We start from the raw sequence: 271,360 nt of genomic DNA on the forward strand, positions 1-271,360 counted from the left end.
TGCGCTTGGCGCGTTTTCTTTGTCGCTACCGCCGCTCTCCTGTCAAAGGTGGAAAATTCCCATCGGTTATGTTACTGGGCTTTCAGATCCGAACCAAACTCGACTGCTATCTACCAAATGAATACCAAGAAAAATGCCAAAGTAAGTCTCACATGCGAAAGAAATCCAATGTCAGCCGGGCAGCCAATGCGGAGCCGAACATTTCGTGCCAGCCGACCTAAATGGCTGCCTGGAATTGTGACGTCCAGCCATGGAGCACGAATGTCAACGGTATAGTGACGGAGCCGGGGTTTCAACGCCGACACGCAGACCAGCTGCGACTTAGCACTTCACAAGCTATGGAGGATGCACTAACAGTCAAAGTTGAAAACGCCTAAGTTGCAGGACATCCTACATCAGAGGCACCTGCGGACGAAGCGCCTCCCTGCAGACATCCCAGATCCGCCACTGCGAAGATCGTCAAGCCCTCGACGAATTCCAGCCGCGCACACGAAGACGTGCCCCTAGTGAGCAGTATAAAAAGGACCGCGTTCGAGTACAATAAGTTCATTCGTAAACTAGGGTCTGAATGTTGCTGTGTGCCTTGTTCCCAGGACGCAACATGAAGTTTGGTCGAAGTAAGCTTCGACATCGGTGGGTAGACGCCACCCGGCAAGTATGCCTAGAGCTTCGCGGTTCGTTTAGAACAGTTACATAGAGCGATTAGCCTTAAGGTAAGTATCTAAACCACGCGGTTCACTCCCTAGTTCCCCAGTACTGCCACATGACCTTCGAAAGTTACGTCGTCACGTACGCACTGCGTACAGCTCTACATACACGTCGATCATTGTTCGGTTAATCGACACGAGTACTGAATAGCGCTTACCCTGCTTTTCGTGGGCCGCTGCGGCACAGCGGGAGGGGAGTACTCCTCATAAGGCGAGTACTGCTTCTCATAGCCAGTGAAGCGGGGGCCCTATTCAAGACAAAAAGAAAGTTCATTCCTTTGGCATATCTGCACAGATGGGCCACTGTTCCGCCATTGTTCCTCCATGTGGTCGCTTTGAGCCAATTAGGGAGGCCGCAGAAGCACAACAGTCCAATCAGAGATGACATATGGTGGCGAATTCAACAACATAGTGTAATCAGCATACAGAATAGCACAACGAGATAGCATATACTTTCTGCATCCGATGATACGAGACCTTTGTGCCAAATAATGGTTCACTTCGATTCCAACAGTTAAGGGCCCAAGTCATGCGCGTATCACTTTCGGTTAAATGTGACTTGCAGCGGCCCTGGACATCTTGGTGTCATCCTTATGAATTAATTAATCAGGGTAGACGCTTGGGCAGATACAGACAAGGGATGACACAGACGAGGGATGATACAGACAAGGGATGACAAGGGGCAAAATAAATTGTTGTCGTGTGAACAACGCCTATCATGTGTGCTTGGCATTTTTTAACTAATACCGCATCGCCATTCCTCGTTAGTTAATAGCGAATTAGGCTTTTCACAGTGCACCACAACACTTGTCGTTGCCAGCCACCGCAGTAGTTCAATGGCTATACAGTTGAGCTTCTCAGCACAAGCTGGCGAGCTTGAGATTGGGCGCATTTCTATGCGGCGGGGGTGGACTGCGAAAGCGCCCGTGTACAGTGCAGTGGGGACACGTTAAAGAATCTCAGGTGGCCCACAAAATATTCCGCAGTTCACCACTATATATAACGGTGAACTCTGACATATGCACGGCACGCCTAACATTTTCATTGTAGTTTCGACGCGGTAAACTCCAAAATTTATAATTTTTTTACTTTCCATTGCCCCACTGGGGGCCCGCACATCGCAGCGGGACAATCGTGCGCCACGCGTGGTGCGCTCGGGCACCTACCGGTCCTTGGTTGTTGCCCCTGGGGGCGGCGCCGCGTTGTGGTGTCGGTTGCCAGTAGATCTGGCCGTCGGCCGCCATGAAGCACTGGCCGCTGGGCCTGTGATCCTCGCCGCTCACGGCGCTCGCCCTCTGCATGTGCAGAGAAAAGGCCGCGATGAACGCAGCTGCTGCGTCTGCGTGCATTCATTCCAACGCGAGTGACCGCGCCTCCTGTACAACTGATCGCGTTGGCGTTGGTGATGCGCGTCAAACGGCAGAGAGCGTGTGATTCCGCAGCTGCAGGTCACTGTCTCACTACATGTATCGCATATGGCAAGCGTACTTAATTCGTACGATATCAAACAAATTAGGTTTTTTTATTGCGATAGCAATTATATGGACACTTCCACCAGATTTCTGCCGTCATCGTCGCCGTCGGCGTCGTCGTCGCCGTGAGGTTCCGTATAGATAAAATCTTCGCCGCGCGCCGTATGCCCGAGCGGAAGCGTGCGGGGACGCACGCTGTCACGGAGAGCGAACGCACTCAATCTCCCACGCGCAAGCAAGGAAGCGGGAAGCGAGCGCCGGAGGGAGCATGGGGGGGGGGGGCACTTCTACTCTGCCAACAACCGCGCTCGTCGCTCCCCCGCACCGTCTCTCATCTCCACACGGCTCTGACCTTTATGCGCTGTGCATTCACCGCTTAGTTTCCGTTGAAGCGATAGACCGCACGTACCTTCGCCCGCTGCGGCGTATATGCGCTTGCTGCCAGCGTTTTGACAGTCGTTGTCTGCAGTCATTCAGTGTGATCTATTCATGTTTGTTTGTGCGCGCTCACACCACAGTTAGTAATAGTCGGGCCACATTTTCCAACGCACGCTACACATGCAATGCTGCCCGCATCGGCAGTGCAGCGCTACAGGTGTGTCCCTTCACACGCGCTGCCCACGGGCAGCGCTTCTCATCAACACCACCGTTTCACACGCGCCTTCTCGTGGTCATCGAGTCCCTCTTCATGTCGGTGTACTTACGCCGCAGCACACCTGCTTACTTAATGAGCTCATGTTTACTACAATTCATATTGCTACCAAAGCCGCTCACCTTACTTCGTATGACATTGCTGTGTTGCTATCGCATTCATTGCTTCGCCCTTAGGACGAAACTGTGACTTTTTTTTTCAAGTGAAAGCAGCTGAGAAGTGCGACCACTGTCTGTTCACGCACAATGCAGAGCTCGTGGCCCTGGTGCCACGAGATCTCGAGGCTCACCGATGTCAGTGCATTCAAAGAGGTGGCTTCAGAGTTCATAGTATCGCTAAGTTACGCCACTCTGACACGAAGGACGGCACTCGGTGGTTTTTGGTTCTTCGCTCTTTTTTGTATGAACTAATGAAATCAAACTTTAGGGACACCAAAGAACTTAGATCCGTTCGATCGACCATCAGAAAAATAAATAAAATCTCGGGTATTACGCGCCAAAACCACGATATGATTATGAGGCACGCCGTATTTGGGGACTCCGGATTAATTTCGATCACCTGGGATACCTTAACGTGCACGCAATGCACCGTACATGAACGTTTTTGCATTTCGCCCCCATCGAAATGCGGCCGTCGCGACCGGGATTTGATCCCGCGACCTCGGGCTTAGCAGCGCCACACCAAAGCCACTGCGCCACCACGGCGGGTGTCGGTTGTCATTCAAGGTAGTCCTTCGCTTTTACCACTTTTGTGCGGAACCTCTGAAGATGTTACGCATATAAAGCTCCAGAGGACCCCTCTACGGCGCTTTCAACGTGACCGCGCACATAAGTGTTGCGCGCGCACGTTTATATAAGTTACTATTACCCGCCGTTGATGCTCAGTCACTATGGTGTTGGGCTGCTGAGCACGAGGTCGCGGGATCGAATCCCGGCCATGGCGGCCGCATTTCGATGGCGGCTAAATGCGAAAACACCCGTGTACTTTGATTTAGGTGCACGTTAAAGAACCCCAGGTGGTCCAAATTTCCGGAGTCCCCCACTACGGCGTGCCTCATAATCAGATTGTGGTTTTGGCACGTAAAACCCCATAATTTAATTTTTTAAGTTACTATTGCGTTCCCGTGCGTATGGCATGCTTGCTCATTTCTAATATTTGCATAAAATACGCCGGAGCAAACAGCGTTGTACAGCTTGGCTGCTAGAGCCTTTCCCTGTTCCTGCTAAAGCAAAAGAAAACTGCATTTAGGAGGATGTTGAGCCCTGTCACAATTAGTCGTTGCGGAATTTAAAGTTCTTCTTTCGCCCGCAAAGTCGATGACGACGGTATCAACTTACCCAGCCACCGGCAACCGGCTGCTTCGATGACATTATCGATTGCTGTTCTGAAAAACAGCAAAGAATCACCTCAACGGAGAGTTGCCGACTTAACCACAACCTGTAAGTTCCACCTGAAATATATTGCAAAACTTTCAAGGCGGTAAGCGACGTTCAATTTGCGGTGTGTATACGCAGTGCGTCGATTCATATGGGCGCCCCATAGAAGGCGTTTCGCACACGTAATAAAGAATAATGGAATGCGAAAGAATTCACCCAGTGAGACCCGGAGGTAACGTACACCTTCCAGAAGCGCGTGGATTCAAAGTGGATGGAAGCATCAACCGGTCAGCACTTGAAATAAACAAGAGACGTTTAGAGTATTGATGGAAACAAAGCAGGGAATAAATTGATATGACCGGATTCGTTACAGTCATAGGAAGCGATACAAGGTAGACATAGCAGTTTTGAGCAAAAAGAAAAAAAAAACATTATGGAGATGCATACAAAAATTCTATAATGAAAAACATGTATAGCATACCTGATTGAATCAAGCAGGCTAGGTGACTATTTGTCACGGCCCCGTTTCAAAGGGGATGTCATTAAATCATCATCATCATCAAATACATTTTACGCACTAAGATATTGCAGAGAACGGCGTTATTTTCGAAATTTCAATAAAGGTCCGGTCACAGTATATAGGTATACACGACGCCGATAATGGACGGCCGACTTCCCCGGACAGCTATCTCCATAGTGTCGGCACCCCGTCACACTGCACCGAAACCAACAGTGGGTCCACAGACTCACTACACGCAGACCTAGCCTTGCAAATGAATGTAGGCAATCGCTTCACCCGAGCGTCACGTTTCAGCTTGTCTGGGGTAAACATGCCAGAGTGTTGCACTCGGCGTAAGCACGTCACTTATCACTAAAGCTGTTGCGAGCGGTGTACAAGTTGGCGAGACGGAGCATAGGTAGGATGCATTCGCTCAACCGAGTTTATCCCGTATGCCACCTGGGTAGCCGGTGTCCTACTACACCAAGCATTTGGTGGCTACTGCTAAACGTCACCACTCGCTGAAAAAATTCGTCTAAGAAATACCTCCCGCTGAAATTTCAGTAGAGACGTTAAGCATTACATGTTAAACACGGGCCATACTTCGTCCAGGACCGCAGTGAGGAGTTCTCTCCTTGACGGGTTGTAACGTAGAGCGTTTCCGTGCGCGACCACGAATGAGTTACGGCATTTGATTACAAGGCATTGCGTGATGACGGCTATACGCCTGAATGCTGAGTTAAAATTGTCACATGGGCTGCACATATATTTAGCATTCACCTTTATCGGATTATGCGTGCTGCGGGCATTATTCCAATGCGCAAACAGAGCGGCAGAGTTCGATGTAGCGACAATTCTGAATAAATACGGAGGCCTTACCTGTGCGGCTTTCTTTCTCTTCTTGCTTGCTTGCTTGCTTGCTTGCGTGATCCTCATCCGTGGCGCTTACCCACTACGGAGGATTGGCCGGAGTTGGCCAAGAAGCCGGCGGTTAAAGGTTAAACGGAAGGGGGAGATGGAAAAAAAACTAGACGAGAAAGTAAATCAGGGTGAAGTATAGTGTTTATGATAATTTGGAAAGAGATTTACACGGCAGAGAAAGCATTAAAATCATTGTAATTGTATAAAAACAGCACAAAAATTTTGGTGGTATTAGAATAATTTTGAAACAACAATTAGCGATTTAATGAGTTATCCAATTAATTATTTCGATAATTAACTGGGTCGTCTTTTTGTGTCACAGATATAGTCACAGAGGGCCACGCAGATGTTCCTGTGGCTAAAGCCCATTGAAGAAGCCCCGAAGGAGAGGATATTTTCAGCAGTTAGTGAAATACCCAACTTACGGAATGAAAATTCGAATTTCTTCCTCTGATTCCTAAAGCGATGACAAAATAATAGAAAGTGGTCAATGTTTTCGGGTTCCTGGCAGGTAGGACACAGAGGGGACGGTGCCAGACTGTACCTGTGTAGGTAAAAATTTAATGGTGGGATTCGGCAGCGTAATTTTGTTATGGAGATCACTAGTTTACGTGTGGGGCACCATTTATTGTCCCACGAAAAGGACAAATGATTAAATTCCCACATTTGGATTTTCAGTTTTGTAGAATCTTGTAATAGGGAAAATTTTCTAAACCTAGCCGCAGTGACATAAGCCGAAGCAGGCATGACAGACATAACTGGTCCATCAAGAGCTATCCGCGCAAGTGTGTCAGCCATTTCATTTAAGAATATACCACAATGGCCTGGAACCCATACCAATCGTACCAGACTTAAGTTAGGAGGAGTTAACAATTTAAATGTATTGGTTACAGTAGTGTCTGCAGATGAAGTGAGCGATGTACATACTGACAGTGAATCAGTCACTATAACCACTGTTGAGTAATTTGAAGGAAGTTTCCGCAGAGCTAAGATAATCGCTGCTAGTTCAGCCAAAAATATGGGTGTGAAATCCGGAAGGCGTACTGCATAAGACCAGGATAGTGATTCGGAGAAAATACCCACACCCGCTTTCTCTTCATTCATTGACGCGTCAGTCGCGATCACGTGATCTATTCCTAGTTGCGTTAAATGATCTTGTAACATGCCGTTTAAGTATGCAGTGGGCAGGAGTTTGGCATTCGATGGAAATATATCGTCAAATTCAATCATTATATTAGGTAAGGGTTTATCTGAGTAAGCGATCTCGCGTATATTAACATTTAATGAATCGAGCTCAGCTTGTACAAACACAACTTGAGGTCGAAGTAGGCGGGACCAATGCTCAACGAAAAATGCCCTCATTTCCCTAATAAATACAAATTGTGACCTTCTCAAAGAAGATGCATAAATGTTTAAATATGTTTTTACCGTTAGAATGCGGAATCTGCAGGGAAGTGTAGGCAGTCGTGCTTCTTGATATAAAACATTGTTAGCTACAAATTTTGGCAAATCGAGACAATTCCGAATTGCCTCCCGCTCTAGAAGAACCAGGGGGTTAATTTTGTACGCTGGCCCACCAGAGAATAGCACGCACCCAAATTCCAATATAGGACGAACATACATAGGATAAATCATCATTAAAGTGTCTCTGCGTAGCCCAGAGCGATGTCGGCCAAGTTTGCTTATCATGCCAACCGCGCGTGTCGCCCTAGATTTAACATGATCAATGTGATTTTGCCAGCTCAGGTTTGTGTCGCATATTACACCGAGATATTTGATAAAGTCAACTTGCGGAATAATTTCCTGATGATATTGGAGAGAGATATTAATTGGTACATTCAATGGAAACACAATCAAGGCGCTTTTGTTAACATTGAGCGACATTCGAATATTCGCAAACCAGGCTTCAAGTGTTCCCAAGTATGACTGTAGTGTACTCTGTAATGAGTGACTATCACTCGCAGACGCAAGGAATGCTATGTCATCTGCATAGACATATACTTGTACACTACCGCACAATGGGATTGAACTTAGTAAAATGTTAAACAAAATAGGAGAAAGGACAGATCCCTGGGGAACTCCTCTTGTTTGACTATATTTTTGTGTCACCAAGCCACGCTGAGAACAATAAAATTTTCTATCCTTTAAAAATTCATGTATCCAATTTATAATATATCGAGGGAAATCCATGTTATTTAAAACGTTTAGGAGTATGACATGTTCTACACTATCGTAGGCTTTAGCTAAATCAAGGGTCACTAAAGCTGCATACTGCCGCCTGTGCCGTGCAAGCTTAATGCGTTCCTCTAAATCGACATGGGCGCACCATATCGAGCATGCGGGTCTAAATCCAATCTGACATGGGCTGAATAATGCATTATCCGTTAAGAATTTCATAATACGAATGTGCAATACCCTTTCTATTAATTTCATAACATTTGAGGTTAATGCGATTGGTCTTATATATTATCTGGGTCCAATCCTGCTCCTTGGTTTTTGAACAGGGGGATTATTTTTGCGAGTTTCCAGTCAGGGGGAATCCATGCGTTCATGAGGGAGTAGTTAACGATATTGGAGAGGTCTCGTGGGGAGAGGTCAAACAATATTTTTAACATGCCTGATGTAATGCGATCTGGACCTGGAGCTGTGCCAGGGAGCAGCCGAATAACGTGCTGAAGTTCTTCCATTGATACCTCTACAAAGTCATCCCCTGATAGAACCCCAACAAAGTTTACTTGCAGCTGAGTTGTAAAACGCTCTTCTAGGGCTTTTGCGATCTTATTTAATGATTCTAATAATTCTTTTGGTGACAGAAACACTGAATCAATATTTATGGGCACTGGAAAGGCCTTGCGAGAGCGAATAAGAAACCTAAATAATGCTTTTTTATTATCACTTTTCGATAAAAAGTTGTACCGTTTTTCATCATAATTATCATTCGCTAAGGAAACTGTTCTTTTAAACGTAGCAGCAGCATATATATAATTACTCCAATTAGTAGGGCACTGATTGGAAATAAGTTTCTTCCATGCAGCTTTTCGGCGTCGATAATCTCGTGCGCAATCACTATTCCACCATGGACAATCAATGCGCTCTTTTGTTGATGATACTACAAATTCTGATTTTTTAATAGTACCCTTCAAAATTGCACTAAGGCTCATCGCTTTCATATCTGTTTCCATATCTGTTCTAGAAGACAAGGTTGACTGTAAATTGTTTTTAAATTTTGAATAGTCCACGAATGTATGCGTATGTTTATTTAAAGAAATGAGGGGGTTGTTAATTTCAATGACAATCGGGCAGTGGTCACCACTAGTGGCGGCATCCACCACAGTCCAAGAAGAAATGGAAATGCCTGAGCTAGCAAATGTCAAATCTGGGACAGATCGTGACTGCGAACGCACGAAAGTGGCAACTTTAGCATTTAAACATGTAAAATTTTTAACATTAGCCCAATCCCATAAACGTTTTCCAGATGAGTCTGTGCGGAAGCCCCGTGACACATGATGTGAGTTGAAGTCACCCGCAAGCAATATGTTCTTTTTGCAGTATGTTACTGCGACATCAAGTGGGCGTACGTTTTGCACTCCAGCGGGAAAGTAGGAGTTAATTATAGAGAGCGGGGGCGCAACCCGGAATAGTTATTTCTAATATTAAGATTTCACATTCGGAAGATAGGGTATGATGCGAAATTTTTGCTTTATGACAGAATTTAGACGAAATGAAAAAAGCTAATCCGCCACCTCGGGAAGGCCTATCCAATCTAAAACACTTGTAATTGTTTAAATGAAAGTCTTGGTGAGCGGACAAACAAGTTTATTGTAATAGTATAACGTCTGGCGATTGTTGGGAGATTAAATATAATAAATCTGTAGTTGCAGAAAGTATAGATCGGCAATTCCACTGCAGTATCCTTAGGCACCCTATGTTGACGGTATACAAGCAGCCGCAACTGCTTGGTCCAGGATACTGTCTTTTAGAAAGTCAGTCCTCGTAAGTGATTCTTTCACACACTTTTTTGTTTTGGAGTTAGGAGTACGAGGCATTTTGTTGTTAGGCGATCTTGTGCGTTTAAGAACTCGAATGTCCATATCTATATCTCGATTGCCTAGAGAGTCTGAATCGGAATGGCATTCATGATCAACCTGAGCGGAAGTCGAAGAACGTACTGAATCCACACTGTTAGAAGGAAGAGGTGTCTGATATTTAGGTGATGTTGCAAGTAAGGCGGCCGTATTTTGTGCCCTGTTTGTTAGTGTCTGAGATATACCAGCCAATTGCGTTGATAATACTGAAGCCAAAGATTCAAAGAGATTTAGTAGAATTTTTTTCTAATGCCTTTTCCATCGCTTTTTCTATTGCTGCTGTAATTGTCTGGGGCAGTGTCTGATCCATTCCGAATGACTGACGGGCTGTAACACCGGCATAACCCTGGGTCCTGCTTTGAATTTCTTCAAGAGCTTCTCGACGAGAGCACCGTCGCCTCTCAATTATTTCAATCACCTGGATTTCTTTGGATCTGGCAGGGCAGTTGGAGTAGTCTGCAGCATTATTCGCATTGCATAAACAGCATGACTGCTCCTGAGACGTGCAATCGTTGGCATCATGTTCTCCGCATAATCGGCATCGAGCACTTGAACGACAGGCATTAGCGCTGTGTCCGTACCGCCAGCACTTGAGACATTGTAGTGGTCGCGGAGCTAAGGGTTCAACCCTGTGGATTAATGGCCATGCCTTTATCTCTGATGGGCGAGCCGTCCCTGCAAATGTCGCTATGATTGTTTCTGTAGGGACCCTCTTATTGTCTACAAGTCTGGTACAGCGGTACACGGAAACTACACCTGCTGCAGAAAATATCTCTAGGATTTCTGGTGCAGTTAAGCTTATGTCCACACCGCGGACTAGGCCTTTGCAGCAAGCTAGATGAGGAGGGATGAAAGATCTCACCGGCTGCGTAGCAAAGTTAGTGCACTTGAGTAGATCCTGTACACAGGCCTGGTCTGGTGAACAGCAAAGGATTCCCCCACGTCCAAACTGTCTGACCTCGGTGATTTGCTGAAAGTGGGATGAGATAGCTCGAAGTTCTGATTGAATAACCTTGGGGTTCTTCATACGGATAGTTCCTCCATTGTTAGGTACCAAAGCCACAGGAACGCTACTGGCTCCACTGCGAAGAAACAATTCCACCGGTAGATCCTGAGGGGGAATAGAAGCAGACCAGAGGGTAGCCCTCTGGCCTGGAGATGAGACAGACATCACCTTATCAATAACCACCACTGTCTCTCAAGGGGATTAGAACAAAACAATAAAGGTAAGAAAAGTAACCACCGGCTACTTGTCAGCAAACCCGGATGAGGACCGGATCAGGGCACACCAAGACAGCGTCCTTCGAACCAGCCTTTTTCGGAACAGTCTGTTTTTGTTACCATCACAAAGCACTTATTACAGACTCTAACTGCAAATTTCTATTGCGTCTGTGGACGATACCGTGTTACTGTACGAGCTTGTTCTTTCGGCTTAGAGAAGTAAGCCGGCAGGCCTTCAAAAACCCAAGGAATGGTGCCTGCTTTGAGCTTATATAGATCGCTCGCGTTGCAACGACACAATGTTTCCGTTCACTGTGCGAATAAAATGTCAACGGCACTGAAAGTCTTTCACTCATGCGATAATCCGATAATCTCTCGCAACGCAATGGCTTGCTTCCGTAGGTCCGACCGGTCCTCGTAGGTCCCGGTCGGTAGGGAATCAAAACAAATTAACATTTTTGTCAGCACCCTTGGCACCAGACCGAAATGCAAGTACACAACAAATATTAGGCATTGTCGCTGCCATGAAGCATCGCTGTCACCACACGGGAAGAAATGTACAGTGCTAAAAAAATTGAAACGCAAACTGCCACAAACAGCAACGAACGCCTTATAAGCTTGAATATATGAAAACACGACGTCCAACCGTTCTCGAGCTGATTTTATTCATGGAGAAGTCCCAACTGTACGTTTTGGAACCTGAATTAGGCGTCGGTTACTAGTGCAGGCCAACGTGGAAACGAAAAAGCTCATTGGAGTTCCGAAATCGTTTGGGTTTCCATTTTTGAGCACTGTGCATTAAAATATTGGCATATTGCAAGTTGCAGCGTGTTACGACTCCCATTCTGCAAACATCGATTTAGTGCGATATGTGACTCATGCATTGCCTGTGTGGCAGTGGCATAGCGCTTGCTGGCCTGCCTGCTCCAACTTATGTATGAATTTCTGCAAGGTCCTTCGTCTTTGGTGTGTCGTGGTGGGTGGTTGAACGGCTGAGTCACGGCCTCGTCCATCTGCGAAGAACACATTGAAGTCGCGTCGCCGGGAAGAAAGGACATGCTTATCTTGGGGGTTGACAATCCGCCTTTGTTTTTCTTTTTCCTGTGCAGCCCTCTGCTGCACGCGGCTGGAAACGTTTCGGAAGGGCGCCGGGGCTTTCGCCGGTTGATTTGTGTATACCTGCGCCCATGTTGGGTGCGCGTCGGTTGTGCGTTTAGTGGATCGCGAATAATAATTATTGGCTTCTCCGGGGCAGCATGTGGTTCCTGGGAGCCATGTACCACTCACCGACTACTGGGTGAGCAGGCCTGAGTGCACTGTTGTGATGACACTGCGGCCGATAAAGGCACGCTGAGTTCCGTCGGCCGGCGCGACTGCCTCGGAGTTTGTTGTCGCTGATTTCTGCCCTTGCACCTCGCTTCTTAACGCGACAGCGGTAAGGACCCAGTGTCGCAGAAAATCCGGCGTTGGCGTTCTTCTCGCTTTCTTTAACTTCCTCATATTTAGAGATTGCGTGTGCCATAAAGCATAATTAGAGAAAATTGTGCTCGCACAAGCGCTCATTTATACGCCACATTGTTCTCTCGCGAAAACGCGATTGCTGTCGCTGACAACGTTGGTACAACTGAGCGAGGTAGTTGCTTATGCTGCTGTACCGGATGCACCGTCTCTTGTTTCCCGTTTGACGCAGATGTAAACAGTTGCTCTCTTGAATTAAGAAATGTGTCAGTATAACAATACGTACAGACCCACCCATTTACGTAGCGAATCCACCCGGCAGCCTACGGCAACTGTGACGTACAGATATGTTGGCTCAGCGCTGTCGCCGCTTGCTGTGTACGCGCCGTGCGATGTGAAGAGTAGTTTATTTCAAATCGCTAAGGCCACAACTGAACGATAAAGGCTGTTTCAACCGTCCTAACTGCTTACTTTTCAGTTCAGGTCCGCCGGTCGCGGGTGCATGAACTCGACATCGCTAGACCTAACCTTCACTGAACAGGATGAACATTGACTATAACTTCATGTGCACGGCTTGAGAGTGTTTAAACTTGTGCATTTCAACTTGGTAGGTATTTTTAAGTGATTTTGAGCGCAATTAATTATATATACAAGCGAAGGCACTGCGGCTATTGCATTGCCGGTTCGACGGCCGATCGCGTGGGGTCCGGTCGAACGATGGTCGACACGCTGATTTTATCGGTGCCGTCGACAAGAAAGCCCGTGGCAGTGCGACAACTTACGCAGGTCGATTGCGTCATTGTGGGCCTGATATATACTAAAATGGTCTCAGCGACACACTGTGCTGAACAGTTGGCCACTCGTTGGCGTGATCGTCTAGTCGGTCTCGTATCGACCCAGTGTTACCACGCCTTAAACGAATACGTGAAGTTAGACACTCGCTGCCGCCATCCGCAAGTGAGGGCCGGAAGAGTGGTTTAAGAAAAGTAGGAAAACGACAAACAGTGGAGGCCTACAAAAACAAAGTTCCCAATAGGGGTTCAGAACGTTTGGTAAGGAGAATTATTCGTGTTCTTTTTTTTAGGATAGGTAGGACATTAGGCAATATAATAACAAGAGCTTGGTGGCGCAACCAACCGCCCCTTTCCAAAGGGGACGCTCCTAGCATCCATCCAGCTGTCTGGAGGAACTTTGAGAATATTTGTACCCTGAGTCATCACCGCGGTTGAAGGTTTCTACCCACCTTGGAGCAAGCAAAGGGCCTCCTCACAAGGGAGGTGTGAACTTGACCGAGTGACTTGACGACCAGTCCAAGACAACTGCTGACGCTACATGATCGGCTGCCAATCAGAAGGAAGGCCACGCCTCTTAGACTCTTACCGCGGGCCCGAGAGCGCCTGACTGCACCCATTGTTAGGTCGTAACTTCTTAAGGAGCCCGCCATATACCTTTTTTTCTCGTTCTCTCGTCCTTTCTCAAACCTTCACCATGTTCTAAATAAATCGTTGAAGTTTTTTCAACGATTCAAAGTCGTCTCTGCGCGGTCGCCTGGTGTCCTGATGCCCATGGGCATGCGTCTAGCTAGGATCACTAACGACAATGTTCACACGCCATTATAATGACATACGACACTTCCGCGGCAGTCCGCGAAAGCACAGAGCACCTACGACGTCCATCCGGCATCCACTGTGATGCCCTGTTATCTGCCCCTCTGCCCCAGCACCAGCGGTGCGTCCACTGTGCATGGGCGCTATATGAAACGCTCCCATAGCGTTGCACGGTAGTTTTATGACAAGAAGGAAACTAGTGAACGACCCTGCTAATACACAAAAAGCACAAATTTGGTAGAAAAAACACGGAAGACAGGCGTAAAACAGAGTAACAACTTAAGTAATTACACTGAAAACGAGCTCTGGAATATGTCAATGCCGGCAGAATATTCATTGCAAGGTTTTTTTTTTTTTTTGAAGACGAGCCGTAGGACAGTGACTGCCCAGTGTTGCTTGGTATGTTCTTGTGGTTCGCAAAATTGTGCATGATTGTCACGGAGCGGCATAGTTTCGAGTCATCGACACGCCGATTAACGGCCGCCAAAAACGTCGTGGTCTCACGGTGCGGCATATATATATATATAGTTTCGAGATGGTGTCAAAAAAGTCGTGGTCTCGCGATGCAGCATATAGTTTCGGGATAGCGACACGCCGATTAACGGGCGTCGAAAACGCCGTGCTCTCACGGTGCGGCATTTAGTTTCGAGATAGCGACACGCCGATTAACGGACCCACGTGTGTGCGTGTGCGTCCGTGTGGTGCAGTGCGGGGGCGCCACCTCGCACAGCGAGAGGGGAATCTACCGTTCCCTCGCCCCTGATTGAAAGGAGCGCGGCCAAGACTTTTGGGAGGAGTCATGAAATAATGAGGTGAACTCTGCATACCTACAGTTCCCCAACATAGGGAACTAGGGAAAGGAGAGGCTATTTCAGCCGTTGTGTAACTTTGCCGTTTTAGAAGGTGTTTGTGCCGTTCCTTTAAAGCGTGCCTTGCGCGGACACAAAGAAGCAAAGCGTTGGTGCGTGGAAGTACTTTGCAATAAGCGCGAATGTTCTTATGTGGTTAGGACGGGAACAAACAGTGCTAGGACGAGACGAAGTGAGTAGACAGACAAGGCGCTGAACTAACAACCACTGGTTTATTGCTGGGAAAGCAATATATACAATACACAGGTTCAGCGCAGGTCAGGAAAACATGGTTTCTGCGCCGGGAAAGGAATGAAATCTTCCCATCACGCACGTCGTCATAGCAGGTTATCATGTTTTTACCAAGTAGTTAATCTAGGCCATCTCAAAGAACTTCAAAGGGCTGGTCAGCGTCAACCAAACAAAAACTAGAACCCGAGCGGCCAAGATTTGTGATGAGGTGGGTCTCTCTGCCCTGGCCAAGTCTGGCAAGGCAGCAGAAAAATGTGTGCCTTTCTGTGTTCTTTTCCGTGAAAACCCACAAAGAAGGCAATCCTTTCCGAGCCATAGTCTCTGAGCATGGTACTTGGCAACGGTGCGTGGCTTCCTACTTGCAGTCGTCCATAGATATCCTCCCCGTTGATCATCCGTGCATCATCATGAGCCCGACCAGTGTTTCCGCATACCTTCAGAATGAGTGCTCGGAGCAAGTGGGTGCCTTCTTAGTTGACGAGCCCCGCAACCTCGTGTGTGATGAAGTTAGCCAGTGCATTGATAAGTATAGGACCACTAAGTTTCAGAATGCATATTGACAAGTTTTTAGAGCTCCTTAGTTTTTACCTTGAGTCAACGTTCATAAGCTACAATGGTGCCATTTTCATCTAGCGGGACGGCGTGTGCATTGGATCTTGTATCACTCCTGTTCTAAGCAACCTTGTGCTAGCACGGTTTGACAGAAGCCTCATGGGCTGCCTCCTACCGACCAGCGTAGCTAAAGTATTTCGCTTTGTAGATTATTTCCTTGTGCTACACAAAACTGACGGAGCAGGCCAACTCTCGCGTGCAAAAGAAATTTTCGACATCTTTCAATCGGTAATGAACCCTTTAGAACTAACGATCGAGCATCCCTCCGATAATAAGATAAGGTTTCTGGGCCTAGAGATATCGCTTGAAAGGGAACACGTGTGTTGGGCTTACAACCCCCGCTCGAAGAAAAGTATTCTCCCCTTCACGTCTACGCACTCAAAAATAGTTAAAAGAAGCATTGCCGTCTCATGTCTCAGAGCAGCTCTGACCTTTTCATGCCACCACCGGGTGGCTAGCAGCTTCATGCACCAAGTGCACCGGCTCATCCATGGACTGGGTACCCTATGGCCCTGCTGACGAGCGTTTCAGAAAAGCTTTTGGTCACGGTGGAAGAATATTTAGGTGTTGACACTGCGCGCGAGCGAGCGTCCAGATTATGTTCGACCGCGCGCGGGCGCACCGAGTAGCTCTGCTGCGAGCAGATAGAGGGCGCTGCGGCCAGCGGTCCCAGCTTAGCGGCGCCGGCGGCTTGGCATTCCTCTGCCTCCGCTAAATTTTCGTTCATAGAGGTGTGAGTAAATCTCAAAGCGCGAAAAAAAATCGTTATTTCACATTAAAGTGATAAGTGTACCAGGCTTCGCTAACATGAAGGTTCCTTGGGCAGGGCGTGGATGACGTGAACACGGATCAATCGGGCAGAACTCAAAGCCCACTGAAGTTACCCTCGCGCGCGCAATTTGTTTCGTCTGGTCTAGCCGTTCATCCAAGCATAAAAAAATTAAAGTGTTAGCCCACGTGCTACCCCTTGATCAGAAGAAAATAGTGACTGCACCAGAAAATGTATTTCATGCTTATCGCTGCTTCCATTCACACTCAGAAAACTGTTCAATCATCGTTGCGCGAATTCAATGTGGCCGCGATATAAATTAAATGAAACGGCGCAAGCTTCCGATATGCAATGCACTAGAACAAAGTGGCTGTTCATGGCTAGAACTTAAGATGAGAATGCACATCAGCTATGTAAAAACTCTTTCAAATGGGAATTTATTAGGCGGGACGAAGGCAGGCATCTATCTTGAATTAGAGCATCACTACCACAGTTTACTGATGAAAGCCCTGAGCAAATGCCTTTTTTATTCCAATTCCACTTAACATAGACCGTGTATATTATTCATTGGGCTTTCGTCCATTGAGGACTTGAGTGGCTCTTGCAAGATCTAAAAAAAGAGATGACTTTCTTATTTCTTAAATTACATATGAGAATGTGCCAATGTAAGCGTGTTTGCAATGCATGCTACAGCCTGTCCACAAAATACACTTACACCCACCACATAATAATCCCATAGACCCTTTTTTATTGCGATAGCAATTATATGGACACTTCAACCGGATTTCTGCCGTCGGCGTCGCCGTCGGCGTCGCCGTCGCCGTGAGGTTCCCTATAGATAAAATCTTCGCCGCCTGCCGTATGCCCGAGCGGAAGCGTGCGGGGACGCGCGCTATCACGGAGAGCGAACGCACTCAATCTCCCACGCGCAAGCAAGGAAGCGGGAAGCCAGCGCCGGAAAGACAGGGGGGGCGCACTTCCACTCTGCTAACAACCGCGCGCGTCGCTCGCTCGCACCGTCTCTTATCTCCACACGGCATGCGCCGTGCATTCGCCGCTCAGTTTCCGTTGAAGCGATAGACCACACGTACAGCGGTGAGCACTGTTAGGGTGAACACGCGAGCGCGTGGCCGACGGCACTGTCAGCGCCCCGTTACGGTCATCACTGGAAACATTGCGCATGCGCATCACGCCTTCCGCGAAATAATTGTTCCACCGCGCGCATGACGTCATGAATGCACTTGTTCGTCGTCTGCTAGCCGCATTTTTGTTTTCTAAGCCCATGCATCCTGCATTTTAAGATTTCTTTAAACATCTGTGCTTGAACAGAACAAGACAAAAAATCTTGTATATCTATGGGGGCGTGTCTATTCGTTCCCTTCAAAGTTGTTGTGCATGCAACGCCGTATATAAAACAACCAAACATCTTTCGCAGCCGTTCATTCTGTCGCCAGATCGTATTATGGCTAGGGTTCCCGATGATGAACGGCGCTCAATTGTCGATCTTTCCCTGAAAGGTTATTCCCAGCGGTATATTGGCGCTTTAGTTAATAGGCCCCTGAAGACTGTGAACAGGATAATTCAAGCCTACAAGTATGAAGGTCGCATTCAGGATGCACCCCGCGCGCCCCGCCCTAAAGCTACCACAGACGATGAAGACGCCCTCATAGTTGCAGCTGCTGTTCGTAACCCTTTCTTGCCAGCCCCAGCAATACGCGAGGACTTGGATTTGGACGTTTCGGACACCACTGTTCGACGTCGCCTGCGTACTGCGGGCCTTCGCAGTCGCGTCGCAGCGCAGAAGCCACTACTAACGGCGGCAAACAAGGACGCACGACGGCAGTTCGCTGAGCTGCACGAAGCATGGACATCAGAAGAGTGGGGTCGCGTCATCTTTTCGGATGAGTCGACGTTTTCGACGCGGCAAGACCAAAGATTGCGTGTTTGGAGACTACCAGGCACACGGTGAGGCAAACTTCCTGCTTTGAAAAGCAATTGTTTTAGTTAACGTCACAATGCCACGCAGGAACGACCCGGACAACGTGCAAGGTGTTTCTGCCAGTGGGAGATCGAGTGTGAACGTGTGGGGTGCTGTTTCAAGATATGGTTTAGGGCCCCTGCAACGTATACGTGGACACTTATCGTCGGAACAATACTGCAACATTTTGAACAATGTGCTGTTGCCATATGCGAGCAGTTTATTCCCAGACGGTGATTACCTGTTCCAACAGGACCGGTCACCGATACACACGGCGCGGGCTGTCAAGGAGTTCTAGGCGGAGCAGCACATGCAGCTACTGGAATGGCCTCCGAAAGGAGCGGACCTGAATGTGATAGAAAACGTGTGGGGCCGTCTGAAAGCTTCTTTGGCAAGGAAGCCCCTTTATTCCGCGACTTCGGACCAGTTGTGGGCGCAAGTCAGCAACGAGTGGGAAAGGCTGAAAGCCGATCGGGAATATGTTCGATCACTTTACGACTCGTTACCGTCCAGAATAGCTGCAGTCGTTGCTGTAAGTGGTCACATGACTCGCTATTAGATTTGCTCATGTTTTTATATTTGTTCTCATGGTCTTGTTTAACTTGAATTGCAAAAGTGCAATTTTCTTGAATAAAAAGTTTAATAATTATCCCTCTTACACTCACTTTTTTCCTTCACGCGCCAATCTTCCATCCAGATGGACCTTGAAATGCAGAAGGTATCAGCTCAGCGAACAAAAAATGCGGCTAGCAGACGACGAACAAGCGTGTCGATGACGTGATGCGCGCGGTGGAAAGAGTGTTTCGCAAAGCACATGCTGCGCATGTGCAATGTTTCCAACGATGGCTGTTACGCGGCGCTGATAGCGCCGTCGGCCACGCGCTCGCGTGTTCACCCTAACAGTGCTCACCGCTGTACCTTCGCCGCTGCGGCGTATCCGCTTGCTGCCAGAGTTTTGACGGTCGTTGTCTGCAGTCATTCAATGTGTTCTATTCATGTTTGTTTGTGCGCGCTCACTCCACGCTTGTTCATTCAGTTAGTAATAGTCGGGCCACATTTTCCAACGCACGCTACACATGCAATGCTGCCCGGATCGGCAGTGCAGCGCTACAGGTGTGTCCCTTCGCACGCGCGCTGCCCACGGGAAGCGCTTCTCATCAACACCACCGTTTCACACGCGCCTTCTCGTGGTCATCGAGTCTCTCTTCATGTCGGTCTACTTACGCCGCAGCACACCTGCTTACTTAATCAGCTCATGTTTACTACAATTCATATTGCTACCAAAGCCACTAACCTTACTTCGTATGACATTTCTGTGTTGCTATCGCATTCATTGCTTCGCCCTTAGGGCGAAACTGTTAGATTTTTTTTGCGTCCCACGCCGCATAGCTCTGCCGCGTTCGTCTAAAATGATCGATAAAATGATCGTGTGTTGCTATCGCATTCATTGCTTCGCCCTTAGGGCGAGACTGTGACATTTTTTTTTTGCATAGACACAATACGAAAAAACTTGTGCATGAAGCAGCTCGATAACTTTAATAGGTGATAACCATCCCAGAAGCTTGCGGTCTCATACACTCCCACAATGGAAAAATGTATAAAAACTTGCAAGCGTGTAATATACACCGCACGCGCATTGTAAAAAAAAATGTCACAGTCTCGCCCTAAGGGCGAAGCAATGAATGCGATAGCAACACAGCAATGTCATACGAAGTAAGGTGAGCGGCTTCGGTAGCAATATGAATTGTAGTAAACATGAGCTGATTAAGTAAGCAGGTGTGCTGCGGCGTAAGTAGACCGACATGAAGAGAGACTCGATGACCACGAGAAGGCGCGTGTGAAACGGTGGTGTTGATGAGAAGCGCTTCCCGTGGGCAGCGCGCGTGCGAAGGGACACACCTGTAGCGCTGCACTGCCGATCCGGGCAGCATTGCATGTGTAGCGTGCGTTGGAAAATGTGGCCCGACTATTACTAACTGAATGAACAAGCGTGGAGTGAGCGCGCACAAACAAACATGAATAGAACACATTGAATGACTGCAGACAACGACCGTCAAAACTCTGGCAGCAAGCGGATACGCCGCAGCGGCGAAGGTACGTGTGGTCTATCGCTTCAACGGAAACTGAGCGTTGGTTTTCTTTTGAACTTTATTTTAGTGAACTGCTGTTAAGTGTATTCTTGTATAATTGATCCTCGCCCTGTTTCATTTTTGGATCCACTGTTATTGCTCGTCCTACTCATTTGTCGTCATCATTGTGCTATATTAAGTTCAGGTGTGTTAGTTTGTCAAGTGTGTTTTTTTATTATTTTATTTTATTAATTTGTGTATATTTATCAGCTAATAAATATCTTGTTTTTGTTGTTTACTCCCGACTCTGACTCTTTCACTGTGTTCGCTCGAGTACGGAATGACCAACCGGCTTGTATACCCCGTCGATCGACTTGACGCCGACGACCAACGGGTGACCGCCGTGACAATGATAAAGAAGCTTTGGACAATGTATAGTACCATAGAACAACCTTATAAACGAACATAAGATCTGATTTAATCCATATCTTCAATTTAGAGATGTGAGTTGAGGTGCATCTGAAAGGACTAAACTATGGTCTCCGAACTATGGTATCCGCCCCCCCCCCCCCCCGTCGGTGCACCACTGATGATGTCTGTATTAGATTTGCGCCTTCCGCCCAAACTTAAGAGGCATACTCTATTATAGCGGAAGCCACCCAGTAAACTGCATTTTCAGAAAGGCAGCAGGTGAGTGGAATTCATGCGTTATTCGGCAAACAGGCCAGGGCATGTTGTTTCATGCAAACGTGCTAAGAGAAGTATAGCGTTTTGTCGATACACACCAATATATTTTCTTTAATCGACCCTGGGCAATGAAGCATCCCGAAGGGTGTATGAAAATTGCACATGGTGTGTTTTCCATAGTTTTCGAGACATTTAGGATAAGCTTATTGGGAGGTCTGTGCAACAGTTCGAGATAGACAAAATTTTTTTTCGTAGGTCAATGTAGTCGCGAAAACTGTCGACAGGCTTAAATAGCTGTAATTCATCAAGATATAGAATGAATGAAGAGCTCATTTGCTGACGAAATAACATTTGTAAACAGAGAGAGAGAAAAAAAAACACCAAGGATGGATCCTTGTCTAAAGTTGCTAAAGCAACTGTAGGAGCAACTAAAGTTGCTCATACCTTGTCTTACATTCTTTACAAAGTTATACCTCGGAATTTGGGAACGACCGCCCAGCAACAAATGTCGTGAAAGAAAACACCGACAGCACATGCCTTTTATGTTAAATCTTCTCAGACTGAAATATTAAAAGTGCGAAGGAATAACAGAAGATCGATCCAAGCAAGAGGCCGCGTTTCTACCAGAAAACGCAAATTTCACTCTTTAAGTATCACTGCGTTTTTCTTTTATAGAGAAAAGTGCGCACTATTGCTCAAGGAAGCAAACGATCACCAGCCCTTTCTATGTCGAGAAAATGGGGGTAAGCGAAGCTTGTGGCAAGACACTGTCGCAGGCGTTCCGCTTCGTTTGCCCTAAACTCCGGGTCGCCGGCCCTTCGTTGACGTTTCGCCTAGGCTTCGGAAGCCCTCATGCTAGAATCGGACGACAAGATTCGCTTAGCCCCATTTTCTCGACAGGAGAAGGGCTGGTGATTTTGTCTGTGTGGGTCACATGTGTGACAAGGGTAGCTCAAGGGCGCGTTACAGGTCCCGAGCAGACAGGGGTATATCCCATCGAGCCTGGACCCTTTCTGCACTATCACCAGGATCGGCCCGCTTTTCAGCGTGACGCCACCACTACGACCACCACCGCCGCCGCCGAAACTTGTGAGCAGGGGCGGATCTAGGTTTTTTCTGAGGGGGGGGGGGGGGGGGGGGGCAGCTTCTGTCAATGATGATGATGATAGTAGCCTTTCTCATTTACCGAAATTCACCGTTTCTGCTCACGATAAACCCGCGTTTCATACGGCTAGAGCAACACCTGTAGCCAGCCGGCCGTGGTGGCTCAGTCAGTTCAGGCGTTGCGCGGCTGAGCACGAGATCGCGGGATCGAATCCCGGCCGCGGCGGCTGCATTTAGATTGACGCGAAATGCAGACTCGCGTGTGCTTGCGTTGTAGTGCACGTTAAAGAACCCCAGGTGGTCAAAATTAATCCGGAGCCTTCCACTACGGCGTGCCTCATAATCAGAACTGGTTTTGGAACGTAAAACCCCAGAAAGAGGAAGAAGCCCTATAGCGAAGCCAGGTATCGGTTTCTCCGAGCTTATAGGAAAAGGACGTTACCCAATACAGCCATGTGCTTGGCGGCTGTGCCTGATAATACAGGGTGTTCAAAACTAAGCTTTATGGTTTTCTTAAAATTAGGCACTGGGAGGCACGCGAGGACCACCTAGTAGATAGATAAACTTTAATCCAAAGATAGTTTTGTCTTGCCCCAATGGGACATCGCCTGTGCAAATAAGTTATGTGGCCAGGGGGGGGGGGGGGGGGCACAAAGTGAGATGATAATTATCGCTGTGAGCAGCCCAATTAACTAAAATTGAACAATTATTTTTGTCGACTGCAGTAAGTGGGTATGTTTGCATTGAAAACTTAGAGGCAGCCGTGTTTCTACACAGTATCAGTCGGAAGAATTATTCTAGCGTGTTCGTGCTCCGAGAAATCCGACTCCAAATTTCAATTGTCGTACTGCGCAGAGTTATCGAGTCAACGCTAGAGCGGTTTAAGCTTTGCGTTGCTGTCGAAGGGAGGTATTTTGAACATTTTTAGTTTATTGACATCTTGATGGGTGAAGTGTTGTCATGAGATTTCTGCATGACAACACCAAACTTAAAGCGGCAGTATGAAATATTCGTTAGCATAGCTAAAAAGGTTTCTGCTGTTGATGGTGCAGTTGTTGCTTTTGATTTCAATAAAACTTATAATACTTGGAAATCAACAGTCACTTTATTTGCGTAGCCCAGGCAAGGACCATGCCCGGTCGTCTAGTCACCATTACGCATGCGCACTGCCCTCCGGCTTCTCCGCTCGCACCATTATCTCGGCATGACAGCTGCCGCCATCTTTACAGGCTGCGCGATCGAGTGTTACGAGAACCGGTTACGGGTTCTTCGATTTTTTTTTTATTTCGCCAGCCGTGAGGGGAAGGGGGACAGTTATTATCTCCGCCACGTTGTCAGACTAAACGCCGCACCCAACAGCCTCGTTACATCAGGGAGGAGCTTTGCGCCGATCCTCATTCTCTTGCATGCGTAATCATGCGAACGACAATTAAAATTTTGAGTTGGGTATCTCGGAGCTTAGACATGCTAGAAGAATTCTTCCGAGTGAAACTGTGTAGAAACACGACTGCCTCTAACTTTTGAATACAAACATACACACTTAAAGCAGTCAATAAAAAGTTAATTATTCAATTTTAGTTAATTCGGCTGCTGACAGCGATATTTATCATCTCACTTTGTGTCCCCATGACCACATAACTTATTTGCGCAGGTGGTCATCACGTGCCTCCCAGTGCCTAATTTTAATAAAACAATAAAGCTCAATTTTGAACACCCGGTATATCTAGCCTGATAGTTTCTTCAAATAAAATTTGGGATGATCTGTCGCAGGTTCCTTATAAATGCGTAAGCACGGGTCCATCTTTGGAGTTCTGTTGGGACACCCTGATTTCCTTAAGAAGATTCTTTGTGTTCAGCTGAGACACCTTCGTTTGCTTTGGAGGAAACGCTCCGCTCCAACGCCGCAACAACTACGCTGGTTGTTTACGATATGCGAATCACCGCGTATGAAGACTCACGACGCCACCTACAAGAAGAACGATGTGGCGTAGTAGCAGAGGGCGCGAGCCAGCGCCTTCATGTTTTGTTTCCCACGCGACGTCATCCTTTTACACAATGCGCGCATCTAGTACCGTTTCTCTAACCACGCGACGCCATCCTAGGCCAGCGCGCTGGCGTTGGCCGCTGACGTCACGCTCCCCCACTTCGCAGCCGCTGCTCGAGGCTTCGCCCCGCTCGGCGAGAACGGCCACTCAGATAAACGGATCCGGCGGCTTTGAGCCTCCTGTGCTTAATGTACGACTATAAAACTGCCGAGTTACAATGAAAAACTTGTAGCGTCCGAACGCTCCTACTGGATATTGTCAACGTGTAACTGTGATCACAATGAGTACTACAGTTAAAAAAAGTTGCCTATGCGTAGTTCTTATGCGTAGTTCTTAGTTTAGCTGTTAGTTGTTATTATTTATATATGAACACTTCAGCGAGAGATGTCTTTCATTAAGCAGGTTGGTCGCGGAACCGATGACAACCAATGAGGCAAGCGATGACACCCCAATGGAGTTGATGAGGCGCGAAGGCGCTCGCGCGGACATCGGCGTGCTTGGCAAAAGGGCCGTCCCCTCGTTCATTCCACGCCCCCGACGCGACGAGTAAGGCACGGCCAGCGCCAGGAAGTCCAAGGTGTTCAAGATAAAAAATAACTACGGCAACTTCGCGACACCACACCTGTAGAGGTCCCCACCTGTGTGCCTTGAGCAAGTGGCCATAAGGCGGCGCTACAAAGACCTGATATATATATATATATAAGGGGCTTTGGGAGAGTGGAATAAAGTTTTTTTGTTTTGGTTTCCGCTTGCCAGTAGTCCGCCTCGTCCCTCGGGTCCTGTGCTGAACATGGTGTCAGAAGTGGGATCCCGGTGTTAACGCTGACATGCCTGACACGGAATCCACCCCCGCCGTCACCACCGAACCAAAAGTGCACATCGTTCACGCTGGCGCATCTGGTCTGCGCCCACCTGAGAACTTCACGTTTTCAAACCCGGGAGAATGGCCAACGTGGATTTCGACGTTCAAGGATTACGCTTTCGTGGCCGGCCTCCAAAGTGCCAGCGATGAGGCCCAGGTACGGACACTTCTTTACTGTATGGGACCGCAAGCCAGGACCATTCTATCGTCCTTGGGGGTGTCAACACCGGAAGCCCTTTCTTTCACTGCCGTCAAAGAAAAGTTGGATTCGCATTTCGTGCATCCAGTAAATGAGATATACGAAAGTCGTCGTTTCCACCGCCGCACTCAGCAACCAGGCGAATCTGTGGATGACTTTTTTACGGCATTACGCAACCTGGCAAAGCGCTGTAGCTATAACAGCCCGCTCGTCGATGACCGCCTTGTTCGTGACAGATTCGTCGTAGGCATACGTGACGAGAAACTGTCTGATCAATTGTGTCGGTGCACAAAACTTACCGCTGAGGAAGCACTGTGCCAAGCCCGCATACACGAGGACGCAGAAAAAGAGCGGTTATCACGCGCTAGATTGACTATGTATAACGCTCTTGCCGAAACGCTAAACATTGACTCGGCTCGGCGAAACGATACGCCCACCCCTTCGCCACGTTTTCGCGACCAGGCTGAGCAACCGGCTAGGTTATCGTGTAGCTTTTGTGGACGACAGCGTCACTCTCGAAAAGACTGCCCAGCCAGAAAATCAGTTTGCCACTACTGTAGAAAGCTAGGCCATTTTGCCGAAGTGTGCATGAAGAATAGAAATGAGCTACTGGATTCCGTCGAACTTCACAACGTGGATTCACGACGTGCAGGGTACATAGACATACTAGTGAACGGGCACCCGGCCGAGTTTAAGATAGATTCTGGCGCGGAAGTCTCTGTTGTCTCGCCGTCTTTTCCAGGCCGACCGCGGGTGCTGGATGATGTTGAAGGGGAAGTCTTGGGCCCTGGCGAACAGAGTCTGCACGTTCTTGGTACCTTTAAAGCAACCTTACAGTGGGGTGATAAGTCCACAGTGCAGACCTTGTACGTGGTTGAACGTCAGCGCACTCACCTGCTTGGGCTCCCTGCAATTGAAGCCCTTGGTGTTGTTCACTTCCTGGATTCTGCCGAGTGCGTTCATTCCCCCACAGCCAAGATTTTCCAAGGGTTGGGAAAATTTCGGCAAGCCGAATATCGCATTCGCATTAAACCCGGCGCTCGTCCATTTTCCTTGAGCGCCCCAAGGAGGATTCCAATTCCTTTATACGACGTTGTCAAGAAAGAGCTGGACGACCTGGAGTCGCAGGACGTCATAAGGAAGGTAGAGACGCCAACCGAGTGGTGCTTCGGGCTTGTAGTCGTGCCCAATTCATCGGGCGGCTACAGAATCTGCGTCGATCTGACGAAGCTGAACGAAGTCATCGAAAGGGAGCGCTTTATCTTGCCGACGGTGGAACAGATCCTCGGCCAGTTGGGTGGAGCGCGAGTATTCTCCAAGTTGGATGCGCGGTCTAGTTTCCATCAGGTGAAGCTGAGAGCCGACAGCCAGGAACTCACGACATTTATAACGCCGTTCGGCCGCTACTGTTACAAGAGACTCCCTTTTGGTATTGCCACGGCACCAGAGTATTTCCAGCAGTTAATGTCGAGGGTTCTTGAGCGTTTGCCTGGGGTCGTGAACCTGATTGATGACATTCTAATCTTTGAGAAAGACCGTCAAGAGCACGACGACCGCCTGTCTGCAGTCCTTGCTCGCCTTGAGGAGGAGGGTGTCACCCTTAACGAAAAGAAGTGTGCGTTTCGAGTCAGCTCGGTCAAGTTCCTTGGAGTAGTGATTGGGGCAGACGGGATCTCGCCAGACCCGGACAAGGTGAAGGCTGTCAGGGATCTGCCGCCACCGACCGACGTCAGCGGAGTACGACGATTACTGGGAATGACCAATCACGTCGCACGGTTTATACCTCACCTATCCGACGTTACGGAGCCCATTCGTTCCCTCCTAAACAAGAACAGCACCTGGACTTGGGGTCCCAGTCAAGAAAAAGCCTTCTCACGCCTCAAGTTGCTATTGAGCTCCGACACGTGTATGGCAAAATACGATCCTTGCTACCACACTGTAGTATCCGCGGATGCCAGCTCCTACGGTCTGGGAGCTGTACTGCTACAGGACCAGCCTGAAGGTACTCGACGGGCTGTAGCGTATGCTTCAAGGGCGCTTACCCCGACGGAAGCACGTTATAGTCAAACAGAAAAAGAAAGCCTGGCGGTGACTTGGGCCATTTCACGGTACGACCAGTTCCTTTGCGGCCTAAGCTTCGAGGTACAGACGGATCACCTTCCTCTGGTCACCCTTTTGGGTAACAAGGACCTAGAACTCGTGCCGCCTCGCATACAACGAATGCGAATAAAACTGATGCGATATCAGTACGTGGTGAAATATGTGCCTGGAAAGCACTTAGCTACGGCGGACACTTTGTCACGAGCTCCCTCTGATTTGCCAGCTACTCGCATGGTAGGCACCCTGGAGTTGTTTGTCGGTGAAGTGTTCAAGGAATTACCGCCTCTTGTAGCAAGGCGGCTAGAAGATGTCCGCATACACCAAGCCCAAGATGGAGTCTGCTCTGCGGTCATGACGTACTGTATGAAAGGATGGCCAGACAAGAACAAGGTGCCCCTGCAGATCACTCCATTTTGGAAGGAGAGGGACAGATTGAGCATATACGACGGCATCCTTCTGCTGGACCGACGACTTGTCATTCCTTCAGCCTTGCGCCAGGACATTCTCGCCCTCTTACAAGAAGGACATCAGGGAGTGCGCCGTTGCCAAGAACGGTCCAGGGAGTCTGTTTGGTGGCCTAACTGTAACATGCATGTTGAGCATATGGTGACCCAATGTGCCATATGTGCCGAGACTCGAGTTCAGGGTTCTGAGCCTTTGTTGCCCACGGTTACACCCGACAGACCGTGGCAGCACCTTGGCATCGATCTGTTTCAACTTAAAGGCCGCGATTACGTCCTGATTGTTGATTATTATTCCCGGTTTCCCGAAGTAGTCTCCGTGGGGTCCACCACGGCACCAGCCGTTATCTCGGCGATCAAGAGCTGCATTGCCCGTTTTGGCATGCCGGACATCGTCCGGACCGACAACGGACCACAGTTTGTGTCCAACGAGTTCGCCGAGTTTGCGCGGTCATACGGCTTCCGTCACGAGACCAGCAGCCCGAGGTACCCCCAGAGCAATGGAGAGGCAGAGCGCATGGTGCGCACAATAAAAGACTTGCTATTCAAAGGTCCTGATCCCTACCTTGCCTTACTGTCGTACCGCGACACGCCCGGTCCCAACGGTATTTCCCCGGCTCAAGCCCTGATGGGAAGGAAATTACAAACTCGTCTCCCGAAACTACCGGAACAACTGGTGCCGTCGTTACCATGCCACACGAGTTTCAGGGAAAAGGACTCGTGGAACAAGGCACGCCAAGCGATGAACTACAATCGCCGTCATGCTTCAATTAAGCCAATTGGCCCCTTTGAGTCCTGGAGACTATGTATGGGTCACTGACACACGTTGCAGTGGTGAAGTACTCTCACAGGCTCAGCGTCCACGGTCCTACCTTGTTCAGACCCCCAGAGGCGTCCTTCAGCGTAATCGTCGACACCTAGTACTTCATTCATCGGAAGCGACCCCAGCTCAACTGGCAGCTTCTCCGCCTGTCACTCCCGAGATCATGCAGCCTGCAGCACCTCGGGAAGATCCAACACAGACGGAAGTGACGCCGCAGGAAACGCTGACACAGACTCGCAGCGGTCGTATAGTGAGACCACCGCGGCGGTTGGACTTGTAGGGACCTGTCCCATAAAGGGTGAAAAAGAGGGATGTAGAGGTCGCCACCTGTGTGCCTTGAGCAAGTGGCCATAAGGCGGCGCTACAAGGACCTGATATATATAAGGGGCTTTGGGAGAGTGGAATAAAGTTTTTCGTTTTGGTTTCCGCTTGCCAGTAGTCCGCCTCGTCCCTCGAGTCCTATGCTGAACATTGGTTAAGCATGATCTGAAGTGAAGGCGCGAAAACGACGACGGACGGAGAGAGTGTGTGTGTGTGTGTGTGCTCTCTCTTCGTCTGTCGTCGTTTTCGCGCCTTCACTTCAGATTATGCCGGAAGGACCGTTCGTGCAGTCGATGCCGCCGTACCTGACACGAAGGAGCGTTTGCCGAGTCCGCCTCAAAAGGTAAGTCCGGCGCTTGGCGCATTTTCATGGTTCGTGTAGTGTGCCTTGTTATGCGGAGCACAAGATGATTAGTACAGCGACAAAAATTATAAACGTGCTTTCCTAATGTTCGTTGTTAATGGCGTAGTACACATTTAGCGAAAAGTTTCATGAAAGGACATCCCCCCTGGATCCGCGCCTGCTTGTGAGCCTATATAAAGCGTCGCTTAATAACTGCGTCGATATGGTGCACAATGAAGGAGCGCATCACATCTGCGGTAACATTGCGCGTTGTGAAAGCTTGGGAATAAATACATCGGATACAGTGTATTATTTGGAAACTTCCTGCTTACCTCACGAAGGCGCTTGGACGGAGGCCCGTCGAAGTTTGCGCGACCAATCCGGTGCATCCATCTTTCTTCGCTACACATCATGCTTGCCGGACGGCAGCATAAAACGCTTTTTTCCTTCACTGAAGCGATGACGGCAACCGTCGGTGCACCAACTCATGAACGTGAACCACGCGGTGGTCTGTGATGGATTGTGCGATGACAAATATCGGCTTTTCCATGGAAGTGTGTCACTTTTGTTGTGGTAAAGTGTGCGGCGAAAACAGCGTCGATATCGGCTCATCTTGGCATAGGGAAACGGACCACATTATGTGTGAGGTGTACTGCACGATTAGAAATACATCTCGCTCTCGAGGCTGTGGACGCGTGTTGCGTGAAAAAACTAGTAGTGATCAGGCGCCGATAGAACGTCAGGACCCGTAATTACTGAACACGTGAGAATGAATGAGACGCGATGATTGGTGAGCGCATCTATTTCGGGGTCATCTGTGCTGTGTGCACAAAAGAAGTATGAAAGGAAAAAAAAAACCTTCGTTTGAGCATAATTTATCGACTGAAAAGTATGACTATACAAATGAGCTCCTACTGTGTCTTGACCACTGCCGAAGCTGCATGCATACATTTAACCACGGGGATTGCCCAAAAGGCGAAACACTGAACTTATCGCGATTTAACGAAGATCTCAAGGGTCTTAAGTAAATTTGAACTTTCTTTTTTTTTGTTATTGGTGTATTCACCTTCATGGTACAGACTTTATGCCGTGATTATGCACATAAAGATGCAAAAGTTGGGTCTTGTAAAGTTGAGAGCAGCAAAGGAGGCAGCAGACACAGCGAAGTTAGCGTGAAACGGATTATGTGCTTATGTAAGATTTTGCTTCGTACATTCACATGACCGAGACTAATTAAAATGAAATTATGGTACCTAACATTCCTAAGCTGGACAGCGGCTTATATGATGGGGGGGGGGGGGGGAGGGCAGTGTAACGAAAGGCTCTGGATTAATTTTGTCCACCTAGGGTATCTTACCATGCTCCTAAAGCAGGGTAATAAGTTTTCCTGCATTTCTCCCTCATCTGAATTTAGGCGCCGCTATACTTGGTGAGCCGCCGTGATAGTTGTACACGAAGTTCATCTATCGTTTAAAGCTACAGCGTAAATGGGGCGCAAATCAGTGCATTTACGACAGTGCAATACAAATGTGTGTTCGAAGACCAGTCATTCAGCGAAGTATCGATCACTTCGTTACCGTGAAAATGTGCATCATCTGTGATAAAATGTTCGTTTTCCAGGAGTAATACATTTTTGTGGATGTGTGATCTACGGAAGAGGCGCACTTTTACGAAATCACCACACACTGACTTACGGGAACCATGCATTCGGCAACAACGCTACGTTATTCTACCGGTAAAACGGGGACGATTATACTTCCTAAGCACAGTTCGTAAATGCTATCACTTCAAAAAATAGCAATATGCCGGAATTACGATCGCGGCAGTTGATATACAAGAAGCGCTCGTACGCACGCAGACAGAACAGGTGGCATGAACGTTTTTTGCCAACCTGTGGAAGTGCGGCACATGGGAGGGGCACTCGCAGTGACGTCACGCTGTTTGTAAACAGGGAGGAGTCTATTAAGCGGCGGAGGGCGCGGTTAGAAAGGTGGAGAGTAGGGATGGTCGATTAAATTTTTAATCGATTAATCGCTTTCGATGCGGGGTTTTTCATCGATTAATCAATTAATCGACTTTTTTTTTCAGGCGCTTTAAGAAGGCTGAAACACAGTTATCTACTCACGTAAGTACCTATTTTAACGTTTGAAAGGTGGAACCAGGATAAGAAATACAAGCGTATAAACTTTGATAAAGAATAATGTTTAATTTGTTAGAGGTCAACTATATATTTGCCACTAGGGACTAGTGAAGGAATAAGCAATATACAGGGCCTTCATATTAACACGTGTACTTGTTTATCTTTCCCTGGTGGCCACTTTTCACCGGGTAACAAATGTTAAACGTTATCGCTCCTCGCGGAAAGCGCCTGCATGTATCGGAAGTTTCTCGAACGTTATCGATGCTTCTATCCGTTGTCTGTTGTCACCGACGCTTATATTATCTGATTGTATGAGCGACGCGAATTGTCAAGTACTTTCTGGAAGACACGCAGGCATCAGGGATTACTATGGAACCTTCGATAAATCATGTATGAAAGTGTGGTAAAAGCCGACGGGGGTTCGCCGCTGATCAGATTAAAACGATCGCCGACTGTTTTCGCCGCTATCGTTGTGCTTCGAGTGCAACTTGCTTTTGTGGGCACAGGTTCGCGCAATAAAAAATCTGTTTCGTCATTCACAGTTTTGCGACTGTTTTCTTCACCGTCACTACTACGTGACAAAAAATCGCCTGTGGCACGTAGCATAATGCTTATCGTTGAGCTGGGTTATTCGAAGAGGCGGACATCAGTAGCACAGGAAATCTAAAGACATATTCAACCAATTACCAAAAATTGACTAATGAACTTTGGTAATTACTTTACGACACATATTGCAATTTACGAATCGTAGCGGTGAGTTTGCAAGACGCATCTACTTGAAATGAATTTCCAGGATGACATCAGTTTTGAGATATTATTTCTCAAAGGGTGAGACGAAGTAGATAGGCGTTCCAGTTACTTTTGTGCTTCAATGCATTTTGGTAAAAAAGTAAGTGGACCAACAGTGCATTTTTACGGCGAGTATATGATGGTGCATATACTCACCGGTGTCATTCGGGAAATTCATTCCAAGTGGATACGCCATTCTAAGTGGATACAAGCTCACCGGCTACAATTCGTTAATTGCTATATGTGTCGTAAAGTAAAAACTAAGAAGCTAATTAGTGATTTGTTGTTAATTAGTTGAATATGTGTTTCAGTTTCTTGTGCTAATGTCCGCCTCATCGAATAACCCTGCTCAATGATAAGAACTATGCTACCTGCCACAGGCGATTTCTAAAAATTCTGTAAAACTGAAAAATGAACAGCCTGCACTTACTTAGGAGGATGGGCATGGAGGAAGAAGAAATTAGAAGAGATCATCACAGCCCGACTGACATGAAGAAGCAATGGCGCAACACGTGATCGCCACATCAGAGCGCGCGGTAGGTTTAATGCTGCCGGGTGCAGGGCAGCAGTGCAGCTGAACGGGTGCGCACCTATTTGAAACTACTGCGAACCAAACATTATCGGCCAATACGTTGTCTCTCAGATTCACGTGCTGACCCTATACTGCAAGGTAAAAAGCGAAAGAAATGGCTTGACGGTGAGTTCACTTGCCAAGACTTGCTGCCCCTCCTAGTTCATTTCTTCCTCCACGGGGGCGGCCTCGCTCCGGCCCCAGGCTCCTTGTGTGACGTGTGCGTAAAGCGGGCAAGCGCTTGGCTAGCTCGGCAGGAGTCGGGAAAACAGTCGACAGTCGCTCTCGGTCTTCGCAGCCGCGCTGTCGTTGCTCGTACTCCGCATTCTATAGTACGATTTCAAAATTTTCACACCACTTTAGTCATTGGGCTGGAAAACGATTAATCGAACTGCTTTAATCGATTAAACCGATTCAATTAAAGGTAGGCATCGATGACGAATAATCGTTTTGCGGCGTACTTTTAGTCGATTAATCGATTAATCGTTCATCGATATTACCATCTCTAGTGGAGAGCCCGAGCGGCGGTTGGCGCTGAGCCGTGCTCCCTCAAGGGCTGCAGAAGATAGCGCCAACCTTCCTTTCTCATAACGAACCACTTAGTAGCGGCAGCGGAAATGTTCAATGGAGGACGCTACTTTAACGGGGAGGAAGAAACAAGCAGGAAAGGAAAACTGGCGCTACCTTGAAAACTTGTTTTTAACAGGGCTACTTTTTTTTCTTTTTTTGCCTGCACGTCGTGCAGGCTCGTGTAGACGAGCGTAGTGCCGGACAGAGACTATGACATACTATGCTGCATTTGGCTCGCTTGGCTGTAGCCTATCAGAACAGAGAGAGCGTTGTCTTCTGCATAAGCAGACGAAAAGCGCCTGACTCCGCACTTCGCCTGACTTCGCACTTACTGGCTGCGTATATGACCTTGCCTGAAACTAAATGCTAATGAAAGAGTTTCCTTTCATCAACAAATCTAGACAAAGTGCAGCGACATACATCGCGAATGCGCAGTGCTCGAAGACAAAGCGCGGAGAATTAAACAGCCCGCACCAGACGTGAGTAAGATAATTTGATCTTCTTGGAAGATTATCTCACCTTTCTCTGTGACACATGGTCACGCCAGCACTTCGCTACCGTCCTTGCAGCGAATATTCACTATCGTCGATCCCGTGGGCGCTGCCATGTTTGATCACGTGGTGACGCGTCCATTACTTGCCTCAACTGCCTCCTTGTTTACAATGGAAATGTATGACGCCGGCACGGCTTAGAAAACCTCTGTTTTTGGAGATATCGTAGACGGTGACTAGGTGGACGACACGAAGCTTTGATCACAGCTTTAGAAAACATGCAAAAGCGCTTTCGGAGCTGATTAAGCTATGTCCAAACGGCGCAAGCAGCGTATATGGTGCGTTCTAAAAGCGGGGCTAAATATGTATTCCAAGCTTTCCGATTATGAATTCAGTCAGAATTAGTGTGTTTTGCTCTTTGTTCTTTATTCGGCAAATAATTTTGAAGCAGTGGCTTGTCAGTTTCTGACTCAGTGAAGTTCCTCGGTGCGGCCACTATCTGATTATTTTCTGCCTAATCGCTCGCGAGTGTGCTCAGTTCCGATATATTTGTTCTTGCTGCGCACAAGGCTTGAAACGTAGCTGTTTTGTACATTGCAATACCTTGTAGCAAATATATATTACAGCTAGTAACTCGCTTACTCTTGTGGACCAGTCACGAAACATTCAGCTTCGACCATTCGTGCGCCATATCCGCATGACTACTTCCTTGAGAAGCAGCGACTGCTTAGACTTGCTGAACCAGAGTTGCCATTAAGGCGTAGTGCGTCATTTATTGTGCGTATACAGTGCGCATATATTCAAGTGTGCGCCCATTAACTTATCCTTGATACGTCGGCGATAGAGTGGGCGTAAGTTTTCCCTGCCATTTGGGACAGATGTGTATAGATAACGTGCGCGAAACTTACTATGTCAGGAAGCGCGCCACTCCCTTTGTCATGGTTTAACGAGTGGTACTCACTCTTGCCGACGTTCTTGGGATGAAGCCCTTTCTTTGAAGGTTAGCGATACAAAGGCTGGCAGATGAGCAATATTCTGTATCCTCGAGGAAAGCCGTACATCACGAAGTGCCGGTAACACGTTCGGACAGTTGCAGCAGCGGTCCTTGTCTCGGTCGAATTTGTCCCCACAGATTCATTCTATTCCTTAACATGCCTGTCACTATTTTTGCAGCCAACTACTGCACACGTCTTCAATCCGCATGATTAAATCTAGCATGATCGGAGCACATTGTGTTAGCGAAAACTCAGTTGCGTTTCCGACAGCTGATCGCACAGAATGAAGGCAGAAGCGGTAATGGTTTCGTATTCGTGCGCGGTCGCTGAGGAGAGGTATGGCGTGCCGCCGTGAGCGCCTTCTCGTTTCTCTAAAACAAACTGCTCCGCGAAAAGGGTCAATATCAGCGCTGACAGTCGCAGATAAAATGGCGTCACGCGTTTGCAACGCCAGTACGGGACCGTAACGCCAGCCTGCTTGTTTGTCGTCTGCTGCCCACACTCATCGAAACCGCAGTGTAGAAAGTTCAGTTTGCATGCTACACTACAGTTATAAAAAAACGGCTTCGTGTAGGTGAGCGGAGCTACACTTTGCTACACCAAGTAAAAAAAAAAAAGAAAAAAAAAAGAAAAAAAAAGCGACTTCCTACACTAGCTACACTCGTGTAGCCAGCATGGAGAAAGGAAAAAAACTCCATGGTAGCCAGTGTAGGTAAAGAAAAATAGCCCTAACCGCTACGTTCGATTCGCCTGCACCGCCTGAACCAGTTCACGAGGTGCTGCACCCTGTCATTCGTTTCAGCGGTGCAGAAATGACGTCCGCTGAACCACGCCGTTCGTTTGAAAAGGTGCAGGAAAGGTGCAGGGCTGGTTCATGGTTTTGCTGCACCCACTCCACTGTCGGTGCCGCCTTGGTGCAGGCGTACAGGTGCGCGGCAGAAGCGCAGCAGACGACACAGCACCCGGGCGCGATCTCCGTTAAAACCCCGCTTATGCACGTCTATGTATCTACGCAAGTGTGGTGTGTATTTACGCTCCAGAAGGCGATCATACCTGTAGTTCAGGACCTCTCAAACTTACGCACTCCGTGCATATTAGTCGGACATAACATAACGCCTGCACCGTATCTGCACCTTGACATTCCGTTTTGAGTGTCGCACTGTGCCTGCACCACAGATATCGAACTGCGCAATTTTTGAGCTTCTCGTGAACCGCCGTGAACTGGTTTACAGTGGTGCAGGCGAATCGAACGGACCTAACAACTCACAGGGCCGTGTCACAGGGCGATGCCCTCTGAATTTGAAATACGAATCTTGAAGGCAATGCTTTTGTCATAACGTTTGCTGGGTAAATGCGGCGAAAGTGATTTTGGGAGCGATATCACGTTAGATGTCGGGTTTTGGACACCACTTATAAGTGGCGGCCAAAACTTGACGTTTATGACGTTTTTCTGGCTACCGCAATCGTGTCTGGTGCATTCAACCACCAAAAGCATAGCCTTTGAGACTGACATTTTAAATTCAGAGGGACTATACTAAAAGCTGCCCTGCAAATTTTACTACACATGGTAGAAAAGAATACAAGGTTGCAGAAAAGGATTCGCGATACATGTGTTGAATTTCCTATCGTGACAAAAAATAAACCCCTCCGACTTCCCAAATGTGTCACAAATCTTGTATTCGCCTGGCAACCTGTGGGACCAGGTGCCAAGATGGCTGGCCGCATATGCTTGTTAACTGCGCTCGTGTTTTTTCTAATCGGTTTGCTCCCAGCCGGCGATGCCAGGAATCACCGGTTGTCGCTCAAGGTTAGTTTCACGCTTTCTCATTCTCTCTGACCATCTGCGATTGTAATTGCGTCTGGTCAGAGGCCGAGAATCGCGTTATTGATGGGGCCGACCTCTCCTTCACATAGCCTTCACTACCTGTGAAGGCGATGTCGGCCGTTGTCATGAATCGGTAGTGCTGACAGTCATTTGATATTACCTGCGCAACAAACCGTCGTAAAACACTGGTGGAAATCTTTCACCCATATTATTACTTTATGTAACATGCAATAGACCAGGACGGTCTTTGCGTTCGTCGGATCAACGCTACGTGCATCGGCAGATAAGCTAGTTAATTTGCTTGTTATTTCCCTGCCTTGTCGCTGTAACCTCGTGGAACGTCAGGCAGAATTTAATGCGTGAGTACGATCGCGAAAAATTGCGTGCATACCACCGTTAATTCGTGGTGCATGTCAAGTACTTCGGGGGCGCAGACGGGCGACGAGAACGCAGAAATGCTGACTGCCCTCTTATCGCCCGTCGCTGCCCCTCTTGTGGACGATACGTCAGGTCGCGAACACCTGACACCGCCGTGTGCCGTGTCGTCGACTTCAAGACTGTTTAACAACATAAGGGCACTGCCCGCGTCCGTGCGTCTTTGCGCAGCGGATGCCGGCCCAGTTGCGAGCGTTGGCGCTAGCCGTAGTCACGATGTTGTGACTCAGCGCACAAATGGGCTGAGAGCGTTTTGTGCTCTCGTTCTCAAAATCGCTACGTATTATATAATATAATTGGTTGCAGCGATGACGATACACTTTCAGCGCTATGAGAGGCCACAATTGTAGAGAGTGGTTACCGTGTTGGCGTTTTCTCGGAGCAGAGATATGACAGGTTGAAGGCAACGATATGACAATTTCTGTCGGATAGTGAGGGGGGGGGGGGGCTGTCAAATAATTAGCGCCGCGTTCTTACATATGTTTAACACGGAAGCACGTTCACGTGCCTCGAGCGGTTGAACAGCCGCGGTGTTTTATATGAACCCATCAGACTGTAGAATTTTGTCTAGTTAGGTTCACCAAACGGGGTGCTAGTGCAGAATATGCAGACCAGTTCATTTATAGTATTGATTGGTAGGCGTGAAGATTCATTCTATCAGAGTAAATAAAACATGGCCTTTCTGAGCTGAATCGTATTTTGTTGGTCTGATTGAATGCATCCAGTTCATTTATATTCAGGGATTTCTGTGTTGTGTGATAAAATTCGCCCATCTGTCTCCTCCTGTCGCAGCTGCATGAGCCGCTTTGTAATGAGCACTTGCTTCCACAGTTAATGTCATTCAGCAGTTCTCTGACGTTCAGCTACAAATAGACGGCATGAATGAAAACAGGAAGCATTGTGTACTCAATTTATATACACTGAAATGATGAACATCTTTATTTTGATTATGAAGCCATTGTACATCAATGAAGGGGCATTTCAATGGCAGAATTGGTAAAAAATAAAAAAAGAATGTCAAAAACTCCCATTGCTGCAAGAAGATAGAAAAAAAGAGAGAAGTCGGTGTGCAGTGTCCTGTCTCTCCTTTCGCTCTTTTTTTTTTTTGCATTCACACAGTACATTACTTGTTCTCATTGCTTGTGTATTGTTCTTAAGGCTGAAAGATAGGGTCAGGTTCAACTGTTTTATTCTCCTCTTTTGGCATTCTTCAGCTACGCAGACTGAACGAGGAGCCCTGATAAGAAGGGGAACAAAGATTGATTTTATCTTGATTTTATACCTGGTCACTTCATTCGTTAATCAAGTTGGCGTCGGAGACGTTCATTGAATAGCAGCACATACCTAGTGACCCAAGTTGGCTTCAAAGAGGTTCATTGATGACCAGCACAGATTGAGTAGCACATAATCAGTCCTCCAAGTCGGCGTCAAACAGTTTACTCAAACAGCAGTACCTACCCAGTCCCTACAGTGACCCATGTTGGTGTGAAAAGTGTTCGTTGAAGCACAGCATATATGTACACGTTGCCACATACTCAGTAACCCAAGTTAGTCCGATGGTTGGATTCAAGCCCTGTTCCCTCAGCACAGCAGCCCAATGCGCTGCTCATTAGACCATGGACTACTCGGGAGCCCAGGTAGGGGGGAAAATGGTTAGAGACATACTGTCAGCATCAAATGAAACGCGAACAGCGGAGCGCGTGGCCGAAGCATAACTGAGGGCATGGTATAATTTTTTTTAACTGCGCTGACACACACTGACAAGGACGAGGCAGACCAGCACAGACTGAGTAGCACATAATCAGTCCTCCAAGTCGGCGTCAAACAGTTTACTCAAACAGCAGCCTCGTCCTTGTCAGTGTGTGTTAGCGCAGTTAAAAACAATTATACCATGCATGTCAACCAACTAGCCCGACTTGGAGCTCTATAACTGAGGGCACAGTGCTCGCTTTCAAATAAAGGAGAACCAGAACGAAAATGAAAATATTGCACTATAGAGGGATCATCATCGCGCAGTGTGGTCAAACCGGATGTGCGCTCAATAGTGATGACTGGATGGCGCGCACTGTACCTTAAGTTATGCTTTGGCCATGCGCTCGGCTGTTTGCATTTCATTTTATGCCAATACTACATACATGCATAGTTAGCCCCTGGAAAGTGTGGGAAGTACCGTAAGAATGTTAATGCATTAAAAGATCCTTAAAATTTCTCTGATGCTGGGCAGCATTGGACCCACGTCACAAGAGTTCCTCAAGACAGCAAACCAATGCTTTAGCAAGCTGCACCACAAATGCACTGAGCATGTGCCGCACATCAATGAACCTCTCGCCAACCTGAGTACGTGCCACTGGGTGTGTGGCAAGCGAGGGAACAATTGACACACTGTGCCACTAAGTGGCGCAGCGTGTCCGGAAAGAAGTGCAAAAGAGAAGCCTGGCTGCCACCTGACACGTTTCTCAGCGTTCTCGCGCACCGTTGCGCCATGCATTTCGGAGGCAACGTGCAGGCTTAGTGGTGGCTCTGCTAGATGGTGCCGAGTATTTAGGGAAGCGCGAAAGAGGAGTCCCGCGACAGTACACCACCTCATACAAAACTCATTTCGACGGTGGCAGTACATTGTGTCGCTATATTGATTCAATGCTAAATGCATTACCATTGACAGTCATTGTGAGATGTGTTCTGCCGAACTTTTTCTTCTATGTATATTTAGCGTAACAGCAGAAAGTTCTTGCCGCCTCAATACTATGTAATCCGTCGTGACAGTCATTCTGTGCCAGAAATCTCTGAACAGCATTGTTCTCAGTGGCATTATAATGTATCTGTTGTTTTTACTGCCTCTTGCAACCATCAGTTCTTCTGAAGATGCAAGAGACTATCATGCAGGGACAACAATCGGAGCTATATATGCATGAAAGTCTGCCCACTTAGCTACGCAATTGTTACACTAGCTTATCAGTAATTGAGTTATAATGAAGATTTTGCACCCAAAGTACCTTGTTGTTTTGCACTTCAAGGAAACAGCGGTCAGTTAAGGACTGTGATTATGCGTACACAAAAACCCTGTCTGGTCAACTCCTTCTCTTAAAAAATGCGTATTACCACATGGGAAATCTCCATTGAGAAGCAAGAAAGTGCAGTGACATCAAAAGGGCACTCAAATGTTCCTCACTCACTCATGCTCGTAGCTCTTCATATCCGAGCTAAACATTTTTTTTTTCATACCTGAGTAGCCTAACCTATAAAAATGCTGATTCAACTATGACATACAATCATTTATTTACTAAAAGGCACTGTCCGCTCAACGCGTGAACTCACATTTCCCATTATTATTATTACTGCAGAATGCTGATATTGCATAGCTTGTTGGATACTTTTCAGGTGTACCACGGCATAAATTGCATCATATGTGCAATATGGTATCATATCTAGAATGTATTGTTAGCACTAGGCCATTTTAGAAGGTGTTGTATGGCGTCGGAACCGGTAGCGCCATCTATGTTGTGTTCTGCAATCTAACCGCTGTAAAAGATCTATGAAGGCCACCCTCACCATATAAAGGATAGTACCTGTTTCACGCTTCACACACGTAAATTTGATGCCATTAAGTACTAATGCCGTAACTGCAAATGCCATTCCAATGCTCCCACAGGGGAAGATCAAGTTCCATTAGTCTTTAATGCCGTTAACAGCATACTGATTTCTGACAACTCAGTGCACCCTCAAACATGTACTGTCATTTCAGCGTGTGTGCGTGTAAGTAAAGCAGTTTGGTGACACAACAAACATATAGCAAAATAATTATTTCTCAAACGGAAATGCTTTTGCACATATTATAAATCACCAGCGTTGTCATAGTTTTCAGTTTGACATTCTAAAACTGCAGCTGCTGTTTTGCTTCAACTGCTTCAGTTTTGGACCCAACACATGCTCTGCTTTGAACAATGCTTATTATTACTTTTTAGTGACATTGTTCGCACTTTTAAGCAATAAATAACCGTTATTTATTGAGAGTTGGGATGACAAACCTGGCTGCATGGACTGGATGTATCATCATGACAGTGTGTAATGGCGTTAAATATTCATGTGTGGCACTGGCTTGGAAAATGGCATTTTAGTACTTGTGGCCTCAGTCTTTAATGCCATTAACCTTGCTCATGTGGCACGGGTCTTAGACTTGTTGCGTTAGTATTTATTGCTCAGCTGGGCCTTATTTATTTATTATTTTTTTTCCCTTAAGCCTCACCAAATAAAAAGTTAGTGACGTTTCACTTCTTGAACTTGGGTTATGTGCAAGCATATGGACGCCGTAGACATACACAGCGAGCACCGCGGTGTTGAAGCACGAACAGAAAGGGCACGGTCACGGACGCTACATTGATCTCGACAGTCCAATGCCTGATATGCCACCGGGAAAGTGCATATTGCTACGCATGCAAAGAAAAGACGCCGCGAACATGCACAGCGAGCACCGCGGCGTCGAAGCACAAACGGAAAGGGTGTGAACACAGCGATTCTCTTCTCCACCTCCTAGCGCTTTCTTCCTCTGGCATTCGCTTCTCTTGTGGCAACAAACATAATTTCGTCGATTTCAGACGGGGCATCTACACTTGCGCATGAAAGAAAGCAGTTGTTAAAGGCATCATTTTGGTAACTTTCAGAAATAATTGTATCTTAAAAACTATCAAGGTCATTCGTCTAAGTTCAGACCATTCAAACGCAACCCTCGGTACTGTCTGTTTTTGCTTTTACTTAACAAACCTACATGCATGTTTTTCAATTTGGAGTTCGGAGTGGTATGCTGGCCAAAGCCACCGTTGAAGTATCTGTCACTGCATCATGTTGTCCGAGAGGTAGTTTCTTATTTTATTGTCAAAGCAACAAGTGGTGCTGCTGTCCAAGGTAGACAGATTAGAAGATGGAAGGTGTGGATTAGAGCAGTCATTGCTAGATTGTGGACCATGGGTATCAAAGGGTCCACAAGGGTAATCGAGAGTGAACTCACCTTGTCCCATTGATTTGGTGACTAGGTAGTGCGGCAAGGCAAGTGTATAAAAACACAAATCAAGGAGTGTTAGGTAAATGTAAAATGTTAAGTAAATGTTGAAGGTAAATGTTAACTAAATGTGAAACATGCAACAACCACGAAGGAATAAGGGGGGTGCAGCGAATTGTGCTTGAGAAAGCGATTGACAAGACATGGGAATGTATAGGGGAGCAATGAGCAGTGAGTGTAAACAAGTGTGCTGCATGCTTTCCAACAACCTACGCACCACTCTTCAGTGACAGCTGTAGAGGTACGTACAAAAGAATGCAACGTGTGCATTCTAACGTGACGCTGTCACTTAACACCAGACATGCAAAAAAAAGAAGAAAAATATTATGCATGCCTTTTTCATTTTGAGACAAAAGCTAATTATGAGGTGTCAAGGTCTGTGCTCACAAGGCATTTCCTATGCAAGATAATTTGTAAGAACAAGCACTTTAGATAGCAATCATTGTGTCACGCTTATGACAGATATTTTTTGCAAACGAAGAAGCTTTCTGAATTCCACTGCAAAGCTGCAGCTGTGTACGGGTGTATACAAGCTGGTGATTTTTTTACTAGGATAAATTTAGTCTGGTGCACAATTTCAAACATCTGCATACATCATCCTTGTCACCAGAGGCAGTGACACATCTCCACCTCCATCCTCTCCCAACCTCCATCATCTTCACTAACAGGAAGTAGTCTGTGAAGGACACTGATGGCTAGGGACCACTGGATTAGTGGGCAACTAGAAAAGAACTGGGTGAGAACTCGCCTATGCATTTTAGGAGGCATAGTTCTCAAGCATGATGTCATTCATGTCAGATTTCCTGGTCTAATGTGACCATTACATGCATTCACTGTGGTACTACAAAATCATAAGCAATCTCGTCTTTGTCTTGTTGTATTTAGGCATGTTCTTGCAGTGAACATGTTGCACCAGTCCACAGTGTTAAAAACGGTGCAACACCAGAACACAAGAAGATGCCCCGGTCGTCCCTTTCCTTGCGCTTTTCTGGGATTGCACTTTTCGCTTCAATCACTGTAAAGCCCAGACCACACATATGCTTTTGGATGCAGGCAAGCTTGTGTCTGGGCACCCACGCATGCGCAGACGGCATGGCACAGTGATCTCACATCTCGCAGCAACACAGCTCGCTGTGTTCACAGATCCCTGTGAACAGCTCCTCTCTGTTATCACGCGCTCCGGCTGCCTCACGTGTGTGCCTGGCTACGCAGCTAGGGCGTGTTGCAATCAACTCTCAGTGAGGCACATTTATATCATGCAAGAAAGGGCCTTTTCTTTCTTTTTTGTGCTGATCTAGCAGCTCTAAAAATTTAACAATTATGTTTATAGGTATTACAGCATTTTGAAACACTGTCAGTAACAAAATACAAAGTGGTGTATTAATGAATGAATGAATGATGAGCTTGCATGCGCCGGGAAGTGTTTGTGTGGTGTGGCCTTAAAGATGGCACATTCTGATGTGTGGCAAAATTGCTGTGCAATTGTTCTTGCAAGGCTCAGCCATTGCAGTTGTAATTGCAGTGTGTCTCTTGCCACTCTATCTTTTTTTTTCTTTTTGCACACTGTGTTCTTCTGGGATCATACTTACCTCTACTCCCTGTTATTACCCCCCTTTCAAGTGGGATCACTTCTACCTAACATAGCTGATTATGCTTTTTAAAAGTCATTTTATGAGCATGATTTTCTGTGTGCCTCTTGCACGGTGATGCGACAAACCTTCTCCAACTGTTACTTTAAATTGGCTGTTTTTACGATTTCTTTTTCCAGTTTACTCTTTTTAATGGTTGTATGATCCTTATTTATGCACATGTTCATGTGTTCAGATATCTATGTAATTATGCTGTATTTAAAAAGGCAGTTTGTTGTAGACACCATCAATGGTAACAAAAAAGAGTACATGAGTCATGTTTCACATCAACAGTGAAAGAAAGTGATCGGAGAGCAGTGAGGGGTGTAGAAAAGACAGAATAGAGGGGCTGTACTGTTCGGGAAATCTAATAGCTCACATAATTGCCATGTTTCTGTGCATGTTCATTTCCTTGTATTTTGATACTGAAGTGAATTCTATTTCAGGGCAGCATGTAAAAATGCTTGTATACCATGATCCTGGTGCATGCTAACCTGTTCTAGATGGTTACTGCAATTTAACAACATTCCTGTTCTGAGCCCCTGAATTGGAATAATGTACTTAAATGCAAGAAAACTACAGTTTCCTGTGTAGTCCAACAACACTTTTGCACACAAGAGTTTCTTGCAATGTTGAACAAGAAACTCGCACTGCTGCATCCCTTTACGCACACAAATGTCAGTCATCTGTGCAATACCAACTTTTGTGCAGGCTGCCATAAGATACGAGATGGTTTGTCTTCGAAGGTTTGTACAATGAGAAGACATGCCAATATGAAGGCAATCTTTCGCACAAGACACTTGTTTAAGGTTTTCATAATGAGCTCACAAATTTCATCATGTAGTAGAAAATGGTGTAGAACTGATTTTGGGTGTTCTAACCCACATACAAGTTCCTTCAAATGCAATTCGAATGCTTTTTTGCAGGCAGGAATATTCAGGCAGTAAGAGTTGTTAAAAAACCCTTAGGGCATTAAAGGGTCCCTGAAACAGTTAGGAAAAATTTTGTAGACACTGTAGGGGTACAGCTACAGTAAAACATTCTCCCCACAATTTAAGTGAAGCGTCTCATAACAAGAGAGCTACAGACGGTTGTAAGTTACTCTGCCTCCCTAGTCGTGCTTTTCCTCCTCAACTCGTTTGCCGAGTGATCAGGACTAAAATCTGCCTTCACTGGCTCTGCATCATGATGTGATGTCATGTTGGCTTCTTCTGGTTGTCTTGGAGCCAGTGCGCGAAGCCTCTCCACTAGCTGCCTGTCGATCCCCAGCGGGAGCTATACAAGCAGTGTGCGTTGCAAGCGTTGTCGTAGTGTCAAGCGTGTCCGGTATTCGAGTAACCACTGGCGAGCTGGGCGTTTTGACGTATTGGCGGAGGCTTAAACTAAAGCCCCTTCATACTATACTACTACCTCTGTGATGAAAGGGCTATAGCGTAAATGTGAGTAGCCCGCACGGTGCAACTACCTGGTGGCGGAGAGCTTAGTCATCGAAACACACAGCTAATATTGCTGTAACCAAGGGTAAAACATTTGAAACACTTAAAAAGACATGCTCACGATTGTGCTCCTGCCGAAAGTTTACACCAGCAGCAAAGTAGAGTACACTTTCACAGTGAATGTTTGTGCATCGTTCACAATTAGGACGAAGAAGAAAGTACATGCAGGACAGGCGCAGTGTCCTGTCTTCTTCGTCCTAATTGTGAGCACTGCACAGAAAATCACCATGAATGCTTACCAGCTCGCTCAGTTTTCTATCCTAATGTAGATTACACTTGGTTACTGCTATATAGTAGCTCTGTGTTTGTCTGATTGAGCTATGTGCCACCAGGTGTCTGCAACATGCCGGCCATTCTGAAGTCCCTATATAGTAAAAGTACCGCTATCTACTCTTTCCTCCGCTGTCTCCTCTCCTAAAGCGCTTGTTTTTTTTTTCTTTACTTTTTGCTTGTGAAAGCAAGTCAACTGTTCCTCCCCTAGAAAGTCCACGTTAAAGCTTTCTGGCTGGGCGCGCGCCGCCGCAGCCTGCGGCGAGTGCGGCTGCGCAGAGTGACTTTAAACATGACCCTGAGGCGGAAAAAAACAAAATATAAAGTGAAAGCACGCGCTATCATCGTCCAATCGGAGATACAGGAGAGAGAGAAGAGGCGTTGATCAAAGGATGGCGGTACTTTTCTTATATAGGGACTTGAGGCCATTCACGTTTGCACCCCTGCTTGTCCGGAAATGCCCAGTCTACTTGCGCACATGTTTACCCAAATACTGGACACGCTAAAACTCTATTGTGGTAGTAATCCTCTGGCATGAAGTGACTGCTAGAAACGCGTAGATGCTGGCGCCGATCAGGTACCGACAGCCCGATGCACTGCAGCCATTTCGCTCGCATGTTGCCTTATAGATGGACACAATGTCACAGCTTGACATGTCGCCGATTGCTAGATTTGAAGCCCACAACATAGCAAGGACGACCCATGGTGCTCGCAAAAAGAAAGCTCAGGACCAGCACTGACTGTGCTGCTCACATCAGCATGAGCGCATTGTAACACAAGCAGATGACACTTGCTGTGTGCCGGAAGTGCTTGACTGTTTTGATAAATTGTCATTGGGTATTTTTTCAGTTGTTTTTTTTTATATAGAAACAAGTTTATGAACATTCCAACTATTACGAACATTTGTTCACCATAAAGTGATTGGTAGCGATGCACTTTTTTAAAACCTTATAATAAATTACACACTTTATGTGGAGCACTTAAATGCATCACTTAATGATCAGAAGGACCTACCAAACGAGTCAGTACGTTTGTACAAGATCGTCAAAATTGATTCAAGGTCCCTTTAAGGAGTACTGACACAAAAATGTTGTGTGCCACTTTTTGTTGCTTTTTGCACCTCTTTAGGTATAGCTGTTGACTCCATAATTATGGTACGGAGCCGCGATTCTTCAAGAGCACCACAAATAGTTAATTACAGCACCTTGTATACGACCCGTTCAAAACGCATGTCAAGTGCACTGTGGCTTTGGATGTGAAAAGGGACACTCATCATGTCACCAAAACTTTCAAGAATAACAAACAAGCTTGAGGAGAACCTAAGGACTATGCAGCAAGCAATGGCATGAAAAATGATCAGTAAAAAAATAGAAGGCAATGGGTAGATGACATGTAATGTGTAGAGTAGGTAACCTGTGCTTTATTAGAGAAACGGAACAGGTGCTGAGCAGGGTGTTGCAAATTTTTTGATCTTTCGAATAACAAACAACATTTGCTAATAGTGACCATTTGATTCAGTCTTTGAATCAAATGGTCACTATTAGCAAATATAAATATTTATCTGTTAGTTCAAGTCACTGAATCTGTTCTATCATGCTTAAATTTTTAGCAAAAATGTGATTAGTTTCTTCCTAGTGGCCATAAATAAACATAAAACACTAAAAGTCGCATAGTGGAACATGCTGCGTTCCACTGCCTACAATTTGCTACGTTTCACTCTGATGTTGCATTTGATGGTGGGTATTGTTTGGTAATATTTATGTGCGTTGCACCTGTGCCTTCTCTTTGGGTTAATTCTTGAAATACACAAACAGTGGATATTTCACGATCCTCTGAACACTGACTGTCCCTAGTACCTTGGTACTGGATGTCATTGCTGCAGACTGAACACACAGCAGCGGGTGCTTTTGAATAGTTTGTTCTGCCAGAAACTTCTTGTTCAAAGAGCACGGGGGGTATAATTTTATTGTCTTGAAACAAATGGTAGATGTTCGACAGAAAGGCTAAAGTTTGCGCATTGTGTGCACATCTGCCTACGCAGCAGCAGTTGTATGACTGCAGGGCGACAATCTTTGCTGCAGACTATACGCTTAACATCTGATGCTTTTGAATGGTTTCTTTGGCCAGGAGCTTTTTCATCTTGTTCAAAAAGCACGATGGGCGTATTTTTCATGCCTTGAAACCAGTGGTAGACATTCGACAGAAAGGCTAAAGTTCCCGCATTGTGTGTGCATGTCTGCCTATGCAGGAGCAGTTGTATGACTGCAGCATTGTGGTACGTGGACATCTGGTGGCGTGTAAGCAATTCACTCGAGGGCCATTACCTCCTGCCCCTGAGAAGCCCTCACTTGCTAGTAGATACCGCCTAGCCAACACAATTCATCGGGTGTTCTCAATTAATATCTTACTCATGCTAGGTATAAGAGTATGTGCTAGTTGAATCACTTCATATAATTATCAGTTATATTACATCGTACATGAGGTGTCTCTGCAACAATGGTCTGAAAATATTTAAGTTGGTTATTCTGAAATAAAGTGATAGTTTTTGCTGGGCTGACTTGTGGCAGATGTCAAAAATTGTTCAACAGTCGCCACTGTGCTCTTTGGCTAGCAACCTCACACTGATAAACTTCTTTAAATTGCTGACTTTAGCGCACGCATTGCAGTTGTGGAATTGAAGCGGATTATTGCTCACTGCATGTCTACTTGATAGATATCCTGACAGTAGCACCGGTTTCAGAGTATTGTAAATACATTGGCGTTCCATGCAGCTTTGTCCCAAATTGCCTAACGAAAGCATTGCTGGTAGGAGTTCTGTAGGGCACCAATGGCATTTTGTAGCAACCTGCTGCGGTAGCTTAGTGGCTGTGCTACTGAGCCCAAGGTCACAGGTTCAATCTCGGCTGCATCGGCCACATTTCAATGGGGTGAAATGCAAAAACACTCATGTACCTAGATTTAGGTGCACATTAAAGAACCCCGCGTGTTCATTATTAATCACAAGTCCCCCACTACGGCGTGCCTCATAGTCATATCATGATTTTGGCACATGAAACCCCAGAATTTAATTAAATAATTTTGTTGCAAACTTGGGGCATTCGTTTCAAAACTGGCACTAATATCAGGAGTCGTGTTTGTGGCTATGGCTCAAGCACTGACATGCAACTGCAGTGTATGTACCAATGTTAATGAAAACACTTAATTAATGGAAACAATTTCATTGTTAATTGTTGCATAAATTCTGATCTCCACCACCACCATCATCTTGGCCAGCAAAAATTATCATTTTGTCTTTGCTTAAACAGCCAGTATATGTGTGTTGTGGTTAATTGCCTGGAAGCATTCCGTTTAAAATGTTGGTGAAGGTGTAGGGGCACTTGAATACATATTTGAGATGTTATCTACTTGAGATGTTAAATTCACTTATTATCAGGAATACAGCTTGTGGGATCTGTAGTACGGGCTTCAAGTTTCTACTCTTAGTGTAATTGTTATGAGGTAATATCTTCCACTCGCACCAACTTGACCGTGCCGTTTGCCACTCTAGTACTTAGACACACTTGACAGCCTCTGGTCACTCTAGGGGAAGGATCGGTTAAGCATAAGCAGTTCCCTCAGTGAGAGTTGAGGCAATTAGGTAGTAGGCTTTTTGTAATGATATGGAATTAATTTTACTTTATTTTTGGAAGTAATGATGGTCTTTCAAAACTAACTATTAAGGCCTCTGCTTGTGTAACTTAAAAGGCCCCTCACCACGTTTAGGCATTGTAAACAGAAGGCATAGTGCCTGCATTGTGCAGTGACAATCCTGTCTGCAAAGTATTACGCTCATGTATGCTGCAACAACAGCTGAAAATTCGCACAAAGGCCAGCACTCCCTTCTAGGAGAAGCCCCACTCCCTACCAGCAGAGTGACATTGCACTTATGACGCTTCTGCATCAGAGGTGCAGTGCCTCCATGGCACAGATAGCCAGCAGCTGTGCGAACAACTTGGGGATTTGGGGAAACGTTGAACATGCAAAAATACCTTTGGGAATGTGCCATGCAGCAAGAAAGGAGGGGCAAAAAAATTCCAGCAGAAACCATCTTGGGATGACTGTCGACATTAATGCAATTAGCATTTAAGCACTGTAGCGACATACTGTATTGCCGCCTCCGAAACGCGTCATGTATGAGGCGTGTACTACAGCCCGCTTCCTCTATTGCACTTCCCTCTGGATACGCTGCGCCACCTAGGGGCACTGCCACGACGTCCCTGCGTGGTGCGTGTCTGAATATATATGATGCGGGTTTCGCCCACCACTGGAGAAATTTTCAAGGTGTTTTTGTCATTGAAAAGTGGCACATACCTAGGGACTGATGCTGGTCCAGCCATTGGTTTCGCAATGGTTGGAACAGCATCGGACCTTCAAGCACAGCCTGATGCTCTGCCCATTAGACCATGGAATACCCAGTGACCCTAGTTGGAGTGAAAGGTTACATATCGACAGACAGAGATACACACTGCCAACTGGGTGAAGTTTCCGAGGAAGGCTAATTGTGTTAAAATACAGGAGGTGGGGATTGAGGCGTAAACGTCACGTGGGCCCTCTCAGCCCTGACGTGGGAGAAAGCCGCTGTCAGGGGCTGGTCGAAACAATAGGAGCCAACCTCTGCTGTAGAATATGCAGCTTGCCTCCCCACACCATGGCCTCGCAATGTTTCATTCCCTTCTATCTCAGCACTGCGAAATCCTTTTTTTTTAACTCTTTCATTGCCGCTAGAAATGCACTCAGTTTCCGAGATCTTATGTTTTAACATTTTATTTCAAGCTGTAGTAGTCACACCATACACTGCCACACATAAAATTATAGTCTGGTCACTGGTGTCTTGAATGGATGTATAGCAGTAATAATTACTCAGGCAATTTTTGAGAATTCTTATGTAAAACTTCAAAGAAGCACCTTAAGGAACATGAATGAAAGTAATAATTTGCTATTTTAGTATAAGGACAGAGTAAAAAAAAAATCCGAAATAATAGAAAATATGCACCTGGTTCCTAGTTCCCAACTTTTGTAAGTCAGATTACGCAAAAAACATTTACGGAGATTTGTTGGCGGCAATACTTGCCATAGTGATGCCCACGCTATGTAGGAAAGCAGCAGCTTCGCCAAAGTGGAAACAAGTTCCTATTGTACAGGGAGCATTTGTTTTTACTCCTTGCAGCAGGCACTTGGTTTGTTTTTCACTGCATTCTTTAGGCTCACGAAGCAATGGTTGTCAGATCAGGGAGCAAGCAGAAGCCTCCTCATACTTGATTATTTCGTTCGATCAGCATTTCTGTGCAAGCAAGTTGGTCTAGTGTGTGTTTAACTGGCACTCACTGGAGCCTCCACATGATTTGTTCAGTTCCTGTACAGTGCTGTACAGCAATGTGGAGTGTTGCACACTATTGTACAGTATTAAGTAAGGGCACTTGCACAGGTGTTCAAAATGTAAGTGAATAGACAGCTTGTCATGCTTCGGGACGATGGTCGGTCTGTGATCGACTGCCTGCTATTGTGCAAGTGAAAACCCCACACGATTGGGAAGGATTGCTCGCAATAATTTGTACATACACTGTTGAAGCGCTGATGGATAAAAGCAGGCCACGGTGTAGAAAATAAAGTTGCATTTGATATTAGCCATACACAATTATCAAAATAACACGCGCTCATGAGCATCTATCGTTGTTTGAGACATCGTTAAAACAGCTTATACATCTGATTGCAAAATTCACAACCAGAGAGAAGCTTCTGTGTCTTCAATGCTGCTGTAATTTTAAAAAATATTGCCAATTTGACCGAAGTGCTAATTTTGCATCTTTTTATTGAAGTGCTAGGAGCACTGGAGGCTAGTTTTGATGATACCTCCCGTCGGAGCTTTATTTTTCCAGACTCCCCAATCTGCCAAAAATTGTCAACTCTGACAATTATTTAAAGTTCAGTCATCATTTCGGGCGGTGCAATGATGTTGCTAGTAGAAGAATTCCACCGGAAATGTTTAACGACGCGTAGAAAAACTGTCAATCAGATTGAGCAATTTCTATGGGAGCGGTTATGAAAGAGTTAAATACTTGTGGTAGACCACTTCCCGGACTGTGTTTTCCACTTTCTAGTGCATAACCAAAATTTCTGATAGGGCCTGGTGATGGGGGCCCTTTAGAGCAGCCCTGACACACTTTTTGAACAAAGATAATGTTGCCGATGTGTTCACGAGGCTCCTGTGAACATGCGAACCAAATATTGCATTGCATGCAGCAGGAAATTTGCAATTTCGGGTGAAAAGCAGTGAAAAATCTCAAGCAGCTGGATCCACAACAGCTATTGGCTGATTTCGTGATCGCAAGAACATTCTCTGTAATACAATTATTGCTTATTTGAGTTAAATAAATAAAAACATGTGTGCGATCTTAAAAAAGCAGAAAAACCATTTCATTTTTACACTGCCTGTCTACACATGACAGTTGCGTGTTGCTACGCATGGCCTCCGAGACGAAAAGCACAGCCGCGTAGATACTGCAGCCGCCACAAGCAATCTCGGCCACTGAGACGTTCAACCTTTGGGCATGGCCAGCGGGGCATTGCTCACTTGTGCTCCTTTGTTGTCTCTCCTTTGTAGGTTCCAGCGGGCTAGTGGAAATAAAAGCAGAAATCAAGCTGCTCATTGGTCTGATAACTTCACTTCTGCTTGAAGGATTAGAAAAAAATGTTTTACCGTGAGATTCATGAGACAACGTAATTAAATAGTGATTTCGTTCTATGATTAGTTAGAAAACTGTTTCAGGACCCCTTGAACCTAGAAAGTAGTAGAAATGCCAATTTGCCTTTGTGTCAACTACAAGTGCTATCTTTCGTGATAAACTAATGCTCACCTTTTTATGACATGTTTTTACTTACCTCAGTTATACAGGATGGAAGATAAGAGCACATTTTTGTAGTTGTTGTTACTTATTTTACTTGCCTTGGCAGAGTGTTTCACTAAGTGTTATTGCTACGAGTAGCACTCTTGAAGTATTCTTGCATGGGGAGCTGCTCATGAAACTCTTAAGAACACGGAAGATAAATTCACGCATGCGTGCAAATAAGCACGTACATACAGAGGCAAAATCGAAACAGAAAACTGGCTCATGGTCCAGGTACGCAGCTTTGCACATCTGCTGTAGTGGCTGTGACATTCTACTGCTGAGCACGCAGTCATAGGTTCAATTCCCGGTGTAGCAGCCACATTCTGACTAGGGCACAATGCAAAGATGCTCATCTGCCATGCTTTAGGTGCACATTTAAAAGCCCAAGGTTGTCAGAACCAATCAAGAGTCCTCTGCCATGGCATGCTGCTTTTGGGATATTAAATTTTGATCAATCTATCACATGTGCAAAGGGCACTAATTTCTCAGATGTGTGCACTGTTGCTAAAACAAAAAAACTTGCATGTTTTTGTGGCCTTCCAAATTCTGATAACTTAAGTGAGTAGCTGCACTCCTCTATGGATAGGAAGACCATTCCCGTATGGGGAATGTGAGCCCTGTCACTGGCTGAAAAGTCTTTTGTTGCGGTGGTTAAAATTCTTGTATCAGTTGGAGCAAAGGTCTTGGATTTGCACCAGGGTAGATTGGAGGCAGTGAATGAGGAGACTAGCACGGTGTTTCAGTGGGGGCTTGCACAGGCACTCTTTTTGCGAGCTACTATGGCTGTGTTGTAATCTTGCATGTGTTGTGAGTGCATTTTCAGCCACACAACTGTGATTGTAGCTTTTCCGCAGTTCAGTCCTGGTGGTTTGTGAGCATATTATTTACTCATCTTCATTTGCTCGGGCTTGCTGTTGACTCTTCTGTTATCCTTATCATGTTAATTTGGCTGTGATTTGCTTCACTTGTATAGGCACTGGGTGTTATCTTTCCCTACCCACTACTACGGTGGCAATGGCATTTTTCTGCGCAGTGCAAATCTGTGTGTTCACTTCCTGGTCGCCAGCACATTCCAATCATGGCAGAGAGTGCAGTAACATTCATGTGCTAAGCTTTAGGTGTGAAGTTATAAAGAACCTTGGTTTGTCAGACTAAATCCAGAGCCCTCCACTGTGGCATCTGTGGTGGTCCCTATGATTGAACTCGCCAGTCAAATTATTGAATCAATTTGTTTAATTCATCAATCAAATCACTGAAATAATTTCTTTATTTCTCCTTTTTTTTTCCCCCTTCACATTCCCCCAGTCTTCTTGCATTTGGCCCCCTTGGTGGCAGCTGCGAGTCCTTTCCTTTCTTTGTGTGTTTGTGTGCATTTGTGTATTCCCTTGTGCCTATGTTTTATGTGTACACTTGCTTCCAAGAGTTAATGAAGCAAGTCAAAGCTTGTACCCCAAAATCAAAGGCTGCAACTTGCACTTATGTAAACCACCTGTGAACCACTGCTGCACTGGTCCGTTCCTGGCAGCCAGAAAATTTAGCTTTATTACAACACTTCTGTGGCACAAACTTTTTGCAACGACCTGCGCGTGTCTGGTACGAGTAAATTGCAATGTGGTCTTCACTGCAGGGCGAGCAACGGAGGTACTTCAGTGTCACCACATTTGGCTTCCTGGTTGGCGGGGAGCTCAACATTGAGGTCGAGGCACTGTCCTTTGCACCAAACACTAATAGGGTGAGTCATGCTTTGTGCCACCCATGCTGCAGCCACCCGGTACTTTGTCCTTGTCCAGATTTCACTGGGCAAAGGGATTGAAAGAGGGTTCTTTTTCAATTCTTGTCGTCTTTCCCATGTTATTGTGATAAGAACCATAAACACTGCCAAAGGTTTGTGTTGAGGATCTAATATTGAGCAAACTTGCGCCCAGAAAGGCAAGCAACAGTCACCGGTCTTCAAATTTGAACTCACTGGTCAATCCCATCCACTATTCATACGTGTAATACAATACATTCCCAAGTAATCACTGATGTGCATTTGAGAATGTAAATTGCATTCACGGTTGCACACGCAGTCGGATTAGACATGACTTTCTTGCTCTGGAATTTCAAGTACAGTAGGCACATCTTATGCCGAGCGATAACATGATACCAGTGATAATCTGGTGGAAAATGGTCGCCAGCAAAAAAAAAAAAGTAAAACAATGTACATGTGGCATTATATCATGTGCTTAGTTGTGTGCTAATACAGTTTGTGTGTGTTCTGATGACAATCGTTTAGAGCACAGGGTTTTTGCAAGGGGTGTAGAGTTCCTTTGTACAGTATAGACCACTTATAACGTAACCGCTTATAGTGCAGGACCGGATATAGTACGGTCTTTTCAGACTCCCATTAATTTTCCCATAGCACTCCATGTATACGCGTACTGCTTACAGTGCAGCCGCGTGAGACAAAATAACAGTTATAATGCAGCTTCTGCGGGAAAATCTCGCCGACAAGGGCGGTAGCGAGCACGCTTCTCAACGAGGTGCGCCCACCAATGGGAGAGGAGATCAACGAGGGCGATGCAGAGGAGGAGCATGAGACGTGGAGCATGAGTCTAAGGGCGATAAAATCGTCGCCGCGCGCCGTATGTGCGAGTGAAAGCGCGCGCGGAAGGGATGCGCGCCTTCACGGAGAGCAAACGTACAGTGGAGAGCAAACGCGACTTCCATTGGCACGAAAGGCCGGGGGGGTATGGGAGGGAGGTAGGGGGGGCGACGCTGTGCTGTGGCACCAAATGCATATCTTGCAACAGGGCGCAAGGGTAACTGGCGACGCAATCTCCCACGCGAAAGGAGCAAAGCGGGAAGGCAGCAGGGAGGGAGGGGTGGGGGGCGGCTTCTACTCTGCCAACAAATGTGTTCGCGCCTGTACCGGCTGTTGGTGTTGCCGTGCGCACCGTATCTTTAAAGCGATCTCCACACGGCTCTGTCCTTTGTATGCGCTGTGCTTACACCGCTCAGTTTCTGTTGAAGCGATAGACCGCACGAACCTTCGCTCGCTGCGGCGGCCGCGTTTCCCCACGCCCGCGTTTTGACAGTGCTTGTCTGCGGTCATCGAGTCTATTCATGTTTGCTTGTGCGCGTTGACACCACGCTTGTTAATTCAGTTAGTAAGCGAATGTGTCAAGTTTATGCAGCCGATAAAACTACTATCCCTACTCCTTATAGCTCTCAACTAATTTGCTATCGCAATTGATGCTTCGCCTTTCGGGCGAAACTGAGACATTTAAAAAAAATTATTACTTTGTCTGCTTCATGCGAAGATCGTGGGTACTTGGACATTAAACTTTCAACGTTCGTAAATTTAAACGGATGCAAAACTCCCAGTCGCACGCTTCGATTCTCGGATACGCACGGCTGCTTGGTCTACATGTTTTGCATACGTGCAGGGCTTGAAAATCGTTGTTTTGGTTATAGTGTGGTACCGCTTATAGTGCAGATATTCACGACTCCGGCGACTTACGTTATAAGCGGTCTACACTGTATAGTGTTCACGGCGCGAGCGTGCGCACAGACTTGAGGAAGTAAGAAACGGGCAGAGGTGGCTCCTTCACTCTCGGCCTGTACCTTATTTTCTTAAGTCTGTGCATGCTGTAGACCCTGTCATTATGAACCACTACTATCGCGAAATATTTATTCCACGGTTTTTACATTGCTGCTTTTACTGCTGTTTTCTAAGGCTGTTGAATGAAACAATCTTCAGCTTCGATTATTGATTCAATTCGGCTTCAATAATGGCTTTATGGTCGGGTCAGATAGTGCGTGTTGATGGCAACATACAGTTTGTTTTTGGTATTATTGGCAGTTTAGCAGTGTAAAGTAATAATGTCTTGCCTCTGGTTCTTCAGGTGGGCTTCAGCTTGACAAGGACGCCTACGGACAGTGTCAACCCATATCCTGTGAGTGTACCAGCCACACAGAATTATTGAATCATCAGCTCTGCATCTTTTAACCTTCTGACAAGTTTCATTTTATACACATGCATGCATCACACTGCTAATGTTAGTGTTGGAAATTTTTTTGCACTAGTATTTGCATTAGGGATAGTATTTGCATTTTTTTTGGTTAAGCCTTCTTTTACGTACGAGTTACCGTATTTACACGAGTGTAAGTCGACCCATTTTTTCAAATTTGACAATCCAATGTTGGGGAGTCGACTTAGAATCGAAACCGAACCGTGTACCGCTAGTAGCGGCAAGAGAAACGAGAAATCAGGGGCGCTACGGCATGGTTACAACTTTGCACCTACATTTCCATGGTTACGGTAGAAGCGTAGCGTGTTAATTTACCGTATTGCATACATTTTGATTGTGCGCACCACGAGCGCACGGCTCTTGTGGGAGCATCGATCATGAAGAGCCGCCGTTTGGGGGGTATTGGTAGTTGGCGGAAGAGCCGCCGTTAGGGGGGTATGGTAGTTGGCGGATGAGCCGTCGTTTGGGGGGTATTAGTAGTTGGGGGAAGCGCTTTTCTTTGAGATACGATTGTTTTCGACGGCCGCACGCATCTGTCACTTCTGCTGTTGTGCTGAATAGTCGCGCCTGTCATGAGTGCCAAGAACTTTCGGCTATCGTTCACAGCAGCGTTCAAACGTGCTGCTATCCTCCATGCCGAGGAAACTAACAACTGCACAGCGGGACGCAAGTTTGGAGTCAGTGAACATGTGGTGCGGCAGTGGTGGCTTCAGCGCGAGGAAATTTGGCCTCCCTGGCTACTGTGTGCGGGTGGGTCCTCTCTGCGTGGGCGGCTGTACCGCGCGATGTTGTGGTGCGGTCGTTCGCGAAGTGTGGACTCGCACTTGATGACGACGTGCTGTGGGACTGCAGCAGTTATGACGGCAGCAGTGCCACTGAGGTCGACTCTAGTGACGATGAGTAGTCTTAGCAACCCCATCAATAAATTTCCCTTGTGTGAATGCACTCGCGTGGTATTTCTCTCCCCCCCCCCCCCTTTTTTTTGAGACATGCAATTTTGGGGGGGGGGGGGGTGTCGACCTACATTCGAGTCGACTTACAATCGTGTAAATACGGTATACTCTTGGCACATGGGCAAGCTAAGTCCTTTAGCCCTTCGTCGAGCTTGGCGAGAAAAGTCTGTGGATAGCATATGCTGGATGTGAACATCTCAGGCAAATTTTGCAGTGGGGCACGGCACGTGGAGCTCATAAGCGGAGCGTGAATTTACCTTTTTGTCAAATGCTCTCTTTTCAGCAGAAGCCTTCTCCTCACTCTTTTCGGGCTGCTATATCTCGTCATATAGCAGATTCCCATACATGGCTGCTATTGGCCAGTAGCCGACTTCAATCAAGAAGGGTGTTTGGATCAGTGCACTTCTTCCTACTGTTACTGTGTCTATTTATTGATGCAGTTTAATAAACAGGCTGAAGTAAGCAAAAATCAGCGCTTTGAATTTCGATAGGAATTGCGTACTTCCGGAAGTACAACTATTGTACTATCGTCTGCGCATGCTCAGCCACGTCTGCCCGTGCAGGAGTGAAACTTTGATCACACTGCTTATCAGTCTCATAGCTGTTGGGTCTCTCCAATTTCTATTAGTTACGAATGGAACACTGAACTAGCCTCGAACCACTCGAAAGTTAAGGGTAAACTAGATGTATGCCTGCCAGCGCGCACTCACGCCTGGCCGCTCCTGGCGAGACGCCTTGCCAGACATCTCTTCGTTGAGCTATTGCGCAAAATGTGAAATTTGGATGTGGCTACTATCTGTTGGTCATGCTGGTGCAAGACAAAGCTGGTCTGCACTTCATAGCATGGATAGACTGAGCGTGAATGGGCACTCCAGCCCTGTTGTGCACATAGCCACTACAGTTGCATGTAGTACCGGCTGCGGCATAGCATAGATACCGTCGCTGTAGCGGAGTGCCGCGACAAGCACGCTCGCTGAGGACAACAGTGAGCTCTGATTGGTATCTGTGGGTGACTTGACTCAAGGCTCAAGTGCCAACAGCTGGCTGGAACAGGTCTTCTGCTTCCCGAGTTCAACACCCTCGAGGTGTGTCGCCATCATGGTTGAAGCTCATTACATTTGAAATACTTTCAACGTGAGTCCAGAATGCGGCATCCATCGCTTAGCCAATGTGCATGCTTATGACGTACTCACACGAGCGAACATGTAGGTGAAGTTTGTTCTACCCTTTGAAACTGTATGATTGTCAAAGAGATAAGTGTAAAAGGAAATGTGCTACTCATGCCATTCGGTGCAAGAATAGCCGTCAGTAGCTATCTAGTACACTGTAGCACAAAAAAGGGGTGAGACACCGTGAACTCAACTGTAAGCATGAGGGATAGCCTGTGAGTTTGGCACGTCGTAGGCAACAAAATAGGAAGTAGTGGCGTCTATGTGCACATCCAAAATCAAATTTGAACTGCACACCACAGTGACGTTCAGTAGGCGGAGCATTGTGGGCACCACCCCGCTCCTCCATAGCCTTAGCAGTGCAAGGCATCAAAGAAGGACTGGGAGCACAGTGAAGGGGATCACAAGCAATCTTTTCCAATGACTCCGCTTCTGCTGAACTCATTGAAGTACATTTTGTGACAGTATTTCTGAAATAGTGTGTTTTGGCATTAAATGCATTCTCAACTTCGATAAAAAGTAGGGGTGTGCGAATATCAAAATTTTCGGATACGAATCCAATACGAATACTTAGCTTCGAATATCAAATTGAATGTTGAATAATGATATGCACAGAATTGGAGGTGACGCTGCAAAAAAATTTAAAAAAAGAGCACCTTCGCTGTCTGCAAACCTGTGCCCCTTGTTACTGAGAGGCTGGCTTTCCTGCAAAGTTCAGACGTTTGGCTAAGTGTGCTTTACAGGCGAAATTTCACTAGCAGCACGAAATTATCGCAAAATTCAGCATGAAATCGCCCCAATATTCTTATATTAGATAGAGACAAATTCTAAGAACCATGTTTGCTCCCGCACACCCAACAATATATTCGATTTGATTCGAATATTCCTGTCTAACCGAATATTTGAACATTTCGAATATGTTTTTTAAATCGAATACGAATATTAAAAATATAATATTCAATAATATTTGAACTTTTCAAATATTCGCACACTCCTATTAAAAAGTGGTTCGGACCCCTTTTAAAGACAATAAAAAAAATAGAAAAAAGAGCTTACACAAAAGACTTAATTGTTTTTGTGTGCAAACGATTTGGATGATCATATAAGGCAAGACCACTGAAAAATATTTTGTCAGAAAGGTGAAGTTTACTAACAAAAAAAATTATCGCGCTGTAACGAAGGTGGCCTTCTCTGCACACAAGTAAGACTATTCTCCCAGCTTAACTCTTCAGCAGCTCCTTGCTGATGTTATTTACAACAATCACAAAGTAAAGCACGCAATCTGGAAGAAGCACGGAGCAACACAGGCGCTCAAATCGTCTTTAGGCCTGCACAAAAAACAAAAGAACGTTGGCATTCATGCAAAAACATCATTTCCTTTCCTCCCATGGGCCAGGTAGTCCATTTGTGCCTCCTCCTGAAATAACTTGCGCGTGTGCCATGCGGCCAAGTCAGTAGCACTGGGCAACATGTCACCATGAGGCTAGATAAAGTGGACTACGTCGAACTGGTTCCTGAACCGTTATGTATTTCTTTATTTGTAGGAATCCGAACTGAACCGGAAAGATATCAGAGTGCGACAAACCCAAACTAAACCGGTATATTTTTAATTATTTTTTTCATTTAGACACCCAGGTTTGATTACAGTAAACACTGGTGAGTGTGAATTGACGTCATATTAGCGTGAACGAGTATGTGTAAGTGTGAGCAGAAGAGTGTGCAAGTGAGTGCATGACAGTGCAGGTTTGTAGACTTCAGTGGGAACATGATCTTGCTCTATATCAGGGATCCTTTTAGTGAGCTGGTAATTCGCATGACTTATAAGCCTGTGAGTTCGAATTAAATGAGTGCGGTAAGTGTGGAATTCCATAAGATATAATGGAGTCTCATCCCATGATTCTGTCCCAGTCTGAGTGAGCTCGGCTAAGTAGAATTTGGTGAGTCTGAGTATGAGTGATTCCTAAGCAAAAGATGTATTTCGTGAGTGAGTCTGAGTGAGTTTTGTTTATTTTGCCACTATGATCTTGTGCCACTTGAGGTGCCAGTTTTGTACATTCAGTTTGGCACACTCTTGAAAAGTTTTCACACTCTGCAGAGTGCAAAAGACTCATGCGAGTAATAGCGGGACATTAGTGCTTGTGTTGCTTTGTTGTGCATCCATGTCTTCTATGCTGTGTGGAGTACAAAACCTAACCAATTATATCAAGCTGACACCACACTGAGCTTGCAAGTCTTGCCCTCCAGTGGATTGGTGTAGCTGGCAAAATTTCTACAAGTCCATGCATACCAATTGTGCATGTGTTTTCCTCAATTGTTTCTTCTTGCACACTTTCAGGATGGTCGTATTGAAGGCTGCCCGCTGGATGAAGTCAAGGAGGACATGTACGTGCTGACGCTTGCCTTGGACACATCTGGAAACAGGTGAGCTTGCCTAGAGGAGCTTTAGAAAGACGAAGAGCTGAGCTAGTGTGTGCTGGTTCATTATTTTGCAACGGTACTGCATGAAGAGACAAGTGGGAAAGGTTAAATCGTGCCGGACATAGCACCTAGTTCTCGCACGCACTGTGTTTTAATGCTCATCTTGACAGGCAGTGCACTAGGGCACAACTTCGCTGTATGACAAGACCCTGTGTAGTGAAAAATGGCCGACTGCACTGCTCCCATATAAAAGTGCTGCAACAACTTTCTAAAGCTACCATTTATGCTCCAATTGTAGTCTCATAAGACATCAAAGAGATAATCACAAGAACAATAGCGGGGATCAGCACACAAGGAACCAAGTTACAGTCGAATCTCGATAATTCGAACTCTAAGGGGCCCGAAAATTTGTTCGAATTAAAAGAAGTTCGAATTAAAGAAAGGACGTATTTTTGAAGTATTCGAGCACCATAGCATGATGCACGAACGGTGTGATTGTGAAATATTGCGGCGTGCAAGCACATAAAGAGCGCAACTGCCCACGTCCCAATAACTGCAGATAACGAAACTTCAGGGAGCGGACGGCGCCGGCATGGCCATGGCGACAGAGGAGGGCGTGCGCAGAGACGGTGGAATGTGAGGGAGGAGGGCGGCAGGGAAGCGGATTTGGCCTCGGCAACTCCGCCGCTTCCGTGGCAGTGGCTTGGGTGGCTCCCCTCGCCCTCTCTCCCAACTCCCTCGCAGCTCCCTCGCCTTCGACGGTCTCCGCATGCGTGTGCCAGCATAGCCCGCTCCCTGAAGTTTCGTTTTCTGTCGTTATCAGCAGAATTACCGAGCGTTTTCGCCCATTGAAATACACATAACTTTGACGGGACGACAGTGTCAGTTCGAATTAACGAGATTCGACTGTAGTTGATAAAGAAGTTACGGAACACAAAACAAAGAGCTACTCTTAACTGGAATTTTGGTATATTTCAGTCATGCATTTTGCTCTTCCGGTAAAATCACACAAATCTGGCAGCACTGCTTACAGATTGCTTGGTTGAAAATACTAATCACAGCATTTTTTTTTTCAGTGTCATCCAGACTTCTCTTTTTAGGCTATGTTTACCGGCATGTCATACGTCATATTCATGCAAACGCAGTGACTGAGCTTATAGTGTGGCTCACAGGCCATGCTGTGGCAACATTAGGATGTAGATACAGTCGCCGACCGACAATTTGGGCTCGACGGGGACCGTCAAAACATCCAAATAATTAGGAGTCCAAAATACTAGATTTGCCCCAAAATAAACTTCTTTATTCCACAAGTGGCCAAAAAAGGTGTGCTGTATTGTCGCATCGTCACTTTCGGAAATACCTTCAATTTCATGTGGCTATAGCCCAAGACACATCGGCGTCTAGGAGCAACGGCATTCTAGGCACAGTGCCAAATGTGTTATCTCATCACTGTGCGAAACGCTGCCACCCATCAATGTGTTTGGCACTAGTCACATGAAATATAGCAAAAATTAAAGTATCTTTCAAAAGTGATCATTCATGAATAACTGTCCAAGTTTGTCAACGCGTGTTGCTGCACGCATATACGCTCGCCCTTTGCCTAGGCATTCTGTGGCCGTGATTTTTTAGCAATGCCTTTTATGGTATTCCTTTTCACGTGTTTTATATTCTGTCAGTGGTCAGAATGATGCTTCATATGCGTTATCATCGGGATCAGCCAGCCCTGAGCACGAGATCGCGGGATCGAATCCCGGCCGCCGCGGCCGCATTTCGATGGAGGCGAAATGCGAAAACGCCCGTGTGCTTGCGTTGTAGTGCTTGTTAAAGAACCCCAGGTGGTCAAAATTAATCCGGAGCCCTCCACTACGGCGTGCCTCATAATCAGAACTGGTTTTGGCACGTAAAACTCCAGAATCAATCGGGATCAGCCAGCCATGAACAGTGGATGATAAGAGTGGCATACAATTAAGTGGAAGGCATTGCTACAAAATTGCAACCCATGTATCGACCATTGTCATACTGTCGCTCCAGATAGACAAAAGTACAGTCAATGCATATACCGTATTTACTCGAATCTAGGCCGACTCCGATTCTAAGCCGACCCCCCAAATGTTCGAAGTCAGAAAAGAAAAAACTTACCTCGAATGTAGGCCAAACAAAAAAGCGAGGACAGCATTCGCAAAATGAAACGGCATTTATTAAATTTGAGCACGCCGAGCTCATTCTATGTCACCATCGCTGCTAGCCTCGTCGCTATCTTGCTTACTGCTGACATCTTCAAACAGTGCGCTATATTCAGTACCATCCAGCGCATTAGAGATGCTGCATTTTTGGAAGGAGCGCACGTTGCGGCGCACGCAGAAACCATCTCCCGTGGCCCCCTCCAACGACAGACCGATGCCGAAGTTCCGCCCGGCTTGAACGTTTGACGATGCCTCTACGGCTAGCACAACTACCGTATTTACTCGATTCTCACGCTTCCTCAATTGTAACGCGCACCCGTTTTCCGTGAGGAAAAAAAAGTCCTTTACCAGTACCGCGCACCTCATGCTTTCAAACAGAAATACAACTTTCTGTCATTTGGAAAAATAGATTTCCTCCCGATGCACTGAAGTTGTGATGAACAAAAAAAGTCGCAGTTTCGCCCGAAAGGCGATGCATCGAATGCGATAGCAAATTAGTAGACCGCTATTAACAAGCACGGTGCCACGCACGCACAAGCAAACATGAACACATCTCGCTCGTTGACCGCGGAAACGAACTGTCAGAACGCTGGAGACGAAGCGCGCCTTCGTGCTAGCATGCCTCTCGCTTCAACGCGGCGAAAACACGGCGCGCGGCGGACTTTACCCGTCGCAGATTGCTTTCAAGATGGGGCCAAGGCGATCGTATCGCCGGAGTGGATCGTCGCAGATTACATCCTGCTTCGGTCCACTGAAACCGTTCCGCATTGCTTTGCTGGCGAAAATCCTCTCCTGTTTGCGCCAGTCCCGCTCGCAAGTTTCGGATTCTCCGAACGCCCGTGATGCGGCCCGATTTCTGTCCGTCTCCGCACAGATGTTCATTTTCCTTTTAAATGCGGCATCATGATGAACTCGGTACTTCATGCTGATAGAGCAGATGCTGAGAATGTGAAGACAGACGGTAGACTATTGCCTAAGCACGTGTACTGCAGCACACAGAGGAAGCTTCCGCATGCTACGGTAGCTAGGCTCGACGCGCGTGCGAGGCGGCCATTTTGAAATGCCGACGCAGATTTAGGGTCGTGTTGAAAGTGCGCGTTAAATTCGAGTAAATACAGTATTCGTTTAGAAAGCGGCACTATAGTGGCATCGCCCATTTGGTACCATTACGATAACGCCACACCGCGCGCCGATGCAGCACCATACCGATACTACCGATACGACGCAGGTCAAAATGGCGACGTCGCTCGTGTACTTCAGTTGGCTGCTGGCGCGGCTAGTAGCGGCTGAGATACTGACTTTTCTAGATGGCGCTAAATATGCACCATATTTATCAGTTTCAGTTAAAAACTGGCGCGTTTTTTTAAATCCTCGAATCTAAGCCGACCCTAGAGTTTCGTATGCGATTATTTGAAAAAAACTATCGGCCTAGATTCGAATAAATACGGTAGCGAATTCTCATATGCGACTACTAGATCAGCTAGGCATCGTTAGTTTCGGTATCACAGAGTGCCAGCGACATGGCCGACGACCATCCTGACGACATTTCAAAATGAAACTATGTATTGCTATTTCTGCTTAACTTGGTGTTTCTGCTACCGTGTGCTATATTAGCACACGGTAGTGCAGGTGGAGTCTTAATTATCGCACGACACACTGTAACATGACCGAAATTTTGGTCATCCTTATACATCGTCTATGGCACTAGGGGTGGTGCTGCGGGGCTGTTCGAATACTAATCGGTTGTTGATTGTATTCTTGTGAGTCAGGCTTGAAACACTGTCAAGATTTTCTTTATAATGGCCAAGTTTACTAAATCTATGACCTACTGCGATACAGTGGCAACAGAAAATAGATTAGCACAGTGACTGGTGATCAGAGTGAAGAAATTGCGATAGGCAGTACTGCAGCTCACGGCAAGCTCATAGCAAGTTTGGTTCTCAAGGTTGGTTCAGTAGATACAGTAGAACCCCACTGATACATTTTTCATTGGACCGTATAACAAAAACGTAAGAGCCGGGAAACAGGAAAAATTGAGAAATGCGAGTAGGTGTTGAACTGCACACAATTGTATTCTTACATGTGAAAAAAAGTCGTAATTTTGCCCGAAAGCCGAAGTATCGATTGTGATTGCAAATTAGTAGACAGCTATACAAAGCAAGGATAGTAGTTCTATCGTCCGTATAAACTTGTAAACATTCACTTATTAACTATATTAACAAGCATGGTGTCAGCGCGCTCAGGCAAACATGAACACATCACACTCGATGAGCCCGGACACGCGCTGTCAAACGCTGGCATGAGGAAGTGCCACTGCAGCAGCGAGCAAAGTCACCTTCGTGCTGTTGTCTATCGCTTCAATGCAAACTGAGCGCTGAGAACACACAGCACGTACAAAGCTACGATCCGCCAACGCACCTACACTGCCTAGACTCCGCCCCCAACACAGATCGCTATCAAGATACAGCCCGCACACCGCCGCGCAGTATGCATTTGATGCTAGAGTACAATGCCACTCGCTATCCCTCCCTCCTCTTGTGTAGACTCATGGTTATTAGAGTGCTATTGTACGTAACCACCAACTTCCCCGCTCTGCAAACATTGCAAGAGCCCAGCGTTCTTATTATTATTACATCCAATCCAATGCACACGTCGCTGCAACGGTAGGAGTTTAGATAGCTTTGTGACTGTTTCCAAGTTAGGCTGTCATGGTCTGCAAGGCATTTTAAGAAATGTGCTACTATCTGAAGTGCCATAGACGACACGAAAATGAGATGCTCAGGGGCTGTTGATAAGGGGTAAGGAGGTGTGTGACAGCAACGATACCAATAAGTGATGCCTGGTCCACACTGGCTCGGATGCAATAAATTTTCTTTTTACAAGTGCAAGCAAATTGCCAGTACTCTTTTCCTACCGAGAAAAACTGTTGAGTGAAATATCACGTATGAAAATCAAGGTGCATGTTTCAGTCGAGGGCGTTGCACTTTTCAGTGCTTATTGTGAAAATCGAGTGAGCATTACAGCAGAGGCCACATTAGAATAGGAGAAAATGCAGTATTTGCTATTGATGGCTATGCTCAGGGAACGCCTGGTCCTGCGCTGCAACCGCAACTTCAGTGACCTCCCCGTGAGTCACCAGGAGAACTGGCGCCCCCAGCCGCGCACCGTGCGGCAGACGAGTGCTGTGCAGCAGCTGTTTCGTGCACGCCGGGATGCCGAGGCTGATGGGCTGCAGACAGGTGAGGAAATATGGCAACTCGTGCTGCTGGTTTGCCTGTGGTCATGGATGGTACCGTACTGATGGGCTCCTATTGTCCACTGCATGAATAGCATGGTGCTTTTACACAATTTATTGTATTTTATCGTAACTCGCACCAAGGAGTCCCAAATTTTAATAGTGAAGTCGGGACATGCGTTATATGCGAATTTCGCCTTGAGGTGTGGCTTCGCGGCAGCGTGGCACGTGCTCTGTGAAGTCACATTTTAAGGCAAGGTTCTCCACATTCAAAGTTTCGTTATCCCTCGGGGAACCCCACCTTCTCCCCAGCCCAGCGTGTTGAAGTTCCCTTCTACCCACCTTTATGGCCGCCCGTTCACCGCCTTTTTACAGGTTACCATTTTGCATTTAGTAGTTGGCTAATAGTGCACGTGACGCCGGCAAACTAGAACTTGGATCACGATGAGCTGTGCTCAGTGGCCTTCCTTCGCAGCAGAAGCTGAAGATAAAGCTGTGTTCACACGATAGAGCAAGTCACAATTTCAGCTTGCTGATTGCATATGATCTGATCATATGTCACTTGTTCTCGCAGTGCTTCCTCGGTCCATGCGAAGCGCTTTGCAATACGGCGGAGAGCCAAGTAACCGTTAGAATTTTTGGCTTGGTTGAATTTGCTCTGTTGCCGTTGCCCATGCGAGGGCTGCTCCTTACTTTGATGTTCCCATGCCACATTATTGGTGATAACAATGAAATCTGGCTACAGCGATTCTGTGCCTAAGAGAAAGAAACATTAAATCCAGGAAAAGAAAAAGTCGCGGTTTTGCCAGAAAGGTGAAACATCGATTACGATAGCAAATTATTAGATAGCTATGCGAAGTAAGGGTAGTAGTTTTATCGGCCATTTAAGCTCGTAAACATCGGCTTACTAACTAAATTAACAAGCATTGTGTCAAGCACGCACAGGCTTAAATAAACACGTCGCACTCGATGACCGCAAACACTCGCTGTCAAAACGCTGGCATGAGGAAGAGTGGCAGCAGCAGCAGTGAGTAAATTGACCTTTGTGCTGCCTCTCGCTTGAACATGAACTAAGCGGTGAGAACACAGTGCACAGAACGCTATCAGCTCTGGGCGCACCTAGACTCTGTACTCATCGCAGAGTGCTTTCAAGACAGGGCCTGCGCTCAGCCGTGCCATACGCAGCTGCTGCCAGAGTAGAACCTCCCCAGGTGGCTGGCGCGTGATGAAAGACGACGCGCTTCTTCTCTTGTGCGCGCGAGATAGAGCCATCATCCTCAACTCATCATTGCACGCTTTCACTCACACCCACAGCACACGGCATGCACCCAGGATGTTATCGCACTTGGACTTCATGCGGAATATCACGGCAACGACTATGGCGGAAATGCGCCTGCAGTGTAATTGCTATCGCAATAAAAACTCACTAGCCACTTTGCCACACCTGCCTTTTTGCCACACACCTTGCATGACACGCCTGGCATCGCACGTCCCTCTCCCTCCCACCCTCACGCCAACGTCTGAGGGGTGGAAGGGAGACTGGAGAGGGGCGATGAAGGGGTGCCATGTGGGGTCCGCAGCACAAAGGAAGGTTTGGCAAAGTGGCTTGCTATTTTCTTTACGTTTCCTGGGTTTTGCATTCCTTTTTTCTTTTTTTTTTCAGCGCAGAAACTCGATAGTTATGTTTAATTGTTATTACGAATAATGCGTGATGGGGGAACATTGATGTAAGCAGTTTGTTTTACCATAGAACACACACAAAAGTTTACGGTGCAGCAACTGCTCATTGTTGCATCTGAGTATTATTAAAACTAGTACTAATGCTATAAGTGGGTTCGAGTATACTTCTTTCGGTCTAATTAAACTGTTTGAATGTTTCTCCCCTCTGCGTTTTTCCTGGAACCCGATTACAACAATGAGTTTTCGAGGCAACAGTGCGATGGCATACGGAAACAGGGGCGGGTATGACAAAACAACCTGTATTTTTTTTTTCTGGCCACTAGCCAGATGTAATTATAACCATTAATGCAGCAAGAGAGCATTGTATTAAGTGGGTTATTTTGTCAGAGAACACTTACAACATTTGACAGAGCATCGGCTGCTTATTGTTATATTCGATAAATTGTTAAACCTGGTATCGTTATAAGCAGGGTGTCGAACCAAACCTAAAACCATACCTGGAACATAATTTTGGGTGGAACTAAACGCGAATCATACCTGAAGTGAAAAAAATAATACTAATGGTTACTGGTTCAGCACGAAACGGTTCAAGCATATAAAGCCTTAAGGGTGCTAGTAGTTTGCACAATTGTCCAAATAGCTGTGCATTTTCAATCACCACACACTAATAGCAGATTGTTACGACTCGTGCGCTGCATTTTGTGCGAGAATAAACATAGACAATGGGTATGTGCTGGTAACTACGGCCACCTCGGCAGAGGCGCTTGCACTTCTGAAGTTGACCATCCCAGTTGTGTTCCGCGGCCGAAAAGTTGCTTCAGGGGATCCATATCAGCATTTCTGGCGACGCTAATTCAGCCATTAGGTCAACTTCTTACTCACACTAAGTAACGTCTGCTGTCGGGCTAGTTGGTACATGACTAGAAATGTATGTGTGTCATGCACGCCAGCCCGTGTGCGCCAGTCCGTGTCTTATTTTTTGTGCCTAAAACCATTTCTAGGTAAATTAGACAAAACGGATAGCAGAAAATATATTGGTACAACCGCCCATGACGAGTAAGCTCGGGATTGGGGGTTAAAGGGTTAAATGAGTTTCCCTTTCTTTTGCACCCAGTGTCGGGAACATTGTCCTCGTCACCCAAAGCTGCACAGCCAACCCCAGCTCCCGTTGCAGCCACAACCACCACCCCGTCTGAGCCCACAAAAAAAGCGTCCACTGCACCGCCCTCACAACAAACAACTGTGGGCCGCTGTGCCAGTGCCAACTTGCCTGTGCACAAGGACATAGTGGATGGCGTGGCCGTGTACAGCTTCCAAGTGAGTGGGGCTCCTTTTTCATGTGGCGTTCCTCAGCAAAGTTGCACAATGCTCTTCCGTAGAACCCAGTTACGATCGTCTTCCGCATGTTACAACGGACAACCAGGGAGTGCAACCGTGCAGTTCCTTAGCATCATGTAATTATTAGGGTGTCTGCAAACCCACACTATGCCACCAGAGGAGACAGGTCAAGGCAAAGGACAGCCAGAGTGCCAGAGCACCAAGCAGGAGCATAGGTGAAGACATGAAACGGTGGACAGCAAGCAGGGTAACAGCTGTCATTTATTGGCACACTAATGTTGACATAGTACTGGTGGTAAAGATGATAATGCAGCACAGACCGCTTATAATGTAAGTCACCGGAGTCGCAAATTTCTGCATTATAAGCGGTACTGCACTATAACCAAAACAATATTTTTCAAAGCTAGAAAGATGTGCAAAACATGTTACCCAGGAAACCACGCCTGTCGGGGAATCGTAGCATACAACCAGCATGTGCCCTCACTTTGTTGGCGAGGTGATTCCTCCATTTTCCGAGTGCCCTACCCCCACTGCAAATCATTTTGTTGACTCTGCACCAAACCGCAGCTTTGGTCGCCAACTCCCGACGAGACGGCTCTAGTTAGGCCTAGCCAGTGGGGGTGTCGGGCGGTGTATGATCAGGGGATGCCCTTGATTACATTCACACGCGTAGATGAGTACACGTTGATTTGCTGGTGCGAGATCACGCACACAGGCTGCACTAACAGCAGTGCACGTGAAGCAGGGTTTGCGGACGATCAGCTGGCAACTACCGCGAACGCGTAAAGCCAAAGTTGCACGTACGCTGCTTGTAGCAGTGGTGGCAGCTTCTGTGGGCAACGTTCCGAACTGATGAACTTGTGGAACAATGTTTAAACTTTAGAGTTAAGGTCGCACACGTAATATTTGCAGTTCGCGACGACACACATCACGACGTGTGAATGCGAAACTCACTCGATTTTTCCGCAGCGCTGGAGTTGTAAAAAAACAGCAAATTGATTTTACCGTTTAAATTCGTTTTACCCGCCTGCCCGATAATTCAGACATTTTTTAGACCCCGGCCATGTCCGAAAATATCAGTCGGCAACTGTATTTAGTTTGCGCACGCAAACTGAAAGCAAAAGAGCGACAATGCGCACGCGTTCAGTGCAAACTGCGCGCCGCTGACATGCGGCTGGGTCATTGGGCTTCTCCGTCACCTAGGCAAACCTCGCGTGCCTGCTTAGCCAGCGCACGGCCTGCCACCTTACTTTCTTTTTTTTTTTTCTCCATTTCGTGTTTGTTCGCTCGCTCTGTCTCCTCCTCATCCCTCGGCCGGAGCACTTCGTTGAGAAGCGTGCTTGCTGTCTCGCTTGTCTGCGGGATTTTTCGGCAACCGCATTAGAACCAGTATTTTGCCTAGCGTGGCTTCACTATCAGTGGTGTACGTATACATTGAGTTCTATGGGAAAATAAATCGAAGTCAGAAAAGACGGCATTACATCCCGTCCTGCACTATAAGGGGTTATGTTATAAGGTGTCTGAGCTGTATTATGCAGTGGTTTCTGCAGTAAAATCTTGTTAATTTGGATTGCACGGGACAAAAAAAAAGATGTCCGAATTAACCGAATGTCAGATTATTGAGGGTTTTCAAGAAAACATTAAAAAAATGCTTACTATGTCAACTAGTTTTTGTTTACTAAATGAATTGGCAATTCCTGTTTCAATTTTGCACAAAAGCAGTGCGGAAGCTGCAATTCTTGTCATCTGGTGACTGATTAGCGCTTGCAGTGGCGAAGGCCTCGCCTTCCTACACAGCATGGCCGCAGCGCGCGTCTTCATCCGAGACGCACTTTTCACATTCGTGTACACATCCCAAATATATTTTCACCAGTGAGCTGGTCGCCAATAGATTGTCGATCCATCGCGGTATAGCCAGCGCTCTTCATCCTTGACATCTTGCCGTGTTTGTAACATTGCATGTGCAGCTGCTGCACTGAGAAAAATGTTTCCCGCAAGCGCTGCAGACGAAACTGCAGTCGATATCGATGCAGTCATGGACGGCCATCACGCAGTTCGGAAGGCACGCTGCGGAGGCGCGCATCGAGTTGAAACTAAACCACTGTTTGCCGCAACCGCTGCAGGCGAAACTGTGGTGGCTATTAACGTGATCGTGGATGGCGACTATGTAGTTACGAAGGCACGCGGCTAACGCGGGCTAATGCATGGCGATAACTGCAAGAATAAGGGCTCTAAAGGCACAAATAGGCGCAAAGCGTTCCGTCATTTCTATCGTTCACATGCAATTTCCGTTGATGACAATGGCAATGCAGACTATGCTGCTTCATTTCGGTGTTACGCTAGCGCCGCTTTGCTATTTTGTGTCGCACATATGCAGCACTACGAGCTCGCCGAGTCGCGAGAGTTGTCCAAATTTACCGGTGTGCGGCCAAATATGTTTGAATTAACGAGAATTCGATAACAATAAATACTGCATTCGCCCACCGGGACCAGAGGATGAGTCCAAATTATTCGATTTTCTGAATCAACAAGGGTCAAATTAATGAAGTTTTACTGTATTAACATGGTAAGTAGGACTATAAAGGCTATGTCATTGGAACTGAAATTCCAAATGCAGCAATGGAGCATTGAGTGAGGATTCAAGCAGCAAGCGGTGTCCAGGTCGGAGTCGAAGATGCTGTCAGGCGCAGCTGTAACGGCCAGTCAGCTGCACCGCATGCTCAGTGGTGGTCAGGAGTTGAAAGTGCTGGCAGCAAACCATTGTGGGAAGCTTGCCACTAACCTAGGTGCGCTTTTATTCACACCACTCGTGCTATAACAATCACTTGCATTTTGTCAGTGTGTTGTTTTTTTTTTTTCTTTGATGAATAAGACTTTGGAAACCCTTGCCATGCCTCTGAAGGCAGAACCGTGCTCTTGTTTCAGTTTGGGGTGAGCATTGACAAGGAAGCTCACGAGGGTCTCTACAGCCTGTACTTCCACAACTGCCTGGTTGGCTCGCTGGGATTCCTCAACAACTCGGCAAATCTCTCGGTAAGTGTCCTTCCATCATCCGCTCCTTACGCTGACGGGGTTGTTGGGTGCCATAGTGGCGCTAGTCTCATTATTAGGCTAGCCAGCAAATGCCACCTTCCGCAACTAGCAACCCTAGACTCTCCATTGTTCTCCTCAGCATCAGCCGCTCTGGCATTGTGTAGGCCTAAGGTCAGTCATGGCTTTAAAAGGAAGGAGCGCTAGCGCAAAAAGTATATTCAAGTATTTTTAATGTAGTGCTCAGCCGAAGTGACGCTGGGTAAAATTTTGTTGATACCACGCAGCAATACAGAGTGCGAGCGGCAATTTAACATCGTGAAAAATACGAGGACGCAGTGCCGCTCGTCCATGTGTTGCTCGTTCAAGACGCTGGGAAACGTCATCTTCGCAAAATGGGAAAAAAATGGAATTTCTTACAATCAAACATCTGAAGCATTTTTGAACACCCGCCGTGGTTGCTTAATGGCTTTCGCATCACGCTACTGAGCATGAGTTCGCGAGATCAAATTCTGGCCGCGGCGGCCGCATTTTGTTGGCGGCGAAATGCAAAAACGCCCGTGTGCCGTCCATTGGGTGCACGTTAAAAGAACCCCAGGTGCTCTAAGTTAATCCGGAGTCCCCCACTACGGCATGCCTCATAATCAGATGATGGTCGTGGGACATAAGACCCGATAATTTAATTAAATTTTGAAAAATTTTTGAAGACAGAAGGAGCAACAACGAAATGCTTGCAAAAGTGAGACGTTGATGTTTATGTGGTCATTTGTATATTTGTAAATAAAATTTTAATGAAGTTCTCCTGACAGTACTTAAAAATATCGAAGATTGGGGAGGGGGGGGGGTTGTAACCAACTGCCCCCCCCCCCCATGTCAGAAGAAACATCTGGATTTAGTTTCCCCGAACTTGGCAGGTATGCTACGGTGTCCCTCATAATGCACTGTGCACTTTTGGTGCAATAGACTACCCTACTGTTCACTTTACGAAGTTGCCATCCACCATACTGTAGGGGAATGTGCTGCTGGCTTTGGTATTCTTGAATAGTAAACTTTGCAGTTTAAGAAAACTTAGCCCCAGTCTCAGTCAAACCTTGGACCACTGCTTTTCTGGGAGTAAAGTAGCTGTGCCATCTGAGCTAACTAGGAGGCTAGCAGATGCTAATAGTGTGCGGCTGACGACAACTCAAAACACTGAAAGATTAAAGTAATAGAATTCTGAAATGATGTGCAACTGTCCCAGGTTTATTCCCCAGCCCCAGATGAATTTTCATTTTATCGCAAGGTGTGCTTTTCAACAGCCCCAAAACACTTACTGTGTTGTAGCATTCCCCTACAAAACTTTTGCCATGTCGCAGCAGTGCCTTAGAGCGTACCAACTATTTCTCGAGTGGGTGGGCAAACCGCAGAACATCTGCCACCCGCTCTCTCTATATGTGTGTGTGTGTGTGTGTGTGTGTGTGTGTGTGTGTGTGTGTGTGTGTGTGTGTGTGTGTGCGCGCGCGCACGTGTGTACACCCACACACACACATAGTTACGAGTAAGACGAACTCTTAACGATTGTGAAAACGAAACATCGAAATAAACTTGTGTTCTTTAACATGGAGTTTTTCATATTATATATATATTATATATGGACACACACACACAGTCGAACTCACTTATAACCATCCCAGATATAACAATGTATCGGTTATAACGACCACATTTCAGTGCATTTATAGTTTTCCAGCCCTCCCTATGGAAACTGCTTCCAGCTATAACCAACATTTTTGAAATCGCCGTACGGCTATAATGCACGCTGTGGACCCGGTCACGTTAAAAGGAGGGCACACACGAAGTGCCAAAGCACAGTTTTTTAGCATATTTAAGGGCGAGTTCATATATAATGATTTACTAATATAACGACCACTTTTCGCGGAACTATTGAGTTCGTTATAAATGGGTTCGACTGTATGTATATTGCGAAATACTATTGCATTAAAAGAAAGAGAACCTGGCAATGCATCTACCAGTTATCTTTACAATTAACAGACATAGATCTGACTGTCAATCTCACACGCATGGTGAACCATGGGGACCCAAAAATTTTATTGAATTTGAATTTTAATTTACAATTCAATACCGTCCCCTTAATTTTCCCCCAAATATAACAAAGTGCCCCACTATTTAGTTGACCGAGGTCATCAGAGAAATAAACTAAAGTCGAATCCCCCTACAACGACTACCGCTACAATGAAATTTCCATCACAAAACGAAGATTTTCCGATTCCCCATCCGCTGCCCATAGAAAGTACAGTTAAACCTGGATATAACGAACTTCGTTATAAACAGGATTTTGTTATATGCAGGTTCGGCACGAAAATTGGAAAAATAAACGCTTACCGTATGTACTATCGCACAAGATTTACCCCCAATACACTAAAGTTGCGATGAACAAAAAAAGTCCCCAGTTTCGCCCAAAAGGCGAAGGTCTTTGCGATTGCGACAGCAAATTAGCAGACAGCTATACGAAGTAAGGATAGTACAGTCAAACCTCGTTAATACATACCCACTTAATGCGTAATTGCGGTTTGAACCTAGTCACGAAGATTCCCCCACCCAGCCCCCAATGAACCCCATGTATTGGCTGACCACTAAAGCCGTAGTCGCTCATTGCCCACCAAACGGTTAGTGCGTACTATTTTTCTTGTTCTACACGCACAGGCACAAAATTGGCAAAATCTTATGCGCGCGGACATTCGATTATCGAGTAGCGACGCCCGGACGACAGTCGCCAGCGATAGTGAACTTACTACATGGCCACCAAGACGTATTTTCTGCCGATTGCCATGCACAAAAGCATGGCCTTCGAGATAAGTTCCCGGTAACGCGGAGAAGCTGCCGGTAGGGGGTGCGAATTCGCTGTCGCCGTCGTAGTAGTAACCGCGCAGAAGCACATTTTATTGCGAAGCGCATTTGTGTCGTCCCCGTGGACGTCGCTTTGAGGTTCCGTGTAAAGTCCAAACACGGCAACATCGTCGCCGCGCACCGTACGCTGTGTGTGTGAGTGAAAACTTGCGGGGGTCAGCCGACTCAATCTCACGCGCGCGAGGGAGAAGGGGGGGGAGGGGGGGGGAAGTGCGCTTCCGCGCTAGGCACGGCGGAGGAGGAGAGAAAGGGAGGTTAGCGGTGGCCGCCGTATCTTGAAAGCAATCTGCGATGTGGAAAAAGTGTGCACCCGTGCGGGCTTATCTTCAAAGCTAACTGCAGACAAGGTCAATATCTCGCGTTTCTTCGTCGAAGCACTCATCCTTCGAATGTCACACCAGGTATGGATGCGTGGACGCGTGTCATTTCGCACAAGTGCGAGGCGTCGGAAACGTAGAGCAAGCGACACGGTGGCGTCGTAGCGTCGTATAGTGTCACCTAGGGTCACGTTAGTAATTGAAGCGCAGAGACTTGCGCAGTAACCAAAGAGTGACGCAGCCAGAGTGTTGCAAAAACAAAAAACAAAAAAAGTTTTTTTTTTTCTTCGGCAACATCAACAGGAAAAGGAGAGTGCCGGCTTGGCGGGCTGGGCCAGCTGCAGCAAGCGGCGGGGTCAGGTTTGAATGAAGGGAAGGGGAAAGGTCACACCCACGGCGGCAAGATTGCCGGCTCGAGGGATGCAGGCCCGCCTCGCGCGCGCTTGCACGCAAGCACTTGTGGGCTCGCTCTCGCGCCATGAATTCCAGCGCGACGGCGCCACTTCGCATTTTATCGCGGCGAAGAAGGTGCTTCCGGTTGCTGCTCGCGCAAAAGTGACAAAATTTGGCGCGAAATCTTTAGGTTGTCGGCAGGGAAAATTTGTTGTATCGAGGGGGTCTCCCGCTGCCACTTCGTTACGTAGAGGTTTCAAATACATGTGCTTCTATAGAGTCATGGCGGGGAATACAAAAACTTCGTTATATCCTGGAATTCGTTATATGGAGGTTCGTTATAAGCAGGTTTAACTGTAATACAAAAAAGTCCCTTCATAATGAAGGCGTTTTATTCGGTATTTCCGCTTCAACGAACTTTTCGAGAATGAAACTGGGACTCAATTGAAATTGGAACTGCAGAGTAGTCAAATTAGAAGGCCCTTCCAAAGTTGTGGTGGTCATATGTCCGCTTGAACGAGGTTTTCGTGAACAAAATTAAATTCAAACTACTGATTTAATCCACTGCAGTCCATAGCAATGCGTGGTCATCACACGACTGCGCGAGACTGCAAGGGATCACTACAATCGCTGCCGTTTTCTCTGGTCTGTGTCCAGTCGAAATGGCTACGCTAACTAAGAAGCATAAAGTTCTCTCTCTCTAAGAGAAAGCACATATGATCACCGAGGCAAAAAGTGGAAGGGAAAAATCCCGCAGTTTCGCCTGAAAGGCGAAGCATCGTTTGCGATAGCATATTAGTAGACAGCTATACGAACTAAGGATGTAGTTTTATTGGCTGATAAACTTGTAAATATTCACTAACTAAATTACCGAGCACGGTGTCGCCCGAGGACCGCGGAAACTCAGGTGTCAACTCGCTGGAGTGGGAAGGCGCGAGTGGATTGACCTCCGTGCCGTCTCTCGCTTCACCGCGAACTAAACATCGAAAGCACAGCGCACACGACTCTACCAGCACTAGTTGCACTTTGCCCACATCGCAGATCGCTTTGAAGATGAGGCCCGCGTGGGCGCTCACTTTGTGCACGTCGCAGATTGCTTTCAAGACAGCGCCCGAGCGGCCGTGCCGCAGCCGCTGTTGTCAACAAGATGCTAACGTCTCGTTGTCTGGGGAAAATGACAATCCGCTAGACACAGACTCCGGCAACTGCTTTGAAAGTAATGGATCCTTTTCACCTCATCAGAAAAGTTATCAGAGCCCACGACAGTGACATTGCGATGGCTCTTTTAACGGACTGTGAGACTCGTGTAATGCCTTTGCTTGCCGTGAAGCGTAAGAAATCCAGGCTGACCGACTTCTGGAAATAAAACTTCCGGTAAGCGCAAGCTTGACGACTTTGTCATAAATATGCAATGAAATCGTGAGCATCATTGCGACAGTGCATGTGCCGCAAAATTAGTGTTTCGCGATCGGCCGTGCACGCGCGTTGGCTTAGGCATCGGCCGCAATGTACTAAAAATGCTGCAACAGCAGCGCGAAATGCACTGTCTCGTGAAGTTGACACTTTATCGACTGCCTTCGGTACATCTCAACCTTTGCCCCCATGCCATCACGAAGATTTCCCGGACGATAGTTTCGGTTTCGTTAGCGGCTTTGCCGTTTGGCGTACGTATATCCATACCAATTTTGTGTCAACGAAGTTCCGCCACAACGAAATTTTTCGCGTGTCCCGTGAATTTCGTTGTAGCGGGATTCGACTATACAAACCTCGTATGACGCACGAAAATAGAGAAAAAACGAGGATTCAGTAATTATTTGCAACACTTTCATTTGGTCATTATAACTAATAGATTGGTATATCTGGGATGGTTATAAGCTTCGCAATGCATTACACTTACAGTTCTCTCTATATACAGGATTTGAAATTCGTATCTTGTACAGTTGTTTTAGGGCTTTAGGAAAATATTTTGGATAACACGAGTATGACATCCTGGAATGCTTGAATAAGTAACTTTCTACAAAGCCTGTGTGTAACCTACACAGGTTATTACTTAGAACATCTATTGCTTGTCACTCGGAGCATAATTCCTATTTTAAAGAAATATATATACACCAAATATAAACCAGGGAAAAGCAGCTAAATGCCCTGTATAACACAATAAAAATTTGAAGGAAGCAAGTATACAGTAATTATTTTCAAAGCACATAAGTAACCTGCACAGTTCAAACTTTCACATGTCAACCAATATGTGGCCCCTCATTTTCTCTAAATATTAAATTCCTTCTGTTCTTGCTCCTGCCAGGGAACATTGCTAGTGCTTAACCCTTTGTAGACAGCTTATAAATGAAATGGACAGGCAATGTCACAAGTGATACCCACCTGTAGGAAAAATTTAAGTCAGAGTTGTAACATTATTAAAATGGATCTGTGCATTCTACAAGGTCGTTTTCACTCAACATGCTTAGGTAAGTCGTGACTACACAATGAAATTTGACAGTCAGACCTCTAAAAGGGTTTATTTGTTTATTGATGGTGATGAGATGGTGAGACTGCAAGGCTATGTCGACTAACTCTGAACAGAGATTTATATTAAATCTCTGTTCTTGTATTTGATAATCTAATGATTTGATATGGTAATACATGCTAAACATTAGGCACAGTTGGTTATAATACCTTATCTGGACGCATCCCCTCGCCCTCGCGTTTAATATAGCAAGCTGATCTTGTGTTCTAAAATATGGCCAGGTGGTCCCAAAAAACCGGGCATGATACAGGCAGCACAAACTGAAATTTGTTATGGCAGGAACTGCCCAGCACCAGCGTTCTGCGCAATGCGAGTGGGTATGGTGCATTCTGCGCAGACATTCCTTGCTGTGTAAGCGGGGGATACGCAATAAAGAAAATAAATAAAATCTTTACTTAAGGGGAGACGCGGCTTTCGCATCGCGAAAAATGGCTAAAAAATTGATTTTTTAAAATCAAATTTTCAGTTTCTATAACTCTTATTCTATCTGATTCCGAAGTATCATCACTGAAAACCAAGTAGAAGTGGTGATTCAGGACGAACTGCCGCGGCACCTACATAGCACCTACAAATACATAGTTGGCAGCTGGTCTTCAACAGCGGAGCTGCGGTGGGCGAACTTTAGGCGTGCATTGTTCCCGCCAGTGTTCACGTCGACGCGCGGTCGCTTAGTTGTCCAGTTTCGTCGCCGCGATGGAACGGACCATTCGTTGGTGCACGTCCTCGTCGAACATCGCGTTTCGTGCGTTGTTGTTTGCTTAGCGCTGAAATGCACAGTCTATGCTCTGCAATTGTTTTTAGAGCACCAAGTAGAAGTGCTCTAAAAAAATTGTTGTATCAGCCAAGGTGCCGAAAAATTTCGCGGAAATCGCTAAAGAATGGCGTTTTTCAAGCCACGATATGTCCGGAACGGCGCAGCTGAGCGCCGCCATCTTGGTCTCGTTGCAAAGCGCATTTCTTCATCTTCAAATTTGCAGCTTCAGCTATCTCCTCCATACAGAAACAAGCACACAAAAAGTAAATGATTGAAGGTCGTGCCGGAGCCACCGATTGGCAGCGCCCACCACGTGACTCCAGCGCGGTTCGCCATTGGTCCGGTGCTCGCTCCGCGATGGTGTCGTCTGCACCGCTTGTTGCGGTCTCCTCATGAGCTCTGAACAGTTCCCGTAATCTCGACGAGTGTTAAAACGGGCGCTACGCGGACATTGCAGTAGCGTGGCCAATCCCGCTTTTTGTGGATGTCTCAGACCCGCGGCTAGGCATTCAGAGCATCGGCGATGCAGACTTCGCGACCAAGCTTCGGGCACGGAATCCTCGGACACGCGGCTAAGCCTTTCGCGCGTAGGCATCTCCGACTCGGCGATCAAGCACATCACGCGCGGATTTCTCGGATCCTTGCCGAAGCATTTCGTGCATCGGTGCCTCTGACTGCGCGACTAAGCACATCGAGTGTCGACTCCTCGAGCCCGCAGTTACGCATTTCGCGCGTCGGCACATCGCTCATCGAGTGTCGAGTCCTCGGACCCGCGGCTAGGCACTTGGCGCGTCGGCATCGCGAGCGTCGACTCCCCGAGCCCGCGGCTAGGCATTTCGCGCGTCGGCACCTCGGACTGCACGGCTAAGCTAATCAAGCGTCGACTCCTCGAGCCCACGGCTAGGCATTTCGCGCGTCGGCACATCGCTCATTGAGTGTCGACTCCTCGGACCCGCGGCTAGGCACTTCACGCATCGGAACCTCGAGCGTCGACTCCTCGAGCCTGCGGCTAGGCATTTCGCGTGTCGGCACCTTGGACTGCGCGATTGAGCTCACCGAGCGTCTATTCTTTGGACCCGCGACCAGGCATTTCGCACATCGGCATCTCAGACATGTGACTTAGCACATCGCGCGTGCCGACTCTATTATCATATTGCCACAATATCTCGTACCAATATCTATCATATCACCCCTTCATAAAGAGAACCTCATCATGAGCTCTGTTCACTAGGCCACTTGGGCTGGCACAGACACCTGGCTGCAGAAGTGAGGCATCATACAAAAGTACAGGCTGCAAAGCACCTAGCAGCTGCATTGCTGCCTATCTATCAGTGGCTCTCCTAACATCCATAGCCATTGTCAATGGAAGATGATCCAGAACGCTGCTGAGAGCCTTCATTCAGTAACATGGTTGATTCTACCAAAAGAAAACAATGCCTCACTGACTACTAGAGACTGCTATCAATGAGGCAGTCTGCAGGTACAACGCTAGAACTACTGTATATTTATGCCCACGTAGTTCTGCACCTCACTTGGTTTGAAACCCAGGCACCATGCTCTTTGTAGAGCAGCAGTAAAGAATGCCATACAAACATGAAAAAAGGCAGAACGAAGGCACAGCAGACCAGTGGCCACATGTCCAAGAAGCCCCACATCACAAAACACATCAAACATTACAAATTTGGTGCGTTTTAGAGAACTGAAGAGAAGGTGAAACTTTGAGAGCCGTTTTCTCAAAACTGTTTTTTTCGCCTTTCTGCTCAGTTTCTGGAGCTGATTTCTTCGTTACCTGTTTAGCCTATTTTGATTGCGTTTTTTTTTTTTTTTTTTTTTTGTCACCTTCCTTGGACTACAGTGCAGGTCGAGACAGTCTCGCATTTTTATCTTGACTTTTTATAAATTTATGGTGTGGCCATTCGTTCACCCCGAAAGTGTGCTTGGTGCGAAGGTAACTTGAAAAATGACTATCTAAAAAATTTGTGTTGCGAAAAAAAAAAGTAAGACTGTCACGACCTCCAGCACGCATTGAGCTATGCAGTCAATACTCAATGAGCCTTCCGTCATGTTTTTTTTAAGCTCCCCAGGCCCTCCAGAAAGTTCAAGAGAGAAAAATTCTGCTCAATAAAATGTTCTCAAGGTATCACTCTGAAACTTTTATGGAATTATCGGGGAGACATTCTAAACATTTGTGCCAATTTTCATCAAAATCCATGAAGAAATAAGGAAGTTGATTTTCAAAGCCACGTCCCCCCTTAAGTGCTCACTGCATTCAGAAAGAGAATGTGGCTTCACCTGTTGTTTGGCTGGATTTACTAGCGTGCAGCCGAAAGTTCCCGCATTCAAAAGTAGGGGAAGGCACGTGAGCCCTCCCATACAAAGTGGGCTGAAAATTTCCTGTGCAATGCAGTTGGACTTCAAAAATTGCACAGCTAAGCTGACTTCAAGAAACTGGCCGTCATTCTGTAACACATACAGTAGAACCCCACTGTTACGTTCCTGGGTGCTGCATTTTCCCGGCTGTTACGTCGTTTTCGGCCGGCCCCGGCACAGCTCCCATAGAACCCAATGCATTGGTAACCCCGCTGTTACGTCGCAACTGTGGGATCGTTCCCACATCATACGTTGCGAACTGCCACACCGCGCCGGCCCGAGCGGCCATTTTGACTTTTCATGTTGCTTGGCTTGGTTGCTTGACGATGGCATTGGCCGCCTAAAGTGCCAGGGGCGACACTTATTACGTATTTTCGGTTTACGCCAGCAAAAGTATGGCCCTTGAGATTCACGTTTGCTATCTAAAGATGGTGTCTATGACGCGTTGCAGCCCAAAAATTGGTCTTGGCCCATAGATGTTTCGTATAAAGCCCAAGGGCGATAACGCCGTCTCGCGCGCGAAGGAAAGAAAAGCAGGGAGGAAGTGTGCCTTCTTCCGTTGCACTTGAGGCACCGGCGAGGGAGCGAGGGGGGAGGGATAGGGGGCAGCGTTGTGCTCTAGCATCGTACTGCGCGGCGGCGCGCGGTCGCGCGGGCCATATCTTGAAAGCGATCTGCGTGGGGGCAGGGTCTACGCAGTGTAGGTGCGTCGGCGGCTCATAGCTTTGAGCGTGCTGTGTGTTCTCGGCGCTCAGTTTGCATTGAAGCGATAGACAACAGCACGAAGGTCACTTCGCTCGCTTCTGCAGCGGCGCTTAAATTCCTCACGCTAGCGTTTGACAGCGCGTGTCCGCGCTCATTGAGTGTGATGTGTTCATGTTTGCCTGTGGGCGCTGACACCATGCTTGTGAATTAGTTAATAAGCGAATGTTTACAAGTTTATACGGAAGATAAAACTACTATTCTTAAGCCCAGACCACACGTACGCTTGCAAACGCGCGCGAGCGCGCGTCCGCGCGCCTACGCATGCGCAGACGGTGCGACACGGCTCGTATGCATCGTAACGCGGCGCGATCTCGGTGATCAGCTCCTCTCAGTTATCGCGCGCCTGAGCTGCCTCGAGTCGATGCGCCTGGCTACGCAGCGACGGCGCGGTACATTCAACTCTCAGTTAAGCGATTTATACATGCAAGAAAGTGCTTTTTCTTCACTTTTTGTGCTGATCTAACAGCTCCAAAACTATAACAATTACGTTTATAGATATCAAAGCATTTTGAAGTACTGTCAACAACGAAGTACGAAGTGGCGTCTGCCAAGGGGTCAACGAGTGAGGCCAGTGAGCACGCGCTGTCGCGCGTATTTGTGGATACAAACCGCCATTCCTCGCTAGGCGCGGCAGGCGCAAGGCGCGTAGACCCGAGCTTACGCGCGTCTGAAAGCGTACGTGTGGTCTGGGCTTTACTTTGTATAGCTGTCTACTAATTTACTATCTCAATCGATACTTCGGCTGTCGGGCGAAAGTACGACTTTTTTTTCACACGTAAGAATTAAAATGATATTGTGTGCAGTTCAACACTACTCGCATTTCTAGAGTTTTCCTCTTTCCCGGCTCTTGCGTTTCCCGGCTCTTACGGATTTTTTTTACGGTCCCGTGAAAAACGTAACAGTGGGGTTCTACTGTATAGTATTTTTCTTGCTGAAAAATCGGGTTTGCCTTAGATTTCTACTTTGTTTAGGAGCTTTAATGTAAATTTCTATGTTAGTTTTCTACTTTGGACACATAGAAAGTGGCCGCGGGTTTGATTCAGGGGCATGTTCAATTCTGGCAAATACTGCCATCGAATCGGAGGTGTGTTTTGACATTTGTTATACATCTTGTGTAATTCTACCCACCAGATAATTCAATCGATTTCACCAGTCCCGTCGGGGTCGAATTAACGGCAGTCGGCCGCACATGGATTCTACTTGCCCGTAGTATGCCTGTGGAACTAGCTTTGCTGGTTTTAATCTTTAGCATTAGCTTTGGCTCAAAATTGTCCTTAAAATCCGTATATTTTCTATCCGTGGTATATTTTCTAACCAATGACACAAGAGTACCATCTTACTTGTGCAATCAGTAACTCTCAAGGTGTCGTGGAGGTGCATCAGGTGAGTTTAATAGCAGCGAAACAACCTCAAAATGCTCAGTGTTGCTCAAGTGTAAGGCAGTTCCCCCATCCTGAAACTGAAAAGAAAATCATAGGACAGGGAAGCATCAGCATCTGGGAAAAGTGATTGTTAAAGGGCAATTGCAACAGAATTTCACTTCGGCTAATTTTTTTATAAATGAGCAGTATATACTATCAGAGCTAGTTAGTTATGTAAGGTTTTATGGCGCAAAAGCAACTGAGGCTATGATGCGCCAATGACCTATCAAATCAATCTTGGCAAAGCTGAAGGGCTGGTAATCAGCTGATGAGGCTCAGTGTTTTGCAAGAAGTAGAGACAAGGACTCAACTCTGGCTTTGCATGTCTTTTTACTAAATATTATTGGCCCCCATTTCTGTGGGGGCGTCGGCAGGAAGGAGGGGGGGGGGGGGGACGTTTGAGTCAACTCATAAGAGGCAGTAATGCAGCAGTTCTTCCTTAGTAAAGGCACTTTTTTTGGCTAACCTTCTGTCTACTGAGTCCAGTAACAAAGGAGCATTTAATAAAAAATTTTGAATAAATAAACATGAGCATCAGTAATTAGCCGCATGGAATTTTTCGGACCGTGTTTTTTCCACAGCACTGTCACCTTTGAATCCCTTGTTTTACACTGTCTGATCTTTTAAAGAGTCGAATTTGTTTAAAATGTTAGTAGACTATTGCTGTTGTGGAGAGGCAAAAATGTTCCCCTCCTAGGTAAGCAGTCTGCAATTGAAAGGTGCATTGTGTACAGATGTGTCTGACCAGGGCAGTGCACCTCCTCCTTGTAGGCTGCACTCCTAGGCTGGGAGAGTTGAAACACACACGTCTTGGCCTGAGGGCTCACCTAGTCAAAGCTGGTGGCACTAACTTGTGAGTGCGCTCTAGAAAAAAGGTACAGGAGGTTTTGTTGTTCCAGTAAAGCACATTAACCAATGTGCTTTATGTTTTGTGACTGCTTCAGATGCAGTGTTGGTAACTTAGCTACAAAATCACTTCGCGAGTTTTTAGTCACCTCGACAACAGCTTTACCTTTTTTGGAGTCTTAATGACTTTCTTATTGACTTAAAGGGATATGGACACAAAAGTTGGCGGGTGGTTTTTTGTGTCGGAACAAAAGTTGAACTGTCGAAAATGACGAATACAACAAGCTGCTTTGAAAAAAAGAACGAGAAATATCTTTTTTTTTTTTGCGATTTTCTGTTGCACCTTGCCTCCGAGCGGCCGCCAGCAGAAGCTTAAATTTCACGTCATGACCCCCACCGGCGCGCGAGCGCGGCCAAGGTCGGCCACAGCCTTCGCAGTGTTTCCGGGGGTGTCGGTCCCTTGCAGGGTTTGTTTAACCCCTTTCGGCGATCTTCGCACGTGGTCTGTCCGAAACGTTATCCCCGTCGGCGCTCCACGCAGGTGGTGCGTCTTACATGCGCCTTCCCGTGGTCGTCGCTCGGTATTGACGCGTTCGTCGCGGCGGAAGGAAATGCCCAGACATTGCTGTTATACCAGCATCGTCGGTCGTGACACGCCGTCGCACACATTTGCCAGAGACGAGAAGGTGCGTAAACTTTGGATACCTGCCTGTTAGTCATCACGCACAGCCTGGAGACCTCTAAAAATGACTTCATTTGCGCGGACCACTTCGTCGACGATGATTATGCGACCAGCCCGGCTGTGCTGAAAAGCCCTGTCATGCCGCTCAAAAGGCAATGATGGCACTGATGATGATGGCAATGATGAGACTGATGGCACAGCGTCAGAAGCCTGACGCTGTGCCATCAGTCTTCTCATGAAAACGCAAGGCAGAAATGATCGGCGGCGTGTTGGAAAAGTGGAGGCGAAAAGATGTCAGTACTGTTTTCGTTGACTTGCAGCCTTCTTGAGCAGTGTGAGGGCGAGGCTGGGGCGAGATGCCCGAGGCTGGGCACGAAGGCAGTAATGTCTTTAAAAATGTTGGCAAAGCATAGCAAAACAATACAAGGCTAGCGAGCGCGACTCACGAGATCAGACACACACACAGCTCTGCTTCTCCACAGAAAAAAACTGGGCAGAACAACAGACAGGTGCTGCCATCTGTCGGCATAAACTACTATTCAGTCATCGACGCAGTGTTGAAAAAATTAAATTATGGGGTTTTACATGCCAAAACCACGATCTGATTGTGAGGCACGCCGTAGTGGGGGACTCCGGAAATTTGGACCACCTGGGGTTCTTTAACGTGCACCTAAATCTAAGTACACAGGTGTTTTCACATTTCACCCCCATCGAAATGCGGCCACCGTGGCACGCAGTGCTGAAGTACCCCGCAGCTGCCTCGCCTGCGTGCGCTCTTGAAAAAGCAAGTTTACAGAGGTAATGACAAACAATTCTTGCACAAGTGACTGGTGCAAAGCGAAATCGTCGCACTACGGTTTGCGAAAACCTGACCGGTACTTCTACGGCCTCCTGCTCTCCTTCGTCGCTTGACGTGGAAGGCTCGTAACCGTAAGCGGTAATATTTATTGCCAAGTTGGAATGGTCCTCGTCTTCAGACATGTTCTCATCGCTGGTAGAGACACCGGAACTCGAATCCATGCTCGCGATGGCGGTGTCGGCGCGCTTCGAATGACCGCGGCCGGCCGGCTGGCTATCCGACGAGTGAGTCGTGACGTCACGCCTTCCAACTCCCGCGGGTCGGGCGGCGAGGCGCACCCTAACAAAAACGCCAAAAATAAAGCCATAGGCTCAAAAATGAGCTAAGTGACTACTTTTCGATATAATCACACACGGAGGATTCATTTTCAGCATTTTGGTAAAATTTTCAGAATTCGTGTCCGTATCCCTTTAAATAGCCAGTAAACTTTCCTGATAAAATTTCTCAAAGAACTTTGACCAAGTTCAATGCCTCATCCCCATGTTATCCCAAGGGAGATACATGGGCTTTGGATTGTTGATACTTCCAAGGACATACCAAATAGCTTATTAGTGAGACATGTGAGGGCATCAACGTTGCTTTTCTATGCAAAGCACAATCTTGAGATCTCATGCCGTTTTAGAAAATTGTGCATAATTTTATCTTTTCACATTCTGACCATTGACTCGCCACTGGAGGAGGTCGTATAAAGCTGTATGATTAAAAAAATAATAAAGACGCCGTCTACGAACAATTGAAACCAGTAGGGATGGGCGAATATTCGGTATTGTCGAATATTCGATCGAATAATTCTATATTTGGTATTTGCTTCGATTCGAATTCAGGTATTCGATATTTTCGAATTATTCGGCGCTCCCCAATAGGCAGCCAAAAGCCACGGACGGCCGGTACACATCATGGAGGCTATGCTTCATGTCATGGCTGCCATACATCAACCATAAATCTCGAAGGCTATACGTTTTTGCATTAAAGAGCCGGAAATTTGCGACGCAGAAGAGCAGAAACGGCGCTAGCGTACAAATGAAACGAAGCGGTGGAGTCCGCATCGCCATAGTGCCTAACGCTTCGTGCCTATTTCTGCCTTTATTGCGTTTACCGCTGCACATAACAACGCGTTGGCTGCGGGATTTCATAGTCGCCATCCATCATCGCGTCGATAGCTGCCGCGGTTTCTTCTGCAGTGGTTGCGGCAAAAAGTGGTTTCGTTTTGACTCAATACACATGTCGGCCGTGTGCCTAAAAATCTGCGTAGTGGCCATCCACGATCGCATAGATAGCGACCGCGATTTCGTCTGCAGTTGTTGCAGCAAACGGTAGTTTCGTTCTGACTCGGTGCATACATCGGCCGGGGGCCACGCTAGCAGCAAAAACGCGCGTGTCATGCCGCGAGCGGCAAGTTGCCGCGCGTCACTTGCCGCGAAGTCTACCGTGGCCGCCGCATGGCAGCACGATGTGATCTCGCACGCTCTCAGAACTCGGAATCATCGTGAGCGAAAAGGGTGCGATCGGACAGTGTCCAGAAATCCCTCCATAGAACCGCGAGAGACGGCGATCGTCGATTGATAACCCGGCGCGGAGCGGCGGAGGTCCGGTTGCCATTGGCTTCGTGACGTCACCCTCGGCAAGCTGTAAAACCCCCGATTCCTGCCGCTTTTGCCGCACGCGTTTTTGCCGGCGCAAAGTCGCCGTTCATAATCGCGTCGATAGCGGCCGCAGTTGCGACAAACAGTTTCAGTTTGACTCGGTGCAAAGCTGTTGAGGATGAAGAGCACCGGCTACATCGCAATGGACCTGCGATCTGTTGGCGGTCAACGTACTGGCGAAAAAATAATAGGGATGTGTGCGGGGTAGTGCAAAGCATGTCACAAATGATGGCGCGCGCTGCGGCCGTGCTGCGAAGGAAGGCACGAGGCCTCGATCGCCGCTGCGAGAGCCAATCAGTCACGAGATGACGAGAATTGCAGCTTCCGCACTGCTTTTGTGCAATATAGCAAAAGGATTTGCTCATCCATTACACTAATGAAATCGTGCTGACGTAGTAAGCATTTGCTTATTGTTTTCTGGATACCCTGATAATTTGGACATTTTTTTTTTCAATCCCGTGAAATTCGAGTTAACTAGGCTTCACTGGAATATGTGATATATACTATTCGATTCGAAATTATTCGACCAAATCACTATTCACTTCGAATTCGCTTCGAACCTCAGATCCACTATTCGCCCATCCCTAGAAAGTGCTCCCGTTATAGTGCTCCAGTGCTCCCATTATAGCAATTTTGTCGCTAGGTTTAATGACATATTTTTCTGTTTAGTGACAGATTCTTTTATTAAAGGGCCTCTCACCAGGCCACATAGCAAATTTCTGTTATATATGCTGGAAATTATTACATGCCCTCTAGGGAGCTTTTACCGCAAGAATTTTTCAAAATGGTTCATTAATAGCCGCGATAGAAATATTTCGGTGCCGCAAACACATCATTTCAGGAAGTGAACCGTCACCACCAACATAGGCACTCTCTCCGCTCACCCCTTCTAGCTTCTGCAAGCGAAATTCCTTCCCTGCATTCTCCCATACCGGAGCTTGAGAATCTCGTAACGCATACGTCAAGGGCCCCACCTTTTTTTTTTTACTTTTTTTTCCCTCTCTCTCTCCTCACTTTTTTGCGGTGCAGCGCATTATTTTGCGCATTGTGCATGAGAACACCTGACTAGCAGTCAGTGCTACATAAACACTGAGGCAGACACAGGTGGATCACAGAGCATGATTGCGCGCTGGAACACGCTAGAAAATGACATACAAAATGACACCAGAACAAGACAGTCATAAAGTGCAGGGATCTGCATTTATACAATGGCGAAACCTTCTCCAAGTTTTGTCGCATGTGTCACGCATAAATGCCATGAGCTTTTGATCTGGAGTGCACTCGGGCCATGGCTTGAGTCTTTCAACTCGCACTGAGCTGCATGATATGGTACCCACTAGGGTGACTTAGTGGCTATGGCATTGCTCTGTTCAGCATGAGGTCACGGGTTCGATTCCCTGCTGCAGCGGCCGCACTCCAATGGGGGGCAAAATGCAATAATGCCTGTGTACCATGCATTGGAAGCCCAGGTGGTCGAAATTTATCTGGAGTCTCCTCACTACGGCATGCCGCATAATCGGATCGCGTCTTTGGTACATAGAAAGTTTTTTTTTTTTTTTTTTGCGAGATATATAGTACACGTAGGTGTGCACTTACAGTGTGGTCCACTGTTAATGCTTTGATTGGTCGATTTTTTTCACCAAATGCGACCCCCAAGGGTCAAATTTTTTTTATTGCCCATTTAAAATCTTCAGACCGACCTATTCAGACAAAAATTACCAGAACTTTTTAGTGACCATAAAGTGAAAAAAAGATATTTTTTCTGTAGGCAAACACATTGGTTATTCATGAATACAGGTGGGCTTCCACAAATACTTATAATAACTTGAAAAAATTACATACACTGAAATAGATATATTCTGATCCGGGGCACTTCGGTAGTATGCATCGGAGGAATCACCACTCAACTGACTTTCAGCAGAGCAGCCAGCGCATATGCCCGCAGCATAATCGAACCTTGTATGTGAGCGCACGCAAGAAAACTCTATGGTTGTGCGCCTGTCAGAAAAACCTAACGAGTCAGAAACTTGCAGTAATCTTCCGTTCCATCGCCAACGAGGGGCAGAAGAACCTGAGTGAGAAACTTGCAGTAATCTTCCGTTCCATCGCCAACAAGGGGCAGTCAGTTTTCGCGAGGAAAATAAATGCAGGCATGGCAGCATCGTTTGTATATACCAGCACCTGCCTGTGAACAGATGTAATCACACCCCTGTGAGGAACAGTGAGTGAGCATCTAACGGTGACCCTTTGAGAGATTAGAAACCAGATAGACGTCAGTTTTTAGGAGTGCAACGGAAACAGCCCGCGAGAAGAAACCAAATATAACCGCCGCGCGCCCTCGCACGCACGCATGTGCGAGCAGTCGCTGAAACGCCAGCGTAAAGAAGCCGTGAAATGAAAACCGAGACAACGGAGCAAATAAAAAAAAATTGGCTGAGGTTTAACTCTTGTAAACCTAGTTATCACGAGCTAAAGGTCTGTTTTGCTTGGTTTTGCAAAGACTATGCACACAGTGTTTCATTAATGCACGCTTCCATGCTTGGTAAGCTTCTCTATAACGTGCTAATCTGGCCTCCTTTTGCTCCGGTGTTTCAACAGTCAACTTAGCCTTTGCTTGAGATTTTGCAGCCTGCTGTCTAGCTACATCTACTGGATGATTGGACTCAGCCTGTCGCTTGCGCTGAAGCGCACGAACAGACGGCTAGCCGGCGTGCCATCCATGGCGAGACTGAGCGACCAAGTGAGCTAGCGCCGGCGAAGCAGCCGTTAAACCCTCGCCTAGTCACGTGGTACCGCAGTGGATCACGTGGCGTGAAGTCACACCTGCCACACTTGCGGAGCTCTGGTGGCTTGCGCTTCGGCTGCTCAAGATCATTGCGGCACTATGAATGACCTTGCGAGACATGGCATATTAGAGCTTTCTCTCTAAAAAATATCCACACAGGGTAGCAGTACTTGCTTGGCAACAAAGAGTTGAAAAATTGGCATGGTTTTCAAACATACACACGGCGCCATAAAAATACGGCATTGAATGTCAAAGGGTTAAAGGGAACATGCCACTAGTATTCTGCCATCAATTGTTGCTGAGAAATCGCATAAGGGCCCACAGATAAATTTTTTAATGTATCAGTGTATTTGCGATTGATTATGTCAGCCATTTCTTTCCAATAAAGTAGAATAAATGTTCCAGTTACATTGACTTTACTGCTAGTTTAAGTGTTTCATTGAACAGTAGACCGTACTGGACATGTTTTTTTTTCGCCCCTCTTGCTTTTCAAGTTCTTCTTCAGATGTGATCGTGTACTTTTATTAAAAATTTCACTATGTTTCTGTCTGCATTAAACATTACGCTGCCCCGTGATGTTTCCTTGTTCCCTATAGATTTTTATGTTCGTCATGTTCTGTCTCTTACGTTCTTGCACATTACCTTGTCATGTGGAATGATGCCCTCCTTATGTAATGTCTTCTTTTAGCCTTCAAGGAGAAAAATGAATAAAATGGCATTGTGATCAAGCTTGAAGTCGTGACCAGATTAAAATTATATAGTGCAACCGACATGTTGTCATTATATATGGCACCCTGAATACTGTGCAAAGTCTGTTTAAAAGATGTACCTTGGTAACCAGCATTGAAAAAGCATGGTAATTTCCTGTTCGTCATGTACACCCTTTCTAAAAAAGCCGTAAAAGCCAGTTGACCATTGCTGGAAACTGCCATCTGGTTATTATTTCTTTTCTTTCAATATGAGCTGCATTCATTGTGAGCGGCCCGTGGTCAAAGGGATTCCAAGACCGAATGGTGGTGCACACATATGAAAGATTGGTTTAACACATACCAGTAATTGGGACAGTGTTTAGTTCTTCAATTTTTCACATGTCGGCACTGCCACGCTGTCTTGGGGCCCCTTTGGCGATGCCCACCGTGTGGCAGTTCATATTGAACACAACTGTACATTGTAGTATATCAAGTGCTACGTTAAAGGAGTACCGACACCAATGTTTCTGGTGTACACCTTTTACTTGTTTCTATAAGTAACTGTTGACCACATAATGGTGGTATATAACCTCAATTCTTCTCGGCATACAATGAGTAATACTTTTGTCTATAACTAGGGACGGAATTAGAAGGGCTTTGCAAGATATGTCTAAGGCTAACGCAGCAAGGGAAGCTGAAATGACAGTTGATCTGATAAAGTATGGCTGGGATACTGTACTAGAAACTAATCTTGCAATTCCTTATACGCAGTGCCTCGTGCTTCTGAGGGCTCAAGAGACTTTGAACAGTGCTTCACTTTTATAGCGTTCCTTTAACCTTTTTTCCAACCTGTGACTTCCTTCCAACAGGTGTCCATCTCGGAGCGGAATGATGGTAGCTTCCTGTCAGCTGGGGAGATCCCACTGCCACAGGTCTACTTCCTCATGGCCGTCGTGTTCTTTGCCGTCGGCTGCTACTGGATCTACCTGCTTCGCCAGAGGAGGCACGTGTTGTTCAGGCTCATTAGGGCATGACTGCTTTTATTATATGCCAGGTTGTCTATTTTAATGAAAACAAACTTTAATAAGTAAATTTCCATTAAAATAAATAACCTTGCACAGATCTCCTGTGGTAGATGTCACAATTCTCACATCAGCTGGATTATGTACTACTTCAAACACTAATTGCTGAGTGATACTAGCTAACTAAAATATCACGAATTATTTTTAATATTAATCACTTTTGACCGCATGTCCCTATTGCAGTATTGAAACCAAGCAGTAATGATGCATATCCATTTAGCAGAAATCCTGTGTTTAGCACTAGTTTTAATAAATACATCTTGAAAACGTGTGGCGAAATGTATTGGTGTTCCAGTTAACATTTATTACCACTCCTTTTTCTGCAATGCTGGTAAGTGTTAATATGAACATCACTGCAGTGGAGAAGGAGAAAAAGTCCGGGAAACAATTCATTATCGAGGAAAACGTGTATGAAATTTTTGCGTTTTCCACTGTGGGCATATATAACCCAAGAAATTATATGGACCAGGAACTGACTGAAGTTTTGACATATTAGGTTTTAAAATTTTCTGAGGGGATGTTTAAAATGGGCAGTCACTGTTTTTTTTTTTTTTCTTTTTTGCCTTGTTTCTCATTTTGTGAATCGAGATTCAGTGGAGGTGTGCAAATGTTCTAAATTTTTAATAGAACTCAAACTTAAGTTTTAAACATATTCACATTCAGTTCAAGAACCATGTTATTCAGTAGTGTGTGAATATTTGACTTAACACGAATATTTTCCAAGCGTACCAGATATATTCAAGTTATCATTTTCATGCACTAGCCTTTATTTTTGCTTAACAAGCCTCATCGGCATAGCAGCATGGCAGCTTTGGGCATCATTCATTGTTAGCACCAATCATGCTAGGGGGCATTATTTTTAAAGTTATATTTCATTAATATTTATCTAGCCGGAAACTATCTGTACAGTTTCGTTTAAGTTTGTGCAGTCATTGTCATGGCAGTTGGCATAAATAGTACAATGGATCCACCGGCTGATTCACATGACAGAAGTGCTTGGGAGCGAAAGAGGTCATGTGATGGCAAGCATACATTCACACAACATGGTGCAAAAAATTGAAGGACACTTTGTAAATTCCAAAGTGTGTTCGGCGAAAGCCTGTGCCCATTCGACTGACTACAACTGCATGCGCATTCGCTCATTCTTCTTCTGGCGTTTGGTATCGGGGGAATCCACATTGTTGAGGCGCTTCTCCGAACCGCTTGCCGTGGAATCATCACCGGGCCGCTTGGGAGCCATCTGACTAACTCAACTGCTGCAAGGAGACGTGTGACGAAGGAGCATTGCCACACGCGCCGCTGTGCCATCACGTGATTGCTGAGAGAGTGTGAGGGGGAAAGGCCACAGCTGGCACCGTTACAGGGCACGGACGGTTGGACGCCGCGAGTATGAGCTATTAAAGGCTCCCGCCTTAATAACAGAAGGCACTGCCAACAAGATGGGCAGCTCTCAGCCTCACTGCCCTCCCACAGCCGTTTTGGAGAGAGAGGCCAGCCGTCTTGCACAGAACCTTGGGAGGTGGTCCGAGAATGGATGATGTAGAATCTGAAGGCAATAATCTGCTGCTTTTCTTCTTTTTTTTTCCACAACTGTCGAGAGAACAGGCACACAACTCCACCAAGTTCACACACCAGCACACACAAGTGACAAAACACGAAATGACTTGTTGTGTAAGAGTCATTGGGTGGCGTCAGTAAATGTCATAATTGTGAAAAGCAAAGTTGTTTACTTTTTCTCATGGCATTTTTCCTTGTTGCACTCGCAGGCAAGAAGCCTACAAGATCCACTTTCTAATGGGTCTCCTTGTCTTTGTCAAGTCATGCTCCCTACTACTGCATGGGGTGAGTTGCCTCCAAAGTCGCTAAATGTAGTGCACCGCATGCACAACACCACGCTGCATAGCTGCCGCCATGTTCTGTGTAACCCATTTGTTGTGGCTTGTGGTTAGGGCCCTGGTTCTTCTCCACAGGGTGCACCATTGGGAAAAGGAACACCTAATGGGTGCTCAAGCAGTGATTACTGTGACCCCCCTTTTTTTTTTTCAACAAAAAAAAAGGGTCACAGTAATCACATTGGGAAAAGGAACACCTTATGGGCGCTCAAGCAGTCATTACTGTGACCCTCTGTGGCCTCGAACCTTGTTTACTGGTACTTTGCAACTAACTTTTCTGCCTACCCGCCGTGGTTGCTCAGTGGCTATGGTGTTGGGCTGCTGAGCACGAGGTCGCGGGATCGAATCCCGGCCACGGTGGCCGTATTTCGATGGGGCGAAATGCGAAAACACCCGTGTACTTAGATTTAGGTGCACGTTAAAGAACCCTAGGTGGTCGAAATTTCCAGAGTCCCCCACTACGGCGTGCCTCATAATCAGAAGTGGTTTTGGCACGTAAAACCCCATAATTTTTTAACTTTTCTGCCTTAATATATATGGCCCATTCCAGCCTAAAAACAAGTGCAGTTGACAGTCTTGAATGCAAATTGGGTGTTACTTTTCATATCGGTTCCTACTGTACCCCAAGTTCTGTAACACGCATGTGTTGACTTTAAAGTCTTGTACCAGCAGGCCGCTGTAAAACAAGGAGCTCTTGGGTTCTAGTATGATTCTTCTAAAGCTTTAAGTTCTCCACATGCTGGCAAACCACTGAAAAAATATATATATTAAAAATAAAAGGTGCTGTATTTCTTCTAACAGTGCAAAGAATAAGAGGTCAGACAGCTTGCTTGTTTATGCTTACTTGATGATCTGTGTTCCATGTGCACTTGGTTAGAAGTATGACCTAACTTGTGCTACTATATATCCCAGACAACACCCTCCTGAGTGAGAGCTCTTGTCCACCTTCGTGGCAATATGTGGATGCTGATGTTCTCCCTTTGGCTTTTATTTCCTTTAAGAAACAGAAAACAGAAGCTGAAGAAAAGCTACTCTGACTTGGAAGGTCGAAGCATGTGCCACTGTGTGTCAAATGGTTTTGGAAGAAGCATTAGTGTGGAGGGCCACCTCCACTTTCCTCATTCAGATAAATGTGAAACACAGTAATGACCTTAAATCATAGAAGTCATCTCTTAACTGGTTTATTACTGTTTTAGTGCATTATCTGCAAAAAAGCACAAAGGGACACGCCTGTCCCGTTCGTGTTCCTTTGTGGTTTTTTCTAGATTATGCGCTAAAACAGTAATAAGTATGGATTACCAGCTAGCCCAAGCCAACACTTTGCTCTTAATAGGTGTTTATTAAGAAACATAAAACATATCTATTTATTTGATGTGAGCAAGCATTGCTGTTGTCTTTCTTCTAAGCCTTGGTACCTGTTCTGCTGGTGCAGATAAACTACCACTTCATCTCGAAGGATGGCTCACCCATCGAAGCCTGGGCTGTGCTCTTCTATATCACCCACCTGTGAGTACAATGGTGCAGCAGGTTGTTGCACCAGAGAATTCATCTGTATTCCATCTAGGGAAGCGAGAACGGAGTAAAAAAATGAAAACAATGCAATAGGGTACATTGCCACTATGTTGAGCGTGTGTTTAGTTATCTTTGTTGTTGGACTTACAAGGGCCAATAAAAACCTTGCCAGCGGCTTGACTGGCGGTTCCAGGTTGTACCGCAGTTGGCAAGCCAACATGCCGATCCTCTGTGATAACACTGTTTACACGATTGCATATTCGCAGCAGTGCAGAATGCGTGCATTTAACGGTATCTATGTTGCATATAACCTGCACCAAAAATTCGTAAAATTTTACAGTAAAGTCGTGGTGCGGTTACAGTCGCCTACCGATAATTTGGACTAGGCGGGGACTGCCAAGACGTCCGAATAATCGGGAGCTCGAAATACCATATTTGCCCAAAAATAAGTGACTTTATTGCAGAAGTGGCCAAAAAGGTGTGCCGTATTCTTGGATCACCACTTTCAGAGATGAGATGCTATGCTGGCCTCGCGGATCAAACTTGACGGGATCAAAGCGTCCGCTATCCAGCTAGGTAACATGTCGAACGCAGTTGAACATTTAAAACAAACTTGATAACACTGAGAAGGTCAAAAAAAGCAAGTTAAAAACACACAAAACGTTCAGTTTTTAGCCCCGTAAAAAAGTGGTCCTGTCTCTAGGGCTGGTGGGGCGAGTCTGGCCTTCCCACGTTTCTCGAACCGTGGTTTCCGTCCCCGTTGTCGTCCCCCAGGCCCGGGAAACACCACCCGACACCTCGCAGCGTCGTCACTGGGCCACTTCCAGGAACTGAACGAAGGGAGCGGCTCCTTTGTCTCGCACACAGCTCTGAGTCTGCGGGGGGGTCACTGAAAGAGAAAGCAATAAAAATGGGAAGGCTGGCTTCTCTCTTGTAAGTCCGGCCGTGCGTTCGCAACGTTGTCTGCCGTTGTTAGACACCACCAGTATATCACGGTGACAGCAAACGCACAACTTCTTTCGTTGGTTGGAAGAATGTCTTTACAACCCCGTTTCTGGCTGTCTTCACGTCGACCTTGCGTACCCTTCCATCTGCGCTGGAAGGGTACGCAAGGGCCAGTTGTTGCGGGTTGCTTGTTTATGTTTGAGCAGAACGATGTCGCATTCTTTGAGGTCGGGCTTTGCTGCTTGTCATTTTCGGCATGGTTGCTAAGTAGTGAGATACGTTGCGTGCCAGCGCTTCCAGAATTCGTCAGCCAGGTTTTGCACTTGACGCCAATGCCGTTTGTAGAGGTTAGTTGTGTCTAATTTCCCAGTTATCGATGCGCTTCCGTGTTTTTGGGTTAGAAGTGTTGCCGGAGTTAGGATGGTGGGATCTTCGGGGTCAGACGAAGTGGGAGTTATGGGCCTGGTATTAATGATGGCCGCAACTTCTGCCAAAAAGGTTGCAAGAATCTCATGCGTGAGCCGTTAATGGCGTGACTGCATGAGCATTGAGTCAAGAATGGGGCGTGCAATGCCGATCATCCGCTCCCACGCACCGCCTATGACGCGTGCGGTGGATTGAATATCCATTTGCAGCCATTTCCGGCGAGGAACTTGCTGATTTGTGAGCGATGAATGCCTTCTGCGCTGATTCCAAGTTCTCTGCACGCTCCGATTAAATTGGTCCCGCAATCAGAGCGTATTAGCTTGATGGGTCCTCACACTGATAAGAACCTTCGCAAGGCATTAATGGAACTTGACGTGTCCAATGAGTCAATCAGCTCAATGTGTACTGCGCGAATGCTTAAGCAAGTGAACATAACTGCCCAGCACTTGCTGTTTGCATCACCACCTCTCGTTCGGTGAGAGGCAATCATCCAGGGACCGAAAACGTCAATTCTAACATTCGTGAAAGGAGGATCTGTGCTGATTCTGTCTGCCGGAAGGTCAGCCATGTTCTGGTTGTCAAAACACCCTCGCAGCTTCTTGCATGAAATGCATGCCTCCAACACAGATGTCATGCACCTTTTACCTCTGACGATCCAATAGCCAGCCACTCGCATGGCTCCTTCCGTGAAGTGCCGGCCCTGGTGTTGCACGCATTCATGGTGGTGGCGCACGAGAAGCATCGCGACATGGCGCCGACCCGGCATTAAGAGAGGGTGTTTCTCATCGTCCGGAAGATCGCCTCTGTTCAAACGGCCACCGACGCTAAGCCGTTGGAGTCAAAAAATGGGTCAAACCTTCGAAGCGAGCTTGTCTTGAGGACTTGCTCTCCTCTCTGGATACAGCGTATCTCCTAAAAAAATGCGTCTTGCTGTACCGCGTGAATGATGACGAGTCTGGCTTTAGAGAGCACCTCAACTGGAGCTATCTCTTCTTGTGACGTGCTCTTTGCGCGTCGCACAACCCCAATCAGATTTCCGACAGCACGAGCGAGAGAATTCCAGCTTGAGAACTTAAGAAACCGTTCGGCTCCGAGTCGTTGTCTTTTGTTAACCTCCGTCACGAAAATGCGGACTTCAGGTCGTATTTCTCTGTCTTCATTAGGATTTAGGAGAGTGAAGCCTCACGACTGTGCTTCCTCTTCTCGTTGTGAGAGAAAGTCAGGCCCAGACAGCCAGTTCGTGCTCTTAAGCTGTGCCGCAGGAATCATTCTAGTGGTATGGTCTGCTGGATTTTCTTCGGTGTGAACGTATTTCCATTGTTCAGGCTGCGTGCTGCTACGTATGCGCTGTACTCTGTTGGCCACATACACATAGAATCTTCTTGTTTCGTTGTCTATGTAACCCAAAACCACTTCGCTGTCCATGACCGAGTTCGGCTGGAAGTCCAACTCCCGTAGTATGGAATGGGCCATTTCTACAGCAAGCACTGCTGCACACAACTCGAGCCTTGGGATAGTGTGCTCTAGTTGTGGAGCAAGCTTGGCCTTTCCCATGACAAATCCGACGTGTCTGTTTCCTTGCTTGTCGGTCACGCGTAGGTATGCCACCGCTGCGATGGCCCTTGTGGACACGTCTGAAAATACATGTATGTCCCTACTTTCGGCTTCAAGCGTCGAGACTGGCGCATGTGTTCTTTGCACGTGAAGATGATGCAGTGCCTGGAGGGAGTTCTTCCACTCGTCCCAGATCTGTTTTATTTTGTCCGAAAGCGGTGTGTCCCAGTCATAACCCTTCGTCACGAGATCACGGAGGAGGAACTTGCCTTTGACCGTTATTGGAGCCACAAGACCTAGTGGGTGATAACGGCTGCTGACAGTCGACAACACTCCTCAATGCGTATATGGCCTGTCTTGAAGAGGAGCCCTGAAGACGAAGCTGTCGTTACTTATGTCCCACAGTAGCTCGAGACTTCTCTGCGTAAGCGACACGTCTTTGCCAAAGTCGAGGTTCTTGAGTCCCTGGGTGTGGTCTTCTGGAGAAAATTCATTCAGCACATTCTGCCTATTTGAAGCTATTTTGTGCAGCCTTATGTTAGCTGTTGCAAGCATTTTCTGCGTTCTTTGCACCACACTAATGGCTTCTTCTCTCGGGAGAGACTTCAGCGCATCATCGACGTAGAAGTCTCAACAAACTTTCTGGCATCTTCACCAAATTGTGGGGCAGCTTGTTGGGCAGTTCGTCAAAGGCCGTACGTTGAAACAGCTGGTGATGGGCTGTGGCAGAAAACGTTAACCTTCATTCGACACTCCATAATTTCTCTAGAGATATCGTTGCGCTTAAACCAGAGGAACTCCAGGTAGTTTTGATGGTCCTCGCGAATCATAAAATCGTGTCCACATCGTGTCCTACGTTTACCTCAATTGCTCGCTTACTAAATCTCTGTTCTCGATAATACTGACACCCAAGACGTTTTTCAGTATTAATCTCTATCACGTTAGCTTCACTTATTATTTGCCTTTAGTGTCCCTTTAACTCCTTTGCTTGGCAAATTACTTTTTTGTGCCAATGGTGTCTAATCTTTCTAATCTAATCTGCGCAGGCTGAAGGGTGCCCTCCTGTTCATCACCATTGTGCTGATTGGAACCGGCTGGGCCTTCATCAAGCACATTCTCAGTGACAAAGACAAGAAGATCTTCATGATAGTCATCCCGCTCCAGGTAGGCTGTTCCACCTATTAGGGGTCAGCTTTGCACACACTCTACACTGTTGTCACAGTCGTCTGTAGGTGCACTAAAGGATGTTTAGATCAAATCTTCAGTGAGGACTACGGAGACTGAATGGCACTCCCTCAAAAACTGTTTTGCATCTCATTCGAAATACCATAAAGCCACAGGCAGCATGCATTTGGCATTCTCCTCACTACAGCATTTTCCCTACAGCAGTACAAGCTACAGTAGTACAGGCGGACATGTGCTGATCTTTTGTGTACTTTAGTTTCTAAATGCCTTATTTGGGGCCCAGATGTTTAGATCAGAAGTGCCTGATGAGCGAGGAGTTAATCTTCCAATGCAGTGACTAGTGAAACACCTGCTTAATAATATTGTGATGGTGCGAACCTGAAAAGATGTGATGTAATGACCTGTTTTTTTAAGTAGTATCAAGCCTGAAAAAGCTCTCCCATGCAAATTCTGTTGAATGCAATGAGAAACTGTCTCGACGTAGCAGCCCTGTACTATCAGCTGGTTTTCAGTCCTGTGCATATCATCCACAAGCAAGTCTCAGCCACTGGGAGACGAAACATACAAACTGTGGAGGGTCAATTCTGGACGAAAAACAGCTCATCAACCATGAGTGCAGAAGTGGCAGTGAGCATGAGAGCGGTGTGGAATCATACATAAGTAACATGGAGTATTATGCATTTGTGTGTGCATGGTGCTTGTGTGCATGCGCAATGCATGTATGGATATCCTTGAAGTGAGGAAGCCTGTCAGGCTTGCAACTGCTTTGCGAGCGTGCAGTATGGGAGCTCAGCGTGTTTCTTACCATGCCTGCCCTCTTGCAGTTGCTGGCCAACGTGGCCCAGATCATCATGGAGGAGAGCGAGGAGGGCGAATCCCAGCACACCACATGGCGAGAGGTGTTTATCCTCGTGGACCTGCTGTGCTGCGGAGCCATCCTCTTCCCGGTTGTCTGGTCTGCCTCTATTCTTCTAGGCTGTCTCACTGTCATGGGCTCATTTCGATATCGTGTGTGGTCAATGACATCCTAAGAATGCTGTGGCAAATTCACCTCCTGTCCAGCTCAAAGAGAATTCATACATACCGTATATACTCTCGTAATGAACATACTTTTTTCCCCACAAGGAAACAAAGCAAAGTTAGGAGTTGCATTTATAAGCGTGGTAAATATTATGGAAACTTTTACGAAACAGCAAAATTGAAAAGTAAGACGTTAATGATTTTAAAAATGCATTAGATAACTTTTGTGTAGAAAGTCCATTTCAAATCATGTAAAACATCCCAAAAAATGACCAGCTAAATCTGCGGTATGGCTGGCACCTGACTTAACGCAAGGTTGCCTCGCTGCTAAGCATCAGCATCATCTGACTTGCAGGAACAGAGCTCGTGCCACATCAGTGCAGTGATACAGTAGAACCCCACTGTTACGTTCCCGGGTGCTGCGTTTTCCTGGCTGTTACGTCGTTTTCGGCCGGTCCCGGCGCAGCTCCCATAGAACCCAATGCATTGGTAACCCCTCTGTTACGTCGCAACTGTGGGACCATTCCTGCATCATACAGTGCGAACTGCCACCCCGCGCCGGCCCGAGCGGCCAATTCGACTTTTCATGTCGCTTGGCTTGGTTGCTTGACGATGGCATTGGCTGCCCAAAGTGCCGGGGGCGACACTTATGACGTATTTTCGGTTTCTGCCAGCAAAAGTATGGCCCTTGAGATCCATATTTGCTATCTAAAGATGGTGTCCATGAGGCGTTGCGGCCCTAAAATTGGTTTTGGCTCATAGATGTTCCGTATAAAGTCCAAGAGTGATAACGCCGCCGCGCACCGTGTGCTGTATGTGCGAGTGAAAGCGTGCGAGGTGAGCCGACAACCGGTCTACATCTCACACGCGCAAGAAAAGCAGGGAGGAAGCGCGCCTTCTTCCGTTGCGCTTGAGGCACTGGCGAGGGAGCGAGGGGGAAGGGATAGCGGGGCGGCGTTGTACTGTACTCTGGCATCAACTGCATACTGTGCGGCAGCGCGCAGTCGCGCGGGCCGTATTTTGAAAGCGATCTACGTTGGGAGCAGAGTCTACGCAGTGTAGGTACGGCGGCGGCTCGTAGCTTTGTGCATGCTGTGTGTTCTCGGCGCTGTTGCGAAAGTCGACGGTCCGAGCGGCCACGAAGGTTGCATGTATGGTGCCGTGCCAGGTGCCAAGAGGAGGAGATATCCAGGGAGATTAGAAAACTTTTTTATATACACTGTACATGGTATTTTACAAGAAGGGCTCCATGATAGTGGAGTCGTCTACGTGCTAACATCTTTGCATGTCGTAGTGTTTACATCTCCGAGCGTTCTACATGGTCGAGCATTCTCTACATGGTCAAGCGTCAAGCGTCTCTCACAACACTCAAGCCCCTGTTTTATCCCTTTCGTTTCCCTCTTTCACTCGACGAGGGAATACACTGTAGTTCTTTTAGCCAATCAGCATCTTAGATCAGGTGGCCATATCCCGCACGTGATGTGTCGTCGTTTCCCGCCGGGCTCCGCCTCCAATCTTGCTAGGTCGCCCCCGAACACAGGCAGTGGTTGACACCTTGGGAACCGAACGTTGATGTCGTTCCCCGGGGATTGCCAGACACTGGCCCCCATCAAGATTCGCCTCTCCATAGCGGTCAGTTCGCGGAACCAGGGAGGACGGTGGCTGTCTCGAAAGGGCGCCAGGCCTCGTCGTGGTTTGGGCGGCGCTGGTAATTCACGGAACCGCACCAAAGGGCGACGCTGCCATTTAGCGACACATGAGGTAGCCTGGAGAGCAATCGCTAATCCCTCAGTCCCAGGTGACAATTGCCGGCCGCGAGAAAGGGGCGCCAGGTTGGCGCGTCCGAGTCGGCGCCGGCCTCCTTTTGTCCCGAAGGACCGCCAAACACAACAGCGCTCAGTTTGTGTTGAAGCGATAGACAACAGCACGAAGGTCACTTCGCTCGCTTCTGCAGCGGTGCTTAAATTCCTCATGCCAGCGTTTGACATTGCGTGTCCGCGCTCATCGAGTTTGATGTGTTCATGTTTGCCTGTGGGCGCTGACACCATGCTTGTTAATATAGTTAATAAGCGAATGTTTACAAGTTTATACGGACGATAAAACTACTATTCTTACTTTGTATAGCTGTCTACTAATTTGCTATCGCAATCGATACTTTGGCTGTCGGGCAAAACTACGACTTTTTTCACACGTAAGAATTAAAATAATATTGTGTGCAGTTCAACACTACTCCCATTTCTCAATTTTTCCTGTTTCCCGGCTCTTGCGCTTCCCGGCTCTAGCGTTTTTTTTTTTTTTTTTTTTTTTTTTTACGGTCCCGTGAGAAACATATTAGCGGGGTTCTACTGTATTACTCGATTGATGAAGCACGTGGATACATTTGTAGATGCAGTCATTTGCAGATGGTGCAAGCAAATCCAAACACTAAGTACTAATCAGTAATGCGTCTCGTAGTCCCGCGATTGGCTTCTATGGTCTCATAGCTATCAGTTTGGCAGCATTATCACTGCATGGCATCACGCGCATTGTTATCCAGGCTCCACTTCACATCAGTGCCTCACAGCTGGTGGTGGGTTCAGCTTCTGGCTTGCACATTTGCGCATTGCACATATTTCATTTTTGTTGATGGTTGTTAATGTCTGCCACTAAGTGATGCTTGTGATAGGGTCATTCATCAAAACTTTCAAAGGTTCAGTGGTTCTTTACCACAAACGGCAGGCCTTGAAAGTTGAAACAGGATGGAGCAGTAAGGCAAAAAGAATGGGCTTAGTGGCACTTGTGTAATCGTACTGGGGATTATGTTCGTGCCTTTAATTAATTTGCTTTGCAGTTTTCTAGGGGTTTGCAAATGGTAATTTTTGAAACAAAATCAAATATGAATCAAATATTGCCAGAAGGGAGTCAAATATGAAAAAATACTTTTCGTTTAGTTTTCGAATACAGTCAAACATCAATATAACAAACCTTTATTGAACGAAATGTCCGATGTAACAAACTATTTTCGCTTCCCAATCTTAGTTCCATTGAAAACCGTGTATTTATATTTTTTTTTTTGCGATTTAACAAAGTGATTTTGTGACACAGTTTAGACATAACGAATTTTTTGGCCATTTCCAGCACATACTTAAAGCCTATATGGCTTGTAAATCTAGCAAAGAACTATAAAAATGTGGAATGAGGCAAAAATTACTTGCGAGCATCATTCCACATGAAAAGTTCGAGTAACAAAAACACCATCGAAATGTGCATGCAGGGACGGTGGTAAGCAGGAAACACCGCCGCATCATTTGCCGCATTGGTAAATAACTTGCGGTGGCCACGAGACGCGCGGCAGCGTCGAGAAACACGAGAACTGACTATTTCTTCAGCATAAGAGGGGTGTGAAGGGGGTGAATGTGTGGTAACATGATGAAGTATGTGCAAGGGTGGGAAGGCAGGAAATGCGTGCCTGTCTGCCTTCTCCCCCTAGCACGCGCGTCTCCTCTACCGTTGCCGTAGCGGTGCATGGCTGTCCATACGCGGGCCATGCGCTGTATCTTGCAAGTAATCTGTGGCAAGTGCATAGGGCAAGCCGAGATGGTTGGTTCCTTGATGCGCATTGTGTTCCCGTGGGTCTAGTCTTCGCGGTCGTGTAATCTCAAGTTTCCAAGGCACGGTGTGAAGCATTCGTTCACGTTGTAATAGCGAGTGTTCATAGTTACCTACTAAGATCTGTTTGTTTGCCTGAGCACGCGACACTAATAAAACTACTGACTTTACTTCGTGTAGTTGTCACTTTGCTATTGCCATCAATTCTCCGACTTTCTAGCGAAACTGTGACATTATTTTTTCTTAGGTCGAATATTCGTATCTTTTTACACTTTTGTTTTTAATTTATGGACGTGATCTGGTGATAGCTGCAGGTACTAAGCGCGGTCAGCCGTGGCGTCCAAGATTTACAGCGCTACACAAGGCAACCCACACAAATCTTAGACGCCGTGAGCCACGTCAGTGCATTGCTCTAGGCGCGATTTGCACCGCACGTGCTGGCGCTCATAACCACGGTATTATGGGCCAACCTTCTGGCAATTTGATTAAAAGTGCTTATTAGCAAGATACTATCCACCAGGAAGGCTGTGGGAATTTGTGAAGTTGCTTTTACTCCTGAAACTTCAAAAGCTTGAATTGATAAAATTCACAATTTTAACAAAGTTTTTAGCTGCAAGCACAACTTTGTTATATCAAGGTTTGACTGCTCTAGCAAGGCTCACTGCACTTAGTGCGGTGAGCCTTAGTGTGGGTGCGAGGCCTGTACCCACAAATTAAAGACCAAAGTGTAAAAAGATGCAAATATTCATCCAGAGCAAAAATTTCACCAGAAAGGCGGAGCATTGGTGGTGATAGCAAGGAGAGAACTACAAGAAGTAAGGTTTGTAGTTTTATCCGTGTCATGCGCACTCAGGCAAACATGAACAGATCTCACTCGGTGACCACGAACTCGCTGCCACAACGCGAGCAAGCGCTTCGCACTGTGTTCGAGAAACTTGAGATTATGCGACCGCCAAACCTAGACACGCCGGAACCCAATGCACATCAAAGCGCCAACCGTCTTGGCTCGGCCTTAGCACTTGCTTCAGAAAGATTACCTCCAAGATACGGTGCGTGGCTCGCGTATGGACGTGCGTGAGGAGGTTACACAGGCACTAGAAGGAGGGAGCAGATAGGCAAGTGTTCGTGCCTCCCCCCTGCTAGCACATGCTTCATCACATTACCGTGCATTTACTCCCTCCCATCCCTCTTCGCAGAAGGGATAATCAGCTCTCGTGTTTCTCTGAGCACTGCGAGCTGCCGCATGCCCCGCGGCCTCTACAAGTTCTTTAGCAAAGTTTCGTCAGCCAGCGCGTCCAGCGGCATCCAAGACCGTGTTGATACGGCTTACTATTCAGTGGGCGAGTCTGCTGAGCGTGCGAGAAGGGCGGCGATCTGACGGAGTGTCTGGCATCATAGTGCGCAACGCAACGGAGCGGAAATTCAAGCTGCTAGTCGCAAAAGCTTCGGAAGTCGCAAAATGAGCATCTAGACAGTAGTGGTACCAAGGTTAGGCTTTCAAAACGGCACAAGCCAGCAAAGAACGCTGCATATACAGCCCTGGCATGCTGTAGAGCGAAGGGTTGTTGAATGACAATAATCAATTTTGGTCATTCAATAAATATTCCATAAATGCGGGATTTTGACTTGAACATTGTGTAAGTTTATTTGTCTATGGAAAGGCTATATTATTATACAATTTTTGCATTCATTTAGCTTGCAGGCCATTGGAACGGGCACATGAAGGGGTAAATGTAGTTTCTCATGCTGGTTTAGGGGCAGTACATGGCTTTATGACAAGTTTTTCTCAGTTTTCTGGCAGGGTACAGTCATATATTTAGTATAGTCATTCTCGTTAAGAATAGAGCTACAAAATGGTGTCATTAATATTGCTGTAGCTGGATTCTAGAAAAAGTTGCAGCTGTCTAAACTTCAAATGCGTTTTTCTCAGTTCGATGTTTTTACACACCGCACTCAGTCTTATGGGGCTTTTTTCTATGATGTTTTGAAGTGACAATAACAAGTTTGGTATCAGTGTATTCGTAATGAAATTATCTAGGGGGTGATGCTATTTCTGTTACTCTAGCATCATTTTATAAATTACAATCGAAAGTAACAATGAGTGAAAAATAAGAAAAATATATTCACAGTCAATGTTGGTCTCCTTTCTTACCTTTATAATGCTTTCAAACAAATAAAAATAGCATCACCCCTTAGAGCAAGTCCTTCGCATTAAAGTCATGCTCTTATTTTTGTCTTTGACAAGGATAAATTGCCAAAAAGCCCCGTAAGAAGTACTCATGAAATTTATTTTGAGATTTTAATACTTTCTGAACTAGAGTAGCTATCAAAAAAACTAATTATAGATTTGAAATCAGCGTGAAAAATTGATCTAAACAGTGAAGTTTAGTTCAGATAGAACCAAAACTAAAGAAAAAGTTTTTAGAACCCACGTTCATTATATTGAGGTATGACTGTATTTATTTGAAAGTTTCAAATATTAGCACACCCCTCTAGTTTTATTTTAGGCACTGCAGACACTTTCATGTGGCCTTCTGGACTGAATATACCATATTTACTCGATTCTAACGCGCCCTCAATTGTAACTCGCACCAGTTTTCTGCGACCAAAAAAAAATCCTATACCGTGCACCTCATGCTTTCATACAGAAATATAAATTTATCTCGTTTGGAAAAACAAAAATTTACTCCCGATGCACTAAAGTTGCGATAAATAAAAAAAGTTGCAGTTTCACCCTAAAGGCGAAGCATCGATTGCGATAGCAAATTAGTAGACTGCTATGCGAAGTAAGAATAGCAGTTTTATCGGCCGTATAAACTTGCAAAGATTCGCTTATTAACAAGCACGGTGTCACGCGCGCACTAGCAAACATGAACACACCTTGCTCGTTGACCATGGAACTTCACTGTCAAAACGCTGGAGTGACGAAGCGCGGCGAGAGAATTGACCTTCGTGCTAGCACGCTTCTCACTTCAAGCGAAATGCAGCGCGCGGCGGACTCCCCCCATTGCAGATCGCTTTCAAGATAAGGAAATCGTCGCAGAATACATCGTGCTTCGGTCCACTGAAACCCTTCCGCGTTGCTTTGCTGGCGAAAATCCTCTCCTTCTGTTTGCGCCAGTCCCGCACACAAGTTTCGGATTCTCCAAATGCCCGTAATGCGGCCCGATTTCCATCCGTCTCCGCACACATGTTCACTTTCCTTTTAAATGCGGCATCGTGATGAACTTGGCACTTCATGCTGATAGAGCAGAAGCAGAAAACGCGAGGACAGACGGTAGACTAATGCCTAAGCACACGTACTGCAGCACATGGAGGAAGCTACGGCAGCTAGGCTTGAGTGTAGCTATGCTTGAAGCACGTGCGAGGCGGTTATTTTGAAATGCCGACGGCTATATGCTAACGCAGATTTAGGGTCGTACTCGATTCTAATGTGCACGCAATTTTTGGACCTGTTTTGTTGGAAAAAAAGTGCGCGTTAAATTCGAGTTAATATGGTAGTTTGCGCATGAAATCCTCAAACCCACAGACCACCAGCACTATACAAGTTGATAAACGACTGTACAAAAAATATGGTGTATCAGCTGTGCACATCACATTGTTTTCGTTGTTTCTCATTATTTTGGGAAATAACAGTTTCACAGTTCACCGAGTCATCTCAGATCACCTCGCTTGGTTGGCTTCACTCGTCACTGTCATTCACACCTCAAATCTTTCTTTCTGTGCCTCCAAGCACAATACAGCTCTACTGTTCCTATGTTCGTGTCTGATTGCTTTAACTCTTGGCTTGGTTCATAGCCACAACATGTTTGATGGCAGAGGCATGAGCAGTAGATGATGCAAAATTAATCTATATGAATGTGGGTGCGGCGTCTGACATCTTGTGGTGGGAAGTGCACCCACATTCAGTATTGGAATTTTTCATTGTCTGCTCAACCTAGAAACCACTTTTAATGAGCGAGAAGAATAAAGGAAACTGAGGGGCTCAACCTTTTGTTGATTACAACTGTACAAAGCAAACGAGACATTGAAGCCAGAGAAAGCGTTGGGGCAATTAACTGTTATCTTTAATTGAAATGTAGAAATATAACAAAGAAAGGGGAAATGAAAGTGGGCAAAAAGAGGACTCGCTGCAAAAGGAAGCCGAAACCACATCTTCAGCATTATGCATGTGGTACTGTACCATTAGCTACCACAATGGTCGTCCTGCTACAGTCAAACCTCGATAATATGTACCTGCTTAATGTGTAATTGCAGTTTAAATGTAGTCTCGAAGATTCCCCCACCCAGCCCCCATTGAACCCCATGTATTGGCTGACCACTTAAGCCGTAATCGCTCATTGCCGACCAAATGGTTAATGCGTACTATTTTTGTTTCTTATCTACACGCACAGGCACAAACTTGGCAAAATCTCATGTGTGCAGACGTTCGATTCCTGAGTTGCGACGCCCGGACGACAGTCGCCAGCGATAGTGAACCTAAAACATGGCCACCATGACGTATTTCCTGCTTATACAGCTGTTGCCGATTGCCACGCACATTTGCTCCCGGTTACGCAAAAAAGCCGCCGGAGGTGCGAATTCACTCTCGCCATCGAAGTCAAGTAGTAACCGCGCAGAAGCACATTTTATTGCGAAGCGCATTTCTGCCATCACATTGGATGTCACCGCGCGCCGTATGCTGTATGTGCGAGTAAAAGCTTGCGAGGGTCAGCCGACTCAATCTCGCGCGCGCAAGGGAGAAAGGCAGGGCGGAAGCACGCTTCTTCTGTTGCGCGCGAGGCACGGCGGGAGAGGCGAGAAAGGGAGGAGTTTACTTTGGCGGCAGCAGCGCAGGCTCCTTATCTTGAAAGCGATCTGCGGTGTGGAAAAAGTGCACGCCCCCGCGGGCCTAATCTTCAAAGCAATCTGCAGACAAACTGCAACTAGTGCCGGTAGCTTCGTATGCGCTGTGCTTTCAACGTCTAGTTCGCATTGAAGCAAGAGACGGCACGCTGGCTGCTGCTGCCGCCTCCTCACTCCAGCATTTTGAGAGTGAATTTCCGTGGTCATCAAGCGAGACGTATTCAAGTTTACCTGCGCACGGATTATACCGTACTTGTTAATTTAGATACTAAGCGGGGCCTCATGGACAAACTGGCCGACGGCCTTATCGAGTTCGAAGATGCCGTCGTCGCGGCAAGGCTGTCACGCAACAAGTGAAGATTACCGATTTTTTGCTGCCTACCCGCAAATAAAGCCTGTCTGAGTGAATGCGTTTGAGAGCATCGTGATGTAGTTCTTTTCCGGTTGGTAAGTAGCCGCTAAACTGGCATTGGCGGTTAATTCGTACATCGTTTATTGCATACCTAAACATCGTTCCTGCCCAACTAAGTATTAACGAGGTTTGACTATATCAACTTTCTTGGCCAACTTTCTGCTCACATACCGTGTGATGCCTGCAATTCAAAGGATATTCCTTATCTGCTGCCATGTTCGGGTATGGCACTGGCTAACACTCCCAGGGCTAGGCTTATTTCACATACATGAATACTCAAGAAAGTTGATGGGAGGATGGCTACCGCAGTAGCTTAGTGGTACAGCACTGCAGGCATAATGTTGAAGATGTGGTTTCGGCTCTATCCAGCAAGGTGTTTCTTTGTCCACTTTCATATCCATTATTATTTCTAAATTTCAATTAAAGATTACAGGTAATTTCCTCCGTTTTTGAATTCATTGTTTGCTTCAAACAGGTGTGACCACTGTAAAGAAAGTTAACTTCTTACGTAGTTAGTGAATAAACTGTCAAATTGTTCTTTGTACTTCTTGCACTATGTGTAGTTAAACCTCAATATAACAGAGTTGGTAAAATCAGAAATTTGCTTCAGTATATTAAAACTTGTCAATTGACATTAGACCTTTTATGCAAAAAAAGTAGAGGTGCCGATGGATTTTTCTTACGCGAAAGCGGCTGCAAAATTTTCTGCATAATTGGGCAATCGGATAAAGCAAATTTGAATGAGGAAAAAAATTTTGACTTTTGTTGAATTTTATAGTCACCGATGAAGGATACAGTTTCATGGTGTGTTAACGATATCTTCACATTGGGGGTACGAAGCCAGCCACACCTTAGCATCCACTCCGCCCCCGCGACTGATAGTGTTGCCCGCAGTTAGATTTCGCTATCATGAAAAGTGTTTAGTACTGGAGGTTGCGTAATCTCAAGTTTAGGAGACGCGTTGAAGCAAAAGGAAAACGGAGCATTTGCTGCCCACCGCTAGTGCTGTTCATGATAGTGTCGTCCCACTGCAGGCGACATTGTCAGCCATAGGGGCAGAGTAGACGTGAAAGCGTGGCTGGCTTCGCTTCGTATCGCCAGTGTGAAGATATCGTCGACTCGGCATGAAACTATCTTTCGTCGCAGACTCTCAAATTCAACAAAATGAATTTTTTTCTCAATGAAATTAGTGTTGTTCTGTTTGCCAAATAATTTAGAAAATTTTCGCAGCTCCTTTATGTAAGAAAAATTTATCAGCAACCGTACTTATTTGCATAAAAGTTCGAATTTCAATACAGTTGAGCCCACATATAACAGCCCCACTTAGACCATCAAAATATACATTATTTCAATGGCACAAAATCGCATATACAACAAACATCTTTGAGCCCTGCCGATCGGTTACAGCGAACGGACGGCATAAACCCGGCGCCGCGATGCGAGATATAACTACGGCCTCCGACCCCTATGCGTGCGGACTTTTTTCCCGAGCCTCCTCGCAGGCGAACTATTAGTTTCGTGCCCCTCTCAAGCGAGCTACTCCCCGCAGGCACACCCTCTCCCAGTCGACACGCGCTGTCTCTGCACCGCCCGAGCAATTGTGCGTGCGCGCCGGGCAGCAAGGCTCCGGGGGGAGCCGCATTGGTTTTGGAACTATATGTGCCCCTGCACTACAGGCACAATGCGAAGGCATGGATGACGCACGATTTATTTGCAGAGTAGCTGGGCGAATTTTACCGCGACATGAATGCTGCTCGTGCTTAATTGCTCAGCGCACCACATTCTAACTTCTCTGATGGCAGTGACTCGACTTTTCCTGCCGACTTCGAAAGCGCAGCCACTTGAATTAGGCATAATGCATGTGTTTAAGGCATCGTATAAGCGCCGCATTGTGGAGCGCTTGCTCATCGCTGTTTGCCCGGCCGCCAACTTGCCGACTTCGAGTTTCACTGTATTCAGCCATTGAGATAGTGAAGGCGGCCTGGGCGGAGGTGACGGTCGCTTGCGTGCGGAACTGTTTCTGCAAAGCCGGCTTCGTCGACATAGTATCTGATGGCGAGCCTGACGCTTCCTAAGAGGATCAGTCCAGCGGCGATTCGTGGCAGCGCGTTGTTGACTCCGACATGGGGAGCCATGACATTGGCTGGGATGATTTTATTCCTGCTGATGAAGACATGGACATTGCGGAACCGTGCACAGATGAGGCATCGTTCGTGAAGTGCGGGCTGAGAGCGACGCGGAGGAATCGGATTACGATGAAACTTCAGAGTCAACACTCATAAGCGTGCCTGTAGCAGTGGGCGCGCCAGTAGAACCTCAGGCAACTTGTCTATGCCTAGAGCCTCGGCAAAGAGCACGCTTCCGCTTTAAATATTTTAAGCTGGAGACCGCCCTCATCGGATGGGCACTGTAGAAACAAACGAGCATCACGGACTTTTTTGCAAAAAAAAAGAAAAATGTGTAGCACCTGATTTTTCTTTTAGCTGTGGTCCACCTACTACGAACTTCAGGATATAACGAACGGACACCGCGTAACGCTCAGGTTCGTTATAAGTGGGCTCGACTGTATAGCAAAATTTTTATTTAACGAAGCAAATTGCTGATTTTACCGACTTGGGTTTATTGAGGTTTAATTGTATTGAAATCATGTATAAACACTTTTTTATATTGAGGTTCTAAATGCATGGTGTTCTATGGACAAGAAGCAATAAAATGTTAAATATTTTGTTATATAGAGAATTGCATTATATTAAAGTTCATTATATCGAGGCCTTTAACTGTAGCACAAAAGAACTGGGACAAACGAAATGGACAGACTTTAGTCTGTTAATTTTTTTCTGTCCCAATCCTTTTTGTACTACATTGCGCAAGAAGAAAGTATGAACAGCTGCCAGCTAGTCCCTTTCATCGTGCTTTTGAGGACGTTCTCTTTCTTTTTTTCTTGCCCATGAGTTTCAACAGATTGGAATCTTTGCCATAAGCGAATGCTATACTTGGTGACAACGTAAGAATTCAGTAAAAAGTTCCTTCCACAATATCTCACTGCATCTGCTCTCTGTGCCTGCACACTTCAAAATATGGTTCACGAGACTGCAATATTGTTCTTCTTCTTTCTGGGGTTTTACGTGCCAAAACCAGTTCTGATTATGAGGCATGCCTTAGTGAAGGGCTCCGGATTAATTTTGACCACCTGGGGTTCTTTAACATGCACTACAACGCGAGCACACGGGCGTTATATTGAAAGAGATGCACCTCCACTGTTACATTACAGAAACGAGTAAATGTAATTGACTTGTACATCTATACACATTAATTTGTCTTAGACCACAATGTATTTGACTCTGAATTCTAAGGTTTTCACTAACTATAGTCCACTGTGCATTTATGCTGCTTTGCTCAAAGTTGAGTGTGTAACGTCACCATAGTAGCATTACATTGATAAAACGCATAAACATTTTCCAAACTTTTTGCCACATTGCAAGGGCACTCTTCTTGCCCTCTTCAAAACAGTTTGTCACTTGTAACTCTGCATGGAGCAAAAAAAAAAAGAACTTCTTGTGAATGCTTATTGAGGCTCATCTTGGTTTGACCACAGGTACATCCTGTTATTCGAACATGTCATGAATCTCTTTTTTTCTCTCTCTTTCTTTGGACTGTGTTACATAGACTGCAGCCACCATCTTCCCTCTATCGCCTTTGTTTCAGACTTTTTTAAACTTCAATATGCACAGCCATTGCCATTCCTGCTTGCACCATCAATTGGCATTGTGTTTATTTTTCATTTTGTGGGTTGTGCTCATGCTTAAAAGGCTTAGCTCAAAAAGAACAGATAAAAGCAGCAAAATACAGAAGGACACCACAAGTGCTGATGCATTAAAGCTTATTCGAAAAAGTAGATAATTGTATCATGACAAGGAAAAGTTGTTCAGTATAAGAATACAGTCAGCGAAGGATTTTTCGAACATGCCCGATAATTCGGACACCTTCGCATCGCCGCCATCCTATGTAGCCAATGTATGACATCTAAAATTTTGAACGCTGAAACCCTTTGCTGTCCGATTTTCCTGACTTTTAGCTGTGACTGCAGGTCCGAAACCGCGTTTAATATTAGCCGCCACCGCCGGCATTTTGATAATCTCACGGCCTCGAACCAGCGCTCTCGCACATCAAACCATTGGCAGCTGTAGCCACTGCAGCAACGCTAGGCCTAGTTGCTTCGACGTTCTCGACCAAGCTTCCTGCTGTTCAGTGCCATGTTTTTCATTGAAAGAAATCGCCGCTGTCAGCAGTATTGCTGATTTGTCACCTTCGCCGATGGCTTCGAAGCCATTTCCGTGCTTCGAAGCCATGGCTTCGAAGCACGGAAAGCACAGCAAGGGTCAAGTGTTGCATAATGTGGGTTCCCAAAAGTCGGCATCGCCGCAATGCAGCAGTGATACTCAGTGATACGCGGTGAAGCACACCAAAAGTGGACAGGGACAACTGTCACGGGATGCAGTATGTATTCTGCACACGTGCACCTGCAGTCTCCTGTCACAGTACGAGCATTCAATGTACCTGATAAGTGCACCTGCCCAATTTTCTGACATTTTTGCAGGTCCTAGGGTGTCCAAAAAGATTGCTCATTGACGTAAAATATAAAATACACATCAGCCAGCACTGTCACATCTCTGTGTCACTTCAGATTCACTTTTGCATGTGCAGGTCTATTAGGCATCTGCAGGAAGCATCGCAAACAGATGGCAAGGCAGCTATCAACCTGGAAAAACTCAAGCTGTTCCGGCACTTCTATGTCATGGTGAGACTGTACATCTTCCTGCCATACCACCTCTTTATTTGATTGATAGTGGTATGCGGAAGTGCCTAGTGGAGTGGAACATTGATGCGTACTCCAATGGACTAAGTATTTGTTCACTTTCGATTAGGGGTGTTTAAATGTCGAAATTTTGTTGCGTTGAACGTAAATATTGAAAAAAAAAAAGTTTACTCGGAATGGTTTAATCACCTGCCGCGATGATTCCATGGCTATGGCATTTTGGTGCCGAGCAGGAGGCTACAAGCTTGATTCCTGGCCACAGCAATCGCAGCCTGATGGGAGTGTTTAGCGAAAATTCTCATGTGCCTTGTTTTGTGTGCAGATAAATGAACCCCAGCTAGTTTAAATTAATTTGGAGCCGCTGCAGCATCTCTCATAGCCCATATTTGCTTTGGGGCATTAAAACCCATAAATTAATAGACACCTTTCACCACATTCATAATCACAGTAGTTCTGTCTGCTTTCCCGCTGTATTTGGATTCAAGGCAATATTGAGGGGAATGCCATGGAGATGCAGCAATCTTTTCAGTGAATTTTAGGGGGAAGTTGGGGGAGTTCAGCAGCTCAACCCCACTCCTTATGTAGAATTGTCTTATTCTCACCTTCCTGCCATTTGATCTCGAGGACCAAGTGAGTTTGTCATGGTACAAACACAGCATGCAACTTACCATAATTGCCCTCAGCCGGCTAAGGACTACTACTACCGGCATGCTTTGCGACAGCAATGGCATAGTGAAACTAGTTGCGAAATTAGTCCATTGACTATCTGATCAAACTGCCATGTGGATTTCAGATGGGGAAGGGATGGGCAGGTGCGAAGCTGATGAACAATGTATTTTAATTTGATGTTGGAGCTTTAATCAGTGAACACTTAATGCATTGCTTATGAATAAGAGACAATTGAAAAATTAGTGCTGCTTTTGCAACCACTAAAATTGTAAATACAGTAAAATCTCGTTACTATGAACCCCACATTAACGAACTTTCCAGATTAACGAACTTTTCAGAAATCCCGTGCTGACTTCTTATAGTTTCCATGTAAAAATATTTCAGTACTACGAACTTCAGAATTTCACGTCTTGAATGTTCGCACACCCATACTTTTTATGTAATGGTTTTGCTGCTTCTTTATCACTTTGAATTGAGTGAAATAAAGTGCTTAATGGAAATCAAGATAGGAAGTAGTGAAAAGCATAAGTTAAAGGCTTTCCCAATGTGCCTAATCTAGGGTTTATGCCAGGCAAGGCCTTTGTGTGTGAAAAAGGTGTCCTTGCTTAAAGCAGGATTGTGTTGGATGTTTACCATGGTTGGTTGAGACGTACGCAGTTCCTGAGCCTTCATTAAGGCGAGTGTAGCTATGCTCACTTCCGGAATTATGTTGAATTATTGCTCTCGATTCATCAAGATGTAAGAAAAGCTACATGCTGTAAAACCAAAGTATATGTTTTACTGGAAAAACTAAGTGGTTGTTGCTTCTGAGCACCCATAAACACTTTTATGACCCATGTTCGATCACATAGTCCATGTTCGGCAGTGGCTTTAGAACCCCTCTTCCACTGCCCCCATCATGTGGTGGCCTGGTAGTGGGAGCATTGGTAATTGAAGCACAATGCATACTTGCTACCTCTCCCAATTTGTTGGTAAAGTTTGCGGATTTGGGCTCATTCTATGATTTTACTAATGTTGCGGCATGTTTTACGGAAAATAAATTCTATTTGTGAAAAAGCTTTAAAGGGGTTGTAAAATGGGGTCCCGCAAGATCAAGATCGAAAAAAAAATGCATGCAAACAAGTAATTGTATTGGTACTTGCAGCGCCTCTTGTGGAAATGCAAGAAGTCATATACTGGTGAAGTAGTACTTACTTTGAGCAAGTTTACCCAGTATAGTTCCTGAAGGAGGCGAAATCAGCAACACCAAAGTCACTGAAAAAGTCAGTGCAATCTAAAGGCAATGGGTTGCTTGTCAGTCTTAGCTCTTCCAAGTTCTCTGCTGCTTGTGTACTACATCTGAAGTTAAATCATCAATAAAGCACGTGCATATGCCAGGAAACATATGTGCTCAGGGAAAAGTTCTTAAGAATGTGGGCCATCCTTCCTTCCCTCCCTCCTCCATTCCGTGATATATTTATTAATCTTAAAGCTCACAGGTTAGCTGGTATGGTAGTGTTGCTTGCACTATGACCTTGGGCGGCCACCGCACGAGAAACAGATTTATGTCAAATGCCTCATTTTTGGTGGTTGCCATATTGCCCAAGCCTTTTGCTTTAATAAAGTGAGGTCCCATTATTTAACTCCACAACCCTATCGTACAATTTTTTCTAATGAAACTGTAACACATTGATAATAATCTATTGACAGCACTTGTGCACACGTGGATAACCCAGCCTTACAATTTCAAATGTATAAAGCAACTGAGCCTTATTTACATTTGGGCGAGAAGATGTCTGTGGAGAATCATGGGGCTTGGTTTTTGTAATAACAATCTCATGAACCTTACAAATAAAGCCAAGGAATGCATAGGAGAAAACTAGCTTTCAATTTAATTAAAATGTCAAAATAATAAGGAGAATGAAAGTGGACAAAAAGACAGCTTATCGCAGGTGGTAGACAAATCCTCATCTTCCGCATTACATGTGCAGCGCCTTATTATTTAGCTACCGCAGAGCATTTCTCTTGTGCATCTTTTTTTTTGGTATTTGTGTATGTGCACTAGATCTAGCCCTGTGAGTGTTAGCCAGTGCCACTCTTGGCATGCGTGTGGATGTGGAACATCCTTTCAATCGCAGTCATCACATAGTAAGTGAACTTGGGGTGCAAGCAACTGTCTTGTAGTCCCTCGTATGTGGCTTCATACTGTAAAGTACTTATGCAGCTTTGTGCAGGAAACTGCCTGCGGGACAATTCAGCGTGAGCTCATGAGCGCTTGCGACAAGTTGTGATCCAGTGGAAGCCCCCATGAAAAACTCACTGTCACAACTACTGACCAAGCTCTCTATATGAAAGCAGTGCTCTAAAGCTTCATGTACAGATTTCCTTGCCTCAGGCTCGTTACTGTCCTTCCTTGCTTTGTGCATTGCACATCTCGTAGCTAACTTGCAAGATGCGCACATTTTAGTTAAGTTGTATCTCATGTGAAAATAGTTTTGTCAAAACCTGTGAAGCAACTATCACTCTTAATCTCTGCTGCGATCCTTCTATCACTTCCAAACCCTGTGGTGATTCATGAGTGTGCATTTCTCAGAGCAGCGATGTATTGCTTAGAAAAACACTGCAGGGTGGAACTTGACTGTGAAAAAAATGAAGCTTGGCACTGCTACCGTGATGATGCTACAAAAGAAAGAAAAACAAAACTAATAATCAACGGTGCTCTTGCCAGTGATTTAAATTGTTACATATAAAGATGCACAGGAATGACTATATACAGGTATATTTACAAGCACATATGCATGTAGCATGAGAAGGAAATTTACAGAAGAATAAAAGTGGGTTGGAGTGCATACAGCAGGCATTGCCAAATCCTGACTGGGAGCTTACTACTGTCATTCAAAAGAAAAGTGTACAATCATTGCATTCTACTGGTGCTAACATATGGGGCAGGAACTTGGAGGTTAACAAAGAAGCTCAAGAAAACCGCACAAAGAGCGATGGAATGAAAAATGTTAGGCCTAATGTTGAGACAGGAAGAGAGCGGTGTGAATCGGAGAGCAAACATTGATAGCCGATTTTCTAATTGACATTAAGAGAAGAAAATGGAGCTGGGCAGGCCATGTAATGCGTAGGATGGATAACCGGTGGACCATTAGAGTTACAGAATGGGCACCAAGAGAAGGGGAGCGCAGTCGAGGACGGCAGAAAACTAGGGGCATGATGAAGTTAGGAAGTTTTCAGGCGCAAGTTGGAATCAGCTAGCGCAAGACTTGGGTAATTGGAGATCGTAGGGAGAGGCCTTCGTCCTGCAGTGGACATATAAATGTAGGCTGATGATGATGATGATGCATGTAGCTCTACCCAGAACGAACAGCCCATGCCAGGTTAAAGGGGTTCTGAATGACTTCTTATCGAAGTGGAGAAAGACATTTGAAGTGAAAATCGGCTATTTCAGAATCACTTTACCGCAAAAAGTACTTCAATGCGTTCAGCAGAAGCGAAGGTATCGGCAATCAAACACAGCCTCCGTTGTGCTCCCCTTCCTCCTCCAATGCCTTGCACTGCGAAGGCTACGGCGGAGCCCTCACCAAGATGTCCGAGACATCACCGTGGCGCGCATTTAAAATTTCCGATTTGGTGCCTACGGTGCGCTAAACGTAAGCCAAACACAGCTTTCCTCGGAGAGCCGCAGTGCTCTTAGCCAGTGGACTCGTGGTGGCACCCCGCGGCTGTCGTGGTGTAGCAGACCGCAGCTACCAATAGCAGCCGCGTATGGTAATGCGGTTTATTACGAAATAAAGCACACAGAAAAGAGCCAGAATCATGGGGTTTTTGAAACGAGAGCGTTTGAGAAAAAGGTGACTTCGCGCTCCGCTTGCGAGCTCCACGGACCGCATACGACAGCAGAAATTGACTGAGATGTTCACAACAGTGCATGCTACCCGCGGACTATGTTATTTCACCAAGCCCAAGGGGTGGTTCAGGGCCTCTTTAAAACGTCATCCTGTTCGTCCTTTCAATCATGACAGGCTTGCTCTTGGCCACTGAAATAACTCTTTCATAGCAATATGATATTGAGAAGTACAAATTTATTCCAAGTGCAATTTCAAAGTTGGGAAAACTAATCTTTACTTTGAGTTGCAGTTTCAAATCTTGCATTCTGTGGCTGATATTGTCTTGTAGAAGGCAAGTTTCATAGTATAATTAAACAAAACTTTCAGATTGATTGCGTTCAGCCACAAAGAATGATAAGTGGTACTTGCTATTTGGGTGGAAAACAGGCACTCATCATGTTGCCTCTTGTCTCCAATTGTTATGCAATTGTTCTCCAAATTCAATTAGAAGTAGCTCGAGATTTTGGGGACCATATTTCCTTCTCTTGAGGGAATGAATTGTGGTGATAAGTAGTACATTAAGTTGCTACAGCAGTTTTAAATGTAGTACAGACGATTTCTGTTTGTTCGATCCTCACGGGACCAACGAAACTGGTCAAATTATGCACCGGGTCGAATTAAACAAAAGGCAGAAAAAATGCCGTAACACGCCATTGATTCACGCCATTGATTCACGTGGCAGTAGTATTTGCTTTTAACACTACCTTCGCCACAATACAGCTGTGTTACATGGTGAAGCGTACCAAGCGAGAAGAAGTCCCACTGTTCCTTAATTTACACCCGCACATGTGCCGTCTCTGGTCACAATACGAGCACCAACGCGCCTAAAAAGTTGACTAACAGGCCTTCAGAGGTTTAGGTGCACCCCCGCTCTTTTGTTGGCTTTAAACGTCCCCTTGACTTTCGGAGCTTTTTCTTCTTACCGCCTTCCTTTTCGCTAGCTTTCCCAGAACACAGTTTTTCTCCGCTTCTTAGCGCATGGCGCGTGCGTGCACGTGTAATTAAGGAACGAACGGTCTCATACAATACACATGAATGGCGGCCAAAATGAGGGCTCAAATCGCCACAGCAACATCAGAAACAGCTCTGAATGGCTGCCAGTGTGCTTATTAGGAATCTAGGTGCTTCGACTGTGACCGGAGACGGCACATGCACGCCTGTATAATTAAAAAACGCATACTATGTCCCATGACAGTGTCCCCTTTCTATTTTAGATATGCTTCACCACAATAATTTGCATATGCTTCACTGTATAACACAGCTGTATTGCGGCAAAGCTGACCAGTCAAGTTGAAATTATTCGGCGAAGGCCAATTTTGTGATTGAAATAACGGAAGTTTGGGCCCATAGAGAGGTATAGGCGCTGGCCAGGACCTTCGGTCGGGATCGAATTAACTGGAGTCAAATACAGTGAAATCTCGATGATACGAATCTCACGGGGTACTGAAATATTCGTATTAGCCGAAATTCGTATCATCGAAACACAATTAAAACTAGCTAAATTAAAGAGTCGGAGGTGAACTCACTCAGGCACGCGCATCGTAAAAAGCATTTACAGTATAGATCACTTATAACGTAACTGTTTATAGTGCAGAAGTGGCTACAACGCGGCCTTTTCCGACTCCCGTTTACCCTCCCATAGAGCTCCATGTATACGCATACCGCTTCCAGTGCAGCCGCGTGAGACGAAATACCGGTTATAATGCGGCTTCTGCTGGAAAATCTCGCCGACAAGGGCGGTATCGAGCACGCTTCTCAACGAGGTGTGCCCACCGACGGGAGAGGAGATCAACGAAGGCGATGCGGAGGAGGAGCATGAGACGTGGAGCATGAGTCCAAGGGCGATAAAATCGTCCCCGCGTGCAGTATGTGCGAGTGAAAGCGCGCCTTTCGCGCAGGGGACGTGCGCCTTCAAGCACGGAGAGCGAACGCACAGCGGAGAGCAAACACGACTTCCGTCACAGCCAGGCGCGCCAGTCGAGCCCGGCCCTGCTTCCGTCGCGTGAAAGGCCGGGGGGGGGGTATGGGAGGGGGGGGGGCGACGACGCAATCTCCCACCGAACGGAGCAAGCGGGAAGGCAGCGCAGGAGGGAGGCAAGGAGGGAGGGGGGGCTCTGCCAACAAATGCGTTCTTGTACTTTGTGCCTGTACCGGCTGTCGGGGTTGTCGCGCGCAGCGTATCTTGAAAGCGATCTCCACACGGCTCTGACCTTTGTATGCGCTGTGCTTACGCCGCTCAGTTTCCATTGAAGCGATAGACCGCACAAACCTTCGATCGCTGCGGCGGCCCCGCGGAAAAGCAAGAAAAGCGCCACCGCGTCAAACTCTTCGCGCCCAGTCGTGGCCTCCGCACTGTCCGGCGCCGCATCCGTGCCTCCGCACCAAAAGAGAAAGAAAGCGCATGACTGCGCGCTGTTCTTTTTCGCAGCCGTCGGTGGGGCGCCGTTTATTGGTATCAACCGACGCGGGTCGAAAATCGATTCGTAACAACCGTTCTCTAGCACGTTGCAAAGTAATGGGGCTCAGCCGGGGCCACAGGAAAATTCGTATCATCTGGAAATTCGTATTAGCCGTGATCGTATCATCGAGATTCCACTGTAAACGAAAGCTTACTGTATTCAGAGCTGCATACCTTGTCCGAGGAAAAGTTCTGATCTGTACATTTTCCAGCCTTTGTTTGTCCCAGTTCCAGCAATAGTCCTGTCAGTGCTTGTTATTGAGTTTGCTTATCTATCATAACCAAGTACTTATGCGGCACTGTTTCTTACCTTCTTGAAAAGTATTGTATCTTGATGTGTGAGAAAAAAAATATGTGCGTGTTTGCACAGGTTTATAATTATATCTGTCCTCATTCTCCTCCTGCAGATTGTGTGCTACATCTACTTCACCAGGATAATTGTGTTTCTGCTGAAGGTGAGCAAAGAAAGTCCTGCGTTCCCCATGGAATATCATCTGAATGCTGCTGTACAAACAGTTTGCAATAGTGTGCCATCCAGCAGGCCTCTTGCACTGAAAAAATATTCTGTGGGACTGTTTTATGGTGGGAAAAACAGTGTAAATATTAGTGCACGCACCACAATGTAAGATACTATATTTAGGTGTGGACAGCACGTGTTTTACAGCTGACAGATAAACTCCTGTGCCACCAAGGTGCCCCACCAGGTGACTCGGTCAAAGGCATGCCGTAGGCGCTCTTTCCATGCTTCTCTATGGGAAACATCCTGGCTATTGAAGCTGTTTTCTGTGTATTTTATGACTGAACAATTCTTCACGTGTAACAGGCAGGTTTCTTATGCAAAGCTTTTACAAAATTTCCACCATTGTGGCTCCATGGCTTAAGAGGAAGCTATAGTTTGACACTATCCCTGATGCCACCTATTCAAGTACAGTGTAGACCGCTTATAACGTAAGTCGCAAATATCCGAACTATAAGCGGTACTGTACGCACTATAACCAGAGCAACAATTTTCAAGGCCCGCACATATGCAAAACATGTGCACCGAGCCGCCACGTGTATGCGAGAGTCGAGGAATTCGGCTAGAACGTTTGCATTAAATTTACAGTCGAATCTCGTTAATTCGAACCAAATGCCGCAGCGGCGCCTCCGAATGGCATTTCTCCGGCACCGCCATAGAGTAAAAGCTTAGGAGAGACCCCTCAATGTCGCGCGTAAACAAAACAAGAAAAAGAAAGAAAAGGCGCGGCAGAGATTTCACCCTCTTTCAAATGGGAAGGTCGCCGATTCTACGTTGCGCCGGAAAATGCGTGTACGTGCCGACGTCTCAGCCATGCTACCGTAGCCACGCGTAGAAAATGGCAGTGAACCCTTCTTTCTCCTTTATGCTCCCTCTACTTTCTAGTCACGTGTTGACCTTGCGCGCTGCGGCTACAGCGCAGAGGGAAGCAGCGGCGCTGTCCCAGGCCGGCCAACGAAACTGCCCACGCCGGCAAACGCCCGCTTCCCGATAACAGCAGAAAACGAAACTTCGGGGAGCTGGCGCCGGGCCGGCTGGAGCGGCGGCACCTGCACGACGGCGGTTGCGCACGGTGACAGTCGAAAGTGAGGGAGCTACGAGGGAGGGTGAGGGGAGTTGCCTAGGCGAAGTCCGCTTCCCTGCTGCCCTCCTCCCTCACATTCCACGGTCTCCGCGTGCGCCCTTCGCCGTGCCATGCCGGCATAGCCCGCTCCCTGAAGTTTCGTTTACAGCCGTTATCGTGAAGCGAGCGTTGGCCGGCGTTGGCAGTTTCGTGGCCCTCGCTCGCTATGTGCGCCGTGATATTTCACGACTCACACTCAAGATTCTGGTTTCAGCCTCACTGGCTGTTCGTTTGCATCACGTGCCCTTCTCCTCCACTTCGTCTCTCTTCCTCGAGCACTCCTTGGGGCGCCCGTTTGAGGGGAGTGTTCGCCGTCTCCACTGACTTCCGTACTCCGAGGCAGCCGCACTGTAACCGGTATTACATTTCCCGCAACTGCACTATAAGCGATATGTGTATACATGGAGTGCTATGGGAAAATTAACGGGAGTCTAAAAAGACAGCACTATATCCGGTCCTGCACTATAAGCGGTTACATTATAAGTGGTCTATACTGTACACTAGTGAACAAAAAGATGTGATATTTTGCATTTGGGTCCTGTGAACTGTTGTGCTCTGAATTGTGCCAGATCACTAGCCTAGGGCAATAGTCTCTTAAACACGCACTGCCATCATACTTTATTCACACCGCATAACTCACCAACCGTGTACATAATTTGCGTATAGGGCATTGCACATGTTCCGATATCCGATATGCAGTGAACAACATATCGTTACAGTATATGGAATTTTTCCCATAGCTCTAATGCATAAGTTGATACTCTTAAGTCGGCTCATCGTTATAACCAATTCCTCGTTACATGTGCTGTCGTTATAGGTGGACTACGCTGTAGTACGCTGTAGTAGCCTTTTGCTCAGCTAACTAACCTATCATTATAATATTTCTCACCAGCGTGCAGTTTTTTTCAGTACTGGTTGATATCACGGTTTCCTTGTGATGCATTGTTGGAATACACCAATTATGTACACAGTGGGTGGGCTATGTGGTGCGAATAAAGTACAATGACAGTTCGTACTCAAGCGACTATTGCTCTAGGCTAGCAATCTGGCATAACACAGAACCCAAATGCAAAATCTTACAACTTTTTGTTGACTGCTGTATGTGTAAAACAGAGAAATGTTTTTATGAGACAGTCATAAGTACGATATGGATAAAAATTTGTTGTATTTTAGAGAGAAGAGAAGGTTAAATTCTAGTGACTGTTTGAAGCAAAATTCATGTTTAGGGCTTGAAATGTTTTACAAGAATCACCGAAAATTGGTGTGTTTAAAGAAATTAAAGCCTGTAGTTCGCGAATTTCTACCTCTGCACCAAGAACAGGTATTGCAGTTCTGTAAACTGCATTCGTTTGAGCGTCTAAAGCAGTCAAATTTGATTCATATAATAATTTACGGCTTATGTGAAATTGTTACGATGTTTTGCGAGGGTTCTGTAAAATCAATTTTGTCCTCTTTAGCTGTCTTATTAGGTGCGATTTAAGGAATTGCAATATCGTTTTTCATTGCCGAGTTACAGAGTTGTAAATTTGGTACTTGAGTTGTTTGCAATTCAGCACTTCTCACTTCAAGTGGTGAAAATCGAGTGAAGAACAGTTCAAAGAACGCCGCCAAAGCGTGTCTCTCAGGGAAGTCAGAGACACAGGGACGTGTTTGCTACAGCAACAAGATTTTCAGGTCATGAAGTTGTGCTGCTCCGCCAATAGATTACCACTGTCAGCGGAGGATAGTCGAACATATGGCAGTGGTAATTTATCTGGTTGATCGTGTCTCACCGCTGGCCGGGCAGTGTCCTCACCTAAAAGTAGTATGTTACACTGCAGCACGAATGCAAGAAGAGGCTGATAAACTTATTTTTTGTTGTTGTTGTTAAAATGTAAGGGCAAAGAAACCATTCAAAGGACAACTGCTCATGCCCCAGTGAAAGCTAATCAGAAAAATTACCCACGTGTCATCCCTCAAACAAAACACTATTATTACAACGCTATCAAGGAAGGACAATTTGTCATCAGCTAAGGTGACAGAAGCTTGTCTGACACATGTGTCACCCAAATGGGAGATATGGCTTGCCTTCACCAGCAATCTTAGGTCCTCATCATCTGATGAGAGGAAAGCAGCCGTCGTGTGCTGATGATGGGCTGGTATTGTGCTAACTTTGAGCAGCTGAGTCTGTTTAAAGATTGCAGTGTGTGCCGTAGGATAAGTGGGAGACTCATCATTACATTTATTGCAACAAATAACTTGCCATGTTTCGCTACCTTTGTTGTACTTATCGTTTTGCATGCCATCTAATGATATAAACTTCTAGGGCTGCACCAATGTAGTTGTAATGATTTTGTAACATCCACATTATTTGACTGTGTTGGCAAGGGTCCTTGGTTCTTCTTGCCCCCCCCCCCCCCCTCTTTTTTTTTCTGCAAGTTAGTCTATTAGGCTAACCTAGGGTAGAGGCACGTAAAGACTCATCATCTGGATTGGTGCGTTTGGGCAGTATTAGTGACAAAGGCAAGCTGCTACTTGTCTTAGAGGTGTTGGAGGCTTCTAAAAGGTGTGCAGAAAGGGGCGCCGGTTGTCCGTTCAGGCTTGTGCTGAATTCATTGCCTCCTTGGTGATAGTTGAGCCACTGTGTGCAGCATCTGGCTTGTCCCAGCGCAGCACAGTTGTCAGAAGTAGTGTCTTCAAATAAAGGGGTTAGAGGAGAAGTGGTGCCTTTCATTTTGAAAACTGAGTGCCCCAATATTTCTGGCTGAAAATGCATAAATTAGTGGATAGAAGTAATGTCCATTCATTCAGGAACTACTGTGAAAGGAGCTACTTTAATGGGTATAATGAATCGCAAGCACACTTGTGTAATATGACTTGACACTTGTCTCGTGTCATAACCACGAGACCGGACATTTGACATGTCCCCATTTGCCCAATAGGTGTCAGGCATGGTGCATTACGCTGAAGAATTAATTGTGCCTGTTAATTGTACGAGGGAATATAGAAATCCAAGACTGTTTGTCATATATATGACTAGCATTTCATTCCAGCCCGGTAGATGCACTGCCTAGTCTTGCTTTATATTGTCTGCATTTCTGCCACTGGCTAACCACCCCGGGTGGTTATAACATGGACAAGTACCCATCGTGCAATGTGATGTCCACGCAGATCACGGTGCCCTTCCGGTACGAGTGGCTGGATGAGCTGTTCCGCGAGGGGGCCACACTCATCTTCTTTGTGCTGACGGGCTACAAGTTCCGGCCCACGCAGTCCAACCCCTACTTCCGCCTCTCCCAGGATGATGAGGAGGAAATGGAGGAAGTGTGAGTGTCCCCCGCTTTGTTTGTTTTGAATTGAATTTTATTGTTAGCAACATACACACACACACCATACCTTTTTTTCTATTTTTTTCTTCGGACAAATTCTTAGGGTTAAATTTCATTGCTACGGACACCACATTAACGAATTTGTCAGATTAATGAACATTTCAGATATCCCCTGCTTACTGCTTATAGTTTCAGTGTGAAAGTATTGCAGTGCTACGAACTTCAGAATACAGAACTTTTCAGAATAATGATCAATATTCAGTTTCTGTGTCACATTAACAACACCTCGGTACTACAAATTTATATTTCGAAATTTGGTGATTCTGATTTTAGTGTATCATTCATGGCAGCCGGAGCAGTAGGCTAGCAGACAACACCCCGATGCTTGGGCAGAAGGTTCATAGAAGGGACTTTATTTTTATGTTTCGGGGACGACGACGCATCAGCGTTTGCTGATAGCACTACATAACCGGAGTAATGTTGTAAATTTTCTGGAAGCAAAGTAATATTGTTTTTCTGCTGGCTACAGTTTATTATGCAGAGTAAATTTTATGGGAACTATTTTCGAAACAGCAAAAATTAGAAATTAAGACAATAATGATTTGAAAAATGCATTAGATAACTTACCTATGCAGTAAAAATACACGTATACTATCTGAAAACCATAACAGCGTTTTTATTGCACTTCACTCCGCATCAGAACGACCAGACCTGTCATCTAGGTTGGTGGCTGCTTCATCCACATTTTGATTCCACAACAGCTCGTCCTCACAGCCGCTTCCAGCCGTTTGCCATTATCGCAAGCATCACGTTGAAGCACTGCTTTTCGGCACATGTTGTTTTGACTAGGGCGCTGTGTGCGTCTCTTTTCTCTAGCATCCTGCTCATAGGCATGCCAAAGTTTATCGGTGTCTGATCAGTGTTCCTGTTTTGTGAGCAGATAAAATCTCTGTCCCGCAGCAGGCGTATAACTCGACTTAGGTCCCATTGCACACAGCAAAACCAAAGACAAGCACAAAAGCGAGCAACAGACATGCTAACTCGACATTATGCCCAACTATGCCTACTACAGTCGACGACCAATAATTTGGACTTCACGGAAAACGTAAATAAGTCTGAACTACTGAATGTCCGAGGAAAACGAGTGTTCCCAAAAAAAGATAACTATATTTACATTTTAATGCCCCTGTGCAAGGAAGAAGTAGTTGATTCGTTGCTGCACACACTTCCGCTTACGTACGCTTATATTTCTGCCGGTTTTCTGTTGTCGCTATACGCTATGCAAGGACTGCAAAGGCTCGAGTCAGATCCGCCCGGCACATCAACGTCCGAGTTAGAGTCGCTGTTTGACAGTGGGAAAACTTGCTCAATTATTTCGTCATCGTTCAGTTTGGCACACAACACCGTGCTGCTGACGTCTGCAAAGTCTTCTAATGTCACGGCAGCAGGAATCGGCACACCGCAGCCTAGCAGGTCATCAATGATGTCCGCATTTGAGCTTATTGTGGTAGGCGGCAGTTCAGGCGCTTCAGTTTCAGAGTCGGGGTTATTCGGACTGCGACTAAAGACTCATTCGGAGTCAGACTGCAAGGGGACCGTTGGTGCCATTTGACGTGACCTCTCGATAACTTCACGAGAAAGACTTCTTGAAGCCAGCAGAGCGTTGTCTGGAACACCAACTAAACAAACAGAATGGCGAGAGCGGGCCATGCGCTGGGATGCCGCAATAGGATGTGATGATCGCAATGTTGATGCAACCTCTGGCAAAGCCTCCTAGATCAGCATTTGTCATTTAATCTGAAGCATAGTGCTGCGACCGACACAAGGCCTCAGGGATTACCATTTTACGTGTAATCTCTGAGGCCATACTTGATGTCTCGTATTCTGAGGCCATACTTCATGTCTCATTGAGGTTGCCAGAGGAGATAATGGCGGCAGAATCCGCGTACGCTGCAGTCACGGACAGAGTCCAGATAATTGCAGAATGTAGAGCTGGCGGCTGTCTGAAGTATCGATCGTCTTTACACATTAAGTCTACGGGGCCATTGGCGGTGCCACGAAGCTTTCCGAATTATCGAGCTTGTTGGGATTATCGGTGTCCGATTTATCGGGGGGTCGGCGACTGTATGGCGTTCAAGCGCCTGCTGCTGCTTCTTCATTTGGACTCTCCCGTGCCCCGTGGCCGGTTGCACATCACACATGCGTGCTGTTCTATTGTGTCGGAGTAAGCAGTTGCGCGTTTCTTGCTCTCTCAAGTCTGCGAGGTGCCTTTGCGCCGGCACTGGCGGCAAGCATTCGGTAAGAACAGGCTGAGTGTTACCGCGGTCACTCTTTCCGTCAGGTCCCAAGCGATCATGATAACGTGCAGCCTGTTTTTACCGCATGCTTGCCGCCAGTGTTCTCTCGTCATCGCTTTCCCGTCGGCTTCTCCATCACCAAACCAACTGCCCCTGCCGATGTGCCACCACAGCATGTTTGCTGTTAGTGTGGATGTGCAGCCTACATAAGTTAGCCATAGAATTTCGTTCGCGTGATCTCTGCGTTTCTCGCATGGCATCATTATTAAGTATTTCCAACATAACGACGGGCATCGAGATTAAGTGCGCTTGATGTAAACACATGTGCGAGAGTGAAAGATTCTAGTCTGTTCGAAAAACTACAGCACAGCTGTTCCATCATGGGAATGTGCTAGAGCAAAGTTGTAAGTGCATTTATTTATGTGAGTGCGTTCATTACGCGAGTATATACAGTAAAACCCCGGTGATACGATCCTGGCTGGTACAAATTTCGGTGTGATACGAATTCATAACGTTCCCTGGTCGAAATACATTGCTCACAATGCGAAAAAAATCAGCTGTTCCGAACGCGTTGCCACACCGCTGCAGATCATACGAATGCGTGAGCAACAGCAGTGGTGACTGAGCCAGCGGAGCGACCAGCACAGACAAGTTGGCACAGCGGGATCCATAGTCGCCAAGCAACCGGCTACGTCACGCGGCTGCATATATCTCTCATTGTTCCCCACGGCGAGCGGACCGGACCACATCACAGCCTAGCCGATGCTTAGGGAGAAAGTAGACGAGTACCGCTGCAGCAACGACGACCACGGCGCAGCCCCAACGGTCAAAAGCTCCCTGCACTCGACGTGCTCTCAGGCATTCAGTGGCGTGCGAAAACATTCCTGAGGTTACGTGCGCGCACTTATATGCCTTTCAGAAGGCGATCGTTGACAATTTGGGCAAGAAGAAAACGTACACATTTAGTAGAACCCCGTTGCTACGTTTTTCAAGGGACCGTGAAAAAAAAAGTTGCAGTTTCATCCAAAAGGTGAAGCAACGATTGCGATAGCAAATTAGTAGACAGCTGTACGAAGTAAGGATAGTAGTTGTACCAGCTGTATAAACTTGTAAACATTCGCTTACTAACTAAATTAACAAGGACAATGTCACGCGCGCACAGGCAAACATTAACACATATCGGTCAATGACCGCGGACACTCGCTATCGAAACACTGGCGTGAGGAAGCACAACAGCAGCAGCGAGCGAATTGACCGTTTTGCTGTCTCTCGCTTCAACGCGAACTAAACGTCGAAAGCACAGCGCATTTGAAGCTACCGGCACTAGGCGCACTTTGTCAACATCGCAGATCATTTTGACGATGAGGTCCGTGCACTTTGCGCACGTCACAGATTGCTTTCAAGATATGGCACCCTCGCGGCTGCGTTGTATCTGCAACGTGCCGGTCGCTTGTCGCAATGCTTCGGTCGCTTGTTGCAACGTACAAGCTGGCTGCACTGCTAAATTTGCCTGACCGCCTCATTCAAACGCGATGTAACATGCAGGAACATTACAGACTGGCGACGTATCATGTGGAACTTGAATACATGGAAGTCAATGGGATTTAGGTTGGGACCGGGAAAACGCGACAGAGCAGCCAGGAAAACGCAGCAGCGTGGAAGGTGTGAATGGGGTTTGACTATTAGAAATCTTTTTTGGTAAAAGTAAATTCATTTTTTCTTGATTTTGTGTATGTTTTGGTGATACGAATTTCGGGTGATACGAATATTTCATGTGACCCCGTGAGATTCGTATCACCGAGATTTTACTGCACCATAGTTCAGGTTTCTGCCTCCTCGAGCGAGACAGTTGCGGTGTCCGCGGCAAGAAATGTGAAAAAAAAATGAAAAAGCCCATTGCGCTTGGGAGGCGTCATGGAGCTTCCTCCTCGTCCAGGGTTTTGTAAGTGCAATTTCTTTTGCACACGCTGCTGTTACAATATGGTGTGTTGGTGGTGCATCGGTGGTGCATGGCGGCGGAATCTATGGAAAATAGCTTCAGCGCAGGCAGAGAGCCAACTCTGATGGTTTGATGGGTGGAATGGTTACTTTTGGAGCTTTCACTGTAACGACCTTTGAGAATAATGAACAACTTGCCGCAGTCCCCTGAAGTTCATTATATCAAGATTTCACTGTACTAACATTCTTAGGAAAGAAGTTTTGACTTTGGTCGTTGAACTGCATTTTCAACAATGATTTTACTTGATCAGACTGTATTCCATCTTACTCTCGACTACATTGCTACTAACAATATGTAATGTAATGGAATGGAGGAGACACAGAGACAGCACCCGTTCCTGGGCCAGCTGTTCTATTATCTGCCCACCTCCTCTTCCTCTACTTCGCTCCTCGCGCAAGCAGCCGAGCCCCGGGGCCGTTTTTCCACATCACACTTGGCCACGCTGCGAACCTGGCAAACAATAAATAAACGATAGTTCAGTTCAACAGGCGTAATCTCTTCTTGGGGCGCAACATGTGCACGGTGAAGTCATTTCTTTTCCGCCGGTCGAGTCCAAAGCTTGGATCCAAGGTGCTAAAGCGCCATGTATTACCTACGCGCTTGGTGAAGGGCCTCTCGAACTTTGCGAGTAGCTTCTTGCCCAGACAGTTGCTGCCTCTTCGCACCCACACCTCGTCTCTGATTTTGTATGCAGGGGCAGGTCGACGGCGGTGGTCATAATAGCGCTTCTGTTTTTCTTGGGCTTGTGTAGCTTTTTCCTTCGCCGCAGCTGTGATCTTCTGGCAGGCAACTGTGCAACTGTTAGAGCGTGTGACGCTAACGGGAGCATCTAGCCTGAGGACCGCTTTCAGCTGGGGCAGCTTCCCATCTACGATTTTATACGGCGTCACACCAGTAGAGGTCTTCAGCGCTGTATTAACCGCATAGACAGCTGCCGGAAGGTGGACGTCCCCAATCGGCCTCTCCTTTCTGTCATACTAGTTTTGTATATGGAGCGAGCCTTGCCTGAATGCTCTCGTTTGTTCGCTCAGTAAGGCCGTTCGCCTGGGGATGAAATGCGGATGTGTAGTGATGCTGCACCCCCGCCGTGGAAAGGTACTTCTATAGTTCCCGGCTGCGAAATTTTGTGGCAAGATCTGATATCAATTTCTTTGGCAAGCCATGCCTCCATTCGAGCCTGTGTTTCAGAAAATCGACTAAATGAGCGGATGCCAGGGATGGTACAGGTGCCACTTTCACATATTTGGACAGATAGTCTACAGCTACAATGATGTAGCGGTTTCCAGCAGTGGAGGTGGGTAGCGGCCCTATGTAGTCAATGCCAACCGTATGAAAGATGTCGGGTATCTCAACAGATGTTAACAACACCTGTTGAGATACCCGACATCTTTCATACGGTTGGCTGTCATACGGTAGGCTGGCACCCTGGCAATTGCTTAAACTGTTGACACGCTTCGCAGCTAGCGAAGTAGGAGCGCACATTGCTTTGCATCTTCGGCCACCAGAAGCATTCCTGTAGCTTGCGGAGCGTGGCTCATTGACCGATGTGCCCTCCTTTGGGGGGTGTCATGAATGGCTCGCAGCATCTCTGTGCGAAAACATTTCGGACCCGCCAGGAGGTAACGTTCTTCCGAGCGGTCCTTCTGCCACTAATGACGGTACAATACACCATTGCATATTGCAAATACAGTATAGACCACTTATAACGTAACTGCTTATAGTGCGGGACCGGATATAGTGCGGTCTTTTCAGACTCTCGTTAATTTTCCCATAGCACTTCATGTATACACGTATCGCTTATAGTGCAATTGCGGGAAATGAAATACCGGTTACAGTGCGGCTGCCTGGGAGTACGGAAGTCAGTGGAGACAGCGAACGCGCCCCTCAAACGGGCGCCCCAAGGAGTGCGAGCAAGAAAGAGAGACGAAGTGGAGGAGAAGGACACGTGGTGCGAACGAACAGCCAGTGAGGCTGAAACCAGAATCTTGAGTGCGAGTCGTGAAATATCACGGCGCGCATAACGAGCGAGGGCCACAAAACTGCCAACGCCGGCCAACGCTCGCTTCACGATAACGGCAGCAAACGAAACTACAGGGAGCGGGTGGCGCCGGCACGGCACGGCGAAGGGCGCACGCGGAGACCATGGAATGTGAGGGAGGAGGGGGGCAGGAAAGCGGATTTCGCCTTGGCAACTCCGCCGCTTCGGTGGCTCCCCTCGCCCTCCCTCGTAGCTCCCTCACTTTCGACTGTCACCGTGCGCGCCCGCCGCCGTTCCAGCCGGCCCGGCGCCAGCTCCCCGAAGTTTCGTTTTCTGCCGTTATTGGGAAGGGGGCGTTTGCCGGCGTGGGCAGTTTCGTTGGCCGGCCTGGGACAGTGCCGCTGCTTCCTTCTGCGCCGTAGCCGCAGCGTGCAAGGTCAACACGTGACTAGAAAGTGGACAAAGCATAAAGGAGAAAGAAGGGTTCACTGCCATTTTCTACGCGTGGCTACGGTAGCGTGGCTGAGACGTCAGCACATACACGCATCTTCCAGCGCAACGCAGAATCGGCGACCTTGCCATTTGAGAGAGGGTGAAATTTCCACCGTGTGTTTTTTTTTTTTTTTTCGCGCGCAACATTGAGGGGTCTTTCCTAAGCTTTTACCCTATGGCAGTGCCAGAGCAATGCCGGTCGGAGGCGCCGCAGCGTGAATTATTTCGAATTAACGAGATTCAACTGTAAATTGAATGCAAACATTCTAGCCGCATTCCTCGACTGTCGCATACGCGTGGCGGCTCGGTGCACACGTTTTGCATATGTGCGGGCCTTGAAAATTGTTGCTTTGGTTATAGTGCAGTTACCGCTTATAGTGCGGACATTCGCGACTCCGGCGACTTACGTTATAAGCGGTCTGCACTGTATCGAGCTTGTTTTTGTGCCAGTTATGGAGGCAATAATTGTCGCGAAGTCTTTGTCCTCATGTTACGCTTTGGTCAAGCCTACTTGGGCAAAAAAGATGCGATTTTGTCTGTTTCGTTCCAACCGTTCGAGGGGGTTGCATGATAAGGCATTGGCGATGTTATTCAAGACCCCGGCACTATGACGCACATAGAAATCATATTCTTGAAGCGTAATAATCCACCGGCGAATTGGTGCTTTAGCTGTTGCTTGGAAAACATCCACATTAACACAGAATTATCAGTTACCACGGTGAATCTGCGCCCAATCAGATAGTGTCGTAATTTGTAATCCACGCTCCACACTACTGCCAGACATTCCAGCTCATTGGAGTGATAGTGGCGCTCGGTGTCGGAAAGTTTTTGGCTGGCATAAGCAACGATGTGTTCGACGCCATCAGGATTGCGTTGCAGGAGCACTGCCCCTAGACCGGCTTGGCTAGCATCGGTGTGCACTTCAGTGGTCCGGTCATCATTGAAGTGGCCACTGGACAGACAGTGAGCTTTTGCTTTATCGTCCGGAAAGCATTTTCTTGCACGGGGCCCCACTCAAACTGTGCGTCCTTTTTAAGGAGATCACTCACGGGAGCTGCGATCACAGTGAAGTGTGGAATAAACCTCCGCAAATACGAGGCCATACCCATAAATGACTGAAACCTGTTTCAAGCAGGTTGGTGTGGCATATTCCGACACTGCCGATATGCACTCCGGGAGTGGCTGAATGCCGTCAAGGGAAATATTATGTCCAAGGTACGCTATCTTTGACAGACCAAACTGGCACTTTTCGCAGTTTAAGTGGAACCCCCTCATAAAGTCTGTAAAGCACTTCATCTAAATTGCGAAGGTATTGATCCACGGTGGTTCCAACAACCCGGATGTCATCTAAGTAAACCACACAGGCTTGGTTTACCACGCGCGCTGAAATGTACTAGGGGCCGTTCGCAGCCCAAACGGCATGCGATTGAATTCATACAAGCCCGACTGAGTGCGAAAGGCTGTCTTGCACTTATCTTCTTCAGCGACGTTAATCTACCAATGCCCTGCACGTAAGGCGAGCGATGAAAAGAACCTGCAGTGGCGTACTGCGTCAATAGCGTCGTCAATGCGGGGTAAGGGGTATGAGTTGGGCGTCGTACACTTGTCAAGCTGCCTGTAAGTCGTGCAGAAACGCAAGGACCCGTTTTTCTTCCGCACGAGCACGATGGGCGCTGCCCACGGACTTGTTGAAGGCCTAATTATGCCCACGGCAAGCATTTCGCGAACTTGATCCGCGATCATGGTGCGCTCCCTCTCAGCGTATCTTCTCAATGGTATGCATATTGGAGAGTGGTTCCCTGTAGGTATTCGATGCAGGAACATCTTAGTGCCGGGGAGATCGGCGGTAGTGTCAGTGAACACCACTTGATGGCAAGCCAGTATCGAACTTAAGGTAAGCGAACGAAGCAACTCACCTCTCGGCGTTGGCAGGGGCGTCAGAATAGTATCTGTTGATGCGGGCCGGAGCTGTACATGGGCGCCATCGATGGTGATTTGAATGTTGTCAGACAGTAGAAAATCTATTCTGAGAATCATGTCGGCAGGCAGGTCCTTGAAAACAGGAATGGCCGGGAGAAACTTTGTCCCGGCTGTTGTCTGGACATAAACGTCGAGCATGCCCACTGGCATCACACTACCTCCTAGTCCGTGGATTGGAGGCTGCGTCCACAGGAAAATGGTGTCGGGAGCATGATGCTGGTGTAGTGCCGTCCGCTCGGCGCCGGTATCAATGAGTGCGGGCGGACAAGTTGTCTATTCCTTCGGCATGCACTGGTAACAGTGGAGTTGGGAAGGCCTGGTACTGAATTCAGGCTTGTGGCGATTGACGGCATTCCTTGGCGTGGTGTCCAAGACATCCGCAAGAAAAGCAGCCTTGGTGCGCTGAGAGGGGTGGTGACTGTCCGGCCTGTGGCGCGCCGAAACTGAGACGGCGTCGAGTACACTGCTGCAGTTCCGTTCCTTGTGAGCGAAAACCAGGGGCGTGATCTCAGGAGACTGACAAGACAGGATGGCAGCGTGAGTATAGTCGCACACAGTCCATGGATCACGTACTGGCGTGCAGCTGGAGACGGCCATGTGAGGCCACAGTCGTTGAGGCCAGGGAATTGATGGTTTGCAGCCAGAGTGTTGGGTTATCCAAAACCCTCGAAATTCTGGAATTTTTGTGAGAGATGGCGGAGGCAGCGCGGTACATGCCAAGGCTGTGGCGATGGAGATGGCATTTTCGAATTACTTGGTCATGGCAACGATTGCCTGTGTGAATACGGCGAGGTCGCTGGAAACCACATTCGAGGTAGGAGTGATGACCTCTGGCATTGATGCCGAGGTCGCTTGCAGCGCAGTACGGGAAACAAAGCCCAAGGGAGCATGTACGGCGTTCCTTGGCGCCGAGATAGTTTCCATATTCATGGCACTTGAATTGCTGACCTGAGCTGTGTTGCAGACAGCATGCTGGTTGCAGACAGCATGCTGGCTTGGACAGGAGCGGTAGTGAGCTCGGTTGCAGAAGCCAGAGCTGTAGAAGCAGCGGCACGTGGAAGTGTGCGTCCGCTCTGCAACACGGTGTCCGACTGCAGGTCGTCCAGCAGAGGATCCTCGGTCGACTGCGCTATTGTAACGGAATGAAGGAGACACAGAGACAGCACCCGTTCCTGGGCCAGCTGTTCTATTATCTGCCCACCTCCTCTTCCTCTAATTCGCTCCTCGCGCAAGCAGCCGAGCCCCGGTGCCGTTCTTCCACATCACAGTAAATATTTTCATGGCAGTTATACAAAACCTTCCAATTATCATTCAAATTCGAAGATAACACAATGACAGTTGAAGGGACAGATATTCAAATCTGTTATTTGCACAAGTAAAAATAAGGGTGCAGGTATAGTATAACCTCAGATATTTCATAATAACCACAGTAGTGTTTTTGCTCGCTAAGTAGAATCTCAGTGATAAAATCACACCTGATACGAATTTCTGGATGATACGAATTTTTCAAAAGTCCTAGATTATTTTACACTGCGCCAACTTTCAGATGTTGCAAACCGCTTTTTTCGTCATGCCAGATGATACAAACATCCGAGCCACCGCGCGATCCCCGGGCAAGAAGGCGCCACCGTGCTGATAGCGCCAAGCCCTGGCTGGTGTAAGGCCGGCAGAGCTTCCACACCAATGCACCAGTCACATTCCTGCTGCCAGGGTGACCTACGTCACTCCGCCTAAACTCCATCCCTGCGCATCCCTATGAAATCTTTTACTTCCTTCAGCAGTATCATGCAACTTGTCGACCGTTTTCAACCACCTTGCAACTTTATCAGGAGCCAGCAATCACACGTGACTCAGTTTTGCTGCATCAGCAAGGTCGGTGGCATTCGTTTCTATGGGTAGCCTTATGTCTGTATTCCACGCCTTCCATCATCTTCCACTCCCGATGGCAATCTGAAACTTTTCTTCCCTTGCAAACGTCAGATCACGATACGAGGTAGCTTCGCCGCTGCCAAGAAAAGTAAAAAGATTCCCATATCTCGCGCAAATCATGTCCTTATCGCCATCAGGCAGCAGCTAAGACGCAGCAACGAAAGCAACTCGAAATAGCCCAGCTCATCTTCAAATTGTGGCCTCAGAACACACGAAGTTTGCAGATCGCTGCTGCCAAAATGTGCGTGAAACAAGCGTGAAACGGCGGGTGCTCGTGCTTATACAGTAAAACCTCGTTAATTCGGATTTCACAGGACCGATAAAAATGGCCGAATTAACCGAACGTCAAATTATCGAGGGTATTAAGAAAACAACAAACAAATGCTTACTACGTCAACACGCTTTTATTTGCTGAATGAATCAGCAAATTCTGTTTCTATTTTGCACAAACGCAATGCAGAAGCTGCAATTCTCGTCATGCTGTGACTGATTAGCACTCACAGCGGCGAAGGTATCGCGACATCCTTCACAGCGCGGCCGCGGCGCGCGTCTTCATCTGAGACACACTTTTCACTACTGCGCGCAATAAAAAAGTGCAATTTTTTCGCCAGGTTGCCACCCATCACGATCTCGACGGTGCTCTTCATCATCCACAGCTTCGCACCGAGTAAAAACGAAACTATTGTTTGCCGCAACCGCGGTCGCTATCAACGCGATCATGGATGGCGACTACGCAGTTTTGAAGGCCCGCGGCCGATGCGCGTACCGAGTCAAAACGAAACTACTTCTGGCCGCAACCGCTGCGGACGAAACCGTAACCGCTGACAAACGCGATCATGGATCGGCGACTACGCATGAAGTCATGAAGGCACGCGGCCAATGCGGTGCTATGCGCGCCGGCAAATGCAAGAATAAAAGCTTTAAAGGCTGAAATAAGCATGAAGCTATCTGACGTTGCTGTCATCCCAGTACGATTTCCACGGATGACTATGGTGATGTGAACTCCATCGCTTCATATCGGTGGATGATAACACCGTTATGGCTCGCTTGCGTAGCACATTTGCGGCACTCCGCCCTCTCCGAGCTCCAAGAGTTGTCCGAATTAATCGATGTGCGGCCAAATACGTCCAAATTAGCAAGATTTTCATTGCATTAAATAATGCATACGCGTGCCAGGACCAAAGGACGTGTCCGAATTAACCAAGGTCGAGATATTGATGTTTTAATGTAATTAAAGAATACATGCTGTGCCACATGACAGCGACCCCTTTCCATTCTTGGTATGCTTCACCTCAATACATTGCGGCGAAGCTTACTTTGGAGAACCGGCATTGTGCAACGCTGGACCCTTGTCATACTTTATGCGCTTCGAAGCCGTCCATGAGGATGACAAAGCTGACAGCAGCAAATTCTTTGCCTTTTGAGAAACATTCGTCCTGGCCCCAAAGCTTCTTTTTAAGCTGCAAAGTTTGGTCGTCAAAGAGGCTTAAATGGGTCATCTTGAAGCACGTTCTGCTGTAGTCCGCTAGCTGGGTGGCAATTTTTGCATTTTGCTTGTTCAAAAAGTGTTCCGGTGCCTCTTTAAACCCCGTATGCCCAAATGTTTCTTTTTTCTGGCTCACGTGTCACTCCAGGCTGACTCAAACTGGGCTGACGGAGAATGTGTCCAAGACGCTGCGCAACCGGGACATTCACGACGACAAGGGCACGACGGCCACCAAACGCGAGAGCAGCCACGAGTACGACTGAGAAGGACAAGGCGGGGGTTCCCACCCTCGACCGACAAAGCAAGGAAACACGCGAGCGCGTGCACTTGGCCACTGGTCATGCAGGCGAGCCAGACCAGCCACTCCCGATACAAAATCTTTCCTGTCCCACTGACTGCATTCTGAGTTTCACTCTTCGTGAAGCAGTTGTTTCCATTCCTCTGCTTTCTTTCTGTCTCTCTTCCTATTGTGTTTCTTCGAAACATCACATGTCACGGCACCTTTTTTTTTTTTCGCATTCACATGTGTAGTTGTCAAGTCTGTGTTGCTCGCTGGATGTGTCACTTTCATATTTCTAATTCTACTTCACAGTCATCGTCAGGTCGCTGTTATGAGCAGAAGACTCTAGCAAGTGCACATGCGTGTGAGGGACTCGGGCATGTGAGGCACACTTTGCCTTTTATTTTTTCAGGGGCTTTTTTTTATTAATATTATTATTATCATTGCCCCTAAGTGTTGTGTGCTAGGAATGCACGTTTGATGTTTATGCTTGGATGCACTTTGCGATATCTTTCAATAACCTGTTGTCCTGTTCTTATCTTTCCTTTTTTCTTTGCTGTTGTATCCTGAGACGATGTTGCTGTATTATATGTAGTTGAAGCGCTAATATTGCAGCTTCCAGGTGTACGTTGTCTACGCTTATGATGCCGGTGTTACAATAGTCTCTCTTTATTTTCTCTCACTTCCTTCTTCTTAAGTTAAGCGTTGATGTATTGCACTCATAGGGTGCGTGGTACGAGAATAATTTATGGTGTAAAAACAAATTAGTGGGTCCTTATAACACATTCTCGTTTGGTGCCCCCATCTGTCTAGCCAGCCAATATTAAAGAGAAATGCTTTTTTTTTTTATAGCACATGGCTAGATGTATGCAACCTAGCGCCACTTCTGCCTAGTCATGGGCACCAGTGCTAGATGGAGGATCTCACACTCCCTTTTGTGCTTTGATCTGTGTTGAGTTTACGGACTATTTCAAATAAAGAACGCAATTGAAACTGCCGTGTTTTTCTTCCCCACAGCATTCGGCCACACACTTGGCAGTTACTGATGACTGGTTGTGCTGTGTGCAGAGCATTTGGTCACTGACAAATAAAATTATGCGGCTTGTCGGCGAATTTTGGCATTGTTGATGTACGCCATTGTGCTAAAGTGGCTTCTATTTTCCCGGTGTAGCCTCTTGCCACAGCTGCAGCAGCTGCATTACAATGTTTGTGCATTTTATTAGGCTTGTGTGAATATTCAATATTGTCGAATATTCCATCGAATATTTAGCTAGTTCGATATTCACTTCAACTCGAATTTCACTATGCAACGTTTTTTAAGTATTCAAAACGAACGAATATGTCAGGGGGGGGGGGGGGGGGGGAACGCTTATAAGCCACAGGGGGTCTCCAAATCCACGCCCCATAGGGTGGCACCCTACAAATTTAAAATGCAGATCTGAAAAGCTATGCTCTTACTGGTTGAATACGGCAGAAGCAATTTTGGGAGCCAGAAACGCGTCACAGAGGTCAAGTTTTGGACACCACCTATTACACCAACCCGGAAAAAAAGAAATCCGCGTGTGTAACCCGCAGCCGTGGCCTCAGCCACAACTAAATTTTAGATAGACTGATATGCCTATAAACAAATTTCTGTGCTGCTGTAGTTGTAAGAAATGTTGAACTTGCATTTTTACACAAGGATATCTTAATAAAGGCATTTTGAAACTAAGCTGATTCCAAAGACTAACCTGTTTTTTTTTTGTTTTTTTTTTTTTTTGCTAACCAATTTTTCTTAGATTTGTTAACATCTGGGCTCTTATCTGAAGGTTTTCTGCAAATCCCTCAATTATTCAAAGTATTTGCTTCGACTGCTTCAAACCAAAAAATTTATATTCACACAAGCCTACATTTTATGAAATAAGTTCACAACACTGTCGTAAACTGAGGTTGTTCTAGGCAGATTTAACTTGCTCATTTTGACTTGTGATAGAAAATTCTCTGGAGCAAAAGAAAAGGTTCAAGCAGCAGCCAAACAAGTCAGTTTGTTTCAACTTGTTTGGTTGTTCAGCTTGTTCAGGCACAGCTGAAGCAGTGCTACACCACAAAATACTCGGAAATGGTTTCTCTGTTCTATTTTTAAGTAAAACAATGCCAACGTCTGCAGCTGTAGCGCTGCTGCTGTGTATAGTCGTATTTGGCGGCATGTTTGATGTGCCTTCTTGTCTTGTTGCCATAGTAGGGGTTTTATGTAACGTGCAAAGTGTAGAGGTGTCGCTCAGCACTTCTCGGTACCTTTGTACTCCTTCAGAGTGTGTGTTCCATTGCTCTGAATTCTGGGCATGCTTGGCCAAATAATATAGTCAAACCCAGTTATATTAAATTTGCCCGTACGTTAAAACTTTTTCGATATATCCTGGCCCAGGTATATTACGAACACCTAAGACGAGTCAGTTATACAGAGCTTGCTGTCTGCACCACTTATCATGCGAAGAACTCATTTAGTGTTGTTGACAAAGCTACGCATAGGAGGCAGTAATTTTTAGCATGTACCTTTAGCTTCACGGCATCTTTGAGAATTACATTCTCAAAATGTGACGTGGGATGGATGTTTTAAAAGCTGTTTCCTTCAGTGTCGGCTCTGTATCAGCGCAGCATGTTGCAAGTAGCACAGCAACACAATAGGATCTAGCTCACTATCGAATTATGCATTGTGTTGAACCCTGCCTTGCTTTATCTGAGCAGGCTGTCATGAATGCTCAGCCATGTAATCGGAGAAAAACTTGCTCGGAAAGCATGCCCGGAAAAAAAGTGGGTGCGGTTTTATGGCACAGGTTGTACGCACTTGGTGTTCAGTATACAGTAGACTTCCATTAACTCCACTCTGGTTAATTCGATCTTGAATGAAGGTCCCGCCCGGTGCCCATGCATTTCCACGAGTCCATACTTGCGATATTTGGGTCCTAAAATTGACCTTCGCCGGATAACTCGAACTTCATGAGTCAGTACGCACACTCCTGACCCCTACGGTGACCCCAAGAACGACCTCTTTAGTGGTAGCGTCTGTCTCGGCGGAGCTTAGGGGACAGTGAATACATTGTACACACGTTATCTCCCATCGAAAAACGTCTATTTCCGGCCTGCCCGAGGGAGATTTCAAGGCAATGACCGCAGCGAATATGGTATTTACCCGATTCTACCGAGAGCCTTTTTTTTTTTTTTTTAAGAGAAAATGGGGCCAAAAATTGCCTGCTACGAAATCAGGACCGCATTCACGGCGTTTGCTATGCTCTACCGCTTACCACGACTGTATTGCGGCAAAGCTGACTTTAGAAAACCAGCCGCCATGGTGCAACACGTATTAGATCCTTGCCCATTTTTCTTGCTAAAAAATTGGATGCGCGTTACATTCCGACTTTGTTTAGGAGCTTTAATGTTATCCTTACATTAGTGTTCTACTTTGACACAAAGAAAGCGGGCGCGTGTGTAATTGTGGGGTGTGTTAGAATCGCGCAAGTACTGCCAAATGAATCGGTAGTGTGTTTTGACGATTTTTCGGCATCTTGTTCGACCTGCCAGATCAATTTAATTGGTCCTGTCAGGGTCAGATTAGCAGAAGTAGACTGTATTTCATGCTCAGTTAATTTTAGGCAATTTATTTTGCATGAATATAGCTAAAAAAACATTTTGCATGTTCAATGTAGAGCGTAATTCCCTGTACCCTAGTACATTGTAATTGGGTTTGACTGTAGTCCGCCTTTTTAAATGAGCAGAAAGCAGAAATCAATTGTGATACTAATGCGGTGTCTGTGGACTTGTTGCATGTCATCCTTGTTAAGGATTGCTGAAAGGGCACGTCTGCTTTCTTGCTCAGGCCAGACACTTGGACTTGCTCAGCCAGACACTTGGAGCAGAAGGGAAGATTTCGTGACGTGATGAGAACGAGCGTATTCAGCCTGACACGGCCGATGCATTGTCATAGTGACGTTGTCCTACTGTAAGCTATCAGCTATGCGTCTTGCCTTATTGTACCATGCCAGCATAGCCAGCACAATAAGGCAAGGTGCAAGGCTGTCATTTTTAGTCTTCTGGAAGGTTTGTTCTCCCTGTTTGTGTTGTGAGGTTTTTCCTGGCGCTGGTATAGCTTAGACTGTAGCAGCACTGTCGTTGGTCACGTGCAGTCTATATGTGTATGTGTGTGTGTTTTTTTTTTAGAAGAAAATTGCTACACAACATGAAGACCTCGTGATATGCTTATTACAGTTTGCATATGAATCACTTTTAAACACCTTTGTGTGCATATGTTAGTTCAGGTTGCAATTTTGCAAGTCTATTTTTCTGATGTTAAAGAAACAGTGCACACCTGAGCTTTGCACGTATTTCCCAGAGAGAGCTGTGCTATCATCATGTTTGCTTTCTATCAGTTTTCACTGCATTCGAAGACTGCATTAGCCGCTGAAATGGCCTCAAAGCACAAGTGATGTGTAATTGTGACCAGATAGGCACTCTAGGCCAGCCCTAGTAGGTCACGGTACAGCATCAGTTGCTTCTATTGAGACCCAAGAACTTTTGATTACATACACAAGTGTATGGACTTTGATCCTTGCAACATTGTCTGAAGACAACTGCTGGTGTTGTTGGCGACATTGCATGTGTGTGGGCTTAGTCTGACCTATCCCCCAAAGTGCACATGCATTATCTTGCCAATAATGCTAGTGCTGATTATTAGATGGAGCGGTAACTGTCTGGCCCCCGAGGCTTGCTGCAACTCCACATACCCATGAATCCCCTTAATTTTTGTAATGTAAGGATATTCTATGCACCCATGGCTTTTTTTTCTCTTCTATTCCCTCCCTCCCTCTCTCTGTCTCTCTCAAGTTCACTCTCCTATTGACCAGCACGTATTTTCTAGCAGTGCATATAGGGTGCTGCAGCAGTGTGGACATTTATACTTGCACATAAATTGAGCGAATGATTTTCAAGTGCGCAGAATTTTCAATGAAACTTTTTTGGGGGGGGAGTAATGCTTTGTAATTTAATGCCTTAAATTTTTTTACAGAATGTTCTAAAGGCTTAGTGCAGACACTTCTGTCAAGAAAATAAAGTTAAACGTAGCTCACCTAACAAGACCTCATGCCACACACAGCAGCAAACCTCATGATAAAAATTTGTCAATTTAAATAACAAATACATAACCTACCTGTATCATGGAGTCGAGAAAGGTAGGCAACCTTCTATGTCAGTGGGCCTCAACCTCAATTTTACCTCAAAGTGACATTGATATTACGGACTGCTAGAAATTCTGTGAATGAGATCAACAGCTTGAGTTGAATGCTTGGGATGAATCAAGTTTTAAGGTCGAAAGTTTCCGTTGCTACTTAGGAGCTTATCTGTTCCACCTGACCAAATGAGTAGACGGAACCAGCTTTAGCATGGAGTGAAGAAATGTGAATGAAGAATCTATTTGTGTATGATAAATTAAATTTTAGTGATGTAAGGTGCCAAGTTATGCAATAATCTGTTCAATTACTTCAATACATGTAAAGATCGGTCACCACACCACTCCAACTGAAACGAAATTTTATTTTGAGTAAATTGATAATAAATGAGTAGTAGCATTCTTTGCAAAGCTACAGTGGTGGTAATTGTCAAGTTTTCTTAATAGCAGCCATTTAATGGCGCGTAAGTAGATGCTTGCACCTGGTGGTTAGTGGCTAGGACGTAAGTCCCACCACCTTATATAAGTCTGAGATTTTTCAGTGCACCGCCGGTGCTGCATAATCTCGGAGGTCATGTTGAATAGTCGCGCAGTCTGATTCATGTGTCACTTCCGGTGAGCAGTGATGGCAGCTTTTTGTTTTTCAGTTTTGCTATCAGAAACAGCTACTTTTGCAAGCCCTTCGTGACACATCTGCTCGTTTTTTAAATGCAACATTGAGCATGGAGGCGATTCTGTATCTACACTTTCTGAACGTAGGCTTCATATGTGGCCCAAAATTTCATTGCAGTTGGCCTCATCGATAAAGTGTCTAGAGTTTACCAGTCCTGTGTAGAACCAACCCCCTTATCACCCATTCATACACGGGCACATATCTCTTCCACCTGCAGTGGGCTAATGCAATATGCTGATTGGAATGCTGTTACGTAACGATTTGGCTTTTGAGGGAACTGATACCCTTTCCTTTAGTGCAGGTGAGTCTGAGTGGGTTTGAGCCCCCGATTCCATAAACCTGTGCAGGTGTGTGATTCCTTGAGTTGTGTTGAATCTGAGCTCATCACTCCGTGAGTATGAGTGAGTGTGGGACTTGTAGTGAGTTTCAGTCAGAGTTAGCTAGACTGGCCCTGTTCAAGTGAGCGTAGGTGAGTGCAAAATATTTTTCCAGTGTGTGGTTCTGTTTATTTCACCAACCTATGGCTGTAGCTGAAGCCAGAATCTATTTCTTTGCTAAATAGATTGTGTTGCTGGACTAGTTGCATCATACCTGCAGGTTTAACAAGCACATACTCTAGAGAGGACAAGGAAGTAGACACAAGACAAGCGTTTGTCTTGTGTCTACTTCCTTGGCCTGTCTTAAGGTTTGCACTTAATAGAGCTGCAAATTCATAGACTTCTGAATACCAACTAGCCCAAACTGCCACCCTTCTAAGCTAAAAGTGAAAAGAGGGGTTCAAGCATCTGCAAACTAAATGCATATCCTGAGCGGGGGGGGGGGGGGGGGAGGAAATCCTGTAAGCAGGAAGTTAAGCCGAGAGGAGGCAAGTTGAAGGTAGAACCCTTGCCTCCTTTCCTGTTTTGTTCACGTTCACTGGCTCAGAATTACACACCAACTCATCCAACAAGCTACCCTCATGAATGCACGTCCTGAGAGTGCTTGAAGGTAGAGTGTCAGATGACACCGTTAGGTGGCGCTGTTGTATCTCTGGCAGGACATCTTGGTGACATACACTTCCCAAGACTGTTCTCCCACACTCAAAACAGCCATGGTTTCCGCCGTGGTTCTCAGTCATAGTGCCAGACTTGGCGGATGCTTTCAAAAAAATGCGTTGCGGCACTTGCTTGACACAGCATCTCACAGCTAGGAATACAAAGTGATCACCCGCGTGTCACGAGCCTCAATGCAACGGCACATATGTGCACCAGGCCTCAACATTCGACCTGGATTCATGCACTACAGAGGTAGTGCATGGCCAGGCTCCGTGGCATACATTGCATTTGCAGACCTTTTCCGAGTTCTTTACTGCTGTCGCTGCAATACAACCAAAAGCATTGCGTATCTGGAACATGCTACTCAGTCGACAGGGTACCAGCACAAGTCTCACCAACTTCCGCACAGGAAGTACAGGCTATTCTGGAGAGGACAGCCCCCGGTGGGCATGAAGGCCTACCATGGGTGCTATTTTCTAGGATTGATGGGCTTCGTGCAAGGCCATGTGTCATTTCTAAACATGTGCAAAACCAGTAAAGGGCATGATTTACACACATTTATGGGCATCTTTTTTATGGGCACACACATTTTTATGCATCTCGCACAGCTTACTACAGCGCTGTAGTAAGCTGTGCGAGATGTTTGAGCAAAGAATCAACGCCTCATCAGACGCTAAGCACATACACCGGTGAACCTGGAAAGGCTACATGTTCGGTCAGGACCCGCGGTCCGCTTCATATTTTGTTGTTTTCTTATCATTCGTCCCGCGCGAGTCTCCAATCCAGGCGATAACGGCAGCGCCGTGTCATCCAAGCCAGTGACGATGATGGGAAAAAAATGGAAATTAAATGGATCGTAATTATCACGACTTTTAAGTGCACTTTGCCTGCGAAGAATGCACCGCTGCACTCAGACATTCATTGTGGTGAAGCTAGCTTTCAGTGTACGCCGTTGCATTGGACACTTTGTCGTTACGTGCCTTTAGTTCCAGGGAAAACCTTGGACCGGTTACGCGCTTCAAAAGAGAGCTTCAGCGGTGTGAAATAATGGGTGGCAGTGCCAGACCAGTGTCGGTGGGATTTCATAAATGGTCATTGTAGAACTGCTGCGCCACGGATCACGTAGCGAAGCCCGAAAGAAAACAGCTGCATGGTCACGTTGTCCATACACAAATTTGTTCAGTACAGAAACATATGGTGATGTAAGTTCCTTTTTGAAACAAGGGTAAGATAGCTAGCTGTCAACTGAACATTTCCGCGTGGCTCACGGCGGAGTGTGATGGCACCAGTGAACATAAACGTGTAGAACTGCAGAAAGTTGAGCTAGTTGGTAAGGATTCATCGTGAAAGAAGGTAGGGAGTTTTTCCAGCACACGTGGTTCTCCTCGAACGCCAAGGAAATGTCTAGAAATTGTATGGCGCTACTTCGACACAATTCTTCTGTAAACTTTAACCCCCCTCCATTTACTTTAAATTGTTCGCTCGCTGAGGTAATCTATCAACTACAAAATATCTGGCAATCGTTCGCGTAACGAAATACCTTAATAACACGATCAGCTTTATACCACGATCATCGAAGGCGTCCTCTAAGTATTTTTCAATTTTGCTAAGGTATAGACAACCAAACGAGTGTAAATACACGGAAAGAATTTCCAGAAAAGCCCCTGTTGAAACACCGCATTTTTCTAAGAAAACCGATTCCTGCACTTGTTCATTAATACAGCCTTTAACACAATTTACCAACCCGTCATGCAGCAAAGAGTGATACAGGTCTTCAATATCCATAAAGCAGCACAACTGTCGAGATGCTCCTCTGTCGAAACCTAAGCTAGCGCCTGCGAGTTACGCATGCGAAAAGGGTCTAAAAAACTCGGTGAAGTTAGGCACTTCTGCTGGTAACTAGCTACAGCGAATTGCCCGTTTTGTGTCTGCTTTCTTTTCCGTCACAATGCGCCCTTCAGTTGATAGTCGGCGTGTGTGTTGTCTGGTTCTCTTGTGTCCATGTCTGCACGCCTTACCTTCGTTCGCAATAAACGTATAACGCCGAATTTGCTTTTGCACGGAGAACCGCTAGCTGCGTGCCGCTAACTCGTGACAGTCGCTGCGTTTTCTCGCCGAGAGTACGATAAAAATCATATTTAGCAAGATCAGAGAGAGGCCAGCCGAAGACCATATACAGTGAGACCTCTGCATTTATTATGTGGTTCACATTCAAAACACAATGGGGAAAGTAACGCGAGATTGAAGCGCGCGCAGATTTGAAGTACGCGTGCTATACTACAAGATAAAAGAATTGGTGTTTGAAGAGCGGGGGGAGGGGGGGGGGGGGGGGCAAGGTTGGCGAAGTGATGAACGACAGAACTTTACTGGAAGAGAGGGAGCGAAAAAAAAAAAAGAGATACGTTTATTTAAAAAATAACACGCAACCCCTGTCGTGCTTTCGGCGAGGTGCGCCCGTTACAGTACAGGGCAGTATTAGAACTGGAGAGCATAGAGTTAGTACACTGACTCTAGAGGAAAAGCTGGGCGAAAAAAGTGGCAACCGCAAGGGCGCCGCCATGTTGTTACCTCTGTTTTTATAATGCTAAAAATAATTAAAATAAAATGCCAAAACAAGCATTTACTCGTAGCACGGTACGTATGGACAATATATGTGTGTGTTTTCAATTTCTCGTGCTAGTAATGTCGGCCTCTTGGAATAATCGAACTCAAGGACAAGAAATATGCTACCTACAGGCGTTTTTTTTTTTTTCTTTAATTTCGTAAAACTTAAAATGATCACCCCGTATAAAGGGACACTAAAGGAGAAGGTTGAGCTGTGGTGCCTTTCTACAATATCAAAAGAGCCACTGTTCCCGCAAGAGGAGCCAAAAAAGACATAAAACAAAACAAAAAGCGGGTGCCAGACGCCGCGCCTTTCTGTCTAAACTGGCTCTCCGTGAAGTCATGGATTCTGACGGTATCTGCTTTGGGCCTAGTTAATTGTTTATTATCTGTAAAGATGGATTACATTGTATACATGTTAAAGGGTCCAAAGACCCAACTTAGCTCGTTTCCAGATATTTTACTGTGTCTCGACCGCCCAAATATGAGAAAATACGTCACATCTGACTATCGGCGTTGGGGTTTCGGCGCAAAATTAAAAAAAAGAATTATAATAATAATGGCTGTTCGGTCTTTATTATTTATCATTTAGTAATCAACCTCTTTTGACAAAATCATCAAAAAATGATTTTTGTTACCCTTCTAAACTGATTTCGTTTTTTTTTTTTTCCTTTAGTGTTCTTTTAATGTTTAAAGCGGTGGTCGTAACGTTGCCGAGCTTCGGCGTAGCGAATGCACAGCTGTGTCGAACAACATATTGTTACGGCGCCAATTAAGTGAATAGGAGGGGGGCATGGATTATAAAACGAAGAAACGACGAGAATGGCTCCTGTGTTGGCGTGGAACAATACAACCTTGCCAATATTAAGTAATGACCGAGCTACTCGTTCCCGGCTTCCTCGTTTCAATATATTACGTAAGAGCCTTCAATGTGGTTTAATCATCATACGCATTTTTTTCCCCCGGATATCAGGGTGTCATAAGATTGCGGCATCAAGTTTCTTTAGCCTTTTCTTAGGAGGAGTCTCTCGCAGTGTATTAAATTTATCTGCTGCAGAAAGGAACGCAAGATGGTAGTAATTTCTACTTTCAGCCACAGTTTTGAGGTCGCTTTTGGTGGCCGAGCTCATATCTGACTCGGCGAAGCCAGAAGTTGTAGCTCACCGTGCCGCGTGGCAGCGCGCCACGAAGGCCAAACATCTGTTGGAGAAGTTGAGCGCGCGTCGGGCGCCGCGTGCGCGTGCCAGGGGTGGCTAGAAGACGAAGAAGCCGAGCAGCCGGGCTCGGTCCCGCGGGCTCACGCGTAGCTCGCGCATTCCATTGGCACCAGGCATCGGCTCATAAGGCGGGTCGGAGGTTTGACGTCGCTGGTCGGCGCCAGTCCACACCGCGGCCAAGCACCATCGGCCAGCCGGCGCTGCCCCGCCGCTGCCCCGCCACCGCCGACGTAGCCAGAGGTAAGCGCAACGCCGTGCGTCGCTCGGTGTCCACCCTAATCATGCTGGGGCGTTCGAACGCCGCCATGTTAGGCTTTCTGACCGCTTCTTTTTTTTCCCCGGCATGCCGCCGAACACACGGCACGGCGAAACTGGCTGCCGTGAAAGAGGCGTACTGAAAGAGGGAGCGACCGTTGACCACGCGCAAGGTTTTCTTTTCCTTATTTTCAGAAATACGCCGCCCACTCGGCGTGTCCCGAACGCCGACTCCGAAACGTGTGGTTGGGGGCCACCCATTGTCTCGAAGCTAGGGGGTTACGGACGACAGTTCTCCCTCGCTCCCCGGTGTTTCGGATCTACACGTTTCGGAGTCGGGCTTCGAGATACACCGCTACAATTTCGCGATTTTTTTTTTTTTTTTTCCCCCGTGGAACGTCGTACTGCTCGCGCACGGGGCTCGTGCGCCAGCGCGCTCGAGTTCTTTCTTCTTCCTTTACGAATGCACGCGGAGCACGCGGTACGAGTTGCACGCGGTACTTAGTATCCCGAAGCCAGACTCTGAAACGTGTCAATTGGGTCGCCATTTGCCCCGGATTAGCGGCCCAACCACACGTCTCGCTCCCCAGTACAGCGCCCCAGTGTTTCGGATCTGCACGTTTCAGGCTTCAAGATACGCCGCCGTTTGCGCCGTGTATTCGCTAAGAAAAATTCTCCGACGAATATGATACTCCCTATAATGCGAAATTTGAGCCCAGCTCTGTTTTCATTTTGCGATATATTGGGCTCCTGGAGCGGACAATCTGTCTCGTGCGGCACGTTCCAAACGGAGCGAAGTGTGGCGCGACTGACTCGCTAATCGGCAGATCGCGAGAGGCAACGCGTGGGTGAAGCGCGATTCACAGCAGCCGACAGACCTCCGCTCGTGCAGCGCTTTGTTTCCATATACGGTATCGGTGGCGTCATCGGTGAACAGACGACGCACGCTACTCTGGCGCCATCTCGTAGCCATCGTCGCCGCAGCGCCAGTCTTGCGCGGCACTACGCTTTCCCTCTCACGCTTTCGCCATACCCATCTCCTCCGCTTTCGGCCTCATTGTTCCGCTGCGCCTTCCTCCTCGCATTCCCTTCGCTGTCGTTGTCTTTCATCCCCCGCTGCGCTCGGTTGCGAGGGACGCCGACGTTCGCCGCAGAACCGGGTGCCTATATCGGCTGCACTCTAAAACGGCCGAATTGCCATCTGACAGGGGCTGCAGGCTCGATATGCAAGCTGCAGTTGGTCGAACGCGAGCATTCCGCGGAACGTCGTACTGCTAGCGTAGGAGGCTCGTGCGCGAACGCGCCCAAGGCACTCGAGTTCTTTATCTTCCTTTACCAATGCATGCGGAGCATGCGGTAGAGGTGCACGCGGTAACGCGGCATACACGTGCGCTGGCATATACGGGATCTCAGCTTCGGAGGATTTATGCAACACTTTCCGAGGGATTGTATATATAGCTTGCCGAAAACGTGCGGCTTCAATCAACGCGGAAGGCGTATATAGTATCGTTGTCTGATATGTAGCTTCGGCGCCATGATTGTCGAATCATCGTCGACACGCGCGCTGGACCTGCACGGGGCTCCAGACAGTCGCCACAATATAGTATACCGCGCCGTGGTGGTGCGGCAGTCATGGCGTTGCAGCTATACATGTTAGACGATAGCTGCTCCCAAGGAAACGGCGAAAACACGGACAAACGGAGCTCGCGAAGCGCATTGTTAATGGTTATCGCGTTTTCAATGCTTGAGTACAATTTAACAATCAAGGGCGAAAATAGGTCCTCCCGTGAAAGACGTAAAAAATGTTCACAGCATATGAAATATTTTACCCAATAATTTTGCGAGAGTGAGCGTTTACGTTCACGCTCTAATTGTCGTTCGGTTAATTTCTATTCAGGGGATAAATTACATAATAGGGCAGCTATCAGACTTGTTTCAAAAAAAAATTACTTGGAATTATTGTGTTCGAGATAGAACCTCTTATGATAGGGGGTGTGCGGTGCCTACTTTTGCTGCGCAATTAAGCACGCGACGTAAAACAAATGTTACGGATTACGAGCTAGAAAAATACCGTGCAAAGTTATCTATTTGAATGAGATATACGCAAGGTAACGCATTTTTTTAATGATTGATAAGTATACGTTTCAAAGCAAAAAAAAAAAATGTTTGATTCCGACGCAGGTTACGTTGGTCTCTATCCTTTTACGTTTGATACCGGGCGCGCCGCCGCACGAAAACTTAGCGGAAATGTGTAATGCCATGTGTCCCAGCTAACGTTAGCCAAGCTGTTCAACGAAAAAAAAATAATTATTTAAAAAGCACGGGGCAAATGCAATTATAAAAGCTTTGGCGTTCGGTCGTCATGACAACCGAATACCGTAGGTTTTAAAATCTTATCTTGCATCTTGTTTTTTAAACCTTTCTTTTTTCTAGTTTCGCTGAACAGCTTGGATAACGTTAGAAGATAACGTTATATAGGATAACCCTATAAAGTGTGCTTTTTAAATCAGATGTTTTTGAAGAAATGAAAGCAACGAACGTGGCGTTTTTTGCGGACGACTTCCTATGTAGGAGGAGGTGGACATACTTTACCGCTAATAACGCGAGTTTCAGCCTACTAATTAACAAAAATTCATGAATTACCTTTTTTTATTAGTGCCCTAGGGGCGGTTTTCTAAATTGAAAATTTGGAGGCAGTGACATTTTAATGCGCACCCATCTTTTTAAAATCTTTAAAACCGCACCTAATTGGAGATATTCATGAAATTCAAAGCGCAATCGAGGCAATACAAAAATCTGTATTGTCTAAAAAAAAAAAAAAAAAACCTTGTATATGAGGCGCCTAGCCCTGCGCTGCGTTCCTAAGCGGAAACTAATAGTTGACCGACAGCGCTCAAGAAAATGTCCACAGGAACGATGGCGATTATCGTGCGACAGATTTGTACTCCGGGAGGCGTAGAACACTCCACATCCTGAAAGGCTAAAATCGGGTTGTAATCACGTCCCCTTCCGCATGCGCGATGGCCGTGGCTTTAAGCAGGATCTGCAGAGCCAAACTCTTTTGACTCAGCTGTTTAATGAGGTGTCAAAGCGTGTGACTTCGGCGTCTCTGCTTCGCTGGACTTGGCGATCAGTGCCCCCGGAAGGTCGTAGTATACCGGAGGGGTGCCAGTCGGTCGACAGGTCCTTGGGCGGTGGATCGAAGGGCATCGCGGATTTCTGCATCGTATACAGACAGGACAAAAACGCATCACGACTAAGAAGGCCCACTTTTTTTGTCCTGTCTGTAAATTTAGGCTGCCCGAATTGCTACAGTAATCGTCTGAACCTAAGAGGCGCATAACGAGTCGCTTCACTTTCCGCAGGGCATTCACGGTGCGCCTCTCGTGGCCACTGTCGAGGCGCGTGGGCAGGATGTCTCGCTGCAGCTCGTCGTCCACCACGGTGGAGATAGTGGAGGGCGGGTCGTGCCCGGCGCGCTCCCCGTCGCCGAGCGTGTGCATCGTGAGCGGTGCCGAGCCGCGCCCTCCGTCGCCGACCGTGTGTATCGTGAGCGAGACGCGGAGGCCGCCCTCGCCCAGCGTGTGCATCGTGCGAGACGAGCCCCGGTCGGACAGCTTCTGCGTCGTGAGCAGCAAGCGCTCCGCGTCTCCCACCACCGTCTACGTGGTGAGCGAGGGCGAGCAGCAGCAGCCGCGGAGGCCCGCCCGGTCGCCGAACGTGTGCATCGTCACGACGTGCCCGCCGCCGCCGCCTCGGACGTCCGACGTGTGCATCGTGACGGAGGGGAGGCCGCCCTCGCCCAGCGTGTGCATCGTCACGGAGACGTGTAGGCCACCGTCCCCCGCACGGGTGGAGGTCATCGAGACACCCAAGCGGTCGTCGTCGACCATCATCATCCAGGAGTAGGCGCCGCGGCCTGCATCCCCGCCGGTCTCGCCATCGCCGGTGGGTCGTCTCCGGATCGCGACTCGCCGCGGGGCGCACTGGCCGGCGAGTGAAACCTACGGGTGGTCGCGCAGTTCCAGACATCATGCCACCGCATCCTGTCCAGATATGGAAAGTGGGCGCCTACCTCGTTGGCACAGGGCGCCCATGGCGCGCGCATCTGGACGGGGCACACGCATCTGGGCGGGGCACGACGAAGGAACCGAGGCGGCGGCTCACAAAATTTTCGTAGCCACCGCGAAATAAAGGTGTGGCGTAATGAGTCTGGTGTGCTTTTACTTAATAGTTGAATTCATTGAGGCGCGCACATTCCGTAAAAATCAAGAAAAAAAAAAACACACAATGTTACGTTCGTTTACCAACGCTAAATGAAAAACGAGGTGTTTAGTGTTTCGCAGTACATGTTGACCTCGCGTGGAGATCGAACCCGCATGTGCAATGCATGCTCGAGCTGGTGGAAAACTAAACACTTACGTGATTGGTTTGTATTGGTGGGGCATATAATCGTATTTTCTAAGCTTAATTGCCTGCACCACCTTCTAATACCTCGGCTGCAAAAGTACGATCGGAAACTGGACGCCGTAAGCGCCAACAAATCGATTCCACAGTATCGTTATATGTTAACAACAAACTCTCTCGCTGTACTGCCTTGAATGAGTTCCTATGGCTCGATCATTAGGAATTTTGCAGACGGGTTCGGTTACACAGAGCAGGATAACAGATCATTGGGACAAAGTCGTTGTACAGTAAACTTTTTAATAGTGCAGTTTTCTGCACTATTAGTGCAGTGTACTGCACTAGTAGTGCAGTACATTTCTGGAGAAACAGAATTACTAAAGCTCTTTGCGATAATATTGGCGCCTTAGGCGTTCTGGAGCACTAATCTATAACTTTAGCTTGACTTAATATTTGCCTTTAGTGTCCGTTAAACAAGCATATAACATTTCGAGCGCTCCTATAGGCGCACGAGCTCCTTCGTTGTAAAAACTTGCAGCGGCAATGTTGGAAGCAATGTGAACATTTAACAACATATTTATTCTCTAGGTAGAAGCTGCCCATATACCAGTAGAAATAAAGCTTAGTGTGCTAAATTCCTCTTTAATGCGCTTTGCCCTCGATTGTCAGCATACGCAGAAGTTAAGCGAAAATATTAATAATAAAAAGCGGAGCATGCCCGTACGAACAATAGTATAACAAGCTGTCAGTCAATTGAAAAAAAAAAAAAGATAAGTGAAAAGTGAGCAAGAACTTAAAAGAACCCTCATATGGTGGGCGACAATAGCCTAGCAGGAACAAATTGAGGCTTAGGAAGGGGGGAGGGAGCTCTACCCCCCCCCCCCTCACCCCGGAAAACTTCGAAGGCGGCTCGAGCCCCCGAGCGCGCCCGTAGTCGGCGCCTATATATGTCCCGTATGAAGAATAATGCAAAATATAAACACAGGCTAAGCGCTTTCTGCTCTAAATGACCAAGGAACTTTATTTTAGATTGAATTTAATTCTGGGGTTTTACGTGCCAAAACCACGATTTGATTATGAGGCACGCCGTAGTGGGGGACTCCGGATTATTTATTTTAGATGTTGCATTTCCAGATAACATTTAAACGTTTGGAGGACGCTTAAGCTTCGCCTTCAATAGTGGAACGTAACATTCAAAGATATCCCTGACTGCTTCCCGGCAACTGCAGCTTATGTAACCGCAATGTTTACCGGGAAACGCTGGCGGCGAACGCTATGCACGAAGGCGAGCTTACTGCTAGAAACGCGGCCTCTTGCGTGGGCCGATCCCGGAGGTTGTGCACGGCCGCGCCAAAAAATTACATAATTTTCAGATTTCTGTTACTCTTTAGCACTTTTAATATTTCAGTCTGAGAAGATTATCACAAAATGCATGCGCTGTCGGTGTTTTGTTTCACGACATTTGTTTATGGGCTGTCATTCTCAAAATTGCGAGGAATATAACTTTGTCGAGAATGTAAGACAATTTGTATGAGCATCTTTGGTGATAGAATGGCACTGTGGCAATATAATCCGCATATACTGCATATATCATATAGCCAGGCGTGGCATATGCATATATCTAAACATATACGGGACGAATTACAACAAATGATTGAGGACCTTAACCGAGAAAGTGTAAGAGTGGGGTTGAAGATTAATATGCAGAAGACAAAGATAATGTTAAATAGCCTAGCTGGCAAGGGAACAAGAATTCAGGATAGCCAGTCTGTAACGGAGTACGTTTATCTAGGTCAATTACTCGCAGGCGACCCTGATCATGAGAAGGAAATTTACAGAAGAATAAAATTGGATTGAGTGCAAACGGCAGGCATTGCCAAATCCTGACTGGGAGGTACGCTAAAAAAAAAGTGTACAATCATTGCATTCTACCGGTGCTAACATATGGGGCAGAAACTTGGAGGTTAACAAAGAAGCTCGAGAACAAGTTAAGGACAAAGATCGATGGAACGAAAAATGCTTGGCCTAACGTTAAGAGACAGGAAGAGAGCGGTGGGGATCAGAGAACAAACTTGGATAGCCGATGTTCTAATTTGGTCATTAAGAGACAAAAATGGAGCTGGGCAGGCCATGTAATGCGTAGGATGGATAACCGGTGGACCAATAAAATTACAGAATGGGTAAATTTATACAGTTACATTTTTATGGCTGTAGTGTTGCATGAAAACTACACTTTCTACACAGCGGTTTCGATGAGTGTAGGCAGCAGACGACAAACAAGCAGGCTGGCGATGCAAACGCGTGGCGCCATTTTGTCTGCGACTGTCGGTTGATATAGCAACGATCGTGAATATTCGCTGCAAGGACAGTAACGAAGTGCTGCCGTTACGGGTGGAAGGTGAGCTAATCTTCCAAGAAGATAAAATTATCTTACTCGCGGATGGTGCGGGCCGGTTCAAACTCCGCGCTGTTTTATACGCATTGACATGTCTTCGTGCACTGCGCATTCGCGATGTATTTAGCTGCAGTTTATCTAGATTTGTTGATGAAAGGAAACTCGTGCATTGCCGTTTACTTTCAGGCAAGGTCATATACGCAGCCAGTAAGTGCGAAGTCAGGCGAAGTGCGGAGTCAGGCGCATTTCGTCTGCCGATGCAGAAGACGACGCGCTGTCTGCTCTGATTGGCAACAGACCAGCGATCAAAGTGCAGGACATGAGTGTAGTGTCTCTGCCCGGCACTACACTCGTCTACACGAGCCTGAACGAAGTGTAGGTAAAACCAATGCATTGGCAAAACAAAAAAATAGCCCTAACAAGTGTGCATTGAACATGGATTTCCTTCCTCCATGACATTGCAGTTGGCCGACCGTAGACCGCCGTAGACGTACGACGCGCGTTTTCCAAGCAGCAACCATGGGCAATATGGCGCTGCGCATAGAATCAACGCGCGGTTGGAATGGTGCGTAATTTGATCGCATCAAAGCGAGACTCTGTACATCTTTGTATTGAAATGTGCATGTAGTTGTTCATTAATATATGCCATAACATTTAATGTAGCTAAAATGTTTTGCATTTCAGTCGGTTACACTGCACACGGACCTAGGTGACATAAAGATCGAGCTGTTCTGTGAAACATGTCCGAAGGCAGCCGAGGTATGTTTTTTTCAAGTCGGCACGCACTCCATGGTGCTTTATTGTCATGCGCAAAGGGACGTCGGCATTTCAACTTTTATAGCAGTTAAAGAAGAGCAGGCTGCATCGTTGGAGTAGTCGAGGTGCGCCGGATACTGAAATGCCCTACGTTAGACTGGGACCAAATATTTGTTTACATTTACAGCAGGCAAGGTTTTGACTAGTGTTGTAGAAGTCGCGGGGCGCTTTTTTCTTCGCGACGATAGATTGGATTTTTTTACAAGTACTGCTCCAGGAGGGCATATGTCACATGCAAACAGTTTATCTAGATTTGTTGATGAAAGGAAACTCGTGCATTGCCGTTTGCTTTCAGGCAAGGTCATATACGCAGCCAGTAAGTGCGAAGTCAGGCGAAGTGCGGAGTCAGGCGCATTTCGTCTGCCGATGCAGAAGACGACGCGCTGTCTGCTGTCTGGCCTCAGGAGTGCACCTCAGATTATAATGTCTAAAGGTATACGTCGGACGTACTACATACCTGCTTTGCTTCCGTTTCGCTAGCTGCGCGGCTCCCGCCTAGCGATTTTTGCACATGTTTTTGCAGAAGGACGTTTATTTAAATCAAAGGGGACCATTAAAAAATCTTTCCGAAAGTCACGGACAGCAGCACATGAAAAGCCTGGCACGAGCGAAGATACTGCTCCAGGAGAGCAGGCCCGGTCCCTACTACGGCCCCTACTGGTCCCCCGGGAAAATCAGTGATGCCCCTACTGGTCCCGAAAATCAGTGATGTTAATTTGAGGGTAGAGCGTCGTAAGGCGCGAGAAAGGTACAATCCGGCATGACTGACTCAGCACGAGCGCCGCAGGAGCGAGTAAGTCAGCCCGACGTACACCCAGCAACTGAAAAAAGCGCCCGGCGACTTCTGCAACACCAGTCAGAACCTTTCTTACACCGCGTAATCATTGTCTTGAATTTTTTTCTTCATTTGTCGAATTAACATACTTCTGTAAGAAGCTCTGTGACAAGGCCAGTGTGATTAAAGTATAAACCGATTTGTATGCGTTGAGGATGCACACTTTGGTTGGTTAAAAAAAGAAAAGTATTTCAATAAGATGCGAAAAGAAAAAAAAAAACCTTAGGGGCAGACTTCACTGAGAATACGTTGATGAGTCATCAAAACCTGAGCAATGCCTGAGCGAGCAGTAAAATGCTTTCTTTGTACCTCTTGACGGGAAGTCATATTAAACAAAACCAGCTGTAGGAAGTGTCGAGTGTTTTCGGCATTCCGGCTAAAGGTGTCTGCTATATTTTTGTTTATATTTATTCTGGCTGTCCACTTTTCTGAAAAATGTGAGGTTGAGGATGTGCCCTCTCAGTACATCATTGTCTATTGCAGAATTTCTTGGCACTTTGTGCTTCCGACTACTACAACGGTTGCCTCTTCCACCGCAACATCAAGGGCTTTATGGTGCAGACAGGTGACCCTACAGGTAACTTAAGTATAAAATACTCTGTCATTCAGGCAGTTTAAAGTCTTCGTCACAGTGAACGCTCTTTTCTCAGGGCCCTTGCATTCACACAAAGTGGAATGTTCTTTTGTATGTGTTGTATTTTTACTTAAGCTGTGTGCACCAAGGGCTTGGTGTGACACTGGGCCCGTTCTCAGCTGTCTTCTAGTTTTACTGATGAATCAGTGCAAGAAGAGTCTTGCAAGTACCCTTGAACCTAGGAAGAATCCGGCATTGAGGGACTCGATTTTTAGTAGCAACCATAAGAAGTTATCAGATGATAAAGCCAAAGAAAGTGTGTGGGTAATATGGCTGCTACTGAAAATCAAGCTGCCCTGTTCCCTTGATCCTTCTTACTCATTGCATTGCGTGGGCCTCCACTTTGGCAGTTTTGATGTCTGAATTCATGCACTATGTGACACCTGTGGTTGAAAACATGAGTTTACTACTATAATTACTAGAGGGAACTGGGATGCTGCGGTTGTTTAGCTACCGTAGGAATGATGGCTATTACATGGATATGTCCGGTCTTCGTGCTTGTGACTTCACATGTACTAGCCTAAATTTTGAAGCAATCCTATATTTCTAAACGCAGAAAGCAAGAAGGCTCTGCACATGCATAATCACTGCGAGTTATTGCATGCATAACGCAATATTTTGTTGAAAATTGTAAATTTTCTCAATTGCAAAGCCGTTTGAAGCCACTAGGGCAAAGTTTAGGCAAATCCATGTACTAACCACCATTCCGATGCTGACTGAGCTGCCATGCTTGCAGTTGCCATAGGCACTAGGGCCATAGATTTCCCTCTAGTAATTTTTGTAAGAAAGTGTATGGTTGAAACGATGTTCCACATGCACTGCCATGGTTGCGAGTGGTGCTCGCTTACACTTCCAGGGCTAGGTTTAGCACACAACACAAATACCCCAAAAAGATGGGGGTGGAGGACCGTCGCCACCATAACTCAATTGGTAGAGCATCATAGTAATCATGCTGAAGTTGTAGGTATGGCGCCCACTGGTGACGTATTGTCTTAATTTTCAATTTTCTTTATTAAAAATATCAGTGGCATTGCCAGTTTAGCCCTCATTCACAAAAAATCCTTCATTTCAATTAAAAAAAACATTACTTACCCCATGCTTTCTTTTGTTTCAATATTTGTAGGATTCCTATGGTTGTGGAGGCCTGTGCGATCGAAAATATCTTTCAGCGAATGCTGGTGCCTTACATTTTTTTTATTATGTCGTGAATCTAGCAGTGCGAAGAAAAATAAAGTGATTTATTGTGAAAATAGCTTGGTTGGAACAGAGTCTCTCTGTAGTGTTAAAAGGAATGATAATTTGTAACCATTCCTTTTAGCAATATGTAGTAGCAACTATACCAACACATACCCGCCGTGGTGGCTCAGTTAGCTAAGGCGTTGCGCTGCTGAGCATGAGGTTGCGGGATCTAATCCCGGCCGCGGCGGCCGCGTTTCGATGGAGGCGAAATGTAAAAACGCCCGTGTGCTTGCGTTGTAGTGCACGTAAAGAACCCCAGGTGGTCAGAAGCAATCTGGAGGCCTCCACTGCAGCAGGCCTCATAATCAGAACTGGTTTTGGCACCAGTGTCCTTCTGACGCGTTACTCACAGAGCACCTCAGGGCAATGTCGAGTGCTGAAGCACTGCTCCTGTTATTTTGACCTATCCAAGCAACTGTCATCAAATTAACGTTGTGCGCCTTCTTTCTTAAAAGTCTGAAAATTAACTTTTGAAATTTTGGACAGATATTTATAAAAAATGGTAGGTTTGTGTATCATCTTATTTTAAGTACATATTGTAAATTTCATCAATGCAGATCAAATAGAAAAGAAGTTATGGCTGTCACAGGGACCAATATGGCATGTCACCTTAGGAAAACTATCATTTCAAAAATAATGAAGGCGCCTCTGTTTTTTTAGATACCTTCTAGGGGGGGGGGGGGGAGCTATAGTGCAGGATAAAGCCAGTCGCTTGTTTTTATTACATTTCTGTAACAATATCATCACTTTGAGGCTGAGTTCAATATTTTTTCATTGTCAGATATTAATTTTTATTTATTTCTTTATTATTATCCTCAGGGCCAAAGGCATTAAAGAAGGGAATGGGTTACAGCAAATGAAAACAAAAAAATAATAAGACCAGTTAGAACATTCAAGTACAAAGGCTTCTGATTATAAAGTTTTAGCTAGGGTTTACATCGTCATAAGAAATTGGTAGCAAACTAAGATAGTAAAGTGGTAAATACAAAATGCACTTAGGTACAAACATTGTTGGGACTCGCGTTGATGTCCGGTTCCATCCTACCGCGATCCGCCAGTTGTTGGGGCGCCGGTTACTACAACCTCGACCGGCATCACTTCTAGGTAGCGTAGCGCTGCCGGCAGGCTGTAGGCGTCCGGTAGATCATGGCGACCAGGCAGGGCGAGACGATTTTAAGTGCGAAACTTGCACGGTTTATTTCATGTTGAAGGATTGCAAAGAAGAGAATAGAATGAATCTAAATATATGGCGGGGCCGCTTAAATGGGCCCTCTAACAATGAGGCGGGGTTTCGCTCCAGTCACGTGACAGGCAAGTCCAGTTGGGGGGGTGCGGCAGCATCTCCCTCTCGCCTAGGTGACGTTTCCCTGGCTTGTCCCCGCTGGTGGCAACCCGAAGTTCCCGAAGAACGTCATTCGCGGAAGGCGGACAGCTCCCCTAGGCGACGTTTCCCGGGCTTGCCTCCGCTGGCGGCAACCCGAGGCTCCTGAAGACGTTATTCGTGGAAGGCGGGCCTATTCGCCTCCCGCGCACATGCACACAAAAGGATCTGCAACTCGGGCGTCCCAGTCCCCGCACCTGTACACAAAGGGATCAGACTACTGCGTTCCAGATGCTCCGGAAGAACGTTTCGTAGAAGGCGGGCTTAATCTCCTCCCCGCACCTGCACACAACGGGATCAGCAACTACTGCGTCCCGCCCACGACAACCAAGCCGATGGGGAGACCTCTGGTTAATCCTTTTAAACGGGCTGTCGTACGTCAACCGTAACAACATATAAAAAGAAAAATGCTTCGATTACACAATGTTAGCTAAAGCCGCTCGAAACCGTTGGTTACCGTGAATGGATACGACTTCAGCAGGAAGGTGGTTCCATTCCGTGGATGACCAAAGAAAAAATGACTGGAAAAAAGTTTTAGTGTGACATGATTCGAGACCAATGTTATAACGATGGTCGATTTGAGGCTATACGTATTGTGGCTGAAAAATGAGATCATTGCGGAGTGTTGTATGATGGTATAGCTTGTGAAAAAGTACTAAATGTGCAATTTTGCGAAGAGAAGAAAGTGGACTAAGTGAAAAGTTGGTTTTCATGGCAGACACACTTGCAGTTCTATTGTAAATACGTAAGATGAAACGAACTTAATTATTTTGAACGCGTTCTAATGAATTAATTAGTTTGTCAGTGGCAGGATCTCAAACAGCGCATGCGTATTCTAGTTTTGGACGTGTAAGGGTAGTATAAAGAAGCATTTTTAGGGATGAAGGGCCAGTTGAAAAGTTATGGCGCCGGTAGCCAAGGCATGCGTTATGCATTGCTAATTATGTAGTCGGTATGAACATTCCAAGATAAGTTAGCAGAGATATGCACACCTAGGTATATGTAAGAGTTTACCATTTAAAAGGGAACATTATTTAGGTAATATGTATGCATGCTGTTAGATATTCGTGATACACGCATGACTTTACATTTGCCAAAGTTTAGTTCCATTAGCCAATTTTTCCACCAATTAGCTACAGTATTTAGATCAGACTGAAGGTGGTTAGGATCTTCTGCATTAGTTATTTCATAACTAATGAGGGTTCTCTGCATTAGATATGTCAGGTATGTAACAATTCTTTGTGTTAATAAAAATAAGGGATATATAAAGTACCTCATCTTGCTCCTGACTCAATTTGAGCCCAGAAACTACTTTGAAAGCAGGTTGTGGTGAAGCACTTTGGAAATGATAGTTTTCCTAAAGGTTTTTTTTTTTCATCCATAAAGTGCAAACTGAGAAAAATTAGCTCGAAGATTTCAGAACACACTATTTTATTTTAAGACCAAAAGTAATTAATCAAAGTGCCCTGCTCCATAGGTTTTACCCTCCTCTTCAATTTGAACCTGCTCTGCGGCAATTGCTTCAAGTCGTCTTCGCTATTTTTCAGCTTTAGAGCAGTCCAGCGCCCTTGTGTCCGCTCGTAGACAAAGGTGCTGCAGCCAGAATTATGCCTTTCAGTTTCTTTTATTTAGTTTTTACTTTGCAGTCGACTGTACTCTTGATGGAAGGTTTCCCATGATTAAAACCTGCGACAAACTAACTTTCTAACGTGGGTGTTCACTCCGAGGGTTCATGGGCACTCTAGTAGACAGTAAGTGCGCACCACCATCACGAGAAGAGAATTCATTTCCTTCTTTTCTGCAGCGCAGATTGCAAGCAAACTTGGTGATGAGCTTCTTTATACGTCTAGGAATCCAAAATGAACAAAATTAGAAAATGCGTTTTTCTGGTGATAATCACGATTTTAGCCCCGCATCCCCCCGTAACAGCACTGTCAAGTCTGCATTCTATATTAGCTACTTTAATATTTGTCACCCTACAAAAATGAAACCCTGTTATTATTTGTTATTCCGAGGTATGGGAAGAGGTTATAGGGAAGGCCCCTATTTTCTGAGGAGGTTGGTGATGGGCTCTTTCAGTTCCTCCACGAAAAAAGAGCGGTAGGAGGGGCCATAAATAGCCATTTGCTCCAAGAGAAAGCATTGAAGCTCGCGTCAGAATTGCTTCTGACGCCAGCTTCAATGCTATCTCTTCTAGTGAAGCTTCTCTTCTAGGTACTAATGAAGTTGTGAAACTTCAACTTCACTAGTACCTGTTGTAGTGCAAGAAGTGGTTTAACATTTCACTCTGCGCGGCTACGAGTGACAGCCAAAAGCTTCATGCCAAGGTGACAGCCAAGATCATGCCAAGGTGTTATCAGCTTTTCAAAGGAGTATAAGACGCCTCTAGCACGACTACTGTGACCATTCCATCACAAACATAGATCAAACAATGGTGCGCATGGATGAATCGCCAACAAGAGCCAACCACATCACTGGAGAAGTGAGCGTCCAGATCACCAAACCTGGATGCTCTTACCGTGGGTTTACAGTTGCGTTTGAAGGTGTATAAAGAAACTTCCACAACATTTGGCTACAATAAATATATATTTTTTCAACTTTTCTTGATTTTATGCTGAAAGTTAGCTGACTCTCTTTTTTTCACCTGATTGGCTCCAGATTTTAGGTGGGCTATCCTCGGGATATTACGGTAGTTATTTCTCAAAAACTACCACACTGCGAAATGCATGAAGTGAGTCATCTATGACTGTGTTACTTGCGTAGCTTTTGCAGCATTGCCTGCATATTATGAAATACACCATAACAAGTGATCGACTGGGGTCGAACAGGGAATATTGCTGGAGGTAGCGTTTAGACAAGGGGACTTGTCTTGAACCCCCTGTCAAAACGCTGGATCCGGTGACATTCCTTGTTCGTCCACAGTTGATCTCTTCAAACATTTATCTTCAAGCAAACTTGTATCTATGTAGTGTAAGAAGTAGTAAAAATCAGCCTTGGATGGTCCTGATACCATCCAGTTGATGTTGATGCCACGAAAGGCAGTTGCCTGGCCATCCGCCCCGGTGATACCACTGTTGAGGTACATGCCAACCACAGCTTGTGGAGTGACTGAGCTCCAGAAGCTCTCACAACTGTGCCCCCCCCCCCTCAAAAAAAAAAAAAAATGAATTCCTTGTTTTAAGCAATTCCATTCACACAAGAATTCCACTTCTCTGGCCCTCAGCAGTGTAGGGCTGGATAACTCTACCAATCACAACTGGTTTTACGAGCACACAACTGTTGCGAACCAGTAGTTCGCACAAATCAGCCTGAAAGGATTCTTTTGGCTGCCCCTATTGGTTCCTTTCGCTCTTTCCTGTTTTCCTCTGGCCACTCTTTACATTGTGGCTTCACTTCAAAGCAAACACAAACAAACCAAAATAAACAAACCAGCAAAAATAAACAGCAGCAATAAAGTACACAAACAAAAGCCAGGAAAAGCTTTTCCCCTCAATTTTTGGAATCTGCTCGTTACCGGCCAATGCACTCCAGCAAACTGCACACAGGAGAATGTGCCATGTAATTGCTTGAAAACAGGGCGGTGGCCTACTCTATGTGACGAAGACTGCCTGAGGAATGTGGCTCCCATCTGCCCATTAGCTTCACAAGGAGTGCTGCTGGCGCGCACATTTTTATTCATTGTCCAGCTCCCCCAACAACGTGGGGGTGACAACAGTAATGACCGGCAAGTGAAGTGTGTCGCGTTCGTCGGTTCGAAACACCTTGCACATGGGGTAAACGACCATCGGCTCGGTGTTGTCTGCTATTGTCTCGAAACAACCTATCTTGCTAGCCTATAGTGTGCGCACTTCTGGAGCCGGAACACACACGAAAACTTTTCTGCAATGTATCCCTATGCATCTCATGCAACTAAATAAAAGGCACACGTTAAGGTCGTTGAACTTAACACATCCCAAGTAGTACTAAAACGGTGGGTTGATTTGTTTTGTAACAAGTCATTTTCTTTTTGCTATTGCTGCTAGTGTTTCACAGTGTGTGTGATGAATTACTTGAATGTGCCAGTGTTGCTTGCAACTACATACGTTGAGTTAGTCCAAGTGACTCTGAAAGAAGTTATTTTAATCAAGCTTTGTAGATGCACTTATAATGTCTGGCAGCTCTGGTTATTTTTTTTTTTTTTTGTGGATTGTAATAGTGCAAAAGGCATAACTTTTTGGATATGTACATGGTGGATTTTGGGAAGTAATTCTGCTCTCTCCTCTTGGCTTCTAACTACTGAATAAGAGGTCTTGCAGACGTCAGTGTTGCCAGCCAACACAATGTTTATTTTACTACAGCAACCTGACCATTGTTGCTTACAAATAAAATCAGTTAAACATGAGCAGTGTGAAGAAGTGTCTAAACATGTGATTCAATAATAATAGTGCCTTCACTGTATCCACGGCCAATGCCCAGATTACAGTGCAAATTTCGAGGAGTTAATCTTCATCAACTGAATTTCAACTTGCCGCTTCCATCAATTTTAGCTTCAGCCAATGAAGAAAAAGAAATTGCCGCATGTCTCATAGATAGAAGATGGTTTCATCCTTTGTTGGCTGCAAGATGCTCGTGTAGCGGAAGGATTGGAGTATAAGTTAACGTTTCGAGGTTACTGTCAGTTTGCAAATTCACTTTGGAGCATCCTGGAAACACTGTCTCTCTCTGTTGCATGCTCTGCCCTCCCGGCAAGATCCAATGGGCACATTGCCACATGGCAGACCAATGAAGCTAGGCTTATGCACTGTATGGCCTTCAATACCAGTGCTCGCCAATAAGAGGACTCTTCTCTGTTGCTTCTTGTTAGACAGCGTTGGGGCTATAACCACTGTGTAGCTTGGGAATGTGTGTGCAATCTCAGAGGCCTCATCATGCTTGACCTCTGACTGACGGCTTCATGATACAGATCTAGACAGGCAGTCACAACAGGCAGCAGAATGGGGTCATGTGCGGTGTGGCACTTTACTCCTTGAAGCACAGCGGCTACCAGAGTTAACCATTCTTTCTTTTATCTGTCCTGTGGTAGTTGCCCCACCTAGTTATCAACCTGCACCATTTCTCGGTCTTACTGTTCTTGATTCCAGACAGCAGTCGCCATCTAGCTCTGTCCTGACACCTGTGTTAATGCTTTCTGCTAGTTTGACAGCGGCCTTGCAGCCTGTCAGGCACCTGATTATCAAGGTTGTTTTGAAGATTCTTAAATACAAGCAGGATCACTAGGAGCATAATAAGTGGGCATAAGTTCCAAGGTTGCTGCCTGTTTGAGAAAACATAATGACCGTTTTGTAATGTGCCACAGGGACCTCAGCAACCCATTCCAGCATTGTGGCTACGCTTACTGAGCACCTCAACTCTTCATAGTTGCTATCAAATAATATTATCCTCTTCATCGAACAGTTCTTTGTCTCTCGCACCATTTTGTCCAATAATATTAAATTTTCTTACAAGAAAAATAAAAAAATAAAAGACTGCTTGAAAGGGTTAAGCAGCTGATGCTAATTTAGAAGTGTTGGGAGGATTAGTGGCAAACAATGGATGAGCCTTTCTTGTTTCCATGAGACATGCTGCAGTTTCTCTTTCCCAATTGGCCGAAGTGACCCATAGCTTTCGTTGAGCTGTACCGAGCTCGTGAGATGGAGTACAGAAGTCACACTGTAGCTCATGGGAACTTGGATGTGTGGTTATTGCATTCACTGTTAGCAAAGTTAACTTCCTCTGTTCTATGGGAATCCACCAGGTGGACATAGCTTCCCTAGCAACCTTGTGCTACCCTCAGGTGGATCACAATGTTTCCATTTCATTCCTTAGTTTATTTCAGCCTTTAATCCTTTCTGAAATCGATAGTTTCGACAATAATTCGTCTGGTCAGAAGGAGGCATAATGAAAGGAAAATGGAAAATGCCGACCAAGGCTTCCGTATGGAAGCCGAAACGTCTTGAAGTTTTTTAAACCTTTTCTTTTTTTGGTCGGCGTTATCTCTGTTTTCCTTTCATTTTAACCCTTTCTCGAGGTAATTTTTCGTGAGCTGCTCGGGGGTATATTTTGGTGGTCTTTTTCCATAAGACATGTTTGCGAATGTTCTGCAAAAATATAAGGTTTTCATATATGGAAGTACTCTGGTGGGAAGTATTTTTCCTGCTGCCCAGTAAGTGTGCACTGAAGAAAAAAAAAGTTTGTCATATTACTTCAGAAACTACAGAACAATTAGAATGCCTCTCTGTGGCTCAGAAAGTAAGAAAAACAAAAATCTTAAAAGCCATTCACTTTCTGTCACTCTTCCTGAAGCAAGGGTCTGCACCAAGTGGCACAGCGCTGCTCTGGCAAATGTACCACGTCCACTTCTCTCCTACACTCATGCTGCAAGGCCCTGGAATATGCTCATAACAAAACATCCTCGCAGAAAATTCCAAATAAGTGATGTGCTTTTCCATTGCTAAGAAAATTGTTTCAGAGCTTTTACACACCTTCTGAAGCCGCATTTCACGTGAAATGATCAAGCAGACAGCATCGCTGAAATGGGCTCAAAGTGTGGGAAGTGCTGTAGATAAATATTTTGCGGCAACAGAGCATACCAATGCTATAATTTTCTTTTTCAAAGTTTCCTTACGATTACGACACAGTCCTGCAGGTGGAAATAATGCTTCCCACGTCCTTGTTACGCACATATAGCAGGTGTGAAGCATACTTCCCATCGGTTGACAGCAGGGTGAAGGGTGTTGTTTCTAGTGACAAAGGCTACATGAGAGCGGCTGCTTAGAGGAGCCGGGATGCCGACACAGACTAGTCTGAAAACTATATGCACTTACTCACGGGCAATCAGTTTCACGAGGTCCTACTCCTGTTTCGGCACAAGGTAGGCCTGCTCACATTTATGGGATGACTGGAATATGCTGTGTGGCAAGCCATGCTAAGTGAAAGGTTCAGTAATTGTCACATTTTGTACAATTTGATGTGCGCACAAACACGATCAGCCAAGCCTGTGGTTAACCTTTCTTTCTTTCTTTGACTCGATGCTGTAGCTCAGTAATGGTGTTGCGTGGCTGAGCACAGCGTCGCGGGTTTGATCCCGGCGGGTTTGATCATGGGGGCAAAATGCAAGAACACTCGTTTACCATGCGTTAAGGGCAATTTACAGGACCCCAGGTGGTCAAAAATTGATCCGGACTCCTTCCCCATTACAGCGTGCTTTAGAATCGGGTCAAGGTTTTGGCATGTGATACCCTATAATTGAAATAAATTTATTTCTTTGAAGCATGAGCTGTGAGTAACTTTATTTCATCGAAATAATTTAGTGTCGGAGCATTCTGACTGATATGAGCTTGCCCTTTCCTTCTTTAATGTGAGAAGCTTCCATGTGTTCATGTGCTACTTTGGTTGACATCTTTAGCTAGGACCTTTGCACCAGAAAACTTCCAGAATGCTTAAAAGAAAGGATTAAACGACAGCTGCACAGCACCACATGTTTGCAGTGTGTGTGAATAGAAAAGAATTACATTAATATGACGTTCACTCACATTTTGATAAGCAACTGGGCAGCGGTGCATATGTGTGCTCTTCCTTCATTTGTTGCAACTCTGGTGTGTCGTAAAAATACTAAGCGAACTGCACCAACCCTCCCAGTGAAGATTTGTTTTCAACTAAGTTTCTTGAGTTTCATTTGTTCCTAGTGCGAGTTTTCAAAACCACCTGTGTGTGTAAACTTTTAATGAGTTACTTGTGGCTTTCAGCCAGGGCAAATTTGTGTAGTGGCTTCATTGGCTATCTGGTACAGTTGACTTTTCTACCTCAATGAGGTAATGGAATCGCTTCAAATTAAGTGAAACTTTGAGGAGGAAAGTTTTAAGACTGTAGACGCCTTTTGGTACTTTGGAATGTGGCTGAATTAAGATGTTGAATTAAGAGAAATTGACTGTAGTAGAAGACATGGTGGTGGTGGTTGATGGCTGACATTGTCCAACCTTTCTTTTTTCTTTTCAGGTACAGGAAAAGGAGGCGAAAGTATCTGGGGTACCAAGTTTCCTGATGAGATTCGGGATGAGCTGAAGGTATGGGCAGGATTCTGAATTGCCTAATGTGTGTGGAAAAGTTATCTGGGTCGGCAGTGGACAAGAAAAGCAGGACTGTAAAGTTGGTGTCAAAAGTTGAAGGACCATGGGATCCAAAAAAATTTTGAATTTCCAAGCATTTTGCAACCGCAGCCAGTAAAATGGTACAACACTACGTTGTTTGCATATCGGTACTAGTACAGGCAGAAAATCTGAATACTAAGCTGCAGAGATATTCAGCGCTTTCTGAGATCTCGTGGTCCGTAAATATCTAATGCCAGCGGCTCTTACTCCTGCATTTTTTATTAAAACATTTTTTTAAAACTTGCGTGATTCCTTCAGCACTGAACATCATAACATTAAGGAAGGTCACAGCATGCTCGATAAAGAAATGCAGGCAATGATCTCATACACATGATCTCATACACATACAATGATCTCAGCACATGATCTCATACACATAAAAAGCATGAAGTCACATACAGAGGTTAAAAACCAAATGATAGGGATATTATGTTGCAGCCAAAAGGAAAATCTTTGATTGGGAAATTGTAATGCCTGTATTCTGCAGTGAAGGGTTCTACTCAACCCACCATCCTCACTCAGTGGTCATGGTGTTCTGCTACTTCACCTGATCTCGCAGGTTCGATTCTCGACCTTGGCAACCTCATTTTGATGGGGTGGAATACGAAAATGCTTGTGTACCGAGCATTTGGTACTGATGACTGAATGCAGGTTGGTCCAAATAACCCAGAGCCCTCCATTACTGCATCTCTCAAATTGCACCTGTGATGTCTTGTGATGTTCAACTTCATTGCTCAGCGCCACATAGTTAGACCCTGGAAAAAGATTTCTAAACAACCATGATCTACACTTGAGCTCCATAGCTGAATTGGCATTATTCTTTAGTTTTTTTCTTTCCCTCAAGGAACAACTCCCTTGAAAAAGAAAGTTGTCCATTGTTTGCTTAGCGCTCTTCTTCAGGAAGGATGCACACAAACTAGTATTTTGAAGAAGGGGAATGTTAAAAGCGTGTGGGACGGTGCTAGGCAAGACATACAAGCACAGTGCTAGCCACTGCCGCGCCTCTTGTGTCTTTTATAAATCTGTCCTGCATGTGTTTGGTGCTTTCATTCTTCAAGGTGCAACCAGCCCAGCTGTCTGTCTCATGACCTGTGTTGGTACAGCTGCAGTGGAAAAAGATTAGCACAAGTGGCCGATGACTGGAGCAACGAAATTGCGGTATGCGGCGCTCTTGTTCCCGTGCACTGTGCTGTCTAAAGTGCCACATGATTCATGTTTCAAAGATGGGATGCTTGGCACTCACGTTTTCGGCGTGCTAGGGAACAACATCGTCGCGTGCTGCACTTTATCTGATTGGGTGGTCGGTCACTTGCGCTAATCGTTTTCCGCTGCAGTTGTACATTAGGCAAGAGTGTCTTTCTAGAACACTGCAGGTGCAGCTTGCTGTAGTGGTACATTGTGGTCAAGTGTGGAAGGCAACACATGATCATGTGTTTCTAACCCTGGGGGCACACCTGTGCATAGGTACGTGGGAAAGCAACTGTGTCAGTGCACCCGGCAGGTACTCAGAGGGGAACCAGTGCACACTGGCCTAGTATCTTCTGCTGCAAAGCCGAAAACTTCCAGGCTTGCTAAAGAGGGTTGTTCACACATTCCTCGCGCTTGTGTTTCCTTTACAGTGCACTGTACTGTACATAAAGAAATGACTCTTTCACAAGAATGGCTTACAGATTTGGACTCGTAGCAGTGTTTAACTTAAAGAGAAACTAAAGATTAACACTTGACACACAGCTAGACTGGTAGATTAAACCTTTGGAACTCTGTTGGTGTTTTTAGGAAGGAAAATTTGTCATACACCTGCTTGTAGCTGAACGCTCCAAAGGAAAACCTATGTGGTTCCACGAAAAACAAGCTTTGTAGTTGATGCAAAATTTCTCCTTGTCCATGAGAGAAAATGAATAAATTGTTTTCCTTTCATGAGAAACTCTAGAATGCTTCTTGTAGGACTAGTTGATGCATTAATCTGGCAATCCTGTTTGTTCTATAACACAAGATAACTGCCAAAAAGTGAAAAGATAGGACAAGCTCTTGTCAGTACATTGTAGCGCATGATTTACTTGAGGCATATTTCATTTAAGTGAAGGGCACCAACTGTATCAGTGAGCCATCCATCTCATTGTATATGAGTGAGATGAGCTTTTTTAACCACACACTGTAATCTTGGATGAATGCTTGCTGTCGTTCTGTTGTATTGTCATAGTAAGTAATCCCCGTTCCATGTGTGCCAATATGCTAAGGTATAAATGCATGTTTGTCTGAAATAAACTTCAGTCGGTGGTCGTGCTTGGTCCTGTTTGCCAGTTCTGTGTTGTGGCACAAGAAAAAAATCAAAGCCCCTTTCTTAAAGAAAGATGGTTGAATGCGAAGCCTTCTCCCATGCAAACTGAATCAGTCCAAAGCCAACGACCACGCAAAGAACCCAAGAAATGCTGAGCCACCCGATGCGATGCATATGTGATTTGATTGCTTGTTTAGGATTGTATTTTTCAACGTTGAACTTGAATGAAGACACATTTCGTTAAGTTGCATAGCCCTTATTTTAGATCATGTAGCCGTTGATTACACGCACACACACTTTCACGGATGACTCTACACTTGCACAGTACAGTAGAACTTCGCTGATACGTTCCGCTTAATACAATTACCCGGCTCATGTGTTCGCAATCGCGAAAAATAAACATAACCCCATAGAGGAATGTGTTAATACGTTCCGGTTAATACGTTCCCGGAAAATACGATTATTTGACAGCAACGTTCAGCATTGCAGCAAACTGCGGTTGTATGATACGTTCTGCAGCGAAAAATTATCATTCAGGTGTGAAAAAAGCCTGTTCTCATGTGCTTGTGAAGCGCTAAGTGGCAGACTGCCGCCGCAAGGCTTCTCTGCAGTGATCAATTCCCCCCCCCCCCTCCCGCCGCGACTTCTCTGCATTGCTCGTTCGCCCGAGGTGACAAAGCATGACAGCAGCGGCGAGCGAATTGACCTTTGTGCTACCTCGCCCCTCGCTTCATCGCGAAATACTGCGGGGAGCACACGCTGCCACCTTCTCCCGCGGGCGCTCGCCGTCGCTTGTGCACGGAGCGCACTTGGCGGGAGCTAGGCGGACATCTCGTGCGCGCGCAGCGGGAGCCGGGCGGACACGGGAGAGATGCACTTTGCCCTCTCCCGGTTCTCGCTCACCTCTCGCGACGCGCGCACCCGCGCGGGAAGAGGGAAAGTATCCGGCGGGCGAGGAGGACATTCCCCTCGCGAAAAGGTAAAAAGGTATAAAAGAGCGCGACCGAGAGACCCCCGGGACTCTCTGACCTCGCTACACCTACCTTCCCATACGGATATACCCGCTGCAACCCGTGAGTGACCTCGTTTGCGTGACTACCACACGCGACGAGGCAACCCTATTTTATTACTTATTATACAGAGCGGACTTCCCTCTGCAAGTGTGTTTTATTGCCCACAGCAATAAACGTTGTTCAGTTGACTCGCTTGTTGCCTTATTCGCCCGAACCCTACGTAGCAGTGATTATATGCGCTACGGGTTGGGCAAGACCCCCACATTTGGCGCTACCAACGTGGTTCGAATTCGGCAACATGGCGAGTCTTTTTCTGTTTTTTGGAGCTGGGACTACTGAAGTTACAGCAAACAATGGCGATGGGCTTGTCTGATTTTCCAGATTTGTTCATGATGTCGGATGTAGCGGCAGATAATCAGAGACCTAGTGCTAACGCGGTGGCAGCTTCCGAACAAACCGGTAGCTTTGATTTTGAGTGTTTCACGCGGAACAGTCAGGATCGCAGAAATGCCACGTTGGCAGGGTTTAGGCCTGAAAGTAGGCGTAACACACCGTGCGCCTCGCCGCTTCGTCCCGTGGACACAGAGGCACATACGCCTCTAAATAGTTCGACGCAAGCTGCGGAGGTGTCTGAACCTTCGGGTGGTAGTATACCGTCGAGCGAAATAATGCTGCAGAATGCGCTGCAAGTCTTGCAGAGCTTGGCCGGCGCCCTGCAAAACACAATGCAGGCCCCGCTGCAGAGCGAGCAACCACGAATCATAGTAGACATGCCTACCTATAGTGGGTACCACGATCGCACTAGTGCAAACGAGTACCTCGACCATCTGCAGTATTATCAGCAAGCAACAGGGCTTTCAGACGCCGAACTTCTCGCGCGCGTGCTCCCTGCTTCACTGACTGAGCAGGCGGCTCGTTGGTTCCGACTGGCCGGACACCGAGCCCGCACGGTAGAAGAGTTCCGCACGAACTTCCGCGAGGAATTTCTTCCGGCCAACTACGAGTGGCGTTTTAGGAGAGAGTTGGAGTTATATACCCATCATCCGGACGAGTCCCTGCTGGAGTATGTTCGAGCGATGGACGAACCTTATCGTCTCGCGAGCCCTCTCGCCAATGACGCCGAGAAAGTCGAGCGCGTCACACGGCAAGCGCACCCGACTTTCACGGCCTACTTCAGGGGATGTAGGTTCAAAGACCTAGACGAGCTCGCCGCCGAAGCAAAGCGCATCCAAGGGGACATCCTCGCGGCACGAGCATACCGTCCGCCTCTACACGCCGCGCTGTCACTCGAGCCTCGCTGCGCGTGGAACGGCGGCGGGATCGCTTTACATTCCCCTAGGGTCGATGCGTCGGCATCGTTCGCCGACGAACAGGTCCAGCGTGGTTGGGAATTATCAGACCGCGCCTTGGACCTGTACGCCTACGCGCTGAAAACAGCACAGCATAACGCGGCACGCAGTTCGCCGCGGCAGGAACTTACGACTAATGCGAGAACGGAGGAGCAGCACATGCCGACCGCCGAGCATGGAAGCTACGGCCCGCTGGATTGGAGCGACGGGCGCCCACGCCACCGAGGCATCGGTGGCCGTTGCTACCAGTGCAGCGGACTGGGGCACATCGCCCGTGACTGCGCAAGCACGCCGAGCCGAGGTCGAGTACGTGGTTCGGGAAACGGGCGAGGCCGCCGGTGATCCAGCTTGGGTCCCGGGCGGCAATCTCGAACACAACTGGTGATTTCGATTTACTTGCGCCTTTGACTTGTCGCTTAGGAGATGTCGCGGACTCGCAGGCGCCGTTCATCGAGCTAACGATAGCCCGAAAGAAGTTTGCCGCATTATTGGATACTGGGGCAAGTGCTTCTTTATTTGGTGACGAAGTGTTACATCATCTCCGCGAGAACAATATCCGCTTAAGAGATAGTGACACCACTTTCCGCCTTGCTTCCAGCACAGCACAATCGAGTGGTGCAGCTAGGCTAGTTATTCGTTGGGAGAGACGCGTCAGGCGACAACGCCTCGTACATCTTCCCGGTCTGTCAGTGCCTGTTATTTTAGGTCGAGACTTTCTCGCCAAGTCAGGTATTTTGATAGACACAGTGATTCCACTCCTGCGCCAACTGCGCCAAAGTGCGCCATTTGGGATTTACTGCGCCATCCTGATACAATCTACGAAAATTGCGCCTAACTGCGCCAAACAGTCTCGGATTTGACGTCTATCACCAATTGCACCACCGCGGAATTAAAACGTTCAACGTGACGATAGGGCGAGCCTTAGTTGCAACCGTAGCTGCAAACAGGAGACGAGAAAGCTCTAGCGCGTACGTCCCAATTAAGGTCACTGGAACCTGGAAAGTACCGCAGCCATTTTCTCTAATTAGCTGCCGCGCCGCCGATTGGTCAATTGCCGTCAGGTGATCACTTTCCACTATAGATGGCGGATCTAAGCCGCGCCGGAGGAGATAAGCAGACGGACATCGCTCGCACACGCCGCGCTTACGAGTCATCAACGAGGTCAGATTTTGCATTTTGTATAATTTAGTGTATATGTAACTTTCGTAGACTTAAAACAAAACGAAAGGAAATGCCCGGGTGCTGCACGTTCGGGTGCAGCAACCGCCGGGAGTCCGGGAAAACGCTTTTCGCGATACCAGTTAAGCGGAAAGAGCGACAGCAAGCGCCGTGCTATCTCTGGCTGCACCAGATAAAGAGTGACAATTTCACTCCCACTTGGTGAACTTGTTGATATCGCAAAGCTGAGAAGCTCCTTGCGGTATTTCATCGAACTCCCTAAATGCCATAATGTGATGGAAAAGTTTCTTCGCGCACTTGCTTTGAAGACTGCGGTTTGCCTTGAGTAAACAAAGCGAGGAGATGCTCAGAAATATGCAGAACCGAGCAAAATGTGGCTCGAAGAGCGACGGAATACGGGCGGCTGTGTCTAAAATAACAAAGTGTAGTGAGAAAACCACTGCAATAAAGATCGATCGACCTGTCAATGTTGAAAATTAAAATATAGATTCTCTCGGTGTGTTGTTTAAAACAACACGAACATGACCTGGTTAATTCTGTTTTAGCATCCCTTTTCTTGTAGTGCAGTCATGGACCCTTTCTTTTCGTAGAAATAGATCTGTATGAAACATTTTGTGCGCGGTTAAATCAGTAGCCATGTTAGAAAGCGATAACCACGCATATAAACGATTTTGTGGTAGCGCTTGATACCTAGTCATCCAAAAAAAAAAATCTTGTGTGACACACGAGCATCGGGATCGCTTTGCATTTACAACGGGTGGCACACAGTTGAATGCTTCACTTTCCGAGTGCAGTAGCCGACCGATTTTCCGGACTTCGCGGGGACTCAAAAATCGAGCAGTCCGAAAAACCGAGAACAGTCCGAAAAACTCGCCCCCCCCCCCCCCAAGAGAAAAAAATTATGCGGTTTAGAGCGGCTTAAGAAAAATGTCGCACTTTCGCCCAAAAGGCGGAGCATCGATTGCGATAGCCAATTAATAGACAGCGATACAAAGTAAGGATGTTAGTTTTATCGGCCGTATAAAGTTGTAAATATGCGCTTACTAACTAAATAAGCACGGTGTCACGCGCGCACAGGTTACATGAACACATCTCGCTTGATGACCGCGGACATATTGACCTGCGCGCTGTCTATTCTCTCGCTTCAACGCGAAAGTCGAAAAAAAAAAAATGTCACAGTTTCGCCCTAAGGGCGAAGCAATGAATGCGATAGCAGCACAGCAATGTCATACGAAGTAAGGTGAGCGGCTTTGGTAGAAATATGAATTGTAGTAAACATGAGCTGATTAAGTAAGCAGGTGTGCTGCGGCGTAAGTAGACCGACATCAAGAGAGACTCGATGACCACGAGAAGGCGCGTGTGAAACGGTGGTGTTGATGAGAAGCGCTTCCCGTGGGCAGCGCGTGCAAAGAGACACACCTGTAGCGCTGCACTGCCGATCCGGGCAGCATTGCATGTGTAGCGTGCGTTGGAAAATGTGGCCCGACTATTACTAACTGAATGAACAAGCGTGGTGTGAGCGCGTACAAACAAACATGAATAGATCACACTGAATGACCGCAGACAACGACTGTCAAAACGCTGGCAGCAAGCGCAAACGCCGCAGCGGCGAAGGTACGTGCGGTCTATCGCTTCAACGGAAACTGAGCGGCGAATGCACGGCGCATAAAGGTCAGAGCCGTGGGGAGATAAGAGACGGCGCGGGCGAAGAGACGAGCGCGGTTGTTGGCAGCGTAGAAGTGCGCCCCCCCCCCCCCCCCCCCGCTCCTTCAGGCGCTGGATTCCCGCTTCCTTGCTTGCGCGTGGGAGATTGAGTGCGTTCGCTCTCCGTGACAGCGCGCGTCCCCGCACGCTTCCGCTCGGGCATATGGCGCGCGGCGAAGATTTTATCTATAGGGAACCTCACGGCGACGGCAGAAATCCGGTTGAAGTGTCCATATAATTGCTATCGCAATAAAAACGGCGCATACGAAGCTAGTGGCACTCAGCGCGCGCCCTTTGTACCCATCGCAGATCGCGGGCGCACACTTCGGCCACATAGCAGATCGCTTTCAAGATACGGTGCCTGCGCGGCAGCTCCGTCGGCAGCCGCAAGAGCAGAATGCAACTCCCCACCGTCTCTGCCGCCTTCCTTCTCCCCGCGCCTCCGGCCGCCTTCCTCTCGCGTGCGTGATAATAAATTGCGGTTGCTGGCTGACCCTCGCAAGCTTTCACCCGCACACAGCGTACGGACCGAAAAAAAAGGAAAAAATAAAATAAAAACAAGTGCAGCTTTTTAGAACGTTTTGTCGGCCAAGCAAGAGCGGGCATGGCCTCGGAGACGAGGGGATAGCGTGCGTCTACTGATCTTGAAGGCTATACAGGGGGGCACTGGAAGCCAAGCCAGCGGAAAATCCAACATGGCGGCCTCCAAGATCGGGTAGCGTGGCTCGGAGTGAGCGATTTAGTCCGGAAAATCGAACATTGGCTCCTAGATTCGTCCGAAAAATCGCTCGCGAAAATGCATTAGCTCTATGGGAATCCTGCCGGTACATCTATGAAGTCCGGAATATCCAACAAGTCCGAATTTTTGGAGTCCGAAAAATCCGTCGGCTACTGTACTTGTAATTTACATCGTATCTAGCTAAACGAAATGCGGTTTTGTTTGTGGATTTCACAGGGCCCACTGCGGCAGCCATCGTGCTGTTCTTCACTGTAGCAAGCCTAGAAAACCCGAGGAAGAGCTGCTCGTCTTTTGCGCGCAGTGTTGCCTGCGCTCGCTCCGGCGGTTGCGGTACTTTCAAAGTTCCAGGTTCTAGTGACTTTAGCAGTGCCACGCACGGCGCCGACGCGGCGTCTGCCTTGCAAGGCGGCTCGACGGGAAAGTGCGGTTTCTGCCGAGGCTCGCGGCTTCAAGGTTAATTGGCGATTCATCGGCGGACGTTATCTACTCCGGAAACGCAGCCAAAAAAAAAATTATGGGGTTTTACGTGCCAAAACCAGTTCTGATTATGAGGCACGCCGTAGTGGGGGACTCCGGAAATTTGGACCACCTGGGGTTCTTTAACGTGCACCTAAATCTAAGTACACGGGTGTTTTCGCATTTCGCCCCCATCGAAATGCGGCCGCCGTGGCCGGGATTCGATCCCGCGACCTTGTGCTCAGCAGCCCAACACCATAGCCACTGAGCAACCACGGCGGATCCGGAAACGCAGCCAGTAGCTTGTTTGAAGCACAGCATGACGTGGTTATAATAACTGCGTGCCGCCAATGTGTCCATCATTTCTGATTCTGGATATTACCGATGACATCTGGGAAAACTAGCAATATACGAAATGATATCAATTTGTGTCTGTGTGTGTCGCATGCACATAAGTGCATTTTTTTCTCCACAAGATCTGCAATAGATGGAAATGTTTACGAAGCTTCTCGTGAGAACATAAGAATTATTCAGGCAATTGAATGTAAATTGCAACTGGCTTTTTCGAAATACTTCAGGATGGTGAAAAATCAGCTACTCCAAGCTGCTCCAAAATGCCAAATTGCCTGCTCCAAAGTGCTCCAAAATGAAATTTCTGATGCTCCAAAAATTGCTCCAAATCATAAGTCCACAGTAGCATCACTGTAGACATCGCCAGCGGAGGTTACCGAGAGAACGGAATGGCTGCTTTGAAGCGTTTCGCACAAGCGCTCGTGCCTGCGGAGACACGCCAGTCTCCGGGCGCGGCGCGAACGGGCCACACCCAGCCACAGCCGAGCGAGCAAACCGTAATCGGTGAAGGCAATGAAAGCAACGGAGAGACGGTGGCACAACATTATGCCGTGGTGTTGCAAGGGGCAGCGCACCCACTTTTGTCAGAGGTCAACAGCCTGCCGGAGAGAGAAAGGCCACGGCTGTCATCACTGTTGTACGAATACGACGCGATTTTCACGGACCGTCCGGGCTGGACTACGATAGTCAGGCACAGGATAAACACGGGTGACGCTGCGCCGTGGAAATGTAATCCTCGGCCGATAAGCTTGACTAAATGGAAAGCACTTGACAGCGCCTTAGACGAACTCATCGACACAGGCGTTGTGGAAAGGTCGAACAGCCCATGGGGCTTCCCGGTAGTTCTAGTCCCGAAGAAGGACAATACTTATCGCCTTTGTGTAGACTACCGTAGGCTGAATGAGGTTAGCAAGAAGGATGCGTACCCTCTGCCCTCCATTTCCTCTTTTGTATCTAACCTAGGCGGGGCGAAGTACTTTACGACGCTCGATGCTAGTCGTGGATATTTTCAGGTCGAAATGGACAAGCGTGACAAAGAGAAAACGGCTTTCACTTGTCACAGGGGGCTCTTTCAGTTCAAAAGAATGTCTTTTGGCTTAGTCGGAGCTCCCGCTACTTATCAGAGGTTGATGGACCGAGTTCTAGGAGATGCGAAGTGGCAACATGCTCTCGCATATCTCGACGACATAGTGGTTTATTCGAAAACATTCGACGAGCACTTGCGCCACTTGAGAGACGTCCTAGACAGGCTGAGGTCCGCGGGTATCACGCTGAACCCGAGTAAAGCTCAGATAGCTGCGAACAGAATAACGCTGTTTGGATGCACGCTGGACAACGGCCGCATTCTGCCGATTGAGGATAAGCTCGAGGCTATACTGAGCTACCCGTCGCCGAAAGATATCGGCGAACTGAGACGCTTTCTGGGATTGGTGAACTTTTATTGCCAATTCATTCCAGACTGCGCGGCAGTGCAAGTGCCTTTAACGAAGCTCTTGAAGAGAGACGAGCGTTGGACTTGGGGTCAAGAGCAGGAGGCGGCACTGCGCGGCCTCACAAAGGTGCTCGCTGACACAGCAGAGTTGCAGCTGCCCGACTTGAACAGGGAGTTTGTGATTCAAATAGACGCAAGCGACCTTGGGCTAGGGGCAATTTTACTTCAGGAGCACGCAGGCATTCTCCGACCGGTTGCGTTCGGGAGCCGTTCGTTGACGCCGGTGGAAAGGAACTACTCGGTGACAGAGAAGGAGTGTCTCGCGATAGTTTTCGCTCTGCGAAAGTTCGACTATTATGTCGACGCAGTGGCATTCACGATTGAGACTGACCACATGGCTCTCACTTGGTTGAGGCGCTTGAGCGAGCTGAGTGGCCGCCTGGCGCATTGGGCACTGCTGCTGCAGCGTTACAACTTTAACGTGCGCTACCGCAAAGGAAAAAGCAATGCCGCAGCTGACGCACTTTCGCGAGCGCCAGTCTGAGGCGAGGGAGAAACCCTGGCCGAAGCCCGAGTAAGGGACGTGGAACAACCGTCGATCCTGGGCGAGAGCGTGAACCACGTAGGTGTTGTCGGTGCCGCAGGAGTTGTCTTCAGCAGAAAGGAGCTGTTCGAGGCTCAGCAGAAGGATCCGTTTTGTCGAAAAGTGCTCGACGGGCTCCGGGAGCCGGGCGGCGCGGCCGCCGCGCACATGGAGGCAGCTGGTATTGCTGTCAGTGCGGAGCGCTCAGGAACAGCTGGTAATGCTGTGAGCGCACTGGATTCCTATCTGCTGAATTCCGACGGCGTCTTGCTGAGGTATATTCCCACCGAGAACGACACAAGTGAGGCGTTTAAGGTGGTGATACCGCGCGCGTTGAGAGGAGCACTGCTACGCTACTTTCATGACTCGTGCATCGCTGGGCACGCAAGCGGCCCTAAGACTTACGTTAAGTTGTGTCGCTTCGCTACCTGGCCTGGCATGAAACGGGACGTGATTCGCTACGCCTGCTCGTGTCATGTGTGCCAAAGTGTGAAGCCCCGAGGCGGACGACCGCCCGGCTTCATGCAGCCTATCGACAGCCAGACTCCCTGGCAAATCGCGGCATGTGACGTCATGGGACCGTATCCCACAACACCGAGCAGGAACAAATTCTTGCTGGTGGTCACGGATCACTTCAGTGAATGGGTAGAACTTTTCCCCCTACGAAAACAGACGGCACAGGTGATCATGGATAAGTTGATGGAGGTTTTCACCAGGTTTGGTTTTCCGGAGCAGTTGATAACGGACAGTGCGTCCTACTTCACTGCAAAGGTGTTCGTTGACTCATGCGCTGCACTTGGCATTAAGCATAAGAAAACGACAACCTACCATGCTCAGTCGAACCCCACTGAACGAGTCAATCGCAACATCAAGCACATGCTTGTCGCGTTCTCTGAAAGGCATAAGGACTGGGATACCTACCTTCCAGAGATCGGGTTTGCATTGCGATCGACAGTGAACCGCTCGACTGGGTATGCCCCTTCTTCTCTCAACCTGGGGAGAGAGCTGCCGAATCCGATGGATAGGGCTCTCGTGGATCGCAGCTGAATGCCAGTCGCGCCGTCAGCACGAGCTGAATACGTGACGCATCTACGTGCCAAGATGACGGAAGATTTACATAAAGCACGCTGTAATCTTCGCACTGCTAGTGCACAACAGAAGGAGCAGTACGACCGCTTGCATCGGAACATCCACTACGAAGTGGGCGATCTGGTGCTTTGACGCCAGCACGTTCTCAGCAATGCTACCAAACAGTTTGCGGCCTCGCTGGCGCCAAGGTGGACCGGGCCGTATCAAGTGCGAGAGAAGGTTTCCTCGCTTGTTTACCGGCTCGAGAACAAGAAAGGAAAGCTGATCGGCGGACCGGTACATGTATGCGACCTGAAACGCTACGTGCCGCGTGATGAGCAGTGGGATGACGATCAGGCCCTCCCTCAACCGCGATCGGTGAGAGAAAGCAGTCAGAACCGAACGGCGAGCCCGCAGCCGCGCTACAATTTGCGTAGCAGGCGAAAGTAATCTGACTGCTAGTTGCGTAACCCGACGACTGCGAGGAACATTCGTAAGTCCGGGTGATGTTGCATACCGCGTGAGCATACAGCCGCGCCGGGCTGGCACCGTGGTAGTACTTGCCGGGGAAGCGAACGTCTAGTGACCACGGAGCGCCGAGTATGGACGACGAGTCGTCGCTCCAAGTACTCTCACAGGCCACGACAGGAATGTGGCGTGAAAGTTCAACGCGTGGGTATGCGGGGTGCGGTTTGACCAAAGACTGCTGTGAGGGCCAGTGCGGTAATTATCTGGTGCTGCGACTCGAATTGGTGATGATGCTTGCGAACATTCCCTTCGTCGACGGTGTTCCCGGATACGGCCAACTATGCTGCTGATCACAGTGCCGCTCCGTGCAGTTTGCTAATAACAATTTCCAGGAACAGAGCAAGACGACATACAGCCGTGCGAATTGCCTGCAGTACGCGCTGGAACAACTGACGCCCTTGCAGCACTGACGGCGCTACGCCGGCCTTGCAGCCGCACGAACCGCTAGCCGGCGGCCGGCAAGCTCCAGCGCAGCCGACACCTGGGGCGCGGCACTGAGAGCCACCTTCGAGCCCCGACAATGATCCCGCCTCGCAAGCCCGAGCAGTGCAGCTGACCAGCCGCCTCCGAGTCGGCATCAAGTGTGCGCCAGCTGAGGGCTACATCACCACCAGCCCGACGCTTCCTCGGTCGCCAACCTCGGCGGGTACTCGGGCAAACGGACGTCCCTAGGTGCCAGCCTCAACGTACGGGGGCCTTAAGGGGGGGAGGATGTGGGGAGCACGCGCTGCCACCTTCTCCCGCGGGCGCTCGCCGTCACTTGTGCACGGAGTGCACTCGGCGGGAGCCAGGCGGACATCTCGTGCGCGCGCAGCACGCGCAGCGGAAGCCGGGCGGACACGGGAGAGATGCACTTTGCCCTCTCCCAGTTCTCGCTCGCCTCTCGTGACGCGCGCGCCCGCACGGGAAGAGGGAAAGTATCCGGCGGGCGAGAAGGACATTCCCCTCGCGAAAAGGTAAAAAGGTATAAAAGAGCGCGACCGAGAGACCCCCGGGACTCTCTGACCTCGCTACACCTACCTGCCCATACCCGCTGCAACCCGTGAGTGACCTCGTTTGCGTGACTACCACACGCGACGAGGCAACCCTATTTTATTACTTATTATTCAGAGCGGACTTCCCTCTGCAAGTGTGTTTTATTGCCCACAGCAACAAACGTTGTTGAGTTGACTCGCTTGTTGCCTTATTCACCCGAACCCTACGTAGCAGCGATTATATGCGCTACGGGTTGGGGAAGACCCCCACACTACTAAGCGGCAAAAAGCACTACGTCTCACCGAGATCGTAGCGAAGGTGGTGGCGGACGAGGCGCCTGAAGACGGCAGCGAGAACGAAGGCTTGCGCCCACCGGCTACTTTCACCGAAGCCCTTGCTGGCCTGGAAGCCCTACAAAGCTTCTTTCGCACGAAAGACAATGAAAATGCGGACAAGGGTCTGCAATGTGTGCAAAAGGAGTTGTTCTTGTCCAAGGGTGAGACGCCCCAGCAGAAAATACAGTCGAATCTCGATAATTTGAACTCGAAGGGGCCAGAAAATTTTTTCGAATTAAAAGAAGTTCGAATTGACGTATTTGTGCACCATAGCGCTACGTACGAACGGTGCGAGTCGTGAAATGTCGCGACGCGCAAGCACATAGCGAGCGAGGGCCACGAAACTGCCCACGCCAGCCAACGCTCACATCCTGATAGCGCCTCTTCCTCTTCACAACCACAACCTCTCTCTCTCGCATCCCGATAACGGCAGTGAACGAAACTTCAGGGTGTGGGCAGCGCCGGCACGGCGACGCGCGCGCAGAGACTGTCGAAGGTGAGGGAGGAGGGCGGCAGTGAAGCGCATTTGGCCTCGGCAACCCCGTCGCTTCGGTGGCTCCCATTGCCCTCCCTCAACTCCCTCACCTTCGACTGTCTCCGTGTGCGCCCGCTGCCGTGCCGACGCCAACGCTCCCGCCGGCCCGGTGTCAGCTTAGCCTGCTCCCCGAAGTTTCGTCTTCTGCCATTGAAGCGAGCGTTGGCCGGCGTGGGCAGTTTCGTTGGCCAGACTGGGCCTCCGCGTTGCTTCCCTCTGCATCGCAGCCGCAGCGTTGGCTGAGACGTCGGCATGTACACGCGTGTTGTGGCACGACTCGGAAATGGCGACCTTGCCAATTGAGAGAGGAAATTTTCGCCCCAGTATTTTTTTCGTTTTTATTTCTCCACGCGGCGTTGAGGGGTCTCTCCAAAGCTTTTGCTTTATGGAGGTGTGGAGCAGTGCCGGTCGGAGGCGCCGCCACGTGATTTGGTATGCTGCTGAGAGCATTGTCGGTGCGTGTTTATGTTCGAATTAACTGTCGCAAATGCTTTCGTGTTCGAATTACCGAGCGTTTTCGCCCATTGGAATACACATAACTTTGACAGGACCACAGCGTCAGTTCGAATTAAGCGTGTTCGAATTAATGAGATTCGACTAACTATGTTTTGCAAGAAATAAATGTTTTCTGCCCTTGCACCTCAATACGGGCTTGTCAGCTTCAATTTTTAATGGATTCGGATCGCACGTTTTCCCGGATCGTACGTTTATTTTTCGCATATTTTTTGAAAACTTATGAACGAGGTTCTACTTTGTTGCCTTGTGATCGCTGTGGTAAGACGGTCAGAGGCTCTGCCGTTGCCGATACACGGGATTGGCCTTATGGGCATGATCACGCTTACGTTTGCGTACGGCAGCCTCTTCTGCTGTGCGCTGCACCTGTGGCCTACCCATGGTGACGGACGGGAATGCAATGCGTGACGTGCGTAATGCAATGCAGATATATATACAGTTCGTGGTGTTGCAGTTCCCATTGTTCTTATCGGTACAACTGCGAATGTAAAGTGTAGTGTTCTACGATACGTATGTCGTGCGTCGTTGTTCTATTGTCTGCGCGGATGCGCAGCCGTTGTGCTACTGTGTGCGCAGATGCGCAGATAGTTCCATTGTGTAAGTTGGCTTGCCTGCAGTTCGTTTGTGGCCCTCATGGACAAATCAGTGAGACATAGCTTCGCTTTAACATGAACATCATGAAAAGCTCCTAGACCTTGCGAATGTCTAGAGAATTCATTTGCCATAGAGTCGAGAAAATCACAGATGGAGGCCATATTTTCCTCTCTTGGTTTTCTTGCTGAAATCAGAGCAGCAATAATGCTAATTGCATGACATTCCAGGCTTCACAGCGTTCCGATAGACTCGGGGTCATTTCTTTTTACAGGAAAAGCTTACTAGGGATATAGTTTGTTGTTGGGCTAGTTGAGACAGGATGTAAAGAACAGAAAGAGTGCAAAAAATAGGAGGAGGAAGATTTTGAATTTTCATTTTCAGATGCAGTGCATTTAATATTAATAAGAAATTAAATGGCATCACAAATTGTTGCCAGATCCTTTGATTTCACGTGAAGCCGTTTAAAAGATTCGCAGGTTACATTGCCACTTGTCTTGCATCCCATGTTGTTTCCTGGTGGGTATTTTTCCTCCGTTACCCACCACTGGTAGCAGCATTGGCTATACTAGTTAGTGCAAGGTCGTGGATTTTATTTCCGGCCTCAGTGGCCACATTGAGGCCGGAAGTGAAATCTAAAAACTCTTGTGTGCAGTACCATGGCTGCACATTAAAGAACCTCAGGTGGTCAAAGTTAATCCGGAACCCTCGATTACAGCGTCCATAACCCACTGTGCTGTTTCGGAATGTTAAACCCCACAATTTAATTTCTTCCTCTGCTGTCAATAGAGTAAGCAGTTTGTCACCTACCACAATGGCTAAGTGGCTGTGAAGTTCTTTTGCCTCAGAGCGCAAGGTTCCTACTTTTGATTCCCAGCCATGGTGGTTGGGAATCAGAAACACTTGTGTGCTGAGTTTTGGTTGCACATGAAAGAGCACTTTTAAATGCGGTCGCGGTTGCTCCGGAGCCCTCTGCTCTGAGATTGGTAAACTCAGTCGATGCACCGATCAGTCAATCATTCAATCAAGCTTATTTGTTACTTATAAGCTTCGTTTAGTACAGGCAGCAAGCTGGCCTATCTTGTACTTGTTGAGAATATACATGGTACTGGTGGAAATAGATGGGGACGAAAGAGGAGGATGACATGCATACTAGACTTTCAGCATTGAAAGTTCAGCACTCGCACTGTTATTCTTTTCTTTCACCCATGCCTGTTACCTTTGCTGGTACAGTGTGGTCCATGTACAACAGTGTTGCAAAGGCCCAAGATTCGGTTGTTAATGGGGATGGTAGATTTGCAAGTTGATTTTGCAGTTTCATTCAAAGGAATAGCTGTGGAGGAGATTTGCAAGTGCTCAATTTTTCCGCAAGAGTTCAGTTGATTGATTATTAATTTGTGGTTAAGCATGCATAGCTTTGGTAAGGTTATTCATGTGATACAGGGAGGTTCGTTTTGTTAATTCATGTGCCGACACTACATTGCAAAACCATTCACCATATTCTGGCAAATGGTTCCACAATTGGACCCGTATTGTCGTCTTCCTTACTCAGGCGAGTGCTTCGTACACCACACCACGTCACTCCACAACATGTCTTGGCATGAAACTTGCTACAAAACTATGAAAAAAGCTGGATTTGTTAGGCACGGAAAGTTCTCAAAAACATTTGCAGGTTGTATTGCTGCCTCTCATGTATCTTAATGTGTTCTTGTGTGTGTGAGTCCTCTGTTGTAGATAAAGTGAATCACTAAGGTGATTCAGTGACTGGGATGTGTGCAGGCCTTTTTGGTGTTCATTGTGTTAATCAGCATTTTGGGTGTTATAAGTGGTGCAATATTTTTTGCCCGCTTTTGTTTTCACGTCCTCCCTCCAGACATAGTACTTGTAGCTGTATAGCGTGTAGCAGTTTGAAATTGGGAGACCAGTTGCCTACATGGTGCATTCTCATGAAGCCTGGCTTGGGTTTCTCTAGCTTCGTGAGCTGGAGCCTATTGCTCAAACATGGCCTGCCATCTAGCAGCCATTTCGTTCGTAGTATGTTGACACAACCCTAAGCCACTTGTTCTCACTTTATTTTCTTGTTCTGTCAATAGAACTTTGTAGTCGTTTAGCAGTTAGGTTGCCATTTATACTGTGTCCTGTTTACTGTGATCACCTTCCAGGCCTTTGGGTTTCTTGTTCTCAGTAATGTTGTAAACAGTTTCTCCATGTAGCCAGATCAATTCAAAAACCTTCAAAGCTATTATTCAGCACAAGGAGACATTATCTTTTTGCTGCGATCCTTTCACCTGCTCGCTGCTGTTAAAATCGGGACTGGCTTATCGCTGAGGTTATCTGCATTGAATGCCTCATTGAAATCGGCAAGAGAGGGGGCTGTCCTCTCGCTTCCACTCTTCTTCCTAGACGGTTTGAATTCTGACTGCTGTCCTTCACGTTTGCCTGCAGTTCTTTTTAGTTATCGCCTGCTTTCCCTTGAAGTGTAATCATTTACGTTGATCATATCCGATCAAGGTGAAAGTGAAATGTGCATTTGAATACTCTGGTTTCAAGCCCTCTCTTTCATTCCAAGTTTTGCCTTGAGTAAGGTGATGAAGCCCTGAGTTTTCAGGGTTTGATAAAGTGAAAAGGAGTTAGTGTAGCACGGCTGTGCAACGTTTACAGCACTCTCTGCCTTGTAGACTGATACAAGGACAACCAACGAATAATTGTCAGTGCTCCTCAACTTGGGTTCAACAACTTTGTCATCTAAGCTGTCATACCAAACATAGTTAGCAACCGTATAACTTTGAATAATCTGATCTAGAACATGTGGCACTTGCAGTTGGGGCCAAAATATACTTCAAGTAAAGGAAACAAGATTCACAGGAAGATGGAGACCTTAAGTGACCAACAGTGGTTGAACAAGGCATGTGTCGAACATAGCCAATGTTTTGACAAAGGGGCTTTTTGGAACATTGGCTGCAGCCTGAGCCTTGCCTCGTTCGGCCACTGTTGATTGCTTCAAATAAGGTATACTATATTTAAAATGCACTGACTTTCACTGTAATGAGGGTTTATACTGTGTTTTCTGGCAGCAATACAGTGTGGGCTTTGCTTTCATCTTCTGCTTTTGTGTGCCACGAGTTATAAGTGCAAGCGAAGGAATAATCTCGGACTTGCATGTTAGTGAGTGCTGATTGCCACTCGCAGAGAATTGGGTCAGTCATGGCTGAGTTGCTGTAGTTGAGTATATATGAGCAGGCCACAAGGCCAAGTAGATGGATCACTTCACTCACTCTGCATTACTGATTTAGTGGTTGGTTGGACATCCTAGAGTAACACAGGCTGTGAGAGGAGCCATAGTGGAAGGCTTCGGATTATTTTTGACCACCTGCAGTTCTTTAAAGGAGTACTGACATGACATTTCTTGTCTTTTTTTTGTTTGTGTTAAATCAAGGTCCAAACCGTAGAAGAATTAAAACACGCGCGCGCGCGTGTGCACACACACACACACACACACACACACACAGCGAGTGTTAGAGTGCCCTAAAGAATTTACTAAAATGCTTGTTTCTTCAAACCAGCTTTGGTTTCGGTACTCAGAAGCTGGATGTGTCTTGACATCACAATTGCTTTGTTCCTGTGATTGCTGCAGCTGCCACAAACAAGCACAGCCAGAAGTGCTTCGAGTACTTACATAAATTTTTTTTATGAACACCATCTTCCTAGCCTTAGTGCTACACAAAGCCAGCAAATTTTGCTCTGTCTTATGACATCACAATAATCATTTAATGTCACTGACGCCAAGTCTGGCATTTAGAAATTTAGTATGAAATTGTAATATCTTATAAGTGTTTCCCAACCTTCGTACTTGGTAAACATGATCCTTTTATGTGTGAGAAGCGTATGGTGGAGCTTCCACAACTTGGACAAATGTGTGTCAGTACTCCTCTAATGTGCAACTTGGTACACTGGCACTTTTGTATTCTGCTTTCGTCAGAATGAGGCCACCCACAGCAAGGAAACAAACCTGCAACCTCATGTTCAGCAGCAGTAATGCCATAGCTAACCGATCAACCATGGCAGGTCAAAAGAAGCTTACAGCCACTTTTGGGGAACCCCCCCCCCCGGTCGGAAGATCTCCTGAATTTAGTTTCCTCGAACTTGGAAGACATGGTGAAGGGCTATAGAATAATTTTAATCTAGTATCTGGGGTTCAATGGAACTCTCCACGCACAGGTATTCTTTTAGTCCTGCCTCCATCAGGACGCTTTCCCACTTTGACTTAACCCAAGTTGGCCCCATGTCTTGGCATTTATGGCTGCAGCCAGACACCACATTGTGGAATGTGTTGCAAAGGCAGCAATTGGAACGTTGATTTGAGTGTTGTTCAGCATTGTTTGGTTAATTTGTAGGCACTTAAGCTGTAGCTGTGGTTTGGATGTAGTCATGGTGAATGTTCACCGGGGCGTTGATACTAATGCTAAAGTTTAGCTCGCTTGTGCGGCAGTGTGGTAAAAGTTTGCTGTACAGAAAACCTGAATGTAAGGAAGCAGTTTATGGGACATGCTCAGCGCTTATCCTCTGACTTGTTTCTTGCGTCCATGTTTTTGGCACTGCAAAGTTTCAGTGTGCTAAATGCTATCTGTATGGTATGCATATCGCTTGTTTAACTTTTCTTCCCAGTATGCACTTATATCCCAGAATGCACTTCCCGGTATGCACTTCTGAACTGTATTTACAGTAGCCATAAAATGAATAGTGTCTACAATCCTTGCCGCAGCAGACAGTGTACCAAGCTCAAGTTATATTGACGCGTGTGATGACATGTGATGATGTGAATTGACTTCTTCACACATGGCACTATGCTTCCTCACTGTGCCATTAGAGTGCTGATAGTATATGATGCCGCAAACTCCTTTGTTTTTATTGTGAACAGCGACCATGAGCTAGGAGATAGGCCAAATTTTCTTTCTTGTTTTGTAATGCTTTTGTGGTCCATACACAGCACATTGTTATCAAAATTGGGGACTTTTAAAAGTATTTCACTGCCAATGTTACCAGTAAGCACTAACACATGTTGATGAAGATAGTAATTGGTTGTTATTTTAAATAAATGGCTGAATCCTGAACAGCGTCCAGCAGATGGGAAGGGGGGTATGGGAGTAAAGGACTTGGGGGGAAGGGGGGTGGAGAGAGCATAGATTTCATTCATTCATTACAGTTTTATTTTCCAGAAAACAAAATACAGATTTCTGGAAGGGATACCTGGGCAAAAAGCTGTTTTTTTACAGCTTGACTAGGCCCGGGCAACCTAAAAACTTTTAGCAGTGGTGACGTTCTGGAGATCAAACAGACTGATGAAAAAGAAAAACAACCATTAATACCGCATACAGTTTACATGCACATATTCTTGCACATATATTCACATATATACAAACACACGTATATATTGTAAATACACAAATAAACCGATTAGACTAACAGATCACAGATATACCAACAGAATCACAGATATACCAAACAGTAAAAATTTATAACAAATCCATTCCGAACAATAATATAGGTTTGAAAAGTTTAGTCGCGATTTAAAATACCACTTGTACAATTTTCAATTGCATCCTGATAGTTAACAGCATTATAAGGCTACATGTTTCGGAAATAATCTTTAAGCTGTTTCAAAGTAAAGCCCATGGTATGCTTGTACCTATTTAAGATACTAGGTAAATTATGTTCCAGAGTTTGTAACTTGTAGTTCGTGCGGAAACACGGTGTGAACCACAGGTCCGTGTTTCGTGCGCATTTGTTACTTAGTGCGGGTTTTAATGAAGCTGTGTGTGTAAGGAATTCGTGAATGGAGCTAGCCGAAAAATAGAACGAGCGTAAGATACGAAAGTTGTATATGTGATGAGAGGCCATAATCTTATAGGCGTGAAATGCAACGCCAGTGTGTGATAAGTACGGAATGTTTGCAATGTATCGAACTATCTTTTTTTGTAACACGTGGATTTTCATACTATTGGTCTTAGTAGTTGTTTGCCATACTAGGCTGCAGTAGTTGATAGTAGGTAAGGGCTATATACAGTTATATACAGACTGCTGCATCTAAGTAGTTGTTCAACCATAGTTCATTTGCAGTGCCACTGTACTGAGTGTCTGTAATACGGCCTTGTAAGCCATTGCTCTGTACTGTGCTTGTAGTGCAGCTAGGGTGCAAGTCCCGACTGCTCTAGAAAATCACGAAGAGTTTTGTGAGCTGCTTCCCCTGCGTGCACCAGGGGCTGCATGTTTATAGGAGTGCCTCGGCACTGTCAGCTGGTAGGCTGTGCGCATGATAGCAGCTCATGAGTTCCTCCTGCAGTGTCGTTAACAGGCTGCACCATAGGCGCAAGTGTTTAAAGGGATACAGACACAAAATCTGAAAATTTAACGAAAATGCTGAAAATGAATCCTCAGTGTTTGATTACAGCAAAAAGAAGTAGTCACTTAGCTCATTTTTGAGGCTTTATTTTTGGCATTTTTGTGTGCGCGCGCCTCGCTGCCTGACCCACGGGAGTTGGAAGGCGTGACGTCACGAAACCCTCGTCGGATAGCCAGCCGGCCGGCCGCGGTCATTCGAAGCGCACCGGAGCATGGATTCGAGTTCTGGTGCGTCTACCAGTGATGAGTACACGTCTGAAGACGAGGACCATGCCAACTTGGCAAGAAATGTTACCGCTTACGGTTACGAGCCTCCCGCGTCAAGCGACGAAGAAGAGCAGGCGGCCGTGGAAGTTCCGGTAAGGTTTTCACGAACCGTAGCGCGAAGATTTCGCTCTGCACCAGACACTTATGCAAGAATCATTGGTCATTTCCTGGTGTAAATTTTCGGCAGTGGCGTAATCGGTGTTGCTGCCGAAGATTTAGACCAGCAGCAAAGTCAAATACACTTGGTTACTGCATTATTAGCTGTTTTTGTCTGCTTGAGCTCTGCGCCACCAGGTGGCAGCACCATACAGGTTGCGCACGTTTACGGTTCTGCCCGAACGCCCCAATGCCCGTGTTTACCCGATCACCGGACAAGCTAAAGCTCTCTATTAGGCAGGTATCCAAAGTTTACGCACCTTCTCGTCTCTAGGAAATGTGTGCGACGGCGTGTCACGACCGACGATGCTGTTATAACATCAATGTCTGGGGATTTCCTTCCGCCGCGACGAACACATCACTACCGAGCGACGACCGCGGGAAGCCTCATGTAAGATGCACCACCGGCTTGGAGCGCCGACGGGGATAGTGTTTCAGACGGACCACGTGCGAAGATCACCGAAAGGGCTTAAACGCTGCAAGGGACTGACATCCCTGGAAACACTGCGAAAGCTGTGACCGACCTTGGCCGCGGGTGGGTGTGATGACGTCAAATTTCAGCTTCTGCCGGCGGCCGCTTGGAGGCAAGGTGCAGCAGAAAATCGCAAAAAAAAGATCTTTCTCATTCTTTTTTCAAAGCAGCTTGTATTCGTCATTTTCAACAGTTCGACTTTCGTTCCGTCGCAAAAAACCACCCGCCAACTTTTGTGTCCGTATCTCTTTAAGGGTCTCCAGAATATTTATAGCTTTGCAGGCAATAGTGTGTAATGCTACACACAAAGGTTACTTTTTTTTATGAACTTCCTTGCGACACAATGTTTTATGCACATCAGCAGACTTGGAAAGAGCTTTATGGGACAAGATGTTTTTTGCCTAAAACATTTTGGGAGAAGGCTCTGTCCAGTGCACTAAAGTGCCATGATTAAAAAAAAATCTGAGATTCTTTTGCAACATATCCAGTACACCCATGGCGGAATGATCTACTAGCTTCATGAAAATAGTTTCGTGTATGCTTGCATGAAGCCAGGAGGATGCATGGTATACAATGAAGGAATGCTGCTAGGCCATATTGAAGAATTGTATTGGGCATAATGTAGTTTTGAAATGATATTTGGCAACTGATGGGAGAAGCATATAGAAAGCTTTTTTGAACGAGTCTTGGGTATAAGTGCCGTTTGCATTAAGTATTGTAGGTGCCCAGTGCACCCACCATGGGGGCTATAGTGTTCTACTACTAAGCACATGGTCATGAGTTTGATCCGCAGCTGCAGCGGCTGCATTTCTATGGTGCGAAATGCAAAAGTGCTCATCTTTAGGTGCACAATCCCAGGAGATCAAAATTAATTTGAAGTTTTCCATGACAGCATTTCTCATAGTGCCAGGATCGCTTTGAGACGTTAAATGCCATAAATCACTCAGTCAGTTATTGTAAAGGAATCAGTGAGTTGTTGGAGTCTGGGACATTTTTTGCCAACCTAGTACGCTGGCCATTTTAGCAAGATGGGAAATATGAGAGCCATGTCTCTCAGTTGCTTATTTTATTGCGATAGCAATTATATGGACACTTCAACCGGATTTCTGCCGTCGCCATTGCCGTCAGGTTCCCTATAGATAAAATCTTCGCCGCGCGCCGTATGCCCGAGCGGAAGCGTGCGGGGACGCGCGCTATCACGGAGAGCGAACGCACTCAATCTCCCACGTGCAAGCAAGGAAGCGGGAAGCCAGCACTGGAGGGAGCTGGGGGGGGGGGGCACACTTCTACTCTGCCAGCAACCGCGCTCGTCGCTCGCTCGCACCGTCCCTTATCTCCACACGGCTCTGACCTTTATGCGCCGTGCATTCGCCGCTCAGTTTCCGTTGAAGCGATAGACCGCACGTACCTTCGCCCGCTGCTTGCTGCCAGCGTTTTGACAGTCGTCTGCAGTCATTCAGTGTGATCTATTCACGTTTGTTTGTGCACGCTCACACCACGCTTGTTCATTCAGTTAGTAATAGTCGGGCCACATTTTCCAACGCACGCTACACATGCAATGCTGCCCGGATCGGCAGTGCAGCGCTACAGGTGTGTCCCTTCGCACGCGCTGCCCACGGGAAGCGCTTCTCATGAACACCACCGTTTCACAGGTGCCTTCTCGTGGTCATCGAGTCTCTCTTCATGTTGGTCTACTCACGGCGCAGCACACCTGCTTACTTAATCAGCTCATGTTTACTACAATTCATATTGCTACCAAAGCCGCTCACCTTACTTCGTATGGCATTGCTGTGTTGCTATCGCATTCATTGCTTCGCCCTTAGGGCGAAACTGTGACATTTTTTTTTTCTGTCCTCTTGCTTATCAAACCTGTGCTGTCAATTGCTTGTTTTATTGCATAACTGTAAGTTGTCTGCACTGCTGGAGAATTACTGAATGTGTTGCTAGCATATTTCACACCCAAAGACATAATCGGCTGACCTGTTGTGGGATGTTCTTTTTTTTTCTTTTCTAGCACAGTGTACGAGGAGTTGTCTCCATGGCAAACAATGGGCCCAATACGAATGGGTCGCAGTTTTTCATCACGTACGCCAAGCAGCCGCACCTGGACCTCAAGTACACCATCTTTGGAAAGTAAGCTCGTGCATTTTGATCCCCGAGCAGCTCTTCTCAAAGGCTGCATTGCAGCCTTATCTTTTTTTTTGCATATTGTTTCATCAAAGATCTTGCAATACCCAATTGGAGTGCTTGCTAATTGAATGAAATTATGGGGTTTAATGCCCCAAAGCAGCACACAGACAGTGAGGGACAGTGTAGCATGAAACTTCATTAAGTTCGGCCACCTAGAGTTCTTGAGCACAATTAGAGAAGACAGTTGGGCTATTTAGTGCTTACTACAGACTTGAGACATCATTAACTAGCACGGAAAAGACATCGGACGACATCAAGAAGCAGACAGGACAGTAAGCTATACTTAAACTTAATTTTTACTATAAAGAAACATAGGATTCATGGGATGTGCAGAACCTCAACGCACAAAAGCAACATTAATTTTTCTACTTCCCCCCTCTAACACAGGAGATATCAGAACAAATTGATGGACAGTTTAATTAACTAGGAACTGTCCAGGTCAACCAGTGACCCATAGTTATGGCTTCGTAATTCGGCAGCTGCTTGACCAGCTTTTGTTGCTGAATCGGGCTTTCCTCTGCTGCCAGGTTGATGCCACAGATTGCGATCTTGAGAGCGTCAAACCAGTTTCTGCCCGAGAGGCTGGAATCGGTGCCCTTCACAATCACGAGAGGCAGTTTTGCAATAGCGACATTGTACACAACCTCTACGTTGGCACTACCTAGTAGTGGCAGGTCTTGTCCTGACCATGTTCTCAGGTGTACGTCCTTATCGAAAAGTGCTGGTGCGTTCCATGGCCATGCGTTGCAATATGTACCCTCGCTAATGAGCGTGCACGCTGCTCCCGAATCAACTTCAAATTGTATGGGCTGGTGGTGGCCAGTAAGGTTGACCATGATCTTTGGTTGCGTGCCGAGGTTGACGACACTATGTAAGTTGTGCAGCGTTGTTGATGCTGGTATACTGTGCTGCGTTTCAACTCGCATTATTGTCTTTGGGGCATTCACATTTTTGTGTCGCTGTGGTGGGCCCTTCGCCTGTTTCTTCTTTGTGATGCAGGCTTTCTCAGTGTGGCTGCTCTTGTGGCAGATATTGCATGTAGTTGTTGGTACTTGCATAACTGGGGGCTGTGCTGCCCATCGCAATGCGAGCAGCGTTGTGGCTTAGAAGGTCTATTTGTCTGCACTTGCCTGGTTGTAACTTCTTTGTTTTCTTCACCGTCACTACTACGTAACAGTAGCGTCCCAAAGTTGCAGCCGCTGGCCAGGGTCTTTATTGCCGCTTACCGTCTCTCCCTCCTACTGGTCTCATTGTTGGAAGCGAGCTCAGTCAATGACCTTGGATGGGTCGTAGTGTTTCTGAAATGCCGCAACAATGTCGTCGTAGGCCATTCAGCTGGACTGCACCAAGGCGTAGATGTGTCAGACATCTATTCACCGCACAGCGGCAGCAGGTGTGCCCTCTTCGTGAGGGAGTCCGTGACGCTGTTAGTCTTGAAGGAAAACTGGAGGCATCCAAACGTGATGTCCATGATGAGCCATTAAGCTCCCGTAGTTGGCCCAATGCGTGCGTTGCCATTGCGTAGCACCGGTGCAGGTCAACGTGAGCTATAAATTCTCTGCCTTGTCGCCGCTGTTATGTCCGTGGTAGCTGTAATAAAAGATGTTTGGAACAAGGAACGGAGTTTATTTCATCATCAAGAGAGGCACTTGCAGTGCAGCACGGTCCGAAGTCATCTGTGTTTTGCTGCGCCGTCTGCTCTCCGTGTCTGTCGCGAGCCGCCGATGGGGAGAGAGAGGGGCTGGAAGGGTGCGTCGTTGGCGGCTGGTGCGAGCAGAATAAAGGAGGTCTTGTAGACATAGCAGTTAGCTTCTTGTATTCCTCTGTAACTGCGTAGTATGTGTCCCAAGTAACTCTTGCATTAGTTTTCTTGGTTTAGTGAAATACTAGCCGCTTTTAACAGGTGAAGCTGTTTAAGCCAGCCGTAATTTGTGGTATGTGCCAAGAAACTGCCATGCCGTAGTCATGGAAACTGCATGTGCCGCGAGGAGGAGCCCGCATGTGCATGCACACGGTCTCCTCCTCGCCAGCTTCCTGCCTTCCCAACCCCCGCCTCTCTTCTCTCCGCAGCGCGCTGAGCCGGGAGAAAAAAAAAGGGCGAAAGCTTGCACTAGGCTGCGCAAAGCTCAAGACACAGCGAAGCTGGTCGATTGATATTGAGTGGCCAGCCTCCAATGCGTTCGGCTTCGGCAAGCAGCAGCATTCTTGGCACTGTGCCAACCTTAGTTAGCCTGCCTGCGTTTGGCATGCCAGGAATGCTGTTGCTCGTAGGTGCCGACATGTCCATCGCTAGTCACGCGAAATGTCGCCAACACGTTCGGTGTTGGCAAGCGACAGCGTTCTTGGCATGCCACGAACGCAGGCAGGCTAACCAAGCTTGGCACAGGGCCAAGAATGCTGCTGCTTGCCGACGCCGAACGCACTGGAGGCTAACCGCTCGATATCAATCGGCCAGCTTCGCTATGTCTTGAGCTTTAGGCGGCCTAGTGCAAGCTTTTGCCTTTTTTTTTAGTGTTTAAGCACTTCAGACAAGTGTCAAATTAGGGTGAGTGGGTACTCTCGGTAACTGTGATGGGTCGAATGTATGATCATATAAGGCATCACATTTCTCTTTTAAAAGGTAACATTACATTTCTGATAGGAAGAGGCAAAATTCACAGAAAAGGTCGTAAGTTCTTCAGTCATGATAGCATAGTCTCGCTTCTGAGATAAGGTGAACGTTTTCTTTACCTTTGTACTTTTAAGTACGTTGCATTTAATCGTACCATGCACTACTCCGTGATCACTGAGACCAGGAAAGAAGGTAACAGGGAATACATTTCAGCGTGCGTCGTAAGGACAAGGTTGAGGATATTGCCAGAATGGTTGGTAATGTGCATTGGCTCTATCAACTGAGATAGCCTGAATGTAAGGCATGCGCCAACAAAATCACTTTTGATGTTATTTCTTCCCACCGTGCATGCTAAGTCGGACCATGTTGCTCCATGTTGCTCCCCAAGAAGCAGGATAGATGTATTATGATAAGCAGTGGTAAGGGCCATCAAGCAGTCATGTAACAACTGCATAAAGGAGTTATCACTATTCGGGGGTCTGCAGCAAATTCTAACAAGCATTCGCGGATAGGTCGCATTACAGCAGAGCCAAACCACTTCCAGTGTTGAAGGTAAATTTATGAATGTGCATCCGAGAGCACTGTTGGTCGCGATAAGAACACCACCGCGGTGTATGCCAGCATGCCTGTCTTTGCAGAATGTTTCGAAATTAGAAAAATAAGGTAAGATTTCGCTGTCATTTATTGATGAATTGAGCCATGTTTCTGTTATAAGTACGATATGGTAGCAACAAGAAGACACAAGATTGCACAAGGCATCATGTTTCAGAATGATGCTGCAAACGTTAGCATATAAGAAAGATAAGGGTGGTTGAGAGGTTTGGCTTACTTTCTGTGGTATGGGTGATTGCTATGACTCAAGTTCGACGACCTGTTTTACGGAGTGGTCGTAAACGAAAATTTTGTTTTATGTTGCTAGTTTGTTGTAACATAGCTTGAAGTTCATGTTATTTAATGGTCTATCGGCAAGTTGGGGGAATAGTGTTCGCTAGCTGTATCCAGTACCCTTGAATATCATGGCTGAGGAAAGAATTAGTTTGTCTTTGAAATGTGACAGTTTTAGAATGATTGGTCTGTTTTTTATAATTTTTTGTAAGTTCCGAGCAGGTGTGCCTGCTCAATACTACAGGGATCAACAGCGATGCCAAGGAACTCATTACAGTGGTCAGTGATTAACGCCTCACTTTGCTTTCTAGTCTCACTTTGCGTATTTTTCAAGCCGTAAAAGACGGGATTGTTTCGACGGGAGCTTTTCAGCGTCGTCAATATGGACAGTCAGGTCTGATATTCATGTCAGGCACTCGTTTGTGTGATCGTGAAGGAATCGATCTCTAATTATAATGGGTTTCAATTGGTTTAGCAAACACCCCTTTATTCACAAAATGCTTTAGAGTTTGTCACTAAGAAATTCTAGCTCGCTTTCTGCCATCGGTGCTAAATTTATTTGCAGTGAGTAGCTCCACGACAAGGCCGTAGGAATTCTTGGCGGACACTCGATTTGACCATTTACGGTAAACGTATCAGAGCATTACATTGCTGTTTTCAAGAAACTACTGGTCCCTAACTTTGTGCAGTTTACAAACCTGTCCCCGCAGGGGCGTCTGCGTCAGCAGGCGTTTGTTGTGTTGCGACACCACGTACCTGAGCACACGAGGGTTGGGCCCTCCCGCGCCTAGCCGTGCATGACTTCGCCGTGTCCGGGGGAAAGGGGATCCTAGGGGTTGAGCCGATGCCAGGAGTTTGGACCTTTACGGCCCCTCGGCGGAGGCAACATGCCCCTTGGCCTCGGCTTCAAGTAGACGGCACCTCCGGACTGATCCACCCGGGGGAAATCGGTAGTTGCCTTTTCCTGTCTCTCTCTCCCTCCAATCTTCGTCTTCCTTTCTCACTTTTCATCTCTCCTTTCTTCACTTCGTTTTACTTCCAATCTTCCTAGCAGCAAAGGTTAACCTGCTGCTTATCAACATGCATGTTTATCCAACCTTGGGTCTATTATATTAGGTTATAGTAGCTATGTACAGTTGCCGTCTTCGTTGCCTTTGGGTTTCGTTGCGTCCTCTTGTTGGGCTCAGTGGTAGGCAGCTGGCATGGCTACCGAAGTTATTGTTACCTTTATGGCTTTTTCGTCGTTCCCCCGAGCGTTGCGCTGCTGAGCATGAGATCGTGGGATCGAATCTCGGCTAAGGCAGCCGCATTTTGATGGAGGCTAAAATGCAAAAACGCCCGTGTGCTTGCGTTGTAGTGCACATTAAAGAACCCCAGGTGGTCAAAATTAATCCGGAGCTCTCCACAATGGCGTGCCTCATAATCAGAACTGGTTTTGGCGCGTAAAACCCCAGAAAGAAGAAGTGGTTCCCCCGACGCCCTGATCGTTCTCAGAAACAAGGGCGGACAGAAGATGTTTTTCAATTTCTTGGCAACAGATTGCAAAATTTCCCGTGATTCCACGTCATCCATTCTGATAACGCTGAAATGATGATGAGAATGATCTCGCCCTTCCTCGTGTAAAAATATGCAGTGCCTCCTCTATTTTTTCAGTGCCTGGGCGAACGTGCTCCTCAGGCCATTGGGCGCTCGCTTCGCTGCTGCCGCGTGGCGGCGCTCTGTGAGTAGAATACAGGAAGCTTGCGCTGTACGGCCGCGCGCACTACGAAGCCCAGGAATCCGTGTTGTTTGATTGCATTCGTGTTTTTTCTCAGGTTTTTGCACGCACGTGTTCCGCATGCAGTCTGTCCGGCCGAGTCAAGAGTGCGAAACTTGCATTTGTGTTTCTTTTCTTTCATTTTTTAATGCCATTTCTATGCATACCCAACGAGAAAACGGTCCGTGCATCCGTCCGTCCCTTGCGTACGTAAGACGATCGCTTTCAAGATAGAGCCCGCAGCAGCAAGCAACTATCATTGCTGTTCCGTAGATAAGTAAATGTGGTACAAACGATAAAAATAATTGCTTTCAACACTAAACAACAAGTGGAGTTATCAGCAGTCGGCACTCCCTGTCCGCTTCACATATCGCTTTCAAGATACACTCCGTGCGATGGTGCCATAGTATGTTTGATCTGTCCATGCTGCCGCCGGAGTCTTTTGATCATGGTTCATAACGGTTCAATACGGATGGGAAAGGAGCTAAACAGCGATAACGACTTATGATGATCCGAACGCCTTCAGCGCACATGGCGCAGCCACCTGCAGTATTTTGCTTGCGTTATCAATGCACCTTACACCGCCTTCTGCACCAGTTCGTGTCGCCGCAGCGCTGTCGTTTGTACTGGCCGGATCAAGTGTCAACACTGATAATGACACCGGGCTGCGTGGAGAGGAGCAAGTGGCATAATGCTTATGCATACTTAGACAACTCCAGTCTCCCGGATGAGTTTGTGTGCGCGTGTTTGTTTGTTTCCGGCTTTTGCAAGCACGTGTTCCGCATGCCTCAGTATGTCTTACTGTTGTGTACCATGGTGCAAATCGAACCTCTGCAACTATGCATTCAATGTTACTGATAGGCACGACGCAGATAAACATTTCGGAAAAAAGCCCCTTTCCCGAAAGTACGCGGAACCGTGAAAGTGGCATACGCTTCTATGACATGTGGGAGTTAGCCCCGCAATAAAGGCTTTCATTTCCTCCGTTGAAATGGTCCAATCAATGTAAACAATGACTCGCAACGCAATGATCTTGAAAACATGAACTGCTCTATTTGCGCAGTGATATCTTCATGCAGGTTGTGTAGAGCATCACGTTACATAATTGACATCACTGACAGCAGGGCACATTTTTCATGCATATCACATTAGCTCAAGTTATGAGTGAACTCTACGACTTTAGATTTGAATAAAAGTATATGTTCACTCACATACGCCAGTGTTGAAGGAATCGCGCGGCAGAACGCGCTGTTTTTGTACCATCACAATTTAATTGCTTTAAGCTCTCGAATGATGGAATCGCACGGCACAGCTCCCCATTTTCTGGCGCCAACTGTGACTTTCTTTCGGTGGCAACAAATGTAATTCTCAAAAACTTTACGAAGGGAATGCAGGATCACACACTGCTTTGGAAGCAGTCTAACGACATTACGTGCTATTTAGCGCATGTACTCCCGGCTTGCATGTAGTCTGCTACGCGGGTAGATGGTAGCACGCACCGGCTCCCTTTCAGCGCCCTAGCCTTCAGCATTAACTGCTGGCAAACACTGCTTTCAAAAATCGATTCTCAGACAAGAGAACATGACGGTGACAGGACAATTTTCACGCATTGGATTTCAACTGGGGTGCGCTTTCATATCGGCGCAGCTGACGACGCGCGAGCGCATCAAACACCAATAGCAGCGCATGACACACGTCTCTAAAGTGGACTGGTTGCTCAGAGCGACAAGTGCTTCAGGGTTTCTGTGTACAAAAGTTTTGATTGTACTTCAGACAACGCGAATGCAGTAGAAAAATCAACCATTTAAGAGCTGCGAGTACAGCCACGGCCAGCGTTTCCATTAGCAACGCGGCGCGACGGTGATCCTACTCCGGCGGCGGCGCGTGGTGGCGAAAAGCCGTACTAGGGCCGACGGCCGGTTCCCTTTGTTCTCCACTCCTTTTCCCAGGCACAGAAAGATAGAGGAGACGCTGAAATGTGTCACCGAAGCTCTTGGGGCAGACTACAAATCATCGAAAATGGCTAGCAGCCATCTCCTTTTGGAAAAACAGCATGAAAAGCTTCCTAATTTAGTGTCATTTGGGGAAATCCCAGTGACAATATCCCCGCACCGAACTATGAACACCAGCCGTGGTGTTGTCTCCGACGATGACCTCATGGAACTGACAGAGGCTGAACTGTTTGAAGGCTGGAGCGAGCAAAATGTGATCAATGTTAAACGAATTATGCTAAGGCGGGATGGCAAGGAGATCAAAACCAAGCATCTTGTACTTACTTTGGCTCAAGCATCCTGCCCGAGACAGATGAGGCAGGCTATGTAAAGCTACGGGTCAGACCGTATGTTTCAAATCCTCTTCAGTGTTTCAAATGCGATCATTTCGGCCACAGTTCCCAGAACTGTCGAGGCCGACAGGCATGTGCTAAATGTAGTTCCGGTGACCATGCCTCTGAAACTTGTGAAAACGCTCTGCACTGCGTGAACTGTGATGCAGTGATGAACTGTGATGAACCGTGGTCATGCCGCATACTCGCGGCATGACCATGCTGCAGCTAGCGCTGCTCCACCATCTCAGAAGGGGCCATCTACCTTCGGGCTGGTGGCCTCAATGGTCTCGTCCCTCGAGATGAGGCCTTCAGGTCAAACCAACCGCTCACAAGGGTGCGTGTCCAGTGCCTCGCAAGAATCCAAGGCCACAACAACTGGCCAGATGGCGCCGCCAGCGCCTAAGGAGTGGCGAGACTCTCGCGATCGCTCAAAAAAAAAGACAAACCTCACGTCATGGTGCCTGGAAAGGGCCTGTGAGCTTATCTTCATCTCTTAAACACACAGCACAAACGCTTTCCTCATTATGGAGACACTACAATGGAATGTTAGAGGACTCATTCAGGACCTCGACGATAGAACTCCTACACAAACATAATCCAAAGTTACTGTGTGTTCAGGAGACACATCTGAAATCTACAAACACTAGCTTTCTTTGTAATTATACCATCTTCTGAAAAGGCCGTGACAAGGCTAACACCTCCGGCGGTGTAGCAAGCCCTTCAGACACCCCTCGATGCAGTATCAGTTCGGGCCATTCTTTTTAATAAATTGGTCACTGTATGTTCCATTTATATACCCCCGAACCATCATTAGAAAAAAAAAACTGAGTTTAATAACCTCATTGATCAGCTTCCCGAGTATTACATACTCGTGGAAGATTTTAACGCTCACAACACGATGTGAGGAGACTCGCGATGCGATGCAAGAGGTTGACTCATTGAAAACTTCCTTGTTAACTCCGGTGCGTGCCTCTTCAATAAGGAACCAACATATTATAATGTCCATCATAATTCATATTCATCAATAGACCTGTCGATTGGCTCTGCCTCTCTTTTCCCTGATTTAGAATGGCGTGTAATTAAAATTTCATTCGGAAGTGATCACTTCCCAGTTACCCTAAACTTAGTAACGCAACATGACCCCTCCGCATGTCCCTCGCTAGAAACTGGCCTCAGCTGACTAGGAATGCTTTGGAAATCCACCTTCTTATGACAAGATTTTATAAATAATTTTAGTATAGATCATCCCATATCATACTTTACTGCTTTTATCATTGACGCCGCTGAGAAGTTCATTCCTGAAACAAGTGGTGCTTTATTCAAAAGGCGGGTCCCCTAGTGGAATGACGATTGCAGACATGCACGAAGACGACAAAATAAAGCTTGGGACAAACTACGTGGCTGTCCTACAGCTGAAAATCTAATAGAATTTAAACATGTTAAATCCCAGGGAAAAAGGACGCGACGACAGGATAATAGGGCAAGCTGGGAGAGGTTTCTCTCAGATATAAATTCGTATATTCAAGCAGCAAAAGTATGGGATGGGCTAGGAAGGCTAAAGGGACAAGAAATCTATCCGTTGCTCCTAGTGAACGACGAAGCGAACAGCTGGAAGACCAAGCTTACACTCTCGGCGAACGCTTCGAGCGCATATCCAGTTCTAATCATTATTCCGAGGCATTCCTAAAGTACAAACAAATAGCAGAACACAAGGCTCTCTACCGCAAATTCAGACAGAACGAATCCTATAACCTGCCTTTAACATCGCCGATTTGAGAGCCTCCTTGACTGCATGTCAGAGCTCTGCACCTGGACCTGACAGGATCATGTACGGCATGAATTAACACATCCACAGTGATAGTCAAATAACGCTACTCACACTTTTCAATGCTATATGGGCTGCCGGGTACCTTCCTACTGCATGGAAAAAATTCCTTGTCGTTCCGATTCTGAAACAAGGTAAAGACCCCACATTAGTAACAAGTTACCGCCCAATAGCCCTCACAGGTTGTATTTACAGACTTTTGGAAAAAATGATAAACCGTCGCCTTTTACACTTCCTTGAGTTAAACAAAATTCTTGATCCATATCAGTGCAGCTTTAGAGAAGGACGGTCTACAACCGACTATCTCGTGCGCATCCTAGCAAGCATTCTTGATGCCTTCATACATAATCTCTCTTATCCGTGTTTCTCGATATGGAAAAGGCATACGATACAACTTGGCATTACGGAATCCTGCGCAATCTGTCAGCGATGGGCATCTGTGGCAATATGTTAAACATTATAGAACGCTACCTACACAACCGTACATTCTGGGTGAAAATAGGTAATGCACTGTCACGTGCATTCATACAGGAAAGGGAGGCGTGCTGAGTTGCACGCTCTTTATCGTCAAGATGAACACGCTTCGTGCAACATTACCACCAGCTATTTTTTATTCCCTCCACGTAGACAACATCCAAATAGGTTTCAAATCCTACAATCTTATAGTGTGTGAGAGACAGGTACAACAGTGCTTGAACAAAGTGTCCAAATGGGCAGACGAAACAGGTTCTAAGTGAACCCCCACAAAAGTTCTTGTGTTCTTTTCACCAGGAAGAAAGGGCTTGTGGCATATCCCAGTATCGAAATGTAGGGGCAACAAATAGCTGTGAACAAAGAGCACAAGTTCCTAGGCATCATACTTGACTCTAAATGTACTTTCATTCCATACATAAAATATCTCAAGGTGATGCCTAAAAACAGTGAACTTACTGAAAATTTAATCTCAGACATCCTGGGGCAGCGACAGGAAGTGTTTAATGAATCTTCACAAGAGCCTCATTCGGTCACGATTGGACTATGGTGCCGTGGTGTATCACCCTGCCACCCCAAGCGCGGTAAAGATGCTGGATCCTGTCTACCATTTAGGTATCCACCTGGCCACATGCGTATTCAGAACAAGCCCTATTGAAAGTTTATCGAACAACTACCGCGTACCACCCCCAAACCAATGGCCTCACAAAACACTTCAACCGCACGCTCGGTGACATGCTTTCAATGTACGTCTCCTCCAACCACACCAACTGGGACGCCATTCTGCCCTTCGTCACCTACGCGTACAACACCACTACTCAGAGCACCACTGGCTTTTCGACCTTTTTCTTGCTGTACGGTCGGCATCCGTCGCATACCATCGACACAATTTTACCTTACCGGCCGGATGCATCCGAGGGCTCGCCTATTTCTGCCACAGCAAGGCATGCTGAAGAATGCCGTGACCTCGCACGTGCCTTTACTTCCAACAACCAAGAGAGCCAGAAGAGCACTTGCGGCGACTCCACTTCCGCGGTCACCTTCCTTCCTGGCGCGCTTGTGTGGCTCTCTATCCCATTCACTGCCGCTGGCCTCTCATCGAAACTACTCCTGAAGTATGAAGGCCCTTACCGCGTCGTCAAACGCGCATCCCCTGTGAATTATGTCATCGAACCAGTTGAACCGTCTTCGGACCAGCGCCGTCGTGGACGAGACATTGTCCATGTCGACCGCCTCAAGCCATACTACGATCCTGTCATCCTGACGAGCTGTTAGGCCGCTGGACGGCGCCCTTATCGGTCGCGGGGTAATGGTAGCAAAGAGAGACGCTAGTGGGCCCAGCTCTAGTGGGTACAGACGCTAGTGGGTCCAGCGCTTTTGCTCGGCAACGGCGCTCGTGCTTAAAAGCCATGTCTCCTTTTGACTGTCGCCGCTGCGCTTCTCCGAACTCTAATAAACCCCTTTACAATACATAGAATCAAATGAGGGGTCACTCCATCTGCAGAGAACATGCATCAGCTTCACCTATTTTCTCAAAGTTCACTCTAACCAGGAACATCCTTGTTCTCTAACCGTTAATGACTTGACGTGTGCAACACTTTTTCGTAATTGACCCTCTATGAGACGGCCTTTGTCACTGCGTGTGCGAGAACTTAGCGAAGAAATGTCCCACTTCCCAAACATTGCTTAATGCCTCCAACTAAGCTGTGACCGGCCTGGGATTGGCAGGTGATAGAATGTGATGTATCCTTTGTAGAGGTCGCAAAGTACGCTCCCGAGCTCCTAAATCGTAATGCATTTCTGTGAACTTCAATCAAAATACTCGTGCTCGGAATTCTACACCGACGCGTCAAAGTCACATGCTGGTGTATCTTATGCGGCTGTTGGCCCCTCTTTTTCTAAATCTGACGTATTGAACCACATAACAAGCATCTTTACTGCAGAAGCCTATGCAGTACTGTCTGCAGTGAAAGATATAAAGAAATTAAAGCTACAGAAAGCAATAATATTCACAGACTCGTTAAGTCTTGTAAAAGCGTTAATATCTTTACAAAAGCATAGAAATCTTGTTTTTATAGAGCTTTACTCACTCTTGTGCAACATTTATTTATCTCATAGACATGTAATAATATGCTGGGTTCCTGGCCATAGAGGAATCAGGGATGTGCTTGCCGACGAAATCGCCAAATCAATAGCATCGCAAGGTATAAATATTTCTGCTGCTGCCCTTGCCACAGATCTGAAGCCTTTCCTACAAAACAAACTGCGAAGCCACTGGCAATGCTTGTGGGATGCTGAAACGAACAATAAGCTACACGTGATTGAGCCAAAATTAGGTTTCTGGCCCTCCACTACGAAAACACGAAGAACAGATGTCCTCTTGTGTCGTCTCAGAATAGCACACACATGGTACTCGCAATTTTCTAATGACTGGTAACGAGCCTCTAACCGGTGGTAGATGTGGTGAGGGGCTGACCATCCTCCACGTCCTCCTGGAGTGTTGGGAAGCCAAAAGAGAGAGAAAGAAACATTTTCCTCTCGCATACCGCTGTTGTGTCCCTCTCCATCCCATTATGTTTCTTGGTAAAGAACCACTTTTTAACACCAAAGCAGTCCTTGCTTTCTTGAACATTGTTGCCCTACATGTCCAATAAATTTGTAGCACATCCTCTCTCCAGAGGATGCCTCTGTGATAGTAGTTCAGTATAGCACATGCCTCGAGGCCCTTATGGTTGAAGGACTCTGTTTTGGCAGCAGTGCTTCTCGCCAAATATTGCATCTGACATATTTTGTATATTGTATCATTCCATCACAATGCATTCTTCATGTTCATAGTACACCTCAGTAGTCATTGCCATAATTTTATTACATGTAGATTTTACATACTTTACAGCAACTATGTTTAGGCCCCCTTACAGCCACGTCAGATCCACCACTCATAATTCATTGCTTCAATTCGAACGCATTGACACTGGCCTGGGGCTCTTTGGCCATATTTGGCCCCTGCACCACATAACACTACATTCATCATCATTTACAAACCTATCAAATACGACGCCCTTGCCAGTTATAATATGCACCTCGATGAGGAAAAAATCTCTGCATCCTGCCTTTCTCCTATTCCTCTTTAACTGTTCAAAACTGACACACACTCCTCTTTTTGGAGCAAGGGCAGTCTCATTTTTATAGTGAAACCTAATCGCCCACCTGATTTGCTTTCCTCTTACCGGCCTATTGTATTGAATTCACTTTCTGACAAAATTCTAGAACTTTTACTTAATTCCCACCTCTCAGTACTTCTCACACTCATAATTTACTTCATCCTCACCAATTTGGTGTCATCTATGGGAAGAGTGCACCTCCTTGCTTTATACAGACTCTGCAAAACTTTAGAGCACTCTAAAGATAAAAAACTCTGTATTACTTATTTCTCTCTGTTTGAAAAGTGCATTTGACATTGTATGGTACCCTACAGCCCTCCATTTCTTGCATTACTAGGCTTGTGGAATCTTTACCCATTACCTACATTGTTCCTGGAAAATCTGACCGTCATTTACTGGTCTAGCACCAGGCATTGGCAACTCCTTCCATCAGCAGTTCGCGGTCCTGCACTACGGCGTGCTTCATAATCAGATCACGGTTTTGGCATGTAAAACACCAAAATTTAATTAATTTTTGACGTAGTTCTATGGGAATAAAGGTTATTCTTTGGTTTTGATTATGTTATGAATGTCAAGAGATGTGACCTTACTCTGGGAAGTATGTGAAGCTTGTCTGAGACATTGGTTTATGTATGATGGGGTTTATGCAGTGTGAGAAAATTGGGAAAATCCTTATGTAAGAAGTTACTATGAAAAATTTGTTGTGATGGTGATGACACTGAAAAAAAAAGGCAAAATGAAAAGAATGCTAAGCTTCGGTTTGAAAAGGTTGGAGGGGGACAGAAAACAAGCATTGCTGCTGCAATATATACACATTTGGACATTTATACCTTGTACATGTAAAAATGTGCTTTTGGTGCTGCAAAATGTACAGGTACAGCCACTACTTGAGGGAACACGGGAGTCCATGGCAGCGCTCTGCGGAGCGCCACCACCGACGCCTCGTGAAGTGTTGCTGCGCAGGCGCAATCACAGCGATAAGCGGAGCGCCCGGCGCGTTGTCTGCTACAGTTCCTCCTCTTCGCCACTTCCGCTCGCACTGCTTCGATGTTCACATTGCCATGTTGTCAGTGGCAACGAAGTTTTGTGACTAAAGCGGTATTCACATGACAGGATGGATTGCTGATCCGGTGAACATATGAGCGTGACGTAGCTGAGCGCCACCGAATCGCCGAATCACACCACACTCAAAAACACCGGAGACGAGGTGCTAGCGGCGTCAGTTGCTGCAGTCCAACTGCTTCACGTTCGTCCTCGGACTAAATTGGCATTCAGTCACGTAATGCAAATCAAGCCTGAAGGCCAGGTCGTGTTTGAGACTGCATTCTTCTTGATGCAAAGGCGATAAAACGCAAAGCTGCATCTGCATTGCCGCGAATTACGAAAAGCTAGAGCACACCACTGGCGCAGTTATAATGATCCCAACTTTTGATATATGGTCCTGTTATCTGTGACCCTTTATAAAGAACTGTCGCGTTTTTGTGCCACTTCATTGTAGCAGGTCACTGCGCAATGGCTAGAGGGTCAGAGGACGAATCCTGCGTGACTATTCCCGATGGTAATGCGATCAAGTATTAGGCACTAGTTGTTGTCGTTTGCCTGGAACACAGAAGCTGCATGTGTCGCTTCTGGAATACCTCACTGTTTCCTGCCATGCTGGATTGTGGCACGATTGTTGAGAGCAATGCAACCCAGCAATAATATCATCATGTGCTCAAACACAAGCTGGATTCGTCATCTACAGGGGTGGTATTCTCAAGTGATCACTCTCAGGGACTTTGGAAATTCCTCGAGACTCGGCACTGGACTCGTTGAAGTACATACCGCCGATGGTGCACTTGGTACTGTGTGAAGATCGCGAACTTGGCAAAACGGCAGAAACAATGCCGACCTAAACGTGGATTCGTCTGGTGCAGAGTAATGCAAAATCGCACTGAAGTGAAAATATCCACGAAAGTGATCACATAAGAATACTGACCCAACTGTTTTCCCCGGAGCTTTTCGCATAGTCGGGTGACTCCTCCGATTGTTGCCCAAGTGGATTTGTCACAGTGCCAGCCATAGTCCTCGGCAAGTGATAATTTAGATTTTTTAAAATAAATTAAAAGCACGGAGTTTTGAAATCAGCATTATATTTTACAAAGCAATAAAAAAGTTCAAAATGATACTTGGCAAATGAAAACTCCCTGGAAGTATTATTCATATTCCGAATTCGGTGCGCCTGCATGCAGCATGATAAATCAGCCTGTATAAATTTGGCTTTCGCAGCACTTGAATGAATACGCAAAGCCACTAGTGCGCACAACCTATGGATACCAGCGCACGCACGGCGAAGGTAGCGAAGGGGAGGAATCGTAGCAGAGGGCACGCCGGGCGCTCCGCCTATCGCTTTGGTTGCACCTGCACAGCAAGATTTCACGAGGCACCGGCAGTGGTGCTTCGTGGAGCGCTTCCATGGGCTCTCGTGTTCCCTCTAGCAGTGGCCACGCCTGTACATGAATACGGGCCGAAGCTAGCTTCTGCTATTGACCCAACATTTCTTTACGCACTGTGTGTGTACACTTTGAAGGAAAATAATTTAAAAAAAGAATGCTTGCACGCTTTCAGAAGTACATCCTGCTTCAGCCTCACCACTGTGTCTCTGCAGGGCTCACATGTCACAGCTGTTAACCCAGAGGCCCACAAATGAGACCAATTTATCTAGTGCAGTCTGTAAAAGTTTTAGCCACGAGGCGTTGGAGAGGTTCTATATGAGAGGAGGCAGGCAGGCAATTAACTTTATTTTATTAGAGGAGGACAAAATTTTTTCAAGGCTTTTAGAACATAGGTCGGCATGCTCACTCACGGGTACACCGACTCATACTCGATCTATGCTCACTTCAGAATAGTGAGTGACGAAGGGTGTGAGTGGACATGAGTATGAACGGGAGTGAGTGCTGGTGAGTGTATGAACAGGAGTGAGTGCTGGTTAATGTGGGTATGGATGGGATTGATTGCCGGTGAGTTTGAGTGGATGTGTGCGACCGTTGGCAAGTGTGAGTGGACCTGAGCACCAGTGGGTGCCGGCAACTGTGAATGGATGTGACTCCAAATCTGAGTGAGTTTTAAGTATGAGTGGGCGTGAGGTGGAACGTGAGTGAGTGCCGACAGGTGTGAGCGCACATGAGTGTGAGCGAGTGCATACCTGCAAAGTTATTGATGAATGAGAATGAGCAAATATCCACTCATTCTGCCGACCTGTGCTTGAAGGTTGTAGGTTGCTTCCTTTTTTTGAAGCTGCCATCCCTTCATTTATTAGAAACAGTCCTTGAAATTACAAGCAATGCCATGTGATGGCTAGTTAGTACACTACAATGGCAGCACACTCAAATGCACTGCACATCAATACACAGACATGAAAGAGCACCAATTATCTTTGGAAACTGGTGACATTGCATGATAGCTCCACTCTTATCGGTTAGTTATTGTTATTATAAAGCAGTGAGCGCAGTTTCAGTTTGCTGTTCTAACTTGCACTGGTGGCAATATTTCCACCCTTATCTCTGCTGCTCTGGGGCAAGACTTGGGTGCAGGCAGAACCACATTTTATCTTGCCTCAGTAATGTTCTTCTGTGATCACAGTATCACTTTGTTCCTTACGTGTCGTTATTTTAGATGTTTTGCAAACAATGTTGTTGAGGAAACTGAAGGCATTAAAAAAAAAGCTGTAAGTGCTGAAGCAGTGACAGGGATTCAAAAGAGGAGAAAGCTTCATGTAGCAAAACAGCTAAAACACCTGCCATTGGTATTTTGTCAGAGAAGGCTCGCATGTCATGTTGACTATCACGAGGCACTCCAGCTGTTGGAGAGAAATGTAATGATGTCAGCAAATGTAAATTAGTAGACATTGATATGTTATTTTTTTTACACATTTAGGTAAGCTATGTAATAAGTGACCTGTCACCTTTTCCATGTTCCCCACAACTACACCTTTTAAAGCGAAGCTTTATATGTCTAGGCGAAATCGTATATGGCTGGGCAAAATCGCCAGTGTACAGAAAACTATCATCATCAGCATTGGCTCGAGCATCGTCATCATCTTCCACAGCTGGCTCGTTGCTCGGCACATGCTCGTGCCACTGCTCCCGCGTTCATCGTCGTTTTCCACAGCTAGCTGCGTTGCCGCTCATCATTCCAGCGTAAAATTTCACTTTGTCTTTTGTTGTCGTAATGGGGAGGCCGCATTTGTGGGGGTATGAGCCATTCACTCTCTTTCATAACGGACGGATTTAATTTTGAAGCAATTGAATTTCGAAGAATCGCAAGTGGCAATGGCAGGCGAATGCTGCTAACCACGCTGCCGAGCAAACTCGAGACATCAAACGCAAGCGACAACGGCAGACTGCGGGCATACCATCAGTGACGTCATTCTGTTTGTTGCAGTCAAATGTGTGTGTAAGCTCATAGTTGAGAAATACTTTAATGAACCCTCGGGATTAACCCAGTGATAAACACCGGGGCCGCACGTTTCAGCTTGGCTAGTTAGCCATCTTCACGGAGTGGAAGGGCCGACAAAATTTTTGCAAAGCCTTGCATAATGTCTAAATGGTGTACTACTGTATTTGAGCTAGCAGCTCTTAAAGGAGTACTGAGACGAAAATTGTGTGTCCTGCTTTTTTTGCTTTATTAGAAAGACGTTGACTCCATAATTATGGTACAAAGCCTCAGTTCCTTGACAGCAACATAAAATAATTAATTACAGCAGTTTTTATGTGACCCATTCAAAATATGCGCCAAGTACAGTGCAGTTTTGGACGTGTAAGGAGACGTAATGTCACCGAAATTAGTGATGGTGGTGGTCATGTAGTTACTAGTACCACAAACAACTCAAGAGCACGCCTGTTAGCCTGATGCGGTGGTTGAAGGCCATACAATGACCACGTTGCTAAAATCTGCCAAATAGGCCCTTCCAATAACCTGCTCTCCCATCTTGTCCTGTCGAGTGCTGATTGAACTTGGCCTTTGGCAGCATAGTCATAATGTGTGTGTATGTGTCAGGGATGTCTGGTACCACTAGACTGCCACATCAGGTTTCGGTGAAGTGAATAGTGGAAGGGCCGACGAAATTTTTGCAAAGCCTTGCATAATGTCTAAATGGTGTACTACTGTATTTGAGCTAGCAGCTCTTTAAGGAGTACTGAGACGAAAATTTTGTGTCCTGCTTTTTTTGCTTTATTAGAAAGACGTTGACTCCATAATTATGGTACAAAGCCTCAGTTCCTTGACAGCAACATAAAATAATTAATTACAGCAGTTTTTATGTGACCCATTCAAAATATGCGCCAAGTACAGTGCAGTTTTGGACCTGTAAGGAGACGTAATGTCACCGAAATTAGTGATGGTGGTGGTCATGTAGTTACTAGTACCACAAACAACTCAAGAGCACGCCTGTTAGCCTGAAGCGGTGGTTGAAGGCCATACAATGACCACGTTGCTAAAAGCTGCCAAATAGGCCCTTCCAATAACCTGCTCTCCCTTCTTGTCCTGTCGAGTGCTGATTGGACTTGGCCTTTGGCAGCATAGTCATAATGTGTGTGTATGTGTCAGGGATGTCTGGTACCACGAGACTGCGACATCAGGTTTCGGTGAAGTGAATAGTCACTTTAGCTGTGCTTCACTTGGCGGGCATTTCAAACTGAATTATTTGTTTCACCTTCAATGAATTCAGGCTCCGTAGCATAATTACTGAGCTGACAGCTATCCAATAAAGAAATAAATATCAGGTCAAATTTTTCTGTCTACTCCTGGGCACTGAAAAACGACACATTTTTCTTCAGTATGAAAAAAAAGATTTACAAGGGAGCATTTTGAAATAGTTTATTTTTGGGGTTTGCGTGGGTGGTAATCAATTACAGTGGAATCTCGTTGATACGATTCTGTATAATACATTTTTCAGGATAATACGTTTGTTGTTCTTTTCTCGGCCAATGTCTTAGGCGTAATGTATTTTGGATGATACGCTTTTCGGGTGATACATTTTATTTTCCGGTTCCCGTGAAGATTGTATCAACGAGATTCCACTGCACTTGTGCTTTCACCATGTTTCTGTAGCTCCTTAGAATTTTCTAACCCTAAATTGTTTGCTTTGCAGGGTCATTGACGGCATGGACACGCTCGAAGAGCTTGAAAAGGTGCCTGTGAATCCAAAGAACTACCGGCCTCTTCGTGATATCAAACTGAATTCTATCACTATTCATGCTAATCCTTTTGCACCATAAGTATTTAGTGCCTTTCATTAAATGAAACTGTCACTGATTTACTTTGTAAGTTTTGTGGTTTAATAAAAACTTTAAAGAGCCTATTTATATATCCCTTTAAGCGGTGCATATACAGTATAGACCACTTATAATGTAACCGCTTATAGTGCAGGACCGGATATAGTGCGGTCTTTTCAGACTCCCGTTAATTTTCCTATAGCACTCCATGTATACACGTATCGCTTATAGTGCAGTTACGGGAAACGAAATACCGGTTACAGTGCGGCTTGCCTGGGAGTATGGAAGTCAGCGGTGGCGGCGAATGCTCCCCTCAAACGGGCGCCCCAAGGAGTGCTCAAGGAACAAAGAGAGACGAAGTGGAGGGGAAGGGCACATGGTGCAAAGGAACTGCCAGTGAGGCTGAAACCAGAATCTTGAGTGCGAGTCGTGAAATATCACGGCGTGCGTAACGAGCGAGGGCCACGAAACTGCCAACGCCGGCCAACGCTCGCTTCATGATGACGGCAGTAAACGAAACTTCAGGGAGCGGGCGGTGCCGGCATGGCACGGCGAAGGGCGCACGCGGAGACCGTGGAATGTGAGGGAGTAGGGCGGCAGGGAAGCGGATTTCGCCTCGGCAACTCCGCCGCTTCGGTGGCTCCCCTCGCCCTCCCTCGTAGCTCCCTCACTTTCGACTGTCACAGTGCGCGCCCGCCACCATTGCAGGCGCCGCCGCTCTAGCCGGCCCGGCGCCAGCTCCCCGAAGTTTCGTTTTCTGCCGTTATCGGGAAGCGGGCATTTGCTGGCGTGGGCAGTTCCGTTGGCCAGCCTGAGACAGCGCCGCTGCTTCCCTCTGCGTGCAAGGTCAACACGTGACTAGAAAGTAGAGGAAGCATGAAGGAGAAAGGAGGGTTCACTGCCATTTTCTATGCGTGGCTATGGTAGCCTGGCTGAGACGTCGGCATGTACACGCATGTTCCGGCGCAACGCAGAATCGGCGACCTTTCCATTTGAGAGAGGGTGAAATTTCCGCCGTCTTTTTTTTTTCTTTTTTTTGTTTTGTTCGCGCGCAACATTGAGGGGTCTCCCCTAAGCTTTTACTCTATGGCGGTACCGGAGCAATGCCGGTCGGAGGTGCTGCCGCGTGATTTGGTGCGAATTAACGAGATTCGACTGTAAGTTAAATGAAAATGTTCTAGCCGCATTCCTCGACTGTCGCATACGCGTGGCGGCTCGGTGCACATGTTTTGCATAGGTGCGGGCCTTGAAAATTGTTGCTTTGGTTATAGTGCGGTACTGCTTATAGTGCGGATATTCGCGACTCCGGCGACTTACGTTATGAGCGGTCTACACTGTATAAATACCCCTTTATGTAGGGGTATTTTTATATTTATTATATTAAAAATATAATGACATTTTGAGCATTCAGTTCTTTGCAATAAGTGAAAGCCCTATAGCTCTAAACCCTAGAAAAAATTGTGACAAGCCTCGGAGCACTGTGAATAATTTAAATAATAGACCGGTGGTGGCATTTATGAAATCATATAAGCATGTGTTAGCATTTTAAAGTGAACTTTTTACTGATAATGTGTTCTTTATCTATGGTCTGCTTATAAATGCGGTGCACAACATTTAGGTCATCAGTGCAGGTGTTATGAAAAGTCAGTTTACCTTGCACGAACATTGTCTCCCACAGGGTTGCATTATAAGTGTGAAACGAAGTACAAAAGGAAATACTAATCTAGATCGGTAGTTTACCCATCAAAAACACAGATCAGTCTTATCATCAGCGGATGCTCGGTCAGCCACTGTGGTGTAGCGAGGAATTTTTGTTGGGGGATGCAAGCACTTTATTTTATTTGCATATACTGCAAATCCCAAGGGGATCATAGCAGGTGGCATATAATGTGGGTTTTGACTGGGGGAAGGAGGTCCGGCAGGTGGTTGTTGTCACACATTGTTTTATGCCAGGTATCCCTAGTAAAGAGGAATCAATGAGGGTGAGGCATATGCCCAGTGTGCATCCCCTCCTCCCCCCATCCCCTAGCTATGCCCCTCGTAAGCCAGAAAGGGTGTATAGACAAGACTGGTGACGATGCGCCACCTGGAGATTCCCACACCAGTTCGCTGCGACATTAGAGATTTTGGCAGTGTTCGCTCTGCGCTCATTGTTTGCTAATAAATATTGCACTGCATTTGTAAGCGAATTCTCTGCCTGGTAAATTTGAAAAACTGTTTCCACATAAAGGCGCACAAATTAGTATGCGAAACTGCCATTAACTTTGTGGCATGGCACAGACATCGTCGCCGCTGCCGTATGGAAGCAAAATTTGAAAAGAAAAACTCAACCTTATTTTATCCGCTAATACTCGGCTTCCTTTCGTTAATAAATGTACATACAGTTTTAGAAGAATGCCTTAACAGTCTAAACTAATTTGGTGTCTCTCTTTACAGTCCCTTTAAAGGGGCTACTCTACCAATCCAGACTGTCTTGGTATTGAGCATGAAATGCCAAAATAGAAATGCTGCGACATGCTGCTCCAAACGGTCATTTTCGTTAGTAACTGCCCTGAACCTGCTTCGAAATGGCGCTGGGAAATTCTGCTGCTGTGGCGACTGTGATATGCGGCAGACTACTTTTACGTTTTAATACTCAGCTTTATCGGCTTTGATCTCATTTCTGCCACAAGAACTGGCATTTTAAATATATAGCTCATTTAGCTGTATTTCTGAACTTGACATGCAGGCAATAGTCTGCACGTCAAGTCGTTCATATGTGATTGTGGTTACTTTTATTATTCGGTGCTCAGCTTTACTGGTTTGATCTCATTTCTGCCACAAGTACTGGTATGTTAAATATATAGCTCATTTTACTGTGTGTTTGATAACCATCCATCGTTTTAATAGTTTTTCTTGTGAATTGCGTTGATTATTGTATGTGCAATATGTTTCATAATGAATGTTAATATTTATGAGACGCTTTGGTGATGCTTTTAACTCCAAGAGTTGTGTGGCATATATTGCCATCTGCTCCAAAAACACCAATAGCTGCTCCAAACAAGCATTTTTTCTGCTCCGAAAACACTTATGGTTGCTCCAAAGTAGCACTTTATCTGCTCTGAAATCTGCTCCAAAAGTAAAACTTCCATCACTTCGATAGCCTAGGCCCACTCCGTGCTCAGGCCTTAATAAAACAGATACACTTATGACAGATTTGCGTGCGCATGGGGAAAGTCCTAGTTGTTCTTTGCTCTTTTTTTTAAGCATGAAATGCTTTTAGCTCCCGTTGTCGGCGACCTTGAAGAGACGAGCGACAATGCAGAGCCGTAATCCGGGTACTCAAGACGAGAATGGGCGCGAGAACGAAACGAGAACCTGCGAGAACATTTGGGCATCTTTGCAAAAGCAAAACGAGATCATCCGGGCAACCAGTAATAACTTGAGAAAATGCGGTCTGTAGTCCTCAACCCATTGTACAGGACCGCATCACATACGCTAATTACTGCCCAAACAAGTTAAACACAAAATATTGCTTCTGATTTCTTCCAAATGTTTGTTCACAATATCACTCAAGCTGCAACTTCTAGTATGCTGAACTTTAATTTGTGATTCCCAATAGCGACGTTCAAAAGGCCGATACAGTGCATCATACACTACATTGTCACCTTTGGTGCTGAGACAGGGTTGCCTATGCTCTTTTCAACGCCAGCGGTCCGCGAGTTTTGCGGCGTGGGTTTTGCGCACCCTCCTTTGAGAGATGGTGCCACGTTGCGTGACCAGGCCGGCGTGGGTGGTTGTTAGGCCGAGACGAGACCTTGCAACGAGGTTCAGTTAAAACAGGTTCATTTCGGCCCAATAAGCTTTCAGGCCTGCGTCGCGGCGCCAATCTGCTTTGCCGGTAGCCATTTCATGCTTACATCTCGATTACGGGAGAGCCAGCAGTTTGTATTACGATATCAATTATATGGACAATTCAGGCGGATTTATGTCGTCACCGTGAGGTTCCGTATAGACGTTTTCACGAGGGCGCTCCCGACGGTCTGGCGTGGAGAGTATGTGTCAGTGTTGCCTGTTCGGTCTGGACTGTGAGCTTGCCTTGTGGAGTGGTAGCTTTCCTTCGATGTTTCCGTTTATTTTTGTCACGAATGACTTATGCTCGTAAATAATGACATATATACTCATAAAAAGGCTACAGGCCAGCACTGTGCAGTTTATGGGTGCACAAACAACCAGCGGAAAATAACGATTTTGGGGACTAAGTGTGTCCACAACACAGCACTCCGCGAGACCACTGCCGATGTGATATGTTCATCACGTTTCGCCGGTTTCCTGCATCACCTGAGGACTTGGCATTCCAGTCTAATGTGAACCAATGCACACATCAGTAAAATAATGCATTTTGGTAAACCTTTTTCGGCACATTTCCCAATAGGTTGCGAGAATTGTCAGCTCTTCGATGCAATATTTTCTCGTATGTAGTGGCAGAGGCTACATTTATTCTTTCAAACACGACTTCATTCCAGTGCCTAATACGGGGGCCACGCGGCGCACTTTTGATCGTGATCGAGGCCGATCTGGGTCAAATTTCTTGGTCGCGATTGGCTTCTTTGCTCAATCTGCGGAAGGGAGCCAATCGCAGTCGAACATTCCGATCCAGATCGTTCTCGATCGCTATCAAAAGTGGCCTTGTGACACCGGTATAAGACAAATTGAAGCACTCTGCGAGAGAACTAGTCGGTAAATACACTTCGCAACTATCTGGAAAAATCGTGTCCTATGGAAGATGTATGCAGACCCTGTGTCTACCAAAACATTGTCTCTGCGTTCACACGCACCCTGCGCGGCCCTGCCCGCGCAGGGTGCGTGTTAATAACTTCAACAGTGTGGTGCGTGTTAATAACTTCAACAGTTAATAACTTCAACAGTGTGGTGCTGCATCGAGCTCACCCATCTTTGAGCGTTGTCTATGTGCTTGGGCAGCAAGAGAATGCAAAAACGAACGTGTCAACCTCATCACGCGGCCTAGCACCAGTGCTAGAGTTCGGGAACCGTAATGCGCTAACTGTGCATGGCGTAGAAATGCGCTAAATGAGCCCGCGCAAGTTAGAACATAAATAATGGTATTCGCATGGGTACGCGCGGACAATAGCATCATACTTTCAAGAATAACAGTAACGAAAAAAATAAATTATTCGCACAGTCGATCAAGTGAAATACTTACGTGCGTGCAGTGACCGCTTCGCTGACCACTAAGCGCTTTTCACTCACGGTCAGTAGTGGTTTACACTCATATGCATATGTATTTATTCGACAATTGTTGAGACTCGACATTACTTTATTATGAACATTGCACAGAAACTAGAGAAAGAGCAGAGATGGCCCTAACGCTGCAATATTATTGGCTTATTTCGCTTCAGAGATAACGCACATGAACAATTCCTTCCGTACGCCGTATCTTCAACACAAACTTCGCGCACGATCTACGTTAAGGTTCACCGTGAGCGAAGCTTGTTCCAAATTTAGACATTCGAAAGAAAAGCTATTCCAGGTAAACAAACGTAAAAAACAGGTAAACAAATATCTCTTTATAACAAGTCCTGTTATAATCCCTATTGGGATTGGCAGTATGTATAAATAAATAACTACTAAATACTAAAAATAAAAATCTAGCACCTGGGCTGTATCAGTTGCGCTGGCATCTGTGATCACTGTCGCGCGTCGGTTCGCTGCAGGTACCGCGCTGCTCAATCGCCACGCTTATGTTTTGACATTTGGTTATAAGCACACTGCACCGCACCAGATCCAATAAATTTTGCATGATTGAGCTGTTCAGTTGCGTCGGAAGCGTATGGAGTAACCACCGCATATCTACCAACCACTGACACGCGTCGTCGGACCGCCGGCGCCTGGTTCTAAGCATTGCCCGACAGCTACGTACGCGCCTGCTTTTGCTAAATGAGGCAACCCTCAACCGCGAAACCTAATGGTGATCATATTCAATCGACGATACAGTCACATGTGCCCAGCAATAACAATGAAATATACCGCTGATTATCACTTCAGGTCTCGACGAAGCAGACACGGCTGCCGCCGCTACCGACGACGAAACACCACATCCACTGGCACTGGCTGGGCTTGCTGTTGCCATGGCACACCACACTGAGCGCTCACGCGAGCACGTGAAACATGTAACAAGTCAAGCCACACAAGACAAGCGAAACGGAAGAAAACAATCGAAATAATGCGCGGCGAAGATCACACAACAGAAGTGCGGCCGGCCTGCTCTCTCGTAAGGCGCACAGTCCAAACCGGCGGCATAACATGTTCTGACGCTAGACGTCGCCCGCGTCGGCAAATGGCGCTGCTCAAACGTCGGTTTGTGAAAAGGTCTATAAAAGCCAAGGGTGATAAAATTGTCGCTGTGCGTGGTATGCTGTATGTGCAAGTGAAAGTGTGCGAGTGTGAGCCTGCGCTCACAGCGATCACTGCTTAATCTCACCGACGCAAAAGAGGGAAGCTGACAGGAAACACGTCTTCCGTCGTGTGAAAGACCGTGGGGGGATGGGAGGGAGGCAGGGGGGGAGCGGCGGCGTTGTTCTCCGACAGCAATTGCACATTTCGGGACCGCGCGCATGGGGAACCGCCGATGGCGGATCAGTCTCGCCTCAATCTCGCGCGCGCAGGAAAGGAGGCGGCGCGGGAGGGAGGTGGGGGGTGGGGGGGGGGTTCAGCAGTAGGTTTCACTTTCTTGTGAAACGTCCGCAAAGAAAGGCAGTCCTTGCGTAGCTGAGGCGTCAGTGACACAACGCGCGTACAAAGAATTTTTATTCTTTCTAAATCAGAGAAACATAGACACATATGCCATCTTTAACAGCACAGATTATTTTAAAATACTGCCTGAACGTGACTCTGCTAGCATGGAAAATATAGTATACATAGAGTGCACCCTTATTCATGGGTGCACCTACACATGGCGAAGGCTGTCATATGGCGTCTGCAACGTTCATGCAGAGGACGAAAAATGCCACCCATTACACAACGTAATGGCAACGCTTAAAAGCACGAGAATATACCACAGAATTAAAATACGAGAAACAGCAAGTTACAATATTTAGTAATTATTGAAGATAAACGCTATGACATGCTTTTTTTTTTCTTCTGAGCATCCAAATGTACAGTTGATAATCTTACTTTCTGGCGCTTGATAGAAACATGTAATAGAAACAAGGGCTATAATTACTTTTTTTGCACAAGATAACACGCACGCATTATGTCATGCTCAACAAACGTTATACAAACTAATGGATATGTTATGTGGTGGTAAAAATATTTTCTGACTAGATTACTAAAAATGTGTAGCACGTGGGAGATATAGTACTTTTAACCAATCGTGAAAAGTCTAAAGCAAAGATCTACGTGATTTTGTCGCGAACTGTTCGATGACTGACTCGGAACTTGTTGACAATGCAATCGGTTGCTCAACGAACGGTAAAAGCAGCCACCGAAGCCGGTCATGACTCATAGTTGATCTCAGCTTTGTTTTCACAATGGCGAGCTGTGAAAATGTCCACTCGCATGAGCAGCTAGTGACAGGGACAACTGCAAAGCTTTTAAGGTTTTTAAAAAAAGTCCTTATAAACTAACGCTCCTAGGCCGTTTTGTTGCAACCAGTCTAGCCATTCATTACAGTCACCAAGCTTTATGTTCTCTGTGCTAACCTGTGCCTTCAGTAAGCGGAGCTCAGCCCGCAAGCTGTCAGACTCCATGTCAAAATACTTAGTTACAACGTCTATCTCCTTGTCATTGGCAGTGAGGCGCAGAATGTTCATTATCGCAGATATGAGAACGACGGTCTCCTGCGTGAATCTTGCCTCAATTCCTTCAACGAAAGCATCAAGCATGGGGTAAAAAACGCTGACGTGGAGTTCTTCCTCCTTTGTCTCGTGAAAAAACTGACTGGCGAAGTTCACGTTTGCGCGTCTAGACACTTTCCTCTGTCACAGCAGGAATACTGATCCCGCGAGTCTGGCATATCTCTGTGGGACCTTGAAACACCTTTGTAAATGCACTCTCGTCCAGCCTCATTTCCTTGAGAGCTTCTTGGAGATTTTTCACTGTCTGGAACGCAGTAAGAAGGTTTATTTTTGGGTCATGGAGCATGCGGCTAATCTTGAGGACCATCTGCAGCACAGGATGGGCTATTTCCATACAGAATTGAAACTCGAAGCTTTCCAGTTGTGCGAGAAGTGCTTTTGCTTTTGCTCGTGTTTCTGAATGCTGCGTGTTTTTCATGATTTCTTCTACGGAGTCTACCAAGGCGCAGTAGTTATCCCGCACTGCTTTGATGGCTTCTGCCCGGCAAGCCCATCTGGTTGTGGACAAAGATTTTAGCGTCGTTAGACCTGTGCCTAACGCCGAAGATATATGCTCAAAAATTGCGTGACGCACTGGGCTAGATTCTATGAAGTTGTATGCTAGCTGCAAGGTGTCGAAGAAATCAAAAAGAATTTTGTTCTCGGCCCTTGACAAACAGGTATCGATGAGAGCCAGATTAAAACAGTGAGCGTAACAATGGACGTATAATATTCTGTTGTTTTTCTCTTTGCATTTGGCTTCCACCCCTGAAATGTGCCCTGACATGGCAGTAGCGCCATCGAAGCTGAGTTCACTGATGTCCACGTGATTTTGAGAACACCTAAAACTCGCTCCAGTGCCGAGAATATTGAGCTGCTGTCAACACTAAGAAGTCGCTCTAGTGCGGTGAACACTTCTACGGGCCGGTTATTCTCCTTACTGAAGTACATTATTACAACAGACACGTGGTGTCCACAGTCACTAGTCTCATCGCATATGAGAGACAGTTTTGCCTTCCAGGCAGTGAATAATCGATTGGATCATTGCAGCATGCAGTGCCTCAATGAGATCGTTCTGCGTTCTATTGCTGGTGTACAAAGCATTTTTCAGTCCAGAATCAAGGTGAGCTTGCAAGGCAGGAACAAACCTTTTTTCTGTACTTTCCTCGCTTTCGTTATGGCGTTTAAAGGGCCTGCCACTCTTCACGAGTAGAATTACGTGAACAAAACGCTGTAAAAGTTCTCGGTTTCTTTTTCGTTTTTCTTCTCTCAAAACGGCACGCATCTCGTGATTCTCATCTAGCAGTTCACCTACAGATTTGCATTTTTTGTAAGAGTTCCAGCACAGAGTGCTATTTAAGTGACTGTCAGACTTTTCATGAAGACTGAACTTCTCTACGGCTATCTTCCATCTGTTGAAGCCCACGGAGACGAATGCTGTATCTGAATGACCCTTCCATGCTGAACTATGCTGCGGAAAAGCGTGACAGTAGAAGCAAAACGCAGCATCTTTTTCTATGCTATGTTCCAGCCAGTTAAACTCGTCGTAGTACGGTCGTACCAGCGCACGCAAAACTTTCGCGTTGCGTTCGCCATTTGTTTCTGCGGGTAGCAGTTCAAACAAGGCTGACCACGCATAAGCCTGGTGCGCCTGTCAGTGTGAAGGTTGTCGCACGGCAACGGTCGCGAAGGGTCATCATCACTCAGTGCGCAGCTGAACGTATTCGTAGTAGAGCGCTGTTCTTCGTCGCAACTGAGTTCAGTCTGGCAGTTGTCTCCTTGGCAAGAATGTGATACTTGAAGTGGGATGTCCTCGAGGTGCTGATTTTCGGCCACCCGGTGGGATGGTTCACTGGCACTGGCAGTCTCACATTCATGAGGTTCCTTAGCTCAGGCTACGAATACTACCGATTTGGAGCCTATTCTGTAAATTTAAACGCAAGCATGAAAATGAACAGCTTACCTGTAGAAAGGTCTTTATGATTAAAATAAATCAATGTAACAAAAAGATCATAATTAAAAATTATGATCTTTTTGTTACAATTTTGTTCACTAAGTTTACTTTTCCCATAGCGATTGATTGTGCCTTGTTCTTTTTTATTTCAATTTCTTCCAAATGTTTTGTATAGTAGGCACATTTTGTTTGCCGCGCTTGCATCAATATACGCAGATGGTGTCGCGTAACGATGCCCAAGTGTTTTTCGTTTGTTAGGAGGCCAGCGATAATGTTGAGCGCCAGCGATAATGTAATTATAGCAGCAAGCATAACTAATGCTATGCTATACGAACATGTTTGATGAAAACGAGCGCCATATTTGTCGTTTTGAGCCGTCAATGCTTTCATAGTCGTTATTAGTTTTGAATTTAGGCCGTGTTCATAATTTCATGGTGTATTACTTCGAAGGTATATAGCAGCCGTTCTTTCTGCAAGCTTTCTTCAGGCGTAAATAAGATTATTTTTAAAATCTGATTTTCTCCCATTTTTCTTCCCTGTTTGTTGCGAACGCACGCAGGAAGCGCAGTAGTTTGATGTTTGTTTCAACGCAGAGTGTGCTAGCGATGCTACTGCAGTTTATTGGAAGTGAGAGGCAGTATCTATTTCGAATGATGTGGTGTATACTCAACTTAGCAGAATAGACAATGACGGGCGAAACTATGCGAACCGAGCGAACGAGCACTGCGAAGGATGAAAGCGAACGCGGAGCGCAGCAGATGAAAGACGGCAATAGCGAGGAGAGCGCGGGAGGAAAGTGGAGGAGGGTGCAGCGGGACCATAAGGTGGAAAGCAAAGGAGGAGGGTATGGCGAAAGCGTGAAAAGAAAAGCGTAGTGCCGCGCAAGGCGGGATCTGCGGCGACGATGGCTACAATATGGCGACAGAGTAGCGCGCATCGTCTGTATGGAAACGAAGCGCAGCATGAGCGGAGGTCTGCGGCGGCTGCTGTGAATTGTGCCCACGCCTCACCCGCACGCTGCCTCTCGCGATCTCCCGATTGGCGAGGCAGTCGCGCCACACTTCTCTCAGTTTGCAACGTGCCGTATTGTCCGCGCCAGCCAATATATTGAGAAATGAAAACGCGTATACAGCTGGGTTCAAATTTCGCATTAGGGGGTATCGTAATCGTCAGTGAACTTTTATTCTTTCTATCACCTTTTATTCCATTTACTCTTTTCCCCAGCATATGGTAGCCAAGCGTTACTTACACTGGCTAACCTCCCTGCCTTTTCCTCCCTTTCTTGGCCCTCTCTCCTTCATTTCAAAAGAGGAAAGAGGGCAGAACCTGGAACCTGACCCGAGTAAATAAAAAGGTCAAGGAGGGAATGCGGCTACATAATTTTGTCTCGAAGTTTCATTCAAAAACAAACCTATATGAACAGATACCCTGCTCCAATTTAATTATAACGTTGCAGACGGGCAAGTGAAAGAGTTTAGCATGGACGAATCATTATACGGAAAAGGGAAGAGCACACAGATCGTAGTAGTAGTAACAACTTTATTTATCCTTTTTACAAGGAAAGGGGCAGCGGGGTAGAGGGGGGAAGGGGTCTACTCGAGGTAGTCCTCCGCTACCCTCTCAGCCCACCCCAGGATGGCCTCCAGAACGTCGGGCCTGGAGCTGCGCAAGGCAGCCCCCCACTGCTCCTCATTAGTAATTAAATTATTAAGGGGAGGGGGTAATGAGTGTTGAGGGCATCCCCACATTATGTGGTCGAGATTGGCCGTGGCCGCTGAGCAGAAGCGGTAGGCCGGGGAAGGGTAGAGAGAAGGGTGAATGACGTGTAGAAAGTGAGGGGAGGGAAAGGTGCGAGTCTGTAGCTGCCGCCAGAGGATCTCGCGTTTACGTGGAGAATTACGTGCCAAGGGAGGAAATGTCAGACGATCGAGTGTATAATGTGCACAGATGTCGTGGAATGTGAGAAGGCGATCTCGCGCGAAAAACGGCCTCTCGAAAGCAACGATTTGCGACTCACCTAATGCCCGCGCCCGGTCCGTTAATCCTCGGGCGCTGGCGTGAGCCACCTCGTTGCCGGCGAGACCCGCGTGTGCTGGGGTCCAAATCAGGCCTATGTCTTGTGTGGGAGGGCGAGAGAGGGTTAGGGAAAGGGCTTGCCTTGACACCCTGCCCGCTCCGAAATTGCTGATGGCTGTTTTTGAGTCGCTGACAATGATGGAGGAATTTGGAATAGTGAAAGCCAGGGCTATGGCCGCCTCCTCCGGAGAAGAAGCATAGACAGAGGCGGCCGTAGCTAACTGGCCGTGCAAATTTATTACTGAGAGGGCATATTTGAAGCCAGTGCTATATTCGGCGGTGTCAACATAGAGCACGTCGGTTGAATTGGAGAATTTTCTGTGTAGGGCCTTGGCCCTTTGCCTCCTGCGGGGGATGTGATGTATAGGGTGCATGTTTTTAGGGAGTGGTGGGATGTGTAAATTCGAAAATGTGGTGTGGAATGGTGTGTTTGGGGTGAGTGAGAGATGGTGGAGAAATGCCTAAGGAGTTGAGAATGTGTTGTCCGGTTTTCGATTTGGAAAGGCGGGTTTGTTGGGAGGTGAGATGGGCTTCGACGAGCTCGTTGAGTGTGTTGAAGGTACCGGTCTGCATGAGCCGTTCTGTGGACGTGCGTAGTGGGAGGCCTAGGGCGAATTTATAGATTTTGCGAAGGAGGGTGTTGACCTTGTCAGTCTCCTTTCTGAGAAAGTGTAAGTATCGGAGTGTGTAAGTTACCTTTGTGATGACAAAGGCGTGTATTAGTCGGAGAAGATCATTTTCCCGCAGACCGCCGTGTCGGTTGGACACGCGGCCGAGCAGTCTGAGAGTGTTGTCGACGGTGGATTGGAGTGTCTGGAGGGTGGGCGTGTTGTGTCGATTGCTCTGAATATGCAGACCGAGAACCCTGAGCTTGTCTACCCTGGGGACATGTTTGTTGCCGAGGAGGATGTGGATGTCGGGAGTGTGTCTACGGTTGCCGGTGTGGGCAGGAAGGAGAAGGATTTCAGATTTCTCGGGGGAACAGACGAGACCCATGTGTCCCGCTATGACCTTATTGGCGGCGGCCTGCAGTACGTCTTGAATCTCACCGTCTGAGCCACCTGTGACCCAGAGGGTGATGTCGTCCGCGTATAGGGAGAAGTTCAGCCCTGGGATGGTCTTAAGGGAGCGTGCAAGGTGGAGCATGGCGAAATTGAAGAGCAGGGGAGATAGCACGGACCCCTGGGGCGTGCCAAAGCTCCCAAGGTGATAGGTAGGGGATTGCTCCGCGCCAATAAATATTGTCGCGGTGCGGTTGGAGAGGAATGCGGCAATGTAATTGTGGATCCTTTCGCCTACCCCAAGAAGGTTTAGCTCCCGAAGTATGACGCAATGATCCACATTAAATGTGCCATGAAGGTCAAGACCCAGAATTGCTTGTGTGTCGTGAGTAGGGTTGGGTGTCAAGATGTTGTGCTTCAAGCGAAGCATAACGTCCTGGCACGACAGGGAGCGGCGGAATCCCACCATCTCTGGTGGAAAGAGGTTGTTGTCCTCAATATATTTATTGAGGCGGTTGAGGATAATGTGTTCGAAAGTTTTGCCAATGCATGAGGTGAGTGAGATTGGTCGGAGGTTTGACGTGTTTACGGGTTTGTGGGGTTTGGGAATAAAGATGACTTTGGCATCCTTCCACGAGGATGGAAGGGTGCCAGTGTCGAAGCAGTGGTTGAAGTATGTTGTGAGTGCCTTGACAGAATTGTCGTCCAGATTTCGGAGAATTTTGTTGTTTATCTGGTCGGGGCCAGGAGCGGAGGTCGTGCGGAGGTTAGCCAACGCGTGGCGCACCTCGGCTTCTGTGATCGGTGTAGCAAGGTCCGGATTAGGTATGCCGATGTAGTGGGGAATGGAGAAACGACGTGCGGGGGGAAGGTGTTTTTCTCGAAGCTCAACAAAGAGTCCCTTTAAGTTGTCTTTGTGAGCGTGTAAGAGTTTGCTTATATGATGGTTGTGTTGTGTGCGTGAGGTGGTGGGATCTATGAGGTGTCGTAATAGTTGCCAAATCCGCTTACTACCAAGCTGACTGTGCATGCAAATATGCTATCGCATATTTGGCTCCACTGTTGGTTAGTCAGCTGGGTGGCATATGTTTGAATTTGGAGATTGAGCTGAGCAATTCTAAGTCTCAAGCTTCGATTGTGGCGGCGCTTTTTCCAGCGTTTCAGGAGAGATGCCTTGGCTTCCCACATGTGTAGGAGCCTGGCATCGACTGTGGGGAGCGGTGTGTCGAGAGGGAGGGTTGTGGTGTGTGCCTGTGTATCGGCGTGGAGTTGTTGGACCCATTCCGTGATGTCGGCAATGTCGGCAGGGGCGGACATTTGCCTTGCATCACGGAACTGGTCCCATTTAGTGAGATTGAGGGGCTTTGGTGCGAGGACTTTGTGGCGGAACAGTAAGGTTGTTTGGATGATGTAATGATTGCTGCCGAGGTTGATTTGTAAGTTAGTCCAGTTGGTGTGCTGGATTCTGTGTGTGAGTGTTAGGTCGGGGGAAGTATCCCTGGAAACGCTGTTACCAAGTCGTGTGGGTATGTCAGTGTCGTGATGGAGTGTAAGGCGGTGATTTTGTATGTGTGCCCAGAGGGCTCTGCCCTTGGGTGTACTGCTGGAATGACCCCATAATTGTTTAGGGGCATTAAAGTCTCCTAGAATTAAGAGGGGGTGTTTACCGGCAGCGGAGAGGGCATGAGCGAATAGTCTGTCGAATTTGTGATGTTTGTCTATAGGGCGACTGTAAACGTTCAGAATGTATAACGCCGGAGTGCGAATTTTGGGAGGAAGAATTTCGATAAAGTCGTGCTCTATGTCAATATCTTCGAATTTAGAGTGGGTGGCGGTCAGATGTTTAAGTATGAGTACGGCTGTATTAGGTTTGGTGTTGCATTTTGCTTGCATGATATTGTAACTAGGGAATTGCACGGTTCCATGGGTTTCCTGTAAGGCGATGACGGCAGGCGGATTGTTGCAGCTGGCAATGTACTGCTGAAAGCTGGCTTTCTTACGGCCAAACCCTGTGCAGTTCCATTGCCAGACTACGAGTTCGGAGCGGGCAGGACTACTCACCATCACTCGGGAGTGCGGGTGGGGAGTTAGTTGGGGGTGGAGTGATGGCTTGGGTGAGAGTGGCTAGTTGTGCCATAACGGGCTCAAGAAAGCGGTCGAGATTGTCATTAAGGGCGACAAATTGCGCGGTGCAGCTTTGTTGGAAGGCCATGAAGTCTTGTAGTTGGTGGGCTTTGGATTCAAGAGTGGTTATTCTATTTTTAAACCCAAGGAGGGTATCGTCTAGGCGATCTTCTGTGCGCGGCGTATCGGGGGTTTTGCGTTTGTTGGGGGGAGAGGGTGTCGTAGGTGGCCGAGATTCAGGAGCAACATCCATGGGAGAGGGTGGTTTGTTGGACGTAGGGGTAGGTGATGGGAGTGATGGTGTGAGAGGTTGCGATGATGGGAGAGTATAAGGTTGGGAGGGGGAGGGCGGCTGGGTGGACTGAAGTGACAGTTTTAGCTGGCGAATCTCCTCCTTGAGAGTGGCGTTCTCTCGAAGGAGAGATGTTTCGAGATTGGAGGGCTGAGATGGCGAGGAGCAGGTGGAGGCTACCCTAGCCCAGCTTACCTGGGGTTGGGGTGTTGCTTGCTTTGAGAGAGGCGGCGGTGGTGGTTGTAGGGCGGGCCAGGCTTCGCCCTGGGAGGTAGAGTGTGGCCCTGGGGTCTTGCTGCTGCTCCTGGCGCGGGCTTGGGCAGCATCTATGGCCGGGAATGAGGGTGCTTGTTGGCTCCTTGCCTTGGAGGGAGTCTGTTGGGGCTTGTAGCGCTGCTTGCACAGCTGGGAGCCCGTAGGGTGTGCACCGTTACAGACGATGCACACCGGTTTGCAGTCGTGGTCCATGGAGGGGTCGAGGGTTCCACAATTCGGGCAGCGTGTGTCTGTGGAGAACGGGCACACTTCCTGGCGATGGCCGACTTTGCGGCAGCGAGTGCAAGCCTCGATCTTCTGCCGGTAAGGGATACAGCGGAGGGCACAACCCTCGTAGTTGATGTAGTAGGGGACGCGCTTCCCTTGGAAGGTAATCAGGATGGACTCGGTGTTGCCCAATCGCCTGGCGGATCCTACTGTGAGGTCAGGATTGTAGCTATGAGGGTGGGGAGGATGGCTTGCTCGGGTGAGTCGGTGGGTAGGAGGATGACGCCGCGACAGGTGTCCGAGGGGTCAGCTACGTGGGTGGCCACCTCGTAGGTGGTTCCGTTGAAGTTGAGGGTGCGGATGGTATTGTAAGAGTCGGCCCGGTCCATATTCGGAGTGCTCACTAGGATAGTATTGCTGATTTCGTTGACGCGAAGTTGGTCTTGAGCAGTGTGCTCGTTGATTGGTAGGCCGGCCGCCTTGAGGATGATCTGGCGTAGGACGCAGGAGTGAATTTTGCTGCAGTCGAGACCGCCCCGGATCCTGACAATGATTTTGTAGTCGTTGGCAGGCAATGGTGGAGGTTTCGGTGATTTCTTGGATGGATGCGGCGGTGATGCTGCTGATATGGTAGGTGGCGAGAGTTGTTGATGACGACGGGCGATGTTGGTGTGCAGCTCACGCCAGCTATGCGCGCCGCCGACGCCAGCTGCGTCTCGCTCCGACCCTCCGTTCATGCCGGAGAGCAAGGCTAGCGTGGAGGGGTCACACAGATCGTAACTGCAGTGGAATGGTTTAATTTACGCAGAGCTACAATTACTGCCATAAACTCAGCCATATACAGCTAGGGTGTCCCAGCTATCACGCAGCACGATTAAAAAAAAAAAGAGGAACGGCGTTACGCGAAGCAAACCTAGTGCGTATTGTTTCCAGTACCGTGGAGTAGCCGCCAGTAATTTTTTCGTTACTGAGATTTAATTACGTAATTGTAATTAATTAGCTAACTCTAGAAGTACTGTCCTATAATTATCAAAGTGTGAATGTGAAAATTGTAGAGCAACATGAAAAACTCCCGATACAGCTTTCTGTTGCTCAATACGTGCTACATAAATGTGTTTTTCCGAGCGTGAAAAAGCCCACTAATTTGGACCACCTGGGCTTCTTTAACGTGCACCTAAATCAAAGTAAACGGGTGTTTTCCGCATTTCGCCCCCCGTCAAAGTGCGGGCGCGCCGTGGCCGGGATTCGATCCTCGCGACCTTGTGCTCAGCAGCCCAACACCGTAACCACTGAGCAACCACGGCGGGTACGTCAAATCGTCGTCTTCTGACTTTGGCGCCACTCTTGGTTGCGCCGTAACAAATATATCAATAAAGATTGGCACAAAGTCCGGCAACCTTAATGAAAAAAGACCAGTCGAGTGCGGAACAAAATATTCCCATGCCTGACCTTTCCTCATGTTCACTACGTTACGATGCGTCTGTCTCAATGTCAACGTTTGTTTCTAGTGTATTTAAGTGATTTTGTAGGAGCTCTCTAGAGACCGCCCGTCGAACACCACAATTCATATACAGGTGATTTATGTGGCAGCTCCCATTTTGCTGCAGGTTACAGCAGCCTTTGATTATCAGCCGGTCATCATTTAAAGGTCGCCGAGCGGTCGAGAGCGGAGAAACAACGGGGAAAATGCTATCAGTACAAAAGGGCTTTGACGCCAGGGACATCACCAAGTGTCGTGTAATGGAACCAGGAAATTAATTTTTTGTGCGAAAGGGACTCGAGGGCTTGAAGTGTGCATTCACAGTTGCTTACATGGTAGCAGGGACTTGGAAGCGGCAATTGTACGGCAATACAGTCGATTATAAGGACCGGAACGGTGCGTGGAGGCCTGCGCTGTGAGCAGCTAGTGTACTGCCGTATCACCCCAGGATATACAAGGACAATAGCCGCAGATGGTGATGCCAAGTTTCGAATGGACTTGTCATATAACTTGCGTGTCGAAGACATTGAAGATGGGCGATCATAGTACGACGATTATACACAATACATAAAAAAGTCCTCTTGACTGCTGCCTACGTCTTTACATTAATTATAATAGCAAGTCTATACATTCAGGATTTGCATACGTGTATAGCAAATAGCAATACAACAAAACAAAATTAATAGCATCTTTTGGAACATCGCCACAGCTGCAACGACTAATCACAACCGTTACAGCTGTAATGCCGCAGCTGTAACGGCATGTGTAGTAGAGCACGTAACGTCATCTCGATTAAAACGCATTAAAATTAAAATTATGGGGTTTTACGTGCCAAAACCAGTTCTGATTATGAGGCATGCCGTAGTGGGGTACTCCGGAAATTTGGACCACCTGGGGTTCTTTAACGTGCACCTAAACCTAAGTACACGGGTGTTTTCGCATTTCGCCCCCATCGAAATGCGGCCGCCGTGGCCCGGATAGATTACAACGCATGACACGTACATACATCAGCGCGGTGAGAACGAACACGCTCCCTTCTGGACAAACACGCACGGGTGGCGCTTAACTACAGAGGCATCACCTGTCCTAATGCGTACGATGGAGATACAAGGAGAATTTACGATACAATTAGATACAATTTACGTCACTCTGGAATACCTGCCTGCTATTGGCCTTGCGGGCGCGGCGTGGAGGCTGCGATTGAGGACACCCCCGGACGAACGACGACGACATAACAAAACCCGGGAGTGATCCTATAAATGCTTCGTATTAAAAAAGTGGTTACCAGCACTGATACAGTCATGGTGCCACTTTGAATTCTGAGGCCGACATCACAAAATAGTTTGTATGCTATAGGACAGTTTGTAATAGCAGACGTTCCCCAAACATTTATGGCAGGGTGGTATATGAGTGATAAAATAATCTTACGATCGAAACACTTTTTGAATCCGGCCCCTGGGCTCGTGTTCGCAAAGCAGTTCGTGCATGGGAGCGGCTCGCAAAAACAGGCGTCAGTCAGTCGTGATAAAGAGATCAAATGGAAAAGCATCGGGCCAATCGCAAACAGTTCTTGTGAACGATCTGCTTGGCTGATCTGACCCCTGGTTTAGCGTAAGGCATGTAAAGAGTCGGAGCCGGCTGTGCGCACGACCGCTTCGGAACGACAATCGAATGGAGTGACGAGGAACTACTGGGCAAACGAACGCATGGCACGCATGGAAGACAGACGTGGAAGCAAAGGCGGAATAATTTTTTACTCCTCAGCGCTCTCTAGCGCCTCCTAACGCGCGGCACGGACCGGGACCGTCCTGCGCGGGACCTCCCGGTGGGACTCTGCGGCCGGGCGTCGACGACCCGTATGCTGCGGCTGGAAGGGCGCGCTGACTGCTCCCTGACAATCCGTATGGTCTGCACCTGTCCCTCGTAGTCGTCCTCGTCGTCGCCGCCTCCTGTAGCGGCGGTCAGCACGCGCACATCTGTGTCCGACGACTGCTCCTCGGCGCGATCCCGCAGGTACACCACCGCGTCGTTGTCGTCGTCGTCCGCCCTGACGAGCCGTACCTGCGTTTACAACCGAAGGTTCAACGACGTTTCACGGAAGGTGCTACCCCCGACCGTGCCTAGAAGGTCGCCCGTATCAGAGAGCCGATCTGCTTCTGCGCACTAGGGCATTTAATTGCTCTGGATTCCCGGCTGCCGCTGCTGATTTCCAGCGGGAGTGAAAGAATCGGTATACTACCGATAATGAATCTCAGTTGGTAAATCTTAAGCCGGAGCCCTCCATTTCGAAGTCATTTAAAGCGCAAGGCTGTTCACTTTGATATAGTATATTATTGCTCTTGTTCAAGCACGCGCCACCAAGTCGCTCGACTGATTGGATTTATTTATTTATTTCGAAGTCCTAAACGTAAACATCGTCTAATTAGACCATGTTTGAAGACGATGTGAAGGACGTCCGTCACTTCGTTAGTGCCAGCACAACGCTACATCGGAAAGTTTGTTGGCGGACAAGTCGATGACTACATTAAAGGGGCCTGGAACCACCCCTCGCGCTTGGTGAAATAACATAGTCCGCGGGTAGCATACGCTGTTGTGAACATCTCAGCCAAGTTCGGCTGTCCTACGCGGTTCGTGGAGCTCGCAAGCGGAACGCGAAGTCGCCTTTTTCTCAAACGTTCTCGTTTCAAAAGACCCCATGATTCTCACTCTTTCGCTCTTTTCTACGTACTTTATTTAATAATAAATCACACCCCAATACACGGCTGCTATTGGTCGCTGCGGTCGGTTACACCGGCCGCCACGAGTCCAGTGCCTAAGCGCACCGCGGCTCGCTGGGGACAACCGCGTTTGGCTTACATTTAGCACTTCGTATGCTCCAAAATCGGAGTCCAAAAGTACATTTGAACTGCGCGCCATGGTGACGTTTTGGAGGCGGAGCGTTGTGGCCCCGCGCCACTCCGCCGTAGCCTTCGCAGTGCAAGACATTGAAGGAGGAAGGGGAGCCCAGCGGAGGCCGTGTTTGATTGCCAATAACTCCGCTTCTGCTGAACGCATTGAAGTACTTTTTGCGGCAAAGTGATTCTGAAATAGCCTATTTTGACTTAAAATGTATTTCTCCACTTTGATAAAAAGTGGTTCAGGGCCCCTTTAAGCGGTATTTGTTGGAAGCGGACTGCATGGTGCCCTCTGGATAACAGTTTTCCATACTTAGTTCACAGAAAAAACGGTAAGGATGAGAAGTGATACGTAAATCAGTCGCACTTAAACTAAGTTCAAGTGGCTTGACCTCTCCGGTTCTCGCAGGAGCCTGTACTACAACTATTGCGCTTTTTTCATAACAGGTACAACGGGAGGCTACCAGAAATATGCCCCCTTCAAAAACTAGTCACCAAGCCACTCACGTCCTTTGCGAAAACTGCTGGGAAGAGACAATGATCTTCCTGTACATGAAGCAAACAAGTACCACAGAGAAGTAATGCAGGCCGGGAAGGACTTTCTCGCAAGTGCCCGCGCACCCGAAAAATATGTGGCCAACCATACCTGTATTCAGCGTCTACATCAAGTGAACGACAAGCAAAACTGCCTGTTCCCAATCATAAAGTCGACCATCTTTCTAGGGCGTCAAAGTATACCGTTTTGTGGACCACGAGACGACGGAACACTTGAGCGGTCAAATGAGGTTTCATTTATTTCGAATAAGCTTGGCAATTTCCGCGAGATTCTGCGTTTTCGAGTATCTAGCGGTGACACTGAACTTCAGAAGCACCTTGTCAGCACATCATCCCGAGCCTCTTGCATCAGCAAGACGGCCAAGAACGAACTCGCCAAGTGATGTGGAGACTATAGGTTCTTGTTACACTTATTCATGGGTGCACGAGTCACGCGTCTACAGCATCACGTTTGATGAAACAACCGATGTATCTCACACGTCGCAGTCAAGTCTTCTCCGGCGGTACGTACACAAGAACGTGGTACAAGAAGACTTCGTCTACCCGCGCAGTGACAGCGATGCTGTCGACGCCAACGTGACTGAGCCCATCCTGACAGGTAGAGTACTCGGTGAACAAGTTTGAAAAATGCTGAAGGGCCTAGAACTCGGCCTCGGCAGGTGCGTTGCCATAGCGACAGATGGCTGCAGCGTCATGGTGTCGGAGCTATGTGGTGCCGTGTCCGAAGTTGAACGGTGTGCCCCAAACGCAGTTCACTCCCAGTGCTTTCACCACGCACTCAACTTGTCTTTATACAAGTTATCGCGCGTTCTAAGCCGCCAGGAACGCAGCAGCGATTATGAAGGAGATAATTTCCTTCTTCACCGCGTCACCAAAACGAAATATTGTACTGAAAAAAAAAAAAATCCGCCTCCTTTCCACCCTGTGAAAGTGGATGTACGTACAGCGAAGCTGTTGCGGACGTTAGACAAGCGCACCACCACCGCAAGCAACGTACGTGACGCGCGCACGCACATGTGCGGAAGTGCAGCATACATGCTCACTCTCCTATATGCCCTCCGCCAAGCGTAAGTGCCTTATTGGACTAATTCTATTTTTCGATGTAAATTGCGTCGGAGAATTCGTACAGCACGAAACGTCGGGCTAATAAATCCCCTTATTTGGTTGGAGTTGCCCTCTAAGCCTTATTAAATTTTCCCAACCAGACAGGTAGTTCTGTCGAAATGTTTAGCTTCAGTAAGACTTACACACAAGCTGCAGACATGATAGCTTCGGATTGTAATTCGAATTTACGAGAAAACGCATTTGTTACGCGGAAACTCAAAGACAAAGCGCTTTTCCAGCTGCCGCTTGAAATCTGTCCGAGTGGCCGCGGCCGCTGGGTGGAGGTACGGTTTATGGACAGTGTTTGCCGTAATGTCGATTACGGTCGCGGCACACACTGTGCCCACGTATCAACGACAGATACATCGTGCGCACACGCATGTACGTCACCCGCGCACTTGTGCGGAAGTGCAGCATACATCCTCATTCTCCTAGGCCCTGTGCCAATTAGCGTAAGTGCGTTATTGAACTAATTGAATTTCTTAAAGTAATTCGCGTCAGAAAATTCGTAAAGTACGACTTACACGCAAGTTGCAGACATAGCTTCGGATTGCAATTCGAGTATACGAGAATAACGGCATCGTCACGTGACGATATTGCCCGCTGGCGTAATCTGATGACGTCATAACGTCAAACGTGACGTCACGTGATGACGTCTTCGTTAAGTGATGATGTCACCTGATGACGTCATGTGATGCCTCTGGTAGAAGCAGCACACTGTGCGCTTCGCGCTTCTTTGCACTATCTCCGGAATCGGGCCACATTTTTGTGTGAGCGAGAGCCGCGCACGCGCACACGAAAAATACCGACCAACTAGAGGATAACAGCTTCGCTGTAAAACATACTTGGCCACCAGCTTAAAGGCCTTTGCGAGACAACATGGGTCGAACGATGTAACATTGTCATCCAGTTTCTAGACTCACTTGTCTTCGTGGCTAAAGCTCTCGATGCCGTCGCCAACTAGAGAGAACTGCAAAATGCTGCAAAAGCGAGGATCCGCCCCGCGTCGCTGTTGGCGATGGCGAGTTTATAATAGCGACAGTTTGCCTCTACTATTGGCACACACGCTCCCATTCGCCTCTATAAGGAGTGCGTCGATGTGCACACAGCAAGGAACACGTTGACAGACACCGTAGCTGTTCTAACTGCTCAGAGAAAAAACTGCGAAGAGGTATTCACGCCGCTCTACGAGCAATCCGTCGCGCTGCTCACGTGACCGCGTGACCGACTGAATTTTTGAAATACTGATCATTGATCCGGGTCCGTATTCACGAAAGTGTTGATATGCTTTAAGTGTTGGTAAGATCAGATGTCACAGCTGTTAATTGTTATGTTTAACTTATTATCGAAAATCGCCGACCAATGGCAAACCGCACTTACGAAAGCGAAGCTTTGTGAATTCGCCCCCGTATGCAGAAAGCGATTATTGGGGTTCCTAAACCCCGCTAACGGGGTTCCTAAAAACAGACACTTGCTATTGATACACAGTGCTTGTAGCATTATCAAATGCAGCCGGCCAATGACAAACAGGTCTTACAGATGGCAAGCAGGCTTTGCGAATTCGACCCAGCGCACAGAACATCTCGTTCATGAGATTCGTTTGTCGTTGACATCATCTTTTGCTAATAGCATATTTGCTATCACAATTGGCTGGCGTTGAAACTGGTTTTTAATATTGGCTAAAACAATATCAAGTTACGGGGTTGGCAAACGATATTAGATGCAAGTCTTCAGTGTGCTTCCATTCGCGACCTTCCATCTTTGCGGACAAATCGCTGTCTTTAGGTTATTCCGTTGGAATGTAACGTTTGCAAGGTATTGACACGTAAGCTGCATGGGTTAATTGCTGCCATGTTGAGGATGAATGAATTGTCCTCCAGTATGAGAATGTGCAACTTTCTCGTTTCATCGTTTTTGTGTGAAGCGCGAAGGTTTAACGGAAACAAAGAAGAAGACACGAGGATTGAGTTACATTTTCGTTGAAGTTTAGTTTATTTTCTTCAGTAGTACAGGTAAAATATAAGGAAGAATAAATGCACAATCGGAGATCCCGGAGTTAAAAATTTTCAGGGTGACCTCTTAACAGAAAACAAATTGGGGTTAGTACAATTGTGGCAACAGTAGCAGGCTACATCATACAAAGGTAGTGTTCATCAGCTAGAAAAAAAAATAACGAAGAATTTTCAGTTCTTTGGGCGGCCTTTCTTCAGTAGCGATCGTCCTCGAGTATTCTTGTTTTTGTGTCTCCGTTAAATGTTCGTGCTTCACACAAAAATGATGAAACCATTATAACTGGTCCCACCAGGTACGCTATACTAAGTTACATTTCTTGTTTCAGGGCGACTGATGTCATTCTTACGGATTCCGAACTGACTTTGTACGAAGAAAAAAAGAAAAAGGAAAGAATGGCAAGGCGATGATATCGCCTTTTTGAATACGACCAACGTTCTCCTGATACATGTTATTTGCTCACCACTTGAAACCAGTACTAGGGATCAGTGGCGTAGCCAGAAATGTTGTTCGGGCTACGCCCCCCCCTCGGGCTACGCCCCCCCCCCCTGGCTACGCCCGGGCTAGGGATCGACAGCCACATGCGCAAATAACGTTTATCATGAATTGTTACCAACTAGCCTAAACCAGTGCCCTTCTAGAATTCTTGGGCTACCTCACGCACTTTCGCTCTCGGACCATCGGGGTATCTAATCATTTTCCCCGATCTCTTTAATAAAAACAGAAACGTTTGAAATTTCTCCCGTGTAGGGTGGTATCGAACGCAGGTGACACGGCTTCTTCAAGCACAGCCACCCGACGCTATATCGAGAGTTGCGCCACGAATTCACTGGGTATATGGCACTTTTCAATTACCTAATTCACGCCAGTGCTTCAGCGAGCTTCGCCACGAATGTACTGGAAAATTGCCGCTCTTCAATGAACCTATTTCACGACAACTTGGGTCAGTGGGTATGTGCTATGCAGCTTTGGGTATGCAGCCAGCGCGGGAAGAATTCTCGGCGTTCGCGTGCACGGGCGCGCCACGGATCTCGGAGTCCACGCGCGGACTTTTCGGCAGCGTCGCTAGATGGCGCAGCGTGTACATAGGGAAGCGCGAGAGAGGAGCTCGGCTGCGGTACGCGCCTCACACATGACGCGGTTCTTCACGTTCGGTCTCACCGGCGCGCCTTGCATTTCGGAGGCCACCTGTGTGCTGCACGGCGGCGCCGCTTGATACCGCAGCGTGCCCACAGGAAGGCGCGAGTGAGAAGTCCCGCTGGAGTGCACGCCTGATACATGACGCGTTTCGGTGGTGCCAATATCCTTGTATTGCTACATTGCTGCAATGCTAATCGCCTTACTGCCGGCAGTTACTGTGAGATGGGTGCTGCCGGAACTTTTTTTTAATGCTTAGTTCGTTGAGCATATTGTCACAGGGCGCTGCAACAGAAGGACAGCACCGAAGACGACGAAGCAGACGGATATGGCGGACTTCGCCCACCACCCTGCACGCCGCTCAACCATAGTAAAGAACCTGTAAATATGTAAAAAGCATCTGGTCCCGTCCACATCGTTTCTTTCCGCCCTTATTCAGTTCAACGACACAACAGGATGCAACAACTGGCCCAACAGTCAACGATTCTGAACCTGTAATCATATTTGCCTCTCTATTCTCTGCATAAAATTTTGGTGGTGGTGGCGGGCTCTTACAGTATGTTGTTTAATTCAGCACTTGCAACAGCGCCCTGTCAAATGGCGGGAGCTTTGTTTTTATTGCGATAGCAATTATATGGACACTTCAACCGGATTTCTGCTGTCGGCGTCTCCGTTGTCGTCGCCGTGAGGTTCCGTATAGACTCCAGGGCGAGAAAATCGTCGCCGCTCGCCGTATGCGCGAGTGAAAGCGCGCGGGGGACGCGCGCTATCACGGAGAGCGAACGCACGGCGGAAAGCAAACGCGACCGTCGCGCGAAAGGCCGTGGGGGTATGGGAGGGAGGGAGGCGGGCCGCGCTGTGCTAAGGCACCAGATGCGTATCTTGCAACCGGGCGCAAGGGGAACTGGCAACGCAATCTCCCACGCGAAAGCAAGAAAGCTGGAAGGCAGCGCGGGAGGGAGAGGGGGGGGGAGATTTTACTCTGCCAACAACTACGCTTGTACTGGCTGTGGTGGCGGTCGCCCGCACCGTCTCTTATCTCCACACGGCTTTGACCTTTGTATGCGCTGTGCATTTGACGCTCAGTTTCCGTTGAAGCGATAGACCGCACGAACCTTCGCCCGCTGCGGCGGCTGTGCTTGCTTCCAGCGTTTGACAGTCGTTGTCTGCGGTCATTCAGTGTGATCTATTCATGTTTGCTTGTGCGCGATGACACCACGCTTATCAATTCAGTTAGAAAGCGAATGTGGCCAAGTTTATGTAGCCGATAAAACTACTATCCCTACTCCGAATAGCTCTCTGTTAATTTGCTATCGCAATTGATGCTTCGCCTTTCGGACGAAACTGCGACATTTTTTTTATGAACGATGATAATGGGAACTTAACAAAGCGAACATTGTACAGTGAAATAAAACGGACCAACCGTTGGTTTGAGCTGTTACAACTCGCCCAGTTAGCGATTATGCTGAGCATTATGGAAATGATTCTCACCTCGGCGGCGCGCACGCTGGGTCGCCGTGGTAAGCTGAAAACTCTGGTGGCCGCCCCTCCGATGTCTACCTCACAGACGGAGCTCGATGACGACGACGACTGGACACGACGAAGGCGCACCAACTGTGCCGGCGACTGCGGCCTGCTTCTGAGGACGCGCCCGTGGGACTGCCGTTCCTCCGGCTGGTGCAACTCAATGGCGCGTACGGAGCTCTGCCTTTCCTGCTGGTGCACGTGAATGGACTGCGGGGAGTCCCGCCCGTCTTCCTGGTGCCCGCGGACAGTTTGTATGGGCAATCGCAGCGACTTGACGGAGCGCACTTGAGGTGTAGCTGCCGAATCCATCTGGCGAACGTGAATTGTTTGAGTTGCTGGAGCCGCTTCCTTGATGACGTGCACTTCGGGGGGCGTAGATTGTTCTTGCTCGTGCACGTGAATTGTCTGTTTGGCTGGAGTTGGTTCCTTAATGACGTGCACCTCAGGAGGTGGCGCTGGTTCCTTCTCGTGAACATGGATGGTCTGAGGTGGCGGGGCTGGTTCCTTGATAACGTGAACATTCGGAGGGGGTGCGGGCTCTTGCTGATGCAAGTGGACTGTTTGCGGCGGAGGCGCAGGGTCCTTGATGACATGCAGTTCGGGAGGTGGCGTCGGTTCTTGTTGGTGGACGTGAAACGTCTGAGGGGGTCCAGCGGGTTCCTTGATGAGGTGCAGTTCAGGAGGAGACGCGGGCTCTTTTTGGCGCACGTGGAAGGTCTGAGGAGGTCCTGCAGGCTCTTTGATGACGTGCAGCTGAGCGGGCGGGGCCGGTTCTTTCTGACGCACGTGGAATGTTTGCGCTGGCGGAGGTGGCTCCTTGACGAGGTGCAACTGCGGCGGTGGAGCGGGTTCCTTTTGCACGACGTGTACAGGAGGCGGCACCGGCGCGGCCTGCTTGACGATGTGCAGTTGCGGGGGAGGGGCTGGCTCCTTCTGAATTACGTGGAACGTCTGGGGCGGCGGTGCAGGTTGCTTGATGATATGGATCTCCGGGGGTGGCGCAGGCTCCCTCTGTATGATGTGCACGGGCATCGACGGAGGACAAGGCTGTTTTATGACATGAATTTGTGGCGGTGCCGCAGGTTCCTTCTGGTGTATATGAAACGTCTGTGCTGGACCCGCTGGTTCACGAACCAGGTGCAGCTGCGGAGGGTTGGCCGGTTCCTTTTGGTGGATATGGAAAGTTTGAGGTGGTCCCGGCGGTTCTTTTATAAGGTGCAGCTGCGGAGGCGCCGAAGGCTCCTTTTGGTGAACGTGGAACGTTTGCGGAGGTTCTGCGGGGTCCCGGATAAGGTGGAGCTGAGCTGGCTCCGGAGGTTCTTTCTGATGGACATGGAAAGTCTTAGGGGGATCGGGAGGCTCCTTGATGATTCGCAGTCTGGGCGGTGGCGGGGGCTCTTTTTGGTGCACGTGGAAGGTCTGTTGTGTAGACCCGGCCTCCTTGAATAACTTCAGCTTCACTGGTGGCGGTGAATCCCGGCGCACGATGACGGCCTGAGTTGCCGACTGCTTCTTTTCTCCGCTGATTCTTATTTCAGTGTCGGACTCGCCTCTCTTGACCAGGTACACGCGTTTTTCGTCCTCACTTGTGGAACCCTCTCCTTCGGTGATCACGCTAACTTGAGGCGCAGGCTCGGACTGCCGTCGGTAGACTCGGACGGTCGGCCGCTCTGCCTCGTTGGAGGACGACCGCTCCACGCTGCCGCCGGAGCCACGGGCACGCACCTGCGAGGCGGGCTTCGAAGCCCTCTTCTGCACGATGTGCACGGCGTGTTCGGAGGACTCTGACGGCGAATCTTCGATGACGCGTATAAGTTGCCGAGACGAAGTCTTCGTGCCATGAGGGATGACGCGCAGCACCCGCGATGATCCCCGACCATCTCTCACTGGAACAACTTCCTCGGGCGGTGATTCTTGCAGTCGCACGACGCGCAGTGCACGCGACGATCGGCGACCCTGCATGGCGCCAGTTCTTCGCTGCCTCTAGACGAAAGTCGGCGATGTGGTGGCAGCCCCCGGGACTAAATTTAGGCGCGGCTCACGACGCACGAGCCCCTTGTGCGAGTTCTTCAGCAGCGGCAGCACTGCGACGGCTCTCCGCCATGCCAGCGAACACTACCTGTTTCGGCCCAGCTCGCTGGTGCTGCGGCAGCTTTGCGTCCTATGCAGTCGCCGCTCTGAAGGCCAGGGGGGCGCCTTCCGCGCTGAGCCGATTGAAACCGCCGTTAGCGCCAGGTATGAAACTGCCCGTGCCCCTTGCTGCACCTAGCGCACCAGCGACGTCAGTGGTGGCTGATGAATGAACAGAGGAAGACGAAGTGCTTCGACCTACTTGTGTGGGATAAAGAGAGAAAAAAAAAAACAATAGTTGCAGAAACCATCCAAGATAATTGCCAAAGTAAGCCAAAAATAGCTTATTAGGATGGAAGACATCAAGTCGACACACTAGCAATGTTTTCGAGGAATGCTGATGACGTCAATAATGTCCCGTCGCAGTGGCGCAGTAGCTATATGGCGTTCTGCTGCTGAACACGAGGTCGCGGGTTCGTTTCGTGGGTGCGGCGGCCGCATGTCAACGGGGGCGAAATACAAAAACGCCCGTGTACTTAGATTTAAGCGCACGGTAAAGAATTCCAGGTGGTCACAATTAACCAGCAGCCCTCCGGTATATACGGTGTCTCTCATGGCCCCAGTATTGTTTGGGACGTTGAACCCTAAGAATCAAATCAACGTCGGTAACGGTGTTGGATGATGGTGGCACAAAATATATCGTCGACATCTTTTGGTAGGCGGCACGACAGCGTGACGACGACGGCTGCAGCGGCGCGTCGACGACAATGGCATGACAACGGCTGCGCTCCTGCGCCTTTTTTTTTGCTCGTTTACACCACGGAGGTCGGATGCTCCTCCGACAATTTGCGTGAAAATCGTGCAGATCCCAAGTGTTGTGGGAGTCGGTCTAAGCAAAGCTGTGGTCAGCCGATAAGACGGAACGACGTATCTCGGCAAGAGACGCGCAGCGGGCGTCGACAAAAGAACGTGCCCCCGCAACCGTTAGCACAGGCGGCAGGGAAACGCGACACGTACCCAGTGCCACAACCGACCATGAGCATCTAAACCTTCAGACACCACGCAAATCTCGCGCTAAAGCATGTGCGTCTTAAAAAGTTAGTTGGCGTTCGGCGACGAATACGCACTGCAAGTCGGTTGCGCCATAGAGCACGTGACCTTTAATTGCGTCGGCGGTGAAAGTCCGGCCGCCGACCACGAAAACGGGCGAATGAGCCAAAGAAAGCTGTTCGCTATAAAGAGAAAGTTCTGTTCTCTGAAAGAAATGCAGGCATCAAGTTACTCTCGTGCTGCAGCGTCCGTGTTTGCTCTGCGTATTCGTCTGAATCCCTATCACTGCCATCAGTTTAGCACCGGATAAGAGCGATAGCCACCCTTCCCCCTACTCTGAGGCATCAGGATTTGGACGCCTGGCGCCTTCCCACTGGTCCCCCCGAGAGACGGCGCCTCATATTCCAGTCGTTACTTCAATTTTTACAAGAATAAAAAATGATGAATAATATTTGAACTGACCTCGTCCTTTATCCCTCCCCCCGCCCTGATGGATCCACTTCCTAGGGGTGCCAACTTTTTATGATTATTTTAATAAACGTTCTAACAACAACGCAATATTCCTCGTCCACTACAGTATTTTCTGTCATGGCCCCAAAAATACGCGCGCAGGTGCCACTACCCTCTGCGTGTTCTTGCACAAATTACTAAGTGCGATTGCTGCGTGGTGCCCCAGTTTGGTGCGTCCGTTTAGTTCTCAACAAGTGCTAAGGTTCGATGTTCACACGTGGTTTATACTGTGGCACAAGTGCGGCTCTTAGGCTTCGCCCCCCGTACACACAACAGAAACACATGCCACAGCTTGCCGAAAAAGAAAACAACACCAACGATCGCGTTGATTGCGGTGTTCCTACTTTTCCACTTCAAGTTCTACTTTTCCAGACGTTATGGAGACCAGTAATTTGGACGATCTTCGAAATCTTCAAAATGCAAAAACAAAATCGCATTGAGAAGACATATTAATTAAGTGAAAGAGGGATTTATTGAAGCTCGTCCGAGGGATCGCAGGTGTCTCTGTATGAACAGTCCTAGCTCTTGGACTCAGCAGCTCGAGCTCGGGTCTCGCACCGAAGCGATGGCAGTGCTCACAGCGCTGCATGCATATTCCCCACTACACCAGTAACATGTTCTATCAAAGGGGCTCTGAACCACTAATTTTTTCGAAGTCGAGAAATACATTTGACGTTAAAGTACACTATTACCCAACGTTAATACACGTTAAATGCACGTTAAATATACCCCCTTCGTGGTGGTCTCGGTCCTTCTTCAATGCATTGCACTGCGAAGGCTACGGCAGAGCGGGGCGCTGCCTACAACGCGCCGCCTACTGAAGGTCACCTTGGCGCGCAGTTCAAATTTGATTTTGGATGTTGACGTGGACGCCACTACTTCTAATTCTGGCGCCTACGACGCGCCAAACTCGGATGCTATCCCTCAACTTACGGTTGAGTTATGGGCTGAGTTCACGGTGTCTCCTCAGGTGTCTGTTCCCTTTGCTATGCAACAGTGTGCTAAAAGCTGCGCGCGCCTGTGTTTTTCTCGCACGAGTGGCATGAGTAGCAAATTTCCTTTCGCGCTTATCTCTATGGTCATCAAACAATTCCCGAGGGTCGAACAAAACGTATACAGTCTTTATGTTCGCTCGCGCGTGTACTTCGGCAGTGCGCACATTGGTTAAGCGATGGATGCCGCGCACTCCGGATTAACGTTGAAAGGATTCCTAACGTTACGAGCTTCGACCATGATGGCGACACACCTCGAAGGTGTGCAACTCGGGAAGCAAACGACATGCTCCAGTCACATGTTGGCGCTGCGGGCCGGCTCGCCATGTTCCCGGAGCCACGCCTACCACAGCAGTTACTTTATCACCCACAGAGACCAATCAGATCACGCGGTTGTCCTTAGCGAGCTAACAGCGAGTGGGCTCGTCGCGACACTATAGAGTAACATACAAGGATAAGAGAGGACACTTCCATAGGCCCCTGCGGCCGATTTTGGTTCGCAGCCCACCTAGCGGGTGTGTGGAATCTACGCAGACTCAGAGATTGGAACCGCTGGAAAACTAATCTCGAAGGCTATCTTCTAGTGATCAGCAACATTACACGGCCTTCAAGATCGCTTCCGTGCGAGTGCTCGTCCCGGAGGCTATATATCGATTTTTTAACGTGTTGCTTGCATGCATCGAGTAGCTTCGTGTAAGCTGTACCACCAGAAGAGCAAGCACACGATGCCACTGCGTGTTTATGCAGGCATTTTAAATAAACATGACAAGTGTTGGAAGAGACGAAACATTTTATTTTCAAGTCACATTCTCAGTAAGAACATGCACACTTTTTCACAACGTTCGATGAAAGCAAGCGGAGAAAGATGGTTGCACTGCAAAGTGCAAGACATGCCAATACAGGTGCCATATGTTGAGAATAAATTTCACAAAAGGAATAAACAAGCGATATTATGAAAATTCCCCACAGAACAGTAAAACTGCAGAAGACAGCATTAGCATTAAAGAGGAAAACAACGCTCGTCCTTTGAAGCCTAACATTTCTTATTAAGTGGTAGTTTCGGGCTGCATAGCAAACAAGGAATGAAGGCTGCTTACTCCAGTTGTCAGCCAACCACGCTCTCTCCCTATCCTGCCGTTGTTACTGCACCTCACAACACAGCAGTAATTCCCGTAGTACTTGACTATGGTCGGCATGACCTGAAAAAGAAAGTATTGGTTAAGTCTTCTCTGCCGCCTTCGCACAAATTTTCACCTACGCACTTCAGATCGCCCTTTCGCGAAAAGCGTCACGTGCAATTGTCGCAGCTAAAAAAAAGAAACCTTCAGTGCCATGCATGCGCTACTGAGGCAGGAGTGTTTATTCAGAATACGTCGTAGCCACAGCTTACAAACATTCTTCTCAATTCGCAAGTTCTCTCTAATTGCGCTCGTAACAAAGGCTTCAAGCAATCTGCGCACGCCATGAATAATGATCCTAACCATAACTGCATTCTTTCACACAATTGCACACACGTGCATTAAATTCAGACTACGTATACCAGCGTGTGCCGACTCACTTTCTCGCGCCCAGAAACGATTTTCTCGCAAACGTGCTGCGCAGCATTCCAAATTGCTGTTTCTTACATAATGTGAAGCAATCCACGAACATCATGCGCGAAGTGAAGAACACAAAAAGCTCTCTGCGCCGAACAGCACAATGCGACAAATGTCAACTTACGACTGAAGTGACAAATACATAAGCAATTTGCAAAGTAATGAAGGGGAAAAAGAACGTAATGAAGGCCTTCTTACCAAGCAGCAGCCAAGCAGACAGACGTTCTGGCAGACGAACCCAGCAAAGACCACGCAGACGTTATCGCACATCTTTTGTAGCGTCGCCTTGCCTGATCACACCGCGGCCGATATTTTGTAGCGATGCGTTATTCTTTATACTAGTCTTATCATCCACCGCTCACGGCCGGCTGATCCCGTTGATAACGTCTACGTCTACAGCCACATAGACAAGTAGAAGTATAGTGCACTATAGAAAAGTTACTACAGTAGATAACTAGTACGCGCGTTCTCTTGGAGACAGGGAGTGTTGTATTGCCCTCTAGCGGGCGGCATGAAGCTGCGTAGCTCGGCCGCTTTTAGGCTGGAGTGGCCACTCTTGTAATCCGTATGTTACTCTATGGCGGCACCCCGAGACTGACGCGGTATTTACACTACGCAGCAGACGCAGCTACATGCAACTGTAGTGGTTAACTGTAGCCTGCTTTGCATGTATACAACAGGGCTGGAGTGCGCGCTCGCGCGCAAGTGCTCCAGTCAGGCCGTGCTACGTGGTGCAGACCGGCTTTGTCCTGCACCAGCTTGACCGATGGATAGTAGTAGCCACATCCAAATTGCGCATTTTGAACCTCTATCAATATAGCTCGCTATATGAAGCGCTGTCTGCCAAGACGTCCACCAGGAGCTGCGTGGAGTGAGCGCGCGCTGGCAAGCGTACTCTGGCGCTCATTTTGAGCTACAAGCGAAAGCGCGCGGGGCAAAGCGGTCGCGCGTTGTCGCTCATACGGACTGCGATAGTATACGTACGGTCTGACCTAAAGTTTCGCGGGGTTGGGGCTAGCTGAGTGTTCAAAACTAAACGCAGTTAACAAAACCTGACGGCTACAACAACGATAAGCAGTGTGAGCAAAGTTTCATTCGTATACGGCGGGCGGGCGCGTCCAAGCGTGAGCAGCCGACTGGCTGCTTCCGGAAGTAATCCTTGTCGAAATTCGAAACGCAGATTTTCGCTTACTTCAGGCTGTTTAGTGTATGGCGCGAATAAATTACAGTAACAGCAGGATGAAGCGCACTCATTCAAACCACGTTTTTTGAACATCAGTCGATTGCTGTCAACTATCGACCAGTGGCAGCGCTCTTTGGGAATATGCCCGCTGACGTCAAGGGGCAGCCGCCAGCTGCCCCGAAAAGATTAACCTAAATTATGGGATTTTACGTGCCAAAACTACGATCTGATTATGAGGCACGCCGTAGTGGGGGACTCCGGAATAATTTCGACCAGCTGGGGTTCTTTAACGTGCGCCTAAATCTAAGTACACGGGTGTTCTTGCATTTCGCCCCCATCGAAATGCATGCGGCCGCCACGATCCCGCGACCTCGTGCTCAGCAGCCCAACACCACAGCCACTGAGTAACCACGGCGAGTCGTGAAGAGATGGAAATGCCTCTGTTAAAACGACAGTGTTTGAGAAAAAAGTGACTTCGCGCTCTGCTTGTGAGCCCCACGCGCCGCGCATGAGTGCAGAATTTAGCTGAGATGTTCACAGCAGCATATGCCATCCGCTGAATGTGTATTTTACACCAAGCCCTATACGTGTTGAATATTTACAGCGCTCCCAATGCTCGACAACACCGCTTTGAGCACATGCTTGCTCAAGCCAAAGCTAACGCCAATAAACAGCCGCTAGTCGTAATGGGCGACTTCAATGCACCCCTTCAAATATGGGGCCACTCTGCATCCACCCCTAAGGGAAGAGCTCTGTGGCAGCACATACATAATCAAGGTTTCACCATCCACAATGACATTACTCTTTCTACCCGGCTAGGAAATGGCGTCAGTAGGGATACATCCCCCGACCTCACCCTAACTCACCGCATCACTCAGGCGACACGAGAAAACCTCCAAAACAACTTAGGAAGCGACCATTACATCCTCGAACTCCGCGTAAATTTCAAGCACAGACCGCTGGCCACGAAACCACTAAGGCTTACCAATTGGACGGAATTCAGAAAATCTCGCTCCAACACCAACGAAGAAGACATCACCGACATAGAGAAATGGGCGAACGCTTTGCAAGTAGATGTAGAGGCCCATATCCCCACTCTCCCGTTAGATACACCCTTGGGAACAATTGATTCGAAGCTCCTACACATGTGAGAAGCGAAGAAAGCCTTACTCAGGAAATGGCTAACAGCCCGTTACAATCACAAACTCCGAATCAGAATCGCCAAATTGGACTCTCAGATTGAACAATACGCTATCAAATTGGCGGCACAGCAATGGACTCAGGTTTGCGAAGGAGCGCATGGTCATCTTAGCACTAAAAAAACCTGGCAATGGCTCCGGCACCTGCTCGACCCCACCACGTCTGGGGCGCATAATAACAACCAGATCAATAAACTGTTACATGAACATGCAGCGGACCTGCCGACAATGTTCAGTAACCTGGCTTCCAAACATATGCCCCCTCCTACACAAATCCCCACGCCCGACTATACTGGGGAACCCAATGAGGAACTTTGCAGCCCCATCACAGAAGCGGAGGTTCGACATGCCCTCAACCAAGTGCGAACCACCACGGCACCAGGTCCAGACTCTGTGACAAATAAGACGCTTCGCAACCTCGATGAGCAACCCATGCGCAACCTCACCCAGTATTACAATCACTGTCTCGAAGAAGGCGAGATACCCCAACAATGGAAAGCAGCCAAGGTGATCTTCATTTCCAAGCCGAATAAGCCAATTCACATTGATAACTTCCGTCCCATCTCTCTCACTTCATGCATAGGGAAGATCTTCGAGCATGTAATCCACCTACGCCTCTCCAAATACATTGAAGATAATCGCTTGTTCCCCACGGAAATGACCGGCTTTCGCGAGTCTCTTTCTTGCCGAGATGTCATGCTAAGGCTCAAACAAGACATTATCGAACCGAGTGACGCACGTGACACAAAAGCGTTGCTCGGCCTCGACCTCAAGGGAGCCTTCAGTAATGTGTCCCACTTGGCCATTCTACGCGAACTTAGCAGTATAAACTGCGGAGAGCGAATCTACCGCTACATATGCATCTTCCTCACAAAGCGCATTGCAATGCTCCAATTAGGCAGCGAACAATCTGGTCAAATAAGTTTAGGAAACACTGGTACGCCCCAAGGGGCATGCCCCCTTCTCTGCCCCCTCCTCTTCAATTTGGCTATGCGACCTTTATCTTTCACTCGCAAGAAGATTCCCGACCTCCGATTCACACTGTGCGCGGACGATATTACGCTGTGGATGACCGGAGGTTCGGACGGGCACATCCAAGACACCGTCCAAACAGTCGCTGACTAGATCAAACAAGTAGGTCACGACTTGAATCTTACGTGCTCCCCCACCGAATCAGAGCTTCTCCTTCTGCCCCCCCCCCCCCCCCCCACGGTACGCTTGAGGACATCGCCCCCGGATATCCAACTCGCGGTTGAAGGGCACTCCATACCCCAGGTAGACAGGATAAGGGTGCTAGGACTTCACCTTCAAGGCAATCGAGCAAATCAGCCTACCTTGCAAGCACTACAAAGAACAGTAGATAACACGCTACGCTTCATAGGAAGGATCTCCACTAAACACGGAGGGCTTTGAAAGAAGGAGCTAATTCAGCTCATCCAAGCTTTTGTACTAAGCAAAATCACCTTCGCACTACCATATATCTCTCACTCTATATAGGAAGAAAGCGGATACTGTAAATTGCTTGATCTGCAAGATACGCAAAGTCGCTCTTGGTGTTCCGATTAGAGCATCCACACAAATGATGATGGCCACAGCCACAATTAATACCCTTCAAGAATTAACCGAAGCACATCTATCATCGCAATATCACAGACTCTCCACCACTGAAGCTGGGCGTGAGATCCTGAGACAGCTTCACTACGCTCCACCACTCAACGAGAACAAGCGACATCAACTTCCTCCGAACATACACGGCCAATACCACATCCAACCCCTACCCAGAAACATGCACCCCGAATTTCACGTCAAACGCCGGAAACTTTGAGCCAAGGCGCTACAACACAGCTATATGGACAGGCGGAAGGAGTCTACTATGTGGACGCCGCACCCCATAACACTAAACATCGCTATGCTCTAGCAGTCGTAGACAAGCAGGGTAACACTGTTCGTTCAGCATCAGTCAAGACCACCTCAGCGGGCGACGCAGAAGAGGCCACCATTGCACTCGCATTGGGGCTACCTGATTGCGATGTGATCATCAGTGACTCGAAGACTGCTATCCGGAATTTCAGTAGCGGCTACATTACCAACCTCGCGCACTCTCTACTGGTCGCTCACCCGCCAAAAAACTACATCGATCTCATCTGGACTCCAGCACATCAAGGACTACCAGGCAACGAAATGGCTCATGCCGCTGCTCGAGGATTCGAGGACCAAGTCGACGGAAATGTGGGCCTTACTCTATAGAACCCAATGGCTCCCAACAACACACCAATAAAGACACACTCATCACATTCCATGAAATTTGCACACATTACAAACACCAACGTCGAACGTATCCGCCTCTCTCTGTGCCGAGCACGCGCCATGGAGAAATATTGTGGCGCCAACTACAAACTTGCACTTTTCTTACCCCACGCACTTTGCACTTATGCTTTCCTGTCACATACCCAACACCCAAGTGTCGCTTCTGCCCTGTCCAGACAGCAGATCTCTCCCATAGCATGTGGAAATGCTCCATCAAATACCCCCCCCCCCCCCCCCCCCGCATCCTTCAACCATTAATTAGAAGCGAGGAGTTGTGGTAGCCCTGCGCAGCTCCGATCCCACCCTGCAGGACCGAGTCCTGAAGTGGGCTGAGGAGGTAGCGGAGGCCTACCACAACTGGTAGGCGGACGTCTGGCAACATACGGTGCTGAGACTGGAGCACACAGACCTCCCTCTCTCCCCACCGGCCCCTCCCCTTTCTTAAAAAGGGAAATAAAAGTTTATTCATTCATTCCACCAAGCCCGGGGATGGTTCAGGGCCCCTTTAAGGTGCGTTGAAGGACATTCCAGAAAAAGATACTGCAGCCTTTTAAGCAGTGCTCTACAGTCTACTGACATGGACAAAAGCGGCAGTTCATTTACCATGGTACATAACCTCTCGCCTCCAGCCACGCATTAACTGGGAGGGTTCCTGTGTGCAGTTGAAAGTTGGCATGCAGTTTCGCCCCAAGGGCGAAACATTGACAGCGAGAGTAAGGTTTAGCGTTGCGCACGAACTTCTCGCACGGTGTTCTATAACTACACGCGGGTGAGACATGGCGCGACGCATCACGCAAAGCAACTGCTCCTGGTAAGAAGGCGGAGCGTAACGGATGCTCGAGGACACCCGCGGGTGCCTTTTCGCCGTTACCTTCGTTGCCACTTGCTTTCCCGAGTAAAGTGCTCCCAGCCTCAGGTTTGCCGACAGACGCCAGCGCCACTCCTTCCCCTAGCGGAGAGCGGTGGCACCACGTAACAGGTCGCCGGCACCGTGAGGCGATCGCGATGCCCGCGATCTTTGCAATATTGCTGCTCGCTTCACCGTTGTTTCGCGATGGTTCGGCCGTGGCGTAGCCGATGAGCCCGGTGTATGCTGTTGCGCGGGAAACTGCCACAATAGTGACAAAGACACTCGGGGCCTGCAGCCGCCTTTCAAGATGTAGTCTCCCGGGTAAATGAGATGAAAAGGAACGCAGGCAGGCATGGATAACCGCCGTCCGCAGAATCAAGTATATGTCGGAATGCGTAAGTTGGCAATTTTACTTACTGCTTCTTACAATTCGCGGCCGCATTGTTGCTTCACCTTGTAGCTCAGTCACGACAGTTTGCTCGTGACGACGAGAATATAGCTGCAGTTCTACTTCAACGTGCTTTGAGTGAGGCACTTGAGTGACGCATTTGAGTGAAGCATTTGAGCACAATGTGCTTTCTTGAGTTTGACCCCTCACCAGGTCTGGCCATTTTGAGCTGACAAGCGCAGTGCATACAATGTGCGCTCACTATCGTGTATGCTAAGTATTACATTGCTACGCGCCGCGGAAAAAGCTGAAATTTCAAACTAAACACCGCTTGCCCCTCTCGCGGGCGCCGCACTCCAAGGCGGAAGAATGACGTATATCAGCCAGTGCGCCGACGTGCACGTATGTGCTGTGACGTCGCTCATAGTGACACGTGAATTATTGAAGGCAACGTCTGTTACTTGTGTAATCTGTTGCTTCAGTAGACGAATTAAAGTTTAGAGAAATAATTAAACCCACAATCCGAATGTCTGCGTGCTTTTGTTTTACTTCGCACCGCAGAAAGAGAGACGTACTTCCGTTTGGTCTGCTTGTTCCCATGTCGTACAGTCGCGCGCGCTGAGAGCGAAACTATGTCATTTTCTACCATGTTTCAGCGCGCGATCATGATTTGTCATCCGCTTGCGTCTGCCTCAGAGTTCGTGCAGCACTGACTTATACCGCTAGTCAAGTGTTCTAGTGCACAGCGCGCAAAAAATCGTGCGCTGGGCGAAACGAGACAAACGCAACACCTCGCGCGTGCGACCGTCAGCGGAAGTGCACTGCGCCGTAAAAAAGCGATAGAAAGAAAAAAGAAGGCGAGCCCGTGACATGTATGCGTCACGCGACCTTCCAGCTCCGGTATGGGGGAACGCAGGGAAGGAATTTCGCGTGCGGAGGCTAGAAGGGGCAAGTGGAGAGAGTGTCCTTGTTGGCGGTGGCGCTGGCCTCCTAAAATCATGGGTTCACGGCACTGAAATATTTCTATCTCGGCTATTAATGAACCAATTAAAAAATTCTTGCGGTAGAGCGCTCACAAGAGGGCACGTAACAACTTCCAACGTATACCCAAAATTTGCTACGTGGCCTGGTGAAGGGACCTTTAAGAACAGGTGCGTTCTATAGGAGCTCCTCGGTTTCCCGCTCCCGCACATTGCATAGCGAGGGTCTCGACTCTTGCAGTCTTGGTGCCTGGCCAGAAGCCTGCTCGTAGGTCGACGGGTGACGCGACGCCTGTGGGTGAAAGGTTATTCCATATCTGCCTCTATGACCGTGAGTGGCGCTTGCTAACACTCCCAGTGCTGGTGACCATTTGACTAGTGACTAGCAGGCTAGGTGACTACTTGTCGCCGCCCCGTTTCAACGGGGATGCCGATTAATCTTCATCATCATCATCATCATCAGGGCTAGATATAGTACTCATGCAGAAATGCGCAACAAGGTCGCCGGATTAATGGCCACTGCCGTAGCTCAATTGGTAGAGCACCGCACGCGTAATGCGGAAGGCTTGGGTTCGGCTCCCTCTGGCGGCAAATTGTCTTTTCGTGCACATTCATTTAGGTTTTCACTAGTATTTCTACGTTTTCATTTCTAGAGAAGTTAGCTTTTGCTGTATTTTCTTTTTACTTCATTGGCTTCTCGAGGTTGTTAGAAACAAAAAATCTAGCCCCTAAGTTCCCCTTATTGATCCCCTTATTCATATATATCTCTTTGAAAATGATTACCAGCGCCGTGTAGTGGCCTGGAGCAGGTGCATGCAATGAAGAGATATCTAGCACTGTTGAATGATGCTTGTAAGCACTTCGTCATTACTATAGTGTAATAAAAAAAGCACATACGCCGCATATTTTTGGGTATAGTTTGTCCCTGGGTATTCAATGAGGTTTATTATTTCTAAATACTGTCTTCATCGATACCTGCATAGGAAGAAAGAAGAAGCAGAAGTCTAAAACGAGTGAAGGTGAGTGTGACCTTTCGCCTTTGTGATGGGAAGACGTGGCGTCGGAATCGATCGGCCCCCGTTTGTTTCAATCCATGTCCTTTTTATTCCCATGACGGCTTCATTTGCGCGTCACCCGCAACGTGACAATATGCTCCGCACCGTGCGCTCAAGCAAGGGAGGGAAAGCAGGGAGCTGCTTCCATACTTGCAAGCAGCGCCAGATCACATAGCCTAGCGAGCGGAGGCAGCATATCTTCTAGGAAATGTTACGCACTCGCGGTGTTCGTTAGACATCGTTTATCTCGAGGCAAGAGTTTCCATGTTCTGGGAAGGTACAGTACAAATCGAATGCCTCGGTGACTATAGGCGAAGGGCCATGAATTATGCGTTCTAACGCTGCCGTGGATCGTGCAAGGCTTCGTTTGTAACGGTGAAGGAAGCCACGAAATGCGGCGCGCGTTTGTTGCATTTTTTCGGGAATCCAAATGTCATAGTCCAGAATTTGTTACGATTTCTTCATGTTTGATTATGGATGAGTATGTTAGCTCATTATTGTAGCCTAACAGTCAAAGGAAAATTGCCCATGAATATGCCAGTTTTTTTTTCAGCAGCACCACATTAAACAAAAATCGCTTGTGGCGGTAGCACAATTCTAAACGATGAATTGAACTACTCGGCAAGGCGGACATTACTTCTACGAGAAATCAAAGTGCTGAATTGAGAAAAACATAATTGCACTAATTAATTATTTAATTGATTCACGGACCATGTTGCACTTACAAATTGTAGCCGTTGAGTTCACATGGTGCCATCTACTTGGAACGAGTTCTCAGGATGACACGAGTTTCGAGATAATATGCAAAGTCTTTGATTAAACACATTGGCGCTCCAGTTAACATTGAGCTTCGATGCATAAAACAGTGTTATCATAAAAAAAGTAAGTGAGACAACAGTGCATTCTTACCACGAGTTTGACGGCGCGTATCTCGAAACCGGTTCGATCCTCAGAATTCGTTCCTGGTCGATATGACTAAGAAATCGACGGATCACAGAGAATTTTAATAATTATTTTCATATTGTCTTTACGAGGGGCGACGGTTACGCACCTCAGAGCACAGGGACATGCATCGCCGATGATTTAACAGTGACGCGGGAAGGCGTCGTGTCTATGCTTCTTAATATTAACCTAAAAAAAACAAACTCAGGACCGGACGGTATCCTAAATGGTTTTTTGCGTCGGTACACGGAACAGATATCTCACTTCATGACAGATTTCTTCAATTTATCAATTGCAACAGGTGAAATTCCGGACGACTGGCGTTCAGCACGCGTTACTCCGATTCACACACACAAAAAAGGCGACCGTTTATCTGTGAGTAACTATCGGCCCATATCTATTACAAGCACATGTTGTAAGTTGCTGGAACACGTCATCTCAAAGTACATTAACGATTTTCTTGAAAGTCGCAATGCGTTATCACCCCATCAACATGGCTTTAGAAAGCACATGTCTACAGTTACACAACTTGCATCGACAGTACACGATTTTGCACATATCCTTGATATGGATGGTTAGCTTGGACGCCTTGTTCTTAAAATTTTTCGAAGGCGTTTGATAAGGTGCCACACGGGAAGTTGTTAGACAAGTTGGAATGCCTGGGTCTTCCGTTCAAAATTATAAATGTATTGGTGCCTACCTTCGGGAGAGGCGCATTATGTACATGTTCTGAATCAGAGTAAAGCTTCATTTGTGCCTAGTTGGTACATAATTCTGAACTTAAACTTACAGCGCAAACACCTAAGACGGACCACAAAAGGAAAATACGACGCACACTGTCGCTGTTGGGTGTTTCGCTGTAAGGTGTTAGGTGTTTGCGCTGTAAGTTTAAGGATTCTGAATCGCACTTCAGAACCCTTGCATGTTACTTCTGCAGGGAGCGCCTCCGGGAAGTATTTTGTGACCGTTGTTGTTCTTGATTTACATAAATAACTCGACAGACTGGATTCATGGTGGTGTCTGTATTCGACTGTTCGCGGATGACTGCGTTGTTTTCAGGGAAATCAGTAATGCAAATGATCATGCAGTATTACAAGAAAACCTACAGACCATTGGAGACTGGTGTATTCGATGGGACATGGAATTAAATACAGAAAAAAAGTGTACCTTTGCGTGTTACGAGAAAGAAAATACCTAGCACGTTTACATATTCAATTAACCAGCATGACATACAGGAAGTAGATAATTGCTAGTATCTCGGTATCATTTTAAATAACAAACTTATGGTCACTACATATATCGGCTATTTGTACTTCTACGCTACGAATGGTTTCTCAGAAGGAAACTTAAAACTGCACCTCCTAACGTTAAGCTTCTAGCATATAATACTTGCGTTAGGGTTACGCTTGAATATGCTTCCATTGTATGGGACCCCCCCCTAACAAAAATGGATATGAGCTATAGAGCGCGTGCAAAGAAAAGCTGTGCGCTTCATATTCAGTAAGTACAAAATGACTGCGTCAACCTTCTTACTAATGCAGTACTTTAACGTCCCATCTTTACAATCCCGCCGAAAAGTCAATAGGCTGGTTTTTCTTCATAAACTGTCTTGCAGGAAATATAAAAGTAAGCATACCAAACTGCGTGCGCCCCGGGGGCTGAACTATAGGAAAACTAGACACACCCATAGCAGGACACTTGCCCCAATTTTCGCAAGGACGATTTCATATAAATACAGCTTTTTTCCTAAAACAGTGTCGGGCAGGAATGCTCTACTCTCCACTGTTTTTTATTCAAATGATTTTGTACGCGATTTAGAACGCCTGTATTATGATCGTAATTAGTGTCCCATGTCTTGCATTGTCTATCTTTGTTGTCTGATTGTTACTTACTTGTTATGAATCTGTTTATTACTTGTATGCCACCCCTGCATACTTCTTCTTCTTTCTGGGGTTTTACGTGCCAAAACCAGTTCTGATTATGAGGCACGCCGTAGTGGACGGCTCCGGATTAATTTTGACCACCTGGGGTTCTTTAGCGTGCACTACAACGCAAGCACACGGGCGTTTTCGCATTTCGCCTCCATCGAAATGCGGCCGCCGGGGCCGGGATTCGATCCCGCGACCTCGTGCTCAGCAGCGCAACGCCTTAGCTGACTGAGCCACCCCGGCGGGTGCCACCCCTGCATAGACCACGCGGTGGTCTGCAGTATTGATAAACAAACAAATATGAACAAATAAACAAAATAGTCAACAAATTCACTAGCCACAAATTCGTAAATTGCAATATGTGCTGAAAATTGATTAGTAAAAAATTATTAGTAAAGATTTGTTAATTAGGCAAGTGCGCATTGGATTTCTCTTGGAAGCAATAATGTCTGCCTTAGCGAGTCCTTTAATTCAAGGGCTAAAATTGTGACATCTGCCACAGGCGATATTGAAACAATTGGACCAGCTTAAAAAAAAACCGCCTATATTCTAGTCAGTGTGCTTCAATTACTCTTCGTGATGAAACCGCTAACTACGAACTCGTCGTTTTCACCAATTTGTAAGCTGCTTAGTGGAATATGAACCCTCATCCAGTGTTGTGTGTATTGGGGAAAGTGCAGATTTTTCATTTTGCTACCTTTTCACGCCATGTTTATTTTTCTTTTTTCACCTTCAGAGTCACAGAGATGTTTGGTTTTTACCTGGTTATTCGAAGGTGTTATTTTTAGAAATAAATTTATTTCATTTGTTGAAACAATGCCGCTGCTACTAGAATGGACAAAGTGCAACTCCTTACTTATTAATACCGCAAAAACAAAAGCTATACTTTTCAGACCAAAAAATAAGGTTGTAAACTTGCCGTTGATTACACTTGGTCACAATGTGATTGAAATAGTAGAATGCATGAAAGTGCTTGGCGTATATTTTTCAAGTACTTTAACTTGGGATGACCATATCCGCGAAACTCATAAAAAATTGTGTAAGACTGCGGGTATGCTAAACAAATGTAGACATATCATTCCTCAACGTATAAAACTACTACTCGATAACTCGCTAGCCCTTTCTCAGTTAACCTACGCCCACTTAGTATGGGGCACAACAACGAAAACGAATCTAAACCGACTGTTCCTAATTCAAAAGAAGTTTATGAGAATAATTGCAAACGTCCCATACGATTTTCACACGCAGCAACTCTTTAAACAGTTTAAGGTTATAAATGTCCATGATTTTTATAATTATCGTTTACTCCAGACATACTGTTCAGCCACAAAAAAGAACAACTGTTCTTACAGCGAGATTTCAGAATTAAGGGAAAATATTGCCGTATACACTACACGTCACCACAATATTTGGTACATACCTACTCCTCAAAACAACTATGCGAAACAATCAATCGCTTTTACTCTTCCAGCTCTGCTCAATAATTTTGCCAACAAATCTGTAGATGTGTCATAGTTGTAAAAAAAAAAAACAATGCGAGATCAGTTTCTGATGTATTTATTTATCTATTTTTTGGTATTTGCTCATTAATCTGAAGCTTGCCTTTGTCTTTTGCAAAATGCCTATGTTATCTTGTACAATCATTGTCTGTGCATATGAGTAAAAGCAGTCATTTGTATGAAAATTGTTTAATAACTGCTGCTGCTGCTGCTGCTGCTGCTGCTGCTGCTGCTGCTGCTGCTGCTGCTGCTGCTGCTGCTGCTGTCTGAAGGGGCAGCCACCTCGTCAAGCTACTAATTTCAGTAGCTTTTTGTGGCTACTCCTTCCTTGTGTATCTGTTCAAGGAGAATAAATTTCAATTCAATTCAATCCAATTCAAAAGCTCACCACTCGAAAACCCCTATTTTTATACCATCTGTTCCAACCAAACTTAACAGTCGCTCTCTACGGACCTACAAATTTAAGCAGCCGGGCTTTCTGTCGTAGCTTTGGTATTGCGCGACTCGAGCGAATCGAACCAATTTCCAGCTGACATCCCACTGGGAAGTGTTTATCCAATAACAAATAACTACATTTTTTTAATATACGAGTACTATTTCCAATGATATGTGAAAATAGTACGATGCCTCCTGTGTGGCCTGCTTGTAGTGTTCTAAATGCAAAGAGACATGAACCGAAATTCACAAAGCCTTTCATTTGTAAAATCTGAAATCTGATCACCTCTTGCCGACAGTCGTCAGTAATATGATCGCTGCCATGATTCTGCGGCGCCTTCGGCGCCTACGAACCCTTCTAGCGGAAGAACTGCTTTACGTATAAGGGTTAATGGCCCGTATACAAGAAGGTCTTACGTTAGAATTAACTGTTCGTAGGAACAGGCGCGAACCAATTGTTTATAAGAAAATTTTTAAACGGGAGTGGCCCTGTAGGTCAGCGACAGCGCTTGAAAAAAAGAGTGAACAAAAAAAAAATGAATAAGATTTCCGATTTTTTTTTCTATGATCAAGAGTGGGGCGTGTGAGGAGCCAGGTGCACTCGTAGTGCTCTATATGTAAACGGCAGAAACGCCCGCAATACTTGCCTGCAATGGTAGCGACAATTCCCAATTGTGTCATACAAAAGCACCTGACGGGTGACGATGCCCACAGATTTGGGGATGCCCGCTAGCGAGCGCTTATGCTCCATTTCAGTAGTTCCTCGCATGCAGAGCCAAGGCTACGAGACCTGCGAGTGCCGATTTTTTGGCGGCGAGATGTAGTGTCATAGTATGGAACCCGTTGCTTGACTAGATGACCTTGACGAGTGGTCTCGTCGGCACATATTAGCAGCTTCTCTGCAGGTCGCAGCTGCGATTTTTTGCGCGTGCGCTCTCGCTTGTAACGGAGCGGCGGAGAGGGGCGGAAAGGAGGTGCGCACTCAGCCGCTCGTTAGCTCGCTCGTTCGTCGTGGCAGGGCGAGGGAGCGTGTAGTAGTAAGTGGTTCGTGTGGAAAGGGAAATGTTGGCGCTATCTTCTGCAGCCCTTGAGGGAGCACGGCTCAGCGCCAGGGAGCGTGCCCTCGGGCAAGCGAATGGCGGGCACGAACCCGAGAGAGGAGGAGGAGGGGAGGCAGTCGCTTGCTAGCACCAGCTAGCACGGTGTAAGAATAACGTTCCTACATCGTGCTTTGTAGTTCGTCGCACGTGTCGCTGGCCGCCCGGCGGTAGCCAGCCCGTCGTGGACGATGCGGTGGACGACGATCCATAGCTGATTTTCGGCCACCGCAGTCGACGTTGACGCCGATACACCCAGGAGAGAATGAAGCGGACGCTCCACGGTTTCCACGAAGGAACTCCGCGAATGCCTGGGACGGCGCTGAGGGAAAGGGTGCGTGCCCTCGGACAACCAAGTTGTGGGGATGAGCGGCAAGGTGGAGAGGGTGCGCTGTCGCTCGCTCGTTCGTCCGTCCGTTCGTTGAGGTTATTCGCTTACATTGACGATAATCGTCGATGGCTACTGCATAATCTTTATTGCCTTCCTGAACACTCGTGGGCTCCCTGAGTGAGCAAACGACTGCGAGTATGCGACAAGCTGCGGAGGGACACGTTTAAAGATTTGCTCGCTCTCCTGATGAGTAGACGACAAGTTGCGGAGGGGCACGTCGAGGATGCTCTCCTTATTGGTCGAAGAAGCCTGTAGCTTCCACAGAGCTGCTAGCAACTGCTGAAATGGAGTCCCGTAAGGACCGAGCCACGCGCTGAAGCCGTGCTTGTATTTATGTTACTCCTAAGGCCAGACCACACGCGCGCTTGCAGATGCGCGCTAACTAGCGCCTAAGCGCCTTGCGACTGCCGCGCCTCGCGAAGAATGACGGTTTGCATCTAGAACAGACGCGCGACAGCGTGCGCTTACTGGGCTCACTAATAGACGCCTTGGCAAACATCATTTCCTATACTTTGCAGACTAGTACACGTTACAGGAAAAAAGTAACCGATTACAATTACTTCTTAAAAAATGTAATTGATTACATTTACTAATTACTGCCCCACGAATGTAATTGAGCAATTAGTAAGAAGTAATCGATTACTTTAACGTTGCTTTATTCCCTACTTTTATTAACATTGTGCACATACAGTAAGTAGAACGAGTTGGCCTTGCTCTTTCAGTACGTCTTCTGTAGCTTGCTCCCTTCACACGTTATCTTCACCAAGATTTGATCTTTAAAATTATCTTCGGCAATCCTCCCTCGTTTTCTTGTGAAGCCATCCGCAACGACACTGAAAGCTTGCTTGATGTGCACGCTGGAGAGGAGGGTTGTGTTGTAACGTATCAACACCTATAGCTCACAAGATTGTGGTTACTCAGTGCCGTGATGCTGAGGTCTGGGTCATGTGTGAAGCACAGCGCTCCATTGTAGTTGGGGCAAGGGGAACGCACTCTCGATAATGCCAGTGAAAAACAGAAAAATCTTTCATAGGCGATTCCCTGGCTTCAGCACTCGAAGTGGCCATTGCTGTTGAGCCATAGAAGCGCCGTTTGAATTTGTCGACCAACATCTGGCGGCCCTCCTCCAGGCGCCCTTCATTCGTTAGCGCTAAAGCCCCTATATAAGAGAAGTACCGCCATCCTTTGATCAACGCCGCTTCTCTCTCTCTCCTGTATCTCCGATTGGACGATGCTAGCGCGCGCTTTCACTTCTTTATATTTTGTTTTTTCCGGCTTAGAGCCATGTTGAAAGTCACACTGCGCAGCCGCAGTCGCCGGAGGCAGCGGCGGCGGCGGCGGCGGCGCGCGCCCGGCCTGAAAGCTTCAACGTGGACTTTCTAGGTGCGCCACCGTCGACTTTGCTTTCGCAAGCAAAAAGTAAAGAAAAAAACAAGCGCTTTAGGAGAGGAGACGGCGGAGGAAAGAATAGACGATTTGCAGCAGCCGGTTGGTGCAACTGAAATCAGATGGCGCCACCGGAGCGCCGCGCGTGTTGGACATCTCTGGCATTGGGCGCGCAAACGAAACTACCATTGCTCATTCGCGAAAGCGTAGCCAGCGGCGTTTAACAAGCGCAGTTTGTCAAACGTCGAAAAATATTCTGCTCCATGTGGAGATTAAGAGGGAAAACGTGTGCTGTGGTCGGATGCAAAAAACTGTGATGGCGACATTAAGCTGTGTAACACGTCGGTGTGTGAAATACACGCGCCACAGCTGCATCAAGACTGCCCGTGCCCGAGGCCGTTTTCCATGCGCCGATTTCCTCAAGGAGAGAAAAACAAGCTCACCCGACAATGCTGGATAGCGAACCTACAGAGAAAGAACTTCAATTAAGGCACATCGGCAAGAGTAAGTGGCACATAATAGTACCGAATAAGCGAACGCGCTCGGCTTGCGGAATAGTGTATAAACTTCCCATCTTGCGCTTGCTGTACATTAAGGTCACCGTGCGGTGTTTCCGTGGCAGAACACAAGCATTAGCGATATCGTATTGGAACAGTCGCCTGCTATCAGTGATGTTTATCCTTAAGCGAAATTACACGCCGCGTGCGTATATGCGCCGGGATCGGTGCCAATTAAGGCGTACTAGTTGTCGTGGTGAGAACTCCTGCAAAAAAGATTGAAAAATTGCTATCTGAATCGCATTTTTAAATCGTTAAGCTTGACGAATTCCTGCCTGCGCGTCTGATTTTAGATATGTTGCTTTCGCTGCTGTATCGGATGCACGGTGTGATCAGAACGTAGACCTGGCGTTGTTTGTGGCCAGCAACAGGTGCGCGAAAGCTAGCTGTGTTGACGCTGTAGCACAAAATTATTGTTTTAAACAACGCTAGAAGCGTTGGTTGCACGTTTATCGTATCGTTTATCGTAAAGGTTAAGAGAAACCATGAAAATAAAAGTAAATAATTTCAAACTCACCAGTTTGACATTATTTGATTAGCTACGTATTAAAGTAGTGGCAACTACAAATCAGCTGTTTCCTTCTGCCTTGTGTCTTTCAGGGTTCCCCCAAAGCGCATGCTGAATATATATATATATATTGACACGCGTGCTCTACAGGCAGACGACGACGACGATGGGGGCATTAGCGGACTCCGTCTAGTGGGTCAATGGGATTATTAGAGAAAGAAGACGTGTGTCTGTTCTGTTTTGTTTGAACAGGTCGTCCTGTGCTGTTCCTGAAGAACGTCTCCCTGTCTTCTGTTCGCGTTGTATCGCGACACTGGTGGAGGTGCTGGGTATTGACAGTGCCTGATGCCCCGGACTCCTTCTGGGAGTCGTTCATCTAGCCCGGACGCATTGTCACCAGTTACGACACCCGTGCATCACTTCAGTCGTCGACTGCTAGGCCTTGCCCCGGAGTTCTCCCCTCTTCAACCACCTCACAGGAGATCCACACATCGGGCAATGGCCGAAACCAGCGCACCGCTAGCACCCCAAAGCAGCGGGTCTCCCAGCCCGCAGCAGGTAACCGTTCTTCATCCGCTGGTCCCCGATCGCTATCGCGGTGCAGCCTTCGAAGACATTGAAGACTGGCTTGACAAGTATGACCGCGTCGCACAGATTAACCAGTGGACAGAGCAGCAGAAGCTCTCTTACGTCTATTTCGCCCTTGACGACAGTGGCCGTACTTGGTACGAGAACCGCGAAGCTGGCCTAACGACATGGAATGACTTTCGGCAGAAAATCACAGATACATTTGCAAGTGCCGACCGACGCGACCGCGCCCAGCAATTGATGGAGCTACGGGTGCAACAACCCAATGAGTCGGTCACAATGTTTGCCGAAGACATGGCCCGTCTCTTTCGTAGAGCCGACCCGAACATGACCGAGGATAGAAAGCTGCGCTACCTCATGCGAGGTGTAAAAGAGCAGTTGTTCGCGGGGCTTGTGCGAAATCCTCCACTCACCGTCGCTGATTTTATCAAAGAGGCTGCGGCTATTGAGCGCGCTCTTCATCAACGGTGCAGGCAGTACGATCGACTGTCCAACAGCACCGCAATCAATGCCGCCGCATTGACTCCACAGTATCAGAGCTCCTTGCGGGAAATGATCAGAGAGGTCGTCAGAGAAGAACTTCACAGAATTATGACACCGACAGTGGATAGACCCGTCGCGTCAATCGCCGAAGTGGTTCGCGACGAAATCAGGCAGGCGTTCCCGGCTGCCGATCTTCAAGAACAACAGCGTCCCATGAGTTACGCCGCCGCCGTCCGATGTCCCCCACCCGCTACAGCCACACCGCCGTACCACCAGCCTCCGACAGCCGCTCCTTGGTCGCCGCCACAAGAGGAGGCTTTAAGGCGCGCACCCGTGATGCCGATGCAGTCATACCGCCAGCCGTCATTCGCCGCGCCGTGGACCACGCCGCAAAATGACCCTACGAGACGGCCACAATATCGGAGATCCGACGCGTGGCGCACCGCCGATAACCGTCCTCTCTGTTTCAACTGCGGGGGTGCCGGCCATATTTCGCGCCATTGCTGGCATCGCGACTCGTCATTTCGCCCTCTTCGTCGTTGGTCTGATGTTCGACGCACAAATGACGACTCCGTGCTACGGCGCGACGACGCTGCTTTTCCTCCCATAGCGCACCCGAATCAAGCATCTGCGCCCAATGATCGAACTGATTTCGGCCGTCGGTCACGCTCTCCAACCCCTCCACGCGAGCTGCCTGCTGGACGCTCTTTTGCTGACGTTCAAAGACGAAGGTCACCCAGTCCCCACCGGGGAAACTAAAGGCGGCGACCTCTGGGGGTAAGGTTGCAGGCCCGCCGCAAGACCATAAAAAGCCCCCAACTCTCCCACTGCAGAACGCCGAGAAACCGATAACCACTGACCCCGAAGAAATTGTGAGCGCCGACCTTGATATTTTCGTGGATGGACAGCCGGTGACAGCGTTAGTCGACACTGGTGCCGACTTCTCTATAATGAGTCGGGAACTCGCCCTCCGCCTGAAGAAAGTACAGACGCCATGGGCGGGACCTCACATAAGGACGGCAGGTGGACAATTGCTGATGCCTACTGGAAGATGTACTGCTAGGCTTAACATTGGAGATTCGTCGTTCGTGGCCGCTTTCATTGTTCTTCCCGTGTGCTGTAAAGATTTGATTATTGGAATGGATTTTCTAAGAGAATATGGCGCCGTAATTAACATCCCAGACCGCATGGTGACGTTTTATAAAAGCCCTGGTTTAGTTCATTGCTTATCGCCGCAACACAACTCCTTTCGTCTAACAGAAAACGACGTCGTAATCCCACCTCGATCATGTATCCTTGTTTCCGTGGCATGTGACGTACCGTTTCATTGCGAAGGAGTTGCCGACCAAATAACCATTTTGTTGTTTACTCACGGTATCTCTGTCGCACGAGGAATTGTAAATGTCACCGACGGGCGCACGAATTTATTGCTAACAAACTTTAGCACAGAGCGACGGCACCTTCCAAAAGGCACGGCTGTGGCTTATTTTGACGGTGTTGTGGATGTTCGCGGCTGCTGTTCACTACTCGAAGAAGCGCCTACACCAGACCCAGCTCCTGCACTTGACGTCAGCACTGTTTTGCCACAGCACGAACGCGAACGGCTTCGTACGCTACTAGCCAAGTTCAACGACTGCTTTGCGTCGACGTCAAGACTCGGTCGGACGCCTCTAACAAAGCACCGAATAATTACAGAGGATACGGCAAGACCAATTCACCAAAATCCTTATCGTGTGGCTCCCAGAGAACGTGAAGCCATACAACAACAGGTGACGAAAATGCTTGAAGACGACGTGATCCAACCATCAACGAGTCCCTGGGCATCTCCTGTAGTTCTAGTCAAGAAAAAAGACGGCAGCTTGCGTTTCTGTGTGGACTACCGAAAACTAAATCAGGTGACGAAGAAAGACGTGTACCCACTTCCCCGTATCGACGATTCCCTCGACAGGCTTCGACACGCACGTTACTTCTCTTCCATGGACTTAAAGAGCGGATATTGGCAAATTGAGGTAGACCCGAGGGACCGTGAAAAAACTGCTTTTGTGACGCCAGATGGCCTATACGAATTTAAGGTTTTGCCTTTCGGCTTGTGCTCTGCCCCTGCTACGTTCCAACGCCTCATGGATACTGTGCTTTCGGGTCTGAAGTGGAAAACCTGCTTAGTGTACCTCGACGACGTCATCGTGTTCTCCGCAACGTTCGACGAACATCTCGCACGGCTTGAAGCGGTTTTGCAGTCCATACGATCCGCCGGCCTCACCCTGAAGCCGGAGAAGTGCCACTTTGGCTTTGCGGAACTACAGTTTCTTGGCCACGTCGTCAGTCACGCCGGTGTCCGCCCAGATCCCGAAAAACTTGCCGCCGTCGCCCAGTTTCCCGTACCATCCGATAAAAAGGCTGTCAGGCGCTTCCTCGGTCTCTGCGCCTATTACCGGCGCTTTATTTCAGATTTTGCTCACATTGCGTCGCCGTTAACTCGCCTCACGAGAGACGACGTTGCTTTTGTATGGGGCGACGAAGAGCAAAGTGCATTTAACGTCTTGCGGCAACGTCTCCAGACACCTCCAGTACTGGCCCACTTTGATGAGACCGCTCCTACATTGCTCCACACTGATGCCAGCAATGTTGGCTTGGGAGCTGTTCTTGTGCAACGGCAGGAGGACACGGAAAGAGTGATTGCCTACGCAAGCAGAACGCTCTCACGCACAGAGGCAAATTATTCCACAACTGAGAAGGAATGCCTCGCCGTGGTATGGGCGGTTATGAAATTTCGCCCATATTTGTATGGCCGCCCATTCAAAGTTGTCAGCGACCACCATTCACTGTGTTGGTTGACGAACCTTAAAGATCCTTCTGGACGATTGGCACGTTGGAGCCTAAGGCTGCAGGAATTTGACATGACAGTCACGTACAAGTCGGGGAAGCGACATACGGATGCTGACTGCCTGTCTCGATCACCGATAGAGTCGGCTTGTTCACTCGAAGAAGATGAAACAGCATTTCTTTGTGTTCTGGACACCTCCGCCGTCACTCAACAACAACGGGACGACCCTGAGTTGCTTGCACTCATCAACTACTTAGAGGGAAGGTCTGCGAAAGCACCTAGAGTTTTCGCAAGAGGATTGTCATCGTTTTGTTTACGGGCCAACGTCCTTTACAAAAGAAACTTTTCTTCGACCGGATCCCCCTATCTGCTCGTCATTCCTGCAGCTCTTCGTATGGAAGTACTTCAAGCCTGTCACAACGAGGTGACTTCTGGTCACTTAGGCTACACGCGAACATTGGGCAGAGTGCGGCAAAGCTACTACTGGCCGAGACATACCACCGCCGTGAAACATCACGTTCGCACTTGTCTCGACTGCCAGAGGCGCAAGTCGCCCCCGACGAAACCAGCCCGCCTCCTACAACCTGTTCAGGTTCCACGAACACCATTTTATCAAATCGGAATGGATATTTTGGGTCCACTTCCTACTTCTACCGCGGGAAATCGCTTTGTTCTCGTCGCAACCGACTACCTGACACGTTACGCTGAAACAAAGGCCATCCAGAGAGGCACAGCAGCCGAGGTGGCGCGATTTTTCATCGAGAATGTTGTGTTGCGACACGGTGCACCACGCGTCGTAATAACCGACCGAGGCACCGCTTTCACAGCTGCGCTTTTAGATCACGTCTTGCTGCTAAGTGGAACGGCTCATCGGAAGTCAACTGCCTACCATCCACAAACCAACGGATTGACGGAGCGCCTCAACAAAACAATTGAAGGACATGCTTTCAATGTACGTGGATGTCGAACATAAAAATTGGGATGACATCCTCCCTTATATCACGTTTGCATACAACACCGCGAAACAAGAGACGACGCGCATGACTCCGTTCAGCCTTGTTCACGGCCGGGATGTACGAACGATGTTGGATGCTATGCTTCCACACCAATTTGACGACACTGACACGGACGCCGATGTGTTTACCCAACGCGCCGAAGAGGCTCGGCAGCTCGCGCGCTTGCGGATCTGCCAGCAGCAAGACTACGACGCAGGCCGCTATGATGCTCACCGTAGAACCATAACCTATGAAGTCGGCGACCTAGTGTGGGTTTGGACACCCATACGGAAACGAGGCCTCTCCGAGAAGCTGTTAAGGCGATACTTCGGCCCATATCGAGTATTGCGGCGACTCAGTGATGTCACCTACGAGGTCGTCCCTGATAGTCCCAACTGTACGCGGCGCCGCCCGCACCCCCCTGAACTTGTGCATGTTGTGCGCATGAAGCCGTATGTGAGCGAATGACTATGCGAGGGACCCTCACTTCCGCAAGTGACGTTCCCGGTCTAGCATCGGGGCGATGCTCTTTTAGGGAGGGACAAATGACACGCGTGCTCTACAGGCAGACGACGACGACGATGGGGGCATTAGCGGACTCCGTCTAGTGGGTCAATGGGATTATTAGAGAAAGAAGACGTGTGTCTGTTCTGTTTTGTTTGAACAGGTCGTCCTGTGCTGTTCCTGAAGAACGTCTCCCTGTCTTCTGTTCGCGTTGTATCGCGACAATATTATTTACTTTAATTTTCATAGCCTCTTTTGACATCGCGAAATTGTGGCATTATTTGACACTATGAAATTATGACATTATTTGTGATTATGGAAATAACATTTGCAGCACATTGCTATTGCCTTTTTTGTCACATTTCTGGCAGTTTGCAATAAGAACTGCATGCGTTACCCATGTGCGTGCTTTTTATTTATATGGACTCCTTTATTCTTACGTTCAAATAAAAGCAAACCATTGTAAATATTACATGAATCACCCTTTTCTTTCAGGTATGTTCTATTCACTTTGTTGATGGGCGTCCAACCAAGGACTATCCCTACCCAACACTGCAGCTTGGAACACAGCTTTATGCTGCAGATGCCATCCTTGGATTGACACAAAGCTTTCCCAACATTGCCACTGTCAAAAAGGTTGATGCCCTCTACAAACCCCCTGTAGTCCTGTGCAGGCTTCCCATCTTGGTCGATTGCCTTGACCATGTAGTCGTAGACAACTGAAATAGGGGAGAAACATTTGTATGTACTGCGGGAATGAAAAAAAAATGGCAATGAAAGAAAGCTGATTTTTTATTTACTCCTCAAGTCATCTGCAGATGTTTGAAAGAACTAAAATAACACGATAGATACAGTCTGATATTAAACTGATCGTTTGGATTTATAAATTATAGTTCTGGAGTTTCAATAATTCATACATATTTGATTACTAAGCTGGTGTTGCTCTCCTATGAAGAGTTTGAAAAGTTGAAACGGGACCTCTCATTTATAAAACGCTTAAGTTACAGCTAGCCAAAGTTATGCCCCTGTCACATGGCCACTTTCGATCGCGATCGAGCCTCGATCCGTCTCGGACTTTCGATCGCAATCGAAAATGAACGCTACTACACAGTCCAAGGATCAGGATCGTGTTGTTTGGGCTCTAACGCTTTAAGTGTAACTAAGTCCGCAGCAAATAATAAACGTGCCTAATAGGTAGTAAAGGTACGTACAAATCAATTTCCAGAAAAATTACTTTTTCATTCAGTATTTTAGGTAGACGACGTGCCACGTCCGCTGATTCTGATCGTCTGCAAATCTCAGAACTACGTGCATGGCGTCGACGCAGCACACAGATTTTCAAAATTATACGTGCATAAAAAATAAAACGGCCTTTTTAGAGAGTTATTTCTTCGGATCTCTTTCTTTCTCGTTGTACCTCGTTTTCTGTCACACTGAGCTAGAAGCTGCTTACGTCGGTCTCCGATCGAAATCGGACACTTCGATTACGATTTGCGGATCACGACCGACTGGATTGGGATCGAGGCTCAATTGCGATCGAAAGTACCCGCGTGACAGGGGTTTTACTATGAAACAACACTCGTTCGGGGGCATTCAGTTAGTACATCCAACAATCACAATCTGCCGCTCTGAAGTCAACTACGCGAAACTATTGCGTGCCCGCCGCACCGGTGAATTGTGCAGAGATCAGTGCACCAGTATCGAGGCAAACGCTTACCTCAACGTATGTGGGAAGCTAAAATACCAGCGAGCGAGACGTCAACACAGAAGCGGACACGGATTTTTCACTCGGCGCTCAAGCATACACATTCGAGGCCGTCAAGAAAAGCGCGAGAGGCTGGGCAACCACTTCAAACAGCTCAGATCGTAGCTTAAGTACACCGCACTAACCACAAAAAGAAAAAGAACTAGCGAAATGACGTGAACGCCGCACAAGAAGCCTCCATGAGCTCGAATCGCTCGGCGCGAACGAGCGACGCGCATGCACGATGATCGAGCGCCAGAGCGCTCCGGCGCGAGCAC

The 271,360-nt window shown here is 47.2% G+C and overlaps 4 protein-coding genes across 5 annotated transcripts; 3 read left to right on the forward strand and 1 right to left on the reverse strand.

The window, feature by feature from the left end:
- Positions 1-36,695: 36,695 nt before the first annotated feature.
- Positions 36,696-140,292, forward strand: LOC119437699 (protein GPR107). The gene is made up of 16 exons (XM_037704685.2): positions 36,696-36,834; positions 54,288-54,392; positions 56,548-56,598; positions 61,131-61,216; positions 66,478-66,635; positions 69,426-69,628; positions 72,575-72,682; positions 92,504-92,637; positions 94,483-94,558; positions 96,041-96,114; positions 100,092-100,209; positions 101,055-101,185; positions 114,800-114,893; positions 122,318-122,365; positions 126,701-126,855; positions 139,168-140,292. The coding sequence occupies exons 1-16, from the start codon at positions 36,739-36,741 to the stop codon at positions 139,280-139,282; spliced, it is 1,752 nt and encodes a 583-aa protein (XP_037560613.1). The 5' UTR covers positions 36,696-36,738; the 3' UTR covers positions 139,283-140,292.
- A 9,767-nt stretch (positions 140,293-150,059) lies between these two features.
- On the forward strand, positions 150,060-154,491 carry LOC119437701 (uncharacterized). The gene is made up of 2 exons (XM_037704686.2): positions 150,060-150,264; positions 153,645-154,491. Exon 2 carries the CDS (start codon positions 153,694-153,696, stop codon positions 154,186-154,188), a length of 495 nt encoding a protein of 164 aa, XP_037560614.1. The 5' UTR covers positions 150,060-150,264; positions 153,645-153,693; the 3' UTR covers positions 154,189-154,491.
- A 3,051-nt stretch (positions 154,492-157,542) lies between these two features.
- Positions 157,543-214,590, forward strand: LOC119437702 (peptidyl-prolyl cis-trans isomerase-like 3). 2 transcript variants are annotated; one of them, XM_037704687.2, is made up of 6 exons: positions 157,543-157,643; positions 157,763-157,837; positions 159,213-159,306; positions 169,997-170,064; positions 195,086-195,204; positions 214,427-214,590. In XM_037704687.2, the coding sequence occupies exons 1-6, from the start codon at positions 157,641-157,643 to the stop codon at positions 214,551-214,553; spliced, it is 486 nt and encodes a 161-aa protein (XP_037560615.1). In that variant the 5' UTR covers positions 157,543-157,640; the 3' UTR covers positions 214,554-214,590. The 2 variants fall into 2 exon arrangements, with proteins under 2 accessions (XP_037560615.1, XP_049516738.1); XM_049660781.1 differs by lacking the exon at positions 157,763-157,837 and having other exon boundaries at positions 157,585-157,643.
- An 18,971-nt stretch (positions 214,591-233,561) lies between these two features.
- On the reverse strand, positions 233,562-243,285 carry LOC119437704 (uncharacterized). The gene is made up of 2 exons (XM_037704688.2): positions 240,987-243,285; positions 233,562-233,856 (listed from the first exon to the last, which is right to left on the reverse strand). Exons 1-2 carry the CDS (start codon positions 242,982-242,984, stop codon positions 233,566-233,568), a joined length of 2,289 nt encoding a protein of 762 aa, XP_037560616.1. The 5' UTR covers positions 242,985-243,285; the 3' UTR covers positions 233,562-233,565.
- Positions 243,286-271,360: the final 28,075 nt, after the last annotated feature.

Source organism: Dermacentor silvarum, chromosome 1 (genome assembly GCF_013339745.2).
Source record: "Dermacentor silvarum isolate Dsil-2018 chromosome 1, BIME_Dsil_1.4, whole genome shotgun sequence".
Taxonomy (NCBI): domain Eukaryota; kingdom Metazoa; phylum Arthropoda; class Arachnida; order Ixodida; family Ixodidae; genus Dermacentor; species Dermacentor silvarum.

Coding starts and splice junctions, on each gene's coding strand:
- LOC119437699 (XM_037704685.2), top strand. CDS start 36,739: ATGGCTGGCCGCATATGCTTGTTAACTGCGCTCGTGTTTTTTCTAATC. Junction 72,683..92,503: donor ACAACTCGGCAAATCTCTCG/GTAAGTGTCCTT, acceptor TCCTTCCAACAG/GTGTCCATCTCGGAGCGGAA. Junction 101,186..114,799: donor ATCCTCTTCCCGGTTGTCTG/GTCTGCCTCTAT, acceptor TTGCATGTGCAG/GTCTATTAGGCATCTGCAGG.
- LOC119437701 (XM_037704686.2), top strand. CDS start 153,694: ATGTCTCGCTGCAGCTCGTCGTCCACCACGGTGGAGATAGTGGAGGGC.
- LOC119437702 (XM_037704687.2), top strand. Junction 157,838..159,212: donor CATGTCCGAAGGCAGCCGAG/GTATGTTTTTTT, acceptor TGTCTATTGCAG/AATTTCTTGGCACTTTGTGC. Junction 159,307..169,996: donor GCAGACAGGTGACCCTACAG/GTAACTTAAGTA, acceptor TTTTCTTTTCAG/GTACAGGAAAAGGAGGCGAA.
- LOC119437704 (XM_037704688.2), bottom strand. CDS start 242,984: ATGCAGGGTCGCCGATCGTCGCGTGCACTGCGCGTCGTGCGACTGCAA. Junction 233,857..240,986: donor CCAGCGTGCGCGCCGCCGAG/GTGAGAATCATT, acceptor TTGTAAACGCAG/GTACGGCTCGTCAGGGCGGA.